This window comes from Ambystoma mexicanum, chromosome 2q (genome assembly GCF_040938575.1).
Source record: "Ambystoma mexicanum isolate Mex_15411 chromosome 2q, UKY_AmexF1_1, whole genome shotgun sequence".
Classification (NCBI taxonomy): domain Eukaryota; kingdom Metazoa; phylum Chordata; class Amphibia; order Caudata; family Ambystomatidae; genus Ambystoma; species Ambystoma mexicanum.
In genome coordinates this window covers 1,004,520,005-1,004,763,797 of record NC_090924.1, presented here as the reverse complement: position 1 = coordinate 1,004,763,797, position 243,793 = coordinate 1,004,520,005, and the positions used below count along the sequence as shown (strand labels likewise).

Genomic DNA, 243,793 nt, shown 5'->3' with positions numbered 1-243,793 from the left:
AGTCTGCAGAGCCCTCAATGCAGTTCCACACCATGCCACCAAGAGCACAAGGCAGAGAGTGGCAGCGAATCACTACAGGTACAGGCTATGCCACAATTTGACATTTCAGACACCAGTAGCTTGGCACCTAGATGGGCCTGATGGCTTAAAGAACTGCAGATATATATTGATGCCTCCGGGGTTCGCGAGGAACGCCACCTAAAGGGAATTTTGATGGATTTGCTTGGCCTGGTGGTACGAGACATTTGGCCTCATTACGAGTCTGGCGGTAACCGCGGCGGTAAAACCGCCTGGTTACCGCCGGACTCATCTTACCATTCCGCCTCCATGATTCCCGGAATTACCGGGGCATTACAACCCTGGTTTTCCGGGAATCACGGAGGCGGAATGGTGTTAATCGCCATTCCCATCGAGTCCTATGGGAATGGCGGACCATGGAAACACCGGCAGCATCTCGTAATGCTGCCGGTGTTTCCTCGTCCGCCTGCAGGCGGGCGGTGTTAAACCCGCCAGGTCAGACCTGGCGGGAACATCACCTCCCGCCTGCAGGAGTCGGGATCAGGCGGTCCGGAAACAACGGTGGCGGCGGGTTTACAGCCACTGTTATTTCCGGACCGCCTGAGTTATAATGAGGCCCATTGTATTTGAGCTGCCAGAAAGCAACACAATCACATTTCAAGGTGTAATTGATTCCCTGAACAACTGTTTTGCACCATTGAGAAATATAGACTACAAGAGACACATTTTTCACACCACCTCCCAAGATAGAGGTGAAAACATTGATAATTTTGTAATGAGACTGAGAAAACGGGCTAAATATTGTGACTTCGATTGATACTCGATAGATGAAGCACTTAAATCACAGGCAATAGCTGGCTGCGAATCTCCTGAATTCCGCAAGAAACTACTCCAAAAAAGCAGAACGCTGGAAGAAATCTTACAGCTAGCAAGAGCTGCTTCCGCTTTAACCCTGCATACAGAGTCCCTCGGCAACATCAACATTACACAGTCTGCCTCAGCAGCAACGGTGTGCCCCATTCGCTCGCCGGGTGACACAGCGGAACAGAAGAAATGTTATAGGTGCGGTTTCAAATTCCCACATGTTGGTCCTTGCCTGACCATTGGTCATCAATGTAACAAATGCGAAGGCGAAAAACCACTTCCAGTCTGTCTGTAGGAACATTAAATTGTTTCAACCTGCAGATACCGGCAGAGACTCCAGAAGGCAAGATCGCCGCCACTCAAGGCGGGAAAGCCCATGAACGTGTGATGTTCACCTACTGCCAGCAGGCCCCGTTCTCACAACCCATCACGAGAGCCCTCACGCAACGACAGATGGCGGGAGGAAAAGAGAGAACACTCTAGTCGCTATAGGAGCAGCATGACTCCCAATGAAGGAAGTCGAGACAGACAATTTGATATCTGGAAGAATCGCCACGACAGCGACGAGACTCACAGTCATCCTCATCCAGCGGGGACCGGAAGAGAGGATACGTCCATGCCATTGGAAACAGCATCGCCGCAGAATACAGCCCAACATTATTGCTACAACTAAACGGCCAGAGTAAGGCATTCCTAATTGACACCGGAGCCACGGTCAATGTGATTAATGATGACACATACAAGTCTCTCACCACAAAGAAGGAGTTAAGTGAAGCAGACACCCCGATCTGCCCCGATGGGTCAAACAAACCCATCAACTGTCGAGGCATGTTTACGGCCACATGCCAATACAAAAATAAAAGCCAAAGGGTCAAGATTTATGTCATAAAAGTTTAAGTACCAGGGGGAAGCATATTGAGCTTCAAGTCAGCCATCCAAATGGGCCTCATTCACATAATGTACCAAATTATGTCCTCACACACTACCAGTCCGAAGAACATGATACAGAAAATGTTTCCGACGCTGTTCCCGGGTCTGCGGAAGCTAAAAGACAAACAGATCAAGCTACACATAAATCCACACATTCCACCGACAGCCCAGCACTACAGGGGCATCCCCCTCAACATCCAGAGGCATGTGGAAGATGAAATTCAATCCCTGCTAAAACAAGATATCATTGAACCAGCGTCAGGACCCACAACCTGGGTGTCTCCTATAGTTTGCGTGCCCAAAAAGGAGAACAAAACCATCATCCGAATTTGTGTAGACATGAGGGCTCCAAATGTAGCTATAGAATGAGAACGTCACCTTAGCCCCAGGATGACGGACATGATGCACCTACTTCACCGGGCAAAGGTATTCTCGAAATTGGACTTAATAAGGGTTACCACCAGCTTGAACTGCATCCAGCGTCTAGGTACATCATCGCATTCTCGACACACATTGGGACTATTCAAATACAAAAAACTCAGCTTTGGTGTGTCGTCAGCAGTCGAAATCTTTCAAAATGAAATTCACCAAGTTATCTAGCACTTCCCAAATTGCTTGAATTATAGTGCTGACATTCTGATCTTTGGCACCACCCAAGAAATATATTATGATACCCTAAGGAGAGTGTGCATGGTCCTTGAATACGCTCATCTCACGCTCAACCCCAGACAAGTGCGAAATCAGCAAATCAACGCTAAAATTCTTTGGACGCATATTTTCAAGCAACGGCCTACAACCCGGCCCCGAAAAGGTGTAAGTGCTAGTGGAGGCCCCCAAACCCACCTGAGTGTCAGCAGTACGTTCATTCCTGGGAATGGCAAGTTACTGCGTGCGCTATATATATAGAAGATGAAAGAATATGCGGTTCTTCAGAGACATGCAAAACCAAGATCCATTCAAATAGGCGATCAGGTCCTGGTCCGACAAAATCAGAATGCCTAAGATACCCCAGTCTTCAAGCCAGCCAATGACCGTGACGCATATACACGGGTCAATGATAACAGCTGCAGGCCCGAAGGACACCATCACTCGGAACTCTTCATTCTTCCATACCTTCGAGGGCGACCGAAACCCAGCAAACACTGAGTCGGCAAGAGCAGAAGATTCATCCGACATAGACTCAGAATATCGAGAAGAAGACAGAAACTCTGATGACAGTGACAGCGACTATGTAAGCACAAGCGAGCCTCCACCTGCACACAGTCCATTACGTAGAACAATACGCAAACCATCAAGATGGATAGAGGAAATGAACTAACAACCCCAATTTATATGTTTAGGAAGGGGGAGATGTAATGTCCCATTTCTATTGTTATCAATATCACGAGGAGCCACACATATCTCCTTTCTTTTGTCATTACCCGAGTGGGCTGCAATCCACGTTTTATGATGGGTGGTGTTCATACAGAAATCATTTTCCCTGAAAGCTGCCATGTTAAACATTGCCTCAGCAAGACTACCCCATTGCTCGCGCTTTAGCATCATGTCCATGTCAGACGAGTGTCTTTCGTGTTCGCCCGCAAGGCCCAGGATTTCGCCTTAAGCACACATTTCCCATAAATCCTTGAATGCCCCCCTGCTCTCCTTTCCCGTAACAGGTAAATAAACAGCGCACTCTTGCACTTCCCTCCCACGGTATGCAGCCTTGCAAGTCAGCATGTGTTCGCCGACCATAGGGTTTCTTTTATAAATAATGATTGTCCGACATCCGCGCTCTTTTCCTGGGGACATAAGCATGAACCCATCTGTACTGACCTTGTTATTCTCTGGAATGTGTGTGAAAGGGGATTGTTCCAGGCGCTCGTATGTTACTCTGTAAAAGATATGTCCTGCTTTTGTTCAACAGCCCATAAATGGACATCATTATCACTACAGCAGCAGGATATGTGTAGCTTGCAAATTTCCCCACGGTGTCAAGTGTGATGAATTAGCTCGTTGTACGACCATGCATGTTAAAGGTCACATTTGCATCCTGAAGTGTATTATGATTTGCTTGGATAAGTTATAAGAGTAATGACCGTTTGCGATGTCCGGCCTTTGTAAACCTCACCGCAATGTCTGGGAATACAGCCAAAAGTGTTCCGGCAGGAAACTGTATGTTTGGAAGTGCCTGGGTTTCGAGCCAGACATAAGACTCAATGTAATCATTTCCCTATAAAAAGCATGCTCACCGTAATGTTAGCAGCACACACTAGCAGCATCCCTCTGATGATGTTACGTGTCGGCCCTTCCGCGGAAGCTTTGTTTTATTGCAATACAAGTTAGGGATGCAAAACTCAATACCAGAGTAAAAACACATCTAAAACATATACACATAGTAATACAAGTTAGGGATGCATAGCATAGCATCCCTAACTTGTATTACTATGTGTATATGTTTTAGATGTGTTTTTACTCTGGTATTGAGTTTTTTCTAGCTATTGGTCCTCTTGTTTGCTGATTATTATAATTGATTCGATTTTGACTCTTTGCATTGTGTGGAATGTGTTATTAATAGACATTTGCTATTTATACATGCCAATTATTTCTGGGTCACTGTGGGTTTCCCCGGTCGAGTGATCCCCTTCACTCATCTAGGGATACCCTCGAGTCATCCTTATGCTTATCATCGGGATTTATTACGATCGATTTATTTCCCGTTGATATCACCTTGAGGTTCACAATTGGCACTAGCACTTTACCGCAGTATGCACTTTATTTCTTTATCTCTTTAATTGTACGATACAATTTCGTGTATTGCACAAGTATTGTAGACTATTTAATCCCTTTTTAAACTTTTTGAAATAAATTTATAAGAAATTTAATAAACATCTTATATTTTATCATGTGTTGATTGACGTATGGTGATCTGACTTATGACCAGCAGTGCTGTTTCTATCTCTTTAACGGTAGGACGATGTCCTTGAAGTGAATTCATATTTTGGTTTCCGCTGACTTGACTCTTGTTTACTACGAACAGAAGCGATAAAGCAGAAAATGTCCCAAGAGAAAAAAGATAGAAAGAGACAAAAACGTACCATACAAGAAAAGGCCTGTGAATTAGATAACAAAGAGTTTGAACACCAGCTAGATGTGGAAGACAGAACTGCATTAATAAAATTTAACAAAGGGATGTACCCCGCCCTGCCAGATCAGACAAAAGAAACACATACGGTGTGTAATAATAATGAACAAGAGAACGAGAAAACCAACGAGAGCCTCTTGAGATTAATAACCCCAGCTACAGTAGCCACAGCCCCGCCACCTTATGATGGGACAATAATGAAGGGGACGATGGATGAGGGTACCACAGAGGAGGATGAAAGACGAGTAGGTAGGAACAAAAGATTGGGCCCACAGAGGTTGAGGGAATTACAACAATTAGCACAGCTTGTTTTTGACAAAAGAGGGGATGATGAAGAGGTGTTGATGGAACTGAAAAAGTGCACGAAAAGGGAATTTAGACAAGTGATGAGGTTGCATAGTGAAATAATTCACAAATGGTTTAAGAAGACCCCACATAATTGGTCCCAGCAATTGATAGAGCTCTACGATCACCTCAGTACCAACACTGATCGATCGTATTTATGGGACCTATGTACACAAATTAATTTAGCGATAGACAGAATAAAAAGATAATGGGAAGAGGAAAAGGAAGGAGAACGAATGGAGCAGGAAAAGAAGGATGAACTATTGAGCAAAGCTAGGGGAAAAGGGAAACAGTTTGCCAAGCAAGTGATGGACAGGACCGAAGGAAAGACAGTAAGTGAATGGATGGGTATATATAAAAGCCAGGATACGGTGGTACAGGTTACGTGGTTGATAAGTTTAGTAGAGTTGGTAGAGTTGGAATGTGATGAAACGAGTGATGAAAGGATTTGTAAAACCTCACGAGAATGCGAACAAGAGATGGAGAGGATAGGTCAAGAGTGGGACAGAAGAGAATAACTAGCGACCACGGTGAAGTAAAATATACCAAAACCTACGTATATGTTCCCCTGACTCGATCCGAGTTAATGAGCATTGCCAAAAGTACCCCTGACCCTAGAACGAACGCAGCAGGGTTTTACAAAGAATTAAGAACATTGTTTAAAGCAGGGACTTTAACCTTTGAGGATGTGAATACCGTCATGGCTATGGTAACACCTAGCGAAATTTTGGACCCTTTTAGGGGCAGAGACCATGACACCCTGAACTGGGCTGCACTACAGAAAGCTAGCGAAGAGCACCCCCCCACTGACCCTCTCCCCAACGATATAAAAAACCTAGGTGTGCGCATTTTGACGGCTCTTACCATAGTCTTACCCGAGACAGATGTAAATGTTGAAAAACTAGATGCTACAGTACAGGGGCCCAGTGAAGGTGTCGGGGAATATTTCTTGAGATTTGAAGGGGCTTTTCAAGCACACAGTGGGCAAACAACCAGTAATGTCACAGGCCAAAGGTACTTCGCTATGGGGCTTGTGAAAGGATTAAGGAAAGGAATTAAGGGCCCCTTGAAATTGGGGGAAGGTACATGGCAGGCTTGTACTCCTCACCAAATTCTGGAAATGGCAAAATATTATGAGCGACAGGAAACAGAAGAAATGGAGGGAAAGAAACAAGCTGAGAAAGCGCTTAAGAACAAAGTGTTAATGCAACAGTTGGTACAGACACCTCATAATAAACAAAAGGATCAAAGACCCCAGGTAAGAAACACTACAGGTAACACTGCGCAATGGACACCCCGCAAATAGATCAGTGCTCATTTTGCAAGCAGACGGGACATTGGAAAAACGAGTGCCCCATATTGATGGCACGGGGTCCCCAACCAGCGGGTGGGAGAGGAAGAGCACGAGGTGGACCTCGCACGGGGCCACCCCAAGGACAGGGTAGGTTTGTAAACCCCGAAAATAATGTATTTTCGACTGGCGCAGCGCATCGACAGATGGTTGGAGTAAATGGCAATGGGTTTGCGGAGGTTGAATTTAGTGGAATTATGTTCTTTGATAATACAGCAGCAATGAGTTGAAAAGCCCCTAGTGAACCTGGGGAGGCGGTGTCTGTTCCTATCGACCAGAAGGGACCAAATGTTAAATTACAAATAGGACAGCACCCCGCCATTAAATGCTTGGTTGACACCGGGGCAGGTAACAGCTCGGTTGACGCCAAGGCCGTCCCCTCCGTTCCACTATCGGGTGAAAATAAGATTTCTGTAGGGTTTGGTGGGGAACCCATATGTACTCCAGTGTCTCAGAGCGTTGAGACATCTATATGTGGAGTGAAATTGACTAACAAATGGCTACTTACTAACAGGTGTCCTGAGAATCTCCTTGGATTGGATCTTTTAAAAGCCTTGAATGCAACCATTTATTGTTCCCCGACAGGTGTTCCCGTGACCATATGCAAATCTAAAGTTGGTGGTTGTTATCTGGCTGAACCATTACCGCCAGAATTACAGGCACTGCCCGCAGAGCTCTGGGCTACTGGCAGTAATGATGTAGGGGTTTTGAACATTCCCCCTGTTGTGATCAAGGTAAAACATGGTGTTCCTTTGCCCTGAACGCCGCAGTACAGAATATCCCCAGAAGGGGAAGCAGCATTGGTTAGGATTGTACAGGACCTGATACAGCTTGGGGTTGTTGAAGAATGTGATGACAGTCCCTGTAACTCTCCGGTTCTTCCAGTCCATAAGAAAGGAGATGAAGTGACCCCGTACAGATTTATTATTGATCTCAGAAGAATTAATAAAGTTGTGGATCCTAGGTATCCAGTTGTCCCCAGTGTGACTAGTATTCTTACTATGGTCCCCCCACGGCTACTTATTTTAGCGTTGTGGATTTGAAAAATGCCTTTTTCTCCATACCCATAGCTGAAGAATCCAGATACATTTTCTCCTTTGTGTTAGCACAACGGCAATATAGGTTTTGTCGAGCGCCCCAAGGTTACACAGAGAGCCCAGCTATTTTTAGCCAAGCGCTAAAACAACAATTGGATGAAATGTTGTTACCCCCCGGTGTAATGCTCATCCAATATGTGGATGATATTCTTATTTGTGGAGACACTGAATTGAGTTGTAAAGAAGGTACCTTGATTGTGTTACGACATTTGGCATATCATGGTCACAAAGTGTCGCTTAAGAAAATGCAATATGTAATGCCTAAGGTTGATTATTTGGGATATGTCCTCACTACAGAGGGTCGATCACTGTCACCTGAAAGGGTGCGATTAATCCAAGAAATGCTCTATCCCAGTACCTTTAAAGAATTAAGACGACTGTTAGGTATCACCTCATATTGCCACCATTGGGTCCCTGAGTTCTTCCTGCTAGCAAAACCCCTGTTACAATGTTTGAAGACAGAAAAGGATCAGATACCCTTCACCTACACGCAAGAAATGAGAGAGGCCTGCGACGCTTTGAAAAGCGCCTTGTGTAGTGCCCCCGGGCTTGGGACACCCAATTATGATAAGCCATTTATTTACTCTTTTCGTACATGAACAAAAAGGTTGTGCCCTATCTGTATTGACTCAGGAACAAAATGGAAAGCAAAGGCCTTGTGCTTATTTCTCTGGCACGTTGGACAGTGTGGCTGCAGCACTTCCCCCTTGCATGCGATCAGTTGCCGCAGCAGCAGTAGCTCTCAAACAGAGTGCTGGTTTAGTGTTGGGAACTGCTACAATTGTGAGAGTTCCCCATGCCGTAGATGTGTTGCTCAATAGAACTCAAACTCAGCATTTTGCAGCAGCCCGCTTGACACAATATGAATTAACATTGTTTGCACCAAATGTAACTATCATGAGATGTAATACTTTAAACCCAGCTTCCCTTTTGCCCTTGCTGAGTGATGAGGGAGATCAAGACATGCATGATTGCCTAATACGCACTGATGAACAGACCCGAGGTAGGGTCGATCTGAGTGACCTTCCCCTGGAGGGAGGTGATGGGGTTCTATTTTGTGATGGCTCATGTTACAAGCTGGAAAGTGGGGAGACAGTGGCTGGGTACGCGATAACAACTGAAAGTGAAATTGTCCATATGGAATGCATACCCGAGTTATCAGCGCAAGCTGCAGGATTAAGGGCGTTGACAAAGGCTCTGGAACTAAGCAAAGGTTTAACTGTAACCATTTATACGGATTCAGCCTATGCACATGGTGTGGCCTTTAATTTTGGCCTGCTATGGAAAGAAAGGGGGTTTCACACCTCACATGGTACCAAAATAAAACATGGTAAATTGATAAACAAATTATTGGCGGCATTGGCTGAACCTGCTCAGGTAGCTATAGTGAAGTGCTCTGCCCATAAAAAGGTGATAGATTTTGTGGGGCAGGGAAACGATTTTGCAGACCAGGTGGCTAAATATGCTGCGGAACACTGTAAACTGCCCCTTCCAGAGTGTAACATGCTGCAAAGGGATGTGGATGGGAAGAGGGATAATGGTGAACTGGGAAAGGACCCTGAAGAGATAGTAAAGGACATTCAAAAGGAAGCGGCAGATTGCGAAATTAAAGCATGGACTAAGGACAGTAACAATGGACAAACTTCTAAGGGGGTGTGGCTGGACAAAATCAAAATGAGGTGGTTGCTCCCTGACAGTTATTTACCCATGGTAGTTGATATGGCACATGGGAATGCCCATGTTAATGCAGGTGCAATGGAGGACATTCTGAGCAAGGTATGGAAGAACCGGAAAATTGGATCATATTGCAGGAGGTGGGCAGCACAGTGTGCCATCTGCCTCCAGCACAATGTGGACAAATCTGTGAAGGTACCAGCAGGTCATAGTATACTCCCTACGCAGCCATTTTAAGTAGTATACATGGACTTTATACAAATGTAACCAGTTGCTAAACTCAAATATTGTCTTGTAATGAGGTGTGGGTTCTCTGGTTGGACGGATGCTTACCCCCTAAGAGACAACACTGCTATTTCCACAGCTAAATGTATCCTGAAATACTGGGTGCCCCAGTACACGGTGCCCAGCCTTCTGTATTCCGACAACAGAGTACACTTTACTGGTCAAGTTGTGAAGTATGTATGTACTGCCTTAGGTATCGATCAGCGATTCCATTCCATTTATCATCCCAAGAGTGCCGGGATTATTGAACGATCGAATGCCGTAGTCAAAAACAAACTGGCAAAAATGTGTGCCTCCACAAACCTGAAGTGACCAGATGCCCTTCCTTTGGCATTGTTGAGTATGCGGACCACTCCAAAGGGGACGCACAAATTGTCCCCCTTTGAGATCGTGATGGGCCGCCCCCCAAGTGCCTGATCTGTCCCTAAACCAAGGGTTATTGGTAACATTGAACAGCCATTGTTGAGGGATTACTGTGCTGAACTCATGCATAAACTGTCTATTATCCATCAACAGGTGAAAGAAGCAGCACCACCGGCCCTAGAAGGAGAGGGCCACGCCATCAAACCAGGGGACTATGTCCTGGTAAAGAGTTTTGATCGCACCAATTGCTTGCAAGCCCGCTGGAAGGGGCCATTCTTGGTCCTCTTAGCAACACAAACCGCTGTCAAGGTAGCTGGACACAAGACGTGGATACACGCCAATCATCTCAAAAAGGCACCACCTCAGATAGTCCACCCCCCAACCAAAGACACAGATCATTTTGCAGCCGAACTAACGGAGGACACTCCAAGGTATAACTTGCGCCCCAGGAAGCAACATTGAGTGCCTATGTTTGAACTCTGACATCTGGCTGAGAAAGGACTTGGTAAAGGGTCGGAACAAGCAAGGACAATTGAAAATACAGATGAAGTGGCCTCAGCAACCCCTCCTGGATATGAAGTAGCCCCACCGAGACACAGATGAAATGGCCTCAGCATCCCCCCAAGGGTAGGAAGTAGCCTCAACGAGACGAGTCAAGGTAGGAGCCAGAAGTGGTGACAGCAGAACGGGTTATACTGTGCAACCCTTGCGATATAGCGCATAAACCGACGGCACCGTTAGGGACTTTGAACTTTTTGTGTAACATATATACTGTATATATTTATATAGTGTTACATTTGACAGCCAAGTTCCGGAACTCAGCTATCTGGGATCAGCCCTGTGCGAGGGAACAAAGCAGGTTGTTATAATGGATAATGAGGATGCAGGACAGAGGCGTCCTCGAGTAAATAGATATGCATGCACCCCAAAGGAAAAGCTCATCTTATCCCTTGTCTGTATTTTTATAACAGTAGGGTTCGCCATATTCCTCTGGTACCTTGAGCATCATGATATTTATGCTGCCCGTAACCTGCTACCCACCACATCGCAGCCCCCTACACCAGAACCAGTGACTATTCCCCATGTAGATCAGGAGTATCAGAAGAAACACCCCAGGAATAGCATCCTTACATGGATGAATGATACGAACCAGATACTAAATAAGACCAATTGTTAAATATGCACGTATGTTCCCCATAGCCATGAAAGCGGACCCGAATGGTACGCGACTCCCGCCACAAATGATACTTGCGTGCCCCTGTGAAAATTTCTCTTGAGTGCCTCCAGGAATTATACCTCCACTTATACTGTGACCGATGACCATTTCGGTGAAAATACAAAAAGAAGGTTAGCAGAAATGGACCGTAAATATGAAGAACATAAAGAACTACTCCGCTCAGTAACTGATGAGAATAGAGAACAAATACTCGACATCCTCAACTCGACAAACTATGATAGTGAGAAAAGGGAGGACCGGAGGTCATACACAGTTAAAGTTTCATCGGCCCACATTCCCCTGACGTCAAACGCAACCTGGTATCTAAATAGATCCGCTCCCTGTCCGCCAGACACAAGGTTCTTAGATCCTGTCCTTCTTTATACAGGAAATGGGAGGGAAGAAAAACTACCCTCCCCGATACCCGTGCAAAATATAATTCGACAAGCACCCTTTTGTTACCAACGAACCCAACTGCCTCATAAGGGTGTCTTTATGGGCCAACACACCTGCCAGATTACAGTGGATTTAAATAGTATGTCAGCACCCCTCCTTCCTCCAGAAGGGCCTATGTTTATTTGTGGGAAAAATGCTTACCTCTGGTTGCCTAGCTATTGGAAAGGCAGATGTACTGTTGGCTATATAATGTTAGGCCTACATTACAAACCATTAGAAGCAGCTAACTTAAAGAAAGAAACTAGGATAACAAAATTGAGTATGGGAAATTATGGGCGAAGGAAAAGATGTGTTATCACTAAAGAAGACACCACTTGGGATGAATTCTATGATTTCCTAAAGGGCATAGTGATGCCCATGGGAATAGTTATGAACTCCCGTAGCATTAGGCACTTGGCTAGGTTAGTGGAAAAGGAACTAAATGTAACAGGCGACATACTAACTAACCTTACTAAAGAAGTATAGGCTGTCCGTATGGTTGCCTTACAGAATCGCCTAGTATTGGACACAATGCTGGCAGAGGTAGGAGGAACTTGTAAAATAATTGGCACTTCCTGTTGCACCTTCCCACCTGATTATAGCCCCAACATCTTTAAAGGGATTGATGAGATGCATAAAATGGGAGCTCAAATCCATTCTGAATTTGGGCCTGGGGATGGGACATCCTGGTTCTGGGATTTATTACAAAGCTGGGGATGGAAGCTCCTCACCCCTCTTCTCGTCGTAGGAGGATTAATAGCTGCTTGCTGCTGTTGCATTCAGTGCTTTCCCTTATGCATATCTGTCATAGGAGACTGCTGCAGGAAAATGATGGGAGCACTCACTCCCAAGCCCACAAATGCCATGGTCCCCAATGAGATGATAAAATTGGAAGAGGCGATTGAGGGGTTACAAAAGATTGACGTATCAGATAATGAAAATGAAAGAATAAATAAATACAAATCACACCAGGTGTATTACTAATGTAGTCTTGCTGACGCAAAAGGGTTGTTTGTTAATACAGAAATCATGTTCCCTGAAAGCTGCCATGTTAAACTTTGCTTCAGCAAGACTACCCCATTGCTCGCGCTTTAGCATCATGTCCATGTCAGACGAGCGGCTTTCGTGTTCGCCCGCAAGGCCCAGGGTTTCGCCTTAAGCACACATTCCCCATAAATCCTTGAATGCCCCCGTGCTCTCCTTTCCCGTAACAGCTCAATAAGCAGCGCACTCTTGCACTTCCCTCCCACGGTATGCAGCCTTGCAAGTCAGCATGTGTTCGCCGACCCTAGGGTTTTTTTTATAAATAATGATTGTCCGACATCCACGCTCTTTTCCTGGGAACATAAGCATGAACCCATCTGTACTGACCTTGTTATTCTCTGGAATGTGTGTGAAAGGGGATTGTTCCAGGCGCTCGTGCATCACTCTGTAAAAGATATGTCCTGCTTTTGTTCAACAGCCCATAAATGGACATCATTATCACTACAGCAGCAGGATATGTGTAGCTTGCAAAATTCCCCACTGTGTCAAGTGTGATGAATTAGCTCGTTCTACGACCATGCATGTTAAAGGTTACATTTGCATCCTGAAGTGTATTATGATTTGCTTACATACGTTATAACATTAATGACCGTTTGCGATGTCCGGCCTTTGTAAACCTCACCGCAATGTCTGGGAATACAGCCAAAAGTGTTCCGGCAGGAAACTGTATGTTTGGAAGTGCCTGGGTTTCGAGCCAGACATAAGACTCAATGTAATCATTTCCCTATAAAAAGCATGCTCACCGTAATGTTAGCAGCACACACTAGAAGCATCCCTCTGATGATGTTACGTGCCGGCCCTGCCGCGGAAGCTTTGTTTTATTGCAATAAATGATTGTTAAACTCACTTACGAGTGCGTTTATTTTTGACGGAGACCTCCACCTGGTGAATTTTAGCATTTACTGCGGTGTTGGGGGCCTGCTCCGGGTCACCGGGCAGGCCCCATTCTCATGTCGGGATCACCCTACGGGTCCTATTGTGCGGCGATCACGCCATCCTTGTCTTCCTTTCGCGGGCCCAGTTGGAGTCGGGCCTGCCACACCATATCTTCTTTGGGGCACGCAGGGCCCGTTTCCTCGTCACCATTGGTGGGGGCCTGCTCCGGGTCACTGGGCAGGCCCCATTCTCATGTCGGGATCACCCGACGGGTCCTATTGTGCAGCGATCACGCCGCAGATAATGCAGTGGGGATCACCCCACTGCGCAACAGGTCACTGGAGCCCACACTGGGCTGGGGGCACCCAGCACATGACGCCCCTGGCTCTGGGAACCCCCAGGCCGGGGTCGTCCCCAATAGCCATGATCACATGGCCCGCAGACAGTGGAGGTCAGCATTGCCCAGCAGGGGCGCCAGCCTCGTGGTGAACCCGGTCCTTGGGCCTACACCACGCGGCGTTGCGCCAGGCAGGCGCACACGCACGTAAAGAACCACACCGGAGTCAGAGTATGGTGTGACTGCCGAGCCGGAAGCGGCTCAGTACTTTTATTATGTTGGTCACGTGGCTACAGCCACCGCCACGTGACCCATGACAACATCCTTGGAGCTACCATGCTCCCAGGAGGGGCACTATGCCATACATGCCAACATTCCGACACACCTGGGAGGGAGACTTAAAAGAAATCGGGAGACAATTTTCCCAATGGAACGCATTGGGAAAATAATTATTTTAGGCAGGACAACGTGAAAAACAGCAATATTTTTCACTGAAAAATCGGGAGTCTCCCGCCTAAATCGTGAGGATTGGCATGTATGCTATGCAATAGGCGTGGCTTTCGCCCGAGAGTTCAGTTCGCGCTTGACTGAATAAAGAATCCCACGCATAGATTCAACCCCGTACTCCGTGCTTCATTTACATTGTTGCCTTATTGTTTCATTGCTATCGCATGTGGAGATTGAACACACGGGCTTCCAAGTCCCAGCATGCATATCAGTCTTGCTTAAGACCTAGGACTGCCTGAAGATGGCACACGTGACAAGGCTACGAGTCGCAATATGCACGAATTTATAATATTTTAAAAAACGGGATCTGAAGGAAAAACGCGATCAAGGTGCTTTTGTTTTTGTCTCTTGTTTTTAATACCAGAGCCCTTTTGTACAATGGCCGCCATGTATGTCTGAAGGACGTGCACAAAAAAGGGCACATGTTTGCAGTCCTTCGTTCGTTTCAATACTTTTCTCACAAGTGCAGGCATAGCACTGTGAGTTCTGCAGCTGCCAAGTTATGTGGCGTTGCGCTCCCTCTTTCTTCAGAGAGGCACTGGTATCTCGCATATTGCCAGCGCTTTGGGCACCACCTGCACCTCGGCAGTTGATAGTGCGGTCTGTCTGTGCATCTCCCATTGGGGCGACAGCATGCTCCCAAGCGCCGAGTCGAACTCTTTGGCACCCCCAGTGTGCATTGGCGCTTCGGGATAGACACTTTTCTTCTTACCAAGTTGACTTCGTTAACTCCGTCGACCACCCCCAACCATGTCAATTACCTGAAGATGGTGAAAGGCAGCTAGAGGGTGGCGCCGAAGGTAATGGCTGTGTGCACTGTAGTATGTGCGTTGTCCTGTGTGGTGATATGTAAACGTTTAGACGCTTAATCCCCTCGGTATGTGTTTCTGTCACATTAGGTGTAGGTAAACTGACGTGCTCCTATGAGAAAATGGAACACGGATGGGTTTACCACATCTGACGCGGTCGTAGTCGCCACTTTGTTTTAGGTACATGTAACATGGCCGCCACTATGATCCCATTGTTCTGAGTATTATGCGCCATCTAGTGTTTATTAATGCTGTAACTAAAACAAAACACAGAATCCGATTTGTTTGTATGGCAGGGGGAATAATGTGCCAAGTTAAAAAAAAAAACATATATATATTTATGGTAACGTGGTTTGCCCCAACATTTTAGTACAATGTACTGAAATTATGCATTTTGCAGCACATTGTTAAATAAAAATTGGTTGAAAACCTACATAATTTAGAATGGTTTCTCTTCGCAAACAACAAATATCTAGTACATTTCATGATTTGTGGACAGTCATGACTGCTCACTGTTTTGAGGACAGGGGCCTAAATATTTTATCAAATTAGCAAGAGTGATGAAACGCAGTATGGGAACACAGAATGCTTAAGTGGGTGTGGTGTGTCACCCTCCTGGCAGCATGGTATCTCCCAGGGCTCATGCCAAGGTCATATGTTAGTGACCATGTGACGTGAAATAATAAAAGGGACGAGCCAGCTCCAGCTCATCAGTCAATGCAACCTGACTCCTTCCTGTGTGTTATTGCAGCGCAATGCTGGCGCTGCGTGGTAGGACAAGGCCCGCTGCTGCAGGGCCCTATGCCTGGATAGTGCCCCTGCTGGGCAATGCTATCCCTGATGCCCTGGTCGCTAGGGTTTCAGCCCCTGCCGGGCAATTCTGTCGTCCTGTGTTCCGCATTCCCTGCTGGGCAACTCTGGCTCCGGTAGCCTGGGTGCTCCCAGGCCATTGTCCGTGCATGTGTGATCACGGCCCATCTGGGTGATGTGCCTGTGAGATCAAGGCCCATCTGGGTGATGTGCCTGTGAGCCACCCAGCAACTATTCAGGTCACTGTGTGTGCTGGGTGCCCCCAGCGATAGTCGGACTGGCTGGCGACAAGGATGTGATTCCCCCACCCTGTGAGCTGGTAATTGCTCACCGGAGAAGAGCCCCTGCTGCTGTGGTGTGGACCAGGACGAGAAGAAAGAAGTATGTGATGAGGCGAAGCGGCCTCTGCCGCATCAGTGACACTAATGCTGGCGGCACTGGCACGATAAATAAGTCTCCCGCTGGAGCAGAGAAGATGATGGTGAGTGTGCAGCCCTCGCCCCTGTCAGCAGCGGTGTAAACCTGCGGCTCACAGCTGAGGCCCCTGGTGGCCCCAGGCCGGTGGCAATGAAACATGAAGCGCTCTGTGTCACATAAAGATGGTGTGGCTCCCCGCCTGTGTCGCGCTTTGCTGGCAGACCATAGAATGCGATCCTGGGCCAACCGGTGGTGGATCTGCTGTGCTCCTGTCAGTTGAGCTACTAAACTTGAGGAGAGGGGTTGTGCGCGGCCCGTACACCCCAAATAGCGTTCCTGGGTCCATCGGCTGAGACTTTTCAAAAGAAAAAAAAAAGGCGAAATGGATCACCAGGCAGTGAATGCTTCGCAGTGCGCTCAGTGGCCATGTGAGCGAGAAGGGGAAAATGGAAAAGAGTTGGCAAAATGTTTTCTGGTGAAGTCCATGACTCAATTGACAAAATTGTAAAGATTATTATCTTCTGCTTTATTGCTGAGGCTCTGACATCATGCAATCATTCAGCGCCCTTTAGTGTATTATGCCCATGCATTTCGGACATTGTCCGTCTTCAGGGCTCTTGGCGCTCTCACTATCAATTGTCAAAAATAGATATAGATCAAATCCAAATCAAAGCATTTGTTAAATGGTTCCAAAACAAAAGGAAAATTAGAACGAAATCGTGATAGTCGGAGTAATAGTCAATAATCACATGTGTATTCATACAGAATTATTTCAATTGCAAATGTTCACCAATTATTTCTTTCAAAATATAGCCACAATATATGCGTTCAAGTTTTTAGTTCAATATTTTAAATGTTAACAAAACATGTCAGATCAAGTAGTTGAATACGGCAAAGTCAAAGCACATACCATTATAGAAGTTTGCAGTCCCCCCGGTGTGTGACACCATAGGTAAACGGAAAAGATAATAAATATCCATGAGTATTTAATCGGGTATTTTATGCATCTAGAGCGTCTGTGCAATATATTTCATGTACCTGCTGAGTGGCTGTATAAGCCTCCCCTCTCTCGTGATGCTTCGTTATGCCTCAGTTCTATGTGTTCAGGGTGGATCTGCAGAGAGTCATCGTATTCATAAATATGCTTTACCCTTGTCTAATCACACATCTGTTATAATGTAATAGACTCAGTTTACCTCTGTCAATCATGAACTTCATAGAGCGCCCCGAGTCGCGAAAACCCGCGTCCTCGCCAGACGCTGGTTTTCAATGTTCTCAGCAATAAAGCAGAAGATAATAATCTTCACAATTTTATCAATTGAGTATAGAATGATTATTTTGGAATGAATTAACATCATCACATTGCAACACATTTGGAGCAACTCCGGTTGGAGAGCAAGGGGTAGTACGCCTGGGACCAGATGAAGTGCTGACTCCATTTTGTTTTGCTTATTTATACCCTGTGCCAGGGTGTCCAAGGTGTACCCCAGATATTGAATCAACACTAATTCAATTTAAGAAGAGAAACATTAAGCATTGCCCACCCTTTTCAATTTAGTCTATATAAATAACACATCATAATATTAGTTAGGTCAGGATGAGACTCACCCTGGGTTCGGATCATCATTGGGTTGATTGTTCATTATCTTTGCTTGATTCCCAATAGCGATAGATTGAGAGGAGTTACTGTGAACTTGTGCTATTACAATAGTTTCTGTGTGGATATCTGGATTAATGATTTTCAGATTGGTTGCAGCCTGAGGTGGTGCTGTAGTTTGGGTGATTGAGTTGCAGGTCGAGATGCATTTAGTGCATTGAGTGAAGCCTGCCGCCATTATAGAGTTAGGCGGTGTTGATAGGTCAATGCATGGAGTATCACTGTTCAGTGTTTTACTGCTTTAGCGGGTAGAAGGTATCTTTGTCGGACAGCTTTTTGACCGGGGAAAGCTCAGGAGAGCAAAAACATCAGTAGTTGCAGATTGTGTGCGAAAGCGTGCAGTAGCAGAATTGCTCCATGTGAGACTTGATATACGAGATACTCTTATCAGAGTTCGCTTTGGTTGTATTAAAAGTCTGCTCATCCCTTTTGGTCGGTGCATTGCCGTCTTGAGAGTTTAAGAACCAGTCTGCATTACAGAGCGGGCTATACATTTTAGAATTAGCAGAGTTGCAAAAGAGTTGTATTTGTTTTAGAAGACACAGAGTCAAAATAGAAATAAAATGCACATGGGGAAAAATAAGTTGGTATTAATACGACGGCTACCACTGCACCACTAAACAGCGAAACCGCACTTGCCCAATGTACTTCCCACAAATGCATGCGTGCAATTTGTACAGCGCCTGTTAATGTAGGTGGGTCTTGATAGAGGGGGCGGAGTCAAATCAAAAGTCCTGTGTGTGTGTGTATATATATATATATATATATATATATATATGTATGTATGTGTAGGTGCGGGCTAGGAAGCTCAAATGTCGTATCACTTTCCTTGATGTTAGTTTCACTGGGGAGAGAGGGAGCCAAACAGCGAATTAGCACTTGCCCATTGCACTTGCCACAAATGCGTACGCGCAAATGCGGCGCGCAGCGCCTGTTAATATAGGTGGGTCTTGATGGAGGGGGCGGAGCAAAATACAAATCAATGTTCAAAGGCGGTAAAAACCCAAAGGGTAACAAAAATAAAAGTCCAATTAGAATATAATCCACAATGTAGTTGGTAGTGGGGGCTCGGCAGCTCAAATGTCGTACTGCTTTCTGTGATTTCAGTTTCACCAATGCACTTCCCGCCATTTCAGGAATATATTTATGATGGCATGGATTTATATTTTTATATTTCAGTGCTTATAGATGAGGAAATGTATTTTACTGCTTATGAATGGAGAAGGTTATGGTGCATCCGAGTAAATAGGAGGGTGTGTTTGTATAAAGCCCACATTTATGTGCACGTTAACATGTAACTGCATGCATGCGTATACTATGATCTTTCGCACTTGATATAGGTCTGATCAGCCTTTTATCTTAGTGTGACTTCGCGCTGTTCCTTCAGCAGTCATTTTTGTTTTCATATGCCCTTTGTTTTGTTTGTGGCTTTCCTTTCTTTTTCCTACTTTGTGTCTCTTGGGAACTGTTATTGTCGTCTGTAGTGCGTCAAGTGTAAGTTGTTCTGTCTGGTGTTTTGGTTGTGCGGTTGGTTTTGCAGGTGATAGGATCTTTGTGTGAGAATGGGTGCTGTGTGTGTGTGTGTTAGGTTATGTTTCACTTGTAGTACGGTTACAGATGGTTAGTTAGGATTATTATTTGGATGGTTGAGACAGTCACGAGATCCCGTGTGGCAAGGTGGGGTGGAAGGTGAGTACGCTGTGATGGTTTGCAAATGTAGCTGTGAATGGTTTGTGCTTGAAGGTGGCAGTTTCGAGATCAAGGAGTTGCAGTCCCGGATACACAGTGGTGTGTTCCTTTGGATGGTTTCATATGTTAGTTACGCAGTGTGCTGAGTACGCTTGGGTAGTTGCGATTGTGGTAATGTTTCTGAAGTGTTTGGTTGAGTTGTGTTGGTGTATGGGGTCCTGTCTGATGTGGTGTGTGTGTGTGTTGCCCCTTGCTGCCGTTTATAAGTAAGGGGGATGTGTAGTGTGTGCTTGTAGTGCCAATGCAATGCAAGCTGATAGAATGTTTGTGTAGCGGAACACTGGTGATCCTCCGTGTTTCACATATGTCAGTTAAGGACTTGAGGATGGGAGATGATAGCCTGAAGATGTATCCACCTTACCTCTCTCCCTAGTTCCTATCTATCACCCTGTGCCTACAATGAAGCTCATTCCACTTTCCTACCTGATGGCTCCAGTGTGGTTCCTGCTACTCGCCAGTATCCTGAGATGCCCACCATAGGTGACTGGCCATTGTCTCGTCTGGCTGAATCACGTGCTTCGGGACTACAAAATTGAGCTCCTCAGCTTGCATTTATGAGGATGTATTCCATTTCTCTGCAGCTGGGTCCCCTTGTCGTCTGGAGATTGGAATGTGTCTGTGTATCTCTTACCTTGGCTGTGAGCCTGCTTTCTGCTGTGCAGCCTGAATCAGCTCTCCTCGTCTTAGGCTCTGTTTGTTTAGGCCTTCTGTAATTTTCCTTGGACGTATAATATAAATTCTACATGTTCATGTTATTCTAAGTACTCTATACGTTAGTCACACTAGGTCCCATCCGGTTCCATATATGTCCCTGTAGTCCTATAGGGTTGTTTGCGTTAAGCATCTGCTAGCTTGCGCAGGATCTCTTGTGCCTTGCAGTTCTGAGTTACTTCATTTGGCTAATAAAAAAAACTATAAAAGCATTGACAGTATGTATATGTATCTGTCCTCTAGCTATAGAACTGTGTAAGCATGTTCTTCGTGTATGCGATGTGCATGCATTTTATTTTTTTATTGTTTTGGTTTGAAAAACCGTTTACAAAAATATTTCACATAATACATCATAAAAAGTGTTATTTACAATTAAAACTATGTACATTTAAACCTAAGGTAATTTGCCCTGAAGATAGTTTCACCAGGAAGCTATGGTCAAGCAACAAGTAAACATTACTTTATATAAAGTTTCTACCAATGTTCTTAACTCAGCTTGTATGTTTCCAACTCATCTTCAATTATCTTTAGGAAACTTAACAATGCAAAAATCAAGTAAGTATACGTTTCCACCATCATCCTATTCCATAAAAATTCCAGTGCATCAGCAAAATCAATATTTACAAATTTCATCAGATAGATTGTTCTAGCTCCCCTGAAATGTATACATTAGAGTACCAGATGTTTGAGTGTCCCTTTCAATACCACACACCCAGGAAATCAGCATGAACAATCCCGTTTGTTACAAGGTGGGTTGTCCCAATACTTAGTACGTTCCCTGTTGTGGTATTGGTTCAATCTAAAACGCATGTACGATATACGTGCCCAGTTGCAGGGGAACATTGCAATGTATGTACCGCGCAAGTCCTTCTTCTGTGTAAACATTGCATACTCAGTATATGTTGAATAGCACTTCATAGCATCCAGTGTACGATTCCAATCGAGTTCAAATAATTTGTTCTTGACATACACTGGTCCTTGACATAAATCGTCAGTAGACAGTTGTAGTACGTCCAAAACATTCTTCATTCTCTTTTGAAATTGTGCGATGGAGCATTTGATTTCCCCGTTTATTATTGCGTGGAAGTCTTGATCAAGAGAATTCCTCGGGGGATCAAGCATCTTTGCATAATTAGTTAAATTGCACCATTCTTTTCTACCTGAGAGTGATATTAGCCTAAATTCATGTCTAATTATGCAGTTTGGAATGGCTAGGGAGAGCCGTAATGCCGATTTTCAACAGGCAACCTTGTATACCATCGAGGATTTTACATAGATCGTAGAGGCATATATCAAGAGTGTACAGTATCACCGGCTCAACCTTTAAATTTAAGAACAGAAGCAATGTTTGAAAAGAGAATTTACAGTGTTTGACTCAGTAGAGGCCTGATTTTTAACTTCAGCTTTTTCGTCCAAATCTCTACAGATGACGACTTTGAGACGGTATACCCCAGATATATCATCTCATCTAGTGGAGCAATACGGATTTCGTGTAGTTTCCAACTATACCGCTTGGTTCTCTTTGTGGTACTGAATCCCATAATTACAGTTTTTGCTGGATTTGGTCTCAGATTATGCTCATATGCAAATGTTTCAAACAAACTTGAAAAAGTTCAAGTTTTACTTGGAGACCTGATGGTGTAGAGTCAAACAAAATGATATCCTCAGCAAAGGCTAACCAATGTAGCCTTAGCTGACTACATCTTACTGCAATTAACCTAGAGTCCAACCACAGTTCATCTATACCACTTAGGTACAGGTTGAACAGCAGCGTGGCTAAGTTACATCCTAGCTTAACCCCTAGGTACGTGAGCACTGATTTAGTTAGTGCACCTTCCATTGTGAGTCCAATCATGTATGAAGTGTCGATATGCAATTGTACAACAAAATATATCGGACATCGGGGAATACCAAGAGCAAGCATTTTCCTCCACAACAAGTTGCGGATAACCGAGTCAAATGCATTGGTCATATTGATACTGGCAATGTATACTGGACATGCTCCTTTTTATTTTAGAGCCTGCTAATAAGTGTCTACAATCGATGCATTCAGTGCTGTACTGATACCATTTCTAAAACCTATTTGGTATTTAGAATAAGTCTCGTGTGATGAGATGTGTTTCTCTAGCTCAAACAAAAGTAAAATTACAAAAATGTTAGCAGCACTAAGTGAGATTGGGGGTAGTTTTCGTGTTTATTTGGGTCACCCTTCTTAAAAATGGGCACTATAATAGAAGTCACCCAGGAATGCAGTATTTTTGATGTACGCATAATATTGTCAAATTTTATTTTTAGTATGCTGGCCCATAATGCCGGATTAGCTTTATAGGCTCAGGGCGGAATACCATCTGGTCCCGCTGCTTTTGAATGGTTTAGCTGTCCAATTGCCCATTCTATGTCTTGACCAGTGAATTGTTTTTTCTCCCATACCTAAGTTAATGTCAAAGGTACAATTCGCAAAGCGGGCGGGTATACAATATTTATTCATTATGTACAGTTCACAATCTTCAGCAGGGATTATGTTTAGTATTGACTTGTTGGGCATCAAGTAATATTGTCTAAGAGTTGCCCATATGCCGCTGTGAGTCATGTCTACAGATTGCTCTTATAAGATCATGATTTTCTTGATTATATGTCGAAATTTTAATACCTCTCATTTTATTCTTAAAATCTAGAATACTATGTTTTTTTTTTTTTGCCAAGATTAAAGATGGTGTTAAATTCTCGTTTTTCAAGAGGCGCTATACTCTGTTTTTTTAGTCGCTTTGCGAGCATAACTTTGTAATCGCACTGCTTACTCGGCAGTGATTTCTTATTCTTCTGATTTGCAATTCATTCTTGTAGTGAGCTCTTTACAATAGTAGACATGATAATTTCTTTGTGAGCAAGACTTAATACTAAAACATGTATCAGGTTGTGGAGTTTCATAGATTTACACTCAACGAGTTTTGCTAGTTTATTAGTAACAACCTTATTCCACCTAAGGGATGTATTTGGTCGATCGCTTTCAGTTAATTGCAGCACTCGCCAACAGTGTGAAGAGAGTACTGCATAGCAATACTCAATTCAATATGTGTGATCGTGTGTATAATCACTGGATTAGTAATTTGTGCCAGTGAATGTGACGCACAAAAGTAGTCGATCAATGACGTCCGTGTTCCTCTGGACCAAGTGTATTTGTGATTCGTGTCGGCACCCTTCACCAAACACAAACCCCAATCTTCCATGAATTGTACCCACTGTTGCCCTCTCGTATAAGATATCTTCGATTTACCTTCATCACATCTTGTTATACAGTCGAAGCAATTCGAATTAAAGTCCTCTCCTAGAATAATATCAGCATAGTACTCACTTGCAAGTGCAGTTTCAACACAATGGTCAACCTCTTCAAACATTTCATCTATATCTATTTTTTGAGGGTTCCAGTAGAGGTAAACCAATAGGAGGGGTTTATTTTTACTTGCTTCGAGGGTGATGCCAACTGCAATTACATAGTTTGATGTATGAACGAGCTTTGAGGTACATTCAATACTATTGTTAATTGCTATTGCAATACCTCCTGTTAGTCCCCCCCTCTTTAGCCTTAAGTGCATGTGATGAAAATGTACAATAACCATGAATCACAAGCTCATCAATCTTCATGGTTTCCTGGAGTGATAGTAATCTTGGCTTTTATAAGGGCGTAAACTGTGATAGCCATTTAGGAATGTTATTAAAACCACAGGAATTCCATGAGTATATAGACAGTTTATAGCTCAATTGCTGCTAGTTTGAAGATTTAGCACTCTTGTTATTGAATATTGCTTTCAGCATGGGCTCAAGCCAGGTGAGCTCTTTATTTTTCAATGCAATAGACATCAGTTGTGCTATGCTCATCAAGCGTATTACCTTGGGTTCCCGTATTAGACTCCACATCCGTGTATGTGAATATGCTTCATGTCTAATGCTGCTACGTTGTGGCGTCACTAATGATGTCCGCATCCTGGCTTCTTGGTGCTTAGTCGAGACTGTCCATATAGGCGTTTCCGTCCACGATCTCGGTTTCTTCTCCTATACCTGTGAAGACGGGTATTGCAGACCTGTATGGCTGGCTGAGAGGGTACCTTTCAGTGTACTTGCCAATCATTGGTGCACTCAGGATTCGTCCGAAATAAGATGGGTGGCTGCAAGCGTTTCTGGCTCTTCGTTTCGTCATGAATCTGCGGGTGAGGAGAGGCATTCTTGGGGCCTTTGCTTCAGTAACTTGAAATCATATGCATGAAACTGCTGTCGAAAACTATCTATGCCAGTAATGGCCTGGTATAGGTAGGTTGTGGCGGTAGCTTCTAGCGTGTGATTTTAAATTGATCATTACTATGTCGATCAATTTAAATCACACACATGAAGCTGCTTCCAAAACCTTTCTATGCAAGACCATTATTGACCTAGGTAGGCTGTGACCCACTATGCCAGTAATTCTATGTCAAGATCCGGAGACTTGTATACTGCTTAACCCTTTAATTACCACTTGAGCAGCAAAGCACAAAGTAAGTTTCAATCGACTGAAAAACACCAAAGAACTCTTTGTTGATGACACTTGACTGCTTCTTACATGTCCCTCCCATGACTCTGTCCACCATCAGGACATGGTTCACCACATAAACCTTGAAGATCCTCCATATTCCTCCTCTTTCTGTGCTGCTCGAGCAGCAGATCAGTACCTTTTTCTTGTCTATTGCATATGTGAATGTTTTTTGCGTTAGTTAGCAGTGCGTAGCGACAAAGCAGGGATACCTGCTTGCTAGAGCCTTGCTGCTTTATCATTTGGCAGCATATAGCTGCTTCTGTACCAGGCCGACCCGCTGTGCTGGAACTGTACATCGAAGTTCCGGGTACGCCTCAGTTACCCGTGGTCCCCACACGGCAACAACTCGCTTCAGCTCTGGGTCCGATTTATACACCTCCCTCCTGCCATCCACACAGTGGCTAAGACATCACCAGTGCGCCGACCGGTTGCCCTGGACATGACTGTGAATACCAGCAAGTGGGCCCATCCAGCTCCCGATGGCTGCCTGAGGAACAGTAATCGCTGTAGGAGGTGGGTTGGGCGGGGCTGGGCCCTATCTCTACCAAGGCAGATTTAATTAAGGATTGGCTCTCCTTTTCACAAGTCCCAAGAGTGTTTCCGGCCTTCCCAGAAGAAGGAAAAGAGCTGTGCACAGGTGGAAGACTAACCAGCACAAGACTCTCAAGGCGAGGAGAGCCTTGACCCCTCTGTGTTCCCCTCCCAAATGCCACAGCAGTGCTCATGCTCCAAAAAATAGCTGCCGAAGTCCAGTGACTATGCATGGCGTGAAGACGTATCCTCTCTAGCCCAAACCAACAGAGCAACAAATCCAATAGCACGCCCGGATACACCGGCGATGAAGAGTCGGCGGTGACAGTGAACTTTTCGGCTAGCTTACGGAAGCGAGGAAAGGCTAGTAGGAAGAGTAAGAGGGACAAGAGTCCGGCAGATCAGTCAGGATGGGAGTTTGACCCACATTTATTGGTGCACCCTCCTCGTAATGGGAGCCCACAACTAAAGTGGTATCCCATCTAAGCAAATTGCTGAAGACGTCTCTGAGCAAGGTGCAGCAAGTTGAGGGCAGAGTGTTGCCGACCCCTTCTACTGGACAAAGTGGCCAATACGCCAGTCATCGATTCTAAAAGATATCCGCAAAGGTATTTATAGCTCCTGGACTGCCTGCCAAGATAAGCTCGGCAAAAATCATGGAAATCCAGAAGAGGCCAAGGAGAAGAATTCTGAAATGGATCTGCACTTGCTGGCAGGTTGGGGCAAACGGGCAGCTTTTCTCAACGAGAATACCAACTGTGCCATCACCATCAGCGATCTATTCTTGTGAAAATTGATCCTAAATTGGGAGAGTTGGGGTCTTTGGAAGCCGCCGCTACAGCAAATGGTTTCCTCTTTGGAGACGCGTTCATCAAGGACATGTCAAAATGTGTCTACATGTTTTCCGGCACAGGCATCCCTCAGGAAAGTCTCCCCTGTGAATTTCGGGGCAGGCAGGCAGAAGACAAGGGCGCTTAGCAGACCGAGCGGGAGGTCAAAGGCCTTCCTAAAGAGGCTCCTGGCGCAATCACGGAATCAAACCCCTTCCTCCCCCATGTGTGGGAGAGTCAGAGGGTGAGGATGGAGAGGCGCCAACAGCAATCAGAACACCGCTGCAGGTGAGAGCACACGCTCTAGAGGCAAGCGCTGCAATACCTGCGGCAGGTTAGCCACGTGCTTAGAAAAGTGGCAAGAGATCACAGGGGACACCTGGGTCTTAGCAGCTGTGCAAGGGTTTCAGCTAGAGTTTTACTAGGAACCCAGCTAGTTCGAACATCCCAGGCTGCTGGATTTTACAGAAAAGGATCAGTCACTCTTGGAAGAAGGTCACCGAGCTTTTAAGAAAAAGGGCGATCAATCAGATCACAGACGAACCAGGTGAGGTCGTGATCAACCTTTTCCTGGTGAAGAGGAAAGAAATGGTCAGGCCAGTCACCAACCTCTGGGCCCTCAATGCATTTCTTTTTTATCAACATTTTTTAAGATGGAGGGCATCCACCTTCTAAGAGTGGTTAGCGCTCATAAACCTCAGACGCCTGTCTAGCGATTCCCCATTTACAAACCCCACCAACTCTTCCTCCAGTTCTTATGGTGGGGGAAAAGGTGTCAATGTCACCTGCCTACTGTTTGGGCTATCCTCGCCGTTTCAGCAAGTTGTTAAATGCAGAGTTACACCAACGAGGCATGGGGCTTATCCTTTACTTGGACGACGTATGTCTCATGGCGCAAGATTCCCACCTCCTGCCGGAGCAAGTGGTGGAAATAACTGAGCTATCGGAGAATCTGGGATTCCTAGTGTGAGATCCATCCTACCCAGAAGATAGGCTTCATGATAGATTCAGTACAGGAGACATTGTGTCTACCATTGCAAAGGCGATCAGGTCGATCCTGGGCAAAGACCAGGTGTCCGCGAGGGAGCTTGTGAGGATAGTGGGGAAGCTTGCTTTCTCCACACAGGCAATCTTCCAGGGACCCCTCCAATCTCAAGCTTTACAGCGATTGAAAATACAGCACCTGAGGGAGTACCTCTGTCGTTAGAAGCAAAGACAGATCTGCACTGGTGGATCCAACAAATGGAGGCCTGGAACGGGAACACAATTGTCAGCTCTCTCCAACTGCAGGGGCTGGGGAGCATGCTGCAAGGCCATCTCGACCAGGGATCGCCTGCCTCGAAAAAGGCAGCTGAATATCAACTGTCTAGAGCTTCTGGCAGGCTCCTTTGTGATCAGGAGTCTGACTCGGGAAAGAGTGCAGTGCTTCATCCTTCTAAAGATGGACAAAATTTCAGCCCTACCCTATATCAATTGAAGTCCAAATTACTGGCAGAGATAGCCAAGGAATTCTGGCACCTCTGCTTGAGTAACAGAATCAGCATCACAGCAGAGTATCTGCCCGGATTAGCCAATCAAGTGGCATGTTGGAATTCTCGTTCTCTAAGGGACTCCAGTGACTGGCAGCAGGACAGAGTGATTTTTCACAGTCTGATGGGTCTGAAAGGACCATGTGCGACTGATCTTTTCGCTTCCAAACATAATTGCTAGCTACCGCGTTTCTTCAGCTGGAGGCTGTGGCCACGGAAGCATTCCTGCAGCAGTGGGGCCCAGTACAGGTTATGCCTTCCCGCCCTTTGCAATGATCGCCAGCATGTTGGCGTATGTGAGGAGCAAAGAGTGAACCTGGTCCTCGTATTGCCAGCCTGGAAGAGTCCAGCTTGGTTCCCTGACCTATTGGATCTCTCCTGCCACAGCCCGGTCTTGTTGCCCAACTGGACAAGGATTCATTGGGACCCTACAAAGCTCCCGCACACGTTAGTCCTTCAAGTAACTCTGACTGATAGCTTGGGTGCTTTCAGTAGTACCTGGAGAAAGCCAGGCCGATCGGGAGAAGCTGATCGGCTCATCAGTGAATTCTGGGTGCCGAAGTTAGCTAGATCTTACAGGACAGCTTGAACCAAGTGGTACAGCTTCTGTCTGACAAGGGGTGTCTATCCCGCTTCTGCAGGTGTGATACACGTCGTCAACTTCCTAGCAGCCCTGGCAGCTCAGGGAAAGCATATATAATGGTGAGCATCTACAGCTAGACCGTTTTGGCAAGGCATGATTAGGTGTTGGGCGTGCCCATAGGCGAGCATGCTCTAGTATACAAGCTGCTCAGGTGAGTGGAAGCCAAATGGCCACCCAGTGGAATACACACACATGTGGGATGTGGACATAGTTCTGATATATTTTTTTCTATTTATTATTTTATTCTCTCTCCCAGAGATTACCAGATAATCCGGACCCGTCCATGAAAGAGCTCTCAGCTAAAACAGCTATGCTGTTTTGCCTAGTGGCATGCAAGAGAGTATTCGACTTAGCAGCACTTGAGATGGATAGCAATTCTTTTTCTCCAGAAGGGGTAAGCTTCCAGGGAGAACAAAGTGTTTATCACGCTCCACAATCTGTTCAAGGCCGTGCCAGTGGCTATCCTGGCCTGCTGGGGCAAGTGGGCCATGCTCCAAGCAAGTTTTGACGTGGAATGCTTCGGAGTGCACTCCACACCATGGCCTCCAAAGCCTTTTCTAGCAGAGCAAGGTTACCCTATATCATGAAAGCCGCAGATTGGTTTAATGAATCTACATTCAAGACTTTTTATTTTAAACCTTTCGATCAAGTACCCTCGTTGGTGTTAAGTAAGCTTTAAACTAACATAATACGAGCCTTCGGGTCTTGACATGGAATTCATATTTTCCATATTAACTTTCAGGAAAGTTATTCTGTTTTAAGGTCCAAAGGCGAAGTATAATCCCACCTGTGCAATCGCTAAACGGCTGGAGAGGGCAAGCTTGAGGTAAGCCAACCTGTAGACCAATACAGGAGTGCAAGCAATGAGGCTAACCAAGAGGGGCGTGAAAGCGATTGTTTACGCAATTGCCCACCCAGCAGTGTCTGTATCATATATTTCCTCTCCAGGTGCAGAGGTTAAGCCGGCGTGCTCCTGGAGATCTGATGAGTCTGGCAAGGGCATGGAGCAGAGGCAATAAGTTGTGCCATGCTGGTCATCAGCATTTCAGAGAGTTTCCTGTTGTGCCATGTTGGGCATTCAGTTACTGCAGAAGTTCTGTGAGAGCAGCGACAGAAATGGAGGAATATGGAGCATTATCAAGGTCTATGTGGTGAGCTGTGTCCTGATTGGTGGACAGTCATTTGGGAGACATGTCGGGAGTAGTCAAGTTCCATCAACAAAGAGACTATCTTTCTAAGAAAGTCAAACATAGTTCTTCTTTGGTTTTTTTCAGTTGATTGAAACTTACTTTGTGCTTTGCTGCTTGAGTGGTAATTAGTTAAGCATAATACTTTGCCTCTGTGTCTTTAATAGAATTATGACTTTCCTGAACGTTAGTATGGAAAATCTGAATTGTCACTCTAAATCTCATGCATGGAGCTGCTGCCACAGCCTATTTTTGCCAGCAGACCATGCAAGGGATTTACAGGGACCCACCATATCGATGGTTGTCCCCTGTAAATGCCTTTCAGAGATGTGACACACACGCAAGCAGACACATTCTGATTCAACCTAATTACCTGTCCGATAGCACAGCGAGTAGAGCGCTCGCTTTGACATCTGTGCACAGCCTGCTTACGCAGGTTCCAATCGCGGCAAGGCCAAACTCTGCCTTTCATCCTTCCGAGGTTGATAAATGAGCACCCTCACCGTAATAATAAGCAGCGCTCAGATGCCTGAGGGTTCGTAGCGCTATATGAATGTCTAAATGCTAAATGTTTATCGTTATTATTATGCACAGCTACAGACTCACTCAACTAGTCATTCATGACACACGTATACAAGGCATTACTTTCAAACACATACATACAAAAACGTCAAGGTTTAAAAAAATAAAGGAAAAAAATAGAGCACCAGCACTGATGATTTAAAAAAAAAAAAATCAAGACCCTGTGAGTGGCGCGCTGCACTTGTCGGCACTGCGCTCTCAGGTTTTTTTAAGTAAATGTCATCACAGCTGGCGCTCAGAGCAAAGTCAATTGAGTAGTAAACCCAGATGGTGGAGCAGGTAACTGCCCCGGTAATGCCCCCACCATCAGGTTTTATTGCTATTAGTATGCTGGCACGTTGTACTGGGATACTAATTGTATTTTTTTCTTCACGATAAATGGCGCATTTGCTGTTCATCAACTTGAGAAAAAACTACAAAAACTAGATGGCCACCATGGATCGGCTTAGTCCCTTCTCCCTTTTCATGGTGGCCATTGCCACGCCAGGAACCCTAGTGTTCCCGGTGCCAGCAAGAGACAAGGGAGCGCCAGGTAAGTGGGGTGGGTGGGGTTTTTAAATATGTGGAAAAGGGGGATGGGGAAGTGAACGCATGGGGGCACTTACCTCAGACTTGGTGGGGGTACATGGTGGCCTCCCAGGTCCGGAGAAGCTTGGAGCAGGGTTTTTCCCATTCTTAGCCTCCTGATTGGCTGGGAGGTGCTACACCCCACCCCTCGCCGAGTACTAATGTAGCTTTTGGCCTGGAGTTGGTGGGCATACAGCGGAAATGGCCTCCCAGCCCGAACTGGCAAAGGTGCAGGGCCATTACCGACCCTCTATACCCCCCAGAAAGGGTGTGATATCTTTTTTCACTGAGGTTTGAATAGTGACAAAGGTGTTTCTTTTATTGGAGAAGGGTTCTGTTTTGTGCAAGGCCAATCTTCTGTCGCAGAACAGGAATACAAAGATGGCCAACACCATGGTGTGTAGAAAGAGGACCAAGTCCCTTTTCTGTTTCAATGGTGGGCCCATGGTGGACTCTCCAAGAAGCCCTGGGGAAAGCGTATAAGGTGGCAAGAGGCAAAGTAAAAATATTGAAATGGAAGCTTGGAGGGTGACGCTGAGAAGGGAGGCTGACGCAGTTTCCACTCATGTTAGAGCCACCTCATTGGTAAAGTGCCCTGTCATGATGCCTACCCCCAGGTAACCAGACCAGGTCCAGCAACCCCGGAAGCAGGCATCAAGTTATTTTGAGCAAGCCCAAAAACCCCTGCTAGGTGCTGTTTGGGTGCGGTCCTGGCGCCTATGGCGCTAGGCTCATATGGAGAGTCAGTCCTGGCGCCATAGGCGCCAGGCTCATAGAGTAGAACTTACCTGATGCAGACCATGCTGCAAGCTTACCTGATGCAGACCATGCTGCAGAGCTCCAAGCCAAATGAGGCTTGGAAGGGACTATTTTACCTAGGGACTATTTTCTTACTCGGGTGGGGCTGGGGAGGAATACTTACCTGGGACTACTTTGGAGGCTATTTAAACCACGCCCGAAGAGCAGCACACGGTTCACGTTATTCTGCATCCAGCAGCGTAACGCTCACCGTGTCTGCAAGCCTGCATCCAGTCTTCTGCCACGCCCGCCTCGAGTCCGCAGCTCCTAGAAAAAGGGAGGAACAGAAGGAGAAGAGGTTAGAATAAGAGCAAAACCTTTGTTCCTTACATGAATTCCGGATCCACCATGCCTTCGAGCTGGAAGAACGAAGCATTTTACGCGCGCCGCCTCGCCTGCTGCAGCGCCACGCTGAACTCACCGGCCTTCGCAGCATCCTCACGATCCACTGCATCCTTCTGCACGTTCCCGCCGCACTCTGGCACCTAAGGGGAACACAAGAACAGCAAAGGTGAGCCAAGGGAATAAACGGAGGCAATAGTAACTACCCCCATAGACTTACCTGATTACCGCCGGGGGTACTATTCCTCTTCACGGGTCGGCGCAGTCTCCATTTCATCCTCGTCGTACAACGGCCCCTAAGGGGAACAAAAGGACAACAAGGTGAGATGAAGGGACAAACGAGGGGAACTCTTCTCACCACAATAGACTTACCTAATTTTACCGCCGGAGGCATTATTCCCCGAACTTCATATTTTCTCTCCACACCTGAATAAGGGAGCAAGCCAGAGTTACATTCTGGCCTTATTTTATTGAACTGTGTAGGATAAGCCAAATCCTTACCTGAACTTCATCAGCTACCACGAGTAACTCTTTGTTGGGATCAAGCTGCAAACTGCAAGGAATCGGACAAGAGTGAAAGTCAGACATGTGAACTCTTACGAACTACATACTTTTCGGAGTCAATATTGTTCTGGAACTCACCAATTCCTTCGAGCCAGTGAAGCAACTGGTTATCAACTCGCCCCTGCGCTCAATGCAGGATGGAGAGCTCATCTTTTCAGGTGAGACTATAAGAGGGGACATCAAAGGTGATCTGTGGGGAGAACAGCGGGGGTTGGGGGATTTACACTCAACCCCACGGGTGGTTAATTCCCTTTCTCCATTTACAGAAGAATATTCCTACGGGCCAAGCAAACGAAGCTAGGTGGGCCAGTCCGTCATCTTGGCCCTAGGCGTCCATTGGTGGAGACTGCAGCTGTCCAGTTCAGACCGACACCTCTGTGGGAGCCTGGTGAGCGTAACATGCCCTATCAGTAGACGCAAGGCAACAAACATTAGCAAAGCTACAAATTTTGATTTTTCTTTAAAAAAGTTTTTTTAATTGAATTTCAAGATTGTACATAAAAATATATCTTCAGATACGCAGTTTGCCTGCTGAGAGGCCCCCAGGGGGCACACAGATGGTGGCAGCCTGGTGCATGTGCTCCTGGCCCACCAGTATAAAACGGGGACCCAAGCCCCCGGTATGGTGTACTGATTGTGGATTTCATGGTCGTAGGCCACACCCAAGCCCCTGACAAAGTCTTGGAGTGATTGGGGCCTGGAAAGCAAAGATAACGGCGGAAATCCACTCCCGGATTGAGCCCATCGCCCTTGGCCTGTGTGCGGAACCGGGAAGGATTTTATTCAGAAAGGCAGTCGGCCATGTTCCGCCATTGCAGCTGGGTTGGACTCGCTGGTGGTGACGAAGTGGCAGCGCGGTAGTGGGGCCATTGCAGCAACCCCCCCATGCCCCCACCATTTGCCTTGGCGTTGAGGCGGCTGCAATCCTCTGGATCTCCTGAGCCTGTGACCATCCCAGGCCTCCCCGGTGGAGCCCAATGGGTTCTCTGGTGACTTCACATCATGTTGCTGGCCAGAGAGGTCGCCGCTGCTGCTGCTGCTGCTGAGGCAGAATTGCTTTACCCAGACCAGTTTGGAGCAGGGGACTGTGAGTGGGCTGAGGCTCTCCTGGGGTCCGCCTTTCCCCGGTCTCACTTTGTACTTTGGTACCACTATCCTACCACCACTATCCTAATAATAGCAAACCTATATCTATATGGTACCACAATATACTTCAGATTCGGACAATTCTTAATAAACATATGAATCATAAAGCATTGGATAGAAGGGCAGGTTGGATATTACTGTGTGAGGATTCCCCCCTCCCCCCCACCCCCATCTGGGAAACCAAATATGTTAATGCTCTGCTTCTTTTTCCACATAACCCAGTAGAAAGGGGGCCGGGACTCGGCAATTAAATAAATCAGAAATAGGATAATGTTTAGCAAATGAAAGGCAGTGATATTCAAAGATAGAAAACTGTGGCAAGGATAAGGGGGGCGAGAACAGTGAAGGATACGTGAAAAAGTAGGCCACTATCACCCCCTTTGCCAACTTGGTGGGTAGAGAGTGAACAGCTGGAAAGACTTGTCGTGAGTGGGGCAGGCATAATGGTATCAGAAGGGGAAATCTAAGTTTCCCAAAGACGAGGAAAGTGCAGGTTAAAGCGAAAAAAGAATCCAGTATAGAATGTAATTTTATTGCAAAAAGATTGTGCATTAAGACCACCAATAGAAATAGGCAAGGGACCATGGTTAAAAGGGATGCGAGCTAGGTTGAGACGGCATTGAGCGGTGTAGTGTAGGGAATAATCTGGCCAATGGACAGGTATAAAAGGTTGACGGAGAGAAGAATAAAAACAATGGTGAGGAAAAACTGGTAGGAAGGAGCTACAAAAGGCCAAGAATATATGGAAAAATAGGGCATATTCATAACAGATGAGCAGGCGCATCCGGAAAGGAGGAACTGTATAGAACTGGCGACAGACAACATGATCAAGCTGGATATCTCCTATCATATCAGTCACAAACCGGACCAAACATGGAGAGACATGTCCTTAGGACAGCGCCGCTTGGAAAGGACGCCCAGGGCTAGGGGTGCCGTAGGAGAACTTTCTGATAAGCAGACATGTGACCAATCCTGTGACCACAGCTGCACGTCTGGGGACAGGGTTGCAACAATGCCTGCAGCAGCGCCAGTGAAACAGCCAGCAACAGGAGCACTCGGATTGAATGGAAGCGGGTAAGGTCCAGGGGTCCAGATGTAACCGGCAGCTCTGGCAAGGCAGAGAGTGCTGGAGGTGGACTTCCTGAAAATCTAGGGACTGAGTGGATTCTAATCCAATTCTTATGCAAAGACGATTTACGTTTCTTTTCAGTTCATTAGTTTAGGACAGTTGTACAATTGGGGACCATTAGAGGCATTTGTGTGGTCCTCCAAAGCCTGTTCCATCCCCTGGGTTTAGGGGGTAGGGGGGAGGAGTTATAACCGGCATTACTGGAAGGAGAAGTGAGCATACTAGGCCGATCTAAACATTTGGGGCAATTTCTCGGTGTGATAATAAAAAAAATTAGGGAAACATGAGAACAGAATAAGTTCCCTATTAGGGAACTCCCGTCCCCTGCACACTATCTGGGGCTTATGGAGCCAAAGTTTTCAAAGAGTATCTGATATAGATATTTATTATGGTTTTTGGTTAGACTTATACCATGCGTTAATTAAAGCAGGTGTTTTTTTTAACATAGTTAGAACATAGAGACAATCGTAGATTAAATATTCACTTAAGTACAAAAGACAACTTGTGACTTGATCTTTAGTTCAGGATTTATTGGTCCAAACAGGATTGCCCAACGCATTTCGAGAGTTATTCTCTTCTTCAGGGGCTATATGCAATTCAAAACTTTAAATCTATTAAGAAAAGTTAAACAATGTTCTAGATTAGTTGAATAACTGATATTCATAATTTACATTCAGTTAAAATATTCATTTTTACAAGAAGATATTCATTAGATAATAGAAAACATCATTATTTACAATTCCAGCATAAGCATTGATTATCGTGTAACAGTGATCCCACTGTCAGATATGTTCTCAATTTGGGAATTTTAAACCATGTAAAACAAAAAGAGGTGTCCATAATCCCTATGGGAAAAGAAGGATTTTGGTCATTGAAACCTAATGGTTTTTTGGATAATATTAAAGTAACAGCAAGAGAAAGCACTAGTGGCAAGGTGGCCACTGGTGGCCTCTTTGTTTCCTTTGCCTTACCCGCTTGTTTCTCAACGTCTTGAGAGGTTGTGGCTCTGTTCTCTTCCCCAGAATAGCTGTTGGGTGGAAGAACCGCATATGGCTCTGGGGCTGTCACCTGAAAGACTGGCTGGAGCCTTTCCAGGGACCGCTTGTTGTGGGTACACCCTTGAAGCCACGATGTTCACCTGTGTCCCTGAGTTTGTGACTGCTGGAAGCCAAGATGCTGAGTATTGCCCCCAACAGGGGTTCCCCTGGCATAGTGCTGCCTGACACCCCAAGCTGTGAATGTTGCAAGCAACTGAAGAAATCTTGAAGGGGCATCCCTGCCACAACATCCATCCACTCTTCCACCCCAGAGAAGGTCCAGAGTCGCTGTGCAGAGGACAGTCCGCCGGTGGGTTTCCCACCCCCAAAATCCGAAGATGGTGTGCAGAGGGTCCAAACGTGGTGTGGGTCCACAGTCCAGTTCTGTGGTTGTGTCCAGGTCACCAGAAGCCATCCTGAGGTCTGTGCTGCAGCACCGAAAGGCAGGTAAACTGCAACATCCTGAAACCTGACGCCTACTTCTGCCACTGTACCCGATGCCGGTGAAGGTCATCCGAGGCCACCAAGGGTCTTATCTTGTTCAGCCAGGCATTGAGACATCCCAGCGACGACTCCTTCCAACAGGGTGGGGGGGGTGTATTCTCAAGGGGTCTAGTCGAGTAAAGCCAAGAAACTCCACCACTTCGCCTGCCAAGGCACTCGAGGTACTGTGACAAGGTCCATCCTCAGGATTTATCCAGGGGTCCCTGATTCGTCTTGGAGCCTGCTCTCCTGTGGCTTCCCAGGTACTTTGGAGTGGTGGGGCCTGTAGAAAGAGAAAGACTATCGATGAACATATTGGGACTGGGCTGTAATATACAACATATGGTACACCTTAAAGGGATGGTCTAGTAAAAATGTTTATTTAAAAAATAGGCCACATAAAATAAAATACTAGCATCCTCCGTTTTAAAACTTCCTATGTAAAATTTTGAGCTATTCAAGCTCAAAATTCAAAAAAGCAAGCACAGGGGCGCAGCCATTTTGTGAAATGGAGGCCCTCCTGTGCTGGCTTTTGCTTTTGCGGCACTAATGAAGGACAAGCCAGCCAGCTGTGGTAAACAAAGTCTACCGCTGGGTGGCTTTCCCTTCATTAGTGCCGGGACTCGGAGGAAGCGGACCGGAGACTGTAGAAAGCATCCTGCCCATGTTATGATTACCTGCCTTCCTTCCTACAATAATGCAAAATGTTTTATGAGTTAACCCTTTCCTTATAACCTAATTGCTTTTTAATAACTGCCAGCAGTTGGTGCATTACAATTGAAATTAAAGATAAACGTAGTACCACATACTACATGATCTGCATAGTGCCTGTCGTAAGATGTGCCTGTCTTGCACTTTGAATTGTTTTACACTATATTGTACTGGGTCTTAGCAATTATAGCATCAGCCCAATTGCCGCTTCTGATATGCCACCCCCTCGCCTTTCTATTCTGGGGGCCCATCCAGTAGCACCTTGCTTCTTGCTAGACATCACACCGTCTGCCCCCGCACTGTAAATCGACCTAGCAACATCATTAGGGCTGCACAGGCCGCACCTACCTCTGACTCCTCCGTGACTACCTCCCACTTACCGGTATTCAGGCCTCACCTGCTGCAACTGTAACTGTCTTGGGCCTACCACTCATATTAACTCCCCGCTCACTGATCTCTACTGTATACTTGCGAATATATTAACTCTGTGTTAGTAGAATGGTACTGCATATTCCTGATTACAGAAGGCCTCTTCTACCTATATACAGGCGATTACTGCCGTAATGCCACCTTGCCAATAATAGATTGCTCATCCATCAGGACATTCTTCAAGAGACGGTAACGGGTAGCTATTTTGTGAGATTGTTGACCCTCTAAGACTGTTAGTTCTATCCCCGTGGGGGGCCTAGTGGCTGCCCGTACTATGCTTGGGTTCGGTACCCAGTGGCGCAGCTGTATGTATTTGACCTCTCCGTTTCTGGGAGGTTACATTTTTCTTTGCACTGTTCGAAAGTGCAAATTGTTATCATAAAGGTCTCGTAATCTTAATGGTTTCCCGCTTGACCAGAGACGGTATGAATTGGGTTGAAGACCTGGAGTGAAGGCTAGGTTCTGTGTAATAGAGAGAGGGCTAAGGCCCGATGTAAAGCCTCTTTCTGCAACATCAGAGCGTTGTTGTCGTGGTGGGTAGGCGAGAGGCTTCGTGATTACGCACTTCTCTTGGGAGGAATGGCAGGTAATTTAGAGGGACCTGAATTGCTGCCTGCTCAATGTCATGCCATTTGGGTGATTCTATTGGGTCTGTTAAACTCCGTATTACCTCTACGTGGGCTGCTCGGTAATACCTCGGGATTGAAGGGAGCCCCAAGCCTCCTTGTGCTTTCCCCCTCTTGTGCTTACGCGGAAGTCTCGTTTTTTTCCCTAGCCATATAAAACAACCTATTTCCTTTTTTAACTCGAAGGTCCCATTCTGGGATCAATATCGGTAGGGCATGAAATGCGTATAAGAGTCTAGGGGAGTAGGGACATTTTAATTGCACTTATGCGCCCGAGCCTTGATATCTCTTGCAAAGCCCACCTTTGCAAGGAGTCTCTGGACTCCCTTAAGAGGTTGGGAATATTGGCTTTCATCAGTCCAGCATACGTTGGAGTTAGGCGCACTCCTAGGTAAGTGATGTGTGTGGTCTTCCATTAAAAGGGATGTGTGCTCTGTAGAGTAGATTAAGTGGCAGGGGGTTCCGACAGGCCCATACCCATTGACTTTGCCGTATTTATCATAAATCCGGAGATAGTTGCGTTTTGGGCCAATAAGTCCATAAGGGCTGGAAGGGAGCCGAGAGCCTCTCTCAAGAAGCAAAGCACATCAGCCTCGTATAGCGCGATTTTGTGACATTGCCCTCTGACTTCGAAACCCTGGGTCTTACAGTAGATACAGCACCTCTATGTCCTATAAGGAACAAACGAAACATCACAGTGGAGGCTATCTTGCCACATGTGATCCCAATGCTGAATTCCTTAGAGGAAATTACCAACCCTGACAAGCTAGTAGAAATTTATAACTCCTATATGACTAAAGCACTGGACATCATCGCCCCCCTCAAATTACACAAAGGCAAACCAAAAGCTCACTTGAATTCTTGGTTCACCCAGAATTAAAAACCTTATGTGCTGAAAAAAGAAAACTGGAAACTCTGTGGAAACACCTCCCTAAAGCAGAACAAAACCAATCTAATGAACCTATCTACAAAATACAAGGAAGAAATACTTCGCACTAAATGGGAGTCTTACAACAACAGAATAAACCAAGCCAGTTCTAACACTAAAGAGCTCTTCGTAATCCTCAGAGAGATGGAGACGCCCATCACCCCCACAGATCCGTGCGTTAAGGACAAACGCAAATAATCAAAGATGTCGCCAGAGACCTGGCACCATTCATATCCAAACTAATCGACGCATCTTTCACAGCAGGTATATTTGCCAGCAACCTAAAGGAATCATGGGTTCTACCCCTCCTTAAACAATCCTTGGACCCCACCATCCCTACAAACTACAGGCCAATTGCCACAGTGCCATTCTTACTGGAGATACTGGACAGGGTAGCCTACCTACAAATCCAGGAATATTTAGAGACCAACCACCTCCTAGGGACTCGCCAATCTGGGTTTAGACTTCCACCCAGGACAGAAACAGCATTGATTGTTTTAAAAGCACAGATTGACGAACTCCAGGACAATGGAAAAATTGCCCTGTTACTATTGCTGGACCTCTCTGCTGCATTCGATCTGGTTGACCATAGAGTACTATGCAATCGCCTCGCTTCAGCAGCCCATTTCTACCAGAACGCCATTATTTGGATACAATCATTTCTAAATAATAGGACAATGAGAAACCCTGGATCTTAAAGCTGACCCTATTCCCATTACATGTGGATTCCCCCAAGGCTCTTGTGTATCAGCCACTATGTACAACATATTCACAAAGCCCTTATTCAATGGTTTGGCCCATCTGGGTGTCACCTACATTAACTATGCCGATGACAACCAGATCCTCCTCCCTCTAACGGGTATTTATGACACGCGTATTTATGACACTGATGTATTACTGGTGAGCAAAATGTATCTAATCATTCGGGCATAGATGGCCTCTCATGGCCTCTGCCTGAATGACGATAAAACTGAGCGGTTGATTGTAGGCTCAACAGCCAACCTGAAAAAACTGAACACAGACTACGCCTCCTTCAACATTGATGGAAACAAGATCCCAGTGGCTAAAGAGGTAAAAACAGTAGGCTTTTATCTTGACGCCACTCTGAACCTACATAAACAAATGCTATGGCCTCTGCTACTGCCTATACAGGGAAACTGATCAGGTCCTGCAAACCGCTGCTTTCTACGGAGAGCTGCATTACCTTCGCCAGAGCGCAAATATTGTCCAAGTTGGACTACTGTAATGGACTTTGCTTAGGAGCAAGCAAATACGTGCTCAATAAATTACAAATTCTGCAAAACAACGCTCTCGGGACTGCTCTGAGCATCTCAAGGAGAGCTCACATATCTGAAACAAGAAGACAGCATGAATGGCTGTCAATCAAGGATAAGATCCAACTCAAAACTGTGTCCCTCCCTCACGTATAAATCTCTGAACCATGTGGCCCCTCTATACTTAACGGAAAAATGTAACTTCAGATCATCAACACAGGTCACCATCTAACACCTTAGGCTTGATAGTCCCAAGATACAAACTACAAAAGTCAGGGGGAACTCGTTTTCCAGTCATGGCTGCACAGCTATGGAACTCGCTCCCTCTTTCCTTTTAAAAATGACCAAGCCATTACGGAACTTCAAAGGTAATTCAATCAAATGGCTAACCGAGAAGGACTAACGTGAAAAACTGAATTCCATTACCTTCGAGATCCCTCACTCCCTACTATCTATCGCTGAACCTCCAACTGTGAACCCTTGTCTGTACCGTGCTCGAAACTAATTGTTATGATTACTGTTTGTCTGTATATCCCTGCAATTCTGTATTCCATGACCTGCATACCTGTAACTGTCAAATGCGCCCAGATAACTGGGTTAAGGTGCACTAAAGAAATAAATCGAACAAACGTGTGTGTGTGCTCCTAGCTCCAGGCAATTTTGAACCCTGTGCTATAATTATCCCTACTTTTTGATTTGTTCATAATTTTGCATTATTTTTCTACTGATTTTCTTCTGTGTTCATCACAAATCAATAAATACAAATTTGATGCGAGTGTGTGCATTAGACTGCTTACCTATTCTGTACCCCTTAACAAGGTTGGACTGGTTTTCTTTCTATTTCCACCGCCAATTCTGCTACCCTTGGTTTATGTCCTTAACCTAATTAAACTAAAAATGCACACAATTAATACAAATACTAAAGGCCCACCCAGCCCTATAAGAGAAGACGCAGAATATGCAGACTTTAAGGTGAAAGAGGCACTCTGGGTCTGGAGATGGGAGGAGACAGGGAATTTTCAGCAGCAATGTTAGAGTTCGGTCGGGATGCCTTTTAAAAGGTAGGAAGTGGATCTTAAATGTCAATAGGGTCCCTTTAACCCCTTAAATGCTAAGGACGAGTGTGCTCATCCTTTTTGCATAGATTGGCATAAAGGTCAGCAGTTAACCGGTTAAGATGGGTGAGAGGAACATATTCACCACAGATACCCTTTTAGGCTTGTTCTTGAGTCTTTACAGTGTCAAAGCAGGCTTCTAGGGGCTTTTTTCGCAGTTCATGATAGGTCGAGTTGGTGTGCAAGACGTGCTTTGAAGAGGTTGAGCCAACATTGAGGCAGGTCGAGAGGATTACTTTAAGCGGGTTGAGTCTGCATTCAAGATAGGTGAGAGGATTGCTTTCAGTGGGTCGAGACGGATTAAAGGGCAGTTTGCAGCAGCTTGAAGTGCGTAGAGTGACCAATACAGCTCTGAATGACTCTTAACTCGGTCAATGTTGGACAAAGAGTGTTCGACCTGGAACTCTCCTCAAGCTGGTTTACCTGGCCTCTGAGCTCCGATATTAAAGCTTGTAGATCACCTTTTGAGGGATTTTATCTCATCAGTTATGGTCAGATCGATGCCTTTAGCTTTGGTTCCACAATATTGCTTGGGTGCCCGAATGCTATGTTTGACATTCATACACGCGCTGATTCCAGCAGGTTAGTCCCCCAATATGTTTGAGACACCCAAAACGAGGATTTATTTGTGCCTGTATGTTGTTGACCCTTTTATGTGGTGTGATTTGTGTTCAGATTGTAAGCATTGTGAATGTACCATTTGTGCAAAAAGGAGACTCTATATAGCTCTCGTCCGTCCATGTCTACACCAAGACCAACCATGAAGAGTGACCCTGCAAAGCATCTGTGTGTGATCTCTGAGGATAGGTGTAGCCCCTTTGCTCCAGCGACTACAATTATCTTCCATGCAGTCCTCCAAGGGACCAGACTGCTGCTCGTCTTTTCTTGTCCCACAATCTGCTAGGGATGGCCTGTGGGGAACGTAATCTGGTTGTTGGTTCACTCATATCAGGGTCCTCGAAGGTAGAAAGGAGGCTTGCTCTTTTTGAATGGAGCCGCTCAGTCACCCTTCTACAGATCTGTGGCTTGTGCAATTCCACTTTCCAGTCGTACGTCAGTCTCTGGGGGATGTAGTAAAGGGTCAGCTTTCAGTTCTACGCCAGAACCATGCCAGGTTAATCACTGCAAGAGGGGAAAGCGACTAAAAGCTTGGCAGAGCTTGTGCTGAGGAGGCCATTATGCCCACACCCTCTCGTGCTGTGAGATTCCCCGATTTTAAATCCTTCAGGTTAATAATGGGGATATCTGGGATAACTTGAAAATAGTTTAACAGATGTGGAACTATATTCAGTGTTCTAACTAATACTGTGAGGGATCAAGAGTTTTGTCCCGGACACAGCAAGAAGTTTTGGTGTTGGAAGCAGACTTTTATTATCACAAAAGAAAGAGGTTGGGGAAATCCTATCTATCCTTAACTCTAAGAGGGGTATCCCTGCCTCAACAAAATTAAGGACCGTCTGTATCTGGAGGTGTTTAAATCAAGAAAGTCTGTCATGTGTCCAAAATCATGAACTGACCCTCACACACTAAACTTAATAAAAGGTGAAAATGGGGATGTCTGCTGTCTGCACACCTACAGCTTATTGCAAGAGTTCCAAACGTAACGTTTTAATGTGCAGAAAGGAAGATAAATAAAGTTACACCTGAACAAGGAATGTATTAGAGACTCCCGTATGTTCCCAGATCTCCTTAGGGCAAACCTGGGTGGTGGTTCCTCAGGTAAGGTTAGTCTGGCCAGAGACCAGTATTTACAGATTTTTTAATTTTATTTCAAAAGTGTGAGGTCCATGTGTGATCATGCAAGTCAGTTTGGTGTCTTTCTTTTCTTGTGGGGGTTCTTTAAGGATTGCCTCTCAGAAAGTGAATCTGGCCCGTTTTTTTGACTGTGAAATAAGTTTCTTTGGGTATCCTCTATGCTTGTGTTTCTCCCAGTTCAGCTGCATTTTTGAAGTAATCATCGATTGATGTGCATTTTCTCTAAAAGGCGTAAAAATTGCCCGTAGGGCACATTTTCCTTGATGTGTCCTGGATGATTGCTGGTGAAATGTAAAAGGGTCTTGCGATCTGTGGTTTTTCGGAATAGGATGCAAATGAATTTGCCATTTATGTGGCACATTTTCAAATCCAAGAAGTTTATCCATTCATTGCTGTATTCCATAGTGAATTGAATACCAGCATCACAGTTGTTCAACCAAGAAAGGAAATCCGCAAGATCTTCTTTATTTCCCTCCCATATAAAGATGTCGTCAGTAAAGCAGTGCCACCATTTTATTTGTGTTTACCAAGGGTTCAGTGCGTTGGTAATGTATTTCTTTTCAAATGCAGCCATATACAAAATGGCCAAGTAGGGCACAAAAGTTGCGCCCATTGCAGTCCCCTTTTGTCTGCAAATAAAATTGGTTGTCAAATATGAAGACATTTTTACAAAGGCCAAAGTCATTAACTCAATGATGAAAGCTGCTGGGACTCGAAATTTTAGATTTGTCTCAGTAAGGTAGTCATCGATACAATCTATGGCTGCCAACTGAGGAATAATGGTATATAACGACTTTGTCCATTGTTACCAGAAACTCAGTGGCAGGGTTAAATTCCGAATCTTCAAAGACCTGAATGGTATGGGTCGTGTCTCACAGGTATGAATCTGTCTTGATGATCATGGGTTTGAGGAATGCATCTGTAAATTTGCACAGAGGCTCCAAAACTGAGCCACACCCTGACACGATGGGTCTGCCTGGTGGATAAGCGGTGCCTTTATGCATCTTGGGTAGCGCATATAAACATGGTGTTGTGCCTTCTGATGTGGTAAGAAAGGCTGATTCTTTTTCTGTTATCCACCCTCTCTCTAATGCAAAGGAGACAATCTCGGAGATTTCTGCTTTTATCTCCTTGGTGGGATCTTTCTTTAGGGGGTGGTATATCTCTCTCTGTCATTCAGTAGTGACAAGACCATCTTTCTATATTGATCAGTAGACCTAATAGGTGCAAGACAATTATTTATGGGCATGGAAAAAAGAAAACTGGGATTATTTGGGCTATCTTTGAGCTAGTTCTGTGCTGTAAAGGAAATGCATTGTCATTGCTAATCTGCCTTCTGAAAGGTAATGGCTTACCTGCAGCTATAAATAAGCAACTGGTGTAATAAAAATGTCTAAGCAAGTGTGGCTTCAGCCACTTGATTTGTAAGCAATATGTGTCCTTTCACCTGTTCCTTGAACCGAATTACTGATAAAAACAAGCATTATAGTTTTTGGCGCCTCTATACACTTCGGATGGGTGTTTGCCGGGCACTGCCATTATGTGCCCAAGTTCTAATGCTATTTGCCAGCTGATAGGCAGGGAAGCAACAGGTGAGTGCCAGAACCATCCTAAAAGTGCAGAGAGGGTATGCTATGAATGGGCTGATGGATATCTTGGGAACTCTGCGTACGACCAACAGCTCATTGGAGAAGTCAATCAGCATACCCTTTAGGGGAATTAAACTCGCCATACACGCACTTGACACCTGTGATAAACCTGCGGGTATTCTCCCATGTAGACACTGAGAATCCTCTATTAAGGTGGCCAGGGAAGGGCCATTGCTTTTGGATCCCAATCGTGGGAGTGGACAAGCGAGGGAGGATCACCTTGGTAGGGGAGACCGGGGCCGCCCTAATGAGAATACCCAAGGAGAGACGCGGTATCCCAATGGGATAATAGGTTGAGAAATCCCAGAAGCGTTTGTGGGCTATACAGGCGCCACTATCACTAACCCAATAGAGACACACTGATTATCTCAGAGCAGCCCCAGGGCAAGGGGGGGGGAACAAAAACCGAACCTCAATTCTGGTGCTTCTTAGGCCCCCCCCACACCTCCCAATTCAGATCATGGGAAGGGTTACACGTGCCATTGCTCACATATCCAAGTGGGTAACGTGGGGAATAATTTAATACAGAGAGATTCATCTTTTGTTTACTAAATTGGGGCCAAGCAGTGTTCCCCTGTTCTTTATCAATCACCTGGTAATAACATAGCCTGTCAATGTCAAATCCCATCTCACCCTCCCCATTTTCAACAAACACTGAGACGAGGAAGAGGCGACTAAGATCAGTAAAGATCACCCATAGGTATAACATGGGGGAACATGAGGGCACCCTATCATAGAAACAACTCAGTGTCCCACTAATAGTCAGGCAGTGTCAGGTATTTCATACTAACCATTCACACCTGAATCCACTTGACTGGTCTTTTCACTATAAAAGGTGTGGTCTGGCACAGAAGTATGCGCGAGTAGGAGATCCAGCAAGAGAGGAGAACTGAGACGTCCGAGTTGCCCAGGACCAGAGGCCAGGGACCGGGAAGCCGAGACGCTGAGGAACTGCAGTGCGAGAAAGCAGAAGCGTGGCGAGGGAGTCTCTCCAGGGAGCCAAGAAGGGTCCACGTATGGGAACCGAGAGGCGTGTTGGTCCTCTTCAGGACCTGCGTATAAGATTGCTCGTTCCCCCTGGACTGGTGAGACAGCCCATGAGTGTCCGAGGGGCAGGCAGTGAGACCCTGAACTCGGAACGCAGAAGTCAGCCGGTGAGTCTGAATGCATTGCACAGCTGGGTTGTGAAGAGCACGAGGCGTCTGAAGCGAAGGGCAGAAGAAGAAAAGGGCAATTCCTGTTCGGGCCCCCCTGCTCAGACAACAGGTAAGTATGCACCAACATGTGTTTATTCCCTCTGTCCCCACAGGCCATCCCCGCCATCATCGGGCAATGGCAACATCAACTACTCTGGTGCTGGAGTGAGGACAGGTGCTCCGTGGCCCACCCCCTTCCTGGTCCCCTCTGATGTCATTGATGCCCCCCACCCCTTTCTGGTCCCCCGTGATGTTGTTGTGCACACCCTCCCCTGTGATGTCCTTGTGCCCCCAGCCCTTTCTTGCCCCTCAGTATGTCCTCTCCCCCCCCACGCTTGCCAGCTCTCTTCTTCCCTCTTCCCTTCTCCTTTCTGCCACCCCTCCCCCCACACCTCTTTCACTGCAGGAGTTGTCTCAATTCACTATTGTCTCACCATCACCGACTGGATTTGACTTTATGAACACATTGATTTGGTGTTTCACCTTTTCAACTCTCCTGCTGGACCTCCCCGGGATCTCACACTCAGGGTGGCTCTGAATCATGCTGTGCCCTTCCTGATTCCTTGCCTACATTCTCTGTTCCCTGCAACATCATGTGTTTAACTGACCTCTGCAACTGTATTCACTCTCCTCTCTGCTTCTCTGCTCTTCTTCACTGTGCATTCTCTGTTCGCCCCTCCTCTCCATTCTCGGTCCCTCCTCCTGCCCTCCCTTTCTTTTCTATGCACTTATTCCATCGGAATTGTCCCTTGACCTAGTATAATAGTAACAATGTTTGTATCTCCCCCGCCCCCCTCCAACATACTTGTTCTCCCCCCCCCCCCTTTCCCTCTTCCCTTCCAGCACTATCTGAAATGTCGTTGGGCCTAGTATGAATTGTTCCTCTCCTCCTTCTCATCCTTTCTCTCTCTCTCCTCTTGTAAAATTCCGGCTCTACCAGAAATGTCGTCAGGCCTAGTACGGTAGTGCCGGTCTTAAATAAACGTGCTCATGCCCTCCGGGCCACTGCAAGCCCTGCCGAGAATCAGAAAAATATGAGTCTGGCAAGCAGTGTCAAGAGGCTTTTGAAAACATTAAAGATGCACTGTCAGCCAGTACGACCCTAGGTGCATTGAGCATGTGGTTATATATCTTGGGTCTTTGTGCAGCTTGAACTTGTGATATCCCGCTATTTTGGAGAATATTTTGGACCCTGTGAGGTCTGTGATTATTTAATTGAGTGTTGGAATTATGCGGTCTCTCCCGGATGATTGCTGCGTTGGGAAGACGCATGTCTATGCAAATTTTGATTTTCCCAGGTTGATTTGGTTTCTTTGCCACTGCCATTGGGGAGACCCGTGGCATTGGTCTGGTCGTGTCACCTCCTCTATTATTCCGGGTCTCTCTAGATCGTGTAGTTCTTTGGTGACCAGGTCCCGCATGTGGAAGGGTGTCCTTGGGTGTCCTACTGCTTGTGGCTGTATGGTTTGGGCGATTTTTCACTTTTTTTGTCTTGATTATTATTTATTGTTACATTTGTTTTATTGTTATTGCTTACGGTACACCAGCAAGGTTGTTACATCAATGCAGCAAGAGTATACGATGGTAGTACCAACTTCTTAACACATTACAAGTCTAATGGTGTATCATCACATTTCAGTACATGTGTGGCGCTTGTCAGATTGATAATTTTTCTCAATATGTGCATATGTCAAAGGGAGTAGTGGTTATGATTTAGGCAAACGTGCAGGTGTCTCTTCAAGCGCATTACAAGTGGGACAGTGCAAAGCAACTGTAAGTATGTAATTTATATTATGCAATCTTTACTGCATTAAATCCGTCTCCCTCAGGTCGGTTTGTCGTTAGAAGGGTGAAACATTGCAACATTAAGACTTTTACAAGCCTCAAACGTGTCAGTTAATTCTTCCTCTCGTCCCTGCGTAGCCCCGGTCCACGCTTTCATCTCCGCTAGACACCAGCGCTCATTCTTTGTGCCGTTGATTATATTGGGGCCCTGCTTATTTTTCCATGATATGGCTATGTGTCTCTTAGCCAGGACATACGCTAAGTCCATGAACTTAATTAAATGTCTGTTTGCTCGGCCTGGGGTATATTCCCAAGAGACACTCTCTAATGAATTCCATTCGAACCTAACAATTCCAGTCTTTTTACATGCTTGCTCAATACTGAACCAAATGTCTGCACTTGAATATGTTTCCAGAGCAGGTGTGTCAAGTCAGCCCCATCAACACTGTTCCAAGGACAGGTTGAGGTCACATCTGTGCTAGTGTTATATGGTACCCAGCAGAGTGGTTACATTTATGTGCGATGCAATACGTTGAGTTGGACACGACAGAACCGTGCATTCCGTGACACATTTTTAACAAAAATGAATGCCTGTTCTCATTGTGACTCTGTGATCTGCGACCCCACATCGTCCTCCCATTTGCCCTTCAATCGCTCGTTCCTTGTACTAACCATTCCCAGCAGGCATCCATAAATCTGGGTTGTCGGCCTCCAACCGTCCTCTAGGCTGTTCAGTAGGGTTAACAGTGCCTCCTCTGCTGGTTCATCGGGCCACCCCTCCCACTTCTGTTTAGCCACCTTTACCACCCTTGCGTAGCTTAAAAATTGTCCTCCAGGAACATTCCAGTTCTCTAAATGTCCCTTTCTCAAACCTATCCTCCCGGTTGATATACCAAACGTTTCCCAAAGTGTGGCCTCCTTTGATTCTGCCAAACATGTACAAGCATCTGCTACAATGGGGACGTTTTGGGAGTACGGATGTGGCAGGTGAACCATCTTCAGCGGTATTAACCAAATTTGTCTGCCCAGCCCTACTGTTAAGCTTTGGGAACACATGCAGCATCTAGGGACCCACAATACATCCTTAAGCCTAGCTGGTCTCATTACCCTCTGTAAGCAGCCGGTTTCAGGGGTGACTTTGTCAGACAGCCATATTGTCACATGTCGTACTTGGGCGGCCAAATAATACAATTAAAGGTTTGGGAGTGCCACTCCGTCTTCACAATATGATGGGTATAGTGTTTTGAGCGCAATACTTTGGCGCCCAACCCCCCATAGGAAGTCCCTGAGTGTGGCCTTGAGTCTTCGGAAGAACCTTGACTTTATGTAGTAATAGTGCACATTCGTGAATGCACACAATAATCTCGGAAGAGTAATCATCTTGGTTAACGAGACCCTCCCTATGAGCGAGAGTGGCAAGTGGGACCATAATTTCATACATTTTTTGATTCCCGTCCTGACTGTGTTGCTCATGTGTATATCATGGGGCATGTGTGCAATCTGGACACCTAAATGTGGTCATTTCCCATGTGATTCCCAGGTCGGTATGTCTGCTGTAGCTTCCCGTCTCTCCCACCAGAGGGAAGAGGCATGACTTCTGCCTACTAAACGTAATCCCAGACATTTTTGCGAAGTCATCCAGTACATGTAGAATAATATGGAGGTTATGTGTCGGCTCGCATAAATATAGCAGAACATATGATATGAGATGTCTATACCCGCCTCCAGATATTCCTGCCGTAAATATACTGCCAAGGGCTCCAACGCCAGTATATGCAGCATCAGAGACAGCGGACACCCCTGGTGAGTACCCCTTTGTATGCCCCAAATGTCTGAGATCTTGATTCCCAGATTTCACTCTTGCCACCGGGCTAGTGTATAGTAGTTGAACCCAGAGGATAAATGTCTCCCTAAACCCAGAGCCTCTTAGCGCTGCGTAATCCACTCCCAGTAGACCGAATCGAAGGCCTTAATGGCATCGAGTGACGCAATCAGCAGTTGCGCGGGTTGGTTGGTCTGGTCTATAATATACTGCAACCTACAAATATTCAGAGCGGTGCTTCGACCAGGTTCAAACCATGTCTGATCAGTATGTATTACAGAGGCTATGACCCTGCGCAAGCAGCCCACCAATATGGTGGTAATAGTTCAACGTGGGTGATGGGAATCGCATCTCTCCATGGGGTTTCTCGGTTTAGGGATAGGAATTATCAATGTTTCCTTCATGCCCGGCGGAAGAATGCCTTTCTCGTATGCTTCCTCATAGACCTTCAGGAGTGGTGGCGTCAATAATGAGCTATATGTTTTGTAAAATTCTGCCGGAAGCCCATCGCTCCCTGAGGCCTTGACTGTGGAAAGTGCAGCAATTGCCTCTCCCATCTCTTCCCAAGAAATGGGTCGGTGCAGGGCAGTTACCTGGCGCGGAAGTGGAATCTGGTTAAAAGGGGCCTTGATCTCGTCCTGACATACCTGTGTGTTGTGCCTGTATAACCGAGTATAAAACACTGTGAAAATGTCATCAATAGCCATCTAGAACCGCCAAGGGGAGCCACATTCATCAAGCAACACCGTAGTCCTAACCCTAGGCCGCTCCAATTTGGACAACCACTCCAGTATTCTACCAGACTTATCCCCCTCAGTATGCATCTCTGCCACCCGTGCCCCATCAAATTTGGAAAGCCTGACCCAAGCCTGTGCACATTGCATTCTTAATTCAGCAAGTTCCACTTCCTGTAGTCTTGTCAGAAGACTCTGGGCCTCCATCTTGGTCATCTCATCTTCCATTGCCTTTAGGTCTGCCCTTAGTTGTCTGCGGATACCCCCCCACACTGGTTAGGATCGCACCCCCCCCCCTGGATAACTAGCTTCATTGCCTCCCAAACGGTGCCCCAGCTGTCAACACTGCCAATTTTAATCGCCAGATACCGCTCTAGGGTTTTATGTAGTGAGTCCCTGAAAAGGCTATACCGGAGGGTGTCCGCAGGCATACGCCACGTCGGGATAGGGGCTCTAGATCCCCCGGTGTCCCATGTGATCGTCAATGGGGAGTGATCTGACATTGTTCGTCCCGCGTATTCGGAACTAATGAATGTTTGCAGGTATTCGATTCCTACTAGCATGTAATTATTTCCAGTGTGTTGGCCATGGGGGGACGAATTGAAGGACTATCCCTTAGTATTTGGATGTAGTTTCTCCAAATGTCCACTAAAGCAAGCTCAGACAGCACAACATTTAGAGCGTCGGTAGCTGGGGGGGAAGAAAAGATCTGTCCAGGAGTACTCCCCTCACACAATTAAAATCGCCCGCCATAATAACATTGCATCTCTCATCAGTGCAACCTTACTGCTCAGTGAGTGTATGTGTGCCGGAATCACATTGTTGGGGAAGTAGGAATTTACAATGCTCACTTCTCTGTGGCCCAAATAGCCACGCAGGATAACATATCTCCCTCCTCTGTCTGTCATCACCTCCAAAAGTTGGATCAGGACCGTCTCCTCCACCCATATAAGAACACTCCTAGAAAACTGTAAGCAAGTGGAGCCATATCCAGTGCCTGCCCCCCATCTCGACAGGAGTTGCTCATGCCCATCTGGTGGCAGGTGGGTCTCCTGTAGCGAGGTTACAGATATCTTTTTTTTCTCCGGAGGTAGGACCTCAGCCTATTTCTTCTTATGCATGATCCCACTCCCCTAACTTTCCAGGATAAAAACTTTAGTGATGTCATAAGAAGATTCAATGGCCAACCCTGAATTTCTTTCATCTCAACCTTCACAGCTTTCGACCCACTTGCCAGCTCTCTGAGCTCACCCCTGTGCCCACCTACCATACAGCCAGCACTGGCGTGGCAGGACCCAGCCTGTATTGCCTATTATCATCTTCCCCTCTCCTGTATACCTCCATTGAGCTCTATAAAACCAACTAACATAACAAATACAACAAACCCCTAAACCTGGGGATTAAACCGTGCCCAACAAGATGTCCCCATTCGGGCATATCCGTACCACCAAAGCTATGCTTAGCCATTGGGTACGGAGTTAAAGGGCCAGCAACTGGCCGGCACCTAGTAACACCAAGTTCGGGATCGTCTAAGCACCACCCAGCAGGCGACAGCACCCACCGCCACCAGCATCAATTTGGCAGTGTCTCAACATTAGGAAGTTATGTGAATTAGTTGAGCCTTCCAACCACTGCACCACCAGTGGGTCCTGAACCTGTCCGTGTAGGCTTGTTGTTCCATTGTGTCTCAAACTTAAAGGGACAGTTCCCCACAAGGAGGGGGATAATTTCCCCCCAGTGTGCTGCGATACTTGTGGCCCTCGTGTACAGCATCAGTTCAAGAGGCAGTCTTGCCATATCTCTTGGCTCCATTTTCCTCTTTTCTCCCTTAATTATGTTCAATCCACAGGTTTGCTGCCGCTGGGGTTTCAAGAAAATGCGATTATTTATTAATTTTAATTTATTTTTTTTCCCCTCCTCTTCAACCTGGCTGGGTACTCTTGCATGTGTTTTATTCCAAATCTTCGTAGCTGTGCTTTAATGGGTGCAAACGTTTTTTGCTTCTGTTGCACCATGGATGTGTAGTCTTGGTATCTCGCTATCGACGAGTTGCCTCTTTGTATTTTCCCGCCCTGTCTGGAAAACTGGGGCATCACCTCCCTATCTCAGAAATTTTTAATCCTGGCAATAACCGGCCTTGGATATGAACCGGGCGGAGGTCTCTTCGGGAAGGACCTGTGAGCCCCCTGTAGTGCATGTGCGAAAAATGAGCTACAACAACATGGCGCTGATGTGCAGCCATTTTGAACCTTCACTTCCATGACCGCAATGAAAGCCTACATTTTCGTGGGCTCAGTAAGTAGACGTGCATTTTTGCAGCGGAGGGAAGGTCCCATGATGATGTTGGATAAACTAACTGTGGGGAATGGACGAGCCAGAAAGGGAGTCGGAGCATTCTGCAGTGATAAGGGGTACTGGGAAAGAAGGCAAGGAAGAGAAGCTGGGTTTTTCCACTTCTGACTGGAATTTTCCACTCTTGGCTCCTCATGCTTTTTGTCTACTGTTCGGCCGAGGGCAGTCTGGTAACCTAGAGGGGTGGGCACACCCCACCACCCCCGTAAAGAGAAGAGGTATTCCTCTTAGGAAATGCAGATAGAACTGGACCCCTGGGTGATGCAGTCTCGCTGAGAGGGCTTTGTTCTTATAATATATATTAGTGAATAAAGGGCCTATAAGGAGCCATTTTTTCCTTATTTACCACTATTGGTCTAAGTGTGAGTTCTGGCCTATCTGAGTCCAATAACCCGTTTTGTTAGGGTCAAGGGGGACGTAGGTTCGAGGTCCCTTCATGTGGTCAAGCAAAACATTTTGGTGCTGTGAGCAGGGTCTTTGTGCTGATATTGATGATGCCTAGGAGCCCTGCTAAATTGAGAATGTTGAAGTTTTGGACTGGGAGAGGCAACTGGCTCAGCGGTGAAAAGTGTGTGTTGTGAGGTATTGACGATAGGAACGTAAAATATTCATTGGATATCATGAGTTTCCTATTTAGGAAAAAAGGAAGCTCCGCAGGCAGAGACTGTCCTGCGGTAACTCCCATGGTGGACTGTATGACAGTCGGACAGACCTGGGCATGTGGTGAACTTCTGAGCGAGACATGGGACACTAGGAGAGGCGAGGTCAGAAGAGGTGGTGGGCTGCCTGCAACAGGTGCCTGTGGAAAAAAGGAAAGAGTGTTCGGCCCTGGGTAGAAGAAGCTGGCTTCTGTTGCATGCCTTTCGAAAGGTGCATCAACTGAATTTGGATTTACAGGCAAGTATTCTGAAATTAGAAAAGGAGTTGACTAATGAGAAACAGATTGCATTAATGCAGCAGCTCCAAATGAAGTTGTATCATGACAAGGCAGACAAATACTAGGTGGTAGCCGAGCGACCTGCAGTAAGGGTTGCCTGTTTCAAATATTGAAAAAGGAGAGGAAGAGTGAATTCTCGTAAGGTGGCAACATTGATTGCCTCTGCAGGGGTTGATTGGGACTCCAACCAGTGGGATGGAGATGAATTTGAAAGCACTAGTACAGAGAGTGGGTCAGAGCTGCAGGGCTCGCTCAGGCCAGAATCTGGTTGTAAGGAGGTAACAGCCAAACCTGTGGTGCGCCGACAACCGTGTCCTAATCCAAATAACCCTAGAAGGGGGGGATGGTGGATTTGACAACACTCGAGGATTATTCCCAGCAAGAGGTTGAGGAAATATTCAGCCATTTAAAACAAATGGCTGGTGAATCTTTGTTAACCTGGATGGTCGGGTTATTTGATGGAGCAGTGGCGGGTCTCCGTATAGACGCCACGGACGCCGCCAGTTTTCTGCCATTGATGCTGGAGACACATGTGCAAGAAATGTTATGTGTAGGTCCTCCTCGCGAAGAAGATGGGGGAGAGGTTCAAATGTCTGTTAGAACTAGCGGCCCAAGGGTGTAACCGTAAGTATCCTCTCGTCTCAGACTGGCTGACCGAGGACAAGAAATGGTACACATTGAGGCCATACAGAGAGTGAGGGAACATGCCATGAAAGAGGCAATTAATCTAGATACTTCAACATATGGGAATCCTAGCACTATCGGTTTCAGCTAGAAATACCATAATTGGAACTGCCCCGCCGGCGTGTGTCATGATGACCCTATTGGTGGTGATGACTGGTCAATTGACAGACGAGGTGGTGGATGCTATCAGGCAATTTAGCGCATCTAGGAGAATGGGGAAAAAGCAGAGGAACGACCTAGTGAGTGTAAAAGGGAGGGGCGGAGTGAAAGACGCACACCCGGGAAGAGGTTTGACAGCCGAGATTCTCGTATATCCAGAAAGGATATGTTTTTGGCACTGCTAAAAGACTGAGTGACACGGGAACACTTTGATGGGATTGACACACAGCAAATGGATCAATTGCATAAAAAACGAGGTCTAAATGGGAAGGAGCGTTATAATAAACAAGTGAAACAGGAGGTACATAAACCCAAGAGGGGTGAGGTTCCTTCTGCACCCCCTCCGCCCCCTGAGGAGGGGGGACGATGAGTCGCTAGGTATGTCTCCCCCACACCAGCCAACATATGCAGATTTGCGGAAAATGGTGAGTTTGATGGGGGAAATGGAGTCTAATCACAGGCCCTCCAGTATGAATAGGATGGTGGTCAAATCTGGTAATAACTGCCCATGTTAAGGTAGACGGACGGCCTCATGTAAAGGTGAAATTATTTTGGCAATCGGATAATATACAGGAGGTCCGCGCCTTAATTGGAACCGGGGGCAGAGGCCTTATTAATACATGGGAATCCTTCAAGGTTTAAGGGAAGACATTTTACGATTACAGGCTTGGGGGTGGGGGGGGGAGAGAAACCACTGCTGTCCAAACTAAAGTTGACATGGGGACACATATCTCGTGTTAATGTCCCAATTCCTGAATACGTTATTGGTTTTGACATTTTAGAGGGGTTAGCCCTCGGATTAGGAGATAAACTTTATCAATTTGGGGTAAGTGCTTTAACTTGTACTCCTGTGATGGTAGGAAAATTGAAAATGCTCCTGGTGCAGGTTCCAATAGCCACTAAAAGAGTATCCATGAAACAATATTGGTTTCCCGGAGGGCAAAAGGACATTTCAGACACCAATAAAGGGTATACAGAAGCCAGTGTTTTGCCCCCCATAACCATGGCTTGGAACAATCCGATCTGGCCTGGGACGGAAGTTACTGGATGACTGTAGATTATCGCAAGTTAAATAAATGCACTCCTCCGTTAATACCTGCAGTCCCTGATGCAATGACTTTGATTGAAAATTTACAAAAGTTTGAGGGAACCTGATATGCAGTGTTAGACTTGGCCTTCTTCACCGTACCAATTGCTGATGAATGTCAGGAGCAGTTTGCATTTTCCTGGAATGGGAGCCACTATACGTTCAACGCCTGCCAATGGGATATATGTATAGCCCGACAATCTGTCAATGGCTGGTGGCGGAACATTTGGATACAATTCCGTGCACACCGGATGTGCAAATTGTGCATTACATGGACAACCTCTTGATGCAGGGAAAAGATGAGCATAGTGTGCGAGTGCACCTAGATCTTATCATGGAAGGATTACGAAAGGAAGGGTGGGAAATTAATGAAGCAAAGACCCAGAGTCCAGCAGAGACCGTGATTTTTCTGGGGATTCAGTGGCATAATGGGCATCGTGAACTGGTGCCAAAAGCTAAGCAAAAGATCGAGTTTTCCACTCCGAGGACTAAGAAACAAGCTTAGCAGTTTATTGGGTTGTTTTGGATTCTGGAGACAACATATACCACATTTGGGTCAGATTCTGGTGCCCCTTTACAAAGTGACACGCAATAAATTCAATTTTGAATGGCGAGAGAAGCAAGATGGAGCGTTCCAACTAGCCAAAGACACCATACAGAAAGTGCTTGATCTATGGACGTTGAGGGATGGAGCTAAATGTATCTGTACAGGATACCTTTGCAAACTGGAGTCTGTGGCAAAAACAGGACAGAAAGCGGGTGCCTCTAGGATTTTGAAGTCGAAGTTGCCCGAGGCTGGTGATGGGTATACTCCCTTCGAGAAACAATTGTTAGCATGTTATTGGGCACTCCTGGATACAGAACAAATGACAGTGGGTCATGATCTATTGATCTGACCGGAAATACTGATCATGCAGTGGGTATTGAGCTCCTCTAAAACACATTGAATAGGGCACGCACAAGAGGCCAGTATCATCAAATGGAAATGGTACATTCAAGACCGTACCAAGACATGAAAGGGTGGAGCGGCGAAAATATACAACCAAGTGGCAGGGGTTCCATTATTAGATCTGGAGCCCGAGCCCTCATGGCCGTTCACAAAGTAGCTGGATAAGTCAGTGGTGCGAACATTGTATGCAGCATCAGCATGCCGGATAAACCGGGTTCCCACGCTATCGCCTGTGTGCACGCAAGTCACACCTTTTCAAGCTGCAGGGTTCCTCTTTCCTCCCTCAGCGCCCGCCGCTACCAGCTCCGCTGGCAAGCCACATGTGACGATGCCATCTTGTCCCTCGTTGCGGCAAATCCCGGGTGGCCTATCCCTCCAGCGCCATCCAGGACAACTTTGTTCCCCCAGCGCACCAACCACACAGTGAGCCCAGTGCCACCACAGTCTCAGTATCAAAGTAGCAATGGGGTGGTCAGTAGCTCCAGCACGGCCGGCATTGTGGAGTGGCCCTCCCTTGTTGCCACAGGTTCAGCAGCCGCCCGAGGCAGCCGGACACTCCAGCACCTCCTCCACGTCCCCACTGGCTCGCCTAAAGCTGGAGGGTCGGCCCGGTCGCCATCTTGAATCTGCGTGTGCCAAATTCGCGGCCTGTTCTTCCAGGCTCCAGAAGCTCTGTTTTTTGTTGAAATTGGGTCACAGCATAACCATGATTGTGCACAGCCAGGGAATGATAACAAAAGTGCCTGAAATGCTATTTTACACCAATATCTGATTCATATAACGGGATCACAGTGGGAGATCGGGCCACACCCCCTTGTGTGGTTGGGTCGATATGTAGTTTGAGCACCCTGCCTTTGAGACACCCAATCCCATCAAACAGCTGGGGGTGCTTTGACAGGAAGTCGCGGATGTCATGGTCTGAGATGTCACAGATGAATTTGATCAGTCCCAGATTCTTTGCTGAGTCCCAACTAAGCAGATATTCGATGCTGCCTTCTTGGCTTTCTGGTCTCCTTGCGCTAATGCTGAAAGGAATTAGCGCAAGGTCTGGTGAGTTGCAATTGCAGCTATTGTCCTACTCTCTTTGTCTTCCGACTCGGCTGATGAGTTTTTCGGTCTTGACCTGCCGTGCTTTCACTTGCTTCCTGTCCTTGGGTGTCACCTTCCCAGTTTGTGGTCGTTGGCCTGTGGGATTACCCGAGGATCGGCAGACCTTTACATAGTTGTCCAGAGGGCCACAGGCGGTGCATGTGGTGCCCTGTGGTGGACAATTCCGCTTCCCATGTTGCTGCCCACCACACCACCCGCAGTCGTATGGGCCAGGGATTCTGGGTCGCCATATGGAAGTACGAGCGGGGCGATCGTCGTCTCCGCCTGTCGGTTCATTTACGACTGCTGCAATCGTTGATGCTGGTGTCAGCTGTAGTCTCTGTAGGGGCATGTTCATGTGGTGGGCCCTTACATTCGACAGTTCTCTGGCGGCCGTATTCTAGGATGCAGGATGGATGGATTCCTTTCTTGCTTAGTATGATTCTCCTCAATTTCTCTAAATGCATCCCATTAATGATCTGGCGCCTGATCTCCTTGTTGATATTGTCAAACTCACATGACTGTGCTAGTCGCTGCAGCCAGCTGTGGTAGGCATAGTGTGTTGCTGCCTCGCTTTGAACTGTTGTGCAAAAGTTGAAAATGTCATAATATGGATTGAGTTGAGACACAATATGGTGTGTGTGTGTGTGTCTTTCGTTGCTTTATATTCATCATCCATGTCCAGTGCACGTGTGTCGTGCTTACAGAATAGAGGGTGAGCAGATACTCCCGAGGCTACAGGTAGGTCGTGTATGGCACAACTTATGTTCTGGAAACCCTAAATCTGAGGGTGACCTTTCTTATGAAACGCTGTTCTGCCTATTACTGTTGGACAGACAAAACTGAGGTTCACATGAAAGAGCAGATACCACCAGGTATATGCCGTGCTGGACTGCCCATGTGGGCGGGACAAAGACTGATATGCAAATAGATATTGCCCATCTGTGAAAGGTACAGTGAGCAAAAAGCATGTGCTGCAAACTCTCATCTCAGAACAGGTTATCATGCCATGATCTTTCTGGAGTGGAGCGCCTGCTACCTTTTTTTTTTTTTTTAATATTTGCAAGGAACTTGGGGTTAGTCAACCTAAGTTACCTGGGGGCAACCAGACGTGGACTCCCTGCTCACTGTGCTCAGAGAGGCACAGCTTCACCTCACTGATGAGGCCCGACAAGGCTGAAACATGTGTATGGGGTTGCTCTTGGTACTCTTGTTCATAGAGGAATTGCCATAGCATTTCGGTGCTGGACTGCGCATGTGGGCGGGACAAAGACTGATATGCAAATGGATATTTCCCATCTGTGAAAGGTGCAGTGAACAAAAAGCATGTGCTGCAAACTCTCATCTCAGAACAGGTTATCATGCCATGTTCTTTTTGGAGAGGAGCGCCTGCTACCTTTTTTTGAAATATGCCAGGCTGTGGAATGAAAGAACAGATGGTATTAGCGCAAGTCCTAAATGAGGGTATACTGAAGTGATACTAGAAGGACTAGCTTGAAGTACACTTGCTCATTAATTTGGAAAAGGAGTGAAAGGATGTCACTTTTGTGGTCAGTTTGTTTCTCCTTGTGAGAGAGGGTATGCCCAGACATGGGTCCCTTGCTCGCTGCGCCACAGGGAACTAGGCTGCACCTCACTGAGGAGGTCCAACAAGGCCGAAACATGTCTGGGGTTGCTTGGTTTTCTGTGCAGAGGGGACCTGGCCTAGCAGTTCGGGCTGGGCTGCTACCTTCGGTGGCGGCAGCTGCTGACTGATTTGCACATGGCTGGTCCCCTTTTGCAATGGCGCAGACGGGCTAAAAAACAGTGGTGTGGAAGGTTGCCCAGAGCAATTGCCAGTGGTTTAGATTCATTCGAAACCTTCCACCCATCACTTTTGTGGTCAGTTGGTGGGATCACCCAGCATCTATGTCTGGAGTATATGTAGGCAGATGTGAAGGACTGAATGAGACACCAGGAACACTGTCAGGTGTTTGGAAATGTACCTATCCTGGGTTGCACTATGCTGAGACCAGAAGAGTGGGATTGGTAGAAGGCCTAGAAGCAGAAGGGATAGTGTGTTGGTTTGAGTTAGTATGGACCTGCCCACAGGTAAAACGAGGACGCACTCGGGACTAATGGAGATGCACTTTGCGTGAATACTGCATAGCGTTCATGGAAGTCCGGTGCAAAGCGTAGTCTCCTGTTAATCTCGCTAAACTAATCCAACACTTGTCAATCCCCTGTTGTGATAGCATGAAGTGAAAGGGTTCCAAGATGGATGCATTTATGGGTAAATCCGATATCAACCGCATAGCCAAAGCGCAGGTCAGACAACAACCGAGCATAACAAACGAGGCAAAGGGTAATCCAGAAGGCAGTCCGTTAAGACCGAATGGGTTCCGAGATTTCTGGGCAGAAGATACGGTACTGTGTAATAGGAATCTGAAGAGAAGGTCAAGAATGAATGCCGGGGTCAAAAAAACAAGGAAGTCAACAGGCATCTGAAGTTCATGGAGTAACTGCGAGCGTACTAACTTCAATTAGAAGCGCCCATATTTGGCGTCCATCCCCTTTTAAGAAGTGCAGCGATGACGTGCTGCCGTGTTTTTTGATTCCTAGACAACAGGGGATGTGAAGTGGTGTGGACGCAGTCTGGCTAGATGCCCCTGGAATTGACAGAGCCGCCACCGTAACAGCCAGGAACGTGGAGGAGGTCATGCAGGGCCATGCTGTCTGCATAGCGATGAGCGCACCTCGTGGGAGTGAGTTGAAGATATGTAGTGTTGTCTCCAACATTTAACAGCAGTTGAGACCGCATTTTCCAGGGTGTGGTAATGTCTTTGCAGTGCATGGCTGTTTCGAACTTCTGAATCGATAATGGCCATCTTAGTCCAACTGATGATGGTTCTATCTATTAGTCAGAAGGGGCCATGGGCATGCCCAGGTGTCCTTGAGGATGTGGTGAGGTTTGGGCTGAATGATGGTGCCAGCCTGGCAGGAGTGATTGGGCACAGGGTTTCATGTGACCTTTGTGATATGTTGTCGAAGGGGCGTTGCTTTGTGGACACGACTCATTGGTGCTATGGTGATGCAGGATGTGAATGAAGGGAGGGTGGACCACCTGCGGGTTTGCATGTTGAATGTGAAGGAATAAAACTTGCCAATCAAACTATGATTGGTGGCTAGCAAGTTTCGGAGGGTGGGTGATGGATGTCCTCTTTTTGCAGAAGACCTGGTTTCTACAGTGGGGTCGGTGGAGGAGTGTCTGGTATGGACAAGTATTCTGGGTATCAGCTGACACAAGAAAGGTGGGGATGGGGATCCTCTTCCATGAGAGACTTGGGATGTAGCAGGTGAGGACATGGAAAAGTGGCGATGGTAGAGCACCAATGGTCTCTGGATTCTTTTTGGGGGTATGGCTTATGTGTTTGACGATATATGCCCTTAATCAGGGACAATTGATATTCTTGAGGGCGACGATAATGAAAATTGTCAGATTGTAAGGGACATTTGATAGTGGGGGGGGATATCTTAATGTGGGCTGATCCGATGCTTGATAGATGGGTCTCGGGGTTAGGGTAGTGGCAGGGCTTCCCCAGGTGCTGAAAGACTGCAGGGCTGCTTTGACTCATGATTTGCAGGATGTGTGGTGACTTCTATCCTCAGGATAGAGGTTTCACCTTTATGTAAATATGTTCTGTCCAAAGCACTTTGGATTAAAGCGCTATATAAAAGAACACATGTATTATTATTACATAAACTTGCATAGATTATGTTTGCATGTCATGAGATTTATGGCATAGTGCATTGGGTTGAGAGATACTCGTGGTTAGTTGGTCGGACCGTGACATGGTTAGATGGATGTATCCTTGTTGGGGGTAAGTGTTCAACACTCATTGTGGCGGTGTAATGAGTCGCTTTGGCAGGATCCAAGTTTAGGGAAGAATTTGAGGAGGCCATAAACAAATATTTCTTGTTTAACGATACCTGGGAGGTGGATCTGTGCAATCCGTGGGATGCTGCTAAAGTGACATTGAGGGGACTTGATTAGGGAAGGTGCAATGCGAAAAAGGGAGATTATCCTGAAAAAGAGGTTGCGGAAGGTGAATGGGGTTGTGGAGAATGGAATACAGGAGTTGACGATAGGTATAGGGGAATTGATACAAGAGGTTAGGGGTAAAAAAGAAGAGCTGCGATTGTTGGAGGGAATGTAGGATTGTTAAATTGCAGTTTTTACGGTAAACATATATTGAAAAAGGGGACAAGGTGGATGCGCTACTGGCAGCCCGCCTTCTTGGAAAGTGGGCAGTAAGGTGGATAGGGGCAGTAGAGGGATCTGATGGCAAGGTGGAAATTAATTCGGAGGAGATTGTTGATAAGTTTGCTTCTTTTAATGAGGGTTTGTACGCTGTTGAGGGGTGGGTGGACTCCGCTGGGCTGAAGATCTACCTGTATGGGGTTTCTCTCCCTGTCTTCACACCTGATGACGCGGCATATATTGATGCTCCTATAACAGTTGAGAAGATTGTCGATGCGATTTGCTGCTTGCAGTTAGGGAAGGCCCCCGGGTGAAGATGGTTCTATGTCGGGATTTAAAACCTTTCTAGTGCCTTACTAGTACCTCATTTGATGCTATTGATCAATAATATTTCGTTGTTTTGACGCGCCCTGGGATCCTTTGCGAGTCCTTGCTTCTCGTTGGATGCATATATGCATAGATGGGTCCACTCAGAATTTATAAGCGGGTGGACACAGTGCGGAACACGCTGCACCTAATCGATTGGGCTCAGGGGAAGGGAGGCAATCCTACGAGATGCAGAGAAGGCTATCTTGAGGCAGTTTTGCGCAAGCTTGGACTCAGGTGGCTTTATATTCGAGCCCCACAGCGTGCGTTGTCGCCAATGGGAGACTTTCCCTGTGGTTTCGGTTAGCTCTGGGTACGAGACAAGGATGTCCCCTTTCACCACTTATTTTTGCACTTTCTTTGGAACCACTGGCCCAAAGGTTAAGAATGGATCCGCGAGTGGAAGGTTTAAGGGTGGGGGGACTTGGAATATATATATATTGGGGTCATATGCGGATGACTTTCTTTTGCACCTTCCAAACCCGGTAGGATTGGTCCTGGTTACAGTGGAATTGACTGAACAGTACGAGACGTTCTCTGGGTTTAAAATGAACAGGCTTAAATCTATTCCATTAGGCTGTCTTAATGCCATAAAGATGAATTTCCATCCCAGGCTATTGTACGTATTTCAGGGCTGCTCGTTTGGGTTACAATTCCCTGTTGAGGGAAGTGAAAGGATGTCTTTAAATCTTTAAATGTTCCTGTGAAAGAGAAAGACAGCACAAGTAGAATATATATATATATATATATATATATATATATATATATATATATATATATATATATATATATATATTTTTTTTTTTATGAGAGAGAGAGACACACACAGAGAGAGACAGTTTATCCCCGTCTCAGAATTGGAAGAATCCCGGGGAATTTGCACTCTGTCCATGTTCTCGTATTTACAGTTAAAGGGTTGATTGTGGCTGGAAGGTGGAGGAGCAGCGTGATCTCACTCTGACAGACAAAGGTCTTGAAGGTGTTAATTTCTCTGTTGTACGGAGCCCTGGTAAAGGCAGGTAAGGGGCGCACTGATACACTTCTTGGTAGGTGGGAAAGGGACTTGGCCTTTGCGTTGGATGGGGTAGAGCCTTTAAGGTTTTGATTGCTTGCCAGTATAAGCTCCATGCTATTAAGTTATTGCACTGTTGGCAGTTCAATCCTGTGCGTCTTTACAAAATCTTTGCTGAGGGAGTACCCTCTGTTGGCATGATTGTGGAGTCCCGGTGGATTATTCGCACGTGTGGTGCGGGTGTACTAAGGTTCAGGTTTATTGGGAGGAAGTGCTTGGGTGGGTAAAGGTGATTACTGGTGTTTCCCGGGAACGGATGCTGCTACTTGTGGTGTTTGGCCTGCAGGAGATTGAGGGGAAATACCAGGGTTTATCTCATTTGGCGCACTGTTTGTTATTGGTGACTAGAGCATGCCTAACCATGCAGGGAGAATGGAGTGCGTCAACACGGCAAAGAATATCTATGTAATGGAAAGGATAACCAAAGCCATCCACGGTCATAGGGGGGAATATGGAGATGCAATGGAGGAGGTTTTGTAATGGGCTTATGCCCTCTTGAAGTCCTCTGCTGTGGTAACAGGAGAACTGTGAGATGGTGTCTCCCTGGAGGGGTGGGGGATGGCCTGTACCATCTGGGTCATGTCATTGACCTGCCGAAGCAATGTTTTTTTCTCTTTCTGTAGTGTATATGAAGTTTTCTGTCATGGATCAAGAGGTTTGGAAAAGGATGGGAGCTGGAATTATGTTATGCTTCTTTATGGTTTTAGTATGGTTTTATTTGTTCCTTCTCCTTTGATATGAAAATTACAATAAAAATATTTCTGAATATAGTTCTAATAGGACAATGTAATTTCTAAAGACAATTTAATTCCATAATTACATCACTGCCTGCATGCCAGTGTATTCAGCCACTTCACATAGCAAATGAAAACTTTTTATTCTCTCCTAGATCAATAGCAAGTATAGGTGTCGGAGAATGACTGCATAGGAAAAAACAACATAAATGTAAAACACATTTTGTCTGGGAGTGTTTCCTGTGTGGACTTTTTCCTTTGCAGCAGTAGTGGTGTTCAGTCTCTTTTCGCTAACGTTTACAGAGGAGGCGGTGCTTATTTTTCAAAATCCACACTCTGGACGCAGAGTGCCTGGAAGTGTTTCCCGTATTCCCAGGGAGCTCGGAGGGAATGATGAGGGTCTTCTACTGTGATCTCTCGACTTCATAAGGGTAAGGACCGCCATAAGACTTTCGTTTGGCCAATTGCACATGAAACAACTGATTAGCAGGCTAGAACTTTGGCAAAACTGTGGCTAAATTCTCAGAAATTGACAACTGGGGAAAAGAAAGGTACATCGAGAAAGATAACGCTAACGTAGGATGGGGAGGGTGTACTAACGAAACTCTTTATTGACTTTCTTCTTGGGGTGTGACAATGTCGACAGATTTTAACGCTGACGCCTCCTTGTCCAAGACAGCAAGTACAACGTCAAGTGGAAGGGCTAACATTAACTATCAAGAAAATGGCACTCCCTGCCCTAGCATCCGCTACTACCATAGTTAATGCTTCTCAGCGATGTACCTCTCAAGAGGGTTTAAAAGATATTAAATCATGAAGGTTCAGCTGCTGGCATTGAATGTGTGGGACTTTCTGAAATCATGAAAGCTAAGAAATCAGTGATAAGACTCTCAGAGGTTGCAAGTTACCGACTATAAAGTTAATTCTGAATTGTCACTTATGAACCTGACAGATCTCTTCCCACTATTGTCAGATATTATGGAATTGGAGTCGGCACAGAAGATTGTAAACGACCTGACAGGCACTGAGATATTGCTAACGACTTATCGCTGGTTACCGTTCAGAAAGCCTACACAGTAAATAGCTAATGTGTCTTGCCAGCAGCTTAATAGAACTCCTTTTGCCCCACAGGAACAAGCGGCGACATCTAATTTGAATGGAACCAATAGGACGGCTGTACTGTGTATATCTATGTCTCTGCCTTGTGCCCCTACAAAAAACACTTCCAAATGCTTTAGAAGGGACTTTGGCTTCTCAAGCCACAGTGTCCACATCTTCCTGCGAGGCTTCATCTGAAATGACCACACAAGCACCTACAGTTCAGACCTCTCAACACAGGAAACCGTTTAAAAACGCTGAAATAGAGACGTCTTCTTTAGGTGCCCGATTGGCCAGGGACATGACTTTCATCGAAGGAAAGCTTGAACAAAAGGCCAAAACATCTAAACCAGACCTTATGATCGACTCTTTGATCTACTACACGGTGCAACTTTCAAAAGTTGCATGCAAGATCGACATGTAAATCCTGAGCAAGCACTTTCAAACACTGACGTGAGGCTTGACGTTATTCTAAAGGAACCTGAGGTAATTTGCAGCGTTAACCCACGGCTAATATCTTTCCATCTGAGCCAATGGAATCACCCAAGCAATCTCACTTTCTCTGTCATCCTGCCTTCCTTGATGATTCCATTGTTTTGTTTAAAGCCATCTAAGGACCAGCAAATCCTTTAAACTCTACAGCCATTCAAACACCCTACAGTGTCAAGTCAGCTTCAACTATCTCTTTGGTGCCGTTCCTCAAATTGTATGAAACTGTGAATTAAAATATAAAGGATCAAGCAACTTTACTAGCCATGATCCACTGCAAAATGATATATATAGAGACTCCTTTATTGCTTCCTTGCAGACCAGAGTGGATCACGGAGCAGCAACTTCTTCACAGCTACAAAAAATCCTCCAAGATTGTCTTGAATTGGAACACATAGAGAGTTTACTGGCCGCTCTGCTTGAGATTTGGCATGAAATGAAAAATTGCCATGAACAAAGATTTTCGACCGCTAATCCTCATTTACTTGACCGCAACTCAAAAACCATCTGCAAACGATCCAGATTGATACAGGACAAGCTCCCCAGCCCGATACTTAACTTATCAGTCAGCCCACATACAATCTGAAGCACACGTAAAATCTGTGAGAGAGTTGCAGCCATCAATCGGGTTGGTTTCAATGCCCGTAGAGATCAGTAGCAGCCCTGGGGTCATGACATTAAAAACAATCACTTGAACTGCCTCTTTTGGACATGGAAGGAGGTCTCACCCCCCCCCCCACCTCATTCATAAGTTGAATAAGAAAAACTGTGACTCCCCCATCTTTACCGGCAGTCCCTTTTCCTATCTTTCAATAAAGAAAGAAAAGGGAACTACTTAGTAAAATTACCAAAGACGTTCCACAAATTTGAAAGTCCAAAAACATTCAGCAACAGAAAAATAGAAAATCCAATGACGCAAGGGACATTAACGCCATTCCTGAAGCAGTGGACAAATTGAATTTCTCTCCCTACACGGTGGATGATGACTGGTAGATGGAACACTCAACATCAGAGTTTCAAGCCTCCGACTTGACAGAGCCTGTAATAGAGGACAATACAAAGGTTGGACTCCCTTTTGAGGCAGACACCTTTTCTTACCCTCGCGGAAAAATGGTCAGCTGCAGACTTCAAATTTAGGTTGCTTAATAATAACCATGAAGTGGATCACTCCACTATTGGCCCCAAGTTTTCTATCACATAGCCAGTTACCATTGAAAATTCCCAGATTGTCAACTTGTTGAGATAAAAGGACGCGGATCGGGCACCCTTGAAAGACTAGAAAGAACCGGGGGCTCATACTTTGCTTTTGGAGCATTTATTGACTGTCCAAGGCGGCCTGATCTTAAATCGCTGCAACGTGAGACTATTTCATCACATTCCATTAGTGCGATTTGTTAATACTGAGGACATAAAAGTTGTAGAATCTGTGAATAAATCACAACTGGACAAAGTGATTATATACTTAAATTCAAGTGTGATTAAGTTGTCCCTGCTTGAGCTAGCCCAATTGCTTCTCCCTCTTGGCTTTGAGCCAGGGCGAAACCGTAATTAATAGAAGGGCGGCTATTCCAACGCTGCGTGACTCAAACCTATTAAAGTCACTAACTTATTAATGCGTAGAGTAAACCTAGAAGTGGAGGGGTGGAGCAAACAAACAGATCGTAAAGCCTGACTAAGACCTCTGTGCCCCTAATAAAATCTTAATGTCCTTTTAAAAGTCCCATTGTTGAAATGGTTGGGATCGTTCCGGAAACCACGATCAACGTACTACAACCCATACAATGTTCTTGGACAGCAGCTTATACTGCCCAAGCTAGCCAATAACAAGAAGAGTCTGCGAGTGGATGTGACTGTGTAATGGGATCATGCAACACTCGGTGCTTTGCCCACTTAGATGGCGACCTGCACTTGAACATTTTGATATATTTTGAGTGCAGGAAACCTGGTTGCAATCGAGTCTCATACCAGATGGTTACAGTTCTTATCTGAACCTGGCATACAGGGTAATATGGGGTAGATCCTCATCGGGACCCTTACACTTGGGAAAAATGGGACAGGGATTGTAGTGGTAGATGCATGGAACTTGAATCCCTTCGTACAAATTCTTTCTTTTGAAATTTGATCAGGGGCCCCCTAGTACAAAAAACGGGGTTAATTTTTAACTTTTATTGGAACCCTGTTGCTATAACATCTAAGTTATTTGTGAATTCTGTGACTGACATTATCGACAGCCTCGGTACTCAACCTAACGTTTCATTCAAGGTTGTATGCGACAAGCTGAATATTCCATGCATCGACAAAAAGGTCAGTCCATCAAGGACTTGGATAGTTCAATCAATAAAGGGAATGAAAGAGCTGTGAGGTGGTTCAACGCAATGCGGACCAGAGATTTCTACATTCTTAGTGGCCGAATTAATGGAGATCTAACGTGTAAACCAACCTGGTCTAATGGTGTTCAATCTAGAGTCTTAGACTACTTCATTGTGTCGGGTCCCATGATCAATAACGTAAAAACCTTGGAAGTATTGGAAAAGGAAAAAAAGCGTCCATTCGCTCTTAAAAATGACATGGGGCACAAGTAGAAAACAAAGAAGTAAAAACTGGCTGATAAATGTACAAATATCGCAAGGCTGGATTAGTCTACGTAGGAAACCTCATGATGTAGCTCTACTGTTGTCTGAATACAATAAAGGGCTGGAACAACTGCAGCCAGATTTATATTATGCTCCGTTACTTGATTTCACCATATTGATTTCACCATAAAAGATAAAAGTGGAAACAAACCAATCTTCTTTCCTAAGCATAGTTATGATGAGAGGATAGCACTGAAAGAAAAAACGGCTCCGTAAATATTTCTGTGCTATTCACCAACCAGAGAGCGATCTCAAATCTGAATAGCTTCAAAAAGGGAAATATAAAAATTGGTTGCCTCTTCATAAATCCCAAATCTTGCAGACTGATAATGTTAAATGCTATAAAAAAGAATGTGTGGCAAATCTGGCAACTGCAAATCTGGCAACTGATTAATAATCTTCTCAACCAGCTCTTTTGACAAAATGTGGTTACTGAGAAGGACTGGATTAAATTCTGTGGGAAATAATTCAGTCCTATGGGTGTGATTGATCAACTGGTGTCAAAGAAACCTGCAGTGGCTTGGGCCTTTCCATTAGATGTTACTGATTTTAGAATTGCTAATCGAGAAGGTCAACTCGAGGAGAGCTCTGGGTCCAGAAGGCCTCATGAATAATATGATCAAGAGGCCCCTGAAGCATGGATTCCTTCTATAGCCGCCAAACCTTTCAATCAGGTGATGCAGTTAGGTGATGTACAAAAAACACTTTGAAGGAGGTAAAAGGATTAACAGCCCTTTTCGTAGCACATCCTCAATGATATAGGCGAAGCCTTGAACAAGAAACACAAAGTGCTGCAGGGCTCTATATGATCACTTCTAGGTATGAAGCCCACTGCATAGAACACCAAACTGTAGTTTTTCCAAAACAAGTTCAGAACATATTTCTTTTTTAAAAGAAATATATATAAATTGTTTATTTAATTCTTTTCAATTAGCATGGTTAAAAATGTGTTCACAGCGTCAACAAATCATAAAAACTACAATAGCTCAAGAAAAGTGTAAACACAATTAACAGGTAGGGCAGCAGAGTGAACAACAAACAATAATGGGGAAAATAAATGATACCAAAATGTTTGTGTACCAAAATGATCCTAGTTGGGGTCACTTAGAGGTAGTGTTGTGTAGATACCATGAAACTGTACTTATTACCACACTACATTCATTCCAGTCTCATTTCAGGCATACTCATACTCACATTCCCAACATGTTTCTTTCTGATCGTGTGCGTAAATATGTAAAACAGAAATTCATCGGGGGTAGTCTGCCGTCTACCGCGTCAATTCAAACCTGATCAATTGAATTAACAGGTTACACTATTTCTAGTTCAATCTACCATTAATTTTGCGGGTTTTAGCAGCTAGAGGGAAAAGGACACAAGTTGCATGTAAATAAGTTGTGTACAGTTCAAGCGCATGGATTAATCACACTTTTCTAGTCTTGTTCGTGGTCCATGATTCCTTTGGAGCCTGACATTGAGAAGGACTCCATACCGAAGAAGGGAACAAAACAGGGTATAAATAAAGGATACCCAACTATCCAATCTCTGTAAGTGAAATTAGATAGACAATTAAAACTGACCTAGTCATAGTACTGGTCTTTACAGGTAAGACTCTAGCCCTAACTGGCGAGTATACCTTTACAGTGGTTAAGTGGTGGCCGTAACATTTCGAATTGTCGTTCACTCTCTACAAGAATGGGCCAGGAAAACCAAAAATCATCACACCCTCTATACTGGTGGCATGGGGTGTGGCCAGTCGGATAGTCCGAGTATCCACTCTCTCGTGCAGATATTTATTATCTGTGTAGTTCATCACTTACTTCAAAAGAAGATTATTAGTTGGTCAATAGCTCCTCCTCGATAGATATTCATAGATTATTCGCTCCTGTTTCCTATGTCACTAGGGTCAGACATCTGGTCATTTGAAAAACGGCTGATCTTAGCTGTGGAAATATAAGAGTAGGCGTATATTTAATCATTTGTGAAGTCCATTCATATTTATAATACCATAGTTGTAATTTTCGGTAGATTACAATGTTTACTGTTTTTCTTGTAGGTAAAGGAGTAGTTGGTTTGTTGTCATCCGAAATAGCACGAATCTCGTTATTCTCGTGTTCAAATGGGTATGGCGCCGCCCCGGTTATAGTTGTCCCTTAGATCTATGCAGACTGGAGCTTGTTTGCTGTTGAGCTTCAGGTGATAGTTCCTCGCCTGTTTAGTGCAAAGGTATCAAAAGACAAGGATATAGCCGGTAAGGAGAACACCTTTTTCTGTCACATTCTGCTGCCTCATGCAGGTTCGCGTTGGTACCTGATTTAAAGAAGTTACTCCTAAAATGCGGGAACGCTGCTAGTTACTCTAACGCCGGTGTGCGGTGGAGTGTTTTCTTCACGAACCAAATGCGATACGAGTCGGTACTTTGAATAGCCCTTGGTCCTATGTTGGGCTTCGAGAAATACACTTTGTTGTGTTCTCAATGGGGTACTTATCTATATTTATGCCTATTATCTATACAGGGTAAGAAGGACTACAATTAGCTACATTATTCTTGAGGTAACTGAAACTAGGCACAATCCTGAGCATTCCCCCAGCTTGTAGTCTTACCGTGATCGCGTTGTCATCAGCGCTCTGCCGCCAGTGCTTTCGTTTCTGATGTTGCCTTGTTCGCGGAATCACATGACTTTTATACGTTAAGTTGTACGCCTCTCCTCGTCATGCATTTCATGTAGGCGGAGCGTAGTATTTTGTTGTCTGTTTCATAGTTCTAAACGAGTGGTCACTTCAGTTTGCATCATTTAATGTTTTCATGAAAACTTTGTAAGTTATAATTTTATTTAACTGATCTTTTCTTTCGTGCATCCACATTGTTTATACTATTCGGTCAATCGTTCGAGAGTGGGGGGTAAACTTTGATGATGTCATGAGGAGTTGCACTCTGGATGAGACTGCTTTTTTGTATTCCTTCTGGCATGGCGCTATTTCGTGTCTGTGCGACAGTCAGAAGATTGTGTGTATTTATCAGTTCCAATACGTTTTTTCATTGAGACCAATCACAGAACAACTCCTAGTTATAAAGATCAGTTGTTGTTCCTTCCTCAAGAGGTTGGTGCTGTCCTTATTGATATCCATACTCGGTGCCGATTTATAAATAACTGTCCATCTTATGTCTTCAGGAGAATGTTGATATTCTACCCAATGGTCAACCATTGGTGCATTTCTTGTCCGGTTTTTCAGGCAGCTTCTACGTTCACCAATGTGTATTTTCACTTTTTGGTCTGTTTTCCCGATATACATTTTGTTGCAGGGGCACCATACTGCATAGATTACAAAGTTGAGTTGCAGTTTGTGTGAGCTTCTTGTTTCCATTTGGATTTCAAGCCTATGTCTACTTCTGTGCTTTTTTTTTATGTATTTGCAATATACGCACTGGCTGCATGGGTGGTGTCCTACAACTTTAGGGAGTCCCCATAGTTCAGTTACACTCATTGTTGATTGAGTTAGGTGATGTGCCTGACACATGAAGATCCGCTATAATAGTTCCGGTACTCAAGAAGGGCAACATGGCAGACCCTGCTAATTATCACCCATTACTATTTGCAGCATTAATTCTAACTCGCCTGCAGAAATGGGCAAAGGATACAAGCAGATGTGACCCCCGTCAAACATGATTTGTAAAGAAGGTGGGGACTGACCTTAACCTGTTTCTTTTGAACGACAGGACTTTAAAAAGTGGTATAAAAAATGTACTTGGCCTTCATCAACCTGAAAAAGGCTTTTCACAGTGTCGACACGCAACTCCTGAGCTTGAAACTAGAGGTCTGGAATTGCCCGGTCGATTTACTGGTGGCAATCAAGTCCTTATACACCTCAACGACGGTTCAAATCAGAATAAATTCTCATGGCCTTCTAATTAAGGAAATTAGCACACACATAGGGTTGAAACAAGGATGGCCGTTGGCACCGCTGCTTCTTAATGTTTCTACCTTGCCTCCACAAAACTGTGGAACTTGCTAGGTCCTTTCCCCCTAAGATCGGTGATGAAGATCTTGCATGGATTCTCTATGCGGATCACCTTGTCTTGATCGACTAGACTCTAATAGGTCTCCAAAGCAGGTTGTGTGGTCTACAGGAATACATGGCCAAAAATGGCTTGCAGATAAATACCTCTAAAACAAACATCTGGATCCTGCGCCAGACGAGGGATAAGCACTTTAGGTGCTATTTGGGTCAAGACGAACTTACGCAAGTAACATCCATGACCTATTTAGGTTCTTGTATAAACTAGAGTGTGAGTGATAGCCCGCACCAAACTGAATACAAATAAAGATAAAACAACTCATGGGCCAGGGATCATTGATTCACAAAAAAGATGGAAAATGTTCAATCCTCCATGTGCTGACCTTATAGAAATCATAGGTGACTCTGACTTTAATCTACAGCGCAGAAGCCTTTTTATATACCCCCTGTAATATTTGGGCATCATTAGAGGGCACTTTCTGGAGAAGAGTTTTGAGGCTAACTAGGCAGTGCCTTCCTCAATAATGAGATTTGAAATAGGTTTAACAGCTCTCCCTTATCACATATTGACCTTGGAAATTGCAAGGAGAAATGCCAATTTACTTGAGCAGGGGACACAGGCCATTTTAGAACATCTAGGAACTAAACAGAAGACGCTTGAGATAAGCCCAGAAGAGGTAAAGCGGAAGCTGTGGCAATAGGAATGGATCCTGATGGTTGAGACTAAAAACAAACAGCGATTGCACGCCAACTTAAAAAAGGAAACTAAAGCGTACAACTGTCTCCCTAGATATCTAAACAGATTTCCCAGTCCTTGGTTTAGATATCAATTCATGAGGTTTCGAATGAATATATATCCAAAAAGCAAATTCTGCTGGTTTATAATTCGAAGGTCAGTGAATTTAAATGTAGATTTTATGCTGCAGAGGGGGTGATTGAAACCTTAAAACATCACGCTGTTTTACACTTGTTTGACTTGGTGAAGAACTAGACACATGGCAAAGTGCACTGAGGTGCATCATTTAAATTACGTTTTTGACAGATAAATAATTAGAATAGAATGATTAACTATGAAAAACGTTTTGTTTTTTAGGTTACGAATTGTGTATGTTATGAAAGATTTTATGTTTTAGTTTCAAAGGGAAAGCTAAAGGTTCTTAACTTTTTATATAAAGTGGGCAAAAATATGTGTAGATGACGAATTTTGATGGATTCTTATGTGTGAAAACCAAATCTCTTAATAAAAAAACAGAAAAGAGTTCATGTAATTTCCTTGGGCATGAATTTATATGGGATTGAAGTGACACAACTAAGCTCCCTTTCATCCCCAAATGTCACCTTTTAGTATCTATGGTTTTCACAGGCCACATGAAGATTTGGAAATGTCCAACTTTCCCCAGTTTCGGTGCGAGATTAAGGGCTTAATTCACAGAAGCGTTTTATAATGGCAAAACTCAGTTGGAATGCGTTCTGTGAATTAGGCCCTAAATCTGAAAACACTCTGGGTTTTATTTCATTGGCTTTAGATTTTCAAAGAGCTGCACTTTATCGGTGCAGAAATGTAGTCTTTTTCCATGTAAAAGCTAGTGGAGCTCCATCACAGTCCACCCATTCCAGAGACTTACCAGAAAAAAGTTTCGAGAAGGCCTCTGTCTAATTACATTGGCACATTTTAATACTCCCACTTGAATAATTATTTTAGGCACAAGGCCATCAAGGACCCTTGAAAATGTCTAGGGAATTCCCAGTTAACAGGCCCGTTCTGGGTCCTCTTTCTCCCCCCCCCCCTCCCCCCCTCGCTTCCCCTCTACTCCTAGAAGGCGTGTCTGCCTCGGGTACATCTGCTTCAGATTTCCTCATGCATAAGGTCTTTTTCATCGTCAGGTATTATCCAAGATAAGCACTTATCCTTTTGGAACAGTGGTTCTTCTATAATGGGAATTATTCTGACGCGTAGCGGAGTGTGCAGGAGTGTGTTGCCTGTGTTCCCTGGAGACCCTGAGGGATAGGTGAGGAAAGGCAACATCAGTTGTTGCCGAGTCGGAACTGTTATCGCCCGTCCCTTGCAGCTACACAAGAACACGGTAAGAGTTCGTGTAAGCGCGCGCGATCAGGCGTCGGCCGCACCCCGTGCCCAGCCCTACACAACACCGTTAATCACTAATAATGTCAATGACCATGAGTGTCGTCACAAACAAAGCAAACAGACGAGCGCAAGCCAAGCAAGGGCTGAACGCGGTGTGTGTGACAAGTGTAAATGAAAATCTCAATGGAAAAATAAGATCTACAATGCATACCTCTGATGTTGCAGCTGCGGATGCGGAGGGGCGAGTCTCCTTGGGAGGGGGGATCTGGGATGGCGTCCGCTGTTTCCTCCTTGCGGACTCGACTCGTTGACGAGCTGCCCGGGTCTGAGACTTCCCGCGGAGGCGTGGTGGCGGCTCGCTTGCCGCGAGAGAGAGGCACTAACGATGCGAACGAAACCCTAGATGTAGGAAGTGACACTGAAAGCGAAAGTGAGCAAGGCAAGGACAAAGAGAAAGAAAATGAGGGGTCACCTGTGGGAGAGAGGAAAGCTAATGGAGATAAACAACCGAGAACCCCGGTGATGCAGAAAAGTAAGCCCTGCTTGACGCCAGGAAAGGGTGAGGGGACCCAGGCGGAAGGCGCGGTGGGTGTGAATGGAAAGTCGGAGGATAAGCGGACCGGTGATAAGAACACAGAAATATGTGCGGCAATGATTCATCAGGCCGAGAGTGCACAGTCCGCGAAGCATACCCTTCTCTGTAAGCCGAGGGACGGCGAGCAGACCCAAGATACTGGCTCTATGCGACAGCTCACAAATAAAAGCACTACTAAAAATCAAAGGACCTCGAACTTGGAAGAGTAATGAAATTCGAGTTCAACATTAAAACTACTGGCATGGTCAAAGGTGGCCGAGATGCACAAACCATCTCTAGTTAAATCAAAAACAAATGAAGGTCTCGGCGCCCCTAATAGAATGGAAGAAATTATTGAGACATGGTCACCCCACGGTGAATGGATGAAAAGAACTGCACCACAAAACACTGGATCGAAAATCAATATAAATCCAGGAGGAAGAAGAAACTCACTAGGGATTGCAGAAAAGACTTGGCAAGGATGAATGCCAGCCTAATACAGTCACAGAGACCCTCACAATTAAGCTCAAATGTGGGAAACCCACAACTTGCGGAGATCCAGTGTCCTAAACATAAGAGCATTCACGAAGTAATGAATCTTGAAGCGAACTCTCCAGCATTTGAATCAAGAAAGGAAGAGATTGCAGTGTCTCAGAAGAGGAGTTGAAGAAGAGAAAGCTCTGAGAGTGATGAGGAAAGTGTGGATAAATGATGTAAAGGCAGAACCCAAGGGAGAACCACAGGTGCACAAAAAAAAGCAGAAGAGATGCCATCCTCTAAAAAGACAAAATGGCGTACCTTCACAATTTCCGAGTCAGAGGGTGAGGATGAGGTAATAACTCTTAGAGATGTAAGTCGACGGAAGTCTACTGAGTTACCTCCGAAGGAAAGAAACGACACAGAATGCATCTTGCCCTACATTGAGGCAATAATCTCAAAGTTGAGTCCCATTCTGATGTCAGCTACAACGATAGCCGTAGCCCCGCTGATGAAGTTGTTTGGTCTCTACAGTTCTCATTCAGGTTCTCAAACGACTCTGATTGCCCTACTGAACTCTAAAATGATAAAATTAGAGACTGACTTAAAGGAGATGTCATATGAGATTCTGTTGTCTAAAAGAGGGAACGATATTTCGCTAACAGCGTTGAAAGAATCGTTAAGAAACAACTCTGAGGACAAGAAACTCTTGACTGAAGTGACGGGACAAGCCCTCACGCTTCTTTAAAATGAACAAGAAGGAAGGAGTGATCTAAACGAAAAAAGCGAGTTTCCAAGAAAGACCAAACGAGCACAAACACAATGACCAATTTGGAGCCATTGGAAACAATAGAGAAACCTAAAATAAATGAACAACCTCTGGAGAAAATTAGAGGCAGAGAAAAAGGGCTCCAAGCAAAACTGCATTTTAGGACAAGGTGCTACTAATAAGTGCCGAAGATTGTGACCACGGAAGGAAAGAAATCCGAGAGAATGAGAAGTTCGAAAGAAAGGTCACCTAAACCGACTACAGTAATGACAGCGCCAGAAAAAGAGGTTGCAATGACCAATTCCCAAAAGGAACGAGAAGTAGACCAAGGACAAGTCTCCTCCGCTTTAGATCCACTAAGTAACCAAAACTCCAATGATGCAAATAGAAAGGCTTTAAGAAGCAATGCAGCCTCTATTGCAGCAAAAAAGACGGATGGAGAGTGGTTCGACATATTTAAGCAATCGAAAGCTCAATTGGAAGTGAGAAAAGGGATGAAGACAAAGAGAGACAACACAAAACAAATTGACTGCAAAAGAAAAACAAAGAATCAACAAGCCCAAAAGAGCAAGAATCCTCGTAGCTCAGCAAACTTCTTCAGGAATATTAAAGCACTAAACATAACGGTGAATAACTCTGAGCAACCGGCATTGAGGGAAAAAAAAAAGATCGAAGATATAGCATCCGTGGATGGAAAGGTCCAATCGGAAATTCAGAACGAGGACAACTCCCAGATGGAAAGCATAGCTGAGCTAGTTTCCGATAGTGACAATGAGGAGTTGCTGAATATGTCAACTTGCAGCATGAGCAACAGATGAGCGAGGGAACAACAAAACTGAACTAGAATCCCATGAAGAGAAAATGAAGAAACCAGTAAGAGCTGAAGTGGCGAACAAGGAAAGTGCTGAAGAACCAGCTAAGCCACGACGATAACAAAGAGAATGTAACGAGCCATCAATACAGAATATTAGTCGAAAAGATGGTGTGTAAAAAAAGTGATACTCCTCTGAACCGATACACTATTCTACAGATATTCCAAAAAATACCAGTGTTGAGAGCAATAAAGAGTCCACGGATTAATCGTGTAGAAATCATCCCTGATATGAACCAGAAATTTGTGCTGTTGCACATCGACACCAAAAATGACGCAGAACTACTCGTGATGTACGAAAGGCAACTTCTGGAAGCGGGATATCGAGTGTATGAAGTTGACAACACACTAGGGGACAAGGACTATGAAAAAACAAAAGATGCAAAAGTACAGAAAATAAAGGAGAAAGAGTCTCAGTCAAATAAAACAGTAGAAAAAAGAGCAACTCAGGAGTGCGAAACTAATGCCAAGCCAAACTGTGAAGATGGCACTGCAGAAAAATCATGCTTGACAAGATAAAGAAGAAAATCAAAATAACAGTTGAAAATCGTTGCAAATCAAATGAGGAGAGATGCATCGATACAGAACGGAATGATGGAGAAGCAGAGACGAAAAACTGGTCCTGGTTAGCAAAATCGATAAACACTGTAAAGAGCTATTGCTACGAGGAGATAACGAACCTAGTGATAGCTCTGTGGAATACTAGAGGATTTTCACATCTCCTAAATTCCCCTCCCGCAATCTTAGAAAAGGCAGACCTGATATGCTTGCAAGAGACATGGGTCACCACCATGCCATGTGTGGATGGATTCGAAGTAGCAATAAATCTAGCCATAAAACAAAAAAAAAGGGCGACTAATGTCGGATCAATTGACTCTAATTAAAAGAACAAGCGGTCTAAGAATCAAATTGGCCCGCAACTGGTCACCTTTTCTTCAGGAAGTCTGTCTAGAGCAAGTGGAGCTGAAAGAGAAGTACTCCCGCCTAGTGCAAATACTAAATATTTACTGGAGCTCAACACCAAATTCCAATCAGAAGTTTGAGGATGACATCATTGAAGCAATAGATTACATTCTGACAACCGATTCAAAGGCAGTAATTATGTTGTGTGGAGGCTTCAACATGAAGCTAATCGAATTGGACCAACAAAGAACTAAGACTGGCAGTGAAAGATATAAAAATTATTGTTGGTTAGAAGAAATGTCACTCAGAATCTCTCAATGCTTAATGGAGCAACAAGAGGAGACATTCCGGCAAAGCCGACATGGGAAAGAGGAAACCAGAGATCTATATTAGATTATATCTTTGTTTCTGAGAATATACTACACGAAATAGTCTCCTTTAGAGTCACTAAAGACAACCAAAGTGACCATAACATCATATTGACAGAATGGAAATGGATCAAAGTTACGAAAAGGGAACAGTGGTGTTGTGACATCTCAGTGGAACCAGGGCGAAACAGATTAAGGCTAAAGAAAATGGACATCAAGGAGATATCTGACCAACTGCAAAGATGCCAGGAAAAAAACCCACCTGTCGGAATCGAATATCAGCAGTTGCTAGAAATCTACAAAACCGAAAATAAGTTCTCTCAAAGGATTCAAAACTATCGAAAGCATGCGTATGACCCAGAAGTAGCGAGAAAGAAGAGAGAATTAAGGAAAACCTTAAGAGAAATTCTTGCGACAAAAGGAAAATTGATTCAAGGCTCAACAAAAAAAGCGAAGAACCAATATAACAACTGGTGTAAACAACACAGAGCAAAGATGGAGCAAAGCGATGCCGAAATAATTCTGAAGGCACTGAATCAAAGGAACTCCCGAGGCTTCTGGGCCCTAATAAATGAATGAACCAACTTAGAAAAAGCCATAATAATGAATATGGTAACAGAAAACGACTGGGAACGCCACTATAAAAACCTATTCAAAAGAAGAGAAAGCGCATGTAAAACTGAGTGCCAAACAAAAGTACCATGGGAAATTGAAATAGACAAAGCGGACATTCGATCTTCAATTCAAAGGAGTAGCGCATCTAGAGCGGCAGGACCCGACGGACTTTCCAATGCCGACCTAAAAGAAAATATTGAAGAATGGTCCGAATTTTGTGACATCCTATTCCAGGCAATAATAAAAGGAAGGATTCCCGCAACCTGGAAATCGGGGATCATTGTGCCGATATTCAGGAAAGGTCTGCGCTCTGACCCGGCAAACTATCGGCCCATAGCCCTCCTTGACGTTGAAGGAAAAGTGTTTGCAACCCAACTCCTTGACCAACTAACAACCTGGATCAACCAAGAAAAAATATATGATGAGCGCCAGTCCGGGTTTGTTAAAGGAGCACGAACCTCCTAATACTAAACTTATTGAAAATCGATGCCATCCGAGCAGGTCAGAAAATCTACCTAGCATTTATCGACATGGCAAATGCGTTTGATGGAGTAAATGGAGAAATCTTGTGGTGCAAATTAAAGGAAAGGGGTTGCCATGAGAGTCTAATTGCTGCCATCAAGGAACTTTATTCCGACACCTACATTCAAGTACGGTTAGATAGCAAAGGAAATTTATCAAAACCAATTCCCACAGAGAGGTGTAAAACAGGGGTGCCCACTAGGGGCGACCCTGTTCAACTTTTACATCTCATAAGTGGAAAAAGCCCTGGCAACCGTGATCTCATTTCCACCAAGCATTAATGGATTCCAGTTACATCACATCCTATACGCCGACGATATGGTGATCTTAGATCGTACACCAATCGGTTTGTAGCGCAAATTAACAGCATTAAAGACCTATACAGAAGATCTCGGACTAGAGATAAACGTAGCTAAATCGGAAATCCTAGTCCTGGAAAACAAGAGGAAGGAAGCCACTGAAGTACAGTACAAGTTGGTTTGTGGGAAAGACAAAACTGGAAAAAGTACATTATACAAGATATCTAGGCTCATTAATCAACTCTAGCATAAACAACGAACCGATGATGAAAAAAATCTTCAATGGCTGTAGACAACTTACCTCACAAGGAATCATAATGCAAAAGAAATTTGGGAAATTCACGTGTGATCCAGTGAAGAAATTCTATCAAAATAAAGTGACACCGATTCTATCCTACGGGGCAGAGAACATGTTTGGCTGCAACCACAAGATAGGGGCCAGATGCGAAGGATTTTTTTGGAAAAGAAATCTTCCAGATACCCCAAAGTACGCCGACCTTGTGTCCTATATGAAGTAGGGATGTCCATCCTGAATGCAAGGATCATATGGAATAAACTACTGTTCTTTAGGAAAACTCATGATGAAGCAAACTTGCCAACGTTCAAAATCCTGATGGGAAATGAAATAGGAAAAAAATCAGCCTTAAGAGATTGGAAACAACAGTGTAGAGAGATACTTAACCATTTGGGCACGGATGAGACAACACTCTGTTCTAATCCAGATTCTCTTAAAAAAAAAAAATAAAAAAAAAAAAAAAAAAATTGCTAGATCTCGACTGGATTAAAATTGGTGAGAAAAGAGCATCACAAAAATCCATGCAAAATCAGCCTAAAGAAGCAAAAAAACAGAATACACTCCATCTGGCTTTATCACCGTGTAAACGTGTGAGAAGACACTATTTGAAGTTCCGCCTGAACATCATAGAAACAAAAGAAATTCTGAGGCACAGGCGCTTAATCCCAAAGGGAAATGTACTGTGTAGATTTTGTGCGAAAGAAGATGAAAACCTAAATCATCTTATTCTAAAGTGTTCCGAATTGAATATGCAATGTGAAAACTGCTTAGGGAAGGTTATGGAAAACTATCAGACGCTGAACACTGAGGAGTGGTGGAGGCAATTACACCTGACCGAAAGCAACTCGGTGCTGATTGCGCTGACGAAATTCTTAGATCTATTACAGAATCAATTAGAAATGAGACCCGTCATTTCCAAAAGCGAGTCCGATCCAGCAACAAATCAAGGGAGAAAATGCGCACAATGAGATCACAAGTAACAACAAACAGAGGAATTAAGTAAAATAGTTGTAACCCAGTGACAATGGATTAAGACCAAAATAAGGTTAAAGAGACACTTCAAGTAAAGTTAACAAGTTTTGTCTTTCCTTTTTAAGTATGTTTTTTTTTCTTTTAAGCAAAAAGTTCTTTTTCAAAAGTTTGTTTAAACTAAATGAAAATAAAAAAAAAATATTCTGACCCTTTCATTGTGACATCACACTTTTTAATTGTTCAGGCCTTTGCACAGGCTTGCTTAACAGGCAGACCTTCCTAGAGAATACACCCCTGAATTGGTGAGTAGGTAAAATAACTATCTAGAGCTGTAGGGATAGTGACATTTTTAAGGATTTGCGAGCCCTGGACTTCATTCCCCAATTGATATCAAAGTGTGACACTTCTTTAGGTGCATTTAGATGCGTTTCAAACTTGGATGCAGAAATACTAAGCCCCTACCTTGGGATCAGTTTAGTTTTTATCTTTACAGATGGGCTGTGGCTGATTCCTATTTAGAATGTTAAATGTATTTTTCCTTAAGATGTTTCCTTTGAGATGGGTCTTCGTGAGTGGGAGGCATTGCATTAAATGTTTTACTTCGCTGTCTGAACAGATGGTTTTTGTTATAGAGAGTTTAAACTTATTTCTCTGATTTAAGATGAATTAGCCTTCTTTGTACTTGGATAGCAACACTAATCTCATGGAATTGATAAACCTATCCCCATTAACAATTGTCAGAGATTAACAGAATTTGTACCAGGTTCACTAGAGATCTTACAAAACCAGCATTCCGACAGCCATATCAAAATAGTTTTTTGCCATGCAGATTTAAACAATAATGTATTCCCTATTTGAAAGTCTCATGTGTACTACAACAACTATTGTATCTACAGTTGGTTTCTATTTGCATATTCAGGTATATAACAGTATTTTTCTGACATATCCTTAAGAAGAAAATCCATTCAATCCATCAAATTTTGCTTACTTTTGGAAAAAGTGACATTGTTCTTTGCTCATGAAATTACAGATGAATACATTGAGCCTCGTTAAAAAGCTCAACATTCATTTCCAGCTAATGTGAGAACCGCGGCTGAAATCCTTCACTTCTTTGCACTGTGCGCCCCACTATTTTCTGGGAGTAATGTTATTAGTGATTAGGTGCAATGCTATTTTGCAGACTCCATTTCTCTTCATTTTTGAGTTCTGTACAGTACCTTGTCTCAATGCAGCAATGTATTATTTTTCAGATGAGATGATGATGATAAAGCCAGTTCTGGGTCCTTAAGTACATTTTTCACTTATGCAGTTGTTAGTGAGGTTCAGTTTGTGCTAGGTTCTATGCTGTGTGTCGGGTGTACCACTGTTTGTGGTAATTACAGAAACAATCAACCCGCTTGAAGTAGCAAGGCACCATTCATGCATTTCTTGCTTAAGATTCAGGCAGCCACCGTTCTTGCCACAATAGTGCTAAGGTGGCAAGAGGCTTGTCGTCTCCAATCCAGGACAAGTGCATGTGCGGTTTTATTCAAGATCCGTTTGACTTCTTACCGTATTGAATTTGCGCGGCAGAAGTGCATGGAAAATATACACTAGTCGGAAGCATAGTAGATAACTCTGTTCCCCAAAGAACTGAAATCCATCATGGGGATGGTAGAATTCTACGACAAATGTGTCCAATGCTTTATATGCACAGAGGGCCTCCAAGTGCTCTTGAAAAAGGGGAGCTCACTTTGAATAATCTGGCAACTGGAAATAGGCCTTTAAGAAGGTAACAGTGGACATTGTGAAATGTACTGTCCATTTCATATGAAACTGCACCATTCTGTCTGCCTGATGCAAGTGCATATTCCTTGGAGGCAGCTCTAATCAACATGATCCTTGACTGAAACGGAAATGATTTACCAGCGATCGAGAAAGAGGTGTTTATCGACATTGGCGCGTGTAAGTGTGCGTGCGTGCGCATACTGTGGCCATGTAATACGAATAATCAAACCTCGAGGTTGGCCCCACTAGTTTCCAGAACCTGGAAGGCCATTTCACCATATAGCATATCCCAAGATGGAAAAGCAAGCGGGCCCGCCTTCTACCTATTCTGTTTGTCATTTGAAGGTGACAAACGCCACAAATACCCAAAGGAGAAATGTGTTGTGTGGCTAGCATCTCAGATAATCAAGTACGTAGAAGGCACAATCGCATGATTGGAATGTGAACATCACACCAGATTAGACCCCATCTTCAATATGGTAAGAGTACACACAGAGTTTTCTCGGACGAGCAGAGCCTGCCACCAGGTCTACAACTGTTTGAAATGAGGTGGATGAACTATACACAAACCAGGAGAAACTCGTGCAAGTCAGCAAAGTAGGTCCGCCCAAGTGGGATTCATTCACCTTTCAGTCAAAGGAAATCTAGGAAAATGCTTACATAAAGACCGTGCAAACAAAACAGTTGGCTTGGGATGCATATTGTGGTACACATCCATGTTGATGAGCTTTTGTAGTGAGGACAGCACTACGAAGTAAGCCATTTTAACTACTTCCATAACGTTTTCCATATAAGAGGAGCGTTACTGTTGCCCTCTTCGGGTCTCTTCCTCCTCTCTCCGTGGCCTCTTGTGCCTCACTCTGCTTTCCTCTCCGCTCCTCGCATGCGCAAATATGCACTGAAGGAAGTGACTGAGGTTGTTGCAAGACTGGTTAAACTGTGACTGAGGAGGCAGTGTGTACAAGGGACTGTTACTCACAGTATGGTTCAGGGATTACTTTTCAGTACTAAAACAAAGCAAGCACCTTTGTTCCACTGGTTCCTACAAAGATACCTGCGAGTCTACCAGCTGAAATATTTTTATTTATAATGTTATGAGAATAAAGCATGATCTATGCATACGTCCTCTTTTAATCTCATGGTATCTCCATTTTAAAAATTATAATGTATTGCTTGGTATGCCCCGAATAAGGCCTTGCATCATGGGCGATGAGAGGGGCCTTTGTCGTGCATTTCAGTAGGATTTCTGAGTTAAGTGTGAAGAAAACGTTTCTCTGATTAAAATACTTCCCTTTGTAGGGCATTGTGAATAGGCATGTTTTACAAGATGAATTCAAATCATTCCACGTAGATGCTCTATGTTGTTGTTAATAGGATGTCTTGGGTCCCTGCATCAAAAACTGGACTAAGATCTGTGCCAAAATGCATGTCATTGTGCAGCTTTGCCCATTGACTATCTCCTGGGCTTTGTCAAACCTCATAAATGGGGAATCCTTTAATTGGAATGTGGGGAATTACGATTCTAATTTTAAAGCTTAGTTGTCCTTGTTATTTGAGATATGTTATTGTTTCTAATGGTTAGGTCATTTCCGCCAAATCTGCACAGCGCACGCTCATCCTTTTGTACACACTTAACACCAATTAAGCATGTTGACACCATAAAGAAATTAGACTTGACCAACTGTCAGCACACAATTGTACAATAATGAATTGAGCAGCAAACCCAGCATTCTTTCACAACATATTACCGATATATACAAAAATGAAAACGCCACCTTTTCTCGTTTGGCTTCTAAAAATAACTGAATAAATCTAGGGTTTCATTAAAATCATTATTTTTGTTGTTGAGAAGAGGATGCTAATGAAGCGTTGTTCTTAGCTGGGAGTGAATCTCGTTTAAAGTGTCTGAGGCATATGCAAATGCAATTTTAAAAAAACGCAAGAATTTGAGTGTTCTTTTGAGTTGTTTTGCACATTCCCCTCCCATTGGGTTTGATTTTTAGTTACAAAAGTAAACCAACCTCATTTTTAAAGTGTACCTCGTTCTTCTTTTTCCTACAGGTCAAAATCTTCCAAGATTCAACATTGATGTTCTTGTGTCTCTTCTGAAACAAGAAAATGCCAAAGACATATGTGTTATCCGAGTCCCTTTGGAAATGGGATACACAGATTATTTTGTCATTGCAAGCGCCTCCTCAAGCAGACATCTACAAGCAATGGCCCAGTATGCTTTAAAAGTGGTAAGAATGGACCTCCTTCGATGTAAAAGTCCTCGCTGTTTTCTTTATTTTTTAACAAATGCACTGTGATTTTAAAAATGCTACTCTGGAAGAATGCATAATGTCAATATTCGTTTTATATACTATAGTTTACATAGCATTACAGATACCAGTATCAACATACAAATCATTTGGCATAGTCTTCTAATCTTCCTGAAGTGGCAGCCGAGAATCCATAATAGTCTGAGAGTTTTGACAACGTCCCCTGGTGAGGGCAGTGCTGCCCATTTCTCTCTGGCCCTTCAGTCTAGCATATACCAAAACCTGTCCCACTGGCATGTCCTATTGGGATTAAAGTGTAAAATGTTAACAGTAGTCCATCTTAAAGTACACCCTCTCCCTCCCCTCCCCACTATGTGGTGTTCACAATTTTGTAATTCAATCTTTTGGTACTCTGCCGTACATCCCTACAGGTTGTCAACTTAAATTTACAAGCAGCCACTTTCCCTTCCCCCCCAAATTTACCTTCACCTTTCTGCCAGCTATCAGCCCAAGTAATTACCGAGAAGCCTTGGTGCCACTCTTAGCTTCAGGTACTACTTGCATTCATGTCTCTTGGGCTAATTTAACTGTTAGTAGTACCCGACGAGAGTCCAGCAGAATGCAACACTCATTCTGATTGGCTCTCACCGGGTCCTTACCCGGCCGAAAATCCTTCGATTCTCGGCCAGGACTCCAGCTGCCTTGTCCTCGGCAGGGGGGGGGCGTGGCAGCCCCTCAGCCAATGAGGAAGCTCGAAGTGGGGCCATCCCCGCTCCGAGCCTCCCCACGGCTGAGAGGCTGCCTCTGCCCCCCCGCTGGGGACTCGGGTAAGCCTTTTTCTTTTTTTTTTTTTTTTTTCTTTTTTCCCTTCCCTCCCTCCTCACCACCCCACCCACTTACCTTCTTGCTCCTGCGTCCCTGGTGGGGGACGATGGCAGCCTCCAGCAGTGTGGAGACTCCGCGCCTCCACACAGCTGGAGGCTTCCATCATCACCTGGCAGGGACGAAGGTACTTTTTTTTTTTTTATTTTTTTTGTTGTTTTTTTCTTTTTTCTCCCACCTTCCCCTTCCCTCCTGCCCTCCCAACCCCACTTACCTTCTGCTTCTTTTTTTTTCGGGAGCGGACGCGCTGGGAACACTGTGTTCCCAGCGCGTCTGCTCCCGAAGGCTGCCATGGAAAGAGAAAATGGACTCCCGTTTTCCCTTTCCCGGCGGCCATTTTCTTGGTCGTGTTTTTTTTTTTTTTTTTCTGTCCCGAAACGCAGCAGCTTTTTGGGACAGAAAAAAATTCTTTTAGTGCCCCAGTCACGCATATAATGCGGGCCGGGGTACTAATAGCAATATGACCCTCGCGGCGGGGGCCTTCGTTAAGGCCCTCACTTCGCTCGGGCCTATAACTATGGGCCCCGGGGCAATACCTGAGTCGGTAATGCCCCCGCCGCTCGGGTCATATTGCTTAATCAACTCCACAGTAACAGTTAGATTGCTTTTTAACTCTGAGAAAGGCTGGTTTCACTGGGAGGCTCTTGGCTTTGGCAATACTTGTTCTCTTCAATAGTAGATACACCTTTTAACTTCTTATAGATGAAAAGGTATGCCATGTTAAAGTAATAGTTCAGTCGATCTTTAGGACTCACAATTAGGCACACGCAACCACTTGTTAAGGTAGTAATCTAGGCCTCCATGACACAAATGATGACAATGCCTCAACACTAGAACAGAAAAGAGACCTTGGCTGCGAAGCCATTGGTGTGGGCTGCACACCCAGATATAACTATATGTGGTGTATGCTGATAATATTATATTCAAATGCAATGTAGTTCTAGTATAGTATTCAAAAAAGAGAAAGATAGTATTTCTTCTTTCAACTGATTTAATTATTTTTTAAAAAATATATTTAGAATCCAATATTTGCAGATGCATCGGAGCCTCACACGTCCTTCGTCGGGGCCAGCAATTGGTATTTACTCATATACCAACTTAGTTATGGTCTGATGCTAGTCGTATTGCTGAAAACTCAATAATCACGCAATCTCTGATCTTGCGTGTCAGATCTGGTGCTCGCGTGTGTGAAAAGTGCTGCTGTTCCGCTTGCTCGAGTAGCAACATTGTTGAATCGAACGCATCGGCTCTTGCCAACACTTTCACGGAATTAGGCTTCTCCCACTGTATCAACATGCCCACGCATAACAAAGGGAGAACCTTTACACTGGTTAGCTGATCTCAACTGCGATATCAAGATCCTATCTAATGAACCCTGTGTCTGGACCGACCATCACATCATTTCCTTCACCATACAAGACAGCACACAACCCAATCTGACAAACTCACCTGCTCCTCCGGCTCTCACCAGAAACAATCATAATATAATGGTGGAGAATCTATTACCTTTACTCCAACCTATTAGCAATCTTACCCACACCAATACAGACCCCCTCATCTTTAGTAGAATTATACAACCATACCATACTATACAGCAAGCCATTGACAAAATAGCGCCTCTAAAAATGTGCAAAGCCTCGAACACACCTACACTCCTGATTCACCCCTAATCTCAAAGCCAAGCCTTGCACAATGAAATCCTTATGGAAAAATAACCCCACAGCACTGAACAAGGAAAAGCTATCCAAAATCTTTACTAGATACAAGCACTAGAGAACTAGTCATCATCCTGAGAGTTGGAATCCCATATACAAACAGTGGAGACCTGTACTAAAGACACGTCCTGGTGCACGAATATTAAAACCGTGCTCCTTATTTTTTTCCCGCTATTACAAGAGAAAATAAAAATAAAAAACGAAGTCTCTCAGGGGACCGGCCCTTGCAGGAGTCACAGGCGACTAATAGCCAGTCTTAAACCGTCCGAATGCCAGGGGGACACTTGCCTGGCTCCAATTATCAAAGAGGCCGCCAGGGAACTAGCACCTTTCATTGCTACCCTAATAAACACATCCTTCGAAACATGTACTGTCCCTACCAACGTAAAAGATGCTTTGGTCCTCCCACTATTAAAAAAAACCATGCCTTGACCCCAACAACCCGACTAACTGCAGGCCAATAACTACTGTTCCATTCCTCCTGCAAATCCTAGATAGGGTGGCATACTTAGATTCAGGCTCACTCCGAATCTAACAATCTCCTTGTCTGCGACAGTCAGGCTTTAGACCGAAACACAGTACAGAATCAGCATTGATAGACTTAAAAAACCAAATGGACGATTTAAAGGATAAAGGTAAGCTTGCTTCGAATGGATTGTGTCCTCCAACGTATTCAACGTCTTCGACATGTAATGTCCACAGGTGTGCTGCTTCGGAAATTTTTCGGCAGAAGGCGTCCTGCGTTGATGGCGTCGGGTCGATGTCCCTCGAGGGCCTCCGTCACGGGTGATGTCACCAGATGTCATAATTAGGACGCATGTCACCCGTAGCCTCAGTTCTGTTTTTTTCTGCGAACGTGTTTGCTTCGAGAACTCGACACGCCTCGTGTGATCTTCGAAGAAAATGTCTTCATAGTCTACCCTTCTGACTCCACGGTCTGGGTTCAAGACATGGCGAGACTGTAAGTCCAAAATGTCGATTACGGATCTGCACCGCATCTGCTTGTGGTGTCTGGGCGAAAGTATTGATACGGATGACTGCTCGAAGTGCCCGTCTTTGACTGCCAAGGCCTTGCGGGGCGTAAGGGGAAGTTACAGGTAGGTTGGGTTTCTAAACCTCAAATCCCAGAAAGCTACAGGTATTTCCACTGATGATTCGAGGGGTGACTCTCCTTGTCGGAAGGAGTCCCGGGGATCTCAAGCCCGGAGTGAGTCCTGCCACGCCTCCTCCTCTCGGCACTCACAGAAGCGGTGTCATCAGTCGCCTTCACCGTCCTCATCGGATGATAGCTCCATGAGGAAAGTGGCTTGTCCCACTAAATCCTCGACTCCTGAGGAATGGGAGGCATTCAGGGAGCAAATCCCAGGGCACAGTTCCGTCTGCTCCTTCGGAAGAAGCCGGCAGGGAATGGTGTCAGTCCGATGCTCACGCGCCTTCGGGCACTCGGCGCGATAAACATTGAGGTCCCATTCAGACAAGGTTCTGGTGGATCGCAAGAGACGTGCCATATCCAGGTCTTCGTCCCCAGCGAAATCGCAGAAATCTGGAAAGGGCTCGAGGTCGGCGTCAACATTGTCGGCGCTGTGTCTGTCGTGTGTGGCTGTCGGAGCTTTGCCTTCGATCCGGCCCTCGGAACCTTCGGCGCTGTTGGTAACGCCGAAGCCTTCGCCACCCTCTGACTTTTGGGCCATTTGGCTGGAATTTGTCGGTGGAGGCCCCTGGTACTGTGGATCCTCGTTGAAAGGCTTTATCCAAGACTGTGAGGCCTGTTGTGGACTCCAGGGCCGCTCCTGTCCCTAAGAAGGAGTTCTTTCATTCTCTGCATGATATTTATGAGGGTGAGGAGCGGTCAGATTTGGAGCTTGAGCCTGTTGAACCTCATGAGGCTCCTGACATGGTCTTTGCGGAAAAATACAGTCAGTTGGAGGAGTTGCGTCAGCCGTTACATGATGCCAGTGTCCTTGACATATATCTCCTGAGGTGGAGTTTGGTAGGCCAGAGCCTGGGGCTCATGCTGAATCTTCTATAGGAGGTTGATGTTTAGAGTTAGAGTATCTCGGGTGGTCCGGTCCTCCGATTGCATTGGATGACCTGACTGATATTTTGGATCAGGGTCCGTCCACTGACCCAGTGTTGCCTTTTCATTTGGCATTGCAAAAAAGGGTGGCGACTGCTTGGCACACCCTGGAGGCTTTTCTGGCGGTCAACAAGTTGTTCGCTAAGAAATACTGCCCATCCAGTAGCGACCACAGCTACCTATCCACTCACCCCACTCCAGAGAGTTTGGTGGTTCATCCGGCTACGGCCACCTTGAGGCAGGAGGCGTACCCTACCATCCCTCCTGATGGGGACGACAAGCGCTTCGATGGTTGGGCACGCAAGGGATTTTCTGCTGGGAGTATGGCACTGAAGTCGGCCAACTCCACTTGTGCCTTGGCAAGTTTTTCACACACTCTGTGGAATTGTCTCTATAGTGGCTGAGTATATCCGAGAGGGGGAAGAAAGGGATGGGTTCCTTGCTCTTGTGCAGGATGGCAAGGGTGCCATATGTGAATCCCTTCAGTCTGGGTTGGACACGGCTGATAGTGTTAGCCGGTCCATGGCTGGGAGCACCGTGATACGCAGGTTTGTGTGGCTGCAAAGTCAGGTTTTGCTTCAGATGTACAAGCCTGTCTTCTGAACATGCCCTTTGATGGCTCTCATTTGTTTGGCAGCAAGGCTGACGAGAGCCTTGAAAGGTTGCAGACCTCCAAAGCTACTAATAAATCTTTGGGCGCAGCTGTGCATCAACCTCTGCCTTTTCGTCCTAAGGGACAACAGTGGAGAGGGGGTTCCTTTCCTTACTACTCCTCTTTTGGTAGAACGAGAGGAGCCGCTAATCAAAGGGGCCAGTGTATCTCAGGCGAGGGGGGAGGGGTAGAGGGGAGGTCCACGTCTACCCCTACCTGGACGATCAGAGTGCGTTCTCTGATCAAGCTTTGGATCATCTCATCCTCACCTGCCACTCCCTTCACAAGCTGGGCTGCTCCCTCAATTTCAAGAAGTCACATATGACCCCTTCCCAACAGCTCCAGTACATTGGGGCTGTGTTGGACACGTCCTTGGGGAAGTGCTCGCCTCCCAAGTTGAGCACTCGTCACATTGTACAGATGGTCAACAGATTTCAATGTGCCCAGAGGCATCCGGCCTTCGAATTCTTAAGGTTGCTCGGCCTTATGGCATCCTGCATTTTTCTGGTGCCAGGGGCCGGATTGAGGATGAGGTCCCTTCAATGGGTCCTCAAGATGCAGTGGTTGCAATACTCGGGCAAGAGGTCGGATCCCTTTCAGATTCCACTCTGTCTTACAGGATCTTCTGTGGTAGGCCGGCGAAGGGAATCTGATGAAGGGGGAGGCGTTTTGGCAACCGTGGCCGATGGTGACGGTAGTGACGGACACTTCCCTCACAGGATGGGGAGCTCATGCCAACGAACTGACCACCTGCGGTCTTTGGTCTCCTTCAGAGTCCAAACTCCACATCAACCCGTTGGAGCTGAGGGCCATCAGGCTGTCCCTGAAGGCATTTCTGCCCTCTGTGCGGGGGAAGAGTGTCCTGATCATGACGGACAACTCGGTGGCCATGCATTACCTCAACAAAAAAGGGGGGGTGTAGGGTCACTCCTGCTGTGCAGATAGGCAATGCAGCTATAGTTCTGGGCGATACAGAACGGAATATCACTCTCGGCTGTTAATCTGGCTGGAGAGGAGAATGCAGCGGTGGACGCTCTGAGCAGGCAGAGCGCGGTCTCCCACGAGTGGGGTTTTGGCTCAGGAAGTCCTCCTGGAGATCTTCGCCCTTTGGGGAACCCCTCAAGTAGATCTGTTCGCGACCGGTGCCAACCGGAAGTGCGAGAGATTTTGCTCAAGGGAGTTTCCTCTGAGAGGCGCTTTAGGGGATGCGTTCATCGTGGATTGGTCATTCCCACTTCTGTGCGCATTTCCTCCCGTCCCTGTCATTCCTCAAGAGCTAAGGAGGTTGTGCAGGTTCGGATCCCACATGATCCACATTGCTCTGAATTGGGCCAGGAGAGCGTGGTACCCGGACCTTCTAGGAATGTCCATCTGCCCTCATGCCATCTTCCTCACAGAGAGGCTCTTCTCTCTCGCGAGGGGAACGGGGGGGGGGTCATCGGGTCGGGGGTTCTCCATCCAGAGGTCAAGACTCTTAACCTTCATGTTTGGCTTCTGAAAGGTTGAGAAGGATTGGGACCTCTCGGATGATGTGATGGAGGTGTTGCTTTCGGCCTGGCGGCCGGCAACCAAATCTCTGTACCGTTGGTGTAGGTTTTGTGACTGGTGCAGAGGAATCGGTGTCGATATTTTTCAGTGTTCCATTCCGATGGTGGTTTCTTTCTTGCTTTCTTTGGCCCACAGGGGTCTTCAAGTGGGTACCATAAAAGGTTACCTGGCAACGCTGTCTATTTTCAAGCGCTCGTCTGAAGAATGTTCTTATTTTAAGATTCCTTCGATTTCCCAATTTCTAAAAGGGCTCACCATTGTGTTCCCGCAGTCCCCTTTTCAGGTGCCGGTTTGGGATTTGAATTTAGTCTTCAAATTCCTGATGGGTGCTCCGTTTGAACCACTGCAATCTTGTCCTTTGAGACTGTTGTCTTTCAAGACCTTTTTCTTGGTTGCAGGTACATCTGCTCGCAGGGTGAGTGAATTGCAGGCACTTTCATCTAAGCCACCTTTTTACTGTGTTCCACAAGCATAGGGTTGTACTGAGGGTACGTCCGTCCTTCTACCTAAGGTAGTGTCTGAATTTCATCTGATCCAGAAAGTGGTGCTTCCTGCTTTCTATCCTCCACCTCATCCTGGTAAGGAAGAGGAGAGACTACATAGTTTGGACCCTAGGAGAGCTTTGAGATTTTATATATGTAGGATGTCTAGGGTCAGAGTGGACGACCAGCTTTTTGTGGGGTACACTGTACACCGATTGGGCCAGGCTGTTACCAAACAGACCTTGTCTAGGTGGATTATCCCCACCATTACTGAATGCTACACATTGGCGGGCAAGGACCCTCCTGAGGGATTGCGAGCTCACTCCACTAGGTGCGTGGCTACATCCACAGCCTTGCAGCAGAAGGGGGGGACTTACTATTAAGAATATTTGTGATGCAGCAACGTGGACTTTCATCCACACCTTTGTCAAACATCACTCTCTGGATGCACTCCATGGTCAGGGTATGGCCTTTGGAAAAGCGGTGCTTTATTCAGCCATCTGATTGGATATTCTAAATTCTTCTCCCTTCACTGATACTGCTTTGGAAGTCTGTCAAAGATGTGGAATACGTTGGGGGACACAATCCATTCAAAGAACAAGTTACTTACCAACTGGTAACGTTCTTTCGACTGGATGTTCCTCCAACGTATTCCATATAGCCCTCCCAACCTCCCCCACGGAAGAATTTCCTATGTTATTGCAGCTTGCGTTCCTGCAAGGCTATGTGCAGTCAGTACAAGCATGTCCCATGTTATGGATGAAAAAACATAAACTGAGGCTACGGGTACTGTGCATCTTTTTTATGACATCCAGTGACGTCACCCTAGAGGGAAATCGACCCAACGCCATTGACGCAGGAAGCCCTGTGCCGAAAAATTTCCTAAGCAGCACAGCTGTGGACATTACATGTCAAAGATGTGGAATATGTTGGAGGAACATCCAGTCGAAAGAACGTTACCAGTTGGTAAGTAACTTGTTCGCTCCTTCTTTTGGAGCACCTCTCGACCGCATTTCATTTATCACAAAGTACTATGCCATCACCTAATGACAGCTGCCTACTTCTCCGCCGAAGCCATTGCCTGGATACATTCCTTCTTGGAAAATAGACCCATGAGGGTATTTGCATCAATCGCTTCAGCTGAGCCTGCAACGGACACCTGCGAGTTACCTTGGGAGTTGTGTGTCTCTCCAACAATGGACAATATTTTTAGCAAGCCACTCTTTAATGATCTTGACAATCTGGTTGTCAACTACACTGACAATGCGCATGACACTCAGATTCTCATTCCCATCACAGGCGACTACGACAACCCACTCAACCCAGCTCAACAAAATCTACCTCATTATGCAAGGGTGGATGGCCACTCACGTTCTTTGTCTTAACCACGAAATGACAGAGCTACTTCTCACTGGCTCCACGGTAAGACTGAATAAACTAAGTAACCAGTTCAAATCCTTCAATATAGACCGCATCAATATAAAAGTATCCAAGGAGGTAAAAACTCTGAGCATTTATCTTGGCTAACCTTCAGTAGACCAGTCAATGCCACAGCCTCTGCCAAGGCACACACTTGCGACCGAATCAATTCCTGCAGACCCTTTCTCTCAACAACAAGTTGTATTACACTGGCAAGAGCACTGATCTTATCTAAATTAGACTAGTGCAATGCCTTATACCTAGCACAATGTTAAAAAAAACTACAAATGTTGCAAAACAACGCATTAAGAACCGCGCTCATCATCCCCAGAACCCAGCACATTTCAGCTCTAAAATGCAACACCCAATGGCTCTCAGTTAAGGACAGAATCACTTTCAAAACTCTAACCCTCACACACAAATGCCTTTCCAACTCGGCTCCTGAATACTTGGCATGTAATTTCTCCAGAAACTCATAGGACCGACCTACTAGAAACTTACTCACATTGCCTCAAAGTTCCAAGGTATAAGCTTCAGAAAGCAGGTGGAAGTAGCTTTCCCGTGCTTGCAGCCAAACATTGGAACTCCCTGCCTGTTGACCCAAAATCGGAACCGTCCTACCGGGGCTTCACAAAAAATGCTAAAATCTGCAAGAAGCATAATTAATGCATTAACCTGCCTTATTGTATATATCTGTAATGTAATTAAGATCCTGTATATGTTTATCTATGCCTATGTACCGCTTACGCTTATGTAACATTGTCATTTGCCCTGATATGAGGGTTTGGTGCGCTATATAAATAAACAAGCAATTGGGTGCATTCGACCACTCTTTGATATCGTTTCCAACATTTGTTTCATCAAGGTTAGGTATTTGGTAATGTCCTTTGCAACGTTCACTCTTCTTAATTAGTGACACGTGACCACTCCTTCAGGTAGATACAGTCTATTAAGGGTTTAACAATGGGTTTAAGCAGCTTTTGCTCTCCATGTGAGTAAAAGGACTTTGCTAATATACGCACGTGCTACTTTGCCATTGTTCATGTATTATAACTTCAACAAACAACTTCAGCTCGCTTTAAAATCACTCTCGAGTGAACAGGGAACTGGATACTTTTGCAGGCAATGATTGTCCAAGGTTTCAGAGTGCCAGACTTTACTCACCGGCTTCTTTAACAATTGGTCTGCGGATCACACTGCTTCTATGACTTCGGCCACAACTTCTACTGCTTCTGGCTTCTTGTGGACCTGCACCCTTCCTCTCTGAAGGTGTCTTTGGTTCGTCCACACGTTTATGGAGCCCCTCTCGCGCCTGAGACCCACGGCTTGACAACTGCTCCTCGCCTCGGTCTCCAACACATTTTCTGCACGGCAATCGGGCTCACATGGGAAAGACGACTCTCCTGCATGCCTTCTGCTGCACAGCCTCTGCACGTCAGAGTTTGGGGGGAACAGGACCCTCTCAGAACAAGCAGGTGAAATCCTACTGCCTCCACATTCCGGCCGCTGTCTTGTTCTCCCACCTCTGTTTGGTTTGCCAGCTTTGTGCCTTCTTCTTTCTGCTACTACTGCTACAACTCGCACTCCAGTCATAGTTCCAGCTCCTTTACCAATTGCTTGCACGTGAAGCCTTGTATGCCTCCCAGGTTCCTTCATGTGTGGGCTGTTAGGCTTAATTGACTGACTACTGCTGCAGCATGCCTCTTCAGCCCTCTTCCGCCGAGTACTCATGGCATTATGCGACATTAGGGGACATGTAGCCCCCTTCAACAAAGATAGTTCTTTTAAAAAATGAGTTAATTTGTAGGGTAGTTTTATTTCCCTCAAATTCATTAAAGGATGGACTCTTAAAATTTATGGTTACAGAGGTTACAGAGGAATATATTTGACTTAAAGCATTTTTATCCAATACTTTTACCTTATATATTTAGGAGTAAGGAGGGTTTTTGTCCTGAAACACTTTAAAAGATTTTTCTGTTAACAAGGCTTGCTCAGATTTAACTGAACTTGTACCCTGGGTCACAGATATTATATGCGGGTCAGTGACAGTATAATGACATTATGCCATTACCTGTTTTGGCAACCCAGAAAGGCACTTCCTTGCAGAGGACAAATATCGCGTCTCATCCCAAGCGATCACCTCACCAACCTGGGCCCGGTCTCCTCCTAGGTGATCCTCCTGCAGTACACCACCCCCAAGGTCAGGATGAGGAAGCGACTGCCTTTCAGGGTTTGAGTGAGGGAGTGGTGGTGTTGTAGTTTGAGATGGTGTATCTATGTAGGTTCATCCTTTCACGCAGCTCTTTGCAGGCCTCACCCACGTAATTCCCTTGAAAGCATTTTTTGCATTCAATGAGATGTACAACATTGGATGATCTCCAGTTGTATGTTGCTAGTATCTGTATTGTTCGGTTCAGCGGGGTTGTTATAGCAGATCTGCTGCAGATGTGTTGGCATGTTTTATGTCTCTAGATGTTGAACATGAACTCAAAATGTACTGTCGAGACACTGAATCCTTATTCAAAAGAAAAAGAAACTTCAGGACCTTCAAGGAATGACACAAGTCACAGGTCCCCGTGAAACAGTGATCCTCGCACCAAACAGGATCAACACTAAAGGCCCGATGAGAGAACTTGCACAAATCCACTATCAGTCAGCAACCTCTCCGGGCACGCACTTGCATATGCTGAACAGTCTACTCTCCAAGTCGCTGACTTTCTGCCCCACCAAGGAACTAAACAAAATTCAACTCTGTGGGGAGATCATTGATATATCTTGTGTAGTGATAGAGTATGCAGTAGTAGCGACTGCTCCTTATTTGGTCTCGGTACGGGTATCCATTCTAGTGTGTCTTTGATATCCTGGAATGATTGTGCAGTACATAGATTTTAACTTGCGTGTAAACATTGCCTGAAGTATTATCTGTAATATTGCTCACGGTTGATCAACATTCTAGTTTTGTCCCCATGTTTATGAATTTGTATGATATATGTAAGCTAATCCTGTTTGCCCAACCCATCTAATGACTTTAGATGGGGTTTTACAACGTCATTAACTCTGATTCATTCTCCATCTATCCCCTCCGTTTGGTTCACGACTATTGCAATGATTTGGAACTGCTCATAAACAATCCAGGTCGAGCGAAAATTAAAATCTTCCAATCTGATTGGATATATAATCTAACCTGTTGTGGAAGTTACAAAGACTTCGATGTATCCCTTTTTGGGAGAAAAGGGTACAGAGTAATGGCAGAATATCTTGTCAAATGTCCATCCGAAGACAATACATGCGTTTTAGGTTCAACTTGTGGCACACTCCAAGTTCTGCATAGAAGAAAACAAATTCTTCAAAATCCACGTTATTGCTGTTACTGTTTAAATATGCAACAGTCAGAGTCTTTACAACACGTGATGGTGTTGTATCCTGGTTTGGTTCTGATTCGTAAAAGGATTTTTCACCAACTCTTCAATCTGAATAGTCACTTGGATGATGATGAAAAATGGCAATTAATATTTTCAAGCATGAGATTAGCTGTAAAAGTCGCCTTAGTTTATTACTTTGAAACGATAGTGCCTGACTGGGAACCTGATAGGCAAGAGGGTCAAAAGATATCAAAAATGTCACTTCAAAGTCTAATGGTACTATTGGTGTCAAAGCATCTGTTTTATCAAAAAAATGTCTGATTTTAATTGTACATTATTGCTTTTGTAATTGGTGCGATCGTATGATCTCTTTTTAAATTATCGTTAAGCAAGTGAGCATAAGGAAACAACAAAAAATTGTAAAATGCCATTAGTCTGTGATTGCAATTTATGTCCTGTTTCTTTTGATTCTTTTATGTATTTTGTCTTTTTCTTTGTAAACATTTTTGAAAAGTTGATCAACTAAATCAAATTTTCAAAAAATTGAAATTTGTGGTAATTGACTTCTTTGAATTTGTTTTTTTGTCTCAATTGTTATTGGGGGGGATCCCCATCCATACCCCGCTTGCCCCTTCACTACCATCTCTGCACCACCACCCCCCCTTGTGCCCCATAACCCTTAAATTACTATCCCACCTCAAAGTAATTTACTTCTTAAAACAAAGGGAGACTCTCAGTTTCTGATATTTTCGTTTCATGTCTGCCAAGCTTTTTCTCTGCATGTTTCGTACCCAGTGCTTGGGAGATATACATGTTCCCCGGGTTCTACCTATAAACATTTTCCTTGCTGCTCTATAATCTTTCACACCTTGTTCATGTTTCAAAATTGTTGTATCCTGTCAGCCAAGTGGGTATGGTATGCTACATTAGTAAACACTTGGGATCTTTAAACAATTGGAGCCAGTACCACCATTAATGGTGCACGATTCGGAAGGGTTCTCCCCATATATTGTATCTCCCAAAAATAATGCTCCCCCTTGCTGTAAATTGTCTATAGAAATGTATAGCTCATGAGGATGCAAGTAATCAAAGTACTCTGCAGTGAGAATTACCGACCACCCGATCCTGGCGGCCATAGCGGAACTGAAATCCTCGTGGGGGACCGCGATTGCAGATCTGAAGGCTGCATTAGAACTTAAGATAGATGCAGTGGGTGTGGATGTTAACCTACTGAGACAAGATGTGAGAGTGCTGGCAGAGCGAACGAGTGGCCTAGAGAGTGCTGTTAAAACTAACACGGAAGTCAGTGCCTCCAATGCCAAGGAGGTCCACATATTGAAGCAACAAGTGGCTAACCTGGAAAGCAGAGCAGAAGAAGCGGAAGAGCGAGCGAGTCACAATAATATACGCGCCTACCGGAAGGAGAAGAAGGCTCGGACCCCACAGACTACGTGGAGAACATGATAATCCAGGAAATGGGGGCTAGCGAACTCCCCCAGGGGTTTGCGGTTGAACGAGCTCATAGGGCCCAGAAGAGGAGGCCCCATCCCGGGGCTCCTCCCTACGCAATTATAGCAAAGATATTGAACTACAGAGACCGGGAAAAGATCCTGGAATTCTTTTGGAAAGGCAGAACAATAACTTGGGCGTCGGCAACTATCACCGCGTACCCGGATTACACCATGCTGGTACAGAGACAGCGCTACAGCTATGTGGCAGTGAAAAGACTACGAACAGCCGGATTTAAATATATGCTCGTGTACCCGGCGAAACTTAAGATCCTGCACAAAGACAAGGTGCACTTTTTTGAAACGCCAGAGGAGGCTACATGCTGGCTAGACGCACAGGGCTGTCCGGAATTTGAAGAAGGGCCGAGACGAGATGGACAGGATAAGTGCCTCGACGCCATGTTATTTGTTGGTGGGGGAGGGTAATACCACAGTGGCGACATTTGGAGGGGGTGCAACGGACAGGTTAGAAAAGTATGGATACTAAGTAATAAAATACACTCGCTAAGTGAACTTGTTGGACTGGAATATAGCAGCGAGTAAATAAGATATGTGCTGTAAGCGCGCAGTGATCTTTAGTTCAACATAGGAGACACAGGATGCACGCAACCTATCCCCATTAGTTGAAGTAGTAGGTGCGCCGATGGGGTGGTATCTCCCTGCTTGGTCCCAAGTATTAGCAACAGCCAAGGAAGGGGCTAAATGCGGGGGTGCCTGAGATCCAGGAATGGAGCTGGGAAACAAGTGGAAGGGGAGTGGGAATGTAAGAAGTTGGGGACTGAGTTGGGGTTGGGAGGGAAGAGGTGTAAAGGAAAAGTTGGGGGAATTGCAGTGTTGGGGGTAGTTTGAGTAGTTTAAGTTGGGTAACAAGCTTACATATACGAGCACCAGAGCTCCAGATGGAGATTGAAGATATACAAAAGGGGAGGAGAGACGCGGCCAGAATATCGGGGACCTTAATGTCAGGGGGCTCAATAGTTACCTAAAGAGAAACAAGGTTATGATGTATCTAAGAAGGCAGAAAATAGACATAGCCTTGATACAGGAGACGCACCTTACAAAAGGTGATCCAGAAAAAATGAAAGGGGACGGTTATTGGTGCAACATATTCTGCGTATGCCAGAGGGGTGATTAATTGAGTGGCACCACATGTCCCTTTTCAGTTAATACAGTCCATGGTTGAAGAAGCTGGGAGAATGGTGGTAATATGGGGGCTGGTGGAAAATAAAGAAATATGCATTATAAATACATATGCCCTGAATCAGGGCACAGTGTCATACTTCAAGACCCTATATAACAAAGTGAGTTTGCATCTGGAAGGGGCGGTGATCTGGGGCGGCGACTTTAACTGCACACTAAATCCAAAGGTAGATCGGTCAGACGATAAACAAGACAGGCCTGCCCCGGCGGCCAGAGCTCCGCAGACACTGTTGACAGACACTAGGCTAGAGGTTACATGGAGGGTGCACCACCCACAAGGAAGACAATATTCACATTACTCTGCCCCACAGAATCTGTACACAAAGCTGGACTACATGCTTGCCATGCAGGAGATGATGGTGTAAATTGTACAGACAGAATACAAGGCAAGGGTCTTCTCGGACCACTCGCCTTTGGTCCTAACATGGCAGTACCGACCCCAAAGGGCCAGGATTCCAACGTGGCGACTCAGAGCTGAAGCACAGAAATATACAATGTTTAGGGAGGACCTGAGAGAAGAAATTATAAGTTACTTCGAGACCAATACAGGAAGCGTTGACTCGGCTGGCACATTATGGGAAGCTTTCAATGTAGTGGTAAGGGGGATAGCTATAGTCAAGTCTAAAGGGTTGCAGGGAGGCATATTAAGGGAAATGCAGAAGGCAGAAAACAAGCTGGAAACAGTCCTGAACAGGGGAGGCAGCACTAAGGAGGACGCTGGAACTATAAGCCTACTGCAACAGGAATGTGCAGGACACTGGGAAAGATTATGTAATCTGAACTATTAAAAGTATGTAGAAAGGCAACATGCTGGTGGAGACAAACCAGGGAGGATGCTGGCATGGCTGCATAAAAGCGAGACCCCCAGACCTAACGGGGGGGAGGATGGGCAAATAGTGGACACCCAAGAGGGAGTAAACCAAGAGTTCCTGAAATACTACCAAAGATTGTATGGGGATGAAGAAGGAAGTGACAGCAGGGAGATAATGGACACATTGTAGGACATAGGCATGCCACGAATCAGCGCGGAGGAGCGAGAGGATCTAGACGCCCCAATCACCCTAGAAGCACTAGAAGAGGTGGTAACACAACTACCCACTAGCAAGACTCCGGGGGCGGACGGACTTCCCAGTGAGTTTTACAAAAAGTTTAGAAAATAGGTGCTTCCCCCGCTGCTAGCAGTGCTAAATGAGGCATTCGAAACAAGGCGGCTGCCAGAATCCCTGATAGAAGCGATCACTATCTCACTCCCCAAACCCAATAAGCCAGGCAAGGATTGCGGATCGTTCCGACTGCTATCAATGCTGAACCAAGATGGCAAAATACTGACGGCAGCGCTGGCAAACAGAATGAAATGGATCATTAACATATTAATACACCCTGATCAAAAAGGATATGTCCCGCGCAGGAACATATCCGACAACCTTAGACGACTCCACCGGGTTATAGAGCACACGAAAGAAGACGCAGGTGAAATGGCAATAGTATCGCTGGATGCAATCAAAGCCTTTGACTCAGTCAAATGGCGATGGCTGACCGCAGCCCAGACTGACTATGGGATAGGGCCGGGGTACCTCAGATGGGTCAAACTACTATAGTGCAGCGCTAGCCAGGGTCAAAACGGGGCCGATCATTTCGGAAAGGTGGCAACTGAGTAGGGGCACTAGGCAAGGATGCCCGTGGTCCCCGATGCTGTACATCTTAGCACTGGAGCCCCTGGCGATATACCTGAGGCAACAGTATGAGATAATGGGGATTTGTGTCGGAGGGGAGCCGCATACGGTCTTGCTATATGCAGATGATATGCTGCTGTACTTGCGATACCCTGAAGAAAACCTCCAATATATCCTGGAAGTGATGGAGAGATTTGCGTCGCTATCTGGCATAGCAGTAAACCCCAGAAAATCATGCATATTCCCACTCGGGAGATATGTAGGAGTCCTATTAGATAAATTACCAATACTGCAAATACCATGTCCGTCAAATACGTTTAGATACCTGGGGATAGACATTTATTACATGGTTGAGGCAGAACACCAGCACAACACTGAGAAAGCGGTAAAGAACATCGAAAACAGTATGAGGTTCTGGACCAAGCTCCCCCTAGCAATGATGGGAAGAGGGGCGCTGCTGAAGATGGTGGTATTGCTGAGACTATTACATTTTTTCAGGAACATACCATACCTGATACCGAGGAGATTTCTTTAGGGAATTTTTTATGGCACGGGACTAGAAATAGAACGCCCTTTGGAAGTTGCAGAACACGCACGATAAAGGGGGTATTAAACAACCAAACTATGAGATCTACTACTTAACCATTTGGCCACATATCGTAGCCGATTAGCTATCAGAAGACCTGACCTCAGAATCGAGATTGTTGAGACTAGAGTGTGCCCCGTACTTCTGAAATAAATTATATGGCTGCCCATATCAGATGTGAAAGAGCGCTCAAAGATGTTGGTACTAGGATGGAAGGTATGGTGCAGAGCTTGTCAGGTTATGGAGAACCCAGCCCCATGCTCTCCACAAGTGCTGTTGGTCGCAGTGACGGAAGGGGATGGGCAACTAATGAAGGCGATTAGAAGGCACTGGGAACCGGTGAGAATTGTAACAATGGGAGACATATGGCAAGAAGGAGAGATAAAGTATTTGGGACGTTGGTGCAGGAAACGGGGTTAAATGAAGGGCAATATATAACCTATAACAGCATGGTAAGGCGGATCAGAGATACATGGTCGGAAATGATACTGTAAGGGCAACCTGACGCCGACATAGAAACGATATATGATATAGCAGAAGGAGGGCATGGGATATCTAGACTATATGAGCTAATGATGTCCAAAGTGGGGAAGGAAGTGGCACAACTGAGACTTGACTGGGAAGAAGAGGCTGGGATACCCATGAGTGACGGGATGTGGGGACGGGCCCAATGGTACCATAAGAAAGTATCTAGGAATGCTAAACTACAGCAAATACAGCTATATATAACCCACAGAGCATATGAGACACCCCAAAGGATAGCTAAATTTAAAAACGCAGAATGACAAACATGCCCCAAATGCCGGGAGGAAAATGTGGGGATGACGCATATGTTTTAGGCATGTCCTGAAATTGGTAAATTCTGGGAAGAAGTAGCCCACCGGCTAAAAGAGAAAGGAATTAAGATAGATGTCGAATCAGTGTGGGCATGCTTGATAGGGGGATTGCCAAGACCACGCCAATTAAAACTTGTAAGTAAACTGAAGGACTTGGCATACATACTTGCGAAGCGCAGACTTGCCATGGGATGGAAGGCATGCAATAGACCTAGGATAGAAGTTTGGTGGAAAGACCTCTAGAAATGGACTGAAGCCGACACAGCAGTGTGGCAAGAAGCGGGTAATAGAGGAGGGGAGGAAGAGGCAGAAACCCTGACAGCCTGGAGACATTTAGTAGCTACACTGCACGGGCCCACCCAAGACTGGTCGAGCGACCGAAACTCTGCTGAAGACATAGGAAAAGGAACCTCTGAGGAACAAGAAGATGTGGATGGAGAAGAGAAGTAGGCATGTATGGGGGGAGGGAAAGGGTAAGCAGTAGACGTAAGATATATGAACATTTTGAAATGTCAAGACATGTACTGCAAAGTTTAGCTGTATGTTGTTCGAGTATAATAATCAATAAAAAATTTAAAAAAAAATACAGTGAGAATTAAGACTTCTGTACATAACTGCGAGATCCAATTTCTAAACCATCACAATCTATTGGGGGTGGGGGGATTTGGTTACTTGCAATATTCCTGCAGCTAGACCAGTCTAATTTTGGATTCAATGTACAGTTGAAGTCGCCCATCCATATCCACATGGTCGTTCCAGTATGTCATCCCCATGTTCATCACCTAAGGGAAGAACTGGACAGTGTTGACAATTAGCTAGGCACATAGTGGCCCTCTATTCTTCCTACACCTATCACTATCCTTCCTTCTTTGTCGCAGTAAGTCTTGTCAGCTACACTCAGGATCACTTTTGATAACCAAACCAGAACCCCATAGAGAATGGTGAATAAACTAAGCCATACCAATACGTCCCCATCTTTTAATGATGTTTTCCTGCCTATCTCAAGTGAAGTGAGTTAACAAAAGGAGAGCCATCGCAATCTTTTTGTCGCGTAAGGCAATCTCTTATGAAAGATCCCCAAGCCCTAAACATTCCATATTACAACATTAACAGAAGATCCCGTTGTCGTGTGTGCTAGTCTTCTCTGTGTCTCTGTGAACTGAGTGGTTCATGATACACAAAGAGGTGGTACCATCAATAGCACAATTGGGGAGGAGTCATAACGAGCATTCCTCCTGCTTTCCCAAGCTAATACCTTGACGTTCAAACAAACCAATGCAACACAATTTGCTCAACAGCATAGCAAGGTTTTTCATTCTGGCAGGAGGTGCCCCAAATTGTAACTCCCTTCCACTCCTTCCTCCCCCTCAGACCCCCAAAGACAGCACCCCAAAGTGCACTGAGGTTGACGCAGTACAATTCTATGGGGGCATGACCGGCAAATGGTCAGTTTAGCTATCAAGTGGGGTGTAACACTGTGGTTATGAGTAGAACACAAAATCTATTGTCTCATTGTACCTCATGTGTTCCAGCCACAATGGTTAATTCGGAAAAGTACCGAAATGTCGTCTTTTTTTTGTGTGCCCCCGCAGTTATTGCGACTTTGGGGTGCACAAAATACCGACTCCCACTACTGCACCCCCGCTCTCGTTGAGTGCAGTAACGGGAGTTCGAGGGTTTGCGGGGGACCAGAAAGTGAAGAAAAAAACAAAATACCACCCTGCAGCATCAGTTCTGACACACGTTAGTGGGAGGAACTGACGCTGCAGGGATAGAGGAGTGTATGTGGCACACAAGTGTTGCCTTAAAGGTAAGTGGGGTGGTGGTGGACTCAGGAAGGGGTATGCGGGTCGGGGGGGGATGCAGACGAAGTGATCTATTTGATCACTGCGCTGTAATTGGCATCATTATTTTCGTCGGCGGAGGTACGGGCATTGCAGTGATCACATAGATTAGTTCATTCTAGCCTAACCGATAATGTATGCCCTTGCCATGTAAGAAATGTATTGGGTCTCAGTTCCTGCCATTGTGGCTACGCTGCATGAATGTGAAAAAGTAAAGTGTTCTTTTTGTTTGCAAATTTTACTTTCATTTACCACTATAAAGTATCATTACAGTCTGGCATAGAGACCTTTGCAGGGATGTATAGCTATGGATCTGCTCATTCTGGTTGATCCTTGACAAGGTTACAGAATATAAGAAGCGACTTATCGTTCCTTCTGCAGGTATGCTGTAAAGTTCCAAACTCGGTTGCTTTCCTGGCTCTTCTGTCCTTGGTCCAAAACACCACCTCTTCTTGAGTATCAAAAACACTGTTGTTACATTGTGAATAGTTACATTGTGAATAATGTATCAATCTAAGATCAACATCAGCATGTATCCAATCTGTAATTGTTGAAGTTTGATCAGTTCATTGGTAATCTGTTGGATGTGGAACATGTAGTCTGGATATATTGCCATGATGGACATACCTCTCCCGATTGTGCCCCCAGCCCTTGTCTCGGAAAAAATGCAGCATCTCTTTTTCTGCCCTTATAATTGGGGTTATTAACATGAACAGCCATCTGGGGTGCACCTGGGGGAGTTCTCCCCATTTGAGCTCTATGTGCCCTCCCAACAGTGGCGTAACTCAAAATGTGGGGGCCCCCCCTGCGAGCCATGCTGAGGGGGCCCCCCCCCAACTCGGCAACAAATTACGGGCCGCGCCACATTCTGGGCCGGCCTAGATTGTCACGCTTGCGCAATATACACGAACGTGCTGCTGAAGGGGTATGCCACACACTGCACTAGGAGAAAGATATGAATATGTCTTTTAATGCAACGTACAGCACACTTTCTGAGAAAAATTGACTATAAAGCCACAGTGTTTGCAATTGTTTTGTAGGGTAACACTGTTCCAATACATGTAAGTCACCAACCGTGCACAGGATCATTAATGCTTTGCTATTAAAAATACCATGCCACAATGAAAACATGTCCAACTGGCTGCACAATGTAGGCCAGTGTAGACATGTAATAACATTACAGTAAAGCATGCCAGGCCACATTTAGACATACCTAGACTGGTTGCACCAAAATGCCAGTCAAAGCAATAACACTCATCAAGAAGAGAGTACACATTAAAGCCTGCATCTCCGCGGCCTCTACCAACATGGCCAAACTCTTTAAAATCTGCAAGGAACTGGTCAATCCTGTTGTGGTCTCTTCCTCTCTTGTTCCCTCCAAGGCCCTCTGTACGACTCTCCGCTAAATCTCAGAAACATCCTGTCCTCTATCTCCTCTTCCTCTCTCTGCCCCCTTCGGCCATCTCTACCTCTCCCCCTCCATTTTCTTCTTTGTCTCTGACAACACCTGACAAGGCTTCTAGACAAGTCCGATCTATGAAAGCGTCCTCTAAACAGGTGCTGCCCTGCTCCTCCAGAACCATCAAGGACCATATTGACACCCTTGCTGCAGCCTTGGCCGATTTCTGTAATCACTCTTTAGCCACTGGAATGTTCCCCTCTCCCCTTAAGCACTCCCTTGTGCACCCACTCCTCAAGAAGCCGTCTGCTGATCCTACCTGCCAGGAAAACTATTGCCCAATCTCCATCACCCTTTCTTGGGCAAACTCTTGGAAAAGCTTGCCATCTCCCAGCTTTCTCTCTACACTGAATATGTTGGTTATCTCCATGACCAGCAGTCTGGATTCAGAGCTGCCAGAGGCATTGAAACTGCTCTCCTGAAAACCCATGAAGATCTTCTCTCTAACCTTGATTCCAGCATTCCTTCTTTCCTCACCCTCCTTCTTTCCTCCGCTTTCAACACGGTCAACAACGCCATCCTGATCTATCGACTCTGTGAGAACTTGGGCATCACAGAACAGACCCTGGAGTGACTGACCTCCTTCCTCTTGGATCGCCCCCGCCCTCCCAGGTCCAAACTGGTCCCAATCTCTCTGCCACCTCTCTCTACCTGTGACGTTCCCCGGGGCTCACCCTGGTTTTTCAACCTCCACTTGGCACCTTTAGCCCACCTGATCTCTTCCTTCTCCTCAAACTTTCAGTGTTATGTGGATGACTTGGCTTTCCTTCAGGCTCCCCTCAGCCTCCTCTCCTCTCTCGCTCATTCCTGACAGTCTATCCGCGATTCAAGATTGGTGCGCCACTAAAAATCTCTGCCTTAATGCCAGTAAAACGGAGATCCTGCTCATTGGGGCCCTGGCACCAGCTTTCCCTCTCTCTCTGGCCGTCCGCTTTGGGCCCTCTTCCTTCACCTTCCTGCGAGGCAAAAAACCTTGGTGTCATCTTCTATGCAACTCTCTCTTTCTCTCCTCACACCTCGGATTTCACCAAGAAGTTCCACTACAATCTGCTCCTCCTCAAAGGGGAATCTTCCTTTCTCACTTTCCACCAGAAGCTCGCTGTCTCCAGAGCCCTGGTTCTCTTTAGGCTGGACAGCTACAATAGCCTCTTTCTCATTCTGCCTTCCTCTACTCTCCGTCATCTGCAACTAATCCAGAACAAGACTGCAAGACTTATCATTGGCCTCAAGCCCAGGGATCATATCTCTCTAGCCCTGAAATCTCTCCACTGACTCCCTGTGGCTGCAAAGATCAAGTTCTAGACCCTTTGCGTTGTCCACAAGGCCTTCTGGGGTAGAGGCCTGCACTACATCCAACGCTCTCTTCCAAAATATCTTCCTTCTCGAGCCCTTCGCTCACCTACCCAACTCTCTAAGGGTTAGATGCTTCTCCAGGCAGATAGTGGGGGGTAGATCTCTCTCCTCTGCTGGTGCCTCCCTCTGGAATGGCCTCCCTGCCCCTTCAAACTTGAGCCAGACCATCTGACGTTTCGGAAGCAGCTCAAAACTTTCCTTTTCTCCTCTGCTTTCTCTCTTCCTCCCCTGCTGACCTACCTGTCTGCTGCTTTTCTGACCAGTTGCTTGCATACCCTCAGTCTGTATGAGTCCAGGCTCTTTCTTGATCGGTCCCCCTCACACTGGCTCCGTGCCTATCATGTACTTAGGGGCTGTAACTGTAGCCCTGAAGTCCCTTGTTCTCCTTGCACTACCCATAGCTGCGCTGCCCTGGCTGCACTTACTCAGAGCATCGCAGCCCTGTTTTCCCCCTCCCCTCTCCCTTGCACTTCCCCCCTCCCTTTCCTCTTGCATCTCTCATTCTCACAATGACACAAGACCTAGTGAGATTGTTTGTCTTGTGCTCCCTCTATCTTCCCTCCCTTGTCTTGTCACGCATAGAAACACTTGTGTACAGGCGACTTATATATAAATAACTTTTATCCTATCATTTTATCACAAAGGCCCGGAAAAATATACAATGCCGCAGTAAGAAATGGCTAGACTGGCGGGACCCAAATGCCAATCTAGCCAGGTAATTACACTTAGCAGGACTGCTTTATCAGAAATTCCCAGTTAAAAGAAAGTCATACCAAACTGAGGCATTACTAGACTGGCAGCACCAAAATGCCTCTCTAGCCACTAATACCACATATCATGCCTGCTTAGCCTGGACATGGACAACCATTATGATTTATTGCACAATCCCACCCCCCCACACATCCCCTCTCCCTCCCACCCCAACCTCCTAAATCAGCTCATTGGCCAAGAATTACTTCCACGTCCCTCTTCCTTGTCCCAGAGCTTACATATGAGGCTCCTTGCCTCATAGATAAGTACTGGGATGAGGAGGAGTGGGACTAGGAGTAATGAAGATTACAGGTAGCTAAGTCAGGCATTACCTCCATGTACCTCGACCTCATCCCAGTACTTGTTTAGGAGGCAGAGTATACAAGTACTGCCTTATACATAAGTACTGGGACGAGGAAGAATACGGCTAGGAGTAATCAAGGCATTAAACACAAGTAGTGGCACAACACCATTGAGTTGACTGGGCTTCAGCACTCCCCCTCACCCTCTGACATTTTGGGCTATGTTGACTCGACCTGGCTGACCTTTAGAGCAGTTGCTGGACAGAACGGGACACAGATGTTAAACGGTACCTGGGTTTTACTGTTAATAAGGGCCCAGCAATTACCAACATAAACCATTTCACTGTTTCTACCTGCATTCAAATGCCACATTTTTTAGGCAATTGAAATCGCGATGTGGGTCTAGTACTTGCGTGCCAGGGGAGTGATTGCAAGGGTAGAGAGGGGATAGGAGACTTAAAGAAGAGAGTTAACTGCTTGTAACATTGACGCTGCACTAGCATAGTCTCATTAAAACGCGTAAAGAAGTTACATGCCCCCATAAAATAAGTTTGCCCCTCCCAATCACCCGTAAAGTTAGCGTCTCTCCAAACATTTGAAGGGTTAGCCCCCCGAAATGCAGGTTTTGTTGTGCCCCTGTACACAAGCACACACACCATTCACCATATACACACACGCAGCCATCCATACATTTAAGTGTGCACCCTTTCACCGTACATGCACACACGCACACCCAGCAACCCCTATATTTGTATGCACCCTTTCACCATACATTCACACAGGCAGCCACCTATACATTTAAGTGTGCACCCTTTCACCATACACTCGCACACGTCATGGGGTTGAGGGGAGCCCTATTACTTCAAAAAGAAATTGGGGCTCATTACGGGTCCGGCGGTAACCGTGCCGGCGGGTTGCCACCAGCCCTGTAAAAAAATGACCAGCACCTGACTTCCCAGTGCCACCGGGCTCTTCCAAGTCCGGCGGCCGGGAATTCAGGCACCAGTAATTTCGGTAATCCCCATTCCTGTGGAGTCCCATAGGTCTCCATGGGATTGGGGACACAGAAGCACCGGCACCGTTGCTTCTGTGACGGGTCTGCCTACGGTGGCCGCTGTGGCCGGCAGGGTCAGTCCTGTCGGGCACAGCGGCCTCAGCAGGTAGACCTGTAATATGCAGGTCCGGAAACAATGGTGCCGGTAAGCTTACCAGAACCGTTTTTTCCGGACCGGTATGGTCACAATGAGCCCCATTGTTTCTTTTTGAAGTCACTCTAACTTCATTAAGAAATTATTCAGTTAAGGAGCTAACCATAACGGAAATAATTTCTTTATGAAGGCAGAGTGACTTCAAAAATAAACTATTTATTTTTGAAGTCATAGGGCTCCCCACCACCCCATGACATGTAGCCCTCCAGCCTAGGGTCTTCCATGTCATGGGTTGGGGGAAGCCCTCAACCTTCAAAAAGAAAGTTTCTTTTTGTTGTCACTCTGCCTTCATAAAAAAATTATTTCTGTTGCAGAAATTATTTCTTTATTTCAGAGTGAATTCAAAACGATTTTTTTTTTGTTAAGGAAAAAAAAATAGTACTTTTTTTTTTTTCTTCAAGTGTGGCCCCCCTCCCAGGACATGTGCTGGCGGGGCCCCCCGCACCGCGGGGGCCCCTGTTACGCCAGTGCCTCCCAATTGTAAAACCCAGAGAGAGTTTGCGTGCTCCCATTTGCTGTAGTAGAATATTTTCAGTTTAATTTATTGGATCTCCGCTTGCCTTATTCTTTGCCAGGCTCATCACATGTATGTTATTGCAGTGGCCTTATCCTTCCACGTCTTCTGCAGTGTTTGAGGGAATCAGTATGATTCTTCATGGTAGCAATCATCTCTGCAGAAACGGAATCCAGTTTTGTAATCTTATTTTCTGATTGGTCAAATCTCTGAGATCTTGTTGAGGTAAAGAAAATACATTTCAACCTCGCCACCCATTGATTCTAGTGACTTTTTTAACACTGCTATTGCGCCAGGGATTGCATCATCGCTCTCTGGTGGTGGGATTTCCGGAGTCTGCGAGTGTTGACTCTTGCTGTTTTTGTTGGCTCTTTTGTGTGTATTTGTCCATCTTCTATGGACCTCAAATAATGTCTGTTCTCTTTCATCAATGATTCAGATGAGACCCTGCCTTCTCTTTACCACTGCAACATGGCACGAGTGAGCCCTTTCAGAACCACTGGTTCTGTAATGTCACCCCCTAATCAAATACCTAAAGCAAACTGGGTTGGAGCCTTCAAAGTTCATGGTTATAGCCAGGTCTGTATGTCTGGATGTTCGGTGGTGTTGGTTAGGAGTAGGAATTTGGTCTTGGAGGGCTTGAGCTTTACGTATGCACTGCACATCCGTGACTGGATCAGCGAGAGGCAGGTTTTGAGCCTATGGATGTCCTTGATGGAGTTGATCTTGGGGGTATAGCTGTGGCAAATGGTAATGTGAGAAGGGATTTGAGGGTTGCTGCGACTGGGTGGGTGGGAAATTCTAATTGCCTTCTCCATTTTTCCTCCTTGAGCAAGGGCAGTATTTCCATCACAGCTGTTACTCTTTCTGAAGAATTGTCTATGAAGTTCCTTTTAATATGCCTTTTTATTTCTGTATTATTTCATATATACACCACATTTTGTTTTTTATCTTTGGCTGCTCTTTTTATCGAAGCATTGCTTTTAAAGTACATCACTGATGTTGCAGTGTTTGTATTTTTTATTTTCATGATATTTACAGCAGCACCTTTCATCCCACACTTTTATTTTTGCTGTTCACTTTGGCTGATGTCTTGGTATGCTAACATATAGTCTGTTAAATTTCAGTATAAGCATTTGAAGGAGAGGAACAAGCAGACCGATCCACAAGTGAACATTGAAGGAAAAGACACAGATGACTGGATGTGCATAGATTTTGGTAAATTTGTTTCTCAGATATAAACACTTTCTTATCTTGCTTATTATACATATGAGTTGGTGCTTTGAAACTCTTATATTGTTTTTAGCACTGTAAATCTGAATTGTAAAATTGGAGATGTGGGCAACCGTGCATAATAAAATGTGTCTTAAATTGGGTCATCTTGGCAAACTAAAAACATTCTGCCTGGCGTTCTCATTTAATGTACTTCTCCCCCCCCCCCCTCACCGACCTCCCCCTTAACTCCCTTGTATGTGCTGGAGATCCTACTGTGCTGTCGAAAGAGAATAGAGGTATTTGCATAGCAACAGTAAAAAAAACTGCAAATCTGAGTGGATGCATTACTCCGCCATTGCTAGGATCCCAAATAGTGTGGGTAGAGACATATCAGCACTCGGATCAGATGCCTCGCAGCCACTTTTATTTTTCAATAAACGGGTACTCTAGTCTTTGATATAATTGTTTTTGCCTATTTCCTGGCCATCCTTCAAAAATATATTTCTATAGTATTTTATGTAGAGTTTCATGGGGTGGATTGTTTTTATATATTCATAGATGCGCACACACATAGATGTGCCTCAAATATTTGCACCTGCCCCTCGTGAGTGATAATTCATTTGTGTCAAGTCAAAAATGGTGTACAGCGTTTAGGCGGCGAGCTGGGGAAAAACAGTGTGCTGAGCTTCTCCTTATACTGTGTGTGTGCGCACCCATCTTTATGACCACTGTGGAGTGGCCTATGAGAACAATGTCACGGCCAAGCTATGTTTGTAGCTGCCTGCAACTATTCCCCCCACTTCCCTTCTGACAAGGTCGCCTGTATGGTGCTGGATTCCCAGCCATTGCAAGACTGGGGCAGTTGACATTTATTGAGCGATCTGAAGCGCCAGCCAATAGCAGCCAGCATGGTCTGGTTCCATTGATTAAACGTGGGTTGTTTTGTGAGAGGTTGATGACAATTCTCCCTGAGCATGCTTCACTGAAAGAAGGGAATCGGAGTGATTTACCTGTGGCCTTGATTCTTTGAGCCAAGACACATCTACTACCCATGTACCTGTCCTGCTGCCTTGTGTGTGGCAGTATGCCAAAGCTGGTGATACAAATCTGACAGTGTTTGGCCTGTTTACACCTCTAATACCCACCCACCTCACTGGCATGCCCTCACTATGCTAGGTACCCTGTAAATCAGACTGAGCAGGAAATGTATTTGTGTTAGCGGGGGTGCGGGTATGGTGGCTGTAGCGTAGACCTCTCAAAAGTAACTGGAGCCTGTGCTGTAGCATTTAGCTATGCTCCTCAGATGTGGGATTCTCCCTGCAGTTCAACTTGCATTGGATCCTTTGATATTCCCTCTTCCCACCCCATTTCAGCCCCAGTACTCCGATAATTCCACTCTCTAATTTGAGCTGAGCAAATTCCATCTTGTGCATGCCTTTCAACTCCACTCATTTGGTGGCATCTCCTGACATTTCCTTCTCTCTCACTTAAAAGCTGAAAGATTTCTACCTGCCTTCATTCACCTTTCTATTTTGGCACCTTCTAAATGGCTGCAATTGCAGTAGTTGGCGGTGAATTGGCTCCTTCCCTCTGACAACAGCAGTGCAGGCAGAGTTGCCCGGCCTGTTCTTACCATTCCAAATGGCATGCATGCTCAACAGGTAGCAAGGAGCTTTGGCGAACATAAAACCAGGTGTGACTTGAAGACTAGAGAGGAAATTGTGACTATCTCCATCTCCTCCCTGGAGCTGGAAATTCACAGCATATGGTCACTGAATGACCAAGTCAGTTGCTTGGCCAGAGCAGGATACAGGGTCTGAGCTAAGAAATCTGGTTCCTTTTATCAGATATCACTACAGCTTTAGAATAAACAGCCAGAGTGCAACCTGTGGATGCAGAGATAGGAGAGGGCAGCATGCAATGCCTCCAGATTACCTATGTTACCAGACACCTGTAAAGTCAGTCAACGAAGCTTTATTTTGGAAAGACAAATATTTTCCATAAAAGCAATCCTAGAGCAATAAAATAAATATTTGCTTACAGAAATTTAAAACCAGTTAAAAGAAACCTTGGACAGTAAAACCACATTTGAAAGGTAAAAATAACGGAAAGCAAACACAATGTGTAAGAATTAACATAGTTTACACACATGCAGCATGCATTTATTTGTAATCCAGTTCTTTCTGAATCCAGGGATTTTCTCAGTGTTTTTTAAATGACAAGTAGCACAAATCGTATTAACACAAAAAAGATATTTTTTAGAAGAATTGGTGCAACGTTTTGTCTAATACTTCTCCCCAGTTTTGAGTATTTTATTCCTTGTCCTATTATCGTTGGTGCAAAATAATAAAACGTGAATATGGATCTGTAGTTGAGCAGAAAGATGGATACTGAGCCTCCATCCATTATCTTTTTTACATTTGGATTTTAAGGTATTTAGTTTCAAACAACCAAAATGCAACCTGGTTATCAAAATCCAGTCCTTCCTGTCCGTTGACCAAGCTAAATATGACTGAAGGCCACTGGAGCTTGATGGCCTCTCGTTAAGTCTGTTAGAGGGTTTATTGAATTGCAAATGGTCCTTTTTGTAATAATAAACAATCTCTTAACATAAGAATAGAACATTTACTTACAACTGGAGAAACCCCTTCTTCCAACAATTTTACAGAGAAGTTAACTTGACACTTTGCTTTTACATAAGCTAACCTTGACACTTTGCTTTTAAGCTAGCCGATGATTGTAACTTACCCGATCATTCTTCAATGTTTAGGTTGCCGACACATTCTGTAAATGGTGGTCCGTTGCTGTAGTGCCTTAACAAGCTCTGCATAACCTAACATCCACTGTCAACTGTAGGCGTCTGCAACCTGCAGCTCACCAGATGTGTTGGGACTAGAACTCCCATGGGCCCACCATTGACTATGCTGGCTAGGGATGATTGGTATTGTAGCCCAAAAGATCTGGCGAGCTAACAGTGGCAGACAGTAGATATTCAGTTATGCAGAACTTGTCAAGCCACTGAAACAATTGACGAAACTGAAGAATACCTCTGAGCCCTTACAATTGACAGGAGAAACAGAAAAACGCATTCACTGCAATTTAAACCATACGCGCCAGCATTTATAAAAGAAATTCACATTGTACTATCCCAAACTAAACAGATTTTCCTTAGGCATCCTTGCACAAAACATGGAGAAAAAACGGAGCACATGCTGCATCTGCCCTATTGCTGAAAACCATATCTGTCTTTATCACGATTTACCAAATACAAAATGTTGCTATTGAGCTCCTAATTTAGACCACTGGCATGTTGTCCTGCCTAAATCCAGATTCGTTGTTACCCGCTCCCTTTTGTTGTGAACCACATTGCAGGGGAAAATGCTTAAGAGACACACAGCCTGATTCATGGAATTATTTGCATGAAAAATGCAGATTTGCGCGCCTTTCTTGCCGAAAATCACTGTTTGAAGTATGGGGATTTTCGTGCAAAAAGGTGCGCAAATTTTGGTTTTTCATGCAAATAAATCCATGAAACAGGCTGATGGTGTACCTGTGGGATGCAGGTTGTCGTTTCCATTGAGAGACAGCGCCCGCCAAATGGCCCAGATTTTGCCACACATCCAAATCATAAGGTAAAAATAGAAGCTTGAAACCTTTATTGCACGAAGAAGCATTTGAGAAATGCTGAAAAGCCCAGAAAAAAATGTTTGCATTATTGAAAGGCACTAGACCTGTAACTGCAAATGTAGTTACATTTATAAAATCCAACACTCTTGTCATTTTATAAAGGGAAATGTTGGTATATGTTCACAAAGAAGCATCACATTGTCCCATCTTTCTATTTAAATGGCTAATTTCAGAATATATTCAACACAAAGGAATTAAGTCACTGGAAAGTATTTGATAAGCATGGCTTTGTTAATACAAAAGAACTGATCCTTTTATACATACACAATTGTATGATCTGAATTGGCTCAGGCAATGCTGGTTAGCGTTCCAGGGAAATCAGACGCCACCTTTCTTCCGTTAGTCTTGTATACATGCTCCAATATTTAAGAGGTTAAGTGTTGTTGCAACAAGGAATGATGAGACTGACCAAGTGGTTCACAACTTCCTTCTTCTCTTTACTGTTCAGTCCAAATAATAACATATCAAGTACAGACAGCCACACCTTCACAAGGGCAATGGTGGTTCTTTAGTTGTGCCAGGAACTGTAGACCCAGTAAAAGGAACTCTTGGCAGGGTCGGGTGTCGATAAATCTCAGTATAGAGGTATTCCTGAAAATACTTTGGTTGGTCTGAACTTTTGAGCTGTTTGGAGAATACTAGGACATGCGCAAAAAGAACTTCTCTTGGCTTCATCTTTTACAGGATGTCGCACGTGCCGAAGATTGCCCCCGAAAGGAGAACATGATTTCTGTTCTCGTCAGTTGGCTGTTTCAAGAACTTTGCCTGCTGTTTCTGTCTTCGAGTAGATAACCCCGTTAATACGATTTCGGGGAGTTTTTTTTTTTTGTGGAAGATCTTCTGCTAGAGGTATTCCCTCTTACTAAGGTTAATGTTTCTCTACAGTTTGTTAGCCTTGTCTGTTTCCTGTTGTAACAGACTTCTGTTTCAGATCCCCTTCGGCTCCCTCACAGACGTTGCCTACTCTCGTTACATGTTTCTTGAGTTGGGAAAACTTCACTGGTTCTGTCGGGGATGTGAGCGATGATATCCGTTTCACCTGGACTGTTAACCAACTTGTCAGTCTTTCTCTTATGTATCAAAACATCACCAATATTCTGCATACACTCCCAGCTTGCTGCAGCTTCTTCCTAGCAGGTTTCGGCATAGTTATTTGACCGCCCAGTCCACCCACTAAAGGTAATGCCACCTCTATGCACTCTCTCCTCCTTGGTTAAGCCGGCTGCGGGCTAAATGACAAAGTGATTTCCAGGCGTCTCACCGAGGATAAAAGGTTGTCGGGCCGGGGCTAATTGCTGTTCTGTTTGGGTCTCTACTGTATACCTGCCCATTGGCCACCAAGCTTTGTTCAAGTAACATTTGGCATTCTGCCTCTGTGTGGAACACCAACTACGGTTTCTGCTCCTACTTGTATGGTCCATGCCTGGCCCGTGCTTCAGAAAATCTTGTGCATTCTCCTGAACCACACCCTTTACTCATTTTCTTCCTTCGGTGGAACACTTAGACTCGCCTTCCAAGTCTCTCCACCTCTGCGTCCTGTTCTCAAGATAGGCCTCGTCCCCGGCTCTCCAGGGATTTCTCCGTCTCTCAACGTCTCGAGCCCTTCGATCTTCTTGCTCGGGCTTTGCTGCTCTTTCTCTCTGGCTTCAGCACTCCTTCTCTTCCTCACTCTCCGTTGTTTGTTTCAAATGTCATATGGCGGGCTGGCGCTAACATAATATCAGTTCAGTGACCAGTTTAATTTTCAAGTTCTTTCTCATCGCAGTCTTCGTAGAGTATTGGAGTTTATACAATAACACATAGTTTCGGATGTAGCTCCAACCGATGGAGATCTAGCCACTTCCACTAGTTTATGGGGTTTAGAATTAAAGGAGCTGCATCTTCAACTAGCGTCCCACTTCCCAGTAGGCAGAAGTATATGCAGTACCCTTTGGGAACACCACACACAATTAAGACTACAAGTGACAGTACAAATTCACCTTTGGTACAAGCCTGTACTGCACAGTAAAAGTGGTAGCGATGGTTGAGCAGCCAGACTTCTCTCAAGAGCAAGTGAGCAGTATCAAATAGTTACACAAAGGACAGCAATTACTATGATTCAAACAAACACTGACTCAAGGTTTTCAAGTAAAAGAATTACTTTTACAATTATTTATTCTTCAGTTGTATAACATTTCACTAAAATAAAGCAGTTTAAAAATCACACTCTTAATACACTACATCGCTCCCAATAAGTTCCAGACAAGTTAAGCTCACAAAATGAAGTGGGAGCAAAATGGCACTCCAGCAATTTAAAAGGGAGGGAAAGACAAAGTTAATTGAAATTGAACCACACCAACAGGTAAGTACTGAAGGCAATTGTGCAAGAGGAACTACTGTGATAGAATCAGGTAAACAAGGCTTAGGGCCAAAGTCACTAGGTCAAAAGTCTTTTGCTCAAGATCACAGGGTACAGTGCAGTTCGCGGTAAAGTTTGTGCCACGAGTTCCGGACGAAGTTGGTCAACAGAAAAGTTAGTTCAAAGAGAGGAGAAGGACAAGCCCTCGGGTTGGAGAAAGATTTCACACACTCTCCCCGCGGCTGAACGAAACGAACAACCGGAATTTGCACAGTACCTTAAAACGGAGGGGGATCTGTAGCTGAGGCGGACGTTCCTGGTAGTTCCTGCAGGCTCACGGTTCCTGAAGCGACTGTCGGACTGACAAGAAGTAGGAAGACTGGAGGTCCTGCACTACCCAGGGAAGACCCCAGCAGTAGAGCAAAGCAGCGAATAAAAAGTGCGCTCCTTAAAACCCAAGCAGGGTCCGACCTTCCTGGCTATCCGGCCCACCGTAGCTCTGTACAGCGAATTCGACCAGAGGAGTGGTCATGGCTTGATGTTTGGGCGAACTGGTTGGTCCCACCAACTCAAGGGGAGAAGATTCCTTGAGGATCCTCTCTGTCGTCTGATTCTGAAGATTCGGGCCTGCAGCAGGGCTTCACCGGGCGGTTCAGTCATTGTAGGGGGCCTCTTCTGTCAGCTCCTCGTCAGTTCTTTTGTTCCAGTGGCGACTCTGCCTTTTCAGTCCCAGAGACCTGCTTTTTATGCAGTTTTTCCCCCATTCACACAGCCTGGCTGTCAATCGCACAGCAGCGTGGCTGTCCTGGCAAGGACAGTCACCCAGCCAATCAAACAGGAGTGCGACTTGGGTTACCCATGGCAGGGGTCCATAAGACCCCTCCTTCACATCCTGCCTACCCAGACTTTCTGGCGCCTTAAGGGAGGGCTCCTGTGCAGAAGCCCGCAAAAAGACGGTGAACAAAGGAACCACACCTGGATTGGCCCGCAGAGTAAAACACGAGAAAGACTTTTACAAAAAGAAATGGCGAATAAACCCAGCCAGAGCCGAAAATAAAATATATTTGCTCAAGCGGATTTATGTTTGAGGCTAATGAAGTAGCCTAAAACAATACCATGGTTATTTAAGATGACCGTAGTATGAAAAATAGGTTAGTTACCACAGCCACCAGCCAAGTCTTGATGAAAAGGGAGCGAAACAGTGCTCCAAGAGAAACGGACAAAACGGGATAAGAATTAACCTTTTACAATACCCCTTGTAAGATGGGGTGTACTGGGTCTGTGGTTTAAAGAGACTACATAAAGTTAATGTCAACTTTACATTTGTCTGGGAGGCAGTAGTCCGTCCCAGAAAAATGGGAGTCAGTGGGAAGTTTGAAAGACAACTCTGTGTCACTGCACTGAAGGTGCTGTGTAACACACAAACAAATGATGCCCATGGAGTAGGTGAGGCTTCAGAGCCCAATATCACACAATTGGTAAAAACACACACAGCAAAATACATGTAAGAGTGCGAAAAAGGCTCACACTCTTACCAGGTGAAAAAAATAAACCCTTGAAATCCAACAAAGCTGCTGAGGGACTCAGTAGGTTAGGGAAATTTGCCGTTTTGGAGAATTCTCCCTTACACAGCAGGAGAGTCCCTCCCTATGAGGTATTCCTGGATTTTACCACCCCTTGGAACTTTTGGATAGTAACAGCACTGCCCAAGCCTCATGAGAAGGGTCTTCCCCCTGTGGAAAGGTAAGGTAATGACATCTGAAGGATCGTCCGTGTCCCCAGAGATGCCTTTGCCATCTGGAATGAATAAGGTTTGTTTGCCTTTTAATCATGAATCATGAAAAACCATTGGGCTCCCAGAAGAGCAAGGGGGCATCTGGATGAAGGCCTGTGTGGTAATGAGACAGATCCCACCCTTCTGAGTTCCTTCTAATTACTTATTTCTAGAGAATACATTTTAAAATTCGAGCCGATTATGAAATGCAGTGTCCTGACAGAATGTAATTTGAAGTGGCCACATGGCCAACGCTGATTTCCATACTCCTACATTAAGTAACTATTTTTACACTTGTTGTCACCGTTGACATAATTTCAGGCAATACAGCATGATCCGCCTAATGGAAACTCAATAGAAAGAAGCCACTGTCCGTAGAACCAGTATAGTTATTTAAAAGGCCTGTCAGGACAAGGAAAGCGGAGAAAACCCTATAATATATATAAACCAATGGCATTATGTGAAAGCCAATAAAGCTGACGGATACCTGCCCAGGCAAATAAGGTTAAAAAAGGGGACACAAACCATCATGAAGCTTAGAAATAGTCAAGGGCAGGTTAAGACAATAAATCAAGATATGGGAGAAATTCTACCAGGAACTGTACACATCTGACAATCCCTCAGAAATATTACAAGAAGAATATCTACGAGGGCTCCCTATGCTGCAAATAACGGAAGAAGAACGGGCAGACTTAAAGGGGCAATAAGGGAAGAGGAAGTCCAAAAAGCCATACAGGACCTGCCAAAGAATAAAGCCCCAGATCCGGATGGATACACAGCGATATTCTATAAAATATTCAGCCGCATTCTGACCCCAATCCTTATGAAACTATTCAACACATTTAAGACAAATAAAAATGACCATCAATGAACAAAGCTAAATTGGTTGTGTTTCATAAACAAGGCAAAGATCCAGCAATGCCAGGGGCATATGGACCAATAGCGCTAATTACCCTGGATGCCAAACTCTACACTAAAATATTGGCCAATAGACTAACCCATCTTTTACCGAAAATAATAGGACAGGACCAATCAACCAGGCAAACGTTTGACAACACCTGAAGAATCTGCCACCTTATAGAAAATATTAGAATAACACAAACTCCGGCTATCTTGATATAGCTGGATGCAGAAAAAACATTTGACAGGGTCGAATAGACAATGCTTTTAAAGACGATGGAACGCATGGGGCACGGTGAGAATTATATTCGCATGGTAAGGGCGAATTATGCAACACCTTACTTACGCATTTTGCTAAACGGCATAATAACGTACAGAGTCGTGCTAGGACGGGAAACAAAATAGGGTTGCCCTCTATCCCCACTCTTCTACGCCATATATCTAGAACCACTGCTAGCCAGGCTACGAGAATCCACTAAAATGACTGGAATAGAAATGGGGTGGGTGGGGTCGCATGAAATAGCATTCGCAGATGATATGCTAGTCACCCTGTCAAACCCGCAACAATCACTACCATTCCTGATAAAAGAATTGGAACACTTCGGGGAGATCTCGGGACTAAAAATAAACAACCAAAGATCTGAGATTCTGAATCTATCAGCGAACACCAAGATAATGTGTAGACTAGAGCAGATGACACAATTGAAGCAAGCCAACGAAGGCATAAAATTACTGGGAATAACCCTTACAAAACTATCCCAAACTCATGTAAAATATCTTAACAGACCTGACGAAATGGAACCCACGAATAGTATTGTGGTGGGGCCGATTAACAACGATAAAAATGGGGACACTGCCAAGATTTACATTATTTTCAAGCTCTGCCAATTACACATATATATATTTATATGGAAAAGGAAACCTCCCAGGGTAGTGATGGCAATACTTGGGGCCCCTAGGAACAAAGGAGGGTTGACCTTACCACACTTTTGCAGATTTTATGAAGCGGCACAATTAAGTGTCATGAGAGAATGGCTAAGGGGAGATCTACACAAAATATGGGTGTGACAAGATAGGGCAGTTGTGGGAACACCGCTACAGGGAATCCTGTGGTTGGACAAAAATAAGTGACATCTAAATACAAGGATTAGTGAGATAGTAGGGTCTGGTTAGGACTTGTGGGAAGCGGCAGTTGGAAGGGGAGCCCTATCGACAAAACCATCACCATTCTCCCCTATGTTCGGAAATCCAGATTTCCCTCCGGGGATGGAAAAGGAGGCTTTCAGAAAGTGGGAAGAAGCTGGTTGCCAATAGTGGACATGTACCAAGGGAAAACATTGAGATTGTTCGAGGAGTGTACCCAGGACACAGGCTTGGAAGAAAAGGACAGATTTAAATATAATTAATTGAAACATTGGCTAAGTACCCCAACAATAAAAGAGGCAGCTATAAGACAATTGATGCCCTTTGAACAGTTCATCATAATGATCACAGGATCAAAATGTCTAGTCTCCAACCTCTACAAATACGTGAACGACCAAGAGTGAATCACCAAGAAGAGCAAATGCAATGGAACTACATGAGGAAGTGGAGGGAAACATTAGGTGAACCTATTCCAGGAAAACAATGGGAACACCTATGGATCATAATCCCTAAACTAACCCGATCCCTGCAACTAAGGGAAATGTGAATCAAAGTGACGTTACAATGGCACTATACCCCGGAAGGAACATCTGCCCAATGCTGGAGGGGATGCAAAGAGTTAAGCGACAGGCAGCACATATGGCAAAACTGCCAAAAACTACAAGAATTCTGGGGGAGGTCAAGCAACAGATGAAGGAAATATATCTGGGCACAGACCAACTGGGGGACAAATTCAGGATGTGTGATATGTGGGAACCGCAAGCCAAGGCACCTACTAAAATACAGAAGGGGGGCATTATAACTCTTAATTGCAGCATGGTTGGTGATAGATTGGAAACAATGAACTCCCCCCAAAGATACAGGATGAGTTGCATAAAGTTTGGGTAACCTACAAAATCCAAGGAGATCAAGGGAGATTCCAACAAGAAAGGGGCCCAGTGCTGACCTATCTTCAAAGCGACTATATGACAGTGGTGCCCACATAAGATAAGGATATTGGACATTCTATAAACCCTAAACTGCACTTCTGCCAGAAGGGTGACGGACATAACCTTAGGTGGTGGTTGATGCGGAAGTTAAATGTGATGTTTTCAATGCCTTTTTATAATGTCAAAACCAATACAAATATATATTTTCATTTAAAACGGAAGCCGTGATATTCACACTATGGCTGTTGAATCGGTGGCCACGCGTCATATCCTTTAATGGAACATAGATAATTTGCCATCTGTTAAAGACATAGATATCTAAAAGTGAAGGGGGAGGTGAAATGGATTTTAGCAATTCTAATTTCACCCCCAAGGAAAATGATACCTGTAAATGTATCCTTGCCTCTCTTGACGTTGTACAGAAGGGGAAGGTCTCTGCACCTGTGGGACCCGATTTGTGAAGTGGGAGAAGGTACCCATGCTTGCATTAGAAACTCATAAAACCATATTCCTATATTGGGTGGGTGAACCAATATCCTGTGCGTTCTATATTGAAAAAACTGTTTTCTAACCCAAACCTGCATAATTAGTCATATCATATTAAATAATATTCAAAACTTTCTCCTTCGGGGGCCAACTGAGAGCACCGGTTTTAATAGGGTGGTGCCACCCTATTTATATTTCTTTGTTTAACTTTATCTAATCCACTCTGTTTTACTGATTTATAGAATGTATCTTTAGGGAAGGCTTTTAAAGGAGTTAATGGTTGGTTCTTGGTTTTACAATTCAAACCTAAGGTGGAATGATAACTAACCTAAGGTGGAATTATAACTATCAGAAGTAGTGGTATTGATTATTTGATCCATATATATATATATATATATATATCACAAGGGTTTTCACAACTGTCAATTTGGGTAATCTTGGGAAGGGAAGCCTTACTAAGACGACAAGCCATTAGGTATTCCGGCATTCTAGAAAGCGTACCGTCCAAAGATGAATACAGGGTCTCTCCTAACAATCTGATCGTGATACGGAGGTAAGCTAAGATGGCCGCCGCTAGTCGTTGTGTACACGTTGCCTAGCAACATGTTTTTGGAAACTGCAGCGACGTGATTGGCCCTGCTGCATTATTTACTCCCCCGACGGAACCGGAAGGCGGAAGCCGGCCTGGTCATCTAAGGCCAGGTCCATACGGCCTCCTGTCTGTCTTTAGCCGGTACGTGCAGATCCCTGCACCCGGACACCTACACTCCACCACTCACTTAGCACGATCGGAAAAGGCTACAGCTACCGGAACACTGCATACCGGCCTACTGTCGCGCCATTCCGGAGAAAAATCCCAAGGTACTTTCTAACAGTAGCCCTAACAGAACTATTCTATTTGCCACCTCTGTGTCCTTGTCTCTGTTTATGGGGGCTATAATAGTATGTCAAATCGTCCCAGCTGTGCGCCGCCGCATTAAGCCAGGTTAATCCTCTTTCATACCCCGGCCCACTGGCACCCATTTGAGTTGGCTGATGTGCTACAATCACTCTGCACACTAGCGGCCACCACCTATTCGAGTGACTTGGATTCCAAATTAACCGACGGTTTATGAACCGTGTTAATGTTATAACCCAATTATGTTCTGTACTTCACCCGTGATTTACCCTGTCTAGCTTTGTATGTCTAGCACTGTGCTCGCTACTCGTCATTCCAACCAGGGGGCTCAGGCTAAAGATGCTTACTTAAACGTATATGGGTATGAACCTAGTTGTTGTCTTGTACAATATTGTGTGACTACCATTGGCTCTTTGATTTGTATGCTCCGCTATTCATCACATAAATGTACTATATTGAACCTTAATATATTCCACAATTCCAGATGTCGCTATCTTAATGTTATGCTTAGAATTCCAGCTAATGCGCAGTCACAATGTCCATTTGCACTATTACTAGCTCAATAAGTGTACCGATCTTTTGTTACAACATTCAGCTGCTAGTTAGCCTCGCACCCTCGTAGCCCCTGGAAGCAGCTACTTATAGCCTCTAATAGCTCCTTAATCCCACACACCACTCTACAATTCGAAGTATTTATTATTACGTCTGTATTCTATAGTGACATGCAGGGCACGCTATTAATACTGCAACCTTTATTCATCATGCAAACTTGGTTTACTGTAATCATGTTTCCCTTTTGTATTATTGAAAACAGAGTACCATGCCTTGGTAATCATTATGTAGCCTATAAGAATGGTCTATCCAAACCTGCCTGTCCCCGGCACTTTCCAATCACGTGCCCTGCACCATTCTTAACCCACCGTGCCACCAATTCCAGCAGTCGCCACCCACTCTCGCACCACCAGCTTAAATGACTCTACATATACTAGTACAATTTACACTAAGTCATTCGCAACAGAGCACACTCAAATCCACCCCAATACTGGAAACTACCTTTCGCACCCCATCCTGGGTGAGACCAGATGCCACCACCTAAGATCCCGCACTCTATTGCGTGGTCATGTAACCACTGCCAACCCCAACTCACCTAGACTGATCCGAATCCCAGGTTCCAAGCTATCCACTGAAATAACCACCTCCAAACAGAATCCCATCACCAACTTCCAAGGTGCACTCATTAATGCCCGATCCTTAGGAGCCCACTCTACTGAAATTCACAATCTTATACTTGAATCTCATCTAGATCTCCTTGTCATTACCGAATCCTGATAGGACTCAATCTCAGGGAGGCGGAGTTGTTATCATAGCTAAAACTAATCTCCAACTGAGCTCATGCCCCATTGAAAGCATTGCTGGCTGCGAACTCCTTCTAGCTAAACTAGCCATCAATGACAAAACCACCATCAACTTCGTTGTCATCTACAGAGAGCCTTACTCAAATAGCCGTCCTCCTATTTCTTGCCCCACTCATCAAACCCAATACTAAATGCGTCATCAATTTAGGATTCAATGATAGTCTAGACATCAAAGCAGAAGCCCTTCATTCGGCTCTCAAGGACATGAGCTTCACACAACTTGTGAACGCCCCCACCCATGTCAAGGGTAGAACCTTAGATTGGATCCTTACGTATAACTCCACCATTGCCATTGATTCTATCTCTCCACTCAGCTGGACAGATCAATTTAACATCCAGTTCACTATTATCACTGATGAACCCCCCCCCCACTGAACAAAAATTAACTCACACTTATGAAGCTAGAAATCTTCGAAAGCTCACACCAGAAAACCTTAGTCCCATACTGAGCAAAGCCCTTGACACCATGTCAATCGCTAGCGACAACCCTTGTTTCTTAGCTGACATTTACAAGAATTGTCTTGCCTCTACTATTAATGCGGTAGCATCTCCTAACCACCAAAACTAAACGCACCGATAAACAGTCATGCTTCTGTTTTAATGATGACCTGGTTGCTCTTAGAAGAAAGAAATGCACCCTTGAACATGTTTAGGAAAAACCCTACACCAGAATCAGAAAATGCCTTCCTAATGACAAATAAAACATATAAGTCAGCCATAATCTCAACTAAAGCTAATGCCTATAACACACAGATCAACAACGCTGCCTCTGACTCCAAAGAACTATTCTCCATCTTGAGAGAACTGGAAAACCCAATCCCGATCATTAATCCTTCTAAGCTGAGCAAAGAATGGTGCACCACCATACAAGATGGTCTAACGACTAAAATCAAACTGTTACAAACTAAAATTACAACCAAAAAGGAACTGCTAGCTAGCAAACTCATCAGTGACAAACATACTCTCAATCCCATTGCTAATACCAGCCCACTATTCGCCTTCACCCCAGTGTTAGGCAGAAACCTGTGCAGTTCCCTCTGGGACCACTGCAAAAGATTTAAGACTACAGGTGTTTGGCAGTAAACACACTTGGTAGCAGTCTGTACCACACAGATTCACTTGGTAGCTGTGGCTGAGCAGTCAGACTTCCCTAAAGAAGGGTTAGGCAGTATACAGAGTATTCACAATAGGTCAAAAGAACGCAGTAGAACAAGTAAACACTGACCAGAGCTTGGTGTAAAAGAGATATAATTTAGTTAAAACCACATCTAGGAAAACACACAGGCACTAATAGTAAGCAGTTCAAAAACACGGTCACTAAAAGATATACACTCCCTTAGAAGAATATTAGACAAGTCTTAAGTAAAGCCCCACTTATTTTCATGCAGCGGTGAGAGCTTAACGCAGATGGCACTCTAATAATTTGTTTTAAAAGGGAGAGAAAAGCAGAGTATAATTTGAAACAGATCCCAACACTTTCACAAGAACAAAACAAGAGAGGAAGGCAATTAAAACTGTGAAGTAAGAGTTCAGAAGGCCGGATCCACTTTAAGAGGATCAGAACGAAATGTGTCAAGGTCACACGGTTGAAGTGCACAAGAGTCTTGCAAAGGTTCAAAAAGAGTTGGACCAAAAGAAAGTGACCAGATAGAAGGTCAAGGCGGCCAGCCCAGTCCAGAAGGTTAAGGGATTATTATTACCTTGTAGCAATCTTTAGAAAGGGAGGCCTGGCGGACACGGTACCTTAAAGTGGTGAGAATACTCCAGCAGGGGCAGTTGTCCTGGCAGTGGATGCAAGTCGGTGCTTCGCCTGGGGGAAGAGGGGATCTCGTCGTGGAGGAAGACAGGAGTCCGTTGCACTGCCAGGGAAGAAACCAGCCGCAGAGTTCTCAGGTAAAAGGAGGGGTCCTTTTATTGGCGGTCCAGTGGTAAGTGGCTATCCGGTTGCCGGGGTGCTTGGCACAGGCAATTCGGCCACAAGACGACCTGGGATGCGAGGAAAAGAAGGTAAACTGGTTGTGCCCACCAGTCAGGGGAAGAAGCCTCTCCAGCCGGGAGATCTTCTCTGTCGTCAGGAAGTGGTGAGTCGGTTCCGCAGGGCTCCACCGGTGGTGTCGTCGTGGTAGGTCGGCTCAGCTTCTCCCTCGTCGGATTCTCAGGTACTGTGGCGACTTCTGAAGTTCCAGTCCCCAAAGCCCTGCTTTTATGCAGCACACCCCCATTCACTCAGGCCGGCTCACCACTTGGGCCAATCACACAAGAGTGCGACTTGAGTTACCAAGGTAACTCAGTCCAGGGTGCCTAAACCCCCTCCCACACCCCCTGTGGTACCCAGACAGAGTGGCACCACTTTTGGAGGCTTCTGTGGAGAAGCCCGCCAAAAAGTGGAACATAGGGCTCGACTTGGGTTGGAGTCACAGAAGGGAACACAAACACCATTTTAGAATCAAGTCCTGGCAAAAAATACCAACCGGCGAATTAATATTAAATAAATAAACCAGCGGTATATTCGAGGCTATGAGAATTAAATAATTAAAGTTGGTAGCCTCGAACAATGGGAAAATCCCATAGGGATATATTCGCGGTCGAATATAAAAAGTAGTATCCACTGCCACCAGCCAAAACTCGATCAGGGGGGACGGAGACGTGCCCCCTCGACTAATAGACCCCGGGGCAATCGAATTGCCCCGACCAGTACGTCCACAATATGATAGTTTGTACTGGTTTCTGTTCATAATTTGGGACTAGTAAAACCAATGGTGACTTTACATGCCCTAGGAGACAGTAGTCAGTCCCAGGGTATGGAGTCTATGGTGGGGTGTCACTATGACACCCCTGTGTTACTGCACGGAGGGTGCTGTGTAACACACATAGTAAAAACACATGAGACCCTATGGAGTAAAGGACCCCATAGCCCATAAAACACATTAACAGTCAACGGAACACCATAAATCATGTCCAAGAGTGGGAGAAAGAGTCTCACTCTTGGCAGGAGAAAAAAACAAACTCCAGAAATCCAGCAAAGCTGCTGGGGGACTCACTAGGTTAGTCTGTGATACTATCTCCAAACTTAAAGCATGAAACTGTAAAGGAGACTGTCCCAGCACAAAGGTAAATCGTGCGCCCACACACTCACATCCATCATTACCAATTTCGTGAATGCCTCCTTCAAACCTAAATTGGTCCGAGCTAGTATCAAAGATGCTTCTGTCACCCCACTGCTAATGAAACCCTCTCTAGACCCGACTGTACCCACGAATTACCGTCCAATAAAGACAGTTCCCTTTCTACTTAAAATCATTGATAAAATAGCTTATAATCAAGTCCAATCCCATTTAGAAAACCAACTTCTTGGTACAAGACAACCTGGGTTCGGGCCAAACCACAGCACGGAAACGGCCCTACTGGACCTCAAAATCCAGATGGATACCATCAGAGACTCAGGCAAACTATGTATCCTCCTGCTGTTAGACCTTTCTGCGGCATTCGACTTAATGGATCATGATAAACTCTGCGCCACTTTAGTGAAAAACTTTAACTTCTCCACGGATGCAACTATGTGGATTAAATCCTTTTTAGCTGACCGAACCTCTAGATTCGCTATAGGCAAGGAAGCAGCTGACCCCAACCCAGTCCCGGTTGTAGTGCCCCAAGGCTCCTGCCTCTCGCCCACACTCTACAACGCATACACAAAGCTCCTTTTCTCAGCCTTAGATGATATGGGTGTCATCTACACCAACTTCGCGGATGACACCCAGATCCTCATTCCACTCTCAGGAAACTACACCCAAGATACCCTACTCATTAACAAAATGTATGCTATTATCCAAAACTGGTTGGCTCTAAATAGCCTTTGTCTTAACGATGAGAAGACAGAAATTCTCATTGTGGGCTCCCAGCCTAAAATTGTTGCCCTCCATCCTGACTATGCCTCCATCAACATCGACAGTACCATGATACCAGTCCTGAAACAAGTAAAAACCTTAGGTGTTTACCTGGATGTTAATCTCTCCATGACTAAGCACATCATTAGCCTTTCTTCTACCACATCATATACAGCGAAACTAATTGCTCTAAGTAGACAATTCCTCACACCTGTGAATTGAGTTACTCTGGCCAGAGCCTTAATTCTCTCACGACTAGACTATTGTAATGTATTACTACTAGGCACCTTGAAATCTAATTTAAAAAAACAACAATTTATACAAAATAAAGCTCCGAGAGCTGCCCTCGGCATCGGGAAAGCAGATCGTATATCTAAGCTCAGAAGAGATCACCACTGGCTACCAGTTGCAGAGAGAATCATCTTTAAAACTTTGTTACAAATGCCAACACGATACAGCTCCTAAGTATTTAAATAAAGCACTTAAAAAAAAAAGTAATCATAAGAACACTAAGATCCAACAACCACCTACTACTAGAGATACCCCGCTAAAAGAATACTAAAGCAGGGGGTAGCAGCTTCCAATACTTAGCCCCCAAACATTGGAACTCCCTACCCGACAGCATCAAAGAAGCGTGATCCTTTTCGGGATTCAAAATATTGCTCAAAACCTGGCTTTTTAACTAAAATGAAGGTTAACTGTCTCGAGAGGCTGTAAATATGCTATAATCGATATGTACCATTCATCCTTGTGTAATAGAATCTAATTATGTTTCTTGAATGTCTGCCTACAACCAATCTGTTAATGCCATTGTGCAATATGTGAATAATCTTTCTGCATCCTCGCCGTGATACCTAGGGGTCTGGGCGTGTAATAAATAAATAACTGAGTCATCCTATTCCGCTGGTGGCCTTCTTATACCAGGTGATCCACCTGGCTAATGCCACCCTGGAGTTAGGATCAGGTAGCGACTGCCTTCCCCTGGCCATCTGGGAGGAGACTTTAGGCTCGGACTCTACAAAGGACTCCTTAAGAGTCCTCACAGAACGCATGAAGGGATGCTGGGCCTCTTCGGGTGCTGATCTTCAGTTGGCTGCTTCTACATAGGATTCTTGGCTTGAATGCTAATCTGGGGACATGGCTGCAGGAGTCCTCGTCTTATCCAAGATTCTGCCTGGAAGGGGATCATACCAAAATAAAGGATGTGAACATTTCAAAGGCTGAAATACAGAATTTCGAGAGCCCCATTTTACCATATATTACAGGGCCTGCGGTAGCGGCCCTGTAGTTATGGTTAAGTTTCTCAACTCCTAGAAAGAGACATTTTTGGGCAGCTTATAATTTTGCCCCCTCCTGGACGAAACCTCACTGAACTTTACATAACAAGTACATGGTTCCCTCAGAATGATTCTGCGAAGTCTGGTGTGGTTTCATGTCACGGGGCAAAGTTATAGGGGGTCCCAAAATGTGTAGAAATCCTCAGACGCAATGGGGAAAAGAAATTGCTAGCGCCTACAGCCCAAACCGCTGGACGGATTTTCACCAAGTTTGCGCCAGGAGCGCGGCTTGGTCGCGAAAGCATGCTTTTCTGAATTCGGTGTAAATCTGTCCAGTAGATGGCCCAAAGTAGGCACAAAAAGTGATGTCTGGGTCCGGTCTGCGGACTCGCTTCCTAATTCGGAGGCCGCGGACACCTCTGGACCAATCTGGGTCTGGTCCCTCCCGCTGATTGGATGGTGAAAAACTTGAGCTATGTCAGATATTTTGAACGGTCGCAATGTTGGATCCGCGGACAGCCGCCTATGCCCGTGGATAGCACAGTGGGTAAAAATTCTGGAAAACACATTTGGGGTTATTTGGTGGCCAAAAGAGGGGCTGGAAAGGGTGGGGGAAGTGCAATAAAGTTGACATGGAGCTGTTTTAATAAGTGAAAAAAAGGAGTGCAGTTGTCGCGGAGTCTGTGGACAATGTTGTGAACAAACAGTTTGGAAAACACATTTGGGGTTATTTGGTGGCTGAAAGAGGGTTTGAAAAGGGTAGGGAATAAAGTTGATCTGGAGCTGTTTTTATGGGTGAAAAAATGGTTTAAAGGTGCAGCCTAGTCCATGGGCACCTTTTGGATGGCAGGGGGTTCTGGGTTAGCCATGCCCACACAAATCTGGCCACTGCCAACACACACTATAGTAATGTGTGGTGTAATTATAAGCACTGTAGGGGGCGTATACCGTATTTGTAATGTGGTGGAATGATATAATTGATGTATATGTGGTATTTATGATTGTAGTACAATTGATGATAGTTCTCCTCCTTCTCCTGCATGGGGTCTCACATGGATTCACATGCTCATGAATATTCCCCGTCAAGCTGGGAATCATTGGTAAAAGAAAAAATAGTTTGACTTTCACTTTAAAAACGATATTTCTCCTCTAAACCAATCACTGTCCTCTGCGTCATACTGCCCCATCCAATGATGGTCCTTTCCCTAAGCTCCTCAAGTTGCTTTTGAAGATGATTTCATTTTTTTCAGAATTTTTGGCAAACATTATTTAGAATCTTGGCCGAATTCTTTGTATTAAAAAAAAAAAAAGAGACCGGCAGCTGGGATCTGCTAGTGAAGTTTCGAGAAGGCCTGACCTTGGGCCTACTTTGCGCGTTTCAGCCATGACTGAAGGGAAGAAGGAAAGTCGAAGCCTCTTCAAACTCTGTGCGAAGTGTAGATTAAGAAACTAGGAGATCGGCATTATGAATACTTATATTGCCTGCATCTGGACCACGATGAGGATGGATGCGAGGTGTGTTGTGGTTTATCGAAGAAAATCAAAAAAGACCCCTACAGAAGATTATCAGCCTGGCTCAAGTCAAGCAAGACAACTGACTCCGCCTCAGGGCAGGGTCAAGCCTCATCTAGGACCACCAGGTCCGAGGAGCTAACTCCCTACAAGAGGGGCCGAGATCCTTTGAGGACGCCCCGCTCGGGGTCGAAGAGAATGCCAAGCTCTACAACGTTAGCTCTGCTGGGTTTGCCGCTGTTGCGGGAGCCGAGTTGGGCAAAAGGCGATCGCCAACCCCCTCTGTCTCCACAGTGAGCCTACCAATGAAAGGGGCCTCTTCAAAGAGAGAGTCTCTAACCGCGCCCAAACTAGGTGTGTCCGTGGATAAACAGACCAGGGTTAGTCCGGAGAGGACTCGTTGAAGCTGGCTAAGACCTCGCAGCAAGCCAAGTCAACGACTGCACCGTCAATGAAAGCAGCAAAAAGCACATTGTTGACTAAGTCCACTACGGCAGCGCTGAAGGAGAGTGGGTCCACGAAGGAAGTGACGACCACTCCATGGGTGTCCTTACACCGAGATGAGATACAGCTGCAGAGGCATCGATGAAGGCGCTGCTACTCCAGGGTTAAGAAAAGATCCGGCGACCGCACTGACCCAGCAACCTCCTGAAAAGAGAGATGGACGGTCCCCCTGGTGGAACTTCCCTAGTACGTGGACCGGCGGCCTGCCCCAGATGGGCCGGAGCAGATCTACTTAAGTACTGACTAGAGAGAATTATCTGCACAACGATTACTGCACAGATCAGAAAGGGGGAGGATCTGGAGGCGGTGGACCTGAGCCACCTGCTCGCAAGAGGAGAAGCGTCAGCCCAGACTCTGCTGGCTCCTTTCACCCATAGACCCAGATGCATGTCGCTGGACATTCTAACAACCTTGCACACGCTGGTCCTCGAAATCCAGCAGAGGATGCTGCCACTGGGACCTACCCCTCAAGAGCCTCAGAGGTTGAGCTCACCCCAGCGGAAGAGGAAGTCCAAAGGGGGTGCTGGTCCTCTGCGCCATCCGACTCCACCACCTCGTCGTGAGAAGACCCCACCTGGAGCCCCGGCCCTGCACACAGGCACGGACCCGGCTACCATGGCTACGGGCACTGACGAGGATGACTATTTCACTGCGGCTGACAGAGAAAAACCACCTGCGGACGAGCCCCATGGGGCATCCCCACTGGACGAAGTTGGATCCTTTCATTCGATCATGTCAAGGGCTTCGGAACTGTACCAACAGTGCGAGTCAATAAGAGAGACCATCATGTCCGTTCCCTTCCCGGATGACATCCGGGCGGAAGGCCTAGCTCTAATGAGAAACCCAAGTCCGGCCTGGCCAAGCATGACAGATTGGTGAAAAACTACAGAGTTCCAGATTCGGCTCCCAGGTGCTAAAGGTCTCTACCATCACCTGATTCAGTGGTCTCGGCCGCAGCCAGGAAGCGCTTGGCGAACCAGTCATCGGCAGCCATGGCACCTCCAGACCAGGAGGGGAAGAAGTTGGATGCAATAGGATAATTTATACAGCAGCCTCTAGCATCCAGGCATTTAACGCCCTAGCCATTTTGTTCCTGTATGACCGGGAACCATGGTTCAAGCTGGGTCTTATTCTGGACTTCTCCTGCCCGAAAACCAGAAGATCGAGGCACTAGAACTCTTTCAGGAAGGGTAAGTGGCCTCGGATCATGCCATCACAGTGGCAGTGGACATAGTAGACACAGGTTTCTGCCAGATGGGGAACAGGGTGGCCCTTTGTCAAGGTTGGTTGACGGCAACAAACTTCTGCCAGGACTTTCAGACGAAGGTACTGGATATGCTGTTCGACAGGGAATACCTCTTCAGAAAGGCAGTCGACAAGATGGGCAATAAAGACCAACACGGAGACAGCACGCTCCCTGGAAAGTTTGCAGTAGTGACTGCCGTCATCCCTTTGCTCTTCCAGAGGAAAACCAGGACGATCTTCCAAGGTTTATAATACCCCGTACCAGCAGCCTTCATGCTCCTCCACTCAAGAAGCATACAGGGGTCGCTCTCAAGGCAGCGGAGGACAGCTGCAGACCCCCCCCCCCCCCCCACCCCCAAGCAGGCCAGCTGGCGAAGTTTGTACAGATAGATGGGTGCCAGACACTCTTGGGACAGGGACACACCTTGCAGTTCCAATGCAGTTGTCCTCTTATTCCGCAGATTCAGCAACAAGAACAACACGGACCACAGCTTCTGCAAGAGGTGCGGGCCTGTTACAGAAGGGGCAACAGAACCCATCTCCGGGGCTACGGATTATATTCCAGGTACTTTCTGGTTCAAAAGAAAACAGGGGGTTGGAGGCCGATCCTGGATCTACATCGTCTCAAGTACTTAAAGTCCCAAAAGTTCTGGATGGTCGGATTGCAACACGTGCTTGGCCATCTGGAGCAAGGAAATTTCCTGACATCGTTGGATCTGGAGGACGCCTACTTCCTCATCCCCATTCACAAGAAACACTGCAAGTTCATATGATTCGTAGTTAAAGGTCAGCACTACAAGTTCAAGGCTCTGCCCTTCACCCTGAAGTCAGCCCAAGGGTTTTTACAAAATGCCTGGCCCCGGTGCTGCTTCATCTACAAGGCATCCACTTATATCCCTACCTGGAGGACTGGCTGGTGCGTTCCTGCTCACACTATCTGGCAAGCACGCACACATCGAAAACCGTATGTCTGCTGTCGGAGTTGGAGTTCTCCATAAACTATCCACAGTCTTGCTTGACGCCGTCTAAGGACACGCTGTTTCTAGGTGCCCGACTCAACACATTGACATCGCCCTCGGAGGAGAGGGTGAGAGCCATACAAGGTAAAGTACAGTGCTTGTCGTTGGCTCAGACAGCAACTGTTTCCGCCCATCAAGTCACTGCTGGGCATGATGTCCTCCTGCATCAGCCTCTTTTGCCTGTGCAGATTTCACATAAGACCTCTCCAGGAGTTCCTGGATGTGAGGTGGATGGAAAGTTTCGGGGAACTTTGCGGATAAGACCTCCCTCAATGAGGAACTCCATCAGGTGATACAGTGGTGGGGAGCACGGCTGCATCTTATCCAGTGAACTCCGTTTCAGGTTCCTCCTTACTAGGAGACGATCACCATGGGCGCCACTCTAGAGGGATGGGGAGCCAATGCCAGACAGTTGCATGCCAGGCAACCGGAAGAGGAGGACCTCCACATCAAACACCCTGGAACTTCAGGCCGTATTCTGGACCCTCAAGCCTTCTCTCACGTCGTTGAAGGGCAAGGTGGGGAGGCACCGTGTTCTACATTCGGAAACAAGGGGGGACCCACTCACCGGCACTTTCAAAGGAGGCCCAAGACATGTGGCACTGGGCCGTTCATCAAGGCATATTCCTCGTCCCATTTCACCTAGTGTGAGTCAACCACACCATCGTAGACTGGCTCAGCAGGGAACTGCTTTCTTGCCACGAGTGGGACCTTCATTAGGACCAGGTGGATTTTCTGTTTGGCAAAGGGGGCCAGCCCCAGATTAATTGAATGCCAAATGCCAGCGGTTCGACATCGGGTTCCTTCAACCAAGGAGCACGAGGGACGTGTTCCCGGGTCCGTGGGAGGGACGGTTCCTGTACGCTTTTCTTCCATTTCCTCTCTTCTTACGTGTGATCAACACTGAGACAGTGCCACTGCAGGATAATACTAGTCGCCCCAGCGTGGCCGAGGAAAATCTGGTATCCGGACCTGCTGGGTCCATCAGTGGCCCCATCCATCAGGCTGCCACTGTCCCCAGACCGTCTCACTACAGAAGTGTTGGGGTGGGGGGAGGGTGCGATTCTGAGTCCCTGAATCTGAGGGTATGGCTCCTACAGCCCTAGAATTTGAAGGTTGTGCGTTACACGCAGAATGTAAGTACATCCTGGCCAGGAGCAGTACCTCGTCAACATTGAAGTGCTATGGACATAAATGGAAACGCTTCTCTGTGTGGTGCCAGACTCAAAAGATTACCCTGCTGCATGTCACCGCCCTGCAACTTCTTCCATACTTGCTCTCCTTGGCCAAAGCGGGACTGGCTCGCGCCTCTATCGAGGTGCATCTCGATGCCATATCCAGGTACACCAGGTCTCCGGGTAGGCCTTTGCTGTGGTCTCGCGGGCTCGTCAAGGAGTTACTCAATGGACTCCTCAGGACTTTCTCAGCGGTGAATGCTCCTGCCCCGGTTTGGCAGCTCAATGTAATGCTAACTAAGCTCATGAGAGTTCCTTTTTAACCTATGTGTCAGATCCCGCTCAAGTTTCTCTCGTAGCAGTTGCCGTTCCTCGTGGCTATCACTTCGACTAGGAGAGTCGGGGAGATTCAGGCCCTGTCTTGCAAGCAGCCTTACTTGTCTTTCCACGCTTCAAGGGTGGCATAACGTATGCGCCCCATATTTATGCCAAAGATACCATCGGAATTTCCACCTAAACAAACTTTTGTGTTACCGGTTTTCTTTCCGAATCCGTCAACAGCCGAAAGGGCCTTGCATTCGCTGAACGTAGCTCATGCCTTGAAGTGCTACTTGTCACATAAGCATAATTTTCTGAAGATTTTTCAGTTGTTTGTCAACTTTGGTCCTGTAAATCAAGGAAGGTCCTTCTCAAGCCTCAATCTCCAGGTGGCTCTCCGGCTGCATCATGCACTGTCATCGACTGGTTAGCAGGCCGCCACAAGGCCGGCCGAGAGCTCACTCCACCAGAGCCATCGCAGCAAAAATGGCATTTCTTTCTGGTGTTTCCCTGCTCAACATCTGCAGGGCTGCTCCGTGGAGGTCCACACACAACTTCACAAGGTTCTACTGCATCAACAAGGATTCCAGGGAGGAGTCCCGAATCGTCCAAGCGGTGCTACGCAACCTGTTTGTTTGAGGTGAGTCTGTTCCAGAGGTGAGTGTTTATTGCTTCTGATGAGCCTTGTCACCTCTAGTGGTTGTGTATATGTACTGCTGTGTAATCGTTATTCATGAGCATGTGAATCCATGCCAGACCCCGTGCTGGAGAAGATGTGTTACTTACCTGTACCTATTGTTCTCCAGCATGGGTCACATGCAAACCCTCCCGTCTTTCCCTCTGTGGCTCTTCTTGGTTCGTACTGCCACTTTATGTGCTTACCAGATCTGAAGATGGCCACCAGGGGTGGGGCTTAGAGGAAGGCCTGTCATTGAACGGGGGCAGTATGACCCAGACGACAGTGATTGGTTTAGAGGAGAAATACAGTTTTTAAAGTGAAACCTTTTTTTCTTTTACCGAGGATTCCAAGCCTGACAACTGGGAAAATATTCATAAGCATGTGAATCCATGCCAGACCCATTGCTGGAGAACAAGAGTTACAGGTAAGTAACTTAAACCATTTTTGATTCGCCTTTGACACGGTCAACCATTCTATCGTCATTAAATGGCTTTGTGATACCCACTGACGGGGCACTGGACTGGCTCACTTTTCCCTCACTAACCGTGCTTCCCAGCTGCATCTGGGCCGTTTCTACTCATCATCTCACTCTCTACCTGCAGCATCCTCCAGGGTTGGATCGTATCACTGTGGCTCTTGAATATGTATCTTGTCACTCTGGCTCACCTGATGGCCTTCTTCTCTCCTCATTTCTAGTGTTATGTTGATGACACACCGCTTTCCTGAAACGTCCCTCTACTACTTTCTGCTCCCCGTCTTTCATCCCTGATAGTCTAACCACCATCTAGGGATTGTGTGTGCCTAACAATCTCTGTCTCAATGACAGTAAAATGGAGATCCTTCTTATTGTGGCACTTGTGCCCTTTTTCCCTCCTACCCTCTGGCTGCCCTCCTTGGGCCCTCTACCATCACCATCATGTGAGGCCAAAAACCTTGCTCATCTTTGACTATTCTCTCTCCTTCATTCCTTAAATTTTGGACCTTGTCAAGAAGGCTCACTTTCAGCTTCACCCCCTTACAGGCATTATACCTCTCTTCACCTTCCCACAGAAAGCTCAACATCTCTGGAGCCCTGGTCCTGTCTAGGCTGGACTACTACAACAGTCTTTTTATCAACCTCTTCCTTTGTTCTCTACGCACCCGTCCGCTAATTCAGAATAGGGTTAGAAGACTTATCCTTGGCCTCAAGCCCAATCTCTGCAGCCCTAAAATCTATACATTGGCTCATGTGGCTGCAAGGATGAAAATTCTGATCCTCTACCATCTGCAAGGCTTTCTGGGGCCTGCGACCACGCTATCTCCAACTTTCTCTCCTTAAATACTCCTCTGCTAGAGCCTTGCGCTCCTATAACTGCAATCTTCTGCTTGTCAAACGCTTCTCCAAACAGAGTGTGGGAGGCAGGGGTCTCTATTCGGCTGGTGCCTCTCTTTGAAACAGCTTCCCTGCCCCTCTGAGTTGAGATGGAATTCCTTAAGTATCGGAAACTTCTGAAAACTCTGATTTTGTTTGTTTGTTTGTTTATTATTTATAGCGCGCGCCAGACCCGAAGGTAACCGGGCGCGTTGTTCAAGGATACTTTAAACTTTACAGGTTACGCATGTTTACAAGTAGTGGTTATACATGGTAGAAATTACATAATGCAGGACAGTAAGGAGAATATACATTGTGCATAATATATACATATAACATAATATATACAGGAAATATGCAGTAGGAAGATAGAGAGTATATAATTATGTACATAGTACGTCTGTAGAACAGTGGTTATGTTGGTGTAGGGCAGGACTATCGGTCATTTTCTTTGATCCAATTGATACAGTTAGATCTGAAGAGAGCGTAGGATTGGGGAGATCTCAAGCCGGGCGGGAGGGAGTTCCAAAGCTGGGCAGCTTTGACCGGGAAGCTGTTTCCTCCGGCCGTACTTAGTTTAAATGGGGGTATCACTAACTGGTTGGAGTATGCTTCTCTGGTGGGTCTAGTGGAGATTTTTCTGTTGAATCTAGCAGCTAGGTATTTGGGTGCTAGATGGTTGATACTTTTGAAAGTTAGAGAAGCTGTCTTGAGTTTGATTTTGTCCGCTGTGGAGAGCCAGTTGGATTGTCTTCTAGCCTCTGAAATATGCTCCCTTCTTGGAATTCCTAAGGCAGCTCTAAGAGCATTGTTCTGTAGTGTTTGAATCTTTTGCAACTTATGTTTATTGGCCCCTATATATAGTGCGTTGCAGTAGTCCAATTTCGACAGCACTAATGCTCGAGCAAGGGTTAGGCAGTTGGCAGTGGATAGGTATGGTTTTGCGGCTCTAATCAGCTTGCAGGTATATGCGGTGCTGGATGCCATTGCGCTCACCTGTTTGGTTAGGGAGAGGTGGGAATCAAGGTAAAACCCTAATGTTTTTACCTCTTTTGCTACCTTGATAGTGTTACCGTCTATGACGAAGGAGGAGTATTCTTCTTTTAATCTTTTGATGTTTTGTGTGTTCCCCAGTATGATGAGTTCCGTTTTGTCATCATTCAGGCATAGCCCGTGGGTGGCCATCCATGCCTGAATGATGAGATAAATCTTATTCACCAAGGCCAAATCTTGTTCATAATCCCCTGAAAATGGTATGAGAATCTGAGTGTCATCCGCATAGTTAGTGTAGGTGACACCCAGATTATCTAGATCATCGAACAAGGGCTTCGTGAAGATGTTGTACATAGTGGGGGAGACACAAGAACCTTGTGGGACTCCACATGTGATGGATACAGGGTCAGCAGCAGCAGAAGTAGAGAAGACTCTCATAGTTCTACCGGTTAGGAATGATTTGATCCATGCGATGGCATGTGTGGAGAAGTGGGCAGCTGTTTCTAGGTGGGTGCAAAGCACATCATGATCCACCAGGTCGAAGGCTGCAGAGAGGTCCATTAAGAGGAGTAGGGCCATCTTTCCGGAGTCTCTCAGCTCATCGACCTGAGTTTTAAGATCGATGAGCGCGGTTTCAGTTCCATGCTGAGGTCTGAAACCTGATTGTCTTGTGCCTAGAAGGTGGTGCAGCTCCAGATGTTTTTGGATCTGCAGGTAGGCTACCCTGTCTAGGATTTTTAATAGGAAGGGTACCGTTGTGATAGGCCTGTAGTTAGTCGGGATGGATGGGTCCAATGTTTGTTTTTTTAGGAGGGGGAGGACCCAAGATTGCTTGAGGTTATCTGGTATAGTGCCTGAAGCAAAGGAGGCATTAATAAGCTTAGAAATGAATGGGGAGAGGTCTCTGGCCGCGTCTTTTATTAGTTGGGCTGGGCATAGGTCGCCTCGGCAATTGGATGGCTTGAGTGAAAGTATTATCTTTTCGGTTTCAAGTATAGTTACTTTCGAGAAGTTAAATTTATGGTCTGGTTTAGTGCTGGTTGGTGGTTTGCCTCTTAGGTTAGTTGAGGGTGGAATATTCTGTTTCTTTATCTCAATTTTTGTTTGGAGTGTGGCAATTTTGTCATTTAGTGCTTTTTGGATGTTCGAGCACCATATTTTATTTTTGTCACAGTTATCCTGGACAGGAATGGGGTTTTCTAGTTCCTTTAGTATAAGGAATAGTTCTTTCGATCCAGATTTGGCCTTCTGTTGTTGAAGTTCTCTCTTTTTGCTTTCTTTATTTCATTTTTGTAAATCTTGGAGGCATTGATGAGTGCAATTTTATTTGTCTCTGTTGGGGTTAGTCGCCAGGCAGATTCGCATTTGCGTTTTTCAAGTCTTAGAGATTTGAGGTGAGGAGTAAACCAGGTGTTTAGGTGGGCTCTGGGCTTACTCTTTCTCAGTTTCAGTGGGGCAATAGTATCTAGAGCTGTAGCCATGGAAGAGTTGAATTCATTTACTAGTGATGAGGTGTCCAATAAGTCAGGTAGAGAGTTTAGTCTGGGGAGGATGAGTGGTAGCAGTTTTTCTGTAGTTATAAGTTTTTTGTTTCTGGTTGGCAAGGGGGGAGCCAGAGCAATTTCAATAGGTAGGGCCAAGTTAACATTTAGGAGGAAAGTTATCAGTGCATGATCTGTCCAGATTTGTGGGGTGATATCGACAATCGTTGTATTGCAGTTATAGTCAGCAACCCAGTCAAGTATACGGCCTTTTTCGTGTGTGGGTTGTAGGATTTTTTGGGAGAAGCCTAGTTCTGAGATGACATTAGTGACATTAGTTGCTTGCAGGTCTTTAGGGTCATTGTAGCCTAGGTTTAGTCTCCTAGAAGGATAGCTTGGGATGAAGTTTTTAGGTTGTTTGAGAGGATCGTCGAAATGTCCTCCTCGAACGTGCCAATAGGGCCTGGTGGTCTATAGATAAGGTGAATAGTAATAGTTTGGGAGGGAGATGCGAGGAGTTTAGCAGTTAATGATTCGCAGGAGTTAGTCGTTGAACTTGGTTCAATTTTTAGGGTGAGATTATTTTTAGCAATAATAGCTAGGCCACCTCCTCGAGAGTTGACTCTATCTTCTCTAAGTATGGTGTAGTTATGGGGTAAGGCAAGCATTAGGGCAGGTCCTGCAGCTTGGTGCAGCCAAGTTTCTGTTATGGCGAGGATGTCATAGTCTCCTATTTGAATGAGATCCGCAATTTCGGTAGCGTGTGCTATTAGTGACCTGGCATTAATAAGGGCGCACTTCAGTTGGATGTTCGGCTTTGCTGTGGCCTGGGTGGCATTACTTTTCTTTTTAGGTATGCTATTATTAGCATTGGGCTGCTTATTTGGGCGGTTATTGCGATGGAGGTCAATCTTTATAGGAGGAGTGTTTCGGATGTTAGTGTTACTTCTATTGCAAGAGGTATTGAGTCTAGCTAATGGTTTGTAAATTCTAGGTAATCTTGAACGTAGTTTTGCGTTTCTACTTGCAATGTCACAGGGGAGGTATGTTAGCGATTGGTGGGTAATAAGTGAGTGTGAGGATTGATGGCTGGGCTCTAAGGGGGGAGTTAAGAGTCCTTCATCCACGGGCGGTATGCCCTGTAGTGTAGGCCTCGGTTGGTGGTTTACTTTTGGCATTGTGGTCCAAAAGGCTGACAGGTAAATAAAAGTTAGTATCATTGTGACCTGGTTTTAGACGCGAGCAGTTGGTTTGCACGAGTCAGGTACCTCTAGGCTAGACAGGGCAATCATATGTAGGCTAAGTGCAATCAGTGACAGGCTAGATGCAATCAGAGACAGGCTAAATGCAGTCAGAGACAGGCTAAATGCAATCAGAGACAGGCTAAATGCAATCAGAGACAGGCTAAATGCAATCAGAGACAGGCTAAATGCAGTCAGAGACGGGCTAAATGCAATCAGAGACAGGCTAAATGCAATCAGAGACGGGCTAAATGCAATCAGAGACGGGCTAAATGCAATCAGAGACGGGCTAAATGCAATCAGAGACGGGCTAAATGCAATCAGAGACGGGCTAAATGCAATCAGAGACGGGCTAAATGCAATCAGAGACGGGCTAAATGCAATCAGAGACGGGCTAAATGCAATCAGAGACGGGCTAAATGCAGTCAGAGACAGGCTAAATGCAAATCCGGGTGCAGGGTGCCTCTAGGCTAGTCAGAGCAACCATATGCAGGCTAAATGCGATTATAGATGGGCAAAAGCAATCAAAGGAGAGGCTAAATGCAGAACTTGTACTGCGCGTGGCTCTGTAAAGGCATGGTTGTGGTGGTCAGGCTGTGTGGGCATAAGCAGGACCATAATGTATGTGGAGAGGGCCTTGGTCACATATTAATGCGTATGGGCATTAATTGTCTTTCTCTTTCCCTGTATCCCTTCTCTGCTAACTCATAGCACTGCCACTGAGACTGGTGGCCTGGTCCCTCATAAACCTCACACCAGGCACTATATGTATTCTACACCAGTACACACACTCCCCTTTCAGCACTGCCCTAGCACGTTTACTACCTGGCGGCTCAGCACTCACACTTGGGACTTCTCTCCCCGAAGCAGATAGTCGGTGGCCTTCCATCTTGGCATCCCTTGGCATTTCCGTCCTGGGCTCCCATTCCCTGTTACTGCAGAATGCATATGTGCATTTATAGCAGCACTTAATTGTTTGTATAAGTAAGGGAAATGCAGATGGAAAAGATTTGTAGAATGTTGTGAAGTGGCATTTGGTGCCTGGAAGTTTAATATGTTGATAGGGTTATATGTAGAGTTTTTGGAAGTGATTGGTGGATGGATGTGACAGTGTTCGAAAGCAGGCAAAGCGGAGCGGGGATGTCCTGTGCGATGGTGTGCTTGTGCCATTAGGGTCTTTTAATGATGCATGTCCTGGAAAGGGGACTGCAGAGACTGTGCATAGTCATCAAGGTCCATGGCTTATGGTCCTTATTGTATGCCAGAGAAAAGCATTTGGGTGAGAAAATTGTTTGTCCTTTTATTTTTTTTGTCTAGTATACAATTGTCCATTATTCCCATTTGCATAGTACAAAATGCTTATAGAAGTGTTGGAGCATCTTATTGAGTCTAACTACTTTACTGAAAAATATAAAAGTAGATGGAGTCGCTCTCCTCCCTCCTGCCCATAGCACCGGATGAGGTCTCTAAAGTGGCCTCCTCCAAACAGGTGCCCCCCCTGCTCCTCCATAACACATCCTCTTGCTCCATTTCTTGCTGACTTCTGTAACAAAGCGCTCCCTTGTGCATCCTCTCTTACAAAAGCTGTCTGCTGACCCCTTCTGCCCGACTTAACTATCGCACTATTTCCATGACCCCCTTCCTGGGAAAACTGTTGGAGAAGTTGGTCCTCCCCCAACTGTCCCTCCATGACCATCAATCTGGATTCCCGGGCATCCAGAGGCACGGAAACTACTCTCCTGAACACCCATGAAACCATGCTCGCGAATCTTGACTCCAACTTGACACTGTCAACCATTCCATCCTCATAAAACGACTCTGTGACATCCTCAGCATCACTGACCGGGCACTGGATTTGCTGACCACTTTCCTCACTAACCGCCCTTCTCAGTTGTAACTGGGCCCTTTCTCTCCACCACCACACACTCTACCTGTGGCGTTCTCCAGAGCTCTATCGTATCGCCATGGCTCTTCCTTATCTAGCTCTCCACTCATGCTCACCTAATCTCCTCCTTCTCTCCTCATTTCCAGTGTAATGCCAATGCCACACAGTTTTCCTTCAAACTTCCCTTTACTGCCCCCTCTTCCTCCTATCTCATCCCTGACTGTCTGTCCGCCATTCAAGCATGGTGTGCAGCAAACGATCTATGTCTCAGTGCCAGCAAGTTGGAGATGCTCTTCATCGGGACACTTGTGCCCTCTTTTCCTCCTACCCTCTGGCCAACCTCTTTGGGCCCTCTACCACCTTGTGAGGCCAAAACCACTGGGGTCATCTTCGATTCTGCTCTCATATTCACTCCTCACATCATGGACCTTACACCAAGAAGTCCCACTTCCAGCTCCACCTCCTCAGCGGAATTCTTCCTTTTCTCACCTTCCCCCAGAAGCTCAATGTCTCCAGTGCTCTGGTTCTACAGGCTGGACTACTGCAACAGCCTCTTTCGAATGGATTGTGTCCTCCAGACGTTGACACTTTGCCGTCGTATCAGCCAGAAGAAGAGACGGCTGAATCTAAACTCAACAAGAGTAGCCCGTGCCTGGGTTGTCGCGGTCAGACCAAGAAAGGGAGGTGGACAGTAGCTCCGGAGAATCGAAACTTAAGGACGGAGCACCCTGCCCCGTGAAGGTAGAGATAAGGAGGCCCAGGCAGGTGGCAAGGCAAATAAGAATTAAATGCACAAATAGAAGGAAAACTAAGCAGATTCACGCTGTGCTAGCACGTGACCAGCCGAGCGAGAAGAGGCCCCTACGCCAGGCTATCTCCCAAACAGAAGATACCATAACTTTTCCTGACAAGAGGCTACAGTTTCGAGGCCAACCACAGCCAACTAATTGACACATAGCACTAAAGTACTGATTGATGGAAGGGTGAATCCTGGGGCATCCTGCACCTGGTTGACCATTCTACGTGCTTCTAATTAAAGTGGAGATTTATGCATGGGGTTGAAGCCAACCCAATCATAGTGGACCAAATAATCTAGGGTCCTATAGATAGTAGAACCAATGGGACGTTGTACTTTAAGAGACGTCCACCATAGTCATTTTTGAGGGAAGGGCTTAGAGGCCCACCTAATGATGTTTATCCAATCATCACACTCCGTTATTATATACAGATATAGCACCTATATTTAAGTTACCTTTTCCAACCAATAGAATTGCATGATAACTTTTGAGGATTACACATCAATTATGATGAATTTTGGGTATAACTGTTACTGTTTGCATGAAGTTGGGAGTTGAATCGAGACGGGCTATCGCATCACTGTTGATTTCCATGTTTCCCCGTTTACTTGTCATTAGATGGACTCCCCTTTGCCAAACCATTGGGTTGTCCTTATTGATTGGTGTTGGAGTAAGAAATCCTACACCCCATCCACTTCAAGGTGCAGCTATCTCGGCTTAAAAAAGTACTACAGAGCAAGCTCTGACTGTATGGGCCAGTCAGGGGTATCTCGCACTCGCGGTACACTTGGTAGCAGAGGATGGTTGGTGACCATCGATTATTGATTAAAATAAGACACCTATTGACCGTCGACATAAAGTAACTCTAGGTCTTCGGCAATATCACAAGTCCTTTGCCATTCGGCTCAGTAGACCGTGAAGCTTCCCGTAGACAATGGTAGTATAAAGCAAGAGACTGCAGTCGGGGCCTGAAGGGTCCCGTTTTCCCAACACTTCCCTTAGCATTCCTACGGGCAGCTGATCGTGCGAAAATCTGAAGGAGGCGGCAACGAAGGCGGTGATCCCGAGGGGCCAGAGACGAACAATGAGAACAGTGAGTGAAGAAAAAATTGAGTGCTTTGGCAAACGGTGTACGCCTTATGAACAAGTAAAGGGAAAAGGTAACGGAGGGAGGAAGAAAAACAAAATAGTGAGAAGTAGAGAAGACTGTATGTATGTATGTATGTTTTGTTTATTTGTATAGCGCTCCAAACCCAGAGGTAGAAGGGCGCTTAAAGAAGGCGGTTGCATAGTGTGATATATACAGTTTCAATATACAACAGTTTACAGAGTACAGATACTTGGTTAAGCAATTTCAATATACAACAATTTACAGAGTTCACAAACATAGTTAAGCAGAAGGAGGTGTAACATATATCAGAGATACTACTCATTGTTCAGGAGCCAACCGATAAGATGTTTCCTGAAGATCTGGAAGGATTCAATAGTTTTAATGTTGACTGGTAGGGTGTTCCAGAGTTGGGAGGCGAGTACTGTGAAGCTGGCACCTCCAACTATAAGGGGATAATGACTGAGAATAATTGAATAAATAAAGGTTACCGGGGTGGTCACCCGAGAAGAGAGGTTCCTGGGGTGGACACCCGAGAAGAGGGCGGTTACCAGGACGGACACCTGATAAGTGAGAGAATTCGCCTTATTCCTGCGCTTTAATATAGCGGCCAGAAGAAACGTGTACCAAGAGTCCCACGTAATAGGATACAATTAGAATACCACCACGTTTTAAAGACGTTGTGAAAGGTGTTCATTTAAACTCCATGAAGGGGTAATGATTAGAGGCAGAGAGATCTGTGTCCAGCTGGTGTCCGTCTAGTCTGTTAAGTGTCTGTCTTGCATGTTTTGTTGTGACGTCATATGTGAAATTTTTGTTAAGAGAACTGATCAATACATTTTGTGCAATTTGATAGCCGAGGCAGAATCGCACATGAATTGATGTTTTGAGCAAATTGGTAATATAAAAAAAATTTGGTGGAAAATTACGATTGGAGGTGTTTGATGCTCGCTCATATTGTCACAAGGTGTTTGAACCACACAAAAGCATTAACAAGTGTTATATAAGAGGAAAGGGAACAGATTTAAGCATGGAAGACCTAAACCCATTAGCACACTTATGCAAGCAGTTCCCAAAACATGCACCCAAGCTACAGAAGTATAGCACCGAGTGGGTTAAAGGTACTGCCCACAAGATGTTTGTCATGGCCACAAAATGGGTCTTTATCTAGAGCCATCTTACAACATATGATGACATATTTGCATGCCTCATACACAGGCAAGAAGCTAGAAAAACGCCTTGCGGTTCTAGAACTTTGTAAGATGTATGAACAGACAAAGGAGGAAGAGCCGCCAGCAGATTGGATACTAAATGTATGCACAGAGGGGGGTGAGACACCTACTGCGCCACCTGCCCTGCCCGAAACTAAAACCGAAGAAAGTAAGGATGAGGGATTATACCCGTAAAGGGAGCTTAAAGCAGCCACGGATTACATCAGCCCTGCATATGAGTCACCTACATATAGTAGTGACGAAAATCAAGGGAAGGATAAGGACAAGAATCTTACCTCCGCAGTCCCAAGGGACAAGGGGAGACATGATGATGAAAGAAAGGATCAGACACAGACAAGTGCATCTCACGACAAGGAGAGAGAGGGAAAGAAATGGAATGGAAAGGAAGTGAAGACAGAACTGATGAGATGGCATTTGCAAAAGACGAATGGATGAGAGGACAAATCTTATTGAAACTCGATGGGAAAGGCAATGAAGACGTGAGACCAAAGGAGAGGTTAGATGAGGCACAGAGAAAGAGAAGGAGTTAAGAGACGAAAGGATAGAAAGGAAAGATAGACTAAGGTGAGAACAGCTATATCGCGAAGAGCAAGAAAAACGGCTTGATCGCAACCCGAGAGCAGCCTATGATCAAGACAGACAGAAACAGCAAAGGTTAGAAGAAGAGCAAATGGTACGTGAAAAAAGGATAAGGAGACGAAGAGATTAGGAAATTCGAGGGGCAGATGAATGTAGAAATGAAAAGAGAAGGGAAGATCGGGCCAGAGAAGAGGCGAGGAAGTGCAAAGAATTTGATGACTATATCGAACGTAAACGAAGACAGAGGGCACGTGATCTCAAATAATTAGAGAGGGAAGTTAAAAAACCTGATCCAGTTGTAGACTGGGAAGGCATTGAAGAATTCTTTCCTGCGTACGATTCAGTACAAGGCACATCTAGGGCAAATACTGAAGATGACTTCGACACCAGAAGCATCGGGGAAACGATCGATAGAGTATATGATGAAATGGGGCTAGAACAAATACCCCAAGGAGAGGGGGAGGACGAGTGGTTAGAAAGCACTCAGCTGTATGACGCTGAGGATGTCACCGGAAGTAGTGGAAGTAGGAAACTGTCCCTGGACAGATTAGAAATCGGTAGAAACGATGAAGACCCAAGGAGTTGTGTGAATTGGGAACAAACCATTCCCGACTCGAGACAAACGAGGACGGGAGATGGCGCGAAAAACGACTCCCAAGGGAAAGAGGGATACGATGGTCAGACACTAGCGAGTCGGCACCGAGGGCATCAAGTCTGACCGACATGAAGGAGTACCTCATGGTCAGAGGGGGGTGTCGTCACCGCCCTATGTAGACAGACTAAGGACATTTCCAGGTAGACGGCGATGCGGGAATATTACCCCTGCGATAGACAGGAGAACTATGAGAGAAGAGAAAAAGGGATGCACATTCTGAATTTCTGCTTTTAGAAAAGGGGGGAGCAAGACCACAATATAGCCCATGGCCACACATGGATCAAGGAAACTTGAAAATCAAGTTTCCAATGCTGACATCGGGAGCCGGAAAATGGATACATGATTTAGAAAAAATGACAGGGGAACACGCTAGCTATAGGGGACATTAAAGGTCTCCTGATCGCCATACTTGGTGAGAGGGCAGACGATGTGTGGACACGGGCAGGCTACCCCAGTGTAACCACAATTAACACTGCGCATGACGGACCGCCATTTAACAATTGCAGAGCAGCAGTATGGAAAGCGCTACAAGTACTTTACTCAGATACTTCCAATATGGGAGCTATAATGACTCGAAAAATGAAGGAGTCAGAAGATCCATTAATTTATATCCAGAATTTCCAAGACGTGTGGGTGCTCGAAACACATGAATCTTGGACGAAATCAATACCTGTGTTTTACCATATATTGTGCCAAGGGTTACCAGAACCAGTGCAAAGACAACTCAAGAAATTGGTAGAAGTTGAGGCCAAGCCTTGAACTGAAATACAGTTGACTATCGCACTTTACTGTAGACAATTGCAAGAAAAAAATCGTAAAAAGGAAGCAATTCGAAAGGGTGAGGAAGCGAAGCTGATGCAAAAGAAATGATCAAAGTATGCTCTTAAGGGAGCTATGCTAATTACGCAGCTAAACAGAACGTCCAGCAGGTGGGTAATCCACAACAGAATAACCAGGGTAACGTAGGGTTTTACCCACGGGGAAGGGGATTTAGAGGAAGAGGATGGCAGAGCAATCAGGGAGGTTTCCAAAATAATAAAGGAGGCTTTCAAAATGTGCAAAATGGTAACCCAGATATGTTGATCAGACAAATCATCCGACCACCACCAGTATGTTGGCTGTGCGGATTCACAGGGCATTTGGCTTGCACATGCAGAAGTCAAGGCATGCTGCAGAGTGGCCAAGGAATGGGAGCAGACATGGCAAATCCACCTGCACCCTTACAACAGGGCGTAGCACAGAATCACACGTGCAGCAACAAGCACCAGGAGTGCAACCACAAAACATGGGGAATTTTTCACAAGGTCAATCCCAATAGGCACCGTTGCAAGTGTCACACACGATGAGCACAGGGCAGGCTCAGACCCTGGAAGGGGAAGCAACACTAGGAATGGGGAAAATCCCCAAGTGCACAGTGGGCCAAACCTTTATATATAAACTAGGACAGCTCACTGGGAACCCTGATGTGCTCTATCCTATCAGTGACACCAGACCCACATAGGGAACCTAGGGTGGATGTTATAGGGGGCAAAGAATATTCCTTCCTAGTGGACACGGGTGCAACATGCTCGTGCATACGTGAAGGAAAGTTTTCCTTGTCCGGCGAGGCCATAGATAAGAGTTTTACATGAGCTCACAGTCGAGTTCCCTTTACAGACGCACTCCCAGTCTCCATAGGAGAGTGCGAAATGAATGTACCTTTTATGATATTCACGTCAGACCCCAGTAAACATTTTGGGTCGAGACTTAATGACAAAGTTGAACATGACAATTTCGTTCATGGAGGATGGCATAGTATGCTCCACTCCAGGAATGCACTATTGAAATGTATGCAAAATTATTAGAGCATACTCAGGACACATAGCCATGAGGGCCATACCATTGGAGCCAGAGGTTTTCACATATGGCATGTGTGTGCTTATGGCAGGATTGCCAGGCCTTGCAGACAGAACCATGAGAACCCCTGATGAGTTTTTATTTAGACCACAAATACCTCTGCATGAGGAGGAGGGACAAGCATTTCCCTTGATGATGCACACAGCAGCAGTACGAGGGAAAGTAGCATTGGTTGATGGGTACGATGATGAAGGCAGACAAAGGTGCGCGATTATCGCCATTGAAGAAGGGTATCGAGTGACTGACATCACCGATGACGATCTGTTTGAAGAACAATCGGACACGGAAGAGACAAGGTTGGAAGTGAGTCTCATCTTTTGGGTAAAAATTATCAAAAAGGAAGTTGCTCAGAGAGTAATGTTGGCGCTAAAGCGTCCGGAGTGTTTTGATGATGATATAGCTAAAGTGCCTGTCTCAGTTTGGACTACAGGACCTTATGACGTAGGCCTCTTGAAGGGGGTGGGAGAAGTGAAAATCAAACTAAAACCAGGAGCAATTTTACCAAGAGTCCGACAATATCCCATGTCCAGAGAGGCAGATGAAGGGATTTTTAAGACAATTTCTGCTATGATGGACCAGGGCATCTTAGTGACGTCCGAGTCACCATGTAATACGGCAGTTTATCCTGTCAAGCAATTAAAGGGGGGGTCTTGGCGTTTAATTCAGAATTTACGAGCAATAAACGATATTGTTGAAGCCGAGTTCCCTTTAGTCCCTAACCCATCTACAATTCTATGTAATATACCCGTCGAGGCAAAATATTTCATGGTGATTGACTTGTAAAATGCCTTTTTCTCAATCCCGTTGCACCGTGACTCGCAAGATCTGACATCATTCTCGTTCAGACAAATGCATCTTGAAAAGCACGAGGCTGCCACAGGGGTACTGTGATTCTCTGTCTACTTTCAACAGAGTCCTGCAGATGGACTTAAGCAATATTGCATTAGAAAGTACCGTCTTGCAGTACTTGGATGACATCCTAATCTGCAGCACCACAGAAGTGCAATGCAGGCACGATTCTGTTCAGCTACTGGCTGAGAAAGGTTATAAGGTTGACAAGGAAAAGTTACAATATTGTCAACAGGAAGTGCTGTACATAGTCTGGTTAATCTCACATGAAGGCAAGAAGATGACCCCAGAAAGGGCTGAAGCCATATTGAACACAGCTAAGCCACACGCGATAAAGCGAATGCAGAGCTTTTTGGGCCTGTGAAACTATTTTAGGGCATGGGTATTCGATTACAGCTCTTATACTAAGCCTTTACGTCAGGCTCTAAAGAAGGCCCAGGTGACAAAGGAAAAGATTGAATGGTCTGAGACAATATAGAAAGGGTTTACTGAACTTAAGAGATTTGCACAGCTCCAGTTCTCGGAATTCCCAATTATACAGAGGAATTTTACCTGTTTTCGCACACAGATGGTAGCGTTATGATGCCAGTGCTCGCCCAAAGAACCTCGCTGGGGTACAAACCCTTGAACCTGGACCCAGTAATGAAAGGCCACTTCCCATGCTAACAAAGTTTAGCTGCCGCAGCGTTCGCCTTAGAGAAAGCGACAACCATTTTAATGGGATGTTCCATGACATTATACGTCGAGCACTCTTTATTTGCCATTTTAGAGAAACCAAAAGGCACACTGACATCTCAGAGAGCTTCTGCCTATGAAGTGATCATATCAAACTCATCGATTAAAATAGTACGATGTAAGATAGTGAACCCCGCTATGTTTATAGCAGAGCCGGTCACTGAAGGAGAGCCGATGCATGACTGCAGGAATTATGAAGAATTCTATGATGAAATCTCCAGACTAAAGGAAAATGCCTTGGCAGCAGGAGAGATTGTCTTTATTGACGGGTCTTCGAGGATCAACCAAAGTGATGGGCAAAGATACACAGGCGTCGCTGTGATGAAACACATAGCAATGGAGAATTTCAAGTACTTGTTAGTGCGCGAATACCATCTCACTACTCGGCACAGGCTGCAGAATTATCAGTGTTGATACTCGCCATTGAGAATCACGCAGATGAGGAAGTAACAGTGTATAGTGACTCCGCCTATGTGACGTCAACAGTGCATGCAGGCTTAGCGTGCTGGAAAAGGAGGGGCTACCTCCGAGCGGACGGCACTCCAGTGCAGCACCCAGCCTTATTGGACAGGCTGATAAAGGCACTACAGTTCCCAGTGGGCATAGCGGTCGTAAAATGCGCCACTCAATCGAAAGGGACAGATTTTGTCTCACGTGGAAATCATGCAGCAGACACGGAAGCCAAGCGTATGGCGTCCAAAAATGAGACGGTTATGGAAGTGGAAGTGGCGTGCACCCATGAAAGGATGATGGTAGCACGAACCACATTGGAAGCCTATGACGATCTTGGGCAAACGCAACTAATGGAGCTCCAAGGGCAGGCACCACAGGAAGAGAAAAACTTGTGGAAACATCGAGGGTGTTCTTTAAACCCCTCTGACAGCTTGTGGCGACAAGACCGCACTGGTAAACCAGTAATGCCTGTAGCCCTACTAAAAATAGCGCTGGAACAGTTGCATTACCCGTCGCACATGACAAAAGAGAATTTAGCAGCAAAGCTTGCGGAAGACTGGTACACACACTGAATTTAGTTGAGTATGTTGCATTCTTTGTGGGGAACTGCATAATCTGCCAGCAATTCACCGCTGGGCACACATTAATAATAATAATAATAATTAGGCTTTTATATAGCGCTACAAACCCTCAGGTATCCGAGCGCTGCTTATTATTACCCACGGTGTGTGGTGCTCATTTATCGACCTCGGAAGGATGAAAGGCTGAGTTTGGCCCCGCCGGGATTCAAACCTGCGTTAACAGGCTCTGCACGGGTGTCAAAGCGAGCGCTCTACTCGCTGTGCCACTTGACCGGCTATTATTATTATTATTATTATTCTGTAGATGGATAGAAGCAGGTCCATGTACACACCCAAACTCTACTTGTGCAGCCGAATTCTTAGTGAGGGAAGTGTTCCCCAGGTGGGGGGGGGGTGTGTAAAGTGATATCAGATAATGGGGCACATTTTGTAAATGCAGATTAGCTTTCTGCTTGGTATAAAGCACAAATTCTTGTCGGTGTATCATCCAGAAGGTAATGGGATCTGTGAGAGGCTCAACGGCTTGTTAAAGGAAAGGATAGCCATGTTGAAGCTTACTCTAAAGAGCGGATGGTTGCACTGCCTTCCACTCGCAGTGTATGCTCTTCGGAACCAACCTGGCTCTGACCATCATCTTACGCCACACGAGATAGCCACAGGAAGAAGAATCAGAACTCCCCTCACGCCCCAAGATAGAGCTAAATGTGACACCCAGTCGACAGAGGTTCTAGGATCTGAAATGAAAAATTATCTGAACTATATGACATCTTGCCTTACTGTAATTTCAGACCAGCTGTAGCAACAACAAAAAGGGTGTAGGGCAGCACAGAACACAGGAGACACTACACCAGACTCAGCTTAAGGGCTACGTGTCCTCTCGTCTTCCCTAGGGACGCAGTCTTGGACGTAGTCACACAAGGAAAAAGTGGGACGAGCCAAGGTTCAACGGACCATTCACAGATTGAAGACGTCACTCCATCCGCAGTCAAGCTGCAAGGAAGAAGAGCTTGGATCTTCCTAGGTGATATCAAGTCATACATCGGAGGAACCCCCCTGCCTGAACCCCATCGCAAAGAGAATACAGACAGCTGGGAAGAACCACAGCACGTGCAGACGAGATCCATGACGAGGTAGGACGCACGACCAGCAAAGTAAAGACAAAGAATGTTTGCAAGTTGTGGCTTAACCTGGACACTTCCTCTAAGCGAAAAAGGGGATACGGACATAAAAATGGACAATCTGTGCATCCCAGTTGCAGGGTGAAGAAGAAAAATGCGCATATAAGCCACAACATGTTTTGTTGACTTAAACTTTTGAATTAAGACACTCTCAAGCCGTGAGGAGAAAAATATGACAAACTTTGATCAAGGATATGGACATTGGAAACAGATACAGCATCCCGATTCATCCAAAACCGAGACTTTGTTTGGAAGCACTTATGGTGTTCCACAGTAGAGACATCACAAAGGACGCGGTTATATATTTCAACCTAGTGTTAAGATCTTACCCGTCACTGGTAGGGAGGCTCACCAGTGTCAGACTTTCTCCATGATCCTGAAAATGAAAAAATAAGCCAACTGCTTACTGTCATTGCTGAACAATTTATCGTACTCCCGGAGTACAATGAGAAGGAAACAAATGCTTCCACCACAGGCGGAAATAGATGGACTCATCAATACACTTTTCTGTCACATAATCGAAGACTGTCCATCTGTTGTCGGGAGAACTGATACTTTAACATTCCTTCGAGATCCAGCAAACACTGAACATTTAAGCCATCTTTTAAATAAGATCGTTATATTGGTCGCGCTCCACGCGACCGGACAGTGCAAACATTGTTTACGTCAAGGAAAGAACGTATAATCCTGAATCTCAACAAAGACAGGACAAATGTCCCTGTCACCAGAAGACAGTAGATTGGTGCACAATGTCCTTTTTCGCCTAGTTACTGACTTTCCGGAATTGGTGGGGAGGCCTATCGAGGTTGACGTCCTCACCTTCATCGGAGATCCAGCCAATATCGCACAGATGGGAATGCTCCTGCATGGAATAATACTCCAAGTAGAACTTTCCAACCATCAGAGAGATTATCTGACTAGATTCTGAAGAGGCTTTCGCCGCGGGACAGATCGAGGGAGCAGAGTCAAGAATCTTACTTGTTATATTTGTTGTAATTTTTTCCCTATTTCTTCATACTGACCAGTGTCCAAAATATCCTCAGGACTGAAACAGATTCGGGGGGTGGACTGGGAACTCACATACTTTGAACATGCACAGTAAAGGTGACTCATCGAAGTGTTATTTTTATCTATTTTTTTCCATAAGTTTAGCAAAGAAACTGTATCCTGTATTAAGAGACAATCGACACTCGCAAGAGGGGGGACACTTGTGAAGCACCTGACGCTTTTTTGACACAGAACTCGAAGAATGATAGTGAGTGGGGAAACAATAACATTGACATTTTGGCGAATTATCGAGATGGGGGCCCAGAGCAGTAACCTGGTCCTCCCACAAGCAAAGAGGCACTTTGGCTTCTCTGGAAGAAAATGCTGACGCCTTACATATCGAACTATAATGTATTTATGCATTGTATTCATTATTTTACTGTCATTAATAATCAGAACTGCATTTTTATTGGTGCTCGAAGCGTTCCGATTTCAGTGCACCCACCTGATGATACACGCATGAAACCCACAAGAGCACCCAGACCTTATGTAGTCATTCCAGTCCCTAGGAGATCTGATGGTAAAGTAAATGAACGTAATTAATAGTGATATACACACATTTATGGTAACGAATGAACAGGAAATCCGGAGACAGGGACGGCACGAGAAGAATGAAGAAAAAGTACTGACAACTATACGCGCAGACACACACTGAATGCACACGAACCAGGCCTAGCGACAATGACCAGCGAACCTCAAACCAAAGCAGCAGAGAAGATGAGACTGCCTACCACAAAACCTTTCACAGGAGATAGTGAGAAAAAGCGAGAAGAATTAAGAGGAAGGCCAACAGAAGCAGCCTTGTCAGAAGCCGTTAAGAAAATAGAAGCAGCCGCAGAAAAACTCTCCGTAAGGACACAGATGTTAGTAGACTTTCTATTTCCACACATAGCCAGAGCTATAAAATGACAAGAGGAACTGAAGAACAAAACGACAGAGACTGTATTACCCAGCACGCATATTCCAACACAAGGGACAAGTACCAGGCCTACAATACGACCATATACCGGACCAGTGTTAGGCTGGTTGGCATACGCACTTGCACGCAGCAGAGAAAAGATGCATGAGGACCAGGAAAGAGCTGCCAGACTCTTGCCCACTCAAATGGCACAGATGAAGAAGCCTGCACCATGGGCCAGGATACCCGAGAACCCCCCGGCAAGAAAAAGCCATACAGAGGCATTTAGAGATGTAGTTATCGCAAACTACAGGAAAACATCAAGAATCGAGAGAAGCTTACATGAAGATAATAATGAACTAAACGATTACCTGGACAGCACAACACATCTAGGGAACAACATTTGATACCAGTAAATGAAAGAAGTTGGAAGACGAAATTCAGAAGGAGAATGCTTTGTTTGTGCACTTCTATCGTACAGCATGGGGAAATCCAAGATCTTCGTGGCTGTAGAAATCTATGTCCCGACAGCACATTGTCTGTCACACGTAGCAATGTGCAACACCAGAGGCCAGTTCATGGGAAGTGATGCCTCATTGATATGGGCAACTGAAACAGATTATCCCGATGAAGACGATTATGTTTAGGACATTAAGACGAGAAATGGAGCCCACACTAGGAATTCTGTGATCAGGTACGAGAACTTGAAGTTAAAGGAGCAGGGATAAGATGGGAAATAAACCCAAGACTGAACGTCCAAGGAAAAACTCCAGAAGAAGCTCAAATTTGGAAAAACGGAGGACAAATGCAGATTTGGGGAACAGTGCTTTCACCAAACGGATGGGAAGGAGGAGTAGTGATCTGCCGAGCATGGATGGTCCTTGGAGCCTGCAAGGAAGCAATAGAAAACTCAGACTGTGCAAACCACTGTGGCCAAAGCTCACAAAATTACTGACATGGGTCGAGGACAGAGGACCCTTGCAGATAGTGCCACTAGAAAGGCCGAAATTGTGTTTCAGGAACAATGGCACAAGGAAAATGGCAGAAAATCGGAACTGCAGACAAATTTTTGAAGCTCCAGGAATGACTCGTGGGACTGCAGTAATCGTGGATCATTATTGGGCATAGGGATCCAAAGCATACATCAGACTGCTGAAAAACAGGGGAGGCATATGCACAATGGTGAACATCCACGTTCCAGCACTAGTGATTCCCGAAAAATCACCTGAATATTAATAGCTGCCCGAAAGCAGATGCTCACCTGAGGAAGAAGAGATCTGTGGAACTGACAACTCGAGTGAAGAGAACATTATTTCTCTGCCAAATCAGAAGAAGCATTTCATGCAATCCCATATGAACACAGGCTGTTCAGCCTCACCTCATCAGTGTTCGTGACAATCCTCATGCCAAGAGTCCAAGTTGGAGCAAATACTATGTGGTTGCACATAACCAGATGGGAGTTATTGCCATCCATCAACTCGACAATAAAAGGATTCAATGCGATCAAGGAAGAGCCAAGAGCCATCCGACTGATGACTCTCCAGAACAGATATGTACTTGACATGATCACAGCTATGGATGGAGGAGTTTCTGCAACAATTGGAGAATCCTGTTGCACATTTATACCTTCTCACGACAAGGAAAATTGAACTTTAACAGAAGCTATAGGTATGCTGACAAACCTGCAGAACCAGATGATCAATGAAACCGACGAAGTTGATGATGACAGCTGGTTTGGATCACAGTTTTCATGGATTCCACAATGGATGGCAGATGAATTCACGTTCTTGGGAGCCCTGCTAGTAATGATATTACTAGGATTTTGCGTTATCAAGATAATAATCTCGCAATGCCAGAAAACTGCGAAGAAAGCCATACGGATGAAGATCATGGTTGATGCCAAACCCGGATGGAAGCCCAGAGATCTAGATGGAAGCCCAGAGATCTAACTGACGATGAAATAAGAGACTTTGTGAAGGCAAGCGAGCATGCGCCAGAGGGTACGAAGTCTCTTTACCCCAGGAAACACAGAAATTATGAAGGAAAATTGATCTATTGTAGCCCAAATGTACAATGTCCGCTAATGACCTGGAACAAAGACGAATATGTAAAAACAGCAGGAAGCCTGAAAGGAGTGTTAAAAATATGGACTTCAAAGAGACATTCCTTCAAACCATCATGTACAAACCCAGAAGACAAAAAAGAAATGGATACAGAAGAACCAAGTAAGATGAATCCAAAAGAGGAAGTGGAAGTGATTGATGAACCGACCAGCGGGGGCAGTGTAGGGGAGGTCCCAAATATAGCCTGCACTCCAGCCACCCATTTTGAAGTGCCAGGAACGTTCACAACGAGATGTGACGTATGATGAGCAAATAAACAGCAGAGAGCCGCATTAGGGCTCTGCCCAGAGCCCATCAGAAGAGCAATACCTATTGAAGTGCCAATAACCAGACAACCATGGGTAGTAAGGTATCCATTGAGAAAACCCTACCAGCAAATGACACGAAATGAAGATTGCTTAAACTCTGTCCCAGAAGAAACTCAACAGGCCTTAATTGAAGATGAATGGTGACGTCACAAGGGCATGGACAGACGCACAAATGAAAGAAATGACAATCGAAAGATGACACAAAGAGACAAAACGTCATGAATAAGGACATCATGAACTTAGGAGGAGAGACAATGTTGAAATATAAAGAAACTTAAGCCGTAAGCAGAAGCTAAGAAAACAGTGCAGCTTGCTATGCTTAGTAGAAGAATAGAGCGGCAAGCGCCACCTATATATCTACCTCAACAAAGCACACTAAGTGCGAGTCGACTTTTATACAAAAAGCAGAATTAACTCAGGTTACTAGGGGTCAAACAGGACAGGATTCATAAAACAAGACGAGATAGCTGAATCGAAACTCAACAAGAGCAGCCTGTGCCTGGGAAGTCGAGGTCAGACCAAGAAAGGGAGGTGGACAGTAGCTCCGAAGAATAGAAACTTAAGAACAGAGCAGCCTGCCCCGTGAGGATCGAGATAAGGAGGCCCAGGCAGGTGGCAAGGCAAATAAGAGTTAAATGCACAAATAGAAGGAAAACTAAGCAGATTCACGGTGACCAGCCGAGTGAGAAGAGGCACCTACGCCTGGCTATCTCCCACAGAAGATACCATAACTTTTCCTGACAAGAAGCTACAGTTTTGTGGCCGACCACAGCCAACTAATTGACACATAGCACTGAAGTACTGATTGATGGAAGGGAGGCTGGGTGAATCTTTGGGCATCCTGCACTTGGTTGACCATTCTGCGTGCTGCCATTTAAAGTGGAGTTTTATGCATGGGGTTGAAGCCAACCCAATCCTAGTGGACCAAATAATCTAGGGTCCTATAGATGATAGAACCAATGGGACATCGTACTTTTAGTGACATCCACTGTAGTCATTTTTGAGGGAAGGGCTTAGACTCCCACCTAATGATGTTTATCCAATCCTCACACCCCGTTACCATATACAGATATGCCACCTATATTTAAGTTACCTTTTCCAACCTATAGAATTGCATGATAACCTTTGAGTATTATACGTCAATGATGATGAATTTTGGGTATAACTGTTATTGTTTGCGTGAAGTTGTTGGGAGTTGAAGCGAGACGGGCTATCGCATCGCTGTTGATTTCCATGTTTCCCCGTTTTTTGTACTTGTCATTAAACGGACTCCCCTTTGCCAAACCATTGAGTTGTCCTTATTGATTGGTGTTGGAGTAAGAAATCCTACACCCCATCCACCTAAAGGTGCAGCTATCTCGTCTTAAAAAGTACTACAGAGCAAGCTCTGACTATATGGGCCGGTCAGGGGTATCTCGCTCTTGCGGTACAGATGTATATCAGTTTTTAAACCATCAATCAGCCCTACACCTCTAGTACACCAGAAGGGATCAGAGCAGATTGGAATAATAAGCAAATTGTGAACCTCCTTGTCCAATTTTGTAACAGACGGAACAGCAGGCCTATCTCTGCATGGTTGTGGATTGTTGGTTAGTTGCATCACAGCGAAAATACGATTATTACCCAATTGTCCAGTCAAGGTTGTATAAAAAAATATCTACTTTACTATTATCACAACAGACATTTCTAGCACACTACAAAAAACAACCCACCCTGTAAAGAAATGCTGAGAACAGACCGTTTCAAAGATGGAACAGGGATGTACTCTGGATACTTACAGGAGGGTAGTCGGTATAGTAATTAATCACAATAGTTCAAGGATACTTGGTTTTAGCACAAAGGGAGCAATGGGTCATAAAATGTCACTAGGGGATTTCAGAGAAGGACCAGGGTGTCGGAACCACAATGTAGCTTGTGCTGTAGAGGTTCTTGGTGCTCGACAGGGTCGAGTCGGTTTCAGGGCGCTTTGCAGCTTCTGTGACAGAGTTCAAGACGGGAGGCAGTGGTGGGTATCAGGCGGCAGGCAGTTTGGGGAGCAAAGCCGGACGGATGGCTACAGGCTGGCCTACACGGCGAATCGGTGTCAGAAATCGTTCTCAATGCTGGTCTGCGGTTCTGAAGCACTGGTTGATGTTGTCTCGGGCGGCTTTAGCGACTGCGGCGTAACAGTCAGCGGTGCAGTCAGTTGCAGATAGAGGGGCTCGACTGTCTCGAAAATGTCCTTTAAGGTGGAGGTCGGTAGATGCTTGTCGATGCACTCCACCTAGCTTCCTTACTGGGCTTGTGTCCTCCTTTAAGGCAGACGGGTCGAAGCTGAGGAGTGTTGCAGGCAGCTGCCTTGTCCTTGGGTTGATTCAGAGAGTCTCTGGCACTTCCCACCTAGGGAGCTTGCTGCAGAGCCTAGCAGGGCATGCTTTGTGCCGTCTGGGTACTGGTTCTGAAGCTGCTTGAGGGACCTCTGGATTCAGTATCTCCCTTTGTTCCCTGGGAGATGTTTTGGGGAGAGTTCTTCTTTCCTGCAGGCTAGGCCTACCTTAGTGAACCAATCCTGGGTCCCCACCAACAATCTCCTGAATGCATGTGGTCATAACCAGAGTGCTTTGCAACAGAAAAGGTAAAGGGTTGAAAACATGTTGTACGAAGTCCCACCCATCTACCTGTTTGTTGTGGAACAAAGGGTCTCTCTGGTCAATGGAGCTCTCCATTCCTTCTTAATGGGGTCTCCCTGCGGGAATGACTTCTGTAATACACGCATTCCCAGACATGACATTTCACTATCAATCTATGCTAAGGGTGGGAGCTGGCTTCACGTTGACACAGTGCAGATGAAAGGGTGCTGGGATTTCCTGTCTCTTTTGGTAGCCTCTGCAGCCAGCCCCCATGTGGGCCTGTTTGAAATAGACTCTATTAGTATGTTACTTATGTTAATCTCTGCCACCATCTACTGAGCTAAACAAAAGCACACTGTGGATCCAATGAGCCTTTGTTGGTTAATTAGGCTGGCCATGGCAGGAGGAAAGTTTTGCCCTCACCCTTCTGAGATGACCTTGTGTACTCCTGGCTGTCGTATCTCAACTAAACAGGACAGGAGGGACTGCACCTGTAGGCTGTCATCGGGTCCATTTGTCTGTTGTGCGGTGAGCATGAGAAAATGTGTGCGGATTAGCATCATTTAATTAAAATTTCAAAAAAGCCCAAGCGAGTGCATGGCCACCGTGCAGATGGTCGAATTCCTCACAGTGAGCAGGAATGTTTTGATATTTTGTGATAGCCTTGGGGTTGGGAGAGAGGTTGTGTGCGTGCGTGCGTGCGCGCGTGTGTGTGTGTGTGTGTGTGTGTGTGTGTGTGTATTTGTTAGCGTGGTTCATAGGTTGAGAGTTCAGAAAAGAAGACCTTTTTTAAGCATGTTCGGAGTTAAACTGACTGCAGTTTAGAGGAGCAATATGTAGTAACACAGACCGTGTTTGGCTGTGTGAGGGGCTAGAGATGTGCTCCAACCAGTAAAATCGTGGTGGCTTTTTGACCCAGGATTATGTGTTATGTTTTTCCATGGGCCATACTCCAGAATAGGAATTCAGAATTGCCTACACAGGAGGCAATATGCGGCCCTGGTCTAGAATACACTGTGTCTAAGGTGAAAGTAGTTGGAGAACTAAAGAGTAGGGTGGGCTGGGATGGCTCAAATGCTCCGTTCTAGGATATGTTGCAAGCCCTGTGTTCCTTATGAGGGAATTACAAATAAATACTTCATCTCTTTGAAGGGTCATCCAGCATTGTCCCATTCTCCTCCTAGAAATGAGTCATACACCTTTACCTGTGTGGCATGATGACCCGTGCCTCCCTTCTTCTGTTACTGCTTTTTAATCTTGGTGCCAACGTTTCTTTTTCCTCTAAATTCTTTACAATGTATGAGCACCCTGGGGTGAGGCGCTGCGCAATCCCATTAGACAGATTGAACACAGGCTTAATTATCTGGTATAAGCCTTCATCCCACTGTGCGCTCTCTCCAGACAGCCATTTTTTCTGTCGCCTGCCCTGTCCAAAGACCCCCACCCCGTGGCCTATCTTCCTTGCCGCCCATCACCGTTCTGGTTGCACTCCCCCGGTCCGCCACGCTTCTCCCACTACCCCCCTTCTCCACTTATCTATTAGGCTGTGTAGTGTGGGCTTCCCCTGGCTCCTGGTTCCTACCTCCTATTAAGGAATGATTACAGACAGTTTTGTTGTGGACAAATTATTGGACGTAGGCATTTATTTTCTACAGAAGTTACACAAACCAACATTATATATCAACATGTGTGCTTTTGGGCACACCGTGTCCAGGATGCCAACCTTCTCCTTGGCAAGTTTGTTTCCCTCGGGCATCTGCTCCTGGACACGTGCCGCCTACGACTTTCCTCTACCGTGTAGCGAAGATAGTACTCGGCGTTCCAGCTCCTCCTTGGTTCGTCTCCTTCTTTACAAAAAATGCAGGGTGGAAAATGTTTCTTTCCCTTCTCCAGGCCCTGGAAGCTTACCCGAGCGAGGTAAGCTTCCTACCTGGTTTGTGCTTTCCTACCATTGATGGCCCCTCTTATACCCCTCAAACCATTTGTTATTCCATTGGGGGTCTGGCCCTCCCGCGGCCCCCCTGCTGGTTGCCCTCACACCTTTCCCTATGTTGCTGGCTGCTGCCCTGGCAACGCTGGGGCGGGAGGCGCCACCTGGCTGCCCCTCTCCTTGTGATTTCGCACCATCTCGCCCCACCCTACGCCTAACCACCCAGGCCCTCTATCGTGCCGTACTTTGTATGACCCGGGGCCTGGGGAATAGGCTGTGTAGTGTGGGCTTCCCCTTGCTCCTGGTTCCTACCTCCTATTAAGGAATGATTACAGACAGTTTTGTGTTGGACATATTTTTGGCCGTAGGCATTTATTTTCTACAGAAGTTACACAAACCAACATTATATACCAACATGTGTGCTTTTGGGCACACCGTGTCCAGGATGCCAACCTTCTCCTTGACAAGTTTGTTTCCCTCAGGCATCTGCTCCTGGACACGTGTCGCCACACCTGAGTGGGCGTTGCCGCGGTCGCTCAGGTTCCCCCCAAAAGTACCCCTATCTACATCCCCGCTCCTCTAATGCCCTGAAAATGTTGTCTGAAAAAAACCCTATCACTTTGTTGGACAGGTGCACCCCGTCTTGATGGAACATATCAGGGTTATTTTGGGAAAAACTGTGAGACCTGTGCTCCTGCAGTATTTTTCCACTATTTTGTTCAGTTTCCTCCTTGCTGTTTCCATTGCCTGTCTACGATGAGCCCCGTACCAGATTCTGCGTGGTATTATTTCTGACATAAAAATCTCGGTTTTCCACCAGCAGTGCGCTATGCTGTGTAGCGACTCACAAATGTCCCTTTGCAATCTTCCCCTGTTTGCGCTGACTATGTCGTTGCCCCCGTGGTCTATGACCAGGTATTCAGGGGGTCTCTGAAACCAATTATGTCTGACAACCTGTTGTGTATGTCATCCCAGTGCATTCCCGGGAGGCCCCACCAGGACGTGATTGTCTTCTTGAAGTGGAGTCCCTGCTTGACCTCCTCGACCCACCAGCCTGTCCGGGTCACGAGTGCCCCACGATCCACGCCAATTTGTAGGGCCCATATCTGTTGGAGTAGGGGAGAGAGGTTCATATCAGTTCCTCCCTTACATATCTTTTGAAGCAATTTGACCTCCATCCCCCAATTTTTTTGACTCCTTTTGCTCCCAGGCCCCCTGCCCATGCTGGCGTAGCTGCTCCTATTCTAAATGAGTGGGTCCAAAATTCTGCCGGATCCCACCCTGCCTTGGCTACTGTTTTTTTCAATACTGCCTGGAACTGATACCTGCTAAGTGCGCTTCCGTCCCTGTGTATTAGAAGTTGACCCCCGACATACGGTCGGATGTCCTAAATGCTTGAGTGATGCACCTGGGACAGTGGTCCTTATGTCTGATGCAGTTTAGCTCTATCACTCTCCCCTTTCCCGCCTGGTCAGTCTTAGATTTCTTCAGAAGTAGGGACATACCTTTTGACCCTATGCTAACGTTCCCTCTTGCCAGGCCATCCCCTGCTACTGGGTTATAGGTCAAAGGATCGATTAAAAAGGATCGAAGGGTCAAAGGATCGATTCAAAAGGACCGAAAACAAAAGGTCCCCCCCAATCCCTGTTTTTGTGGTTAAAAACCACTTTTTTTACCTATACGAAAACCCCAAAAAATATATAATTAAAAAAAAAATTCAATCCTTTTGTTTTCGGCCCTATTGCGTCGATCCTTTTACATTCGATCCTTTAACTGGACACCCTGCTACTGTATTCCGGGCTACTAGTTCCCCTATTCTGAAAGCCTCGTAATATGCTAGTACAAATGCTGCCCTAAAGAGGGCTGTTTTATACTCGCTGCTACATGTGTCCTGCAGCGTTTTTAGCAGTACCACCAGTTTCCCAAAATTCAGAGGTCTCCTACTATCAGGCCTTTTCCCTTCCAACCTTCCCCAACCCTTCATTGCATACTTTATTAGCGGGCTGTTCGTTGGGTCGGTTACCCCGGCAATTTTTGCACTGTATGCAACAGCGGCTAAATGTGCTGCTGCCCAGCTTTTCCTTTTCCCTTTAGAAAAAGCCCCTTCCAAGAATTCACACATCTTTGTTGTTGTAACCTTCCCCACATCTTTTACACCTGTTTCAAACAATACATTCTGCACATGTTTTTCGTATTGCTTACCCATTTTGTAAGTTAGGGCGTTCATAGCCAGGTTTTATGACTCGCTCGAGTGCCTTTGACTTTTCCTGGTGTCTCCAGTTAACCTCGTGGCTAACCTTTCCTTCTCCTCCAGTGCTTTCAGTGGGACCCATGCCTTTTTTGGTGTGGGCGTTTTTTCCTTTTTGGCGTCCGGCCTCAGCTCCCTGAACCTGTCCCACTGAAAACGAGACAAGGCGTCAGCCACCACATTTGCTTCTCCAGATATGTGCCTTGCTCTTATGTATACATTGTTTTTTAAACTTTCGAGCGCGATGGCTCTCATCAGCTCCAATACCAACATGGGCATGATGCACTCCCTTTGTTCAATACCTGCACCACTGCCATGTTATCTGACCAAACTGCCATTTCCTTGCTATTCAGCTCCATTTCCCATACACATAATGCCACCCAAATCGGAGAAAGTTCCAGCAGCGTGATATTGTTTGTCCAAGCTGCCTCCTGCCATCTACTTGACCATTTCTCTGCGCACCACTCCATTCCTAGCATTGCCCCAAAACCGAAACCTCCGGCTGCATCCGTGAACACTCCTTCCCTCCTGGTTGATAGGCGTGCGCCAGATAACCGATCCATTAAGTGACTTCAAACATTCCTCCCAAACTTCCAAGTCCCTCTTGAGTCCCCCTCTTATCCTGACTCTGTGATGACCCATCTTGGCCCCTCTCATCCCCAGCTCAATGCTCCTCTGAAAAATTCTACCTTGTGGTATGACCCTTCCTGTAAAGTTTAGCTTTCCCGCCAATGCCTGTAATTCTTTCACTGTGGCCTTGTTCCTACCCTTAAAATCATTGATTGTTTTCAAAAGGTCTGCCACTTTTTCCTCCGGGATTCGACATACTCCCTCCCTTGTGTCTATTTCTATCCCCAAAAACTGTATTCTTTGTGTTGGGCCCATTGTCTTCTCGTCTGCTAGCGGGAAACCCCATTCACCTGTCAGCTCTATGAATTTGTTCAGGGTCTCTTTGCACAGTCCTGACCCTTGTGGTCCTACAAATAAAAAATCATCCAGGTAATGTACTACCCTGGCTTCCCCCATCTCTTTGAGTGCCCACTGCAGGAATTAACTTACCTTTTCGAAATATACGCATGAGATGGCGCATCCCATGGGTAGGCATTTGTCAATGAAAAACTTGCCCTCCCATTGCATGCACAGCCATTTCTGTGACTTTGTTTACAGGTAATAGTCGGAAAGCAGTTTGTATGTCCACCTTTGCCATCCAAGCCCCCTTTCCAGCCTTTCTGACCACTTCTAATGCCTCTTGGAAATCCGAGTAAGCTACAGTTGCCTCTATCTGCGGGATGCCGTCATTTACCTATGCACCCTGGGGGTATGAAAGATGGTGAATTAGTCTGAATTCCCCCCTGTCTTTCTTTGGGACTAGCCACAATGGAGAGCATATGTAGTCCTTGAAAGGCAGTGATGTGAAAGGCCCCCCAATCCTACCCAGCTCTTCTTCCTTATTTTTTTGCTTACTATCCCCCAGTTTTCAATGGCGGATTTCAAGTTTTTTGGAATGTTTTGTGATCCCTGTCCTGCAAACGGGATTGTGAAGCCCTCCTGGAAACTTTTTCTAATCAGATTGGCAACCTCCCATTCTGGAATAACCTGGAGCCACTTTTCCATCTTTTCAAGCTTAACCGGAGAGGCCCCCTTTTTGCCCCACCCCCAAGTTACGCTTTTCATTGCTTCTCTTGCCGGCTATTGCTGCCCTGGTGCACTTGGCGCTGCTATGATCCACGCTCCAGTTTTCGCACTTGTGGCTGAATTTACAATTTCTTCCCCATCTGCATGGTACCCCGCTTTCAAAATTCCAGCACTGAGATGAAGATGCCAGTGATATCCAGGCATTTTCCCTGCCCCCCCCCCCCCCCCCGGGCCGTTGGTGGCATGCTACTCGGCCAACTTCACTGTGCACTATATTGTCTGTTCCGAGATTTGTTCCCTTAACCTCCCATAGCTGTTGTTTTATCTCCTGTTGTTGTACCTGCAATGGCTCCTATAATCATTCTGCCAGTATGGTTTTCTCTGTTGCCTTCCTGAATTGTGTTGCCTGTGGTCCCATTTCTCTTTTAATACGTTAAATATGTACAGGTTATAATTCTCTTGATCCCACCCTAGATCAGGGTAGCAGTCCATTTCCTTCCTAAACTCATGGTCTTATTCCTTCTATGCATTCCCACCAAATGCGTTGTACCCTTTTAACACCCTTTGTTGATATGCAACCAATGCCACCCAGCCCTCTGGATATTTTTGTAATATAATGGTTGACATTATTTGGAAATCTGCTACCCAGTTATCGAAATTCTGCACAACTGTCCCCCTCCTTAGTATACCTTTCTCATCCTCTTTCGGGTCTTCTGCTGACACGTTCAGCCCCCTCTTTTGGCACTCTAGGAGGGAGAAAATTTCTATAAACTCCTCTCTCCACATGTTTTTTACTTTATCATTTATGTACCAGCCTAGTGTTTTCATAGCCCTTCCTTGCGCATCCTTTCCCATTGTTGGCCTGTCATATTTTGTCATGGCTTGCCCTACCCCCTTGTCTGCTGTGGCTGCCGATCCTGCCTTGGTTGTGTCCACCCCGTGAGGGGTGCTCCCTGCCTGTGGCGTTGGTGTAGCTCCTGTGGGTGCTACGGGTGGGTTGGGTTGCGGACTGGGTCCCAGCAGGCCCCCCTGCGGACTGGGTACAGCTGGCGCCCCCTGTGGGCTGGGTACCGGATTTCCCGGGGTACCTAGTGGTACTGTCCCTGCTCCCTCCAGCCCCGAGCCCTTTTGTTTTTCCTTACCACCCCCTTCCATTTTACCCATGCCTTCAGGTGGTCCCTCTCTTTGTCTTCACTGCTTTCTGTCTCGGTGGTGGAATACCCCTGTCCCCCCCCCCCTGTATTGTTTTGGCTTTCTACCCCCCCCCCCGTCCCTGGTTCTGGGCGACTTACCCGTACCAGAGATGCAGTTGCGTAATAAATTCACAATTTGCCTTCCAATTTTTCCTCCACTTTTTACAGTACCTTTTATTCTTTTCTTCTTCTTAGGTGCCTCCGTCTGGTCTTGCATTCTCCTTGGCTCTTCTCTCCCCCTCTTCTGTCCTTGCGGTAGTGCCGCCTCTCTTGCTGTCTCTGATTCGCTGCGGCTGGATTCCTCGATTTAGCAAAGGCGACATTTCCTTTGCCCGCTCCTCCTGTTGCATGATGTCAAGGACCCATTGGGCCCCAAACTCCTTTTTGGCTTTCCTGGCCCATTCGCCCAATTCCTTTGCCCTTTTTGCTCTTTCCTCAGCCATATTTCTTGCCTGTATGCTTCCTCTGCTCACCTTACCAGTGTTTTTATTTGTTCCCTTTGCCTTTGTTTTTCTTTTGCCGTATCCGCGCTATGTTTCCAGTCTCTCGCCCTCTTTTGGTGTTGTTTGAGCCTGTGTGTCCCGTGGGTTTTCTGTTTTGCACGGTACCCTCCCCTCCTGGGCACCGTGGTGTAAACGTGCATTACTGCCCCTTTAAAATGTTGCTTCCCAAGCTCTCTGCCTGTGCCCGGGCCCCTCCTCGCTTCCTTGCTGCTCTCCTGTTGACCTCGACCGATACAACACCTTGTTTCCGTATCCTGGAAACTGCCCGGGTTGGCCCCTCCTCCTGCACTCTGCACGGCGCCGCCCGCTGCAGTCGGTCCTGGAACTCCTCCGCCGGCCCTTTGTGCTCCTGATGCTGTGCGCGGCTCTTCGTGCATCTCACGCCTTGCGCTGCTCACCGGTGACAGCAGGGATTTGAAAATTAGTTCCTGGGCCGCCTCTTCTGTGGCCTGGTCCCGTGGTTCGCCTCCTCCGACGCCTGTAGAAATGTCCCTTAGTTCGACTCCGGCACGTCGCCTCGACCCGCCGCAGACTTTCTTGACCAGCAACCAGGTACGTGATGTTCTCTTCTGTTCGTGCTTTCTGCTGGTTCTTCCTCCGGAAGAGACGTCTCCCCTGCACAGCTAACGCAAATTCGGCTGATACAACAAAAACGTTTCTCTTTCCCTTCTCCAGGCCCTGGAAGCTTACCCGAGCGAGGTGAGCTTCCTACCTGGTTTGTGCTTTCCTACCATTGCTGGGCCCCTCTTATACCCCTCAAACCTTTTGTTATTCCATTGGGGGGCCGGCCCGCCCCCGGCCCCTCTGCTGGTTGCCCTCACACCTTTCCCTATGTTGCTGGCTGCTGCCCTGGCAACGCTGGAGCGGGAGGCGTCACCTGGCTGCCCCACCCCTTGTGATTTCGCGCCATCTCGCCCCACCCTACGCCAAATTCCCCCCCCCCCCCCAGGCCCTCTATCGCGCCGTACTTTGTATGACCTGGGGCATACCTGCTGCTAAGTCCATTGAAACCTGCACTCTACTCAAGCGAAGGCCGCCAACAACATAGCACAGGGACTTCTGTCCTTTTCCAAATTGTGTGGTGCCCACTCTGGTTTGTTTCTGTGGGTGTTTTCTGTAAGGGATTCAGGCATTAGCGGTAGGTGTACGACCGATTCTCTTTCATAGAGAGAGAGGGGGGATAGCATTAAGCACTGGGCTGAAGATGTGGCCTCTGCCGGTAATGACTGCTAAAAGCTCACTAGCCCGAGCAAACTGATGCCCCCTGCGAGGACTTGGGACCCTGACCTCCTTCCAACCTGGTAGGTAACTCATAAATATTGTCTATCAGTTTGTGACTTCACACGTGTGTAGCATAACCAGTGTTTTAGTCGTATGAGCAGTGACTGTTTTGTATCTCATCTAAACATGATATCTTGCTTTTAATTCACTGTAAAAGTTGTATGTAGTAAAAAGTACTAAGACACTTTTTTCCCCTCTACATACAGGAAACATTGTAGTTCATTTCATGCTTCCAGAAACACGTGAGATTTATGAACTTGAGAAACTATGGACGTTGCGTTCTTATGATGACCAGTTGGCCAAAATGGCACCAGAGATCTTGCCAGAAGATTTTATTTTTGGACTTGCCGCAGAACAGCAGTCACCGGAAGTGGATATTGAAATCAGCAGTGAAAAATGAAGTCTGGCAATTAGATGCATCTGTGATTTCCGTCTACCTGCTGAATGGCCTGATGTAATCGTCTGGTGTAAAACAGAACGTCCGGCTCTTGCCAGTATCTACTGAAATGCTGCATTTTCTTTCTCTCGGGGCACCGTAGTCATTCAGCTGTTGCGGACCTCCGATTCCACTGTTTACTTATTTGAGACCTCTCACAATCAGTCATTTAAAAAAACAAAATATTTTGAACAAGCTTCTATGAGTTGTTAAAATGACGCTGCATAACTACCTTGACATACAATGGTAATTGCACGGTCTGAGCACAGGGAGCAACGGTTACTAGTCTGTATTTGAAATAAACACTTGGCTTCCATTTTTTTTTTATCAACTTTTTTTTCATGGCCAAAAGCAAACAGCAAAATTGATAAAAGTAATATTGTAAAAACAGAAATGGTAGAATCAGTGTTGGTGAGCATTATAACAATCAGGTTATAGCAAGTAGGACAGATATAGCGCCTAGGTATAAGAGAAATAACATTTTTAAAAAAATCACAGTAGTAAAATCATGCACATAGCAAATACAGTAGGTATCGTTTGCACCAAATTCAAGAGCAACAGTGCAAGTAAAATTAACGAGAACGTATCGGGAAATGCATCTCAAAAGCGTATCGGTCATGTACATTTAGGAATAGACCCCATATGTCTGTGACTTATCAGTGTCGCCAGATTGCTTGAAAATGGCACACTGATATGTGGTCACGGTTAAAACTCCTCCACCCAATCATCGATATAGGAGTTGGATGATTTCCATGCACGCAGGATCATCCTTTTTGCAAGCATGCAGCTCCGGAGCAACTTGCGGCCGTTCTCTGAAAGGTGTATCCAGCAATGAAAAATAGTTCCACATTGTATTTGTGTGGTGCTTCGCTTCTCCGATGGTGAGAAGCAGTTCTGCCAATTTTCATTGCATTAGTTGGGTAATAATGCTTTTGTTTTAGGACTATAAATGAGCATAGTTGATGGTTCTGTTCCTCAATACTTTTAACTCCAATAGGTGTTTTTCTAAGGACGGTGGGTTTCTTATTTTGAATGTTTGAACGTATTACCTTCAGTGTTTTGCCTCTCGTTTGCTAGGATTTCCATTCAAAGCGTGTCTTTGGGCAATGTGCAGCTAGAGTTCTGTCTGGTTTTGAGAGCCCAGGCATTGCAAATGCAGCCATGCTTCTACTTTGCATTTATTATGTGCATTGACTATTTGAGTAGCAGGCTTTCATCTGTACAAAGAAAGTGATCAACTGCAACATTACTCTCATAGGTTGTGCTAAATTCTTTTGTCTGATGCTCTTTTTCCCGTTACGAACCTAGGGTTTCCATGTTTGTAGCAAGACAGGGAGGGATATGCCCACACTCCTGCGCCTGCTTTTTCTCTCGCTTGCACATTTTTTTTCTTTAGCTTCAAATTCTGTCCTGCGAACTCCTGCCTGCCCGCCGGCCCCCCCGCCTCCCCTACGTGCTTCCTAGGCTGATGCTCCTGGTGTTACTCTTCTTTTGCAGCCAGTTTTGATTCCAGTTTATTCTGAATCCTTTCATTGAGGTTCATCATTTGAATTCCATTATACTAGATTTCTAAAAGTGAGATGATGGCTAGTCTGGCGATCTTCTCACGCTGCTAGCTCCTGAACCTCTTGTTTCTATTCTGAAAAATCCTGATGGTCTATTTCTCTGTTTCTCCATTTCCCTATCTCTTGGCACTTTTTGCCAAATGTAACACCCCCCACTTCTCTTATTTAAACTTCATATTCTCATGATTTGTAAACTTTTGTTGCTTTCATCCGTGCAAAATCGTATTCTCATTACTTCGAGTTAATCCTTGTTTTTCTCGTGCAGGTATCTCCTGTGCCACTTTCGAAACACTTATACTTCCCTCTGCATGTCCTCTTCCCACTCCAATCATTACTAATCAAATGTACCACCACACATTGTACCTAATGTTTTTCCAAACGTACTATGCTGTCTGTAACCGTTTCCAATTTAATGGTTACTCCTAGCGGTTTAGCAGTCAGTTTTCTTTTCCCCCTATCACATACACTTTATTTTCTTGTCCTAATCCCATGGCTGTCGTATTGCAACCAGTGTTTGCTTCGACAATTAAATCCATCATTCGCCTTAATTTCTTTGAATCTTTTGAAGCCAGTCTCTTGAATCCGATACATTCTTACAGTGGCAAATATAGACTGCATCCTGACCCACTTTTTAATTTTTTTAAATTTATTTTTGACCTGACAATGTTGGTATGCTCATCAGCTAATTGGAGAAGCTCTAGTGGATCTGATATCTTCGTATTGTCACATGTTGATGTAGCTCGGGAAAATGATTACAAACAATGTTATTTTCCCGATAATCTAACCATTCATACATTTTAGTGCAGAGCATGTCTATGCCTTTTGTGATTTCGTAGTAGTGCCATGAAGCTAATCAGTATTGCTCTGGAGGTCTTCTACTGGTCTCACAATCACCCCTTTAATGCACGTGTGCTTACTCTATCTGCTTCCCTGGCTTTAACTCAGAAAATGGCACCTGCTCCCTTTGTTGGTTACCTTCCTCACAGAAATGTCCCTAAGTGGTGCTTATTCAAAAACGCTCTGTGTTTGAGAGCAGTAAACAAATGAATAACATTCTCCCCTACCATGTAAATTCTTAAACTTTATTTGTCGTATGGCACATAGCGTGTGCCAAGCTTTTGGTATAGCCAAGTCTCGATGTCAGTGCCTTTGCTTTCTGTAGAGTCAATGAGTGCCACAATCAAGGCTTTGCTTGGGTTTTTATTCTTAGTTACTTTTTACTTTAATGTTCCTGGGGCTAGGAGGCGAATCTGGCTCTTCTCTGGTGTGGTGGTCCTTGATGTTTTTATCTACATGGCTTATGGTTAGTCTGGGCCGATTTTATATGGGGATCTGGAAAATACTTCACCCATCTGCCTTTGATGGGGATCTTGGAGGAGATGCATTTTGTTGGGCATCTTTCACTTTTCTTAACTATAATTTCTTTTGGTACCATCGTTTAGGTTCTCCAAGCCCTCTCCCTGGCTTTGAGGTTATACCCCCAACTCGCCTCTTCTGTCTCAGAAAGAACCAAAAGCTTTGGTACTGACAAATGTGTCCTAAAAAACTCCAACTTTCACAACATGATTAAAGAGCAACTATGGTAGAAAGCCACTCGGTGAGTATATGGTAAAGAGGCTTAATGTGTTATACCTGTGGTGATGAGTGTTTATGAGCATAATGTAGTGAAATGACAATTTAAGGAACTAGATAAATATGGTTATAGAAAGATCTAAAATGGTCTGGTGGTTACGGCAAAATCGGACACCAAATAGTTCAGTGATGGTAGTTATTGCTCCCTATAATTGATGCTTATTCAAAGGATATGTTAATGTCTATGCAGGGCTCACAAAATCTCCTCTGCCACTCGTATAATCGACAGTGCATCAAGTTCGGGGACCCCTTTCATGGTCCTCAACCTTCATGGCAAATACAGGGATGCAGGAAAAGTTCATTTTCAATTTACTGCAAACAAACATTCCTTGCAGTAAATAAATCTTTCACTAAGTGTGGCTGGCACCAAATATGAAATGTACTTCTGATGAAATGCACCATTTAACAGAAAGCATTTGTAGGTGGCGAGCTTATTTTTACTCATTTTATTTTAGGATCAAGCAGGTAAACTAAGTACCTAGACCTGCAGGTCTAATTATACTTTTAAGAATTTATGGTATATTGACATTGTTTGAGTGTGCTTCTGTGACGTGGCGGAACTATGATCAAGGTGCATGTCTCAGCTCTGAACAACAGCAATCTATCCCTAACCTCAAGAGCACCCAACCACGTGTCTGACCTCTACTGGGCTGCTTAGTCAAGCCTTGCCAGCCACCCAAGTCTTAGAATGGCAAACATGCCCACACGCATCTAAGCTAATCCCCTAGATTAGCTACGGTCACCAAGGGCGTTCATACAAGGAAAAAGCGCATTGAGGCTACACAAGTGGGCAAAGAGCGCTATATAAAGCCCTTGCTGCAGTTCAGAAAAAAATATTTTGGAGTTGGATGTTTTTACATATGTGTTCACAAAAGCGGGAGCTGGGTGAATCGTGCCACGTGCTTCCAAGGCAACTGAAGATTGGTAAAGGAAATTAAAATGCTCTTGCAGAGCTGCTTCTCTGGTCCATTCTTGTTGATGGAGGTATTTAAAATTGCGGTTCTTGTGAGTCGTCACCATTTGTAGATAGGTTCTCTTATACACACCACTAGAGCAAAGTCCAGAACTTTGGTAGCAGGGCGGAACATCATAAAACTATGTTCTTGGGATGTTGGTGACGGAGGACTAGTGATCATTCCACATGCTGTTACTGAAGTCCAGCAGCTATGTACCAGCAAATCTGTGGCTTTCAAAGGGAACAAATAATTGCGCAACAAAGTCAGCATTCCAGACCAGTTCTGTGGGTGCACTGCACAGGGGTGCATCGGATCATTCCCAGCAAGAGTTAAAAATCGCAGTGGTAATTTAGTATACAGTAACTATGTAAGGATACACCCATGGGCGTTCCAGAGCTATTCAGTCTGAACATTAAGATCCGAGCATTGCATCCATGTTGTGCCCAATTGGTGAAGGGGAAGCAGTAGTCAAGAATGTAAGGCTATTTACTAATCAGCAGCAATGTTGCACAGTCTTAGCTGCGGCTTGTTGATTTTATTAAAAAGTAGATTTTTTAAATCCTTTGGTTAAACCAGTTCTCGTTTTGCAATGAGCAACACTAGATTGTTCAGGCAATTAATAATTTTCACTTAGGATGTTTTGGCCACAGTATTGTGTAGACAAAATAAAGCAAACCCAGTGTTTATTTCAGTTAAAACAAATCAATACAATTTTAATTATTATTTTTTTTTACTTTTGAAAAGGCATCTGGTATTTATGAACTTGACTTTGTGGAACTGTGAATGGAGACTGTGTTTATAAATGAGTCACAATCCACCATCTGAATCACATACCAGCTAAGAGAATGTCAGGGGTATGGGTACATTTGATCAAACTGGATTAACCAAAGTTCTGCAACCACTGTCAAAGGGTCAGTACCAAGAACAGTATAAACAGACACTGCCTCTAAACATTAAGCAGAAATGAGACCCACACCAGGGATGGCCACATTGCCAATGGAATCAATCTCCAGGTTTGTAAACCTTCACTCTTTGTTCTCTACCTTGGTCCCAATCTCCTCTAGAGCAAAAAAATATTATGGCACTCAGAATGGGAGGGGCAATCCTAGTTACCATGGCAGCAGGTAAGTCCCTGCCTTCTGATCTGACACGATAAAAGCAGGTTCACTGCTTTAAATCCGATTGTTTTGAGCGGATTAGCAAGGTACACTGGACAATGTCGAAGTTGGAAGACATATTTGGTTTGAGTCTGAGCTAGGTACTAATCTGGCTCAGTGTTGGTGCACACTGAGTTTGTTAAGCACTTGAGTCAGGCTTGCACTGTCACCAATGGCAGGATCGTGCGCAGTACTTGTCTTTTTGCTAACTTGATTTTCATCAATATGCAACAGCACCTGATTTCATAGCACATTAGATTGAGGGCGTCTTGGACTTCTGTTTTTCTATCCAGAGACCTCAAAGTAGATTTGGTAAATTCATATTTCGTCTCTGAATAGCAGGCAAGAGGTGTGCATATTCTGCATTAAAGCACTAGTAGTCCACTGTTCCTCATGATCAGGAGTTTGGTCAACCAATCCTGCAAGACATTTCCATGGCCTCTGAACGGGAGCAGGCATTACATGTTGAAGAGTGGAGGTGGCTCTCCTTCCTCTGATTGTTTTTTTATATGCAATGCACTAGTGGCTGTGTGTGTCTGTTTAGACATGCATCCTTTGCTTAGGCCACCATCTCTAGCGGTTGGTCTGGAGTAGTACAAGTTGCTTTCTTCCAAATTAAAAGGGCAACTACATGGATGTCGCCGCCACACTTCTCTACCGAGGTACCCACAATTTCACACATTGATGTCCACAGACTCCTTCCCACACCCCAGTACAGAAATAGTTTTTTTTCTATTTCAGGCTCTCAACACTTATCGACATATCGATGCCACCCACCTCCGATCAACACATCACTCCATCACCAATTGTCTAAAACTTCAACTCCCTTCCAGTTGAACATTAGGGAGGGTGATGGGGGTGGACCTTTCATGTACCCAGGGCCATTGAAAATGCTGTTAGACCGCCACACACCAATAGCTGGAACCAGGGCAAGCCATATTTATGGAGAATGCACCTAGTTGGTTACGCTACAAATGTGTTTTCTTGTCAGGACACATACTCTGTGTAACCATTGTCCTCAAATGAACTGTGCTGAAAACACCTGCTGAGTGTGTAAGCGCTTCAAGTCAAAAACCCTTGAGGAGGACCATCGCGTGTATCTCTGGGCAGCCTAAACTTATGCCAGTAGAAGAGGGCCTTGACCTCCAAAGAGATCATTGAGGTAATTGAACTTGGGAAGTGGGGCAGCGCTGTTTCTGGTCCGCTTCCGAAAGAGGGTTTGAGACCCTTGCAGTCAATGCCCAGCTCCAAAGGGTCTTCTGTCGACCTCCCTAAAGACACATCTCCTGATGACTGTATGACTTCAAATCAAACAAACCACAAAGCTATAATGTGGAGGCCAAACCTGCTCACATTGCGCTGAAGAAGCAGGGTCGGCACTAAATGCTTCAGACACTGATCGGTCCAAAATGCTGAGTTAGCTCATGGTCCAAGCATCTTCTGGGCTTTGGACAAATCAAGCGCAACTTGATATGGCTGACCTTATAACACATGACATTGACTTCATCGCCATCACTGAAACCTGGCTCCATGCTGCCTCAGGACCGTTACTCTCACTAGCTATCCCAGCAGGATATTATGTCATTAGACACGACTGTAATATACCAGCCAATCCAAAGGAGGTGGCATTGCCATCGTCCATGAAAATTCTATAAACTTCAGCATTTCCTCTGTGCATCAAATTCTCATCAGCAGAAGTGCTGACAGCTAAATTAGCTCTCACCCCAAACCAAACTTAAGTTTCATCTAATATAAAGGGCCCCGGGGCCACTATCCACCTTCGCTGAAGACTTGTCCTACATTCTTGCAGAAAACATTAAAACCAAATCTCAAATCATTGCACTAGGTGACTTTAACTTGGGTCTCTTAGACACTACTGATACCGCTGCCCATGCTATTAATAATCTGTTTACCAACTCAGGCTTCACACAACATATTAACGAGGCTACGCACTCCAAGGGTAGAATCCTCGATTGGTTAGCTGATTTAAATTGTGAAATTAATGTGGAATCCAACCAACCTTGTGCTTGGACAGACCACCACTTAATCACCTTTAACATCCCTGCCAAAACTATCAGTATCACCCCTGACGTCGCACCTGCGATCTCCACCAGAAATAAGCGTTACATAACTTGCGAAAAACTCCTCCCTTTAATCCTCCCAGTTCTCACCCAACAGGCACTATCATGCACTGACACTACTGACCTGGTTGACGCATTCAATCAGACCGTGCTGAAAGCCCTTGACCACATTGCCCCCTCCAAATTTAGAAAGCCTAAACCTCGAGCTCACCTTAACTCTTGGTTTACACCTCAGCGGAGAACCTTACGTAAAGAAAAACTGAACCTTGAAGCGCGCTGGAAAAGTAATCCCACTGAAACAAATAAGGCTAGCATTATTCTTGCCACGTTAAATTACAAAGAAGCTATACTTCAGGCGAAAAGACACCTACAACAAATGCATTGAACAAGCTAAAACTAATACTAAAGAGTTGTTTGGGATACTAAGAGTTGGAATCTCCTGTCACCCCACCCGACAAATGCACTAAAGACAGCACCTGGTGTGCTAATATTTAAAATGCACTCCTTGGGAAACTAGTTTCTCGCCAAACCAAAATCAATGACAAAAAAAAACAGTCCAGTTTAACCCGCAACCTAATACCCATACAGTCAAAAACAACCTGATACTTGACTCGCTGAAACCATTCAGCTTTTCACCCCTATCCGTCACGGAAGTTGAAAATATTAACAGCCTCAAACCTTCCGACTGCCAGGGGGACCTATGACCGGCTCCTATTATTAAGGAGGCCTCTCATGATCTAGCTCCTTTCATTACTACTCTCATAAACTCCTTCTTCAGCACCGGGGTTGTCCCCGACAACCTGAAGGACGCTTGGGTTATCCCGCTCCTGAAGAAAACACCACTGGATGCTACTATACCAACCAACTACAGGCCTATCACTATGGTGCCTTGTTTGCTAAAAATCCTCGATGAAGCTGCCTACTTACAGATCCAAGAGTACCTTGTATCTAACAAATTTGAGATTGAGGCAATCCGTGTTCTGTCCGTGGCACGGTAACGAAACTGCCCTCATTGATCTTAAAACCCAGATAGAAGACCTAAAAGATAAGGGCAAACTTGCCCTACTACTGTTACTTGAACTTTCTGCGGCTTTCGATCTTGTAAATCACCAAATACTCTGTCAAAAACCTCAAACTAGCTGCCAACTTCTCTGATAATGCAACGGCCTGGATCAGTTCATTTCTGGATAACAGAGTCATGAGGGTTCTCTCCCCACTGCGGCAGCAAAACCTTCACCAGTCTCCTGAGGGGTACCACAAGGATAGTGTGTCTCCCCTACTTCGTACAACGTGTTTACAAAGCCACTATTCGATATTTTGGACTATCTGGGTGTCACTAACACTAATTATGCTGATGACACCCAGATACTCATCCCTATCACAGGAGATTATACCACTGACTCTCTTGCTGTTAATTCCATCTCCCAAGTCATCCAAGCTGAGATGGCGCAACACAGACTTTGTCTGACGAAAAGACAGAGCTCCTCATCCTCAGCTCTCACCAAAGAATCAGCAGACTAGACCCCCTGTTTAAATCCTTCATTATTGATAGCAACACCATCAAAGTCTCCAAGGACACTAAAACACTAGGCATCTATATTGATTCCACCCTATCCTTGGCGAGACAAACTAACGCAGTCATCTCCAGCCAACTGTACTACATTAGCCAGGACCCTGGTGTTGTCTAAAATAATTACTGCAACGCCCTCTATCTTGGCACTGACCTTTGCAATATCAATAAGTTACAAATCATCCAAAACAATGCCATTAGAGCTGCACTAAATATCCCTAGAAACCAACATATCTCGGACACCAGACCCGCTGGCTCTCAGTAACGCAAACAATATCCCTGAAAACACTTGCTCTCACATACAAATGCCTCACGAACCAAGCACCAAGCTACCTGGCCATCAGATTCTCCATCCACACCTCCAACAGACCCCTCAGAAGTGCTCGGACTAATTGTCTATCCGTACCTCGCTTCAACATTCAAAGATCTGGTGGGACCAGCTTCCCAGTAATGGCGGAGAAACTCTGGAACTCGCTCCCAACATACTAAGAGCTGAACCATCTTTCCAGACCTTCAAAAAACATGGCCAAATCCCTGGCTATCTGCCCAAGACTCGCCCCGACCGCTCTCTAGCCACCACCCATGCGACTGCTTACAGTCTTACTCCTTTGTAAATTATGTAACTATCCTGTACTATGTGTGTATGTATATAAACTTCTTTGTAATTTTCTGTAATGCTTTTGTCTGCTCATACCAGTGATGCGACCGGATGCCTTTGGGCCTGGTGCGCTTTATAAATAAATAAAATACAACCATAAAAATACAAACTTATTCCAGTACAACACCTGCTAAATCCTCTGCACACACCTCAGAGGGGCACATATCTAAAAGAACAATACTCCCATGAGGTGAGGGTCCTCTCATGCTGAATCCATGCCATACCCCAAAACAATTCCATTCACACCAAGAGAGTCCACATGACACTTATACTGAGGTGGGCCAGTTCTTGGCAAAACACTCCCCCAAAAAATGGTTGCATTAAGTTCTCTTCAGACTAGTTCGAGAAAGAACAGCAATTATCCTCCCAATGGGAGGAAGAGAAAACCGCCAATATTCAGACAGGGTTTCCTGCCCCACTCAGGAAGAGTGTCTCTGACAAAAAGGTTCACAATACCATGTTACAGAGAACATAACTTTGTCAGCAAGGGAAGAAAGAGAATCATAGTACATCTATAATTGCATTACAGCAAACACTATCCAAGAAAGAGAAGGTAGATTTTATCCAACTTCATTACCCTTGAAGTCGATGAAAAGGAAGACCAAGGGGAGAACATACCCACTGCTGAAGAGGACATGGGGGATCCAAACTAATACGCCATGGACCCACTGGTGGATACAGAAGCGCCACTCTCCTACTTTGTATATAATTCACTGCCAAAAAGAGTAGCTGCAAGGCTTGGAATCAAAACTCAAGCATCTGATTAGGATTTAGACTTTATAGAAGGCATGATAGCTATATATAGAAGACACTGTCCCCCTATATCTCTTTAATGCAATCAGTAAGAAATCTTATTGTACCTTCCCCTCTAAAGCCAGCTTCTATGAGACGGTTAACATTAGGCTTGATTTACTTTATATTAAAAAAAGAATCTCCATTTATATATTCAGGCTTAGCTTACCCCTGATTGGCTGAGTGGGACTAAAGGAAGAAAGCTTCTGCCACCCTCTCGACTTCTGAACATTCCCCATAATGGGGGAGTAAGAAAATCTAACCATAGAAAGCAAGAGGGCAATAGCGGCTGCATGCAGTGTACAGGTGGCCAACACCACGGCCTTAATGGCTATGTACAATGGAGTACCATGGAACATCCTCCTCCATACAATTATCAATCTACCAGACAACTTGCAAGCATGGTTACAGTGTACTGTACTTGAGGGGCAGCAATCCACAAATGCTGTCCTTAAAAACGCTTTAGATGCTGCAGACACAGGCAGAAGAAGTGGTCAAGAAACATCCCTAGTTAAGAGAGATATGATTGCCAGCTGAGACACATGTGACACTGATTAGCCTTTACAGGATGCTCTACAATTCAGAGAAGTAATCCATGAGGCGCTTTAAAAGGTGGAAAAAGAGCGCACATCCTAAAAAATAAATGTACAAATCTTTCAGCAAAGGGGCATGATCACCCTCATCCAGGCACACTTTTAATACCCAAAACTTCATTTATACTCCCTTGCAGTATCCCAAAACTACCTCTGGAAGTTGGAAGCAAAGTACATCAGCAGGTCAAACAAGCATGTATTCTTCCAATTACAGAGGGCCATTCTGTGTTGGAGGAAGGGGGAGAGGCGCACCAACAAGAGGAGCAACTTCTTCAAAACAGTGACTCTCAAGATACTGGTCCCATCCCATGCTTCTCCAGTAGGAGGTTGGATAGCTGCGTTCATGGGTGCTCACCATGGTGCAGCAGGGCTACTGCATCAAACTTGTTGGATAACTGCAAAATCTACCACCACAGATTGCTAAGGTTGAGGACAAAGGAAATGGAATAAAGACTGTGATGGTCAACATCATTGATGTTGCAAAGGTGCTTAATCGGCCTCCAATGTGTAAGTACTGTGATTTTCAATAATGTGAACCAATGGGTGGTATGAAGTGTATTGGGTTTCACCATAAAATGTTCTTCCTTATTGCCCAACTTGTAGGTCCGTGGACTAGAGTCCTGAAATGGCCACCACTTGAGATTTTGTTGATACTGTATATTAAAGAGTTGTCTTGTGTAGTGTCTCGTCTGGGGGACTTTAGTCTATTTACTTCTCCAAGTGATTAAGTGCATCCAAAATGGATCCCCCTTTTGACTCCTCTTATAAGAGTCGGGCTATCATGCAAATTAACTTCCGATTGGGACAAGCAGTGAATGTGAGACACTGGGGGGGGGGGCACTGGGTTTCCCACCTCTAGAATAGTGATGGGCCTGCCTACTCAACAGTATCCAGTGATGTTACAGAATAGGAAACGGAGAATGCCATTTTTACCGAAACTGAGTAGCGAAAAAACATTGAATTGTTTATTAAAATGTATATGGTGGTGGGGTAAAACGGCATGGGGAGGGGTTTGGGAAGGGTGTAAAACCATAGGGAAATGGGTGGGGTGTGGGGGTTGGCTGGACACCCCAAATTAAAATAAAATTCAATATTGTTTCCGCAAAAAGGTATTCTCTGAAAAATGTTTCAGAAACATCATACATCCCTCTAGAACATTGGGCAAACGGCTCCTTCTTGGTGCTATTGTTCTACAAAGATCTTTAATGCAACTGGTACTTAACCATGCCATCTCATTCTACAGAAGTAGTCTTCAATGGGTGTGGGCTTTGGCACTCTGGGGAGTGGAGTTGCACCCCACAAATTGGCATGACCATACAGTTGAACTCCACAAACCTCTGGCCTTGAGACATGGGATTGGTACGAGAAAATATGTGAGTGTGGCGTCAGAGTATAGGGCTCTGCCGCAGCGATTCTTCTTCTTTTTTTCTTCTCCCCTGTTGCCATGGCAGAACCAAAGTAAGAGTGGGCATTCGGCGGTTGTCTGAAAAGGGTGAGTAATGGGCGTCTGGGAATAGACTATATGAAAACTGGAGAATTGAGTATTTAACATATGCTCTTCGTAAAGAGTCTCATGTTATAGTGGATTTCAACTGTCATTGCTAGCTAATGTTAACATGGCAAATTTAAACCTGCAGTACCATTTTCTTTTTCATTGCTTACTGAAAGGTCTGCATTTACGAGGGGCCTGTTCACATTATGTAATGCTCACATTTTTATTTTCTGTAGCTTTTCCCTTTTCTCTTCTCTTATGCCCTTACAAAGGCGTCTTAGTCCTTTGGTGGTTTTCCTTGCCATTAACCTTCAGAGTATTGACAGCACTCGCGCAGGTGCAGTTAAGTACATCTTTTCACACCGCAAATTTCAATCGGAGCTAGTAAGCTCAGCATTCCATACAATATGGAAGTTCTCAAATACCAACCTGGGGTTTTCTCTGTAGGGCAGCATCTGACCTGCAGGTGTGAGATGATGCCTTCTATATTGCTTGAATGATCTGGATTGTGCATACAAGATGCCAAGCCCATTTAGTGCATATTCTCTGTGAGGCTAGTATGGTATCCAAAGCAGAGTGTATGCAAGGCTACCTGCTGCGTCTTCATAAAGGGCACAGCATTGGCTGTGTCATTCATTAGTGGTCACCTGACAGATCTTTGACATCACATCATAATCTCACCATTGTGACTTTCTACAGTACGGCTATATTGGAGAGAGCTGGCCAATGTGGGTGCTGGTCTATATTCAAAACAGTACACATTTCATCATGCGACTAGTGTGTGCCTTGGTCCCGTCTATGCTAATAGGGAGATAACATCTGCTTTGCTCCAAGAATTGGCTTCCAACTAAACGGGAAATATTCTACTATGGCACAAATGTAGTTATGACATACATTTAGGGAATTCCATGAAGTTTCCCTTCTTGTGGTGGATGTGCAGCGAGCAAAGTTTTGACAGCTTGACCAATGTTGTGGGCTAAGCAAATGGACGAGAGGCTGCAATATTGATGTACAGTGAGAAATAAAATAGAGCAGTCTAATCGTACCTTCATTAGCTGTGCTGACTGCACAGTGGGTGACACAAGTAAGTTAAATTAACATTGTTTTTGATGTTAACCATTGGGACTACCCATATGTAATTAACCTAATTTGTGAGACCAGTGTGTTGCCTCCTTGTTCAAGAGTTATACTGCAATGCAACCAGAGTAGTGTACCAATTGTGGGCTGGTCCACTGCAAAAAAAAATTACATTATTAGGGACTGGGCTTCGGAGGCCGCAGCCCTTGCTGTCCCGTCAGCCAGGGAGTTCCCTTGCATAACATCAGAGAGAGATGACTAATGAGCTTTACATTTCTCAATAGTTGTGGCTGAGTGCAATAATTAGCTGTGTATGGCTTGTTGCTTCCAGGGAAGTGTAGTATCCCATTCTAAAAGGAATGCTGGTGGAGATTCCAGAGTTGGAAGGCGAGAAGCGAGCCTGGTGGCAGGAGAGCGAGCTGTGAAGGAGAGACTGCATCATTCATGTCCCCACTTACCCCAGTATTCCCAAGCCTATCCTGTATTCATTTAAATAACAAATGTATGTTAGCAATATATCCAGCCACCGCCTATGCTTCAGTGGCGACAAGGAAAGCTTACTAGCAGGACGACATATGTGGAAACCATCTGTGACTGCGACTGGATTCCAGGTGAGAGTGTGGCGTCCGGTGCCACCCCCTCCACTGCCATACCAGTGTTAAATCAAAGTTTAAAAGAAAGAGGGACAGTAATCCCTCAAAAGGCGGCTCCGCGCTGCACATATCAGTAGCAAGCAAGTAATACGAAGGCCCCAGTTGCTTCCGGAAGGATGCTAAAGGAAAGGACTGTGCAACGTGACTGCTCGCATTATGAGGGCGGCCATTTTAAGCGGTCAGGCACCATCCGCATCATAAAAGCCTCCTTGTCCCAGTAATGGCCCAATATTTTATTATTTTTTGCTCTTTAATTGTCTACAACTGTAAAAAAAAAAAGGGGGGGGGAATAATACACAGCTTTTTATTGTCTGAACCTGCAACAACAAAAAAAGGGAAATGGGGGAGGGTGGGAGTAATAAACATAGCTAATTCAAAGTATAGTGAATTAATACCAACACAAGCCACATTATTCAAGAAGAAGCAACTAAGTAAAGCTACAGCCACCAGCATCCATATCAGAACGGCTACCCAAAGGGGTGCAGAAGACATGTAAATACAGTTTTCCAGCGCCTGAAATGTTTTTGCTTGATGTTGGGGAGCCTACACTGCCATGGAAAAGATGGTTTAAGACATTTGAACACTATGCCAATGTAGAATACGGTATGAATTATAGTGTAGAAAGAATAAATTCCTTATTTTTGCACTGTTTAGGGCCGGCTGGCTAAGAGAAGTTTGAAGACCTACCTGATCTTGCTGCTGACGAGTGTGAGGATATGAATGAATATGAGAAATCTATACAGAAAATGAACAAACATTATGAGAAGAAAATAAGTACCATTTTAGAAAGATATAAGTTTGGGAAAAGAATACAGGAAGAAGGAGAGAGTGTTGAACAATACATCACAGCGCTGAGGAAACTTGCCAGAACATGCAAATTTAACCAACAACTAGAGGAAAGATTGAGAGACCAATTTATGTTGGAATGCAACGCAGCAAAGTAAGAGAAAAACTGTGCACCGAAGATGATCCACCCTTAGACACAGTACTAAAGATGACTAAGGAGGTTGAACACGCACACAAGTGTGTGTAAAAATGTTGGAAGGCAGAGTAAAGGAGATTGCAGTTAGAGCAACAGTGATAAATGCGATACCACCAGCCAGTGATGAAATGATTGCCCGTGTGAGTAATCAAAATAGAAGAAGGGAAAGCAGCAGTTGTATAGATGCAAGAGCAAGTTATGAAGGCAGATTCAACAGTGAGAGAAGGGATGCCCGAGAAGGAATGTACAAGGATAGAAGACCGGACACAGAGTATCAAAACTGGGGTCGAGGTGGACAGCGAGGAAGAGGACGGACCATCTCGAGAACATGCTACAGGTGTGACAGTCTTTCTCATTGGGCGAATAGTCTGAATTGCCCTGCTCTGAGGATCATTTGCAGGAACTGCAATGGAAGAGGACACTTGGCTAGGTGCTGCAGGAGTAGGAATGCTGGCACAAATTGGATTGGGAATGGAGACAGTGATGAAGGCGAAGAATGTGTCTCAGTGATACTAGGTGAAGATGAAGACCTGGATAGTCTTAAGACTACGTTCATGGTCAATGGGTACCTGATAGTTATGATGGTTGATTCGGGAGCCAGATACACACTTATCCTAGAGACAGTATGGAGAAGATCTAGACCAACATTTTTACATGAAGTGGATATCAAACCAAGAGTTTATGGTAGTGCAAAGATTGAATTAATTGGTTGATTCATGGCAACTTTAGCGTTCAAGGATAGACTGTCAGAAGTTTGCATTTATGTCTCAAAGAGAGGGGCATCTTCTCTTCTCAGTTGGACCCATCAGAGATTGTTAAAGATCTGACTGGATCCAAATGCTGCTGAGTCTGTTTTTTTTAGTAGAAGGTCCGGAGATGAACTGAGAGAAGATACAAGCTGAAATATTTAAGGATGATGCCAAAGGCTGTGTGAAAGAATTCATGCATCTTATATTACTTAAACAAGGTACCAAACCAGAAGCGCAGAAACTGTGTAATGTTCCTTTAGCACTGAGAGTAAAAATTGAACTCAAGAAGCTGGAATCATTGAGTATCGATGCATCCGAGTGGGTGTCCCCCTTGGTAGTGGTTAGGAAAAGCTCTGGGAAGGCCAGAGTGTGAATTGGCTTAGGAGAATTGAATACATTCATAATTCCAGAGAGGCACCCGTTACCAGATATACAAGAGTTGATTTCGACAATGGGGTCGGTAAAAGTATTCTCAACGCTTACAGCTGCCTATCATCAAGTAAAACTACACAAGGAGTTGAGGCAGTTGACAGCTTTCATCACTTCGAAAAGGCTCTATCAATATCGCAGGATGCCGTTTGGACTAATGTGAGCGGCTTCAGTGTTTCAGAAAATTGTGTCGCATTCTGGACGGAGAGACAGGAGTTATTTTTATTTTCAAGATGATATTCTGGTGTATGCTGAGAATGAAGATGAACACAACAGAAGGCTAGAGAGAGTATTCAAGAAGTTGCACGACGTGGGGATGATCCTCTGTAAAGAGAAGTAAAAAATTAACAGGAAAGAAATTGAATATTTAGGACAGGCTATCTCCAGAGCAGGGATTACGCCAAAGAAGGATCTGGCAGACGCAATAAAACACATGGTGACACCGAATAGCAAGAAGCAACTCGGAACCTTTTTAGGTATGGCTGAATATTACGCTAAGTTCATTCAGGGATTTGCTAATCGCACTGTGTTTCTGAGGAACATGATGAAAATTAACAAGAAACTCATGTTGGATGGAGAATGTGAAAATGAATTCAGGTACATAAAGGAAGCTCTGGCTATGGCACCTGCTTTACAGAATTATGTAAGCGCAAGACGCACAGTGATTACTACAGATGCCAGTAATGTGGGACTTGGAGCGATTTTGACACAATTGCATGAAGGAAAGGAATACATCATAGCATTTGCATCTTGATTACTTAAAGGAGCAGAAAAGGCGTATGCCACTATTGAGAAGGAAGCACTGGCCATCATATGGGCTACAGACAAGTTCAGAAGCTTTGTCTGGGGAGTTAAATTTGAATAGCATACGGATCGCAAACCTTTAGTGGAGGTTCTCACAACAAAAGATCTGGACAAAGTATCAGGCAGAATAGGGAGGTGGGTGTCCAGATAACAAGCATTTGATTTTACAGTGATATACATCCCAGGTGTGAGAAACTATGCAGCAGATTGCTTATAAAAAATGACTAACAATATGGACATGGAAAATGAGGATGATGATGAGGAAATGATCTGTGAGATATCGGATGCAGCGATATCAAAGCAAGAGTGAGATGAAGAATTGTTGAAGGATACAAAGATGATTGTTATCAAGGAGCTGGAGGAAGGAAGATTGCACAAAGATGAGATGCAAAAGGTAGGAGCAGGAGGCTTCTGGAATGTGATAGATGAACATTGTGTCCAAGATGGCTGCCTTATGAGAGGAGACAAGTTAGTGCCACCTGAAGGAATCAGAGAGAAAGTGATACGTCTTGGGCATTAAGGGCACCAACGAATTGTAAAATCCAAGCGCAGAATAAGGAGTACATATTGGTGGCCAGCGTGTGACTTGCAGATTGAAAGGAGCGTCGGGAACTGTATCCTTTTATAAACATAGTGATAAAGTATGTGTGAGTGCAAAGTATTCAATGGTGCTTACAGCTATACCGGAGAAACTGTGGAAGAAATTAGCCATTGATGTTCTAGGGCCGGTATGGAGTGGGGGATGTCATACGTATTGTATTGTGGTTATGGATATGTTGACCAGATGGGCAGAACTGACAATGACGCCTCTTGTGACAACCAGAAGGGTAATTGAGTTCTTGGAAGAGTTGTAAGAACGTGAGGGATAGCCAGAGGAATTGTTGACTGATAATGGTTCACAGTTTAAGTCTAAAGAGATGGAAAGGTACCTTGAGCAAAGATCCATTGTCCATAAAGTAAGTGCCATTTGTCACCCTCAAACTAATGGCATTGTGGAGTGATACAATAGGGTGATTATGCCGGCTATTAGGTGGACATGGTCGAATGGGAAAGATTGGAAGGAGGTTGTGAAATGAACTGTGGTGGCCCATAGATTCACACTGCATAGCACTACAGGGGTTTCCCCTTTCGAACTGAGCATGGGAATGAAAGCCAACACTAAATTGTTTCCGGGTTGGATGAGTGATGTGAGAGGCATGGATGTGAGGGACAACAGATGGGTAACAAACAATTTGCAGCAAGACAATAGGTGTTTCAAGAGCGTGAGGATGCCATTTGTTGGTTGGTGGGTCAGGATTAAGTTACTGGTTGTATTGAGGCAAGATGGGTGTCAGTGGTCAAAACCCATTGAGGTTGTGGAAGTGTTCAAACATGCTGCGAGAACAAGGGATGGTAGAGTGTGGAACATGGAGAGAGTGATGATACTGATGGAGGATGTGGATGAAAGCAGGGGGTGTAATAGAGGTGAAGCCAGGAAAGATGGTGGATGTAATACAGTGATCTTGAACAAATTAATGGACTCAGACATGCCCTACAGAAGAAAGCTACCAGTTAGCTCAGCAGGTTCAGTGACTGTTGCTAAGATGTTATATATTTAAAACAGGTTGTATATCCTATGACTTTTTGCAATTCCTTATAAAAACAAGTGCTATAAAATGTGTTTGGCCAGGGGATGTGTTGGGCTGGAAGCTCGCTTATATTTAGGGTGAGGGTGGGGAATTTCTGCCTACGTAGAGAAAAATCAAAAGTTGGCACCCATGAACCCACAGTTTAATTTCTTGATAACTGCTGCCTGTGCAATAGAAGCATTTATTTGCGATTAAGCAGTTTGACAAGCACAAGCTTTCGAAATCTATCCTGTGAAAAAACACAAAAAAGGGACAAAAGAAAAATCACAGGTTATTTGTGTGGCAGACCGACAAATAAATAAACATTTCAAAGAAAACTAATGAATGCAAGTTCAAGAAGCATGTTTCAGCTTGGAAATGTCTTTTGTTTTTTTTCTGGACCAGTGTAAACTGCATATTTGGAAAACAAAAGTGTGCCCACCATGTAGGTAGGCCTGCTTTATCATTGATAGCACCCAGTGATATTCATGGCCCATTGTTTTCTGTGGTGTCCAAAAGAACACAGGCTGTGCAAATAGAGCCTGCTATCCGTGAATGATGGCTGGGCGAAGGACCACCTTTAAGGCCCCTGCAAAGAGTTATTTGCCGGAAGAGGGGGCGGGAGAAGAGAAACAGGCCATCAATTAGGGGGGCAATTACCCCCTTTTAGGGACACCTATGCCAGCAATGTCTCGGGCTTCAAAGATTTTTGTAATTAAGTGCGGCCAGCTTTGTTTTCTGTTGCTTGAAGTGGGCCGCACTTCATAATGAAAGTCCTGTCCTTAGAGGGCCGCAAAGCACAATACTGCGGGCCGCATATGGCCCACATGTTGTGCATCCCAGGGATAGAGGGTGAACGCCTATGTCTGGGACACAACAATAAAATAAAACCACCTAAAGGTTGGTACACAGCAGTGATGGAAATAATATTTACTAGCTGGCTCATTTTGGTATGCTATGTTACGGGTACACCGTCCTTTCATCGTGGGATGAAAGGATGCTGGGTATTTCACTGTTGACATTTCAACGTGAAATCTCGAATTTTGTAGGGGGGTAAAAAAATATATAGATGGGGTGTGGGTGTTTGTGGATAGTTAAAAAAAATTAAAGGGGTTGGGGGGAAACCCACCCCAAAATAAAAATAAAAAAACGAGTTTTTACATTTGAAATATCAACAGAGAAAAACCCATCCTTGTTTCATCCCGCAATGAAATGACATGGAACCATGTTACGTAGGTAAGAAGAGTGGTAGGGCGTTTGGAATACAGTGATTGCTGTACTCCCCACCCAAACCACACTTAACTTGTCAGTCACGGCTGGTTGACGGCTGGCTACTGGCTTCCAGGTGAACACGAACTGGAGCTGCTTCTTCTGGAGCTGCCCTTTGCCTTTGGTCAGGGTCTGCCCTGGGGGGACACTTAGGAAGCACCTCACTCTGAAGAGGACCCGATCAGGGGAAGGGAGTGCAGGAAAGAGGGCAGAGCAGAGGTTGCCTAAGAGAGCCAGGTACTGTAGAGGCCTGGAAGAGGAAGAACGAAAAGAAAGGGACAGAAAACAGCAGAAAGTGGTGAAATAGGAGGCACAGAGCGAGAAGGAGGGCACTCACCTCGCAGGGGCCAGGATGCAAGATGGACTGCAGTGTCCTGGTCCCATGAAGCAGGTTTAGGCCCCCTCTGAAGAGGACCCAATTAGGTGAAGGGGGCAGGAAAGAGGGCAGAGGTCAGCTAAGAGAGCCAGGTACAGTAGAGGCCTGGAAGGTGATAACAGGAGAAAGACAGGGTCAGAAAATAGCAGAAAGAAGCGAAAATGGAGGCAGAGGCTTGGAAAGCAGACAACAGGAGATAGAATGGGGCAGAAAACAGCAGAAAGAGATGGAAATGGAGGTAGAGGCATGTGACGATGAACAAAAGGAGCAACAAAGGAGATAAAGGGCCAGAAAAACAGAAGTGGTGAACATGGAGGCAGAGGCCTGGAAAGATGAACAAAAGAGAGAGAAAAAAGGGTATGCAGTAATTTTATTGTGAACAAAACAGAGTGATACATAACAGAGTGGATAACAACACTGAAAAACACTGAAAAGATTAAACAAATATATAAAGGGTAGTGGGGTTAGGGGTTAAAATGGCTCGGCATAGGTCTGGGGTGGCTTTGAAAGGGTGTAAAAAAGGGGACCATGGTGGATGGACCCCCCCTCAAACAAAAAATAATAATTTTTAAAAAATCGTGTTTTTTGATGCTTTGTCCACTCTATTATGTACCACTCTGTTTTTGAGGTTGGTAAGATCACATATAACCGAAAAAAGGAGAGCCAGCCAGAAAACGTCAGAAAGTGGTGAATATGGAGGCAGAGGCCTGGAAAGATGAAAGAAGGAGGAAGAAAGGAGAGAATGGGGCATAAAATGGCAGAAAGCGGCAAAAATGGAGGTAGAGACCTCGAAAGATGAAAAAATGAGGACGAGAGGAGAGAAAGGGGGGGAAAGTGGTGAAAATGGAGGCAGAGGCATGGAAAGATGAAAGAAGGAGAATTAAAGGAGAGAAAAGGGCAGACAAACGGTAGAAAGGAGAAAAAATTCAGGTGCAGGGCACAGAGAGCAAGAAGAGGGACACTCGCCTCGTAGGGGCCAGGATGAAAGCTCTGTACCATGCACATTTACCAATGAAATCTATGGGCTTGGGGTGCTGAGGAACCATTCACACCCAGGGAAGGTGTTCATCCAAATCAAGTGGCTGGAAACACTGACGAGACTGTGTGTACGGTATGCATTTTTTTTAGCCACAAGAGCCCTTCTCAGGGTGTCTGCCATTTTCCATCTGCCCCAAGTCATTTTCCAAGTCATCTCCCACCACCTACTCGGCCTTCGTGTGCTCCCAGCAGTCGCTCCTTCCTGTTGTGCCGCCTACATCGAAATAGAAAAGGGACACACAGTTCCTCCATTTACTATAGTGCCTGCCACCTTGTTTTTTTCCTCACTGGAGATCAGGATTGCGCAATATGCGCGATAGACAAAATTAATACAACTATTTGCACCTGTATGTATTCTCGAGCCTGAATTAACTATCACATCCTTGCCAGGGGTGCACACCTGGCTGGTGACCGCCCTGAGCTCTCTTGAGGCCTTTGATTCACCTAGGCTAGGGTTGGTGGGCATTTACCACCAACTTCTCCTTCAAGCCACAAAGCTCAGAACAATGCAGCACCAGCCTATCTGTCAGCGCACTTCACTCAACACACAGCATCCAGACCTCTTAGATCTGCACAAGCGCACACACTCAACATTCCCAGTTTCAAGCTCCAGACTGCTAGAGGCTCGAGTTTCCCAGTCCTGGCGGCGAAGCTCTGGAACTCCCTGCCGAATGATCTTAGGAATGTCCCATCCCTCCAATCCTTCAAAAACAGAACTAAACAATGGCTCTATGAGCAAGACGTTGTTCTGGACACCCCTCTGTAACTCTTGCTGCCTGCTGCGCCTGCTTGATCACCTTTATATATATCTGACCGATATAAATTGTATGTATATTTTTGATGTACTTTTGTGTATATAGTCTGTAATACCTGTATATATTTCCTGTAATCTGCAACTGCCTTCTGTAACACTTTCTGTAACTACCTTTCCAAACATGCGCCCTGATGCCCGTGGGCAGGCTGCGCAATACAAATAAACAAAATACTAAGTACAAATACAAATTACCGGCCAGGTTTGCTTTCTCAATATAGGGCTGATTGCTACATTGGCCCAGGTAGTGGTAGACATAGTGTGCTCTGCAAAGAGCAGACACCAGTAAAGCTTCACACTTTCTGAACAACCTGGGTTTTAGACCTCATCCTGTAAGGCAGAGCTGTGTATGGAAGACTCCCCACCCGCCTTTGTGAACTGCAATGTTCTGCATGCTTTGGGAAATGAACATATGCACCCTTTAGAACATAGACACTATTAAATTCACTTCTATAGGGGCAATACATGGACATGACTGCCACCATTTATAGACTCCACTTATGCTCTTGTTGTCAACCCTGGCTTTTTCTTGTGAAAGCAAAGATGTACCTTAACCTCTGCTGGTATCCTGAAGCATAGGCAAAGGCTTGATATATTGCTACACTGGGTAAGTGGGGACATGAACGATGCTGTCTCTCCTTCACAGCCCCCTCTCAAACCGCCAGGGTCACTCCTCGTGCTCCAACTCTGGAATCTCCACCAGCATTCCTTTTAAAACGTGATGCTATGGTACTACACATCCCCTTTCCTTCCAAGACATGTCCTCCAACTTTTACGACTTGGCATAGTCACTCAAATGTCTGAGTCTTCGGTAGCTCCTTCCAAACCTCAATGTCATCAGTGGCATATCTGTATTACCTGCCAAGGAAAATGTGCACACACATTTGATATTACCAACAGTGCAGTTCATGTACATGACTTCAAAGTCAACAATCTTTCATCCCCAGTCACACTTACCCTGTGCATACATTCTTTCACGGTGCACTTGTGGTGCTTCACCATAATGGCCAAGGTTGCGCCCACCCACGGGCACCCTCGTCCATAATGGAGGAGCTAGCCCTTTGTAAACACTGAACACTAAGCTGCTTTATGCGGCTGAGGAATTGCTCCTCGGCTGGCTTCAACTGTCAAAGGGAAAAGCGGTTTCCGTTTGACTGTTCTGTTGTTCAGTCTAGCATATTTCTTTATTTTGCATTTGTAAGGTGCTTATACATCAAGTAAATTGTGTTTCCAAGTGCCCACAAGGCAAAGGGGAGGGGAAATGGGAATGAAAGGCAAATATAATAACAATTAAGAGAAAGAGAGAGGCGGTCCTACTAGGCCTTGTGAGCATTCAGAACATGCAAGTGCAGAAAGAGTGAAGGGATTGGGGGTGGTGGGGAAGCTACGTGTTCCACAGAGAGAAGTGCTAGGGAGTGAGTTGTTTGCCTTGCCTTGCAGACATCACTTGGTGAGAGTGGTCAACTGCTAATACAATAAGTGCAGGCCTGTGAGACAGCACAGGGCAGTGAGCGCCCAAAGGCAAATACTTGGAGTGGATGGAGGCTAAAGGCGATTGGGGGCAGGGGGCAGGACGCAGAAGGACACATAAGGGCCCTAGTCACCAATCTCAGCAACTGTGGGGTTTAGGAAGGGAGGGAGAGGGGGAAGGAGGAGGTGAAAAGGAAAGTCTTGAGGAGCTTCCGAATTTGAAGAGATCTGGCTCAAGACACAGAAGAAGGGGGAGGCTGTTCCAGAGTAGGGAGATCCAGCAGGGGAAAGAGACCAGCTTGCTGCTTGACACGCCGAGAGTTGGCACCGGAGGAGCGTAGCGATCTTGAGGGGGGAGTATTTGGTGAGACCCAGTTGTAGATGGTGTGGTCCTCGGCCCCAGACAGCCTTATGGATGATGCAGGAGGATTTAAATTTGTCCATTGCAGCAACCGGGAGCCAGTGGAGAGATTTTAGGGCTGGAGAGATGTGGTCCCTGGGCTTGAGGCCAAGGATGGGTCTCGCAGCTCACTGGATTCTATATAATGAGCCATGTAAATATGCGTGCGTTTTGCTTCCCGAACCTTGCATGGTCCATTGGGGATGCTGACAGAGGAACTGCATGTTTGAATGTGCGAGGGAGGGGCTCCTGCGCCTCCCACATACAAATGGAGCAGGGCTTTTTGTCATCAGCACTCCAGGAAGCGCACTTTGCTTCGTTTTCCTGCTTCGCGGGAGCTGCAGCACTGGGAGGAAACATCAGGACCAGGGCAGAAGGTACTTTAATTTAAATATGTGTATGTCGGTGTGTATGCTTGTGTTTTAAAAATGTTCTCGGGGAGGTGGTGAGGAATCCCGCCCAACACCTCTTGATTGGTTTGGGGCCCCTTGCTATGCTCCATCACACTGGCATATTTGGGGGAAATATTTACGCCCCTAATTTAGTACATCATTTTACCAACACTAAAGCATGGTAATAAGCAGAATAGAAAACAAACTCTGAGTTATATTTTCTTTCCATGGTCTGTACACACCACCTTTGTATGATGCTTCAGAGAAAGGTATTGTAAAGAGAACATTGATTTATTGCCCTGGTGACAAAGTAATGTTGACAGTGGGTATTGAAGTCTTTTGTGGCAGTACTTCTGAATGCAGAGGTGTTTTGTGGTGGTATGTGGAGGATGCAAATGTGAAGGCTTTCTTTAAATGTGATGGTGTCCTATGATGCTGGTGCTCATATCAGTCTGCTCATACTGTAATTTTGTAAAGTGCAAAGGGTTGGAGGCTGCATTCTCTTCTGAGATCCAGAGGCAACAGTTCCTTGTGTAGTCATTAATGTGGGCAGATCACTCATCAGTTACATCTGCACATTTTTTCACCTGAAGGACAACTAGTTCTGTTAGGTTATTGCTGCTGGGGGTGCAGCAATGATTCTGTTCACACACTATTGATAAACTGATTTGCCCCTGGGCTTCAACATGTTTTCTTCTGGCTTGGTAATAATATGTACTGCAGAATTGAAAGCACAAATAGCAATAAGGAAATACACCTCAAAATGCCTGTTTGTTCCCCCACATGCTTACTAAAAATGTCTGAGGGGGGTCGTAAATTCACCACATGCCCTGCCCGGCTAGCCCACACAAACAATTCAGCCCTCTGTAGACAGCTTGTAAGGTACATTCGGCCCTCTGGCAAAACTAGTTGTGCACCCCTGCTCTATCTAGGTATCTCAAATCTAGGTTGCGTTTACTGTTGTGCCTCCAAATTAGGAGTTGACCCTCTGGCCAGGTGAGGTTTAACTGTGCGCCACGCTGTGAAGTTTAGTATGAGTCACACTTTGAGTAAAATGTGAAGGATAGCCATGCGTCACACTTCGAATTTTGAATTTTAACCAAGTGTCACATTTAGATAGAATTGAGGAGATCAACCATGCGTCGGACTTAGAATTATGGAGAATAGTTATATGCACTATGCTATCAAACCAGGGTCTACTGGCACTTGCTAATCCTACACATCTGGAATTCCCTACGAAGAACTATAGCAAGGAACGTTCTAGCACATATCTGTTGATAAGCCCGATTATCTGGGTATGTCCCAGTAGAAACACCTATTGGGATCCGATTTAACAAACTGCCAACCAAGGATAGCTCTAGCAACTGTGCAGTAAGAACATGAGTTTTGGGACTGATCTCCCTGTCACCATCCATCAGTCTTTGGCAAACAATGTGTTGCCGGGTAAATGCGAAGAAAACAGGACCCCCTTCCGAGAACGCTAAATGCAAGAAGAAAACGCCAGTGGCTAAAAAAAAGTCCGAAGGGTGTTTGTGGAAATGTGGAATCCTCTTGATAGAAGTCATTAGGTGTTTGCAGTATTGCAGAATGACGTGGAGAGTGGCCGGAAATAGAAACAGAAGGTTTCCTGAAATCACAACAAAGATAGACCACAATGCTGAAGGAACAATAAGGCAGGTCTCTGTGGCTAAGAAGAAAACAAAAAGAGAGAAGGCCAGCCAGAGATGGCAGCCCAAGGCGGAGAGAAAAAAGAATGGAAACAATATCAGGACTGACGCCGCAGAGAAGAGGGGCGGCGAAGGAGGAGAAAGGAAACCGAGGACCTGGCACCGCGAGTGCAGCGGCAGCGAGGAAGAGGAAAGGGAATCAAAGAAAACAGAGCCACGGAAGACGGCGACACGAGAGGCAACTGAGTCCAAAAAGCAGCAGAGACAGGTAAGGGAAGTGGAAAATAGAGCATATGGCAGCAATAGCTGCAAGGAGAAAACTACAGAGTGTTAACCCAAAGCAAACTGAAAACTCCAAGGGTTGCAACGCGAAGTATGTAAGGGCGCTAGGGCTAAAATAGTAAACAGGAAAGAAAGGCAGAAAGACTAGACCGCCACCAAGAGAGATGAGAAAGAAACGTGAAGGCTAATCAATGACGGTGTACAAGCCAAGCATGCCACAAGCGCCAGGATGGCAGGAGCGTGACAGTTACCCTCAAGCATCAGTGCCGCCAGAATGCAGATACCATAGTCCATTGGTCTTACTGCACAAATTCTACTCCCCATACACAGCCACCGAACCACAGCTAGCGCTACTATGTAGCTACACATTGCCTATTGCACTCTAGCTGCACACATAACTAGTGCAACCATGCATGTTGTACTAAACTACTCTCTCCACTGACCTGGACTGCAGAGGGCGTTCAACCCACAGCGCTTTGGAGTCATAACAATGGTAAAAGGCGCTATACAAATGCCAAATAACATAACATACCAAAGAAGGTTCCTGGATCATCATCATCAGTATCTTCTGCAGGGCCAATTCTTTAAAAGGGGCAGTCAAGGACGTGCCCAGAAAATACAAAGAACAAAAGTATTTACTTAAGGTATTTCTTCTTGGTGCTAAAGAAGATCTAACAACAAGGCCATTATTAGACCTGCGCAAAGTAGTTAGTCAAACCACAAACGTTTAGAATGACAACACTACAGAAGTTAATCCTGTTGTTTAAAAAACACTTGAAATATGCATACTTTCATTGTCAATGTTTCAGTATCATCACAAGTACCTTGGGTTTAAATTAAGCACATGGTATTACCAATTCAAGGAACTTACTTTTGGAATTTCATCAGCAATTTGTGTTTGTAAGATGGTAGGGATAGCCTTCTTCTGATTTCTCCTATCTAAACCATTGGCTCAGATATCATGGGAAAGTGTCAGAAAATTCGAAGAAAACATCCAATGGCCCATCAACTGGGGTTTGCAATAAACGCACAAAAGTCAAGATTTCCTCCAAATGGCTCCTAGGGGCAATTCTCGAAACAAAAAAGGCAATGGTATACCCCTTCACAAGAAAGGGGTTGGGCATTTGCTGCACATCCCTTATCAAGCTAAGCAGTTCATGCCAGTGGGCACAGTAATGGGACCACCAGGAATGTAGGCATTGTGCACATTTTCACATTCCGTTCGCATACCCACACGTGTCCTCAGCATAAGTGGCTGTCGAGTCAATGGTCACAGTTGGCTAGTGGTCGTTTCCCAAAAGGTGGTGAAGGCCTTAAAGTGGTGCCCTCTCGCAAACCTGCTGAAACACCTTTTGTGAATCTGCAAGTGACAATATCACAGTTTCATCAAAGATGGGGTGGGGAGTACACTGCCAGTCTCTCGGGACACATGGAGACCTCTTCAGGCATCACTGAGTATAAATGTGTTAGAACAGCTGATTATCAAACGAGCTTTACACAGTTTTCAAACAATGATCACAACATGAGACTCCGCCTAATCCCAGACAATAAATCTGCCATGTTCTTCATAAACAAATGGATGCACTCTTAAATATTGTTGCTAATAGTTCAACACATATGGCGATGGTGCATACACCAGCAAGTGTTTATTCAAGCACATGATGTGCCGGGAGAGCACAGGTGTCTTGCATGCAGCTTAATCGGGCTGCTGGTTCAGGAGCACCAGTCAGAACTCAACTACTCTCAGATCTTGTCGACATGGGGTCATCCAGAAACTGACTTATTTGCGACGAGTACAAATGCAAAAGGTCCAGTCTTTGCATCCAGGTACCCACAAACAGGGTCCCTCAGCAACGCACTACGGATGATTTGTTCATCGAGATTTGCTTATGCATTTCCCCTCAATTCTCGTCCTAGGCAAGTAGTTCACAAATTGCTCCAGTGGGGTCTAATGCTAATCCTCGTTGTTTTGACATAGGAATAACAAGTGTGGTATTGTCGCCTCTTAAACTTGTCTCTTCCACCCAGTACACAACCTGATTACCTTACAAAATTGGCAGAAACTCACCAAAAATCACATGCGCCCACCCAGCCCCCACACATGCAATCTGACAAATACACACTCTTGCTTTACGCAGATAATGCTGTTGAAGTCACTTCAGAAAAGGAAACAATTTAAGGATGTTTATGCATGATTTCTAGAGTTACTATACACATAGGGTAGGGATAGTGTGAGAGGAATGCCCCCTTTGACACCCTTTTACTTTAGAAGTAAACAGCATGTACTACTCTGAACCAACCACTAGATGGATGGACTATGCAAAGCATGGGATTTAAACAGACACAAGCCACAGAGGGACTATTACTGTGTAAGTAATATCTGACATATAGTGAGACACACACATATTCCTTCAAGGTTGAAACTATACCTGGAGAGTTTGTCTGGTAAGAATCCTATTGAATGTGGGGCTACCAGACATTTGGTCAAAAAAAATTGCTCGACCAGACAAATGGTCGAACCAATTTGGTCGAAAACCAAATGGTCGAATTTTTTTTTTATTATTTTCACCCCTTTTTTTTATTTTTGTTGGGGGGGTCCCCCCCTAACCTCCTTTTGTTTCTCTAAAAACCCCTTTTTTTAAAAAACGAAAACCCGAAAAATAAATATATAAATAAAAAAAAAATTCGACCATTTGGTTTTCGACCAAATTGCATCGACCAAATGTCATTCGACCAGTTTTCAGTCGACCAAATGACTGGACACCTGAATGTGGTATGCCACAGGGAATCTTGCTGCTGAACTGAGATGCTACAGCAGGGGTCTGCAAACTGTGGGGCTCGCCAGATGTCTTGAACTACAACTCTCATGATACAACACAATTGACTATGCTGGCTGGGGCTGATGGAAGCATATAGTCCAAAACATCTGAAGAGCCAAAGGTTGCATGCCTACGTGCTAGGGGACGTGAGAGGGAACAGACAACTGGGGAAAGGGAATAGTTTTCAAAGTGTGCTAAATATGTAGATGCAAATGGCCCTAACCTCGTGGGAGATATTGTGCTAGAGTGAGGGGAGCGTGATTTAAAAAAAACGACCTTTTTTGTGCGTTCAAATCAGTGTGATATTTTAAGAAATCATCTGGAGGGGCAGACGGACAAATGGGAGGATAAGGCTTGAGTTTGGTGGCCAGTAATGGGGCCCTGACCTGTAGAAGGCCCATTGTGTGATGTGAAGGGTTTAAATTCAATCCTCTGCCAACTAGGGAGCCACTGGAGCTTTTCCAGCATATGGGCCATATGGGTATGATGGTGATTTGGAAGACCAGCCAGGCAGTCACATTCCGATCACCTGAAGCTGGTGCAAAAGTAATCTGGTCATTAATTACCCTAGCGCAGAAACCTCCATGGGGTCAAGCGGAAGGAATAAGAGGACCTACCAGAGAATTATAAGGGTATAAAAGCATACATCTTGATGGGCATGAGTGGGGGGCCCCAGAGCTTATCTCTACCTCCACAATCAGCACCTTAGTTCTACTTGAGCCAGTGGTGTGGCATGCCTTGCCACACTATATGCCCTCCACAAACACTCTCCTAAGTAGGTATCAGAATCTGACCTGATGTAGCATAACAGGATCTGTGTATCCTAAGCATGTGAGTAGAATCAGAGGCCGTAGCTGTTGATTTGCTACAGAGGTACAGATTAATAAGGGTGATCTGGCAGAGTCCTGAAGAATCTTATAGAGCAATTCGGGAGAAGAAAAGGGATCGGTGTAAAGATTGTGTGTGTCCTGTCGAGAACACCCTGAGCCTGGCCAGTACCACCCAACTGATGAAGGTCTCCACCAGGAACATCATTAGAATGGAATGATCAACTGCATGGAAACCAACTAACAACTCAATTGTGGTGGCATGATGATCGCCAACACTAATTTCTAGATGGAGGTTGCCCTGGGCTGCCCTGCCATGAACGTAAACTCTGTCCTGTGGCTTGGCATAAACCAGCCTGTAAATGGGCCAAGACATCTCAATTTTCCAATAAGTGTACAAGGAGTGGGGCGATAGCAACTCTGAGATTCTGGTGGCGCAGGAAGTAAGAAGATGGGGCAAAAGTTGGTGAGAACTGTCGTATGAAGGGAGGGTTCCTTCATGAAGTTGGATAAGCATGGTGGTCTTCCGGACAGCTTGTGCAACTGAAGGGAAGTGCTAAGTTAGGAGGTTGGTGGTGATGGTCCCTCAGTTTTCAGTGTGGTGAATGGAACTGGATCTAGAGGCGAGAAAGACTTGCAACATGCCAAGAGGAAACCAACATCTCCAGTGGAGAATAAAGGGACTAATGACAATCTAGGTTGGGGCTCGGGTAACTGCAGCAAAGCTGGAGTCCAATAAGAGTGGGTGCAATGGGAAGCAATGAGTGTGATTGTCCTTGATTTTGCTATTAAAGAACATGTCGTATTAGTGGGTTTTAACTGCGCTCCACTCCCTTTGCATGGTCTTTTGGGAGTTCTGGCATAGCTGAAAAAGTGAGAGGCTGGGTTTGAGTAGTGGGAAAATGCAAAATAGCGTTGTGTTGATGTGTGTAGTTTGTAAGTAGCCAGGCTCTGTGCGTGGGTTCGTTTTTATGTGGTTCCTGTTGAGAGCTCTTGGGGTATTTCTGTCCAGAGGGGAGTCTCGTGTGCAGATAATGTGAGGATGTGTCGGTCGGGACTCTGATATATAAGCTTTTTGGAGAGGTGTAGCATTCTGATATTTGATATCTAAGAGGGGTGTTTAGTTGCCATATGTGGGTGGCTTAATTGGTATGTATGTTGTGTGTTCGGGCATGAGTCTGTTAGTGGGGGAGCAGTAGGTAGAGATCTTGATTGTTCTATGAGGCATACATCCGTTGAGGCTGTGCTCTACATCCTGGTAGTGATGCAGCTAGATTAAGGTAATTTTGTTAAATCCTAAAGCTCCCTGGAATGTGTAAGGGTTGGTAGCAGCAGCCAATGTGCAGTGCCTGGTCAGAAATCACTTAGGAGAAAGATGGGTGAAGACCTATGGGAGAAGGCAGTAGTGGGTACCAGGTAAACAGTGGCGTGCTTTAGGCAACATATCTGTAGGAGTGCCTCGGAGCTATATCCAGTGGCACAGCTCAGAGCAAACTCGCAGCAGGGCACAATTACAGTGGAATATGCAGATAATTGTGGGGAGCAGGGCAGCAGACATACAGTTATTCAATTATTGTGAACAATTATTTTCAAACATTGGCGCAGCAGAGGTGCTTCTGCTCAGGTAGGAAAGAACAAATTGCCAGAAAAAGTCACGATCAACAGCGCTTGTAAGTATAAATTAGACAAAGAGGGTCAAGGCTGCAAGTATCTGGGTAGTGTGGATATACTGCCAGTATAATTCCACTGAGGTAAGTACAATTGCAACACAAACAAGTCCCAGTTTCACTGCGCCAAGTATAGCAAAATAAAAATCAGGACACCCGATATTTATTTTGCTATACTTGGCGCAGTGAAACTGGGACTTGTTTGTGTTGCAATTCTGCTCGGGTAGGCAGTATTTGCCTCTAAGATGTTAAAGTGGAGAGGGGCTTTGTAGATCGCCCAGTCTGCCTGGGCTTAGTAACAGCACGAAAGCATTTTCTGGATGTTTTCACCTCTACATGGGAATCGCATAAGCTTTCTCACAGCTAGGTGAAAGAGTATAATGGGACCGTGGCTCTGGGTTTTGAAAGTGCCAAATTGCCAGTAGCAGAAGTTGGGTAGCAGGGGTAGGTATAGAGCAGAGTACTTGCCTTGAAGCTGTGGAGCACTCCATTCTAGGAGCAGAGGTCAAAAGGTGAACCAGCTGCCACTGGAATGGGTACTTAGCCCCAGGGGCTGAAAGATCAAAGAGAAAGATCAACGAGAAAGGTCTGAGCACGTTCCTAAGAAGAGTGCAATGAAAAAGGGAACTATGGCATCAGCGCTACAGATAAGGGGTGTATCACCCACTTTTACTCCCTAGCAAATTGGCAAATACTCCCAAAAAATAGAAAATGGGGAGTAAAAATACTCCCAAGAGAAAATAGGAAAAGACATGTGCTCCTCCTTTCATCCTCACAGATCCATGGATAGTGCATGTAGTACCACAGGAAGAAACGACCATTTTAACTGCCTAATTGTAAGAAGTAAACATATATCTTTTAATGTGCATGAATAGCTTGGTGCAAAGAAGTAAATATTACAAAAACATTTGTTTGTCAGTTCAAACTTATTCTTACTCGCTTATAAAATACTCTCATTGGAAATTGGACTTAGATTGTTACTCCTTAAAAAAAATCATTTTACTCCCAATTTAACAAAATAGGGGATAAAATACTCCCACTTCCAAATCTTACCTGGAGCACTGTATGGCATGAGCTGCTATATCCTGGTTAAAGGGGCAGAGGAGTGGCTAAACTTTCTTGGCAGAAAACAAAATTGAGTGAAGGGCCAAGGTCGAGGGTGTGGCTGGTGACAATTTAGTTGACCCCAGCTTTTTCATGGTGGTCAAGAGAAATGTGAAAAGGGAGGCAGGCCCATACAAATGTTAAAGATGCTATTATGCAGTCAGTAGTCAGTATGGCCCTATAACCTTTTTCTGAGACATCCCAAATCGGTTTGGAGGAGTGGTATTCAAACCTTTTTCTATTGAGCCCCCTTGAGTGAAAATATTATTTCGGGCCGTCCCACAAGCTAAAACTGCCTACATTTCCTGTTAAAATCAGTTACCATAATCCCTTTTTAAATTGCCTTGCACCCCACCCCTCCCCGTCCGCCCTTTCTTCAGGCTCTCCCTTGGGTGGGGGGGATCCAGTCCTACAGTTTGAAGACTGCCTCTAATGCTAGCTATATATACATATATAGGTACCAAAGTGCCCTCTGTGAAACGCCATTCGATTGTTTTGTTTTTCTCCATCTTCCCTATGGCCATAAGACTTCATGCAGGAAAACAAAGACTGCATAGACAGCGGCCTGTTTTGCCAAGGGATGAAATTGAGTGGTAGCCCTGATCCCCCAGAGTCCTGCTCCGATTCATCCCAGCACAGTTAGGGACAGGTCATAGTAGAAAGTGGCCAACATTAACGACACTGTACATTTGTGGTTAACAGCAGCGCTGGACAGTATTTGTAAGGGAGGTCATCTAGACAGGCCCCCGCAAATAGGTACGTGACTGATTGAAGCACTTTTATTCAACATAGTCTTACAAGTCGCAGACATAAAATATAGAATTTTAAAACAATGCTTCATAGCGTTTAGATTTATAAATGTATAGTATTATTAAAGAGCTTTTCCGCAGCAGTTAAGCTTTATGCAAAAAAACATTGCAACTGCAAAAAGTATTTGAAGGCAACATGTTGAATTACTTGGTTTTTCTGCATCAACAGATTTCTTAAACCAAAGAAATTAAAATGGCTTTAAAATAGACAGACTGAAGTCATTATGCAGTGGTTAGGCAAAGAAAAAATGTTGAACAGTTTCTATGAATTTTAAGCATTTGACAAAGAAACAAGGTTTTGCGGGATCCCATAAGTTCTTTTAGGCATTATAACGAGGCCCTAGGCATAGTTTATATATAAAGTCTGTATATTATGTGGTTCTATATTATCCAACTAATCTTTGATTCCCAATCCAGTCTTATAAAGGCAATATATTCTAGCTAAGGAACACATCTGGCAACCATCATGCATTCTTTTTTTCACCTTTTTATTCTAAATGTCTTCACCAGCAGTTTTGTAGAATTCACAATGGTATCTGCGTTTTCCCAAACATCATATAATCCCAGGCCTACCACATTATCTTGCATATCTGAACGACCAACCTTGGAAGCCATCTTCTTCCCTCCTGTGATTCCCTTAAGGTCCTCTCTATATTTGCACACTAATCGACTCTCCCATCCCCGAATCCAATATAAAATTGGTTCGAGTGCTATTTCACTTTCAGTGCTGATTTCCGTAGGCAAGAAGAGCTGAAGTACTTTTAGGTAGGCCAACTGCTCCATTACCTTAATTTCTCTGAAAAGCTGTGTAAATTGTGTTTTACCTTTGTAATACAAGGTTACTTTTGGTGATCTAATTGTCCCAAGTAGTTTAGATCTTGTTTACATGTTGGGCTGATAATCAATCTGATACCAGTAATCATATGAGATAACTTGCTCAATAGGGATGTATATAATTATTAATAATCTAAGTGGTTTCCTTATTGGTGTAAAGACCATCGCCTTTGTTTTGGACCGATTGAATTTCATCCCTATGTATTAGGTCCAGATAAGCAGAAGAATCTTATCTGGAACTAAGGAAGGTGATTCCGAAGGAGATGCTGAAATATATTCCATCAGTTTGTTGATATACAACAAGAAGAGTCTTTGGGCTCGCACACACCATGGCATACTCCTTTTTCCACTTTTAGTGCGACCGGAACATCTCACGCTAAATACCACCGTATTATTACCATGTTACAAAAAAAATGCCTTTACTAAAGATTGAGGTACATTAAGAGTAATCCGCTTTTATCACAGCACTGACTGTCGCAAAAATTGACCCCAAACCAACAGGGACCTTATCTGAACGGTTATCCATGACTTGTCTGGGAGTTCTTAGCTGCATAGATCTCATCCAACCTAAAATGTATCGGCTGTGCATTTGACCAGTAGTGTTCACAGGACCCATGTATCTTAAAATATCTCTATATATAAATTCTTAAAATGTTCTAGCCACATTCTGGATATTGTTATAATCTATCAGGAACTTTGGTGACTCTATCTTCCAAAATGTACTGCTGTTCTTCTCTTTGGTTGCTTCAAGGTGTGTCGCCCATTCATCCTATGCAAGCTCCCTCATCTTGCTCGCTATTCTTTATAATGGCACCTAGCCCTCCTTAATAGTTCACCCAACTATTTTACCTAGTTTTTGTACGCATCCCATTATCTCTCTTCCTCTTGGAACAGTCCTACCAAGAATCTCCTTAACAGTTATGTTCTTTACTTCTTACCTTCATCTGGTAAGAAAGAGCTGCATCTTAGTTGTAATAGCATCATATGCTGCTACCATAGGACATTCCATTGCGTTTTCTAGTTTGAGGAGAATTATTGCATACATTTTAGGGTGGGAGTATGTGTCTTCAATGTATGTCCAGTAGGTGCTCATATCATCCCGCAAGTGCTCCAGCATAACTCAGAGCTTTGCTGCTTTATAATATAATCTAAAGTGAGGTAGGCCGAAGCCCCCAAAATCCCTGGGGAGAGTCAATGTGTCATATTTAATTCTAGGCCTCTTCCCATTCCATATAAACTGGTTCACCAAAGTTTGTAATTTCACAAAGAAGGTATCTGAGAGAGGAGAGGGGAGGGACGTAAATAGTCTGGGAAGAATATTCATTTTCACTGATACCATTCGCCCAAACCAAGAGAGGGTGAGGGGTGCCCAGGGCAGGTGGTCTAATCTTATTTTTTCTAGGATGGAAGTATAGGTAACCTCTACTAGTCTTGCCAGGTCTCTAGAGAGGCGAATGCCCAGGTTTGGGGGAGGACGATTCCGCAACTCCCATTCCACATATCGTCGTGTTACCTCTGGCCGCTGAGTCGTCCGCCCCTATGGGCATAACACTAGATTTGGGTAGGTTAATTTTCAGGCCAGAAAACCTGCCAACGCACTGTATCTGTCTTAAGAGTTCGGAAGAGGTTCCGGAAGATTTGTCATGTACCAGAGGATATCGTCAGCAAACAAGCAGAACTTAGTCTACCTCACCACATTGAGTTCCCGTAATTCCTTGGTTCTCCCTAAATGCGATGGCCAGGGGCTCCATGGCCAGGGCGTACAGTAAGGGGGAGATGGGGCAGCCCTGCCTTGTCCCTCTAGAGAGATGAAGGGGGGTGGAGACGGTGCCGTTAACTGCCACTTTTGCCGTGTAGCCATTGTATAGTGTTGATGTCCACTGCCTAAAGTTCATGCCAAACCCCATCTTCTGCAAGACTTTACCCATGGTCAAAGGCCTTTTCAAAGTCTATAAATATCAGGTGTGCTCCTAGCCCCATACGTCTTACCTCATGCATTAGGTTTATGGACTTTCTTATATTTGTTCCCTCCGCCAAAGGATAAATCCCACCTGATCCCAATGAACCAGCAAGGTCTTCTGGTGACCTAGTCTGTTGGGCAGCAATTTTGCCATTATTTTGACATCACTGGGCAGAGTCTTTCCCTTCCTTTGGAATCACTACTACCAGTGCCGCCAGCATAGCTTGTGGGAGGGAGCCCGTCTTCAGCGCGTTGTTGAACAGTTTGGCCATGAATGGAGCAAGGGTAGAATGAAATCTTTTATAGAAGGTCAGCGTAAAACCATCCTCCCCAGGGGTGGTGCCCCCCTTCATGCCACTAATTGTATCTATCACATCCTTGGCGGTAATGGGGGCTTCCAGGGATTCTGCCTTTTCCGCTGGGAGACACGGAATCGGCATAGAGTCCCGAAAACGGTCTGCATCCGACCCATCCCCATTATGAGGTATAAAGTGTTTCGTAAAATACTCAAAACTCCTCGGCTATCTGTGGGTCCTCAAAGAGCTTTTCACTTCCGATGGGATGGATCGCATCCACCCTGCTCTGCTCTCTCAAACTCCATGCCAGTATTTTGTCGGCCTTGTCCCCTTTTTCCATATATTTTTGTTTCAAGAATGACAGTTTTCTCTCTGTTTGGCTGACCATGAGGGATTTCAGCCTGCCTTATATTCTTGCAGTTTGGCCCATTTCTCTGGGAACATTTGGGTTCTCAATTTCCCTACCAGCTGAATGGACTCCATTTTCCCCCTGAGGTCCCTATCCTCGCGAGCCCTTTCCCTCTTTCTCCTTGACCCCATTCCTATCAGAACTCCCCTAGTCATGGCCTTGAATGCCTCCCAGACTCCTGCGGTCCCCACCTTCCTGTTGTCATTAATTTCAAGAAATTCTCTAATCTCTTTCAGGAGTGCCTGGGCTAGCTCTTTGTCCCGTAGCAGCTGGTCGTTGCACGACCGCCTAGAGTTGTGCTGCACCCAGGGGAGGGGGAGGCACCCCTGTTCGAACTCTCACCAGATCGTGATCAGACCACGGGATAATCTCTACAGCGAATTCACTCACACGTTCCAGCAGGCGGGGGTTCTAATAGGATATAATCTATCCTTGTGAAGGTGTCATGTGCTTTTGAATAGCATGTAAATGGAGGGCTTTGGCCCCAGTCCCTCGTGTGGGTGTCTGTTACTTCCAACTCTATGCTGACTGTCTGGAAGTGGGCGCCCTCTGTTGTGTTTGGGTTGTGGTGTAGGGGTTCGATAAACATACTCCAATTGTCCCCACCCCACAAGGGGTCACAATCCAATAATGTTCCCACAAAAGAGCAGGACATCACACAGGGGCAGCGCCCCATCACCAGGGTCGTAGTCAGGGGTTGGGTCAAACCCCCAGTCTTCGTATGATCTTCCGTACCATAGCAAGTGCAATTTCCTCTCTGTGCAGGCTTCAGGTCCTCCCAAAGTGTTAGGTTGTGTTGCCCCCTCGTTTAACCATCAAGTGCTCAGCCTCGCCCTTCAGGGAGTGGCGGGGCTATGTGCTGTGTAGCCATGAACGCTGCGCCGGTCCACAAACCCATTAGTCTTCTAGGATTCACTCAATTCTCCCCCTCTGGGCTCCAATGCGGTGGCAGGGTCAGCATCGCCCACCAGGTCTTGTTAAACTCTTTGTATATCATCTTCTGTTACAAAGCTGAATTTGTACCCCTCATACTCAAAGGCAAGGCAAAATGGGAATCCCCACCTATAATGGACTCCTTTGGTGTTCAACCACTTTGTAAGGGACCCAAATAGCCTCCTCCTTGTCAGGGTGAAGGTTGAAGGATCCTGATAGTTATTTGCGAGTTCCCCCACTCTATCGGGCCCTTCTTTCTTGCCAATTCCAGAATCTTGGACTTCTCCGAAAAGTAATAGAATCTTGCGAGGATTGATCTTGGCTCCCTGGAGTTCCATCCCACTCTTTGGGCTCGGTCGATGGTCGTTTCATTGGTGTTCTCCTCATTAAAGAGCTTACTGATCACTGAATTTATGGCTTTAATAATGTCGCTCTGGGTTTCACCTTCACTTTCTGGGAAGCCAAAGAACCTTAAATTATTGCGGCATTCACGATTTTCAAAATCGTCCATCTTTAGGAAACACTTTTCCTCTCTCCTCTCCAACTCAGATAGTCTCCTGTCAATTTGGGTTTCCAAAACGTCCACTGCTGTTCGGTTGGCTTCTAGGTCTTGTATACGATCGTCCACACTGTCTACTTTTTTATCCAACCCATCCGGCCTCTTGCCAATGTCGGCCCTAAAGCCCCTGATTTCTTAACAGTGCCGTCATGCCTTTACTCGTTGACTGGGTCTCCTCCGCTACAGCTGCAGGTGTGGTTGGCATGATTGCCTGTGTCGTGGAAGGGCTCTGGTCGTGCTGTAATTTTTGGAGCAAGGCTGCCCAGCTCATGGATGGTCGCAAGGAGACTAAATTTGTGGTCTTCAGAGTGGAGGGCCGAATCGAGAGAGCCCTGGGGGGTGGGGGTTCTTTCTGTGCCCCTTGCTGGTCCTTGGGGGGGTGGGGGGTTTCTCTGCTTAGGAAGGTTGGTTTCGTGGATTACTGTCACTGTCGTGTGAGGACAAAGCCCCTGGTGGGAGCTAACTGAGGGCGGTTGTTGGGTATGAGGATAATGATTGGCAGGGAGGTTGCACTGAGGAAATCGGGACTTCTCCCCACGGTTTCCACTAGGGCGCCTTTGGGTAAGTGGCTGGTCAGCGGGTGCTATTGGGTCTCCGGCTGCCCCCTCTAGAACTGGGCAGCTTCAGCAGGGGGGTCATGTGCGGGGAGCCACCGGTATCCTGCATAGTCCATTGCTCTCAGGGCACTGCAACGACACACAAGGGTCGTAAGGGGTGTGCTGAGGGAAGGCGCCTCTGGCTACAGGCGTGCTGTGCGGCTGGATTCCATCACAAGGCTTTGGTTGGGGGAAGTGAGGCACACGTATGCTGGAAAAGCTCCTGCCCAGCGCAGAGTACCTGCGTGCTTTCCTTACTGTGAGCTGGAGAGGGCTCCAGCTGATTCCCACTGAATCCCTGCAGTCTTGGGCGCAGGCCTCCATACTGTTTTCCTGCACCCGATCTCCCCGGCAGCTCTGTCTTTCGTCCCTCACCCCTGCTCACGTGGGGGTGAGGGTAAGGTGAGGTCTCGGGTGGCCTCGCGCGGCAGCTCCACCACTTCGGATGTAGTCTGCAGAGGCACTGTCTGTGGAGGGCATCCCTGGATGCAGTCAAATCAGGCTGAGGAGCATAGCACCGGTACTGAGTAATGGACACCATCAAGGGTAGCATAGCGTTCTTTCTCCTACTCCTCTCTGTGGGTGGGGGCACCAGATGCTTCCCACTGTGTGGCCGGTGTCACGGATGCAGGGCCTCTATTCTGCTCACCCGCCCCTGGGGCCCTGGAGCCCTTCAGAGCCTCTGCGGTCTTCTCCACTCACAGGTGAGGGGGTTGGAGGGACGGGGTGTCGGGGTCTCGGGTGGCCTACTGCTCCATGGGGAGCCACCAATTTACGTACTGTTGCGGTGCTGCCTCTGGCCTGCACTCTTAGTTATGCCTTCTGGAGCTCTGGGGCGGCTCAGAGCCTCGTGGTGTGCCACTGTCACTCCTGGTGGACGTTTCTCCAGTCTGCCAGGGTCTAGGGAGATGCAAGTTGGACCGGGGGGTGCTCCCTGGCTTCAGACACCCTGGGGGTGGTTTAATTCCTCACATATGGGTTCCCTGGGTGGGGGGGCTCCACCAGATATTCGGCCTGTAGGTGAGGAGCAGAACGCAGGGACTTTACATCACTATGCCCCCTGGTGGCCAATCTGACTTAGTTCATTTTAATTAAATCTGGAATTCCCCATACAAGATCATTGCCTTCTAACAGCCCTCCATCTTGGGTAGGGGTTAACATTGAAGATTAAAAGTCCTCTACTACAATGATCTGGTACCTGTCTATTCTTTTTCTAGCAGTATTCTGAATACAGGTCCTTACTTTGTGGTATGTCAACATCCCAACCTGGCTAAACTGTGTGCTGTAAACATTTAAGATATTTTTGTTATTTTTCTACAAAGAGCCAATTTCACTATAAAGTTCCAGCAAGTCAGGGGACCCCGGATCCTTGGCCGTAATGCGGCCATTACAAGCCTAGCCTTGGATACACAATGCTGTTACCCATGTCTGCTGGAAACATATAATGTAATGCTGTTTAAAAAGTTGTTCCAATCTGGATCTATAAAATTCTTTTTAAGCCCAACTTGATTCCATCTTGTTCAAGACAGCCGATGTAATGCCATATATTGTATGTTGCTTATAATTAATATTTGCAGGTACCTTATGTTAGTCGTCATCCTCCATCCTTCCTCCTCCTTCTTGATCATCTGTCTTGGTCATTGAGGTGAGGTCGCTGTGGCAGGGGATTAGAATCGGACCTCGAAGAGACGGAGACAGCTAAGGCTTAAAAAGAAAAGGTATCCCAGGGATCTCCCAAGTAATATGGTTACTTATCTTTAGCACACGTACAGACTAGATAGAGTAAAGCTGGACTTCGTAAGCATTGTTGAAAGCATTGTGTGTGCCTTGTGAACATATAAGGCCTTTAATGTGCGTGATAGCATCTTTTGCCCCCTCTTTAGGGGTATTAATAGAGCTTATGCCTATTTACTAAAGTGGTGTGTAATTCATTTTGGGTTACCAAACTGTTGTCATATGTGCATTTATTTTGTTGATGATGATGTAGTGTGTTTGACCCTGATGCCAGCTGTTAATATATAATATTGTTTAAGATACAGGTGTGTGGACATTTTAATACTTGCCATTCTCCTTTGCTGTGCATTGTACCTCACACCAGAACTCTAACCTCCTAAAACTCGGCTGACTGCTCAGCTTTGTTATTAAGTAAGCTATTGGGTTGACGTTAAATGTGAAAAAAACATTTCCAAGTCATCTGGGTTGACTTCCACGAACCCTACACACCAGTTGTAGATCTGAAAATTCTAAGAAGTGGTAGGATTCAGGTTTAAGGACTTGGACAAATTCAAAAGTCACAGTACCTGTAAAGAAAGAAAAAGGCTCATTACCAGTCATTGCTGTCCAAATGGATCCCATACCTAGGGACCACCATTTTAGGAAAGGCATGGATAGCTGCAGGAAGACTTCAAGTTATAATTATTTTAATTTGGGACAGGGAGTCTTTAAGACACATAAGCAATCCCCTCTGCCAGCCCCACACCCTGGACTCCAAACAGCAATACCAACACTCTCACAGAACAGAAGATGGTTGGGGACAACTGAGCTGACTGTTGGACTCTGCAACAGCTTGCGCTGGTTGCGGTTTTGAGGTTTCTTCCAGCGGTAGGGTCAGACCCCAGTAGGTATTCCTTGATGAGAAGTCTATGCAACTTTGAATCGTGTGAGGCAGGAGGAACCCTCAAGAGCAGCAGTTGAGAGCAAGAGCAGATTAGACACAGGACAGGGACAGGAGACAGCAGAAATCTCATATGTGTGTCCAAGGTAGGTCCTTTTCCAAGATGAAGAAGGATGGCAGCAATGTGAGGAGACCATCGCAGTCCAGGGAACGGGTCACAAAGTTTCTGGTCCCAAGAAAAGGTGTTTCTGCAGTGAGGCAGCTCTAGGAGGATGCATGATGAAATGCTGCACTTTGATTCTCCAGAGGTCTGGGACAGTGAGAACCGCGAGGAGGACTTCACTCTTGTTGGTCCCATCAGTACAAGTGGGGAGAAACTGGTTCAGGTAGCCCCAGTTGGTAAGAAGGCAGAGCCTCATAGAGCAGTCATTGGCTTTTACAATGCTGGATTCATTAATAGTGCTCCAGTGGTTTACTTTCAACTTCGGATACTTGGAACCCTTGCTTGACTAACTTGACTCTATGAAGGAGCACATGATCCTCTCATTTTATCCTAAATTCAAAGCAATAGGGAATGCAAAATTCCAAATAGCAAGGATCTGAATAATTCAAACACACAGGGGTTGTCCGATAGCAGACTGCAACTAGCTCACGTCTGCCCAGCAACAAGACATCACACGGGCTGGATGAGTTTCCCTGCCAGCAGTGGAACTACCTCATACGAAGGAGCCCTTGCCGACCCTCTTGCAATAATTCTGTGAAGGTGTATGCCTTTATAAGGCTGTCTCCAATCTGATAAGGCTAAGAGGAAGCTAGCAAAAGAGATGCATCCAAGAACATGCCACATGCCTTAAATCGAGAGGCACAGCCATTTTGAGCATGTGGTACTCAAAAAGGCAATCACATGCCTTAAATCGAGAGGCACAGCCATTTTGAGCATGTGGTACTCAAAAAGGTAATCTCACAAATTCAAGTGCACAGTAGTACACCCGGTAAAAATGGGTTCACAGCGAACGGTCGTTTCTGGGAACATTTAAAAAGTAACAAAAGGTTACTTTAGGGAAAAGAAAACTGGACACAATGCGGCGCTGCAGAACTAAGTGGCTTGTATTATGTAAAAACAAAGGTGAAAAGTAAATGTTATGGTATTGTGATTTTTACCGTGCACTGTTGCCATTTTCATGGTCTCCGGGTGCTTTGGTGGATCTGAAAAGGAATAAGGGCTCTGGGAGGATTGGTTAATGGGATTGAGAGGGAGAGCGCTAGAGAGCTTTGCTGTTGCTACCTTCAGTTAGGAAAAAACAGTCACTGTGTACTAGGTTTGCTTCTGTGTAGGTGTTAGATGTTATCTGATGTTTGGCGTGTGTGTGAGATGGTTTGTGTGTAATAGCTTAGTTTTCTCTGATTTGTTGGGTGTTGCAGTGTGTGTGCAGTTTGCTGTGGCTTTGCTTGTGCCGCGGTCGAGATATGTGTGTGTTTAGATTTGTGTTTAAGGTTGAGTAAGCAGGATATTGGAAAATGTTTAGCAGGGTTAGGGATGGGCGTTGCATTTCTCTGTGTTGGTTAGATTGGTTTGGCAGGTATCCTATTTGTATATAGTAGTTTGCGTTAATTGCTTTGTTCCAACGCATATCCAGGTTTTGGATCATAAGTGGTTTGGTTATTTTGCCCGTGTTTCGTGTTGTGTTGGTCAATCCTCTTCAAGGGCGTTTTTTTGTTTAGCTTGGTGAGTCAAAGAACTAGGTCTTTAGTAGTTTCCTGAATTTTAGGTCATCTTCTGTTGTTCCTATTTCCTTCGGGAGTGAATTCTAAAGGTTTGCTGACATGGTGGAGAAAGCTGATCCACCAAATGTCTGCTCTGTGTATTGTTTTGGTCCGAGGTGAATGTCATTGCTGGACCTTAGTGTTCTGTTTGGTTTGTAGATCGAGATATTTCCTTGTATAAATTCTGTTCCTTGGCGATGGAGTTCTCTGTGGGTTATACAGAGCGTTGTGAAGAAAATTATTTTTTGACTGCTAGCCAATGTATTCCGAGATAGATGCTGTTGTGGTTCGAGTGTTAAATTGTTGTCCATTAAGATTCTAAGGTTTTTAACCACTTTGGAAGGTTCTGGGCGGTTTCCCATTTCAGGAGGCCTTGGGATGTGGTGTTGGTTTGACAGGTTGTTGGACGTGATCATGATTTTCATTTCATCATGGTTAAGTTTGTGGCTGTTGATGCTCACCCTCTCATTTATTTCTGTGAAGCAGTTGATAATGGTTGGGTCTTGTACGAGTGTTGAATTTCTAGACTATTTTTTTGTCATATGCGTAGTTGTAGCAGGTGAGTCAATGTCTTTTGATGAGAGGGGTCATGTACATATTGAAGAGTGATGAGCCTTGTGAGACTCTGCAGGTTGTTCGGCGTGGTGCTCACTTGAAGGGGGCTAGCCAAGTTGTTTCCTTTCTTTCAGTCAGGAAGGATTTTAGCCATAATAATTGTCATGATGCCTACCCCGGGGACCCAGACCAAGTCCAGCAACCCCAGAAGCAGGCATCAAGTTACCCCAAGCAAGCCCAACAACCCCCGCTAGGGGCTATTTGGGTGCGGTCCTGGCGCCAATGGCGCCAGGCTCATATGGAGAGTCAGTCCTGGCGCCATAGGCGCCAGACTCATAGATTAAAACTTACCTGATGCATACCATGTTGCAAACTTATCTGATGCAGACCATGCTGCAAGAGCTCCAAGCCAAACGAGGCTTCGAAGAGACTATTTTACCTAGGGACTATTTTTTTACTCGAGTGGGGCTGGGGAGGAATACTTACCTGGGACTACTTTGGAGGCTATTTAAACCACGCCCAAAGAGCAGCACACGCTTCGCGTTATTCTGCATCCAGCAGCATAACGCTCACCGTGCCTGCAAGTCTGCATCCAGTCTTCTGCCACGCCCGCCTCGAGTTTGGAGCTCCTAGAAAAAGGGAGAAAGAAGGAGAAAAGGTTAGAACAAGAGCAATACCTTTGATCCTTACCTGAATTCCTGATCCATCGCGCCTTCAAGCTGGAAGAAAGAAGTTATTTTATGTGCGTAGCCTCGCCTGCTGCAGCGCCGCGCTGAACTCACCGGCCTTGGCAGCATCTTCACATTTCACCGCATCCTCCTACATGTTCCCGCCGCACTCCGGCACCTAAGGAGAAGACAAAAACAGCAAGCTGAGCCAAGTGAATGTACAGAGGAATACCCCCACTGACTTACCTGATTTTACCACCGGGGGTACTATTCTTCTTCACGGGTCGGCGCAGCTTCCACTGCATTCTAGCCGAACCCCGGCCCCTAAGGGGAAACAAAAGGACAGCAAGGTGAAACAAGGGACTAACAAGGGGAACCCTCCTCACCACAAAGGACTTACCTGATTTTACCGCCGGAGGCATTATTCCCTGAGACTTACTTTCTCTCAGCGCCTGAATAAGGGAGAAAGCAATAGGTTACATATGGACATTATTTTATCGAACTGTGTTGGATAATACAAATCCTTACCAGAACATTACCGGTTGCCATGAGGAACTCTTCAGTAGGGTCAAGCTGCAACCTGCAAGGAATCGGACAAGAGTGAAAGTCAGGCATTTGAACTCTTACGGACTACATACTTACGGCGTCTTGCCGGGAATATCAGAGTCAATATTGTCCTGGAACTCACCAATTCCTTCGAGCCAGTGAAGCAACTGGTTATCTACGCGCCCCTGCGCTCAATGCAGGATGGAGAGCTCATTTTTTCAAATCATCAGGTGAGACTATAAGAGGGGACATCCAAGGTGATCAGTGGGGAGAACAGCGGGGTGGGGGGATTTACGCTCAACTCCACGGGTGGTTAATTCCCTTTCTCCATTTACAGAAGAATATTCCTACGGGCCAAGCAAACGAAGCTAGGTGGGCCAGTCCAGTCCGTCATCTCGGCCCTACGCGTCACATTGGTGGAGACCGGAGCAGTCCAGTCCAGATCGACGCCTCTGTGGGAGCCAGGTGAGCGTAACAGTAATGTTGTGTTGGGGATTCCTATTTCCCCAAGATTTTTGATGAGCCTTTGTGGTTGACTGTGTCAAACGCTGCTGATAGGTCTCGTAGTATTAATGCCGAAGTGGTGGTGAAGTCAGAATTGTATTTTAGATCGTGCCGTATGGATAGTAGTGCTATTTCCATTCCTCTCATTGGTCTGAAGCCTATTTGTGCCTGGTCTAGGATGCAGTTGTTTTCTACATGTTCCAGGACTTGTTCGTAGACTTAGCTTTCTATGAGTTTTGCCAGGTACGGGATGTTTCAAATTGGTCGGTAGTTGGTTAGGTCTTCTGTGTTTCCTGGTTGGTCTTCAAGTAGTGGTTTGATGTATGCCATTTTGAACACTCGTGGCATGTTTGTGAATGGTTTGCAAAAGGTTGTGGAAGTATTCTGCATGTGTTTTTTGGGGGAGGATAGTCTTGTACATATTTGACGGGCACAGGTCTGCAGGTGAGCCAGCTTTGTCTCTTTTGATCACTCGGCTGTTGAATTTTTCTTTTGCGATTGGTAAGAAGTCTATCAGTCTTTCGGTTTAGTCCGGTGTCGGGTGGTTAGGGGTGGTTGATGACTTGCTGGATGTTTGCGATTTTGTTTTTATTTTGAAGTGTTTTGCAAGGTCTTTGCAATGTTTTTGCGAGGGAGGGCACATGTTGTTGTAGGTGTTTGGGTTTTTTAGCACGTTAAAGATGCTGAAACTCTTATTGGGTGTTGCTTGAGTTAGTTATGTTTGTAGTATTTTGTGTTTGTTTTGAGCATTTCTTCTTTGTATAGTTGTACCTGTCTCTTGTATGTGAGTTTTTTCTGCTGATCTATTTTTTCCTCCATTCTTGCTCCCGTTTCCTTTTTGTTTTCTTCAGTGCTCTGAGGAGGGTGTGAACCATTTCACCATTGTTTTCTTTAGCAAGGGGATTCATGTTTTTCCGGTGTGATGATATCTAATGTGTTTGGGATGCATGATTGGATTGTCTCTGTTCTTTCTTCAACATTGGGTGTGTCCAAGACAATGGTTGATGGTTTTGTGGATTCCAGTCTGGTATTTAGGTCTGTGATGTTTATTGATTTCAGGTTTCTCTTTAGTATTGGAGGAGTGTTTGTGATGTTAGTAATCGTGTTGACGGGTGGATTTTGAAGGGTATTCTGAGGTGGTCACTCCTGAGAGTCTGCTTTGGGGGTGCCATTGTGGCCATGATTCTTTGGCAAAAGAATCCATCTAGGGTGTACCCTACTGTGTGTGTCGCTCCCGTCACCAATTGTTGTAGATTCATTGTTGCTAGTTGATTTGTTAGTGTTTTAGGTGAGTTGATGTTTTCTTCTTCAAACCAGATGTTGAAGTCTCCTAGTATGATCAGGTTGTCGTATTTTATGGTGATGTTGGTGATGGCGTCCACAAGTGTGTCCGTGAAGGTAAGGTCGTATGTCAGGGGTCTGTAGACAAGTAGGAATGGCAAGTTTGTTGGTGATCTAAGGCTAGGGGTAGAAGGAGAGATTCACAATTTGGTATGTTCATTGGTGGTGCTGTTATCTTTAGGTGATCTTTGTAAGCAATGGCAAGACCTCCTCTTTTCCTTTCTCCGTTGGCTTTTTTTAGTTTGAAGTTGTTGGGTAGGGCATCGTCTGTGACTACTTAGAAATTTTGATTTAACCATTTTTCGGTGAGGAATATATGATGTCTGTTCCTCCCTCGCTGAGGAGTTTGTATATCTCTGTGGTGTGTTTTGACATTGATCTGCTGTTCACTAGGTTGTAGTGTATCCTTTTGTTTTATGGATTTTGTTTGTCCTTTGAGGGTGGCATTGGTGATTTGAGATGGTGTTGATTAGTTTTCCTTTTGATTCTGCATATGGTTTTGTTGCTTCGGTTGAACAGATATAGAAGGCTGTGTTTTGGGCTGATAGTTTCTTTGGGGTCAAATCTTGTTGATGACTCTTTGCGTCTCACCAGTTTCTTGTAATTAACAGTGTGTTGTATTCAGTTGCACTTCTGCATTTTTATGCCTGCTGCGTTTCCCGCATTCCTCCTTGTATGGGTAGGAAAGATAGCTCAGGTGCAATGCGTTTATCTTGGAAGCAAGACAACGCAGCGCAACACAGGTCAAATCCTAATCCTGCGCTTAGAAACCACTCGCTGGTATTAAGCATGTTGTAAATGAACAATAAATATGTTTGATATGGTTGTCAGTGGTTGTGTTATGCAGGTTTATGGTAAGTTGATGGGTAGCGTGACAGGTACAGTAATTTTGGTCTTGTTCCAGAAAAGGGGCTCTATTCCAGTGGGCAGTTAAGTGAGCTGTTCCTTAGTGTCAGTTGGTTGGTTCTCTGGGATTAATTGGAGAACCTTTCTCTAGTTGGGGAGCCACAGAACGGCAATCATTGCTTCATTTGTGGGAATGTTTGGTAGAGCTGAGCCTTGAGAATTACCTCGGAGCACTGGGATTTATTTTCTAAGACTCTGGTCCGATATGATGTGTGTTTTTGAAACTTAAACTATCAGTCGGGCTTTTGAAACATCAGGCAAAAAGCAAAAACAATGTTAGCCACTCCAGTGCTACTTATCCAGTTTCTTGAATGAGTAGTTGGAAGGTGGCAGCACCAGGCAGTCAATCTGGTTGTGCAAGCTCACTCATCAAATAAGCCTGAATCGCATTGGCACTGCTCTGCTACTGTGATAACTGGCAGCACTTTCGCAGCAGGGTGGGTAGCTTGGGAGTGCTGAGTGGGCAGCAGCCAGGCAGCCACGGCACCATGTGCATTCAAGAGACACGCATATGTGTACGTGCCATTGTTAGTTTGACACTGGCTGCGCTGGTCCTCTGCAGATGAAGGGCACTATACAGAGAAATGTTCTCTTGTGCAGCCAGCATGGGGTTTACCAATGTGAAGGTGGTTATCAGGCTGTCAACTAACAGCCTTAAGTGCACACTGGCACATAACTATGAACAGTACTGCACATCAGTGGCAGCCCTTATGTATGGGCAGGGATGACTTCCCCCTGACTTGAGTGGCAAGTAGCACAGTCCACTTATTTGCCTCTAAGCAAGGGCACAAGCCCCCCACCCCTGCTGTTCATTTTGCTATATTTTCAATGCGTAGGCCTTTTGGGGTCTGCAAAATACGCAGTGCCCTACTAACGTAGGAGCCTACTGATTGACAGGAGGAGTCCTCTCCTCTTCTGTCAGCCATCTGGTATTGGCATGCTGAAGGTGGGAGGTAAGTGAAAATATGTTGTCATTTATTTTTATGTTTGCATGCAAGTAGGGTTGTATGAGTGCACGTGTGGGAATGTGTCTGCATGTGACTATGTGTTTTTATGTATCTATGAGTGCATGGCTGCTGGATGAATACAAGGGTGAATGAGAGAGAGTATGTTCTGTGAATTATTGCCTGGGTAAATGAGAGAATATATTTGTAAATGATTGAATGCCTGGGTGAATCAGAGAGTGTATGTTGTGTGAATGTATGTATGAATGTGTGGGTGAAAGAGAGAGTGTGCGTTGTCTGAATGTATCAGTGCCTGGAGGAATGAGAGCGTGTATGTTGTGTGAATGCCTGAATGCTAGGGTAAATGAGCGAGTGTATTTTGGGTGGATGAGAGCATGTGTGTGCCTGTCCTGAGCAGTGTCTCTAAGGGGGAGCGTGCATCCTATTTGGGGGCTGGGGGGGGCAGAGGGGGAGTTGTCACTGGCAGCATTGGCATTCTATGACATAAATGGACTGGCATACCTGGGTGCAGCCAGTCTAGCTATACTTTCTTACTGTGGCAATTCTTTTATTGAGCATCAAGGGTCAAGCAAACATGACTGCTATTACATTGCTAGACTGGCATAGTTGGGTTCAGCCAGTCTAACTATACTTTCTTATGTGGCATGGTATTTTTTGCTGGGCATCAAGGGTAAAGCATTTAGACTGCCTTTCTTTGGTGCAGCCAGTTTGGATGTAATTTCTTACTATAAAATGTTTTTTATATGGTTTTTATACTGCCAACAGGAGTAAGTTCTTACATGGTAATAATGACATCTATTAGTGCAGTCTGCTATTTATGGGTGCAGCTAGCATGAAAATGTTGTTTGTATTTGCATACACTGGTAAAAGGCACCATGAAAATGTTTTGGAAAAAGCTTCTGAGCGCTGTTGGTGACTTGCATGGATTGGATTTCTTCATGTGCTCCATACAAAACTGATTGCAAACTGTGACTTTTCAATAATATTGTGCTAGAAAATATACCATTTTAACCCCTCGTGCCCCCAAACTCCCTGTGGTTGGTTCGGGCTTCTTTGCTGCGCTTGGTGGCTCCTGTATAGTCCAGGCAAACATTTTCACCCCTCCCTTTAAATAATTCACCAGCCACCATTTCTGCACAGTCGTCAGTGCCATTAGTGGGCACGGGGACAGCCAGCACACAGTAGACAGCTGCAGGAAAGTCGCCAGCCATCAGCATCACGAGAGGTGCAGGGCCAGAGAAAAGGCAGCAGCCTAGGAAGAATACTTCTGCATAGTGTTGTCTTATTGCTGAGTTCTTAGACAGGCAAGTTTATCAGTTCCGTGATGATTTTGTCTGTATTTGTTTCTCACTATAGGATGAAAGCACCTTTGCTCTATTTTCTGTGAATAACATGGTCAAAATGTTCCACTTGCCCACTGTCCACTCATAGGAAATTGAAAGTGAGGGTGATGTGCTTAAAGAAGCAGTACAACATTTGGGAGCTCATTAGGAGTGTGGCAGTGCAGGAAATAATTGGTGGTAACAGAATTACTGCTACCTTTCCTGCTCCACCATGCTACGAGTATGGCCCTGGAGTGGGGGGATTTACCTACAGCATTCCACCGGACCAAGTGGCGGTAGCAGTAATTCTGTTGGGCGGAATACCGGTCGATTTGCTGCCGGAATACTGCCCAATTCTTAATGAGCCCCTTGGTGTCTTGTTTCAAGACACAATTTCTATGTTATTTTAATTGGTGTTTGTAAATCACACATTTACCATCAGTAGTCCACACATGAGCCAGTGGAAGTATCAGCCGCAGCGCATTATATGTTAATGCTCTATTTTGCACTGTTGTTTGCACATGTCAAATCGTTGAACTCCTGATTTTGGATAAACATTTTTGTATCAAATTCCATTTTTTGATTACTGACGGTTGACTAGCAGATTCAATTTATTTACATGGGATCCTTTTGATATTGACACTCGGGGAGCAGCAATTTATTGGGGACGCGGAATGCGGCAAGCTGCCACCCAGACATGGAACCGGCTTGATAGACAATATTTGGGAACTAGTACTTACTTCCAAACTAGGCACCTGTTACAATGGTTGTGGGGACTTCAATAGAAGTCCCTCTGGTCACAGAAATAAGCAAAATGTTTAGAGTACACACAAAGTGGGTCATGAGAACCCCAAAAATGGGATTCCGCAACAACATGGCACGTAAAAACAGGCATCCAAACACACATGCAAGCATGGTACTGTGAAGTTGGTGCCGGATAAACAGGCTCAGACACAGAGCACAGACCGCTTGATGTTGGACAAGCCGGTCTTGAAGCAAGGCACCATAAAAAAAATCAATACCCCAGAACTGCAGAAAGCAGCACAGAGAGTCCAAACTCTCAAAATCCAACACATCCACGGGGCTTAAAATCTCTGGTCACCAAGATATACGGCACGGTTAAACCACTGTTTACAGATATCTTCATATCCCCCTCCAACCAACACATGAAACTATTTATGCACCAGGCCATGATACTCTCCAGGCGCCCTATGAGGCCAACTTCCTCAGAGCCCAAACTCCTTTGAGGTACAAAAGGAGGAGGAAGAAGAAGAAGAGTACTTTGAGGAAGAGAAACAAGAAGGAATATAGAACCTGTCCTAAGGGAGCATACCCACATAGTAGGAGTATACTTTTGCTTATACTGTTGTAAACATTAATATTCTTATACAAGAGCGTGACGCAAGAGAAAAGGAGAAAAACGCACTACGATATGGATGTAGTAAACCACACTCCAAAACGACTGGCGTTGAGGTACTCGTATGAGACCACTAAAGAGGGTCTCCAGCCTAGATGGGTTACAAGGGGGTCTATAACTGTTTCAGGATGGCCCACAGCACTACATCAGAGAATCCCCAGAAGAAATAGAGCCACCAGTCTCGGACTCACCCACTGATGGCCAGAGCCTACATTGAGCACTCCTCAAAAGTGTGCAGACTCACTTTAACATCCAGTCCAGCTTGGAGGAAAGGGATTTTCTAGAGGATACAATAGAAGAAACAAAGCCCCTTGTGCAATATATTCTGCTCCTGCAGTCGGTTACATGTCTGTTGAAGGCCTCCATGGAGGCACCAGACACGTTTCAGTCCGTCATTGTGCGTATTGAGAAAAAATATAAACCATGCTCTATCAATCTCTTTTGTGGCCATCAAATACCAGACTCTGGGATTACCACTGCGCGTAAGCAGTGCAGAGTCCCAAGCTCTACTCCAGACAGAACAATTGTCGAGTAAAGCAAGATGATTATCCGTTTGGGTAAAAAGATGGCAACTAAGCCTCCATACAATGTTTGTATCGCTAATGCTACAACTCTAACGAGCAGGTACAATCACTCCCAATGAGATACAATGCAAGACTTGTTCAAGTAACTGCCTGAAGGGATTCGAGCAAAGGCACATACCATCAGTAAAGAGTGCCATCTTGCTCCCAAGGCAGTCTTTACATGTGCACTAGATGAGGCAGAAATGGCTGGCTGCCAGGAAGAACACCCCGCAGCATTAGTCTTAGAAGCGTGCCAGGTTTCTGACATGAAATTCATGCTTGCTAAATCAACACGCTCTGGACGGGGAGGTACCCGTTTCAATAAGAGTTGGAGAAAACGTTAGAAAAAGCCAAGAAGAAATCGACAAATAAAATCCTTTGGCAAACTTTCTGGATGTAGTTTCTCACATAGGGCATCAGACAATACCAGAAGGGGTCCATAGAGCCCAACAGTTCCAAGGTGCACAGCAGCCCTAACAGAGTTTTCAATTCACATTGATCTCTTAGGCATATATATATATATCATATCATATATGAAAGGACAAGTTTGTGCTAGAGGCATCTCCACCAGAGAGGGAGCAATGCCTATACCATGACTTCTTTTTTTTAATTTGATTTAGTTGTAATACAATGTTACAATTTTTACAAAAGATTCATCCCTCCAGTTTAAAATAAATAGTTCCTTTTTTTTCCCTTTCTCACTTTTAAGTGTTTAAGCATCAGCTTATACCGGCGTCCATTGTTATCCTTTTGTCTCCTGAACTCGTTTTGTGCTCCTGTACGAGGCCAATTTGTTTAAAGAACAAAGTCACTGCCACTGTCCATTCAGTTTTTTCCCCTCCCAGCAGACCGTTCCACCAGTCTTCTTCGTATACCATGACTTCTTATATCAAGTTCCCTCCCACATGTCCCTGGTCAATAGGAGGATCACAAGCTATGATCACACATGAGAGGGCATACCCAGAGACAGGTGGGTACCAGACACTAAAAGATGGATACTTCCTGCAATGCTATATAACATCCAACCAGGAAAAACAAGAACAATGCTAGAACAACATTGTCTCCTATAAATAGAAATGCATCACAAATTCTGGAGGGGGCCTTAGAGGAAGCACCACAACACGAACAAAACACAGGTATTTAAGTCTAGTCTCTTGTTCCAACGTAGGGCCTTGCCATGGACCCAGTCCTGGATTTATGACCTGTCAAAAACTTCACCTATGTCCGGAAGATCAGAAGGACACCTTTACAAGAGGTAATTCCATTGTTGGGAAAGGGGATTACATGGCCACTCCAGACATGAGAAGGGCATATATGTAGGGTTTAAGGTCTGGGCAAGGCACGTCCAGTTAAAAGTTCTGCCTTTTGGGAAACCATTGGCACCTTGCGTATTGTGACGAATCCACAGATGTCGTCACTTCTCCCCTAGGGGTGGGGGGCACTTTCCATGAGGCCAGGGAGGTGAGGCCGCTATCCTATAGACCCCCTGGGATCACCACTGAAATCCACCCGCTGTACTCAGCAGGTGGATCTCATGGAGAGGGAAGAACCCTATGGTATTAGTGACAGTCAGGGGAGAACATGGTATCCCCATAGCCCATCTAACCCTAATCAGCCTTCCTCTCTAACCCCCTACAGCACCATCCCTAGTATTTTATTTATTGGGTATTTATAATGCGTCTATACAACAAAAGGTGTTTTAAGGCGCAATACAGCAATAGGTGTTGCTATCTGGTTCCTTAAAACCAGTAAGGTAGGGAGTACTGGGATGAGGAAGAATCCAACGGGCTCACTAGGAGTACTCCAGATCAGTACTGAGATGTGGAGGAGGTGCCGAAGCATAGAGAGCACCTCTGTGAATCATACTGAAAAGTCAAGTCTTTGTGGACTTCCTATTGGCCAAGACACGAGTGAAATAGAAGCAGGAAATTCAAACTCAGTGAGAGATCCTCCCTGGAGTAACCGGGAGCTGTGGAGCCAGCGGTCAGGAGCCGAGCGAAGCAATCAAGGACGGACGCTTACCCGTTAGCAGAGACGCTCCGGAGAGCTCCGCCATGGTTGCACCTTGTCTGGAAACAGGAAGACGAAGCACCAGCTGATCAAGACAGCTGGAGGTCAACCCGTGCAGAGTTGGAGGAATCGGGAGGCTTGCTGGGAACCCTGAGAGACAATATTGCAGTGGGACACAAGTCCGGGACCAGCATCTGTTAGGGAGAATTCTCAAAATGTGCTCATTCCTCCCTACCTTAGAGACCCCCAGCTCTTTTGCTGAACTTTGGGAGTCTGTACTTTTTAATTCTGTTTGTTTTCTGTGTTTATTTCTTTTGGTTATGGAGTTTTAAGATAACTCCATAGGTATCTTTTCATGTGTGTCACACAGCACCCTCAGTGCAGTGACAGAGGGATGTCTTTTTAGACTTCCCAAAGGTTTAAATACCTTCTCTGGGATAAACTACTGTTTCCCAGAGAATGTAAAGTGAAATTGACTTTACTAGTCGTTCCAAATTCTTAGACCCAGCACACACCATCTTACAATGGAGTGCTGGAGGGGTTACATAGTATCCCCTGTGTCTAAATACTCATGTAGCAGTCAAATGCTACCCTTTCCTATTGAAAAGGCTGGTGGCAGTTGTTTTACAATGAACTTCCAAGATTTTTCCCAACCGCGAACACCGGTAGCTAAAAATCACGGGAGTCATGTTTTTCAAGATGGCGCCTTAAACCCCTTTGTTTAAACCGGTCCCGGTCTTCTTTTTTCACCATTTCATTTTGGAAAGGTCCTTCTAGTGTTTGTCTCTGCGTGCCAAACCAGATTTGGTCCCTTTGTTTGTGTGCCTTTGACGGGCTTCAGGACTGAACACCGCCTCTGGGCTCTGAATGTCTGGGGTGGGCAGGAAGTGAGGGAGGTGCCCGAAACTCCCTGTGCTTAGTCTCCTAGGAGACCCAAATGCACTCTGACGTGATTGGCTGGTTGACTGTCTGGCAAGGACAGCCACCCTGCTGGGTGAGTGACAGCTAGGCTGGAATGAAAGGGAGAAAACTGTTTAAAAGGCGAGTCTCCAGGACTGGAAGGCAGAGTCGACCACTGGGACGAAAGAACTGAAGATGAGCTGGAAGAGGACGGCTGCTGCAACTCCTGGACCGTTGGTTTGCCCGGTGAAGCCCTGCTGCAGGTCCGAATTGCCAAACTCCATTCGACAGAGAAGCTCCTTCAAGGACGGCTTCTTCCTTTGAGTTGGTGGGACCAATCCACTCGTAAGACACCTGGATACCATTCTCAAGGCTGGTTAGGATTAACCAGGGAGAAGGACAGCAGCTTGTGTTCTTGAATCTACAGCTACTGGAACTGAAGTGACTCCATTTTGTTCGCTTTCTTCAATGATCCTGTGCCGTGCAGGAGTCCCCCAATGGTCTCCCTCTAGTCCCCACTACTGAGGCTCAGGAACAGCGAGACCTGTAGGACCTGCCAGGAAGCACGACTTCAACAGCATTGGTTTCTTCATTCAAAAGGTACTGTGCCAACCCGATTGAGAGAACGCCACTCTCGCGGTGAAAGTTCGTAAAACTTTCGCAACTTGCAGGCCTAATCAGCTTGTGACCTGACATATGATTCTTTTTCGCCTAAACTAAGAACCTTCGCAAAGACTTTACCGTTTCATACCAGAACTGCTCTTTCTTATCCAGAACACTAGCCCATTGACTTTGGCCCAGCCTATTGACTTCAATTGAACTCCTCTGGTGAACTGAACATATTTTCACTGTCTAAACAGTATATATGATCTATTCTACTTACCTTGTGCCTTTTGTCCCTTTCTAAGTACTGAATTGCTATTTGGCTCCTATTTCAGGGGAGCTCAAACTGTCTTGAAACCTTGGAATACTGTATTGAAGTGTATTGGTTTATTATTAGTTAAGTCACCTGCTTCTAGTGAAATGTTTTCTAAATGATTGTGTAATAAATTAATAAGTGTTTTTACCAGGAGACCTTGAGTATAAGTGTTTACATGAACCACTCTGAAAGTCCTTTGTGTAACTACTTGTACTGCTCACATTCACTCTTGAGATAAGCCTGGCTGCGCAGCTTGCTACCATAAACTGTGTGGTACAGACTTGTACCAAAGGTTGGTTTGGCTAACACCTGTAGTACCAATTCTGCCTAACAGCATCCAATAAGGAGTGTCCTCCAGAGCCATCTTCTTTGTGGCAGTCACCCGGAGCGTGGAAGACCAGGGCTGCCCAGATCAAGAGAGCAAGAAGCCAAAGGGGTCTAGGACTTGAGAGTGAGAAACCAAAGGGGTCTGGAACCCAAAAGAGAAGGCAGTCAATACCACAGGGTTCTGGGAACCGATGACAACAATACCTGGCAAGATAGTGAACCAGGTACAAAGCCAAAGGGGCCTGGGACCCGAAAGCAAGAAACCAAAGGGATCTGGGACCCAAAAAGAGAGAGACGCTAATACCCCAGGGGTCTGGGACCCGACAATGAGAATACCTGGCAGGATAGTAAACCGTGTGCACACTATTAAGAATCAGATTCAGCCAAGTAGGAATTGGAATCCACACCCAATAACGAACTACACACAAAACCTTTGTTATAGTCCCAGTGCCTGGCAGGACAGTGAACCAGGTAGGCTGTAAACACAGTGATCAAAGGGAGATATATCCCCTGGTGGTTGTGGACATTGTAAAAGGAATCAAGAAGAGGCGGTCATAGTGAGGATACAAGACTCTTTGTTCTATGTACCTTATTGGAACCTCAATCCAAGGAACCATTTTTGAGACTTATGATTTGCATCCTTTAAGAAGAACATTTCATTTTGAATCACCCAGAAGTGAACTTTCGGCTATCATACAGGAGAAATAAACCATTCTTCTGAATCAAGAAGACCTACATTTTTGTTAGTTGTGTATATAGTGTAAAGGTCGGAAATAGGCTTTGGACAAAGGACGGTGAACTCTTTGTTTTAATCAGACATTTTATTTGAGGCAGGAAAACTCCTCTTAGAACTAGGGTCAGACAGGGTTTCCTTTTTTATTTTACTACCAATAAAAGTCTAATAAAGGTCTATAGCCAGAAACATGCCCCCTGTGCCGGTCTCATCCTTCCACACCCTTACAATATTTTGAGGCGCCAAATCTGGAGTGGGGAGTATGATTGTCCAGTTTGTCTACTACATTAGTGAAATTGTTAAGCTGGAACGTGGCTGGTGTACGCAATAAACTTGGTGGTACGGATTGGATGCATTGGTTAACAAACTCTGATATACTGTGCCTGCGAGAGACCTGGCTTATGCATAATTCTCAACTTATCAATCTGTTCCCTGAGTATTGGGCAATTTCATGTGTGGACACTCGGGATGGGCTGGGTAGACCACAAAAGGGCCTTGCGACTTTAGTGTGTAGGGCTCTTAACTGGAATTCAGTCCATAGTTCCAGCTCCTCTGATCAAGTTTTAGTAATCTCCACTTTGCCCAGCAGTAAGACCGATCACAATCTTGTTATTGGTAATATTTATCAGCATCCAAAGGAGGATTAAAAAAATATCTTTACATCGAATGGGTGGTTAGCGGACTTGCTTACTACTGCCTTTTATTTTAGCATAATAACTATGGGATATATTTCACACTAGGTTGGCTTTTGAGGGGATGCTCGATCGTGGCAACACTAGATCCATAAACCTCTCACAGTAGTTTCTCGTGCTTGTTTTTAAATTAAGTATTTTACTTCATTAGCTGTTGCATCCAGCTGGAAAGGTGGTAAATAAGCCAACTGAACCACCTATAAACCTTAAATATCAAAAACTCAGACATTGGACAGCGCCAGTAATTTTGTGCAGGTGATTTGTTTATTATACGTTGCTTGATGATAAGTCGCCCTTTGTGATAACACGTGTTTCGGCTTTCGTAGCCTTTCTCAAATAAGGGCCTGTATCTTGTTGTTCTGGTATCATTTATAATTAGCCTTGGGTCTTTAACTGACACCCTGGTTCCCAGGGTGGTGGGCACCAGTTTTGTTGAAAGTGTTCAATGACATTGCTTCCTCTTTGACCCTCATGTCTTCTTGGGATAAGAGCCTTGTCCCATTTTTAAGAAGGGCTCGCATGCAGACCCCCACTGCTACCGCCCCATATCTTTACTGCAAAATGCCTCCAAGATATTCACCAGTTGTCTATTGTCCAGGCTGGAGCTCTGGGTGGTGGAAAATAATATACTTATCAAGCAGGATTCAGAAAAGGCTTGATCATGTATTTGTCCTCACAGCTATTATAGACAAATATGTGAGGTTAAGAGGGGGCTTTTTAGACTTAGCTAAGGCCTTTGACTCCCTGAATCGTTCTCTCTTGTGGAGCAAACCCCAAAAACTGGGCATACCGAGTCCTCTTTTGCAGATAATTATCTGCCTTCATTCAAATACTAGGGCCTCTGTCATTGGCCACTCTAGATTTGGGGCTACCAAGGAGTTTGTTACTAATAAAGGTGTTTGCCAGGGCTGTTCATTGACCCCTTGCTTTTTATTATCTTTCTTTCGAATTGTATGTCGGGCTCGTTACAGATCAGGCTTGTTACTGATAGGGCTGACTTTGCCACTCTTGAACAGTGTTGGGTATCCCAACCTCCTCTACGCCGATGATGCCATTTTACTTGATTTAATGACCAAGGACCTAGAGCATAGCCTGAGATATGCAGCTGGCTATTTTGAAGCCAAAGGTTTAAGCCGGAATCTGAACAAATCAAAAATAGCGGCTCCAATAAAATGAATTCTACCTGGTCCATAAATAACGCCAGTATCAATGCAGTTGACTCATACTGCTATTTAGGGGTGCTATTTTCTTTAACTGCACATGGCCAGCACATTTAAAGTCGCTTTAAAATCGGATATGCTCAGGCCTTGGTGGCTTGATGAGATTTTATTATAAGTAGGGTGGCTATCGCCTTGAAGCTAAGGTACACCAGTCTGTTTTGTATAGCAGCGAAATCAGGGTTAGTGTGAATCGCTCGGTCCTGGAACGTATTCTGCATATCTTTTTGAGGAAGCTGGTGGACTTGGGCCCTAGTGCCCCAGGTTTAGCCATAAACCTTGAAGTTGGGGAATCGAGTATTGGGGTATGGGCCAAAAATCAGATTTCTTTTGAATATTTTCGAAAATTACATTCAAGCCCCTTGGAAAATCCAAATATTGGGAATGTAATGGAAGAATTAGCATGAAATGCCTCTTCTGCCATTTACTCATGGCATAAGAAATGTTCCTCATTCTGCTTAAAGTGGGGATATACGCCAAACAACTCGGGGGGAGAATGATCACTAAGCAACAGCTGAAAACGAAAGCAAGACAGCTATGAGCAGCAGGATCAATTTATGCTCACTGAGGCAATTAATGGTGGCACACGGCACCCCGCTATGGGACTGTCTTGCTGAGCTCTATTTGGTCACCTGCTCAAAGACGTATTCTGGCTATGGTGAGATTAAATGTTTTACCACTAAGGGGTCGGATGTCGTGGAAATTTCAGATTAAGTATTGTACCTGCGATAGGGGTGCTATTGAGGATTTACCTCATTTTCGGCTCATTTGTGCAAAACTATTAGATCTAAGAAGGCAGTGGTTGAGAAGGCATTTTATATGTAATAATATTGGATCTGTTTCGGAGGCAATCGTTTTTCTGCTATCATGTAATGATGCACATTTTATAACTGATTTATGGGAGGACAATATTTACTCCTTCAAACGTCTACAAAGGAATTTTTTATTTAGTTCTGTTAGTACGATTGTATCAAGGAGCACTTAACCTATTTAAAGTAATATTTTAATCTTACTTGTCTTTGATGTGTTTTAATAATGTTCAGGTTTGTATTGTAATTTTTAAATTGTAATTGGCATAAGCTGAAAAAAAGTATTACTTACCATTAAACTACTCAGTTTCCAGAGGTGTTCGGTCATTTGGTCGAAAATAAATGGTCGAATGATCATTTGATCGAATCAAAATGGTCAAAAAAAAAGGTCGAATTTATTTATTTATGTATTTTTTTTTAGTTTGGTTGCTTAAAAAATATTTTTTAATAGAGAAAAAGGGGTGTTGGGGGGGGGGGGGGGAACCCCCCCCCCCATAAAATAAAAAAAATAAAAAATTCGACCTTTTTTTTCCCGATCATTTTACATCGATCAAATGGTCATTCGACCATTTGGTTTTCGACCAAATGACTGGTAGCCGTTTCCAGACACTGCTCAAGGACAGGATCACCCTTATAAAGATGCAAAATACAATAGAAATTTTGTATTCGAAAAAATATGGGTGGGCACACTCCCTAACATTATCTCATGTGTCGCAACACATATATCACTGGTGCGTAAAACAGGGGATTTGGCTTTAAAGCCAGCATGTTCCTGGAGTGCACAATTGTCTAGCAGAAAACCTCAGCAGGCTTGGACAGCAAGAACATGAGTTGAAGCCTAGCACAAAGGCACTCAAATGCATTGTTCATGGGTGGGGCACTCCATATATAGGTATGTTTATAACAAGTACAAAAGCAAATGTCCCAGGCTTAGCGTCCACGTCCCGGCAAGAAGGGTCACTTGACAATGCGCTATGGGTGACATGGTCGGGGATTTTGCTTATGTTCCACGCCCCACAACTATTACACTAGTAGTGCAGAAACTGTTACACCTCATTAATAGTTTGACAGCACCAACATGGGGCACCCCACATGCTGCATATGACAGACGAACCTATATTCAAGCTTCATACAGCAAAAAATCTGATTAAACAACAACAGCAGATATTGCACCTTAATCCATTAACTTGTCAACATGGCTCCTGAATCATAGAACTTGGACAATTGCAGCGCCCACTTAGGTGTATGGGCATCCTCGAGGAGGAAGGCAAACCAAATGCACACAAATGTTACTTTAACAAGTGGAAGAGGTTTCCAATGTAGTTAACACACAAATCTGTTAGCCCAAAAGAGGCCACGCCTACTGACGTGGTAACATACTTGCTGTATCTGGTAGATTCAGTGTTAGTGTATAATTCACTAAAGGGACAATTGGTGGCTTTAGTTGTGTGCGCCACATCCCAGCACAAAGTATTGCAGTGGAGAATCCCTATGCTTAATTAAAGCCTTTCATGGAAGGAGTTGAGATTATTCTTCCTTCGGTTGATAGCCCAGCTCCTCATGGGACTTGAAAAATGTCTTGCACAGATTAATGCTTTTTCCATTTCAACCCACTCTTACAGGGTTCATTAAACATCTCACATACAAGTTAACCTTTCTTGTGGCAATTGCCTCAGCAAGAAGGGTAAGCAAACTATAAGCAAGGAATGTCAATGAGACTTTTGTCACTATTCAAAAGGACAAAATGGCCTTCTAAACTCATCCACACGTCTTCCCAAAATACATACCCAAGTTTCAGGTTAATCATCAATTGAGCTACCCACATTATTTCAGATTACGCGAGCTGTTTGTAGAGCAGTTATGTTCTACATGAATACAACCAAAGCATGAACGCTTACCCCGGGACAAGCGGAACAGCACTGTAAATAGTTAGTATTGCAACATGAATTGTGTGTTGCATTCAAGGATGATATACTCTTGCAAAGAAAACAATCCTGAACTCCCAGAGGTCACTGTACTGAAGGGATTGGGGCCAGTCTAGCTTTCATAGACAACATTCCTCTAAATAGCATGTGTAAGGTTTCAACCTGGGCATCTGTATATACATTTATAAAACATTACTCTATATCTATACTCACACAAGAGCAAATTTATGTAAAGCAAGCTACACTGTCTGTTGTGCTACTTTCACACTCACCCCCAGTTAAAACACTGCTTGCTAATCTATGCACAGCATATGAACCTAAACAGAGTCACAAGCCCCAGAAGACAAACATTAATTAACCCAATGATAGTCTTTCTGAAGTTTATGTATCTTTAGGATCACATACGCCCACCCAACCACCCCAATATTAGGTAAACAATACATGTATCTCGACAGGCTGGTAAAGGGGACAGCATACAACACTAAGCCTGTACTGTCACACTATGCGCTCACCTTTCATTGAAAATAATCTAAGGGCATAGGCACAGAGGGGCATTATGAGTACTGTGACAAATCAAAGGTATATGTCCCTTTGGCCCATGGGGAGCCTTCCCCTTTGAGGCTAGGGAGGTGGGCCTGCTCCACAAGACCCTCCCGAGGGGTCTGGGCAAGTGGTACCTCACTGGTAGAGACTCCCCCTTAGGGGACAAGGACTCCTGTTTCTGTGAGGAACTCCCTAAAACACCCAGCCGAGTGGCATACATGGGATTAATTGCTACCAAGACTAATGCACTCTATACCTGTTTGGCTGAAAGTAATGCTGGAATATGCCAACCTGAAGAGGGAAATGAGAATATCACTTTAAGATAAAATACATACAACTGGGATGAGTGGAGGATACTGGAGAGGCAGAGAGTATCCTACGCTGGGGAAACCCCCTGACATATGCCTGCGACTTTTGAAGAGCGGCTGAAGACCAAAGTGAGACGCTGGAAGCGCAGCGTATCCTACAGTGGGAAAACCATTGTAATGCAGGGAAACTGAGTCCTGCAGGAGGTGGTGGTGAGACCACATCCAGAGCGTGGTGGGCAGGGCACCCAACAGCACACGCCGAGACCATCCAAGAAGGCAACTTGAAGTGTACAACACAGAGAAGGAAAGAGACATTGGGAACGCGAGCAGCTTCCCAGCAACATGCTCCGTGCATGGCAGAAGGCCAGCCGAGGTCGAGGGCACAAAGAAGCGAAAGAAGGAGAGACCAAGTACCGGAGAAGATCACCCGAGCAAACGCAAGAGCCCACAACGTTCTCCAACAAACAGAGGAAATGGGAAGAATGGGAGAAGTGTGAGGTCGCCGGGGCAACTGAAGACGAGACTAGGAACTAGTCCTAGTATCCTTGAAGATTTTTTTAACATAAACCTTTGTAATTTGAACTGTATAAGGATGAGAAATAGGGGACTGAGTAACCCCGGCTTAAAAGTCTTTGAAGATTCCAAATCAAAACCTAATAACAAAGGAAGATATTAGCACCCTGGCAGGGGGAGCCAGCTAATCAGGTGACTAGGTGCACAGGTTTGAATCAGCGATGAAATCCTGCGTTCCATGCCGACTGACGGCCGGCTTACCCTGCCACCATGTTCCCCCCACCCTCTGTCCCTTTTTTTTAAATCCCCCTTCTCACCCTCCACTTATTTCTGTGGTGGTGGTACTCGCTGTCGCAGCCACTCCTTCCTCACGGCTCCCTCAGGCTGCCATGGAAAGGGAAGAGGGGCTCCGTATAGAGCCCTGCCTTCCCTTTCCATGGCGGCCATCATGAAAAAGTATTTTCCTTCATTCAATGGGACATGTGCTTTGCTTGGGCCGATAACTTGAACTGCTGGGCCGTTACATTACCCCCTGTTCCAGCCCTTGGATCAGGGATTAAAGCCATATTATGTGAGCAAGAAGCTGCAAAGACAAGTGCAGAAAGTGGAAAGCAAGAGAGAATCCATTGGTGGGGTGGTGGGGAGATACAAAGTGGAAAGAAACCCCAGCCAAGCTGAGAAGGCCTGGATCAATAGACTGTGTGTGTCCTAAAAATCCCAACCAACAAGAGAGGTACTGTCTCAAAGAAGGTTGCCCTAAATACTTCACTAAAGAGAACATCAAACTCTGGAATGTTGTGAAGGAATTACAATTGCTAATGAAAGAAGTAATGACAGACTATAACTGAAGGTCCAACGGGATAAATACTAAACAGATCTGAAGACATTGATGCAAAGGGGCCATCAGAAAGATTGGTACATCAGGAGAATCGAGTAAATCTCCTGAAATTTTTTAGGCTTAGTTTCTTAATGGTAGGTTCAGGATAGAACTAGATTTGGACGAAGGACTTTTCTTTATTTGGGACTTCCTGGTGACAGATGAGCACCTTTTATATAGGTGGGGAGACCCCTTTAGAATAGGTCAAGCTAGGCCGTTTTCTTACATTTAATAAAAGTTGTATAGAAATGTCCTCGGAGAGTCCGACACTTTCCAACCCACCACAGTACTTCCACATGTAGGGTAGGGATATTATGACAGGAACAGCCCTGTCAACACAGCTTTTACTTTATTTTTAGAAGTAAACAGCTTGTAATACTCCCGAACTGCTACTGGATGGCAGAATATGCACAGCATGTGATTCTAAACTGATACAAGTTCAAAAAAGGACTATTATGGGGTAAGTAATGTCTGCCATAAGCAGCCAGGCCCCCATAGCATAAATAAAATATGAGGTTGCAACTAGAGAGGTGTACCTTTTCTGGCCCCTTCAGCAACTCCTCCACCGATCTGATTAATGCAGTTGGCATGCGAGATTCTGTTGCCAGCTAAGGATTGCTTGGGTGAACGCAATATACGAGTGGGGGTTGAGCCTTATTTTGTGGTTGATTGGGGGGGGGGGCACAGATTCTTGCATGCATGCATATGCAAGGTAAGGCCTGCTGGTGACAAGAAGAGCAGAGGATTCCGTTCTCATGCATCACGGCTAGGCGGCAGAGGCAGGTCTTCCCGGAAGGTGCTTGATGGACATGACAGGAAGTGACATGCATTATGGATCATGGGGGTGTCGTAATTATCATTAAAAAATGTGTGCAAATACCTTTCTAAAGCTTTGAATGACACAATCAGACGTGTTTTAACCTGACAATGTTTTATGAATTGCTCAGATGTTTAAGGCATCACCAAAAATGCTATTTAGATGCATGTTTGCATAGATAGTTTACATTAGTGGTGCAGAATTTTATAAACTTGCCAGACATAACTAGAATTGTGGTTTACATTGACCTTTCACCTGCAATCAAAACGTTTCCTGTTTTACAGATTTGAGTTTTTGCTGCGTACAGAGAGAGCAGATAAAATGAGTGTGAAAACAAAGGATAAGCCAGCCACTGTAATTAAATTACAAAATGTTTTCCCAGCTGCAAAGGAAGTGATCCAGGCAACACCCTGCTACAATATGACGGAGGACCGTGCATAAGTGGGGTGCTAAAGTGTAGTTGGCAATATTCTGCTACACAGAGGTTGTATTCCCAGAGGACTGCTTTCCCGGCTGCGCAGGAAGTGATCCAGGCCGCAGCCTGCTACCATATCATGCAGGATCGTGCATTGCGTGGAGTGCATAAGTGGGGTGCTGAAGTGTAGTTGGTGCATGGAAACCGCAAAACTTGCCGCTGACTGAGCATTATCACTGCTAAGACATTGTATATTCTGTGACACACTTTTTCGGCGTGCCATCACCAAATATCCTACGATTTAACCTGAGAAGGGGTTTCACGACCGCGCAGGTTGCACCTATCAAGAGGGTGGTATCGCTGCTGGACACTACATTATTGCAGGAGCCTAATCCATGTCGGGGTATGAACAACATACAGTGCTCTGTAACGATATGCACTGGCCTGGATGCTAAAATAATTGCTGAAATACCTAGCATGCAGCCTCACCTTGGCAACCTTTAAATAACCACGAAGAATGGGGTAGGGTGGATTCTACTCTGGATCGTCCACTGGAGGATGAAAAAAATGTGTTCCTACAGCTATGACAGAGCTCATAGAATGAATCCAAAAAAAAGCCTCCCTTTCGGAGATCGGATCTCTTTTGTCTACACCGTCTTGGTTTGAGAACTCTTCGTTACAATCAAATACAGTGGTAAATACCACCATTTATGAGCGGGGACTCACAGGGTTGCAGACTCGTCTCCTCCACTTCAAGAATGCATATGTTCTGGCCAAAATCACATCCTAAATAGCCCAATTGATGTCAATCGTTCAAATATACCAACGAATATGGATATTTTTGTGCCTCTTCGGTCATTAGTATGCCCCTATGATATTTTAAACAGTGAACTAAAAGCAAATAAAAAAATACTGTAGGGTTTTGGAAAACTAGAGTCTATATGTACTTCCTTCCCCAAGCTCTCCGGTGTGGACCTGGGGCTATCTAATACTTTAACTACAATCATTACAATCCCTTGCTTCTCTGATGCCCTTGGTGATGGAACTACTCAAGGAACAGGAGCCTACACTACTTCCTATGTATCAAAAGAATGTGAAAAGCAAAAGGGGGCAGCATAAAAAGAAAGAATTGTCTGCCAGAGCCCCCAAACAAAATCATGCTAGGAGATTCATGCAATCCCTTAATTTAGACAAAGTTGATGTATTGGTTCTTCCTGGTGACAAGGGCCATTTGCCAAGATAAACAACCCTTGACCAGAAAACCTCTAGGAGTAAAAGGAAAAAGCAATGGATAAAGCCCAGAATTCAGCTACGGGTGAGGGTGTTAAAGCATCCATTATGTTGTCTCTTGCGGCCAAGTCTGTTAATTATGATCAGTTACAGGGCCCAGAGGCAGAGCAGGCGTACACTTGTGAGGTATCTTTGCTAACTGAAGAATAGAATAGAATGGAATAGAATAGAATAGAATAGAAGTAATTTGAAAAGAAGTGGATGTTGGTACAGCAAAACAGATAACTATGCTGGCTAATCAGCAGAGTACTCCAGGTGACACCAGGAGCAATCCACCTTAGTCATTGATGCAACATTGCCGAATTAAATGGGTATCACCACCCTTTGGAATGGACAATGGATTTGATAACAAAACAAGGGGCATACGAGATCAATCAACATCCAACTGGGAGCCAGAGTTTTCCAGACCTTGCTGGAATTCCAATGTTCAAATGGAGATGACACATAAAATTGTCATTTCCAGCATCTTTAAAGACACACAGTGTCTTATTGTATATCATGCTCAATGCTGGCGAGATTAAAGCCCTTAGTCAAGCAGAATCCTGGGGACTTCAAGTGGAATTTATTTATGAGAATAGATTGGACTTTGTGCTGATTAATCTCAGAAGAAGATTGATCCACAACTTGCAACTGAAGGAATCATATCTTTTTTAGTTTTGATTTTTTTTTTCATTTAATAGAGACTCGATGGATTTATTGCAGAGTAACATACAAGGCCTTTGTAACATAGACAGTAGCAAAGAATCACTATAATACTGAAGTAAACCAACACATCACAATCAACACGATATATATACAAGACCAGAGGGGTCTAACGGATTAAGAAGCATGAAATATGTAGACCACCTAGATGGGGAGGAAAACAGGCAGTGCAAGTAATCTTTAGACCCAGCTCCATATCAAGAATACACCTAACTAAGAGGCAGTCCAAGCCCTACGAAGAGAGGAGCCTTATGCTCAATAGTACATGCATACGCTTGTGCCACTGGACAAAATAGGGTCTCTTCAAGGGTCACTAGCAGCTCAGGAAGGTGGATGCGGTCGATGAAGAACAAGTCCCCACTATTCAAGCAGGACCTCCACTTGCGGGCACAGGGAAGGTTGAGAGTGCGGGATAGAGACACTATTTCGCAACAGCCGTAGAAAGGAAATGGGCTCCTGCGCTAGGGGCCACCGGTTGGGGTATGGACTACTCACCTGTCCCCGACGCAGGCAGACCCAGACTTCGCCAGTTCAGTCCACTTCGCTGGCAGGTTCGAATGCGATAATCGGGACATCTCGACACCATGTAGTTTCTGCGGTAGCAGGCTTCAGGGTCAAGAGGGTCACAAGTGCAGCGAACATGCACAGGTCATTGCCACAGCAGGGCAACACGGTAACCGCGTTTACTCCAGTCCGGGCGCACTCGTCTCACTTCAGACCTGGGAATACCAAGTGTATGAAATTCGGTGTGAGGGTGCCGTGGACACAGAGCAAGCAGTATACCAAGTTTCGAGGGCTTCCTCAAAACCACAGCGATGACAGAGCAAACGTCCTGCATACGCTGGTCAGCCCAATGGTTGGCCCAGGGACACTTCCGAAGAAACTTACTTGCAGGGTTTGATGAAGGTGCCGAGAATAGTTGGTCCCACTATTCCAATGGGTCGAAGCGCCTTCGCAGACCTTCTAGGACGATCAGATGCAGAGCGGTCTCGCAGGACGACAGCGGGCTCAGGGTGCCAAACCTTCCAGCGGGTCACCAGCGGTTCCTCGACTCGGCTTCTTGTTGCAGGATACTTGGCTCCTTATCCTTTGCTCGTGTGAACTCAGGAGATCGACATGGTAGTGGTGTTTTCGGCCTCCTCTTATCCAAAGTTCCCTTTGTGCCAAAATGGAGAGGACCCAATGGTAGATCTGCTCACAAACACTCACTCCTTACGTGGACCAATCACGGACCACGGTGGTCCCAGGCATTCAGGACACTCCAGACTCTCTGGCACCCAGGATGTGTATTGGGAAGAGACATCCCAGTCCACATCCTGGAGGCACACACACAAGGCATGCAGAAGCCCACGAAAGCTTTGGGTTTCGCGGGAAAGTGCATGACCAAATAAGGACTGACCCGGGTTGGCTCGACCTGGGGAAGGTGAAGGGGCAAGATGGCCAACAGACAGGACAAAGAACCTTGTGGCATGGCCATTTTGGAGCCAGTCCACCTATTTGTGCTAAACGCGGTAAGTGCGGATAACATGGCAAAAAAGGGTTCACAACATAAGATAAACAATAGCTGCCACCAGTCCTGTCCGTGACACATCTGCCCAATTCCTAGTAAGTCCAGCAAGAGTTTCTAGGGCCTTTGGAATGACTAGAGACCCATGGGTGCTGTAAAGTAAGTTACATTGCACTCTTGTTACATGTTGCACAAAAGCTGCAATATGAGGAAAGGACTAAGGGAAACAAAGTCTTCCAGTACTGACTGTCTTAAGGGCATGTCAGTTTCCCCATAAGAAGTGAGCGAAAGCCCAGAGGAGTGCGGCTGAGGGCTGCGCTTCTCTGGCAAAGGCTAGATCAGGGTCTAAAACAGCAGCAAAAAGTTTGGGGGTTGACACATGGAGGGAAAATTACATTCACATATGAAATCTTTCATAACACCCATTAAGACAGAACAGTGAATGTTACCTTGAGTCACATCTAGAGAGGACTGTAATTATTAGCTGGTGCCACATTAATGATAGAACTGTGAATTATTTTTTAACCTGCATCACATCTAGAGAGGACTGTGATTACCACCCTGTGCCACATTAAGATAGAACAGCGAACATTAGCCTCCGCCACATCTAGAGAGGACTGTGAATAATAGCCTGCTTGACACACTAAAACAGAATGGTGAACATTATCCCGGGTCACACCTAGAGAGGATTGTGAATATTAGCCTGCTTGCCATCTAGTGAGGATCGCGACTTATTAACCTGTGCAACATTAAAGTAGAACTGTGAACATTAGCCTGCCTCAGATCCAGAGATGATTGTGAATATTAAACTGCTTGGCAACTAGACAGCACTGTGAACATTAGTCAACGCCACATCTAGAGAGGACTGGGACTATTAACCTGCCTCACATCTAGAGAGGTTTGTGGATTGTGAATCCCCTCTGTCTCACATCCAAATAGGATTACAAATACTAGCCGACGTAACATCTACCACAAAAAGAAACTGGAAAGCCATCAAAGTGAGCAACCTAAATAAAACAAATTGAGCTCACAAAACCATCCGCAACCAAACTGGACAAGGCAGACCTCGACGGAAAAACAGACCTACTACATAAATGGATCGCTGATACAATCAACAGCATCTCCCCCGAAAGAACCATACACCCCATCAAGAAAAAGAGCAATGGCAAAATGGTTCAACCCACTACTAAGCACCATGAAAAAGAACAAGTAGATGAAACTAGAATGGAGGAAAGAATATGACCAAGGTAAGAAAACTCAGTTCCAGAACGAAATCTGATCGTACAAGAAGGAAATTCAAAAGGCAAAGAAAAGGCACTATGACGATAGAATTGCCAAAGCACCAACACACAAAAAGAAATGTTCAACATCATAAACGAAATGAGGAACCCACCAGGTTGCGACAACACTCTGATACCTTCACGGAAACTATTGCATTGCTAGTGGGGGACTGTTTGTGATGACACCTGCTGTTGGTACCTACGCGCCCTGTTGGATTCGAAGGATTTGTCCTTGAGAGTTGAGGTGATGTTAAAGATCTTGTGTCGCACCAGGTTTAGCTACTACGAAGACTTAGAGCCCCTCCACTCCGTTTGTGACAATATGTATTGGTTGTGTTGAGCTATACCTTGATAGTGCGCCACAAAATAATGGAATAGGCGAGTAGTTGTGATCAGAGTTATAAATTCCTTTTATTTTTGTGATATTAGAGCCTTTATGGATGACACGTGTTTCGGCAGAGCTGCCTTTTTCAAATCCAGGCTATATAGTTAGCTCATAGATCACTGCATAATGCATAAGAATGCTGAAATTCACAGGGATGAATCCCGAGGACATATTCCGAATGTTCGAGGACACCCGAACATACGGAGGACTTCTTTGTATCAGGAGGGATTTATCACCCTGGGCCCTGACTGATGGTCAGTTGGTGACAGAATATATCGGCTGGACAGGGCAACCATCACCCAGTTGCTGGACCCAATCCAGGGTGACATATGCAGCCGCATAGCCACCAGCACGGCAGTACCTCCCCTAGTGAAGCTCGTGTCTGTGCTTCAATTTCTTGGGACTGTCAGCTACCAACATACCGTTGCCATGATGCATGGAATGGCCCAGTCCACATTCAGTACCATGCTGGGACAGGTGCTTGATGCACCGTTGAATCATGTGAACGAACACATTGCATTGCCAGCCACACAGGCACAGGTGCGCCAGCTTAAGTGTCAATTCTATGCCATTGCCCAAGTCCCGAATTTAATAGCAGCCCTGGACTGCACACATGTGGCACTTGTACCACCCCAGGCACATGAGGCTGCCTACAGAAACCGTAAACAATACCATTCCCTCAACGTGCAGATGACATGTGGTCCTGACGTCACCTTCAGCCACTGCTGTGCCCGCTACCCAGGATCCATCCACGACTCCATGGTCCTACGCAACAGTACCCTGCCAGCGTATATGGAAAGGCACCGAGGCCAAAACACTTGGCTATTGGGTGAGTACAAATGTATACCACAAAGCATGCCTGTCACAGAATCCATCATTCCCAATAGGCAGCAGCATCACTGCAGCATACACATTCAAGCACCTTGCACGATGAACCTTGGACATGTCCAACACAGAAGAACACACCCATGCAGGATGTAAGACATGTGGCGGCACAGTGACATATGGAAGCCCCACCACAACAAAGCCTCCTGTGTGAGTAGCACCATGGCACCAAACACTGACACAATACAGAAATCCCACTCTGGCCATCCGACAGTAATGAAATTCCAAACCATGAGCTGGCCCATCCACGAATGCTCCACACATAAGTAGGCCGAGTAATGACAATGCACATCCCACAAACACTGTCCCCAAAAAGGCCATAAAAATGCATGGAGAACAGTACAGATTAGTGAAGAGCAGCAAATGCAACTGTGGCCAAATGGATTTGCAATGACACATGAGGCAGCCACTTCTGTCAAGCAGAAGTAGATGGAAGGGCCCCCTTATCCTGCGACAAGTGAATGAGTACTGTTACATGCAGAAACATAGGCATACCAAGTGGAGAGTACCCCATTGATTCAATCGTGCCCGTAGGACAGCACACTCCACAATGTTATAGGCCAAATGACAAATATGTCAAAATCACACTGATTACAGGGCTCTGTACACCCACTGGACTTACCTTGTCCCCATACCAGCTTTCTCTCCCCTGCAGGTGATTCTGGATATCCCCAGTACACGTGGCTCATGACCCCTGTGCGTCACCCACACACGGTGGTGGAGCGGGCATACAACCTTGGCCATGCCCGTACACGGATCTGCGTGGAGAGGGCATTTGGACTGCTGAAGGCACGCTTCCGGTGCCTCGACCGTACGGGAGGGCAATGATGTATGCACCAGAAAAAGCTGGAAAAATTGTACTGACATGTGCCATGCTGCACAACATCTGTTGTCGCAGAAATGTGCCACTGCCCCCCTGATGCTCATGTGCAGCCACCTGAGGATGGTAGTGAGGGCGATGAAGTGCCAGAAGGTGTTGCACATGCACAAAGGGTTGGGCTGAGGGAGGGGAGGTTGGCCAGACAGGGATTGATTGATGGATTCTTTTAGAAATGGGTAATGGGTAAATTGTAAATATGTCACTTCAACATTAAATTGCATTTGTAACAATCACTACTGTCCATGCATTGTGATTTTTGTAACGTGATTTATTTTCCGTCCAACTAACCCCCCTCTCCCCAGTAAACACCCAGCATACAATCCCCCCTCCCCCCAGTGAACACCCAACAATCCCCCCTCCTCCCAGTGTACAACCCCCAACAGCGCAGTTGCCTCATCAGGCCAACAACAATGATGCCATGCACCACTAGGATGGGCGCGGGCGCTTCCCTCTCCCAGGCCCCTCCGGTGTGCGTGTCCTCAGGTGGCGCATGGACCGGCACCTCGGAGATGGCTCTAGTGCACCCTCTGTGGGTGTGGTGGAAGTAGAGGGTACAGAAGCGCTGGCCATCAAGTGCTGACGCATGAGGTTATTGGCCCCGCGTTGCTGTTTTGCAAGTGCTGACACTACCTCTGTGAACTCGCAGACTTGTTGCCCAAAGCCTTGTTGTATGACTTGCCGTGTACGCGCATTGTCCCGCGCCACATATCTGCACCCATGCCTGATGGAATGACTGACAGCCTTTATGTGCCTGCTCTGCACCTTTGCCATGGCTTCAACCCGGGCCTGTTTGGCCTTGATGATGTCCAGTCGGCCCATGACTGCTGCCCCAGTGACAAAGGGCTCCCCTGGTGCGTCATGTGGTGGACCGCGAATAGGGTGCTGTCGGGGGGGCAGCATGGCGAGAAGCCACCAGCCTGGACTGGGCTGCCTGGCTCAAATTGCTGGTCCTCTGGCCTCCCATAGGACAGTGTGTCAACATCTGGCTGCGGTGTGCTGCAGCGACGCACAGGCACATGGTGAGTCCCTGCCTGCTGTCTGCCTGGGCTTGGGCTTCCCTGGGGTGTTGACACCCCTTCTCCATCACTATTACTGTGAAAGTGTAGTGCGGCGGCATGATGCCCACGTG

At 45.3% G+C, this 243,793-nt stretch overlaps 1 protein-coding gene across 1 annotated transcript; it reads left to right on the top strand.

The window, feature by feature from the left end:
* Nucleotides 1-14,907: 14,907 nt before the first annotated feature.
* On the top strand, nucleotides 14,908-170,566 carry MALSU1 (mitochondrial assembly of ribosomal large subunit 1). The gene is made up of 4 exons (XM_069648325.1): nucleotides 14,908-15,266; nucleotides 85,058-85,236; nucleotides 111,755-111,845; nucleotides 170,021-170,566. The coding sequence occupies exons 1-4, from the start codon at nucleotides 14,969-14,971 to the stop codon at nucleotides 170,212-170,214; spliced, it is 762 nt and encodes a 253-aa protein (XP_069504426.1). The 5' UTR covers nucleotides 14,908-14,968; the 3' UTR covers nucleotides 170,215-170,566.
* The last annotated feature ends 73,227 nt before the right edge of the window (nucleotides 170,567-243,793 follow it).

What these genes read in the sequence shown, in the direction of transcription:
- MALSU1 (XM_069648325.1), top strand. Translation starts at nt 14,969, where the DNA reads ATGTGGCGTTGCGCTCCCTCTTTCTTCAGAGAGGCACTGGTATCTCGC. An exon ending in GCTAGAGGGTGGCGCCGAAG is followed by an intron (nt 15,267 to 85,057) that starts GTAATGGCTGTG and finishes TTTTTCCTACAG; the next exon opens with GTCAAAATCTTCCAAGATTC. An exon ending in CCCAGTATGCTTTAAAAGTG is followed by an intron (nt 85,237 to 111,754) that starts GTAAGAATGGAC and finishes GTTAAATTTCAG; the next exon opens with TATAAGCATTTGAAGGAGAG.